General features: G+C 32.6%; 17 protein-coding genes across 22 annotated transcripts; 13 read left to right on the forward strand and 4 right to left on the reverse strand.

The window, feature by feature from the left end:
• The first annotated feature begins 738 nt into the window (after positions 1-738).
• Positions 739-11,062, forward strand: LOC134711472 (uncharacterized). Its single transcript, XM_063572074.1, has 6 exons — positions 739-767; positions 2,045-2,387; positions 4,981-5,166; positions 6,670-6,704; positions 7,980-8,322; positions 10,697-11,062. The coding sequence occupies exons 2-6, from the start codon at positions 2,060-2,062 to the stop codon at positions 10,879-10,881; spliced, it is 1,077 nt and encodes a 358-aa protein (XP_063428144.1). The 5' UTR covers positions 739-767; positions 2,045-2,059; the 3' UTR covers positions 10,882-11,062.
• Positions 11,063-17,639: 6,577 nt separating this feature from the next.
• LOC134710771 (uncharacterized) lies at positions 17,640-44,269 on the forward strand. Its single transcript, XM_063571168.1, has 23 exons — positions 17,640-18,290; positions 19,064-19,259; positions 20,105-20,131; positions 20,385-20,488; positions 21,668-21,741; positions 22,067-22,791; positions 24,811-24,981; positions 25,438-25,608; positions 26,344-26,508; positions 26,957-27,130; positions 27,833-28,003; positions 28,331-28,504; positions 30,206-30,376; positions 30,974-31,291; positions 31,681-32,031; positions 32,418-32,738; positions 33,199-33,558; positions 34,390-34,587; positions 35,312-35,377; positions 39,459-39,782; positions 41,177-41,536; positions 42,237-42,431; positions 44,259-44,269. The coding sequence occupies exons 1-23, from the start codon at positions 17,640-17,642 to the stop codon at positions 44,267-44,269; spliced, it is 5,478 nt and encodes a 1,825-aa protein (XP_063427238.1).
• A 2,643-nt stretch (positions 44,270-46,912) lies between these two features.
• LOC134710772 (uncharacterized) lies at positions 46,913-49,483 on the forward strand. The gene has a single exon (XM_063571169.1). It carries the CDS (start codon positions 46,913-46,915, stop codon positions 49,481-49,483), a length of 2,571 nt encoding a protein of 856 aa, XP_063427239.1.
• A 244-nt stretch (positions 49,484-49,727) lies between these two features.
• On the forward strand, positions 49,728-52,406 carry LOC134710773 (uncharacterized). Its single transcript, XM_063571171.1, has one exon. The coding sequence runs from the start codon at positions 49,728-49,730 to the stop codon at positions 52,404-52,406; it is 2,679 nt and encodes an 892-aa protein (XP_063427241.1).
• Positions 52,407-53,220: 814 nt separating this feature from the next.
• On the forward strand, positions 53,221-65,089 carry LOC134711473 (asparagine-rich protein-like). Its single transcript, XM_063572075.1, has 6 exons — positions 53,221-53,452; positions 54,931-56,022; positions 56,947-57,308; positions 60,180-60,270; positions 61,881-61,960; positions 64,723-65,089. Exons 1-6 carry the CDS (start codon positions 53,386-53,388, stop codon positions 64,756-64,758), a joined length of 1,728 nt encoding a protein of 575 aa, XP_063428145.1. The 5' UTR covers positions 53,221-53,385; the 3' UTR covers positions 64,759-65,089.
• Positions 65,090-67,018: 1,929 nt separating this feature from the next.
• LOC134711475 (pseudouridine-5'-phosphatase-like) lies at positions 67,019-73,895 on the reverse strand. Of its 2 annotated transcripts, none has more exons than XM_063572078.1 (5): positions 73,723-73,895; positions 69,474-69,599; positions 69,103-69,195; positions 68,207-68,439; positions 67,019-67,838 (listed from the first exon to the last, which is right to left on the reverse strand). In XM_063572078.1, exons 1-5 carry the CDS (start codon positions 73,772-73,774, stop codon positions 67,653-67,655), a joined length of 690 nt encoding a protein of 229 aa, XP_063428148.1. In that variant the 5' UTR covers positions 73,775-73,895; the 3' UTR covers positions 67,019-67,652. The 2 variants fall into 2 exon arrangements, with proteins under 2 accessions (XP_063428148.1, XP_063428149.1); XM_063572079.1 differs by lacking the exon at positions 73,723-73,895 and adding an exon at positions 70,152-70,258.
• Positions 73,896-77,176: 3,281 nt separating this feature from the next.
• LOC134711474 (uncharacterized) lies at positions 77,177-79,305 on the forward strand. The gene has a single exon (XM_063572076.1). It carries the CDS (start codon positions 77,250-77,252, stop codon positions 78,330-78,332), a length of 1,083 nt encoding a protein of 360 aa, XP_063428146.1. The 5' UTR covers positions 77,177-77,249; the 3' UTR covers positions 78,333-79,305.
• A 2,312-nt stretch (positions 79,306-81,617) lies between these two features.
• On the reverse strand, positions 81,618-135,576 carry LOC134711476 (uncharacterized oxidoreductase YrbE-like). 2 transcript variants are annotated; one of them, XM_063572081.1, is made up of 8 exons: positions 135,538-135,576; positions 91,111-91,364; positions 89,529-89,599; positions 86,429-86,537; positions 86,044-86,171; positions 85,109-85,347; positions 82,427-82,592; positions 81,618-81,894 (listed from the first exon to the last, which is right to left on the reverse strand). In XM_063572081.1, the coding sequence occupies exons 1-8, from the start codon at positions 135,559-135,561 to the stop codon at positions 81,791-81,793; spliced, it is 1,095 nt and encodes a 364-aa protein (XP_063428151.1). In that variant the 5' UTR covers positions 135,562-135,576; the 3' UTR covers positions 81,618-81,790. The 2 variants fall into 2 exon arrangements, with proteins under 2 accessions (XP_063428151.1, XP_063428150.1); XM_063572080.1 differs by lacking the exon at positions 135,538-135,576 and adding an exon at positions 93,838-94,049.
• Positions 112,707-116,206, forward strand: LOC134711477 (uncharacterized). The gene is made up of 3 exons (XM_063572082.1): positions 112,707-113,449; positions 114,579-114,812; positions 115,520-116,206. The coding sequence occupies exons 1-3, from the start codon at positions 113,141-113,143 to the stop codon at positions 116,054-116,056; spliced, it is 1,080 nt and encodes a 359-aa protein (XP_063428152.1). The 5' UTR covers positions 112,707-113,140; the 3' UTR covers positions 116,057-116,206.
• Positions 135,577-138,908: 3,332 nt separating the features above from the next.
• On the forward strand, positions 138,909-167,605 carry LOC134711478 (uncharacterized). 2 transcript variants are annotated; one of them, XM_063572083.1, is made up of 5 exons: positions 138,909-139,180; positions 155,372-155,553; positions 158,289-158,397; positions 161,549-161,681; positions 166,893-167,605. In XM_063572083.1, exons 1-5 carry the CDS (start codon positions 139,085-139,087, stop codon positions 166,967-166,969), a joined length of 597 nt encoding a protein of 198 aa, XP_063428153.1. In that variant the 5' UTR covers positions 138,909-139,084; the 3' UTR covers positions 166,970-167,605. The 2 variants fall into 2 exon arrangements, with proteins under 2 accessions (XP_063428153.1, XP_063428154.1); XM_063572084.1 differs by having other exon boundaries at positions 138,918-139,180; positions 161,549-161,756.
• An 18,779-nt stretch (positions 167,606-186,384) lies between these two features.
• Positions 186,385-211,930, reverse strand: LOC134711479 (zinc finger protein 271-like). 2 transcript variants are annotated; one of them, XM_063572086.1, is made up of 2 exons: positions 211,907-211,930; positions 186,385-189,994 (listed from the first exon to the last, which is right to left on the reverse strand). In XM_063572086.1, the coding sequence occupies exon 2, from the start codon at positions 189,905-189,907 to the stop codon at positions 187,217-187,219; it is 2,691 nt and encodes an 896-aa protein (XP_063428156.1). In that variant the 5' UTR covers positions 189,908-189,994; positions 211,907-211,930; the 3' UTR covers positions 186,385-187,216. The 2 variants fall into 2 exon arrangements, with proteins under 2 accessions (XP_063428156.1, XP_063428155.1); XM_063572085.1 differs by lacking the exon at positions 211,907-211,930 and adding an exon at positions 209,278-209,396.
• Positions 193,447-194,757, forward strand: LOC134710774 (uncharacterized). The gene has a single exon (XM_063571172.1). It carries the CDS (start codon positions 193,447-193,449, stop codon positions 194,755-194,757), a length of 1,311 nt encoding a protein of 436 aa, XP_063427242.1.
• Positions 194,765-195,553, forward strand: LOC134710775 (uncharacterized). The gene has a single exon (XM_063571173.1). The coding sequence runs from the start codon at positions 194,765-194,767 to the stop codon at positions 195,551-195,553; it is 789 nt and encodes a 262-aa protein (XP_063427243.1).
• A 7,724-nt stretch (positions 211,931-219,654) lies between the features above and the next one.
• On the reverse strand, positions 219,655-243,747 carry LOC134711481 (UV radiation resistance-associated gene protein-like). The gene is made up of 16 exons (XM_063572087.1): positions 243,407-243,747; positions 240,074-240,194; positions 238,765-238,799; positions 235,462-235,525; positions 235,122-235,219; positions 233,614-233,706; positions 233,211-233,290; positions 232,512-232,617; positions 231,140-231,266; positions 230,145-230,229; positions 229,671-229,761; positions 228,767-228,827; positions 228,143-228,308; positions 224,539-224,617; positions 222,712-222,803; positions 219,655-220,650 (listed from the first exon to the last, which is right to left on the reverse strand). The coding sequence occupies exons 1-16, from the start codon at positions 243,458-243,460 to the stop codon at positions 219,669-219,671; spliced, it is 2,334 nt and encodes a 777-aa protein (XP_063428157.1). The 5' UTR covers positions 243,461-243,747; the 3' UTR covers positions 219,655-219,668.
• Positions 243,748-243,763: 16 nt separating this feature from the next.
• LOC134711482 (ragulator complex protein LAMTOR4-like) lies at positions 243,764-247,945 on the forward strand. The gene is made up of 4 exons (XM_063572088.1): positions 243,764-243,897; positions 246,330-246,425; positions 246,855-246,972; positions 247,738-247,945. Exons 2-4 carry the CDS (start codon positions 246,345-246,347, stop codon positions 247,833-247,835), a joined length of 297 nt encoding a protein of 98 aa, XP_063428158.1. The 5' UTR covers positions 243,764-243,897; positions 246,330-246,344; the 3' UTR covers positions 247,836-247,945.
• Positions 247,946-268,262: 20,317 nt separating this feature from the next.
• LOC134710776 (cysteinyl leukotriene receptor 1-like) lies at positions 268,263-269,408 on the forward strand. The gene has a single exon (XM_063571174.1). It carries the CDS (start codon positions 268,263-268,265, stop codon positions 269,406-269,408), a length of 1,146 nt encoding a protein of 381 aa, XP_063427244.1.
• Positions 269,409-273,119: 3,711 nt separating this feature from the next.
• Positions 273,120-278,863, forward strand: LOC134711483 (thyrotropin-releasing hormone receptor-like). Of its 2 annotated transcripts, none has more exons than XM_063572091.1 (2): positions 273,120-273,491; positions 277,557-278,863. In XM_063572091.1, the coding sequence occupies exon 2, from the start codon at positions 277,581-277,583 to the stop codon at positions 278,628-278,630; it is 1,050 nt and encodes a 349-aa protein (XP_063428161.1). In that variant the 5' UTR covers positions 273,120-273,491; positions 277,557-277,580; the 3' UTR covers positions 278,631-278,863. The 2 variants fall into 2 exon arrangements, with proteins under 2 accessions (XP_063428161.1, XP_063428159.1); XM_063572089.1 differs by lacking the exon at positions 273,120-273,491 and adding an exon at positions 274,955-275,118.
• The last annotated feature ends 9,495 nt before the right edge of the window (positions 278,864-288,358 follow it).

Here is a 288,358-nt window from a genome sequence, read left to right on the forward strand (position 1 = left end):
CTATATGCAGAGACGAAATGATGTTGATGAGATAGACTATACATTGCATGCCATTGTTTGTCCTTGAACATTTGACAAACATATTGCCATATAAGATACCGATTAAAAAGGTCCCTAAAAATTAAATATAAATGAGAACGCGAACGACCTGATTTATTTAAAGCCAAATAATATTATACAAATATGGCATATTTTAACCAATGAAATATAGCCCCTGACTTGGAACCGGTCCAAACAATGTTATGCTGTTAAACTTGTTAGCAAGTGCTTATCCTTTGAAAGTTATTAAACAGCACAACATATGTACAAAGTTTATAAAAATCAGTTTAAAATGGCTTGAACAATTTAATCGGCTCTTAAAATACGAAAAACAACAAAAGACACAAATACCAACACAATATTCAGCAGTTACTGAAAGCTAGTTTTGTGTTTTGTAAATTGATATTTTAATCTTTAGCTTGTTAATAAAAAGTCTTGTTGACATCATCCTTTTTTCTAATTTTAATTGGTTATATATGGAGATGGAAAGAAATAGTGAATTTACTCCAATTCATAGATTTTATTTTACGCCCTTCAGAACCAATAAGACGCAAAATTATCAAGTAACGGGTGAATGCCACAGAATAGGACATTTATGTATTTGAATAAATGATGTTTAATTTATAGATCCTTCACCAAATTATGACAAAAATATTAATGTATTATTATAAAAAAAAATATTTCTTTTCAAAGGTAGCTCCTGCACAAATACGACTGCTGTTCAGCAGGTAATATAATAAAATTTAAAAGATATAGAACTCATTTGAAAGAAAGATGACCATATATCAAAAGAAAAATACTTTTTCAACTTGTATCAATAGCAAATAGTTTTAAGTCAAACCAAACAAATGCATCTAAGCAGATTTTTACGAAACATAGGTTTGATATACTGAAGCAAATTGACCTGTTTCGAAACAATTAATATGTAAATTCTATATTAAGTTTACTACATTAACATAAAAACATCTTTCAATTTCTTAACAAATATTTATGTCTTTTATCTAAGATAATCAATAAGCATCTCATTCTGTAAATTTTAAAAGAAATGCAGAGAGTAGTTTCCATACATGCTACAGTTGTTAACATTCAGAAACAAGCTCACAATAAGCAATTTTAATTCCCTATATTTAGGAGTATGGACGATTTCCCTTGGCTTGATTTTATTACACTCACAATATCAAACTCATTGTCAATTCTTACTTGAAAATGAGTATAAGAACGTGTTTACTAAGGCAACAGTTATCAAATCTCAGAAGTCGATTAAAAGAATCATGTGAAACACTAAAGGAACGGCATGATCTCAAAAAGGAGAAAACCTGGGTGCGCATACAAGGTAGGCGTCCCCAGCTATATATACTACATCATCCGCAATTCGAATCTACACTAAGTCAAAATGTCAGAAACGGTAAAATTATAGAACAGACGACTAGACTGGTGTATATATAAAAACAACAGTTTATAGCTTAGGTTGAACAATGTTGACCTCCAATGTTATTTTTAAACAATATTAAGATAAATAATACTTGTATCTATGATGAGATTATTTGAAACCTGTTCATACATAAAATTTTGAAAAAAAAAACTCTAATTATTACACGATTTATCCTTTTCCTGATCTGTTGATTATTTTCATTTATTTAATTTGTGGATCATTTGATCTCAGTCATGAAAAAGGCGATTCTGCCTGATGACGTCACAATGATGAGATCATTCGAAAAGAATGAGTTCGTCTCAAATCCATTAGAGAAACAGATTCCACCACAAAATCTGGTGCAATACGATAATTATCAATTCTCAACACTTAAATTTTAAATATGTAAAATGTTTGGCCAACCTCGCGTTTTAAATGTGAAAATTTAACTATCTCCAGTAGATATATGTCGCATCACACTTGGTACAGTGGTATAACCTATATGTAACAGTAATGGAGAAAGACTATTTTGAAAACTGTTAAGTTCAAAGTAATATTGTAATGTTCTTGAAATTATTTTCATTCCTTTTACAGAAGAAAGAAGTCAATATGACAATACATTCTGATCAGGTTTTTGGTCTCCCTTCCACAAGAGCTTCAAATCTACATATTTGCTCTGGTTTTATTGGCAATCTAACGGGTGACTTACAAGTTCAAATACAGTTTGCAGGGAATAATACTTACCAAACAATCATTCCTAGCTATACAACCAGAGTAGATACAACAGAAAACTGCGAATTAAAAAGAGTTCTCAAGTTTTGGATTGGATTCACTGTCGCTATGAAAAATGCAACCATTAGATGTAGAGGAACAAATGGTCTTCATCCGAATGATTCACCTATCTTTTCTAAAAATGAAACTCTTTACCTGGTTTCCAGTAAGTAGAAGTTCATAGATTTTAGAATAGTATTTACATCTGATATGGAGAAGGCTATCATCAGATGTTCAGTAATTAATAAACACTTCCCAGATTCTCCAGCCTTTTATTCAAAAAATGAAACAGTTAAACTAATACCAGGTAAATATCACTTGTGTATGTAAATATGGACTTCAGTTGAACCCAATAAATCTTTATCCTTATTCTTACTAATAACTATTTTTATTTTACCGTTTATCAAAATAATATTGCGTTTTATATAAAGAAACGTATTGTTAAAGAGGCGGTAGCTGTCAAATTCGTGTTAACCGTTTTGACTCAAATTCCCAACTTTTGGTTTATAGCATACTTAAACGTATATACAAATTATGCAAAATCTAAAATAAACAATTAACAATGCAGTGGATCGATAAAATGTATTAGCATTTAGTGTGTATTCTAGTCCAGATGCAATATAATAAACTATTAAGGTGACCTCGAAGGACTACCGACAGTCATATAACACGATATAAACATAATCGTAGAGTAGAAATAAATAGAATTGCAGCTTGTTCATCTTGACTTTTCTGCGTTTGTTTGGTTTCATATCACAATATAAACTTTTAATTGTCCTAAATGTTATCAAAAGTCAAATTTTGACATTGAACAGTGGCATGTTATTCTTAGGCAGCTTGTGATTATCTACATTAAATATTTTGGAAGTGTTATTATTGATATCTATGTTTTGGGAATTTTCTTAGATGGCATGGTGTTTAAAATCGATTTCAGTAATCGTCCGTTATCTTGGATTGGTACTTGGTGTCGTTGTAACATAGTACCTCTTAGCCTCTTTAATGTTTTTGTCATTGATTTGAGTGCTCAATGCTCTTCATTTAAGTACTTGTTTGGCTTTAAAACTATTTTGATCTGAACTCACTGATGAGTATAGAGTATAGACGAAACTCGCGTCTGGCGTATTAAATTATAATCCTTGTACCTTTGATAACTATTCCATAACTCTTCTTTTTAAAAACAGAATTATCAAAAGTGCATTCACACAGGAGGACATTCTGATTAAAATAAGACAATTACATATGTTACTGATAGTTATCAAAGGTACCAGTATTATAATTTAGTACGCCAGACGCGTGTTTCGTCTACATAAGCCTCATCAGTGACGCTCATATCAAAATAGTTATAAACCAAACAAATACAAATTTGAAGACACTGTTTGTTAAACTAAGTTACTTGAAATATACATGCAAATACATAATATCTAATTGGCTTCATTTATCGAGATAATTGTATTAGCTTCTAAAACGGAAATTTATTAACAGGTAGATCTTTTTTTCTGCATATTGATATTAAGTGTAAATTCACATTGCAATAAGACGTGTCACGGTACTTGTTTATCCCAAATTTATGTATTTGGTGTTGATGTTATGTTTGCTATTCTCGTGGGATTTTGTCTGATGCTTGGTCCGTTTCTATGTGTGTTACATTTCAGTGTTGTGTCGTTGTTCTCCTCTTATATTTAATGCGTTTCCCTCGGTTTTAGTTTGTTACCCCGATTTTGTTTTTTGTCCATGGATTTATGAGTTTTGAACAGCGGTATACTACTGTTGCCTTTATTTAAGGCTTTTTCAAGTCATTAATTTTCGGAAATTGAAACTTAGCATTATACAATCTTCATAAATATGCTTAATTCAATTTTGTTTTCATATCGATTTACTTTTCTGTAACTATTTACCATGTGAACATAAATTATAACTTTATTCATTTTCATTTTACATGGCAAATAAAAAGAAGTACTAATTACGAATAAAAAAAATGGGGCAACAAGCTGTGATGGCCTATCCTCTATATACTTTGTAAAACTGTGGTGTTTTATATCTTGATTGAATTTTCGGCTTTCCTTTAAAACCATTTCCGAGTAAAAACTGTATATATCTCATTATCGCTATTTTACGAAATTTTTCTTTTACCTTACTGCGTGATCATTTCTTTTCTCAGCGGACTTTGGTGATATTGAAAAAAAAAATATCGCTAGAAACTAAGAAGGGCACGTGGCGTTGTGAATGAGATGTCATAGAAATTGACAACGTCGTCATAGGTAAAATTATCATTGGTCATCTCAAATCGATTGCTTTTCTAACTTTTGCCGTACCGACTCAAGCGAGAGAATCAATCTCGTTGTGATGATCAACGATAATCTATAATTATACATGTTGAAAAGAAGATTAAGTTTATGATATATGCATGCATTGGTTCAAGAATTATCCATATTTTTCACTATGCAGACACTCATTCCATACGGCTTTAAATATCAATAGATTAACGCCATCAGTATTTGGTATGCTATTTGTTTAATCTTATTATGAAGCGATACAAACTACTGCGAATGCATATAAATAAAAGAAACCGAACAATACCGAATACGTTTTTGCATGTGTTATTAAATGTCCGACTCTTACACAGTTTGAATTGTCGTTCTTTGAATAGATTATATTTACGTCCAATTATTCATCACGCAATGTAAGTGAAGAATTCACTATTTGATCAACTCATATGAAAAAGCTGTTTATGTATATTTACACCAGTAAACTCATTTCAGGTGATTCGTGTAAAGATAACACTGTATCCCAAAGCTACCGTGTACATCCTACAAACTGTCAGTATTATATTGAATGCCGGAATTACATAGAACCCTATGGTCGTGCATGTCAGTACGGCTATTGTTTTGGAATATACACAGTAGAAACATGCACTCCTTGCAATAGTGTTATATGTCTAGAAACAAGTAAGAAAGTGATCGCATAAAGAAAAAATATTTAAAATGTGGTGATAAATAAAAACACAATGCATTGTTTAGAAAATTTCAACTGAGTTTTAATTATCATTTGATAGCGCAGATATATGTTGGAAGTTCTTTTCAATGTTACATCAATTATTTCCGAAATGCAAAAACAAAAATTCAACGAAGAACAAATTACATTCAAATATCCAGAAGTTAAAAGACAATAGACACAGCAATATTTTTAAAGATTCAGACTAAAAATGTTGAAGGTTTTCAAATTTCAATTAAAGATAGATGTAAAAACAACTATCTAAATTCAATGTGTACAATTTCAATTTCAACTTTTTCTTTTTTAATATGCTTTATACTTATTTCGTTTTGAGCATCACTGAAAAAAAATTGTAGAAGTCGCATTAAGGTGGTACCTAACACTACAGGGAGATAACTCTGTAAAGTCAACTAAACGCTTTAATTACGTTGTGTTGTACAAGAAATATTAAGCTTCTCAATGATCAAAATTGGTGTTTGTCAAATTGCTATATAACCAGTGTAATTTTTCTGACAAAACGGTTGGTTCAAAAAAATTAAATTTGTATATTTTTGTTGAAGTGTCAAAGTTAATACTTTGACAAAATTTAATGAAATTTAAACGAGCCAAATTAATTTTAGTGAAAGTGTTGTGTACCACCGTAACTGCAGTATCAAAAATACCTTTCATTGTATTAGCTATATCAAACAGTAGAAGTCGTATAATAATCAATGAGATACTTATCCTATATGCAGAGACGAAATGATGTTGATGAGATAGACTATACATTGTATGCCATTGTTTGTCCTTGAACATTTGACAAACATTTTGCCATATAAGATACCGATTAGAAAGGTCCCTAAAAATTAAATATAAATGAGAAAGCGAACGACCTGATTTATTTAAAGCCAAATAATATTATACAAATATGGCATATTTTAACCAATGAAATATAGCCCCTGACTTGGAACCGGTCCAAACAATGTTATGCTGTTAAACTTGTTAGCAAGTATTTATCCTTTGAAAGTTATTAAACAGCACAACATATGTACAAAGTTTATAAAAATCAGTTTAAAATGGCTTGAACAATTTAATCGGCTCTTAAAATACGAAAAACAACAAAAGACACAAAATACCTACACAATATTCAGCAGTTATTGAAAGCTAGTTTTGTGTTTTGTAAATTGATATTTTAATCTTTAGCTTGTTAATAAAAAGTCTTGTTGACATCATCCTTTTTTCTAATTTTAATTGGTTATATATGGAGATGGAAAGAAATAGTGAATTTACTCCAATTCATAGATTTTATTTTACGCCCTTCAGAACCAATAAGACGCAAAATTATCAAGTAACGGGTGAATGCCACAGAATAGGACATTAATGTATTTGAATAAATGATGTTTAATTTATAGATCCTCCACCAAATTATGACAAAAATATTAATGTATTACTATAAAAAAAAAAAAATCTTTTCAAAGGTAGCTCCTGCACAAATACGACTGCTGTTCAGCAGGTAATGTAATAAAATTTAAAAGATATAGAACTCATTTGAAAGAAAGATGACCATATATCAAAAGAAAACACTTTTTCAACTTGTATCAATAGCAAATAGTTTTAAGTCAAACCAAACAAATGCATCTAAGCAGATTTTTACGAAACATAGGTTTGATATACTGAAGCAAATTGACCTGTTTCGAAACAATTAATATGTAAATTCTATATTAAGTTTACTACATTAACATAAAAACATCTTTCAATTTCTTAACAAATATTTATGTCTTTTATCTTAGATAATCAATAAGCATCTCATTCTGTAAATTTAAAAAGAAATGCAGAGAGTAGTTTCCATACATGCTACAGTTGTTAACATTCAGAAACAAGCTCACAATAAGCAATTTTAATTCACTATATTTAGGAGTATGGACGATTTCCCTTGGCTTGATTTTATTACACTCACAATATCAAACTCATTGTCAATTCTTACTTGAAAATGAGTATAAGAACGTGTTTACTAAGGCAACAGTTATCAAATCTCAGAAGTCGATTAAAAGAATCATGTGAAACACTAAAGGAACGGCATAAACTCACAAAGGAGAAAACCTGGGTGCGCATACAAGGTAGGCGTCCCCAGCTATATATACTACATCATCCGCAATTCGAATCTACACTAAGTCAAAATGTCAGAAACGGTAAAATTATAGAACAGACGACTAGACTGGTGTATATATAAAAACAACAGTTTATAGCTTAGGTTGAACAATGTTGACCTCCAATGTTATTTTTAAACAATATTAAGATAAATAGTACTTGTATCTATGATGAGATTATTTGAAACCTGTTCATACATCAAATTTTGAAAAAAAAACTCTAATTATTACACGATTTATCCTTTTCCTGATCTGTTGATTATTTTCATTTATTTAATATGTGGATCATTTGATCTCAGTCATGAAAAAGGCGATCCTGCCTGATGACGTCACAATGATGAGATCATTCGAAAAGGATGAGTTCGTCTCAAATCCATTAGAGAAACAGATTCCACCACAAAATCTGGTGCAATACGATAATTATCAATTCTCAACACTTAAATTTTAAATATGTAAAATGTTTGGCCAACCTCGCGTTTTAAATGTGAAAATTTAACTATCTCCAGTAGATAAATGTCGCATCACACTTGGTACAGTGGTATAACCTATATGTAACAGTAATGGAGAAAGACTATTTTGAAAACTGTTAAGTTCAAAGTAATATTGTAATGTTCTTGAAATTATTTTCATTCCTTTTACAGCAGAAAGAAGTCAATATGACAATACATTCTGATCAGGTTTATGGTCTCCCTTCCACAAGAGCTTCAAATCTACATATTTGCTCTGGTTTTATTGGCAATCTAACGGGTGACTTACAAGTTCAAATACAGTTTGCAGGGAATAATACTTACCAAACAATCATTCCTAGCTATACAACCACAGTAAATACAACAGAAAACTGCGAATTAAAAAGAGTTCTCAAGTTTTGGATTGGATTCACTGTCGCTATGTCCAATGCAACCATTAGATGTAGAGGAACAAATGGTCTTCATCCGAATGATTCACCTATCTTTTCTAAAAATGAAACTCTTTACCTGGTTTCCAGTAAGTAGACGTTCATAGATAATTAAAAACCAATTGTTCAGAGAACTATTGATGGTCTTTCCACCAGTAAGGAATTTTTTATATGAAAATATTAAAATTTGGTTTCAAATGTTGTAGTGTCAAATTACAACTTGTTGAACGCTGATTCCCAAAATGTATGGTTTCTGTGGAAAAAAATATAGATAAGGGAGATAATTGTTTACTTGCGGTTCAAATGATGTTATTTCCGGTATAGTTTGATAGTTTAATTGACACTGATTCCAAAAATATATGGTTCTACATACTTTTACATTAATTTAGAACAAAAAGTTGCTACTTCCGGTAAACAAAAGGTCACTTCCGGTTGGCTTTTACAAGTTCACATTGCTTGCAACCTATTGCAAAAAGTCCCATGTCTTTATCATGTATACATATGAGGTAAAAGCAAAGGTCAAAATCTAGAACGTGAATTTTGTCTTTGACCTTGAGCTCAATTTCAAGGTCAACAACCAAGGACCTAAAATCAAAAGATCCCAGTCCTCTACTTTATATTGTTCAGGAGTTATATTACCATACAACAAATATAAGATATAAAAGGGGGGAAAAGTCAAAAAAAATGTTTACGAACCCTTTTAACTAAAATTTACGTGTTACGCCTTATCGCAACTAATAATTGTCTGCAAATATTTTGTTGATATCTTATATGATTTCTGAAAATAAGAGATCACAAGCCAAAATCATATTTTTGAACATGACCTTGACCTTTGACCTTGACCTCATTTTAATTTTTTTGGACCAAGGACCTCAAATCAAAAGACCCTAGTCCTCTATCACTTATGGTTTTCCAGTTACAAATCAATTTCATTTATTTCAATATAAAAGGGGAAATAACTCTCATATGGAGTCTTCGTAAAGCTTCGGTGAAAATAAAACGTAACATCCTCAAGACATAACGAGCAATTTGGAAAAATAAATTTGTCGCTTTCTTTTACGGTTGCGGAGGAGATCTGATAACAAGAAAAACAGTGTTTGGGGAGATAACTCTTACAAAGAAAAGTGTTCATTTAAACAGGATGAGTTTCAAAAGCGTATAGACTGTATGATATCATATACAAAAAAAACTAAGCGACATCTTTTGAAACATTTTTACAACGCAAGAAAAAAATTAGGGGGAAGAAGAAAAAAAAATAATAATCAGAACAAATTCAATAGGTCTTTCCACAAGAAAGATGGAAAGACCTAATAATCAGAACAAATTCAATAGGTCTTTCCACAAGAAAGGTGGAAAGACCTAATAATTTGTATATTGCATCAAAATTAAAATAAAACAAGCAAAGACGGCCGTTTCGCTTAAACCGATAAGGCCTTTCCGAAACTTTTGAATGAATAAAAGTTAAAATAGCGTTGCTATTTTTACGGGGGGCATGGTGGTCGATGGATTTTTTTATCAACATCCTTGCCCTGACTAACGAAAACACCATGCCTAAGACAAAATGAAAATAAATAATCTGCCCCAATTACTGAAGAACATATTCCCATACCATCCCGTCTCATTGATATGCTCCCAACAAAGGAGAACAGAAACTACAGAATTATATTCTTTCAATATACCCGAGAGAACACTTTTGTCTGCGTAGCGGTTTGTTATATGCGGGTTTTAGAATTTAGAATAAATAATGATAATAATAAAATATCTCATTAATCGATAGAAAATCGTTTAACAAGAACATGTTTATCTTTTCTGCCATCAAAACTAATTATACTTAATTTGAATAAGCACACATACATTAAATGAAAGAAATACATATAAATAGTACTTATGATTCAGTTATCTTCATTCTGTAAAGTTAAACAATCATTGAACTATGTGAGTTTGATTATACTTTTCGGTTTTTTTTTTCATCATTAATAAAAGAGGGTCGAAAGAAACCAGAAAGATACAAACTCATAAATCTAAAATATACTGACAACGCCATGGCTAAAAATGAAAAAGACAAACAGACAAACAATAGTACACATGACACAACATAGAAAACTAAAAAATAAACAACACGAACCCTACCAAAAACTAGGGGTGATCTCGGGTGCTCCGGAAGGGTAAGCAGATCCTGCTCCACTTGTGGCACTCGTCGTGTTGCTTATGTGATAACAAATCCGGTAATTGGTCTTATTCGGTAGGTCACATTTATGAAAGGGAAGGGGATTGCATTTACGACGTAAGAAACATATCCGAAATCATTTGTGAAACGGTTATGTCATAACGGTCAACCAACTCGTGATAAATGTACATATGTATCTTGTACTAGTTATTCTTTCAAGTTGTAGAACTTTGTCTACTTACAGTTAATATATATTTTCCTCATGTTCTTATGATATTGTTAAACTTTCATTTCAGGTGACTTTTGTAACCAGAATTTTAACAGCACCAAAACCAACAAATATCATCATCCAACAACCTGTCAAAGATTTATTTCTTGTGTAGGTGCATTACCTCACGTCCATACATGCTCGAGTGGTCTTTGCTTTAGTTTAGAAAAGGATCGTTGTGAGTATTGCGAAGATGTAAAAACATGTCCGTAATACAACCGAAAACTGAATCTTATTTGATTATTCACGGATATGTTTACATAGACAAGCTTCAAAATATAATCGTGTTTCTTGTAGTTAATCCCACATTGTTTTCAAAAATTATATTGCACTAGAAGTTTGAATATATCTATTTGTGTTAACAATACATTCAATAAAAAGATGAACGATGGTGTTTTAAGTGTTAATATACGAGTTTAAATGTATATAATTGATGATAATATGTATTAATTAAATCATACTTATGCTTAAAAATTCCAAAAGGCTGATGTTCTGTCTTTATTTGTGAAAATGCCGGCTATTCATTTTAATTTAATTTTACTTTCAAAACTGAGGATTTTATTTACACATTTTTTTAAGCCAATGTGTACAAATAGTAGAAATTTTCCTTAAATAACATGTCTTTAACAATACCAAATATTAACATATGTTTTGGAGAACCTGCAATGATACGGTTCCACACATAAAAATTTAAAAACATCTGTTCATGCTTTTATAGTTAAAACTGCTAATTTTATCGAGTCAAAATTAAATCGACTTGATCAAATCAATGTATCACAAAATATCATTTGTTTTAATATTATGTCCCTGTCAATCATTTTCCTTTTTTTTTTAAAGAAAACTGGAAATGTCCAAATAGACTTAGAATAATTCAGCCATTGTATGCATGCCATATAAAAAGGGAGATATAGTATAATTTCGATACAAATGTCCAAAAAGATTATTTTTTTAAATCAATTTAATGGTTGTAACATAAAATGTAATATTAAGAAGATTATATTTTTTCTTTTTATTGTGTACGCTGTAAAAGCGTTGATCATGAACTTTATTCACACAAACTGGTAAACGTTTTTACACCCTCATATTAACACAAAACAGCATCCAACTCTTCAATTAAAAAAGCCCATTGCTCATTGACATATTTTATAATTACGAGCATATTTGTGACATTATCAGGAGACAATTTTGTTTCGCGAATTTGCACGACTTTTTCAATAAACTGAAAACGTTGCAGTACACCACGCAAGGAACGTACATCTTGTAAAAAAATGTAAACAACACATTGTAAATTTCATGCACACAAAGCTCTTTTCTGGTTTTTTCTTCATCAGGAATGCTGAAGCCGAATCTATAAAACAAAGAATGTATAATTACCTTAAAGTACAATGTTAGAAAGTTTTGTTATAAATCATGTCAGCACAATATTATTTACTACTGAGCTGATGATACCGTCTGGGACCGATATCCACTAGCAGAGGTATCGGTAAAAGTATTTGGAAAAAGTTAACGACAAATTTATTTAATTTTTATGCCAAATCAAAGTCCTTTCTCATACACTTATTTATACATATTTTAGTTGCTAAGTTAAATCAAAATGGATGCTGGATGTGTTCTAATTGATTATTTAGTCTTAAATTGAGGTTTTATTTTATTACTTGTTTATGACTTTTAACTAGCTGTGAGTAACTGCGAGTACTCTTAGATCTGTACTTAGTGTCTCTTTGTTTGTTGTGATTTACAAGTACCTGTCCACGTTCACTATATGTTTTGTACATAGATATAGGAAGATGTGGTGTGAGTGCCAATGAGACAACTCTCCATCCAAATAACAATTTTAAAAAAGTAAACCATTATAGGTCAGTGTACGGCCTTCAACACGGAACCTTGGCTCACACCGAACAACAACAAGCTATAAAGGGCCCCAAAATAACTAGTGTAAAACAATTCAAACAGGAAAACCAACGGTCTAATCTATATAAAAAAACGAGAAACACATATATATTACATAAACAAACTAATGTACATCAGATTCCTGATTTAGGACAGGAACATACATTTGCAGCGGGATTAAACGTTTTAATGGCCCCAAACCTTCTCCCTTTTTCTGAAACAATAGCATAACATCACAACATAGAAAAACACACGATAAAATATCAATTGGCAGACTTAACTCAATCAAAAAACGTAAATAAAACAAAATGATCGAATAAATTTGATCTGCGATATCTGAATCCAAATGCACAGTTAATAAAATATTAGAGACAAACATTCAAGGCCAAAAAGCAAATAAACAAGTCCACACAAAGCCATGGCAAGCACAGGCACTTGTTTCTATCCATTATCAACGTATATTTACGAGTGGGTCTTCCAATGGATAGAAACAAGTGCATGTGATGGCAAGACACCACTGAGAAATATTTAACCCTTCGAAAATATTGATCAATATTCACTTTAGAATAAAAAAACGGTTTTAAAAAAAATAACTTAAATCTTGAAGTTTATACAAATTTAGTAAGAATAAGTGAAAAATTGAAGAGATTCCAAATAAGCAAAGCTGGTATATAGACAAGATCCATATAAATATAAAATTACAAAAAAGCATTATAAACAGTATCAACAGGTCGAATTAACAAGAAAATACGATTTGAGAGTACTCGCAGTTACTGACAGCTAGTTAAAAGCCAAAACCAATTAATAATAAAAAATCATGCATCAGAGACTAAAATCAACTAAAACACATCCCAGGGATTTAGTATTTTAACGTCATTAACAGTCAGAGAAGACATGACTGTGCAATTCCAAAAATAAATGTATCGACAGGTAGTAGGATAGTGAGGAGCGACTTCTAAAGAGATAAAAATTAACGTGTCTGTGTCTCTATACATCTCGCCTCAAAATATAATAAAATTTAGTTATGTTTTAATTTGCTAATGACAAAATCGATATTAGTGCCAATGTAAACTATATTCAGAGATCTAATTACAATATTGGTACGATAACCCTTACTTATAAGTTTGTTTAAAGGTTCGATGAGTTTACAAGGATCACATAGTGATTTCCTCGCTTTAAGTACAATATTACCATAAAATTTAGGATGTGAAATACCATTTTTAATACGTTTTCTACAGGTATAGCCAAATTTACTAATCAAATCTTTGTATCTATGAAAGAATTTAGTAAAAGTTTTAAGTAATTTATGGTATCGAAATCCCTTGACACAGCAATTTCCCGATGATGCATTGATTACGTTCGTTAAAATCTATCACATCAGAACACACACGGGCAAACCGAACGAGTTGGGATATATAAACACCGTATGATGGAGCCAAAGGCACATCGCCGTCTAAAAAAGGAAAATTAACAATAGGAAAGGAAAAATCGTCTCTTTTGTCGTAAACTTTAGTGTGAAGTTTCCCGTTTGAAATTGAAATGTCTAAATCTAGAAAAGGACAACTGCTTGGGTAAATTTCTGAAGTATATTTATAGAACTCTGGATTATTCAACGAAAAAATATCTTCAAGATAACGGTAGATATTTTTGAATGTATCAACCAAATATAACAATGATGGGTCTTCACTGAGTTTGGTCACAAACTGAGATTCATAGCAATATGGAAATAAGTCTGCACAGTTGGTGCCCATATGCATACCTTCTACTATACTATGTATGCATCAGAAGATTAAATACGTTTTTAACTGATTTTTATATTTTTTCTGATGTACTTTTACACCAGTGTCCCAAGAAAGGGGTTGAAGCCTGAAAACTATTTCAACCCCGCCTACATATGTATGGGGTTGGCGTTTGTTGCTGTGTTACATATTTTGTTTTCGTTCATTCTTTTCGTTATATTGATAAGGCCTTTGTTTTTCTCGTTTGAATCGTTTTACATTAGTTATTTCGGAGCTTTTTATAACTGACGTTGAGGTATGGGCTTTGCTCGTAATTGAAGGCCGTATGGTGATCTATAGTTTTTGTATGTCATGTTGATCTCTTGTGGAGAGTTTTTTATTTGCAACATAGCCCATCTTCCTTTTATAAAGATATACAGTTTTCTGTAACAATGTAGACAATCCAATTAACACAGAATTGGGACATACCACCATCTAAAAGTTCCAAATTGCCAGCATTCTCTCGTAGGACAAAATTACCCGCCGTTGTTTTTTCTCGTTTGAATCATTTTACATTAGTTATTTCGGAGCCTTGTATAAATGACTTTGAGGTATGGGCTTTGCTCGTTATTGAAGGCCGTATGGTGATCTATAGTTGTACATTTTTGTGTCATGTTGATCTCTTGTGGAGAGTTGTTTTATTTGCAAACATAGCAAATCTTCCTTTTATAAAGATATACAGTTTTATGTAACAATGTAGACAATCCAATTAAAACAGAATTGGGACATACCACCATCTAAAAGTTCCAAATTGCCATCCTTCTCTCGTAGGACAAACTTACCCGCCGTTGTTTTTCTCGTTTGAATCGTTTTACTTAGTTATTTCGGAGCCTTGTATAAATGACTTTGAGGTATGGGCTTTGCTCGTTATTGAAGGCCGTATGGTGATCTAAAGTTATACATTTGTGTGTCATGTTGATCTCTTGTGGAGAGTTGTTTTATTTGCAAACATAGCAAATCTTCCTTTTATAAAGATATGAAGTTTTATGTAACAACGAAGACAATCCAATTAAAACAGAATTGGGACATACCACCATCTTAAAGTTCCAAAGTGCCAGCATTCTCTCGTAGGACAAAATTACCCGCCTTTGTTTTATCCAATTATACTACGAGGTACGCATAATTGTAGCAACTTTACTGTACACCGCGTATGCGCTGTACAAATAATGCAGTGTGTGCAATAAACAATTTGTAAACATAATACTGTAGTTTTATTCCAAGGGTTTTCCATATTATTTCTTTTATGATAATATCCTGTTATTTATTCTTGCATGGATTTTTCTGGTATCACTTCGCGTACATGAAGCGTAATACGAAAGAAAGATGATTCGAAAACTGCATTAGTTTGATTGGCTTATCCAACATCACGAGACGATATCACGACATTTATATGTCTACTTGTCAGATCATTGGTGACTTTCAAAGGGTATGAAGATGTACATTTCGTCAATGGCTACGGGTATAAGTGATTTCTTCTAAAGTTACAAAATAATCACAATTTTGTCAAATGTTATTACATTCTGAATCGTACAAAAAGTTTAGAAATCACTGATGTTAAAGTATGACCCCGGCACATATAACGTCATACTGGTATGTGCAAATGACTAGATCAGTTTAAGCTTGACTATATCAAATTATAGCCATAGATTAATTATTATAAGTATCGTCAGTTTTTACTAATAACAAATTCAGGGAGGATTGAAAATTAAAAATGAATAAGGGAAGACATAAAAAACAAATGCAAATATTCAAAGCTTGTCCAATATGACAGTAGCGGTGCAATATCGTATATTTAAAGGTTTTAACTAAACCGACACCGATCGATTGTACAGTGTGACCGCTTTTGCTATATAATTGCTTTATATAAATACATGGTCTTGCTTTTTATGGAATAAAACAACTACTGTCTTTTGTTTCGGTATATATGAGTTTTAATAGATTTCTAAAATAAAAACTGCTTTTCACTAAGATCGTTAATAGAGACATATTTACCTCGGTGAATATTTTTTTTCAAAAGTCAATAATCATATCAGATTTTTACATGACATTTTTCATATCGCATGTTTTATCAGCCCTAGGTTCAATATCAGCCCAAGAGCCGCATGGCTCGAGGGCTGATATTGACCGAGGGTTGATAATACATGCGATATGAAAAATGACATGTTATGATCTTTTTATCAAAGCTTCAACGATGGAGAAAAATCACAGATTCATATATTGACCCTTTTATGTGGTTCCCGAATAGAAGTTCAAAGAGTGAAAAGTTCACGGACGCCGGACTCCAAATTTAGTACATTCGATATGAAACCTTATTATCATATGCCTCAAGAGAGAAGACAAACATTTAAATTTTAACGAAACGACAAAAAAAATAATTCAAATATATACATAATGAACACTGTTTGGAAAAATCAACTTTTTTGTAAAGTAACTTTCTAAATTATGTTTCAGAAACTTTTAAAAAATGCATTTATTTAATACATTGATTGTGTTTTTTTTGTTTTTGTTTTTTTAATTATTTTACAAAATATACTTTCCAGTATCTAAATAATTGTTTTGTATACACTACTTTGTAATGTTTTCAGTGAAAACGTAGCATTGAGGTGTATTTTCCGGAATTTGCCGAGTTTCACCGGAATGCCATTCGATAACGTTACGGAAAGGCATGTGATAACACTCGAAACATGTGATAAACTTTTCATATCAGCCCGCTAAGCACCAATTTGAAAAATATGGAATTTACGTTAATTTAATGCTGTTATCAAACAGTAAAAATCATATGTTATTTAGTCTAAGTACATGATAAAACCAAATATTAACTTCATCAAAAGATATGTGTATAATATTTTAATTAATGCACTTAAAACTGTTTTACTGTTATTATATCGGTATAATACATGTAATAACAGTATACGAGAACAAAGATTCACAAGATATTTTGTTTCAATTTGAATTTTATATTTAGAAATATGTAACCTATATTATAAATGTCGGTCAAACTACTGTCAAAGATTGCACTAAGAAAAAACCATATCAATTTACAACAATAAATAGAAAAAGTGTTTTAAATTTCATGCCCGGTCAGATATTTATTGTTTTAAATAATTTGTAAAAATCGTGTCAACATAGTGTTTCGCCATTGTTTTTAGTCGTTCAATTATAAACCATTTCTATTCAAAAACCGTATAGTATTTCTTCTTCTATTTGGTTTATGATATTTATAAATAATTATGCTTTAAAAATGAAGGCTAAAATAAAAAGAAAAAAAGAAATGAAAGTTTTTAATTTTTGAAAACAAGGATAATGTCAAAAGTTAAAGAATTTGGGAGAGAAACAGAATTTCATGACCTTACAATAATTGGAGAAAAAAACGCAGACGATCTTCCAAATGGCGAATTATGGAACGAAGGATCGAATGGGCACCAAAGTGAAATATCAATCAACATTATCGATGAGACCGGAAATAATCTTCATCACGAAGAAATACAATTATGCATATCTGGTGCGGAGAGAAATGGTAAAAGCCTTAGAATAGATCAAACGAAATTTAAAAACGAACGAGATGATTATGAAATTGTGGCACCAAGCAGCGTAAATAGAAAAGCTGAGGGAAAAGACTTTTATAGGCAAAGTAATGAAAATTTAAAGTCGCATGAAACAAATTGTAACTATACCATAGACAGTGGAACAACATTGGCAACAGAGAGCGAGGATATAGAGGTAGAAGAAACTGAATTTCGAAAGGAAGTCATTACACATAAGAAAAGGGTTGTTAATTCACGTGCTGGCAATCATGACGAAATCCATTTCATAGAATCTATTCCAATAAAAGAAAACGAATTAGAGGTTTCAACTAGTCGGCATAAAAATGGTTTTGTTGGTGAATCAGATTTAAATAAAACTGATATTAGTAACACTGACAATGAAACCATGTGGTACAAATTCATGCAGAAAGTAAGTAGATAATTTTCCTTGATTGCGGTTTAAAAAAAAAGAGAAAAAAAAGAGATGTGTTAGTAGTACCAATGAAATCAAATTCAGTGGATGTAGGCAAAAATAGGGCCATACGCCTCCAAAAATGATAAAAACTCGAATCGCATAATCGGCTAAAAATGGTCCCGATGTGAAAAATGTGAGACAATTCAAACGACAAAACTAACGACTTTATTTTAAACAAAACAACATACTTATATCAAAATATGACAGACATAAACCAACGACAAGTTCTAAATGCACAAGTCCATAGTTATGGGAACTCCTTTGTAAATTATTTTTCGTATCTTTTTAAATTGCTCTAACCCCGTAGCTTTGTTGAACTGAATTCAATATAACTTTTGATTTGAGTTCTAGCTTGTATATCTTATTTTGTTTGAGATATGTTACCTCGGGATTTACTAAGGAGAAATAATAAGGGGAAAGCTACTTTATCATGTTGTGAACAAAATGGTTTCAGTATTAAACAAATATTTAGTTTCCAAAATTATTACATGTATGTTAGCTTGTTCGAATAAGAAATCATTCTTTTGAACTTGGTTATCACTAATAAGAAGAAAGCAGGTCTGAACAAATATTTTGATGTGCATGTTAAGCGAGACAAAGTTGTGTTTATCAACTAGAACATGCCATATTGACAATTACGTTAATATGAATTTTAATGAACTTGTATCCAATTAAGAATTTACTTGAATCGGAAGCTGCATTTGGGTTTTTTTTCTGTTTTCCTTCAGTTTAAGTCTGATAGCCCAGAAACAAAGTATACGATAGATGAGAATGTTGCATCACAACCTGACAAAACGAAAACACCGATCACATGGAAGAAGAAATTAGTATACGGATTGCTGTTTGTGGGTGTTGCCATTTTGGCTGTCATTTTAATCGTCATTGCTGTGTCAACTTCCAGTAACAATGATGACACTGAACCAGGTTGGTATGTCATTTAAACAAACGTAATTGAGGTTTGAAAATTAGTATACTTTTCAAGCTACTGTGGTTTCAATTGTTGTCGTGTGTCGTTGATAACCATGATTACAGAAAACTTGTATTTCTAGGATTCAGAATTTCGTGATTTTGTCAAAGTCTGCATACAACCTGATACGAAATTTATTATTCGTGGTTTACCTGTACCCACGAAAACCATGAAAACTTGTATATAAAAATAAATAATGAATCCACAATATGTTTAGATAAATTGAACAACTTAAGACATTTCAGGAAGTGCATGCGTTACATAGATCTGTAGAGACGTAGGAGCCGAGTCAAATATTGAAAAATGTATTTCCGTAAGACATATCGCTTGCTTTCATATTTTTAAAGTGAAGCCTTCTTTTTTTTTGTATTTAAGTTTCGTTTTAAATTACTGAAACACATGAATTAGGAGTATTTTGTCTTTAACCTTAAGCTTCCGACCTTTATCCACTGAAATATTATCTTACCAGAGACCACTTCTGGATTATGCCGAGAGTGGCCGAAAGGGCTCTTACACGTGCACATTGTGATGCACTTTATCCAAATAAGGCGTCATATCAAACGGCAGCCACCGATTAGACGTGGATACGTATTCATACTTTACAGACAAATGGAACAACCTTGCAAGAATGTGTTTCTCTCAGAAATAGAATAAACAGAAAATATCGAAAGAATCGTAATGGTTTGATATCCCTATAGTTTGTTTGTTTGTTTGTTTGTTGTTTTTTGTTCATGATTGTTTTCCACTAATCTACAAAACATATATTATAAAATATTACTACAATTTGTATTTTTCTTTTCAGACTTGAAAACACAAACGACTGCATACGGTGAGTTAATTGGTTTTTTACCGAGGGTTGCAACTGCCGAGTATTCGTTCAAGTACTTTTCCATAATAATCTCTTTAAATGAATAAAATAAAATAATTATGTATTTTGAACAGAAAGTGCGACAAAAAGACCTTTAATATGAAATAATTACAAAATGAAATAATTTTTAATATTTTACGATCTTTAATTTTAATGTTATTTATAATTCAATATTATTTTTCTTTCGCTTCATATACCTTCTTATTTTCTACAGTTCATGCTTTACTTGACTTGACGGTTAACGATACGTATACAACGGATATGGGAAACAGTTTATCCTACAAATATAAACGTTTTGCCTCGGACTTTTGTGCTGAGGTATGTATATAAATATATGCCTTAAAATTAATAATATGAAACAGAAGTATTTTAACAAAACTGTATTGTAAATCAAATATCAATTGTTCATGCGAGCGTCATTGATGAACCTTTTGTGACGAAACGCGCAACTGGCGTATCAAATTTTTAGCCTGGTACTATCTAAATCACACATAACCAACAACACTGTAAAAAAACATTTAACCAAAATCCCTTGATTATTATTTTTTTTTATTTCTTACCACCGGAAATCGACAGTCACTGTCCCGATTCTAGTCGGAGAGGCAAGTCTACACAGTTTTACAAAATTGGATCTTTTTGATTATCGACAATGTCATCCAACCACCAATTATAAAAAGCACATATACAAATATAATAGTATATTCGGACATATAATTTCGTCTGTTTACTATCATGATGATCTTGATGTTTAAATTTTTCATTGCATATTAATAAACTAACTCATTTATAACACCGTTTGATTTACACTTGAGCATGTATAGTTCAAAATCATTTGCAATGCTATACAAAGTTCAAGAACCTTAATTTAATCAACATTAATTCTCAAATAAGGGAAAGCACTTATAGTATGTGACCAGCCGAAACAATTTTTTGTCTTTGACATTTACTTTCGACCTTTAGTTTTTATGATTTTCAGTTATGATCTCAAGCAGTGATATTTGCTTATAAAAATCCATTTTTAATGGCTTTAACATTGACCATAGAACAAATGTCGATCTAACTGTGCCTTTGATCTCTGATCTTGCACACCGATATGCATTATCATCTCGTTATATGCCATTAAACGCGCGCGCATATCCAAGAAGTGTTACAATATCAAATATTGTACTAAGACTTAATTTTGCATAGGAAAGCCGCTTTTATTTAAGCATCTATGAACTTAATTTTTTTGTGAGCAAGTAAAATATTCACTGGTCAAGACACCCAAACAGAGCGTTGATTTTAGCATCTGAAATCTAAAATGATTATAGGACATACGCGTCATAGATTATACGTCGCGTGGAAAATTATGCTAATTATGCTAGCGTTCGAATTATCAACACGTGATTGCAAAAGGTTTTCGAGTAGAATTATATATATATCTTGCACAAATAAAAGGACATATTGTACCAAGTATGGTTAGATACAAGAGATTTTTTTAGTACGATGTACTTTCAGATTGATAAGGTGTTAAATAATGACACTGGTGGCTTTGGTGATAATTATATTGGATGCATGGTATTAGCTCTAAAGTAAGTATATTTTTATTTTTTATATCTGATTAAATGTTATATATTACAATTGCTATTGCTTTGATTTAGAGAAATATCTATTTTTGTGATTAGGACGTGACTCAACAAAATAAAAAAAAAATGGTTGTTCCTTCAAATCGTACATTGAAACATCATCCAGGAGTTTCTGCTCAAACTTATCACAAACATGGATGAGTATTTAAAAAGAGCATTTTTCTAAAAGGTTTCTGCAATCAAAATTTAACATGAAATTGACCTTAAAATATATAACTTTATTGCAAAAAGTGAAGTTGTTTGTTTGAAAATGAGACTCTGTTTATTTCAGTTCAGGAAGCATCAAAGTATCATTTACTGTATATTGTGTAGACATATCAGAATCAGACATGTTAAATCAATCTGTAAAATATATTAAGGATAATATACTTAGAAGTGGAAATCTGATGCTAGGAGGTTTTCAGGTTTTATTGCACAGCTTTGAAACCATTCAAGTGTCAACTATACATTTACATGAACCACCAGAACTTCAGGAATTATTTACATCAACTACAAACTCAAAGGTTACAACAACACCTCACACAACAGCTAAAAAATTGTCTACCTTAACGTCAAAGCCTTTTACATCGCAAAATGTTACCACCAGTACTTTACCAGATACAAGTACCACATCTCTTACTGTAACAGCGCCCTTTGCTAGCACATCTTCCAAAGTGTCTTCTACTTCTGAATTGATATCATCCACCGAGGACACTTTGTTGGTAACAACGAAAACATTAACAACCACGAAATATATTACAAGTTCAGTAACGCCATCGCAATCATCCAATGTCCAGTCAAGTTCGACGCTTATAGAAACGACAGAAGACGTTCAACAAACAGTTTCTAGTATAAAATCTCCGACAATAGGCGCAACTGTTGTTTCAAACAGTGCAACAACACATGAAAACGATATGACCACTGTTGAGGAAATAACGACCCAATCAGTAGTATCATTTGCTGCATCAAGTGGCAAAATTCCGGCTTTCGTTCAAACCACAGAACAATCCAACCAAGGTATTAGTAATTAACATAAAATCACTATATCTTATACTGGGGGATTTTAAAATTGATATGTCTGCTTATAAGAATTGTTTTCCTAGATTTCTATGAGTTTGGACAATTAAATCAAAATTATGAAAGCTCATGTTTAAAAACCTTGGGAGATAATTGACCAAAAAAGGATCTAACAAGAGTTGCAAAACCCATTTCACATCTGAAGATTTGCAATCTTTTTTTTTCTAAATCATCCATAAATTTATTACTAAAATTTTAAGACGCACTTTCATCAGATCTATTAAGGGATCACGAATTATACGATAGAAGATTGGTAGATTATTTATTTTGTCTTTCTCAAAGACATTCTGAACTTTAGGACAATTCTTATTAATATAAGTTAACCCGAAACGTCACAAGTCACTGCTACATCTTAAATTATCCGAAATTTTATATCATTAAGTCATTGCTACAATTAAATTCACCTGAAATTGTATCCGAATGTGAAAGATTGGAATGAAAAGACTGGGCTTTGTTTACTGAAATGGATGTGAACCGTAATTATGTTTCAATAAAGGAGAGCATGCCTACTTGTTATCTGTTTTTGAATAATATTTATAATTTTTAGTATTTTAACGCTATTTAATTTACAACATATTATTATTTACGAATCTGCTGTCATCAATTGAAATTTTATAAGAATCATATTCAAAACAGTGCGGTCCTGGCCATTGATTGACGACCTAAATTATCCCATTGACTGGGACAGATTAGGTGAACGTTTGTCGGTAACGACCATTGCTCACTTCTTATTATAGGTTAGACAATACTTGGTCATGTTTTATGAAGATTTTAGCCCAAGGCGAAGCCGAGGGCTTAAATCTTCATAAAACATGACCAAGTATTGTCTGACCAATTTAGAACATATTCACACGTTCGAGTGACCTTACAAAACTGTCCTTTCCCATTGTAATATATTCAAACCTAAATAACATAGGTAATGATCATTTCAATGAATGAAATGAAAAGGCACTGACATAGTTTGTGAAGAATAAATTGTTTTTCTTCTGCTTCAGGTAAAATTTAATACTATATATATCTTTAAATATTTTTTAATTTCAAAAAGCAACACAATATAATAGAAATCCCCTTTTTGAAATTTGATTTTTTTTTTATAAATATAAAACTCTCTGTATGAATATTTGAATTCAGACCATTCAACATTAAATGCTCACTTTTATTGATAAATTTAAACGTATTGTGGTACTCCGCTTTATATTATATGTCAGCAGTTTGGCATTGGGTGTTTTGGAAAGAAAAAGAAAATAAGTCCCTCAAATGTAAGATTACCGTATATAAATTAAATAAATATAATTTTATGTATCCTTACCAATTTGTTTTGTGTATTCTATATATTTATTATTAGAAAATGCATGAAATTTTTCAAACTTTAAAATGTTTTTATTTTAATCTTTGCTCTTTCACCTTTAATCAGTAGGCTATTTTCCCAAGGAAAATGCCTTGGGGGATTGTACACTTTATTAGTGAAGCTATAAGATTTCACTTTCATAATTAACTGACAATGAAAAGTCATTCATGTATAGCATTTCATAGTGCATGGAAAACCATGTATTATGAAAATTAGAGGTCAAAAATCTGACTTTTCATTGGACGAGAAGGGGTGAGTATGTTCTAACTTATTATAGAATTTAAACTGTGGGGTCACCAAAGGTTCTTAACGCCTTTAATAATAAAATAATTCGAAAAATTATTCAGGAATAACCTTTATGTTTTGATTTATATAATTGATATAAATCAACACATCGTATTATTCCGGATTAGTTTTTCGAATTGCTTTATTTAGGTGTTGAGAACCTTTGGTCACCCCACAGATTCAGTGTCTTTAACAAGTACATAGTGAGCAGTGATTGTTACCGACAAACGTTCACCTAATCTGTCCCAGTCAATGGGATAATTTAGGTCGTCAATCAATGGCCAGGACCACACTGTTTTGAATATGATTCTATTTGATTAATATAGCAAATGGTAACTGGGGGAGCTGGTCTTTCTGGGCTGGGTGTGCAGAAACATGTGGTACATCTCTTCGACAGAGAACTAGAGTGTGTAATGATCCAAAGCAAATAAACGGTGGAACTCCGTGCCACGGAAATAGTACTGAGCATAAACCATGTGTCCTTGAAAACTGTCCAGGTACTGTTTAAAAAAACCTATTTCACTCGCAATTGAGAATTGTTGAAGAGTGTAAAAATTCTCACACAAACCTCACAAAACAACTTTATTTGTCAAAAGTTGATGATACCTAATTTAACATCTAGCTTGGATATTTCTACTACAAATATAGCTATTATTTATGTTAAAGAGTTATGTTGCCTTTATTTATTGCACTTTGTCAAATCATAGAACATAGACAAACATTTTTAAAACATGTTTTTTTTTACTTTTGTCGTCATAGCCTCTAAGTCTATAGTTACAAGTATATGTACGCATCATCCTTAAATTGTCTAGTTGTTTCCTTTTGTTCTTATCCAAGAAAGGCATCTCGAATATGTTATCGTTTAATGTTGTGTGATTTAAATATATAATTTGCAAGTTTTCATTTTCGATTCTCGTTTAAATGTACTTCTGTATCCACATTTTACATTAAAGTTGATGGTATGTGGACACAGTGGTCTCCCTGGAGTGCATGCAATGTAACATGCGATGGAGGACTAAGACATACACAAAGAACATGTACAAATCCTGCACCAAAATTTGGAGGAGAGGAATGTGCTGGAGAATATACTATGTTTGATTCATGCAGTGAAATGGCATGTCCAAGTAAGGCGTTATTTAACACTTCAATGGGTAAACGATTCATATATAAGAGTTTGTGCATAGCATGATTTTAAAATATAATTAGTTTGCTTGTTTGAAACGTTGTCCATGTATTCATCTTGACCTTTATTAAGTAAAAATTGCAATATATAAACACATTCTATATATAAAGATTGAACATTCCCATAGTTTAAGGGACGACATCAAAAGTTCAGTGAAGGATAGAAAACTTAATTCACATAGTTTTTTCACTGACCCCCCCCCCCCCCCCCCTCCTTCTTAACATAATTTGGGAAAAATTGATTGACCAAGAGGGATATATGTAAAATCGAATTTGGATTAAAAAAAACTAGCAGCAATGTTGACCCCCACCCCCACCCCCAAACTATTTGATTTAAGTTTTTTTTTTATCCTACATCGATCTTTTGATGTCGTCCCTAATTGTTAATTATAAATGAAAATATGGCATCGAATTAGTATGCACATTATATCTTGTTTTAAAGAAAGAAAGTGTTTAACTGTGAAAGGTGTTAGTATGAGAAAGATATATTAACCTCACACCATATCTTTTCATCTTAAATCCAGTAAGCAAAATAAAGTGTCTTCTCGAAATTAAATATGCATGGTAACACTAAGTTTAAAAGCATACACGATGTAATAACATACAATAATATTTATTCGTGGTTATTTCAATAAATGCAAAATAAGTTATTAAAACTGGTGACATATATTTCAAAGTCGATGGATCGTGGTCAGAATGGAGTTTGTGGTCCACCTGTGATGTCACTTGTGGCAATGGAAGTGTGTCTAGATCAAGATCTTGTTCACGTCTCCAACTTGAGGGAGAAGACTGCGACGGAAACACAACTGATATTGGTATATGTGAAAACCCACCATGTCCTAGTAAGTATCAAATTTGACTTACAGTTTTGTCTTTAAAAACATTGGTAGATAACAACATTTAGTTTGTATATAAATTTGTTTAACGCAGCAACCGAATTCGAAGTTATCCTGGGAAAACAATATATGTATTAATAACTCAAATCCTCGTTCATCTTAGAAAATTAACTGTATATGGTCTCCCTCATGCGTATGCAGTTGAATACTAATCCTTACTTCTTAGAATTCTTTGGGGCGAGGTTCATTTCTTTTATTAAATATGCTTACTTATATTTCTAAAATTGAGAATGGAAATGGAGAATGTATGCTTAAGTTGAAAGATGTTACTAATTATTCTATGGTAAACTTAATATGTCGAAGATGTCTCGATTACGGCTGTTAATAATTATATTTTTTTAAATCATTTTCAAAGTTGACATGAATTTTTAGTGGGTAATGCATTTGTTTACAGTCGATGGTAATTGGTCTACTTGGTTGACATGGGGAGAGTGCAGTTTATCTTGTGGAGATGGTGGTAGTCGACAACGAAATAGAACGTGTAGTGATCCAGTTCCTATGTTTGGTGGTATTGAATGCAACGGTGACGGGACAACTACTGGTCCATGTCAAGACAATCCATGCCCTAGTAAATATATTTATACATCACTTTTATTCATTTTTTTTTTAACATTTTCTGTTCATCGTTATATTGTTACATAGCATTTTAATGTTCCAGTTCCAATTCCAGTTTATGCAGAACAAACTATAACAATCAAAATTTGGTTGCACATAAACCATTTAAACACTTAAAAGGTTCTTTTTTCAGTTGTTTTTTTGTAAATATTTTTTTATTTTTATTTTGTCTGTTTTCGTTACACTTCAGTGTTTCAAGCATGTCGTTATGTGTTAATAATTTCTGTATTTCTCTGTTCCTAATGTTCTTCCATTTATTGGTATTGTAGTCATGTCATGTAATACTGTCATTTACATGGGGTATTTTAATACTGCAATAAAAGTGGGAGTATTGGCTAGCCACAAAACAGGTTCAATCCATCATTTTTGTTATAATGTCCTGCATCAAGTCAGAAAAATGGCTATTGTTATATCATAGTTCGTTTTTGTGTGATTTGCATTTAAATGTTTCTGTTGTGTCGTTGTTCTACATTTATATTTGATGTGTTTTAATTTTTAACCCGGACTTTTTTTCTCAATCGATTTATGAATTTCGAAACGGCGGTCTACTACTGTTGCCTTTATTTGACTCTAATGTTTCTTTCGAATTCAAAAGCATAGCATTTCTGTTTAATTCCCTGTTTATAGTATATTTTGTATATATGATTATTTCTAGTAAACGGAGCCTGGGGCGATTGGAATCCATGGGAGAAATGTAGTAAGACATGTGGAAGTGGAACAAAAAGCAGATCCCGAGAATGTAGCGATCCTCTTCCTCAACACGGAGGCAACTTCTGCGACGGCTTTCCGAAAGTTTACACAGGATGTGAAGAGGAGAAATGTCATGGTATTTATACTACAAGCTGGAGTCGTCTTATCTAGTTTACAGTTCATTTTGGTAACAAAGATGTGTTTCAAAACTTCTTACTTAAAGTGCAATGAAAATAAAAACAAGTATAACCCTGCATGTAGATGTTTGTTTCCCTAAGAAATGTTAAGACTTTCTAATCATCATGTTGGTCATATAATAAGATATAGGCATTGTAATAGTTTTGCTAATTCAAGTATTGAACTACTTCATTTTCTACAGTATTCACGCATAACAACTGAATTGTTTTGTATAATTGAACATTAGTTAATGAAAGCATTTAGCAACTAGTGTGTTTATTACTAGTTATAGGATATTGGTCTCCATGGGGAACTTGGGATGCATGCAGCGTAACGTGTGGCGAAGGAGTCAGTTTTAAACGGAGGATCTGCTTTGGCCAAAGTGTTAATGATGATGAGCAGGTTATATGTATAGGAGATGGAACCGAAAATAAAACTTGCCAGAATGATCCTTGCCCAGGTAAAATATCTTTCACGAACAAGTACAATACAATAAGTACAGCATGAATAAAGATACTTAGTACTAGTATATTATTCCAATGATATAAGAATATGTAAATGTTGTATTATTGAAAACGAGACAACTGATATAAAAAAAAATGAATTACTACACATGCACATCTCCCAATATAATCTTGGGTCATAAGCAAAGACACACAGCTCAAACATTATAGATATAAAACACTTATTTCTTGATAGTATACAACTGGTCCAGGAGACGTTAATGGTAAGTTTTGAAATATTTAAAAGAATCAATCCTCTACAAAACTGTATAATGGTAGTATCAACAAAAATAAAGTTAGAAACTGTCAAAACCTGAAACTATTTAGATAACGAACGCAAGGCGTGCATGAACCTTAATCAAGTTTACAATTTGAATTAAAGATATTTATTACGTACATTGGTTGCAATGAATTACATTGATTTCCCGGTTGAAAAAAATCATGTGAAATAAACGAAGTTATTTCACTATCTGACATCTTACAACAATAGGCGTCGGCTAAAAGAATAAATATTATTTGCAGGGATATTATTCCGTACACACACCAAATTCATATAGAATATGGATTTAGATAGCAATCTTTTTTACATGGTGAAGACACTAACGAAATATTATAATATTGTCCATAAATATTCCAGATTGACTGATTACTTGGTGTGTGCTTAACGTTCAGTGACAAATATTTCATATACGTTTAGGACGAGAACAAAATGACCAAAAATACATGCGATTAGAAGGTCCTGTATTAAGGGTCAACCGGATGAAAAGTTGAAAATTCGAGCTGCCAACCGAAAATGAGGGTCCATTGTGGATATGGACCAAATAAATTTCTAAATAGTATGCCACATAGGTACCACTCAAACAGTATTTTTTCAATAGTGTATTGAAAGCGAACCCCTTTCTCTAAATGAGACGTATGACTAAACGTCTCCATTCTGAATGCCTGTTGTTGCGTATTTGTACATCCCGGACAACAAAACGCACGGATGAAGCAAAACGACAGGGTCCTTACTTTATTTTAGCTCAGTTTATGTAGGGATCTTGTTGTTCACTTTATTTTTCTGGATGGTGTTTTTTCAACTGATATCTATTTTTATGTCTTTCTCGTCTTTGTTTCTCATGAGTTTTTTTTATTTTTCTCCGACTTGTAATTCTAAATGGTTCCATTGGTTACTCTTGTCTTGTTCTTCCTTTTTTTTTGAGTTATAAACTTCCACACAACAAAGTGATAGTTGAAAACAATAGAAACCACTTTTAAAAAGATGTTATGACTAGATTATTTTTGTAGGCAGTTGTAAATTACATCTGTACTATGACGCACCTACATGACATTTTTTAATGTGACAACTTCTTGAAATTGATGTATTATTATTAACCATTTGTTTCAATACGAACATTAGAAATGATTTTAAAACCAATCTTAGCGTTTAACATTCAGAATGAACTAAGAAATTGAATCACTTTCAGATTTGACAAAATGTTAGTACCATTTTCGTCTTTCATTTTCAAAAAATATAACATTTGTTCTTCGTCTTCGACTTATGTTTAAGTTTTTTTTACTAAGTTTTACCGTACAAAATGCTGGATTGATAAAAGCAAACGTATCATCAAGATAATAGTAGAATGTAAGTTATACACAATTAAACACATATTTTTTAGTTGATGGTGGTTGGTCAAACTGGAATGAATGGGATAAGTGCAGTCTGCCATGCGGAGGAGGAATCCGAACAAGGAATCGTAGCTGTAATGATCCAGTCCCACAGCACAGGGGAAAGCTTTGTGACGGTAACGAAACAGAACATCTGCAATGCAATAACCAAAACTGTCCAGGTAAATGTGTTTGACTCTTAATAACACACGTGTAATGGTATAGAAGAATGAACATAAAAGGATAACATTCTTAATCATATGTTAAAGTATAGTAAACGTCACGTACGTAATTTTCAGAATTATTTTAATTTTAAGTTACCGAGCAGAATTCACGCTGCAAGTAGGTCGACAATTGTGATATTTTTGGGGATAACACAGTGAAATTACTCTTAATGTCGAATCCTAATCGTTATAATGCCTTGAAAGAAAAGGTCCCCTAAAATGAAAATAAACAATCTGAGCTATATAAATAAAGTTCCTCACAACATGCGAAATTCGGGTTGCAAGTATAAAGTGATCATCACCGACTTAACAACGCATGATCGCCATTATGAATTTTTTTACCATTACATACGAAGTCTACTCAAAAGATGCAAGAAGACATATGTCAAAACATATTCCTTTGTCATACAACTTGGTTACTCCATTCAGAATTAAAAATCACAAAGGTGTTCCCTACATCCTTTGTATAAAAAATTAAATGTTAATTATAATGTCATTTTCAATAAGAAAATCTGTGATTGACACATTCAACAAATAAGAAAACATGATTTACAGGTGGCAGTTGTACAGATGCAACAGCATATTTTTATGACGAAAACATTAGTATATCATGTATAATTACTGGAATGTTGAATCCCATGTCAATTATTATTGCGAGAAACGGACAAAACATAGCAGCAATCAACGAAAACAGAGAAGTCCAATATATATCACCATCAACTAATTTTAGCATAGTTATTAAACAGGCTGAGAATATAACTTTATCGTTGTTGTTTGAAAATGTCACATGCGAAGATGATGGTCTATATGGAGTGCATGTCAACAGTACAGCCTTTAAAGCGGTCAATATCACTGGATCTCTTATGATTATAGGTAAGGAGGTAATTGTTGTAAAGTGTGTCACACAACACGTACGAAGTACTGTAAGTGGTAAAGATTGAATTTCATTTGTCAACTTCTTTTGGATGAAATCTTTAACTGGCAACTGATATTTGAATTTGTGGATTATCTTTTATTTTGGAAAAAACTGAATACTATAGCTTAAACTTATAATACTTGCAAACATCACGTTGTTTCTGTCAGTCAGTTTTTGGATGTTTACGCCCTACATAGCAGTTTAATGATTCAAAATGTACGAGTGCTGCTAATTAAATGATATATTTGATTTTTACCATTAAAGAGCGTTAAAACCTATGTCTAGATAGTTCGGTAATACGATTCATCAGTTGAAATAAAATTTGACTTCGTTTTTCTTTTTCCAGATAGACCAACCGTTCCTGTATTCTTTGTAAATCCTGACCAGTTTGCCGGACTACCATATAGACAATCTGACTATGAACATCAATGTTCTGGAAACATTGGACTACCAGCTGGAGATCTGATTATAGAAATGAAATTGAATAACTCAGATTTTTCCTTAGTGCCGCCTGAAGTTCTGGTTATTGTACAAAATTCTAGTTATACACAAGGTTGTAGTAATTTTCAGATATTGAGATTTACTATGAATTTTACATCAGCTATGAATAAAGCTGTTATAAGATGTCGTGTGCAAAACGACTTTATTTTTGGAGGAGCAATAATTGGATCAGAAGTGGATTTATCAACTTTCTCAAGTAAGAAAATTTAATGTATGAACTCTTTATCGTTTCTAAAAAGGCTGAACAATTAGTGGAAACAGACTATGTGTGTCAGTTTTATGATTAAAATAGCATTAGCCATAATTTAAAAATGAAAATACTAAAGATTTCTACAGATAAAAAGCAAACAAACAAGAAAATAGTGTCAATGGTATTAGCTCTTCAGTTACGGGTGCCTATATACCATTTAAAAATCAAAAAGGTATCTTTTTTGTTTGAATTTCGTTTGTTTTCTATGTTATACACGTCATGGGTATTAAAGTAAAAACTAAACTCTTATTTCTGAGAAAAAAATTTGTTAAATTAGCAATTAAAAGTGTGTGTATTATATTGACGATATTTGGTGTTAATTGTTATTTCAGAAGATACATGTTATGATGTTAATGTCCATATACATAACGCTGCAACGATGATGTGCACTTTAAACAGAACAAAAAAATATGAAGAGATCATGATTGTAAAAATCAAAGATGGTGTCAGCGTAAATATATCTAGGATTAGTAAAAATGGAGATATAACATACTTCCAAGATCATTTGAACATACAAATACGTGTTATTACGAGTTTCGTCGTTTCTATTGATTTTTTAAACACTACTTGTGCCGATGAAGGAGACTATGTGTTACAAATAAGTAATGGAACAAGAGTTACAGCCATGGTGACAGGATTATTACAGCCAATCAGTGAGTCAGTTATTGTTTTGTTCCATGATCACATTAAATTCATTTAGAGATTTTCTAAAAAAAAGGCTTGTTCTTTTTATTTCATGGGATAAATGTACATGTAAAACAAACATATACTTCTAAAAAAGTATTTCAGGTGATGAATCTGAGTACTATTGATATGCTTTGGACAGTTGTCTATATATAAATTACAGTAAGCTCTATCCAACCAAACTCTACTTCATAAATTTAACGTTTAAAAGTATTTTGACAGAGACCAAGATATCATCAACAACCTGCCATTAACACCTAATTTCCAAAAATGTCATCACCACTACGAAATGAAAATGTATAAAATCTTAAGAGATTAACAAAGAAAATGTGAAATAAATCGTTGACATATTTGTTCGCAGTTTTCTTTAATTCTAGTAAGTCTTTCTAGATATGTATGTCATATAATATTAGAATTTATTTTTAACAGGTGATCCAGGGAAGCCTTCTTTATTCTTGAATCCTGCTGTTGTTGTAGAATCTGGCTCTGATAATGAAGCTCATAATTGCTATGGCAATGTTGGATACCCTACGGGGGAACTTCGTATCGATATTTTAATAGATATTCCCGGAAAAGATGAAAAGCAGTTTTTCCAAATACCGGATGAAGTCGTCACTAGATTGAGTGACATTAGAACTAATCAGAATTGCCATGGATTCCAAAATATTACATTCCTACTAAATGTAGATAGTCAGCAAAATAATCAAACCTTAAGATGCAGAGTAGAAAACAAATATCAATCGGATGTGATTTCTTATACAGATGGACATGTCGTAAGAGTTATCCCAAGTAAGTGTACAAGACTTAAAAAATAAGTAAAGGAACGTGAAGATATCAATGGCTACATTCTAATAAATTTAAAAGCGGACCTTGAAGGATAAAAATAAATATATATATATATTAGTTAGAGTTGCGTTGTTATGAGTGATTTAAAAAGTAAATTTTTGTAAATCTAAGAGTCGAGGAGAAATGCAAGCTTCCGCGAACTTTTACATTTTATGAGTTGAATAAGACAAAGATTATCCTTTTTTCAAAGTTCTCATGTTTTTACGAATGACCAGTAGCGACAAACAGTTGAGAAATTTCTCGTTTCATACTTGACACTTTTCATATCCAAGTTGACCTTGCATGTAGACTTGATTAAAATATTCCATATGTTGACAATTTTGAATCAAAATACCAATACACTTGAATGTCTTAAGACGACGAAACAAGTACAATTAATAACAGGCAGAAAACAATATAAAAACCACGCCACTATAGACGGCAATACAAAAAGAACAAAAAAATTAGCCTGGAAGGATAATAACATTAACGGTACCATTTTTTCTGCACCAGATGCGCATTTCGACAATACATGTCTCTTCAGTGATAACTGTACCCTGTATATCATTTGACATCCATATAATTGGCTCTGAATTGCTGATCTCCGCGAGCAGCTGATACTAAGAAAGTGGTAAATAATTCAGAATAAAGAAAAAACTCAGAACATATATATTTATTAAAAGTTGCATGTGAGTAAAAACTCTTAATTTAATACGAGAAACTTGTCAATTCTATACTTGTATTTGGGAACATGGCATATCATTTACCTGTATCTTTAGAGTATAACTTTTGCAGAAGACATATGCAAGTGCAATACTATTCAGTCCGGTATACGTCGGGGACATCCTGGGCGATGTGATTACTATGTTGAATGTGTTAATATGACAGTTCCAGTAGGAAAACAATGCCAAGCAAACCAATGTAGAAACAGTTCGACCGGAATCTGTTCCGATGACTGCTCTGAGAACGTATGCAACGAAACAGTTCCTGCAGGTAACACACAAATTTCTTTAAAATAAAACTTATTGAAGAGATACGAACAAAGAATAAACTAAAATCTAATGTTGCCCATATTGATTTCATTGTATGACATATTAACCTATAGTTAATGGAACACCAACATCTTTTATAATGTATGTGTGTCATAAGTATTCAATTAAGGAAGAAAGCGTATTTGTATTGAAATCCATGTAAATGATAGATACAATGTTTTTGAAAATCAATGTGCTCTATAAAGGATTAAACTATAACAAGGGTCGATTCCAAGATAGGTTGAATGTGGGTTTTTTTATTTAACGTGTTATTATATAAGATAAGGGGATGTGGTTTTATTGTCAATGACAGGACTATCCTAAAATACTATATGACTTGGATTTAGGAGAAGTACCACCATTATTTTCCCTGATATAATTTGTTGAATTGGCACTTTTCAACAAAAAGTGTACATAATCAGTGTGACTTGGATGGTTTTATTCTGCCCACATTGAAAATTTCACATAAAATTTCATTGCATATATACAATAATAACCATCACCGGAAGTAAATCAATCAAATTGTCACACTTTTTTTCTTTTAACATATACTATTGTAATCATGATGTCTAATGACGTTTCCAAACTACATGTATTGTATAGAAACACCAAATAACAAACGATTAATGCTTTTAAACTCCAGAAGTATCATTGAACTAGTATAAAGAAATAATGATGTGTTTTAGATTTTTGTGGTGCTGTTTCCATTCCATCTATAAATATGACAAGTACTGTTGTTCCTAGTATTTCACGTAAGTGTTCAATGTATCTCTGTACGTATTAGTTTACATGTGTTACTTTACTTGTACTGTGGATTCATTAATATTCGTTGGATACCAATTTTCATGGATTTCGTGGGTACAGGGGAACAACGAATTTAAATGTTCAACGAAGTACAAATTTTCTAAAGGAATGTATGTGAACTTTGAAAGAACCATGAATTTAAATATCCACGAATATGCAAGTTTTCCTCTATCCACGGAAATTGGTACCCACGAAAATAAATGAATCCACAATATTTACTTTTTCATTCCATTTGTATGTGAAATTTTACAGTTATGTCAAAAGCTACACTGAAAGGAAATATATAATACATTCTGTAAATGCATGCTTGTAATATATTTCTTCAAGGACCTATTTAGCTTATTGGAGATGTTTAATCAGATTCCGATTGTGCTATTATGTATGAAAGGAGGTATACTGGATTGTACATCATGCTGTATAGCCAGTCAAGGTAGTTACATGTAAAAACTTCCATCCTCCATATAATTGTGCTCGATACTAAACCCAACAACCCCACAAAATAACCATGAAATATATACATATGCAGTATACCCATCTCTTATTTATCCTGAGTTTAATTTACATCGTATTGACATGCATGAAAAATTTGCCATATAAGGTTAAACAACCAACAATCAATCAAATTTTGTTTTGCTGTTTTTATGCTTTTAATTGATTTAAATTTTACGCTTTCCAAAATATTGATAACGAGAATACATCATACTTGATTGATTGGTCAGTTTTCCCTTTTGTCGCTTGCATCAACAAAAAAGGGTATATAAAGAGAGCGAAAAATTATTATGGGTAAAACTTTTCGGAATTTTGGTCTTCAATGCTCTTCAACTTCGTTCTTTATTTTGCCTTTTTAACTTTTAAATTTTTATAGATCCGAGCGTCACTGATGAGTCTTTTATAGACGAAACGCGCGTATTGCGTATATACTAAATTTAGTCCTGGTATCTATGATGAATTTATTTAATATAAGGTCAACACAAAACAATTTGTTTTTCTCAACAATCGTCATTTTTAGCATTAAATAAGTTTTTGATTATCTGCTTTCCTTCTACTTATTAACATTATGTTGTATGCAAACTGTTTTTACGAAACGCTTGTTATTTCTAAAGTATAGCGATTACTGTCTTTGAAAAAGACTCGTATAATACAAAACAAAACATACTGAACTTTTGTGTCCTTATAGATTTAGTTATGGGTTACATCATTTGCTTTCAAATACAGAAAGGTATATACATAATAAATATTGACAATCGTAACACTATATATTTAAATTATTGTTAAAGAAAGATTGCAACGATACTAACTATTATAAATATCAACACGTTATAGTGTCAGCCTGAAAACATGACTTTTATTATGATTATTTTTAATTACATTTGTATTTAACATTGTTTTTGACACTTGCCCTATTAAATGTTACATTTATGAAGTGATACAGTTTTGTGTATGATTGAATAAATCGTTAGTCTTAACATTTCCTTTAACTCGTATATTTCTTTCAATTCTATCTGTAAAATAGAGGAGAAAAAAAGATTAATTCAGAATCGTAAACGGAGGACAAACTACACCCTTGCAAAAAATAATTAAAAAAAACCACAGACAACAGTCTGCATATCAAAACATTGAAAACTAAAGACTGTGGAACATAAAACCCCACCACAACACGATTTGTCTTAGTAACTACGGATGGATTAGTAGAACCGAATCCACATGTGACGTCCGTCGTGTTACTGGTATGAAATACATTGATGAGTTATGTCAAGGGATAAAGACAAGAGACGTGTCAATATTTTCACTAGGCTTGATTTGAACTAATGAAGAATAAATTCCTTCGAGAGTTTTTATGTACCCTAGAATGTACGTGATTTTATTGTTGCCCAGAGCTAAACGGCGCGTTGTCCTTATATCAAAAGGAATAAAATATTAAAGGAATTAAATAACTATTTTATATTTATTTTTTACCAAATTATGAGGAAAGATATATTTCTAATATCGTAGCTTTTTTACCTAGATTGATTAAATTCTTAAATTTGACAGAAATATACCAAACTACATAACAACCTATGATTCAGTTAGATCAATATACTGCAAAGATAGTTGTAGAGTTTGATGAAAATCTAAGATGTTTTGAAAAAAGATATGAGAAAAATTGAAGTGTACTATCTCTATTTTGTCAAAACTTCAAATCCTAGCTTTTTTTAATTAGATTAAAATATTTTTTAAATGTAACAGCGATACACCAAACTTCATAACAATCTGGGATTCAGTAAGATTAATACATCACCAAGGCAGCTATATAGTTTGAAAAAAAATAAGTTGATTGTGAAAAACTTTTATTAAACATAAATTAAAGTATACTATCTCTATTTTGTTCGAACTGCAAATTCTAGCTTTTTAGACCTAGATTAATTGAAATTTTAAATTTGACAGCAATATAACAAAACAAAATGACCGGGGATTCAGTAAGCTTAATATATATCTAAGATAGCTGTATAGTTTGATGAAAATCCAAGTTGTTTTGAAAAAGTTATTAAAAAAATAAAGTGTACTATCTCTTTTTTTTCTGAATTTCAAATCCTAGCTTTTTATTACCCAGATTACTTTAATTCTTAAATTTTACAGCAATACAACAAATAACTAATTGACATGGGATTCAGGAAGCTTAATGTATATCTAAGATAGCTGCATAGTGTAATGAAAACCCATGTTGATTTAAAAAAAGTTATTAAAAAAAAGTGTACTATCTCTATTTTGTCCAATTGCAAATCCTAGCTTTGTTTACCAAGATTTCTTTTTAAGTTGATTTGAAAAAGTTATAAAAACAACTTAAAGATGCCTATCTGAATTTATATAATATAATTTTTATTATTACCGATTGTAAAATTGTAAAATTAAATTCTTTCATTTCACACAAATAAATCAAACTGCCAAATAAGCTTGAATTTTGTAAGATCAATATTTAACTTAGTTAGATAGGCTGATTTACACCAGTCAAAACTGAATTTGAAGGTCAAGACTAGTCGAGACAGGTCGAGACTAGTCAAGACAGGTCGAGACATGTCGAGCCTTGGTCAAGACCATTTCAGACTACACAAAGATCATCAAGTACTGAATAATAAAGGTAACAGTAGTATACCGCTGTTCAAAACTGAATCAGACTAATTAAGTAAAGTCGAGAACTATTCGAGTACACTGAAGTGCAGTTAAGTACAGTCGAGACAATGTCGAGACGGGTCGAGTAAAATGTGTGCTCAATTTTTCTGGTCGAGCACAAAAACTGGTCAATGCAGACTCTGTGCAGTTTGTAGTGTTATAATGCTTGATATTTTCCCGTCGCAAGAAATCGTGTTGGAATGTCCGTCTACAAGGTCAGCGTAAATATTTTAAATATTAAGTTAAAAACAATGGAGAATAGTATTTTTTTCGTGAGATTTGCTGGCATTACCCATAGTTTGTGGCACTCAAACTTAATTCTCAAAAGATCATGGACATAGAAACATAAGATAAAGCAAAATAACTTCTCCTGCCGTATCATTTTCTTCTTTTCCGATGGTAATAAACTAATAGCATAGAGGCATCCTTTTCCTTTTAGTTTTGTCAAAATTAAGTTTCGAAGATCACCTCACCTATAGCATAAAACCCGCAATCAGATATTGTATGCTGCTTTTTCCGATAAGCATTGCTATATACAACTAAAACTAATGACTATCATCATCATCATCATCATCATCATCATCATCATCATCATCATCATCATCATCATCATCATCATCATCATCATCATCATCATCATCATCATCATCATCATCATCACCTCCTCCTCCTCCTCCTCCTCCTCCTCCTCCTCGCGTATGCGTATCATACGATTTGGAGGTTTTGAAAAACCTTTTTCTTAGTATAGCCTAAGATCCTAAGATATAAAATAAACTTTAAAATGTTGGTGGAATATAATAGTAATCGGACTAAAACTAGCATACCAAATTTTGAAGCAATGTGACATTTAAATGCTTCATACATTTTCAACTTATTTTACAGCTATAGTGTGCACGAATACGTCGATTTTCTTGAATACTGGTCCCGCAACAATACTGTGCTTTTTGAATGAAATAAGTTTCAATTCAATAACTATAAATAAGGGTTCTCGGACTGAGGGAACAAAAACGATAGGATTCATCAGCAGTGATGGTTCTGTCAACATGCTGCCAGTAGAGGAACTATTCAACATGACAATAAACTTTGACGGAAGCAAACTAACTATTACCCTGATATTAGCGACTTGTGATTCAGAGGGACTTTACTCAGTTGTCGTTAATACCAATGAACAAATATATACTGCACATGGAAACGTAACAATATTACGTAAGATATTTAGTTTAATAATATGAATATGTTATTGCAGTTTGTAAACTGTCAGTGGGGAGGGTAAAGAAAGAAAGAAAGAAAGTACGAAAACCAATGTTCTAATTTATGATAAAACAGAACACAATAACAAAACGACAGACAGAAATCAATTGCAGTTTCCTGACTTGAGAGATGAACATACAGAATGTATCGGGATTGACCATGTCCGTAAGCACTTGAACCACCCTTTATTCTGGAATAAAGGTATACTAGTACACACACACAAAAAACAGTTAAATTCACTCGGAAAGGTCTTTTAAAAGCAACGGCAAAATATCATTTCTCTTGAACAATAACGAAAAATACATAAAAATCTCAAAACTTGAGAATTGAAATGGGGAATGTTTCAAAGAGACAACAACCCGACCAAAGAGCAGACAATAGTTGTAAGCCACCAATGCCACGATTCGAAGGTTGAGAACAGCATTTTAACATTATCATGAAATATTGACATTATTACAAAGGCATGTGAAATAATAATACATCACATGTAAATATAAATTTAGTTATTAGTATCTGTATTTGTCCATTCGTTTTTGATACGTTTTGTTATTTGATTTTGCCATGTGATTATGGAGTTTCCGAATTGATTTTCCTCTAGGTTCAGTATTTCTGTTATTTTACTTTTTAGATGTAAATATATTACTAGTATGGTGATGTTTGACAGACGCGGATAAATAGATCCTTATTGTGTGTTATCATAATTAAAAAGATTGCACACACTACATTGCAAATTCGGGAAATTATGACCCGTTTTTATCGATAATTTTGTCGTGTTAAGACAACTTGAAACTTTTTTGTTAAAACAATTTGTACTTTTTGAAAACTTGACTTTTTGTTTATCTTAATAATCGACACAGAGTGTCTTACATAAGAGTAGGTAACATGTCGAAAATTATATATTTCGCAGTAAAATGTATGTAATCTGAAAATAATCTGTTTTGCTCAGCTAATTTTTGTTTTCAGGATATTACCATTTTTTCAAGATTAGGATCTTAATAACTTTTGGAAACATTTTCACAATGGTACATATTTTGTGTAACCAACTCGTCTCCTCGAGAGATATCGATATAGATCATTGAATCAGTACAGCGAAATTACAAATGCTTTGAAATTTACATACTATCATAACATAAAGTTTCTCTTATTGTTTTTAATTTGATTCAAGACTACTAGTCATGGTTTAGGAATCATTCTGTTCTTTTCATTTTTTCATAATATGAGGTCAATCTTATTCAATTTATGGGTTTTGAATAAATTAGTTATGATTAGTACTAATTAATTTATACACTATCATAATTATGTCCAGGAGGTATTATCTGCTCTGAATAATTCGTCTTGGTTTTAAACAGGCAAACCATCAATTCCAAATTTAGAAATGAACAAAGATCAGGTGATAAATCTTGGATATTACAGACCCGGATTTGAACACGTATGCAGTGGTGACGTTGGGGAACCTCCCGGGAATCTAATTTTAGAAATACAACACACTGACTCGACTTTTTTCGAACCGTTACAAGATCAATTCATTAAAATCATATTTACAAATATTGAACGAGAACATTGCTATAACAATACAATGACAGTCGTCTTTGGCATGCTGTTTTATTCTGAAATGATCAATGGTAAAATACGATGTCGAGTGGACAATTCCGTTTCTTTGGGAACCAATGAAATTTTTGCAGATACAGAAGATTTACAACTTATTCCAGGTTTGATTCTGGCTAATCTTGTTTTAAGCCCCCATGCACTGAAAGGGTATAAAACATATCACATTAAGTATACACAAAAACAAAACAAAATTCTAAATATGTTAAGAAAACACACAATTACCAAGAGAGTAAAAGCCAAATAGTTGGCAAAACATTGAAAAAAACCAACTAACTCTTTTACGTTATGAACCCTGCTAAAATTTATGTGAACTAAATCGCTCATTTTGCAAGCTGTCTCTCATGGATAAACAAGTTATTGATTTTATAATTCGTTTGATATTCAGTGAAACTGGCTAAAGTTATGCTACATCTTTAATACATGTTTATGTACGTGTTTTGGGGTTTTTTCTTCAGTTAAACGAACCAATAAATCAATAACAGTTCAAATGGAAATAATGATACATAAATAAACTTTACGATTTTTTTTATCAAAGATGTTGGTTCTAGGTAGTAATCTAAAAACAAATTTAGGGTAAAACAAATGATCACCAAACCAGACTTATAGAAGTATCACATGTTTTTACAGGTTCACATGACGATTAGTTCATTATTAACTGTTGATAATTACTTTTTATATTTTGGTTTGAAATCAAGGACTTCTAGTCCAACATTAATGACCTATTTAGCAATAGTCATTTATAAGCAAAACAATCATCACAATTTTTCTTTAATTTTTATTTTCTGAATGTTATTTTTACAGAAGAAATTTGCAATTGCAATACTGATGATGGTGCAAAAAGGGGACACCCAACAGTTTGTGACGTTTTTGTGCAGTGTACTAATTTCACAGTACCTCAAGGGTTACCATGTCCTTCTCTAAACTGTAGAAATAGTATAACGGGTGAATGTGGAACGGACTGCTCTGTGAAAACATGCAGTGAGCCAGTCCCAAAAGGTAATACTATCCTTAATAGACACAATCTTTTAAAATAATAGTTACGAAAGCGACAGGGCTGACTTCCACTAACTGTATCTCTATCATTTGAAATGAGTCTCAATTTTACCTAAAAACATAGTTTAACACCAAAATGTGAGTAATTTAAGATTCTTTTAGTATAAGGGATTATTTCTAAACAGATAACCAACTTACTGACGCCTGTCGATATACCAAAATAGCAATTCTCGCAGACTTTGACTTATCCCCCAGAAGAATATAGGGACATATTTAAGCCAAACGAACATTTCTGTATAAATAAAAAGCTTATTTAAAACATTATGATTTGAATAAAATGGATATATGACAAAGTCTCTTCAATATTCAGTCTTCAATATTTAGATATTGACTCTGTGATAAAATGAAGATAAAGGGTTTTGTTCTTACATCCTTATGTCTCTGGTATTAAGAATCAATTTATTCACTTCTTTTCTAGTTCTCTGGTGATTAAGAGTTGGACATGTTCAAAAACACATGTTTTGTTTTAATTGAAGATTAGATATTGACCTACATGTACATATGTTGTTTTTAAGTTTTGTGTGTCACTTGAATATTGTCTCATCTACGTACGTTTATCCAGTACTTTCTTATGTCATGCTTACAATTCATAATTTATACGTCCGGTATTAAAAACAGGCGGCGTTTCAACAATGTGTAATACAACTATGAAAAGACTATTCATTATTATTCACCAACAGCAACCTTTCAAAAGTTCAAACAAAAAACTCAAACGTTATGTAAAGCAAAAAAACGCAAGACAATGAAAACCAAAAGGTATCATTAAAATATTCGATTTTTTCTTTTAGATTTTTGTCAATAGGAACGACAAAAACAGTTCCTGTTGGATTAAGACAAAATATCAGAGGTATTTGTATATGCAAGTTAAGACTTTGTATTTGATGTAATCTTATTTGATATGAACAATTGAACAAATATAAACAAATGTACATAAACCAAGTCGCATGAAAAAAATAACCCCTTTTAAAAAATGCATGGTAAAACGATTAGAAAAAGATTTGCACAACTGCAAACGATGGCGAAATAATGTAATTGTCGATAATCACTACTAAAATACGTATTGTGGGTATGGTGATCATTTGATGAGACTGTCATCAACGCGAGAGGGTAAGCGGTATAAAACCGGGTTTAATCCACCATTTTCTACATTTGAAAATGCATGTACCAAGTTAGGAATATGACAGTGCTTGTCCATTGGTTTTTGATGTGTTTTGTTATTAGATTGTGCCATGTGATTATGTGACTTTCCGAATTGATTTTCCTCTAAATTCAGTATTTTGGTGATTTTACTTTTTACAACACCGCTACTGGTTAATTAGTAACCGATGATTCGCAATACTAAGTAGATAGTTAGTCTATGTTTGTATGATTCAAATGATACATTCAATTTGAATTTTCAAGTTCAAAATACAATTTATTGTTTCAAAGCTTAAATTCCGAATCCTTCAAGAAGATTTAACCGTTAACGGCTTAATTGTTCATTTATGGTCATACAAAATACATCATGGTCACTCACGTTCAAATAAAGTCTATATATATATATATATATATCTTTTAAAGAATTTAAATTATTATCTTTATTATCTTTTAAAGAATGATATAGGACAGGCTTAAACTTTTTATAGTCATAAATGCATTCTCAATTCACTTGTATCACTAATTTGATGCATGTTTATATTCAAAACAGGAGGGGGGGGCAATGAAAAGCTTGTTTGAATTTGAATGATACATCGTTATATACATTTTGTTTATAACTTTCTTACTTTGCAGGTTCTGTGTGAAATCCAGTACGTGGATATACTTTCCTACAACCATTCAGATTATCCTGTTTATGTCTCATCAATATTTTTATTGGAACATTTAGAGAATATATTTGTGTAGTCATTGACATAAATGAACATGTAACAATGTGTTGTTTAAAGATTCACATTAAACTCATCATGTTTATCTAGACGAAGTTCAAGCTTGATCGGAATATTGCATTAATTGTTCATATATCAATATGTTGTCTAGTTTACAAACAGAACATCATGATCATTTGAATGTAATAAACAATAAAGAATTATTCCATTTATACTACATATTTCAATTTCTTGATAGTAAAATGTGAATAAAAATTATCAATTAGCCTTGCTTCTTGAACCTTTGAACTTGTAAATTCAATGTCATATACAGACACACAAAAATTGAACTCCTCAACAATGCTTAAATGGTTTTACAAGAACTAGTGTAATCTTACAATTTAAGGTGGAAAATGATTTTAAAAGTGAAGAGCTTGTCTTTGATTTCCATTTTACTGAAACGAAACCATCCCTTTCAATTCAAGACTTTACAGAGGTGCAATGAGTATCGTATGACTATGAGATTTAGATTCAAGAGATTGTCTATCAAAGGCGTTATACAAAGATATGTAATGGCACGTGTCTGTCAAGTTATAATTTGTAATTCCGTTTAACCCTCATTGACTTTCTTGTCATACGTCTGACAATAATCATGAATATTTTACATATTTTAGTTAGAAGGCATATGATTAACACACATATTCGTTTCCACTTGCATGAATAACCATCGCGATTGTTTGCCTTAAAACAAAAAAGTCCAAATAAAGATTACTGTGGACAATATTAATCAAATTGCCTTCTATTAAAATATTTGATTATTGACGTTTTTTTTTTATATATAAAACTACATCCTCAAAGAGTTTATGTTTTTTCATCATGCAAAAAATCAAGGAGGTTACTAACATAATAGGAATTTATACAAGCAAAAAACAACAAAAGTACTGTATTAGGGAAGCCTTACTAAGTTGAGAAATTAATCCATGTGTCGTTTTTTTAACAATAAAAAAATATTAAAACTAAGAAAAGTACTTGGATTAATTGGTTAATGTTTTGAAATGTGATAGGTATGTACATGACAGCCAACCTAGGTGCACAACAATTAAATAGGTTGTTAAAAAAAAAAATCTGATCAAAATCTTCAGACATTTATTGCCATTAAGTTATTGGTTTCTCGTACTCTTATTCGCCGGTAGCATTTCTGTATGCACTGACTAAAACTACAAGACCTAACGATGGAATAAAGCAACAGCAAAGCACAAGTAGGAGGGGAAACCTTAATTAAAAGAATGTAAACACACGAGTACTGGAAGGTTAATCGTGTTAAAAGAATAGTTAGATGATAAAACACACGAAATCGGTTATCCACTGTTATGTATTGCAGAGTTTGATTAAAGAATGGAAACTCAAAGGAAATATAAAAGAAGATACCTCACTTTATCGACTCACTTTTTTTGCAAGTCTTCCATGAATGAGTCTGCGTTGATTGGTTATCACATCTTGATACGGTAAACCTCGACAACAAACCCATAAAATAAAAAAATGAGATAAAGTTTCCGGTCAACAATCACCGAATGAAATTATTGTTTTCGATACTACATTATGGGTTCGTTTTTAAAAAAAATCGTACAGAGAGGATTTATGTGTAGTTCAGGTACCATTGTTTCCCTTATAATAGAAACAAGGCTTTCAATTTGGTACGCAAGACACGCGTTTTGTCTACATAAGACTCGGTAAAGACGCTCAGTTCAAAATAGTTTAAGAGCTAAACAAGTATTTCGAATAATGTTTACTTTTGCGAACAATAAATTTATAAGTCTTTGTTAATTTTTCACTTTTCAAAGCATTATGAATAATTCATCTTTGTTTCAAATAAAAAAAAAATACATGACATGAGTAAATTTTCATCCTGTCAGTATTACAGACAAAAATTAACATACTAGTTCTTTCATAAAAGACAATAACCATCACTGGAAGTTTTCCAATCAAATATTCATCCCCTACCTAATCTGTTTATAAGCTTTAATAGTAACCCTCAGGTCTACAAAATGTTTAATGGAAACAATAAATAAAAAAGATTGGTGCTTTGATTCACTCACGATAATGTTATTGACTAAAATAAGAAACGTATTACTGCAATGAGATGTCAGATGCAAGAGAAAAAAATTTCGACGCTTTTATGTATGCATCTATGATTTGGTGGTATTACACCTATATGTATACATTGGCTGAATATTTAAAAATACACAACACGCTTTTTTATGAGTTTAGACCTAACATTTAGGGGTTTTTGTCTAGAACAATCAGGGGTTATCCCTTTTCAGTCAATGGAATTTGCCTTTTTAATTTTTTTGTAATATATCAGTAGTCCTCCAATCATAGTGTTGTTTTTGCCTCTTTGACTTGTGATTGCTGTCGAGAATGCCGCGTTTTACTGTTATGTATCTATGGTTGACGTCAGGGAGACGTCGCCTGAGCAGTTCTGATATAATGAAGTAAACGTCAAACTGTATGGTTGTTATTGTTTTCTGTATACGATATTAGAAGTTAGCCTCGACATTTATGGTGCCGTGACCAAAAAAGAAAATGGACACAAAGCTGAAAGACGTTCATTCCGGGCATAAAGGAGCAATTACAAGACTTTGGAAGAACTTTGGTGAGATACGAGACCTTTCCGAAATAGAAATTGAGGACGTCACAGCTATTTTAGATTCCGTGTTACAGAAAAGGGATATTCTTAAAGATCTGAATGATAAAATTGTGGAAGCAAGCTCGGATGAAGACGTGGTGGATAAAATTCAACAAACAGATGAGTACATGTTTGATTTAGATTCAAAAATTCGTCAAATTAGAAAACTCATTAATCCCTCCCAATCGAAAAGTCAAAATTTACCCGTCAATACTACAGTTTTTCAAGCTAGTCACGTTACTCCCTCTGATACACCCATGCATACCTTGATTTCGCCTACAGCAAATAGTGTACCCGCAAGCGACTCCTCTCAATTGAACCCGCACGCCAATTGTTTCACGTCAACATCTCATGTACAATCGAATGCAGCCTCGTTTTATACAAGTAACCCCGCTATATCAGAGATTATTCCTGCTACGAACGCGTCTATGCATATTCCAAGTTTACATTCGTCTTCTAGCACAAATAATCAGTACCACAAATTACCAAAGTTGAACTTGCCTACGTTTAAAGGGAATATTTTAGATTGGCAATCCTTTTGGGATTCTTATGAGACATCTATACACACAAATCCAACGCTCAGCGACGCACAGAAGTTTAACTACTTTAAGTCACTACTACAGGGAGAAGCGTTTCAGACCATATCAGGTTTTTCGATGAAAAACACTAACTACGGCAAAGCTATTTCGTTGTTACAAGAGAGGTATGGACAGATACATACTATAATACAAACATACATGCAAGCTCTACTTGAGATTTCGCCGCCGATTTATACTTTAGTAAGCCTCCGCAATTATTATGACAAAACTGAAACTTACGTACGAGGTCTAGAGTCACTCGGACAGACTACAGACACTTATAGTTCACTACTGGTACCCATTATTCTGAACAAGTTGCCCGCAGAAATACGCCAAAACCTAGCAAGACAACACGGACCGTCAAGTTGGAATTTGAAAGATTTAAGGAAGAGTATACTGAACGAAATTCAAATCATGGAGGCAGGACAAAATGCAGGTACTTATCTTGATTCTATAGACCACCAGTTTGCAAACTCATCTATAAGCACGTTTCACACAGGAAATAATTCACCACAAGGAAACACAACACACAACGCGAAGAAAAGCCAGCCCCGGAATATTAAGGAGAGACCATGTGTTTTTTGTAAAGACATACATCCACCAACATACTGTACCAAGGTTAGTGATCATAAAGCCCGCATAGCTATAGTCAAACGAGACAATTTGTGCTTAAATTGTTTAGGAAATCATCATGCTAATGAGTGTAAATCTAAAAGAACGTGTAGACACTGTGACAAGAGACATCATTCCAGCTTATGTAATGTAAGTAACCATGGTAACAGGGAAACTGCAAACAACCCAGATATACAGAATAATCAAAGTCAGAATCAATCTACATCTGTAAGTCTCATCAATACTACGGAAAACAAGGAAGATACGCACATTTTACATTCATCGACAAAGATGCGCACAACTGTGCTATTGAAGACGGATGTAGCTCCTGTATGGTCAGGTAGTATATGTACGGATACGAATATTTTATTTGATGAAGGTGCACAAAGATCTTTTTTAACAGATGATCTAGCGAAAACATTGAATTTGAAAACTGAAGGAGTTGAAGTTGTACACTTATCGGCATTTGGAAAGGAAAACACCAGCACGAGAGAACTACGTAAATCCACCGTGCACATTGAAACAGGAAATAGACGTAAATTTCCAATTAAAGTTCTAATTGTACCTACAATAGCAGTCCCACTTCAGAATCACATGCGCAACGTTAACCGAGATATGAACTATCTAAAAGGATTGAGACTTGCTCATCCAGTTACCAAAGAAGATTCTTTTGAAATTTCTTTACTTATTGGTGCCGACTATTATTGGGATTTTATTGAAGACGAGATTATACGAGGAGATGGACCGACCGCGGTAAGATCAAAGCTTGGGTATTTGCTATCAGGACCCTTACAGTCAGGTATAGCACGTTCGTCTACGACAGCTGGCATCTTTAACTTACTAGTTTCGCACAAATCAGAAGAATTTAATTTGGAAGCGTTCTGGAAACTTGAATCGATAGGCATAGATTCATCCGAAAATCAAGAGAAAGAGACAAATTATTTGAAAGACTATCAGGAGTCATCAATTGAATTTCTAGGAGATAGGTATTCGGCGAAATTGCCATGGAAACAAGATTACGAAGAATTACCGTCAAATTATGATGTTGCAAAAAGGAGAACGGCGAATGTTATCAGAAGAATAGGCAAAGATGCGACCATGTTAAAGAAATACGGAGATATTATAAAGGAACAGGAACGTCGCGGATTTATTGTGAGGGTTGATGAATTAGAACCAACAATTAACAAGGTACATTATATACCACACCATGCCGTTGTTAAGAAAGATTCCAGTACAACACCAATACGTATGCTTATCCAAGATCTTGGTAAGATTTAGACTTCATCGTTATGCTATCACTACCGATATTGAGAAGGCTTTTTTACATGTACATGATGTAGGACTCAACAAAGACGACCGAGATGTAACACGATTTCTATGGTTAAGTAACCCTTCAGACGTAACCAGTCCGTTAATGACGTATAGATTTAAAGTGGTACTATTTGGAGCAACTTGCTCACCATTTATCTTGAGCACTACTCTGTTAAAACATTTACAGCAAACCAACAGTAATACCGCAAGAATGCTTGAACGTGATTTATATGTGGATAACATTTTGACTAGCATTGACAGAGAGAGTGTCACTTTAAACTTCTTTGAGCAAGCAAGGGAAATGATGAGTAAGGCAGGATTTAATTTGAGGTCTTGGAATTCGAACAGCATAAAGGTACGACAACAAGCAGTATCTCAGAAAGTTTTAGACACGGACACAGACACGAAAGTATTGGGAATGAGATGGAATAGTCACACAGATTATATTTTCTATCCACACAAATGCAAGGAAGAAAGTACGACAAAACTTGTAACTAAACGAGAAATATTGAGATATTCGTCAGGAATTTACGATCTGCTAGGATTACTGAGTCCAGTGACAATAACGGCTAAAATTTTGTTGCAAGAAATATGGAAACTTGGATTACAATGGGACAGTATAATAGAGGGAGACCTATGTAACCAATGGATCGGTATACGCGAGAATATTGAGACCGCTACACAAACAGTATTTCCTCGATATTATTTCGCTGAGACTACAGGATCAACACAACACAGTCTTCACATATTTGTTGACGCAAGTACAAAGGCATATGGTGCGGTAGGATATATATGCAATGGACAAGAGACAGCACTTGTAATGGCAAAGTCACGAGTAGCTCCGTTAAAGGAACTGACACTCCCACAACTTGAGTTAATTGCAGCCGTAATCGGAGCACGCTTAGCTAAACACCTTCAATCAACGTTGGAGTGCGAAAACATCACATTTTGGTCGGATAGTCAGATTGTTTTACACTGGCTTAAGTCAACAAAGACATTAAAACGTTTCATACAAAATCGTGCGAATGAAATAAACGAATTGACAAAATCATGGGAATGGAAGTATTGCCCTACAAGCGATAACCCAGCTGATCTAGTAACACGAGGGATAACAGCCGAACAATACACAAACAGCACATTATGGATTAAAGGTCCGCATTGGTTAACAGACAGTTCAACATACCCAAAATCAACATTAATCGACACGTCTTTATCAGTTTTGTTAACAGAAAATGAAAGTACATGTAATAGCCAACCAAAGGACGATTCGATTTGTAAATTTGGAATTAACTTTATTATTGATATTGAACGTTATTCGTCGTACCAGAAACTGTTACGTATCACGTCATATGTACTACGATTTATAGAAAACTGTAGAATTGAAAGGAGTTTAAGGACACTAGAACATTTAAAACCAAGTGAATTATCCAAATCTGTTGAGTTATGGGTTCGAAATTGTCAGGAAACGGCTTTTGCTACGGAATATAACGCATTGAAGTTTAACAGTAAATCACGGGACAGTTTACCGAGAATCAGACAATTAAGATTATTTCTTGACGACAAGAACATCCTCAGATGTGGAGGAAGAATCCAGAATGCACCCTTATCGGAGTCCACCAAATTTCCGTTTATCTTACCTAACGATCATACAATTTTTAAACTTATTGTATTAGATGCCCATGAAAGAATTTGTCATTCTGGAGTAAATGCCACAATCGTACATTTGAGACAAAGTTTTTGGATATCCGCAATCCGACAGTTTGTTCGTAAAACACCTAGGAAATGTGTTACTTGTAGAAAGGTTGTTGGACAACCATATGCAGCACCGGATCCACTGCCATTGCCTAAAATTCGACTACAAGAAGCTGGTCCTTTTACAGCTACAGGGATAGATTTCACAGGCGCATTACAAGTTAAAGATAACGAAAATGTCATAAAGAAAGTCTACATATGTTTATTCACTTGTGCCTCTACTAGAGCGATACACCTTGAAGTCGTTACAAATTTGTCAGAAGAAACATTTTTACAAGCTTTTCGGCGCTTTTCAAGCAGAAAATCTTTACCAAAAGTAGTTATGTCAGACAATGGTTCTACTTTTGTATCCGCGTCAGAAGACATCAAACAACTTTGTAATTCAAAAAAGTTAAAAGAGACATTATCAGCCCAAGGAATCGACTGGTTTTTCATCCCTAAACGTGCTCTATGGTTTGGTGGATGGTGGGGGCGTCTTATTGGAATGACGAAAACGAATTTGAAAAAAGTACTAGGAAAATCACTTGTAAATTTAGAGACTCTTCAGACAATCGTTACAGAGATAGAATCCGTCTTAAATGATCGACCCTTAACATATGTGTCTTCAGACCCGGAGGATCTTCAACCACTTACACCAGCTCATCTTCTTTATGGACGTAGGATAAATACATTACCGTACATGGATACTCGTGAAATTGACATGTTTAATGAGACATTTATGAACAAAACAAAGTTTATCAAACGTGTTCAAAGACAATCATTACTCTTACAACAATTCTGGAACAGATGGAAAACAGAGTATTTGACGTCATTGCGTGAATTCCACAAGAAAACGGGAAACAATTCCACTATAATCAGAATAGGCGATGTAGTTCAGATTCATGATGAAAACAGAAGAATAATGTGGAAAACCGGGCTAGTGGAAAACCTAACCAAAGGAAATGATGGACTAGTTCGTTCCGCTATTATTCGAACCAAAACGGGAACCACATCACGTCTGATCGTCAAGTTGTATCCCCTTGAACTTTGTACAGACATCGAAACATCAAAGGACGAAGAAGCTCGACAGAAGAAAGAACCAAGTGCGACCACAAGCCGGATGTTGCCAAACCGAGAAGCAGCCAGAAGAGCCAGGTAAAATATTAAAAAATGGACTAAATAATGCGTAAACTATTAACTGTTCAGATTTATTATGGACTTTTACGAATATTCTTGATTTAATTGTCTAAGTGAACAAGTGCGCGGAAAATATAGACACTGTTAATTATCGAAATAGACTAATTTGGGATTTAATTGAAAGATAACTAGTCTGGAAGCAAGTGACTGTGCTTAAGTTTTAAGTTTAAGTTTTGAATTTGAGAGACAGTAAATTTAATTCATTTTTTTTTCTTGATTGTAATTTAATTTTGATATTTACTTTTCGCCGCCCGGAGAATGTCGAGAATACCGCGGGAGTCAAGACATCGCGTTTTACTGTTATGTATCTATGGTTGACGTCAGGGAGACGTCGCCTGAGCAGTTCTGATATAATGAAGTAAACGTCAAACTGTATGGTTGTTATTGTTTTCTGTATACGATATTAGAAGTTAGCCTCGACAATTGCCTCCTTGGTCATATTTATTTAAAATCAAACTTCTGATTAAATTTGTATAAGATAGTACAATAGAACACATTGGATTGAAATATATTTCATTAAGTTGTATTCCTTATCAATTAACGTACGTATTACGAAACCTTTTATCATATTAAAAATTGTCATTTTATCGGAAATTGTTTTCACATAAATAATTTAGTACGTTGTTCGGTAATTTTAACAGTATTTATTAACCAATATATGTAAATTCTAAATAAATTTTGACATGCAAACGTAAAGAAATTAAAATCCTAATTAGCATCAATGATTAATTATTTTTTCAGCATGGGTGTAGATAGTAAAATTAAATGACGTTGTGGGTCATGAAATTAATTTGACTAGTCCGAACATCACGAAGTGTAATTAAAAATTTAGTTTAATTCAGTATTTGCCTTTGCTAATTTGAATTTCAAGAAGAATGCATGTCCGTGAATACTTCGAAAAATAGTTTTAGTAGCATACCTACTTTTAACATAATACAGAAATGGAGTTTTTGTCGATATCAACGTATTTAGTTTTCTTATTTATAGCTATCTGCAATGCTCAAAGAGGTAAGTTACATATTTATTTATTTAATTATTATTATTCGTGTTAAAATCTTATAATATTTTTCCATGAATAAGGAGTTAGGTTTTTGTTTTATTGAAAATTATTAGCAAATCGCTTCGTGGTCAGCACTTTGGTGTTGACATGAATGTCAATTATATGGTCATTTTTATAAATTTCTTGTTATAAAACTTTGAATTTTTCGAAAAACTAAGGACGTTCTTATCCCAGGAATAGATTACCTTAGCCGTATTTGGCACAACGTTTTGGAATTATTGGTCTTCAATTCTCTTCAACTTTGTACTGGTTTGGATTTATAAATATTTTGATCTGAGCGTCTTATGTAGATGAAGCGCCCGTCTGGCGAACTAAATTATAATTTTGGTACCTTTGATAACTACTGACTTCGAATATTCATAAATAAAGGCAACAGTAGTATACAGCTGTTCAAAACTCATAACTTCATGAACAAAAAACAAAATCGGGGTAACAAACTAAAACCGAGGGAAACGCATTAAATATAAGAGGAGCGCAACGACATAATACTAAAATGTAACACACACAGAAACGGACCGAGCATCAGACAAAATCCCACGAGAATAACAAATATAACATGAAAACCAAATACATGAATTTGGGATAGACAAGTACCGTGACACGTCTTATCGCAATGTAAATTTGAACTCAAAAATAAAAGAGAAAACAAACGACGCAACGTTAAAATGCAACACACACACAGAAACGAACTATAATATAACAATGGCCATATTCCTGACTTGGTAACATGGTTTTGTGGCATGCCAAACCTCGCACTTTTATAGCCATGTGAAATATAACACCAAAATGACAACACAACACCCCAGGACTACAATATAAATAAATTGGAGAACACAATTGACAAAAAATCACACGAACAACAGCCAACTAAAGGCAACAAGTTAAAGTAAAATTTCAATACGTCAGAAGTGCATTTTGTCCACACAACATCTACTAGTGACGCCCAGATACAAAGGTTTGAAAGCCGAAACAAGTACAAAGTTGAACAGCATCGAGGACCAAAAGATCACAAAAGTTGTGCCAAAAACGGCAAGGGTTTTCTGTTGGTTACCAGAACATCCCTATTATTTAGAATAATTTATTCTTGTGCAAACAGTAAATTTTATAAAATTACTATACAAAAGATGTACATGATAAAACTAGAGTAATAACTATTTATAGGAAACAACTGAAATACATTACATAACCAGACATTTGCATCAAATAAAACATTTTCATATGAATAATTTTAATCACAACTTTTTTCAACGTCTTATATCCAAAGATTTTTAAAGTACCCTTTACCTTGAATTCTTTAAACAGCGTTATGACAATGAGTTGTTGCAATCAATTATTCAACAGTAATCACGGCAAGAGAAAAGCTAAAATTGCTTATACATTACTCATATATGTGTTTCAATTCTATCATTAATGCTTGTCGTTTCAGATGCACTTCCAGATCTTAATTCATTAGATTTATTCAAAGACCATCCTATGGATATTGGATCATTAATACCTGAAAGCTTATTAAGAGATTCATCCTTACCTTCATCATTAATGGGACGTGACATTCCAACACTGTCGCCACTAACAGGACGTGACATTCAAACACTGTCGCCACTTACGGGACGTGACATTCAAACACTGTCGCCACTAATGGGAAATGACATTCAAACACCGTCGCCACTACTAGGACGTGACATTCAAACAAGTAATGTAGCCACAACAGAAACAGTGAAATCTGTTCCGCTTTCTGCAACAAAGCCAGCTACTAAAGCTTTTTTCAGTATGAGAAATGCTGAGATTGGACAGCCCACACAAGTTCAAGCCAACACAACTAAAATAACCGTGTCTCCATTTCCGGCAACAGTGGCTCCCTTTCCAGAAACAGTGCCGCCATTTAAAGCGACAGAAATCGTTAAAACTATACTAACATCTGTAGCTACGCCACCAGTCAAGTCTTCAATCATTTCAGAGACAATGGTGTATAAGACAAAATTAAAACCCAGCTCATCCGATTTTAATGGGAGAGTTGTTCATGAATTCCTACCTCAAAATATATGGCGTGACATGAAAACACAATCTAATTCGTTATCAAATGACTTTAAAGATGGTTTTAATGTAGCAGGTTCTTCAATTTTAGTATCTGATGTTTTCAAACAGCCTTGGAACCGACCAAATTTAAACGGAGGCTCTTTCATTCTACAAAAAAGAATAAATAAATTAAAACAAAAGAAGAAAATTAGAAAACAGATTATCAAAAACAAGCAGCCATCGATAGAGCAATTAACAAATATTTTAAAGCGGGAAAACACGCTTCTGAATATAGCACTTGGATTAATCAGTAAAGACAAGTCTTATTTAAAAGATTCATTATTTAGTAAAAACAAATGTCCGTATAAACCACATTCTCTCAATAAAAAGTTCTTTATGGAGAAGGTAAAGGATAATGGATGGATTAAACGGAGGTGTGCCCTTGGAACAGCATATGACCAAGATACATGTGAATGCTCAATCAATATTGGATATCAACCTGAAGGTAAGTGTCGAAATCATTCCAAAATAAAAGGGTTAACAAAGTCACCATATTATACGCTTGCTTAGGAATAAAAGATTATAAAATTGAGAATGGAAAATGGGAATGTGCCAGAGACAACAACCCGACCATAGAGCAGACAATAGCTGAAGGCCATCAATATATCTTCAATGCAAAGATCAAAACCAACACCCGGAGAAGCCTATCAGTTCGCCCCTAAACAAATATCTATACTACAGTCATAATGGACGTAGACTAAACTCCGAATTAAAGACACGAAACTAAAATTAGAAATCATACAAACTAACAAAGGTCAGAGGCTCCTGAATAGGAACAGGCGTAAGAATGCGGCAGGGTGAAACATGTTTTTAGAGATCTCAACCCTCGCCCTATACCTCTAGCCAATGTAGATGAAAACAAATGCACAACAATACGCATAGTTAAACTCAGTTTAAGAGAAACGAAGTTCGACGACTTTTATAGCTGACAATGCGGCATGGGCATCTCACCTTGTTGTAGGCTGTATAGTGGTCTAAGGCTGTCAATTTCTGTGTCATTTGGTCTCTTGTAGAGAGTTGTCTCTTTTGGCAATCATACTCTTTCTGCATTTATAGATGAGATTTATTCTATTTACAAATATGCATTCATATACTTCTGAACTAGAAGACTGACACTTGCGCGACCATAGAACTTACATGCTGGCAACTATATGTCACCGAATTCTATTTGAGCTCAGTTGAAAACAAAAATAATCTTGAAGGCAAATGGTTCATAACTATTTAAGTATTGTAACATATATATCGTATCTTCGATTATTCAACTATGGAATACCCTTGAAGCTAAGACACAACTTAGAGACATTGTCAACTCATTTGTTATTAATCTTGATGTGAGATCTTTCAATCATTATAGATTTTCTTTTTTAAGGCTGTAAACCTGAAGTATTTATGGATTTTAACAAAGGAGCTGTCGTGGATTTATCCTCAAATGAAATACCATTTGGAGTAGAAGGTGTTGTATCGCTAAGCGACTTGGCCTATTTCAATGGTGCTAGCAGAATCATTATATGGAGATATACAAACTTTGACTTCCAGCATGCAATGACTTTGAAATTCAGGTTCAAGTCGGAAGCAAAGTCAAGAAGTAAACCTCATCCTCTCATCACAAACTGTGGAACAGGACAAGAAGAACCTTCTTTTGGTGTCATCTTAAACAGCTTTGCAGATGTCTTGACATTCTTTGTGAAAACTACAGAATCTGAAATAAAATTCCTGACTTTCAAAATAAATGTAAGTCGTAGGTACTTATAATATGATAAAATAGTACTACAGTGAAGTCTGTATTAGATGTCGGTCATTTACAAACGTTTCAGCCGTATCGTATACGTTGACGTATCCGCATCTGCAGATATATCAAAAAATATTATGTGATCCCGAGCTTATTAATAAGACTATACTTCATTTAAGAAAAAAACTAATTAGAGTCTTTTCGAAACAATCAAACTTACACTTTCAATCTTTGTGATAGAGGGGTGTTTCGTAAAAATGAAATAAGGGGTTTTATCAACTACTTTTACATGCCCTTAAAAAGGAGCCAATGAAGGGCAGGTACACGAATATCGTACACAATCCTTTAATACTCTAGTTAAAAAATATTTCAAGATCTTATATGAATAAACACCCAAAAAAATCAAATGTATTACTTATATACATGTAAGGAACTTTGAATATTGTTCATTTGAGATTTTATCATTAAAGGTAATAGAAAGTACTGAGTATCACTCTATTTGTCAATTAACAATTTGGTTCTACGTGAGCACAAATTCATACACAAAAAAACAAACGATTTTACCGTATTCACTCCTATCAAGCCTGTAAACTGTTCCAACTATCCGGAATATCTTTAAAAGTAGGGTTACATATTCCACAAAAACTCGATATTTCCTTATAGTTTAGTAAATTTCTGCATTAGAAATTAATCAGTCGCCCATTTGCATATTATTGAAAATACATAAAATTAAAGCTCGGGATCATATACTGTGATTTGGTATATCTGCAGATGCGGATACGTCAACGTATATCATACGGTTGATACGTCTTTAAATGGCCGACCTCTATTAAGAGACCACTCAAGGTAGAGCAAAAACGTGTCTTTTGATACAGGTTCAATCTATATGAAATACTTTACTTTTTGAAATTTTGGATCCTCAATGCTCTTAATTCTACTTTGTACTTGTTTGGCTTTATAATTATTTTGATATGAGCGTCACTGATGAGTCTAATGTAGACGAAACGCGCGTCTGACGTACTAAATTATAATCCTGGTACTTTTGATAACTAATTACAGAGAGATATAATATTAATGGTCTTATTACACAGGTTTTTAGCTTTATACAGGTGGTTTCTTAAGCATTTTTGACTGTAAATGCATAAACAGTTTAATTCAAAATACAAATGTGTGTCTTCTTGAAAAATATAGGATTCGATTAAAGTTTTACTAAGCTTATTATGCAATAACGAATCAAAGGCGATCGAGATATTTGTTATAATATGGCTCCTAGTATGAACATTTTTTAAAAGTATGAATAATTGTGTCAGTTGTAACGAAAATGTTTAGTACTGTTTTGCATTCAAAGATTGTCCAACAATAATGAAAAATGCCATACATTATTTATATTTAAACAATACGGCATTCATACAACATTCACTTTTGACAAATGCAATGTAAAGTATATTTTAACCTGATAATTGGTATAAAAGTATGTAAATAGGTGTAAGTAAGACGGTCATTATAGAGACAAGGGATTACATTGTCGACAAAAGTGCCTATAAATGGATTAATAAACCCTGATAAGGGATTTGGTATTAATTTTGCTACTTTTCGTAATGTAAAGTATGGTATCTGATGTGTCAAATAATTAAAACAGTCCTAGGGTATTTTTCATTAAAACAGATTATGAAAATTGATTCTTTTACTAAAATGTTCATGACTGAGAGTATACTTCTCGTAAGATTTTTTCTGTGAGATGAGTTACTAACTTTTAACACGATAAGATCGTAATGTTGTATAACAATAACAGGTTTTTGTGTTTTAGCATTATTAATCAAATTTGCTTGACAAATGTTCTGTTTATTATGCTTTGTTTGTGGTTTGTTTGTCTTCCCTCAAAATCTAATTTTAAAATAGTTAACCACGCTTTAATGGAAATTGCTTTCACCCACACCCAGTGACATTCAGTGACAATTATTTTCCCTTTGTCCCTTTACTTAATATTTAAAAATATTCTATGCTTGCCAGTGATTTGAGTACGAAATTGATTTTGAGGAAATGTGTTATTTCCTATGCAAAATAGGATCAAACAAATGATCAAATAATTAAGACAGCAAAAAAGACATATTGTTTATTACAAATTCATGTGTTTGTAAAAGATATACTTATGAATTCAAAAACATGTAAGTTATAAGTACTTACAATTTATTACTTCGTTACCTTTTCCGTCTTTATTAGACTCGCATTGCATACGTGATTAATTAACCTTGTCTGGAGTTTATAAGTCTTGTTTTAGATTATTTTTATTATATTTAATTTTAGAAACCGGATTAAGACGTATAGATTGCTGCAAATTAAATTACCGTCCTTACCTAACTTGGTTGTACAATTTTTCTTTAGAATTGAGAAACGTGTGTGGTCATGATGTTAATTTCATCAAATCACCCGGATCATGCTTTCACATATTTTTTTATCTATTTTATTTTTTTAGTAAATGATAGGTCTAGTATTTATTTAATGCATAACTATGTGCAAAGTGGTCGTTTCAGGACAAATATTTTATTTAAATGTTTATGTTCTTGACTTCAAAGTGATAAAACAAAAGTCACTTTTGCATTTTAATTTTAAGGGACGGACAAAAATCATATGCTTTACAATTGAGAGGGCCAAATTATTGCTCTCGTCAACCTTTTTCACTTATATGGTGGGTTATCTTGTTCCAAGTCAGGAATATTACAGTTCTTGTCCATTCGTTTTTATGTGTTTTGTCATTTGATTTTGCCATGCGATTATGAACTTTCCGATTGGATTTTCTGAGTTCAGTATTTTTGTTATTTTAATTTTTAAATTTTTTAAAGTGTCTGAAGTAAAACTATTTGTATATTTTACAGCCAATGGAATGGAATGATGTTATATATTCGTACGACGGAGAATATTTGACAGGCAAAGTAAATGGTTTAGAAAAAAGAGAATCTGTTAATGGTAATTGTATATATTTTTTTAATCTTCTAAATTATTTCAATAAAGCAGAATCTATAAAGCAATATTTCCCCCCATAAAAAAACATATAAACTTTCGATCTTCGATGATAAACAAGTAAATAAGTATGAATAGCAAAGCAGAATACACAATCTAAGCAAAAATGCAGTTTAAACAATACGTCAAAAAAATATCAGAAAATATTCAAATTTCTCGTATCAAGCTAATGTTTGTAATTTGAGTGACCAGAAGTCATAACTTTACTATAACTTTCTCATTGAGATTCCCCATACAGCAAAGGAGTAAACCGTGAGAAACTAATCCTTATCTTTGATAAACTAGAATTTTCCATGAAATGAATTGTCTAAAACATTTTTTCGAAACAATTTGTTCACAAAACAAAAACATGTTGAGGAAAGAAAATGATTTCAAAACAGATTACGACAGCACAATATGTGATGGGGAATAAAAACATTAAATGCATAACAAGAACATCAAAGAGATATGAAATACCCATACTATTTAAACATGGCGTCGAATTTCATTAAAATAAAAGATTTGAATGTCTGAACTTACAAATAAAAACTTGTCTAGCATCGAACAATAATATACTTGACAAATACCTAAACACACTCTTAGGCTTATCAAAATATCATTGATTTATCTATGTAAATGTTATTATTCATTTTGCATGTTCAAAGGTAATACAAGGTGGATTTACTTGATGATATATTGAAATTATTGTCCATAATTATACTCTACTCAATATTGTAAAAGTGTCCATATAATATGGTCGTATTGTTGAATAATTCCAGTACTCCACGAGATACATTTTTCCATTCCTTACATTGATTCTTTAAGCAATCAAACTTGGAATTCAAAGTTTCTGTGAAACTCCCTATTCAAAAACTATGTGAATCAGATGGAAATCTATAATTCAAATAGTCTGCTGTCGGGGTTCATTCATTCAAATTCCTCTCATGCAAAGGTGTATACAGCATGGGATGTCTCAATTACTTACACAAGAATTCTAACTTCTTAGCTGAAATACAAATGAAAGAAAAGTTCAACTCTATCAAAGAGGGACGAAAGATACCAAAGGGACAGTCAAACTCATAAATCTAAAACAAACTAACAACGCCATGGCTAAAAATGAAAAAGACAAACAGACAAACAACAGTACACATGACACAACATAGAAAACTAAACAATAAACAGCACGAACCCCAAAAATGTCCAATGTTGTTATGTTCTGACAAACTTCAAATCAATGGCTGTAGCCGCTTCATTACTTCGTTCATTTTTATCACTGGATTGTTGGGTTTGTTTTTACCTGACCTTCATGTAAAGGCTGCAACTCTAGAATCATGATCTTTTGGTTATATTTGTTTACACTATTCTTTCCGTTTTCATTTCTTCTTTTTATTCTAACAGCGATGTTCGTGCTGCTAAGTCTGAAGTTTTTTGTTTTATGTTAATTTCATTTTCCTTTTTAAGGTTGCCGTTTATTGCCGTTCATTTCCATAGAAGAGCTTACATATTTGCTTTATAAATGTTTAAAATGTTAATAACGCATATGTATTGTTGCTAATGATAATTCCCTTATTAAACAGGAAATGTTGAGATACGATCAGCAGAAATGATGTTTGGACACTGCGAAAGATATGGATATTTCAAAGGTTTCTTGGATGACGTAAGTAACTGAAAAATAAAATCACCTCTCAAGTTGTTAGTTGATTTCGACTTTAAACTTATTCGAGCGGCCACTAATGAATCTGGTCTAGCCGAAACCCGCGTCTAACGTAATTAAGTTATAATAGAACACAAGTGAAAATTTCAAGTAAAAATGTTGTTATTTTCTATAAGACTACTGTACACCATGCATGAAAGGACCAGCTAAGCCTGATATATTAAATGGGCTTTATTCAGAAACTAGGTACATATTATTAGTTGTTTTCTTGCAAATATATAACTGATTGTCCATTTCTTGGAAAGGATAACTTAATTGCTGATTTTGCGAACTGGACGTACTCTCTCTCTAAGATATAAGCGATTAAACTGACAAGAAACCTAATGTATGTACAATGAAGCGTAAAGTAAAATTGAGAATGGAAATGGGGAATGTGTCAAAGAGACAACAACCCAACCAAATAAAAAAACCAACAGTAGAAGGTCACCAACAGGTCTTCAATGAAGCGAGAAATTCCCGCACCCGGAGGCGTCCTTCAGTTGGCCCCTACACAAATATATACTAGTTCAGTGATAATGAACGCCATACTAATTTCCAAATTGTACATAAGAAACTAAAATTAGAATAATACAAGACTAACAAAGGTCAGAGGCTCCTGACTTGGGACAGGCGCAAAAATGCGGCGGGGTTAAACATGTTTGTGAGATCTCAACCCTCCCCTATACCTCTAAGGTTATCGATCATAAGAAAGTGGTTCATGCTATCCATCGAATAATACTACAAAAACAGAATTGTTATAAAGTGAATGATAAATGCAACACTTCCAATCTTATAATGCTCTGATGGTAATTGTTTGTAAGGAAGAAAATCTGTGGAAACATTTCAAATGCCTAGAATAACAAGGTTGAGCACAGATAAAACAATGCCAGTAATTCAAACGACATATACTCAAATCCTAGAATAAAATCAAAGTAAAATACAAAACTGCGGGAATCGCATGAACTACAAAAGGAGCCAGACCAAATGTATCAACGTGGCAAAATTCTCCTGATATGTTTGCGTCCCCCAATGTGAATGCAGAAAAAGCTAAAATTTCAGAATTAGGAATAGGACGCAATCGATCTAATAGAAGTTCAGACAACTTAGCTAGCAGCTTCAGACCTAAGACTGTTTAAACATGCTATGAAGTTGACATACTGACATATCGTATCGGTCACCTCATGCGTGACAGTAACTGTAAAGTTAATGTGGTGTCAAAATCATAAAAATAGAAGTACGTCAATGATGTACATAAAACAGCAGAGCCAAGATAATAATTCAAAAGGAAAATCGTGTAAATTTTTAAAAAAAAAAAGGCAAAAGATACCAACAGGATTTGTAGTTCATACTAGTTAGTCAAAGAGAAACTGTCAAAGTCGTGGCAAAATGTCTTCTTTTATCATTTAAATCCTGTCCATTTGTATTATTTACCTTAATGAGTCATATTTAACTTGGGTGGTCACATTTTCTCGAACACGGAGTGAGCGATAAATAAAGTAGAAGGGATCAACAATATCATACTTTAACTGGATCTTAATAACTATGTGTTTCATAATAACAAGTAAAACCCAATCTTAGTATATTTAAGGAAGTGGTTAACATATTTAATTTAATCAAGTCCAACTGAAAAATGCCATATTGAAAGTGAAAATTAAGGCACTCAAATAAGAAATAAACATGCACAGAGGTATGGAGAATATCAACTTCCAAGTGTGTCTTACTTATTTGCTAAATAATGGAACGTACTTGTGGGGCGACATTTTTATCTGTCAAAGAACTTCACTTACAAAATGTAACGTATTGGCGGGAGCAACATTTGTATGCCCCATTGATGGGCATTATGTTTTCTGGTCTGTGTGTCCCTTCGTTCGTTCGTGCGTCCGTCCTTACGTCCGTTTGTCCGTCTATCCCGCTTCAGGTTGACGTTTTTGGTCGAGGTAGTTTTTGATGAAGTTGAAGTCCAATCAACTTGAAACTTGTTCAATATGATATGACCTTTCTAATTTCAATGCTAAATTGGAAATTTTATCCAATTTTCACGGTCCACTGAACATGGAATATGATAGTGCGGATGGGGCATCCGTGTACTTGAAACACATTGTTGTTTTTTATCAAGTAAAAAGGTTTGCATTATATACTTATATTCTGCAATTCAAATATTACTTTTGGTTTATAAAACTTGAAAGAACGACACTTTAAATGTCCAGGTCTGAAAACATCAAATTTATCATTTACCCAGAATGATACCTTATAATTTAAACATTCATTAACTTTAAAGATAATTATCATTTGTAAACCTTAATCTATATTTCATGTATAATATTTTACCTGATTAGTATGTCTTTTGTGACATCTGACGACATGAAATAATGTTGTTTACTAACAAAGAAAGTATTGTCTCCGCCCAGGCATAATAATTACCATGAATAATGAAACATTTGCCAAGTATATACAAAATGTGACTAAAAATATGTGTCTGTCCAGGCAGTTACATTAAATCAAAAACAAATATTCTACTTTTTACATAAAACAAACAAAACATACAAATATCTATATGTGCGGTAGATTTACATTATGAAAGTAATTGGCTTACTTCTGAAAAAAGTTTAAAAATATGAGCATGTTTTTTTTCTCCTTTTTATTTTTGTTTCCTTTATTTAATATTTTAATTTTTAAAATCAATTCGTCTCATATTTATCATGTTGTAATTTTTAATATTTTTACAGGTGAAAATATACAATTGTGTACCTAAAGAAATATGAGCATTTGCATTTTACTACGGGATAGAAAAACTGGACTAAGTTCGGTGATGAACTTCTTGTAACAACGACGTTGAATAAAAACGGAAATTAGCGACAATCTTATATTGCCAAATTCCAGATTGCATTGCAAATACTTTTGAGTAATTGTAAACTAACTTATTTATATCGTTCATCTGCTAATTTTGCAAATTACCTTATTTTTACTTATGTGTTAGTTCAATGTAAATGTTTATTAACGTAATACTGTAAACAAAAGCAATTTAGTTTGTATTGTCTACAAATATAACATAGGTTTACTTAGAGATTGATCTACCTAAAGTGAAAAGCATGTTACTAGTACTAGAAGACTAGATAATGTCACTTTTAAATTAATGATTAACGTACATTGTATAAGGAAGTACGTGCAAATGTACATGCTGTGTGTTAAATGATTGTATTTTAAATGTATAATATTATTTGTTTATCTTCTTTATTTGAATAAGGCACAGCTCTTGTTTTATTATGTACTTTAAATATCGCTATTTAGATCAAAGCAGTTACTTTCACTACTGTTTTGATGGAAATCAATCATAAATCATGTATACAAGTTTAAGTTTCTATTGATATAAGTAGATAGTAGAACACTTGATAAAAATGTTTTTTAAATGACATTTCAAGATAGTACAAGTATGAAGAATAAAACTAAATCATAATACCTTGTTGATTGGTCTTTCAATATTGTTTAATCAATATGATTTAGAAAAATATGTATAGCATAAATGTCTAATGATATTTTGTTTTGTGTCTATTTGAATACAAGTTTGCTTATTCAGATGTAGAATATGTGTACAATCTTTGGGTTCTCTTTTACTGGTGATATTTGATATCACAGTTTATCATAGCTAACACCCCAAGACAATACAACAGAAAAAATGCCTGTTAATATAAAGATAAGGGAATCCACAAATGATATTTTTCTTAAACAAATCGTTTCATTATACAAAACAAACGGCTATCATAACAAAAACTATAAATCAGTACAGACCCTAGACACAAAGATAAAATACACTTGCCAATACTGTGGATTCTTTATTATTCGTTGGAAACCAATTTTCGTGGATTTCGTAGGTACATATTAACAACGAAATTAAATGTTCAACGAATCACAAATTTAATATAGGATTGTATGCAGACTTAAGCAAAATAAAGAAATTGAATGTCCATGAACATGCAAGTTTTCCAGAACCACGAAAACTGGTACCCACGAAAAATAAACAAATCAAAAGTATTACAGTTTGGCTTTATAAATATTTTGATAGCGTCACTGATGAGTCTTATGTAGACGAAACACGCGTCTGGCATACTAAATTAAAACCCTGGTACCTTTGATAACTACAATGTATTAATACTTTCTAAAACACACACAGTCCAAAACTTAATATCACTTACCACTCAGTACAATGATAACTAGACGATGACACCTTTCAAACAGAATTTTACAGCTGTGTTAGAATGTTATAATGTTACTTTTATAAAGCTCTTATTGACCTATGCTTAAAGTATAATGAACTAGACTATATTGTATCTAATCGTTGGTTGTATATGTCGAGTTTCGTGAACAGTTGTTTAGTATAAATTAAAAAGCTTTTGTTTTGTTTGGTTATAATCATGTCTGGGCTGTGTTTTTTAGCGTACTGCCCCTCATAAAGGAACATCTTATTTGCAGTAAACAAAGCTATTAGTTGCTTCCTTAGACAGACCTTAGCCTCATTAATATTTGTTATAATTTGCGGTTCTAAGCTTAACTAACTATATCAAAAGGCCCAAACTTTTATTGATAATAGTTCTGCAAAATGTTAGCTTAGCTTTACGATTTGTAAATATACAGATGCACGACTTTTGATTTTTTTATTTGAGAAAAAAAGTTGTTTTGAATTTTTCTTGGAGTTCTGATATTGTTGTTATTTTACTTTTTTTATGAATTTGAAGCATCCAAAACCATTTTTCTAGATTTACAATCACCAGGAACACTCATAGCACTCGGTTTGTATTTGTAACCTTGATTTGCTTTTATAATCAATTTTTCTTCGATTTAAACATTTATAAACTACTGCTTATAGTATTGCCCTAGTTTATCATCTTATAAATGCATTTTTTTACCTCAAATGTAAACAATCTACACATGAAGAAGAAGTTTTGGACAGGATTTAACTTCAAATAATACAATGCCACCTACCTTTGTTAAAACCCTACTAGTACAGATTAATGTTCAAAACGAAGATTTAATTACTATTCCTTTATTATAAAATACTTATCACAGTTTATTTCACATTTTGCATTTCAAACAACAAATTTCAAGATATTGCTACATGGATATAATGGTTTTAAAAAAACTATATTGCAAAAGGCTGTTCAAAACTTGGCTGTATAGAATGGGTGTCAAGGGTACATGATACAGTTACAGTGGAGGTCATGATATTGCTAACATAAGGTATATTTTTTTCACAACATCAAACTGTGACATATCCAGGAAATATGTACTGGTATTTTACAACTGATTTTTATCATTGAGACTAGTTTAACTTAAATACGAGTTCATGTACCCTTCTTTCTTACAATTTTTTCAATTTTTGATAACATATTAAAATTATTTGTGCCAATATTTATGAAAAAGTCATTTCGTCTGGTCTAAAACTGGAGTAATATCTTGCTGAAGCTGCCATTACACCTGTTTCTTAGTTGCGTACAAATACAGCTAATATTTAAAGACACTAAACAGTTATCGTCTATGTAAATGCTAAGTAATGACAATGGCTCACATAGATTTAAACAGCCTAATTAAAAATAAATTAAATCAAATTAAATTACATTCTCCTATATAAATTGCACAAAATTACCCTATAAAAGTCCTACAATCATAAAAAATCAAAAGGTGGTAGGCCATAATGTTCTGGCACAAAATGTTCTAGGGAGTCTAACACTAAGGAACATTTATCTTTATGTGTATTTCTGTCTTGTTCGTCGTGTGGTACCCATACACACCTCATTCCTGCTGCATGAGCTGCATCTACACCATTGGGTGCATCTTCAAATACCAACACCTTCAAATATAAATATATTGATATTAAATATTAGACTACCTGGCATAAATGAAAAGGCTACATATAATTAAGAGAATTTAAGAAAAAAAAAAGAAAAAAAAACATATTTTTTATTTTTTTAAATAACAACAAATAGGTGATTACAGATTTTTGAAACATCATTTTTATTTCCTCAGGTGGACATAATAATAGTTTTTTTTTTCTCTATAATATAGATATTTTTAAAACCTATATATGTTTACAATGCAAAGTTTCAAAGACAGGTCAATAAAAAAAACTTTAAATCAAATCTGTAAATATTGAATGAAGGCATCTATGCGCACCCTAGGCCAGAAAAATTTAACTGAAGTACGACCATATCCACATACCTTTTCAGGGATAGGATTTTCTTTGAATCTTTTAGCACATATAATGAATATATCTGGAGCTGGTTTACCATGCTTAACCTCTGGATCATCTGTGCTTACTACAGAATGTAAGAACAAACTAAAGAAATCTTTGTGATTTCTGGTCTTAAGATCCATCAAATGTTGACTGGATCCTGTTGCTATGGCAATGGGAATGTTGTGTTTGTGAAAATGTCTCACCAATTTTTCTGCACCTATTTATAAAAAAATAAAGGATTACCTTTAAGATAAATTGCTAACAATTCTGGTGTTCTAAAATTGTAATGGAAATGCTTTTTATGTTCCTAAACATGCAAAAAAATATCTTTTAAAAATATATTTGTGTTCAGGAGGAGGTGTGATACATGTTTTTTAAGCCTTAATTTTGGACCTTAAAATTGAAAAAAAAAATCCAGACTTTTAAATTAAGTTACATTCATTTATTGATGAATATGCTAATACAATATACAATGAGGACTAGAAAGTTCACTTTTGATGACACTATCACATCATAAACATTTTGAAAATCAGATTTTATCAAAATGAATAATTTCATTCTGACATACAGAAATTTAGTTTTCTGACAAAATAAAAATGAACAGATACTTTATCCGCAAAAAGATCTTTTACACACATTGAAATTTGTAAAATCTACATTTTGTAACAAAATACTTTTGAATAAAGCCTCTTCACTCATTTGATAGTCATGAAAAGATCTCAAAATGTAGCTAGTTCCACCAAATAAGAAATTATTCTATTCTGTAGTTTCTGAGGAAAAAGCGCACATTTTACAAGCCAATCCTATTAAGCTTCTGACCAAATACAAAATAATTCTGTACTAAAATATTTATTATTTATATCTTTATTATTATATATACCAGGCATGAAATCAACTTTTGGAAATAATACTTCCTGCTCCTTGTGTGCCAGAGCTAGATATTCTTCAACTGTTAAAGGTAATTCTAATTCATCTGAAATATAATACAAAACACCAAATATTACCATAATTTACAAATTTTGCCTAGTTCACATAAACCTTTATAAATGCATTTGTATGATCCAATCTGTTCCAATTATTTTCTTTAATCATCCGAAAATTGTACGGTTAAAATTCTTAATTGACAAACCTATCTTCCAAAAAGATAACATTAATACTTTATGAGCTTATCCTCTTGAACATGAAAAAAACCCTTATTATTACTAACTAAATTGACTTAAAACTAAAACATAAAGTATAACATATACGTACCAATTATTATCTTTGATGCCTCAGTTTCTTTCTTCCCCATCTGCCTACTTTTGATTGCCCAGGTAAAATTCTTGCCATATTTAGATACAATGTCTTGTGTTATCTGTGTATAAAGTCTTTCTGTATCTGAAATGAAAAGGAAAAAAAAATCACATTTTTATATTTGTCAATTTATCTTTAATATGATCATGAGATACATTCAATAAGAGAACCTATAAAAAAAACTAAAGTCATCAAACAAAAATGATAATTATAGTTTATATATGGTACTTGAATAGTTAATTTTTACTTTCATGACTTTAAAACATGCATACATTTTGTAGGTGGACTTTTTCAAAAAGAAATCCTTTATGTTCTCAATATCTTCTGAAAATACAGTGTACTCTCATTTCAAATACAACTTTCCCTAAGCTGTGCATATATTATTGATGCCAATTTGATGGCAGTTCACAAACTTTCTAAGCAAGTACAAAATTTGGACAAGTGATATTCTCATTCTGATAAGTAAAATATCATGGTCAAATAATTATATTAAAATGATAATGTCCAAACTTGTACATGTATGATACATGTAAGTCATGTTATTTCAGACAGCAATTTTTCTTGATGGATAAATTGAAAAAAAATATATCTACTTTTACAGATATACAAAATGTACCTGATATAAATCAAACATACCTAGTAGAAGCCCATCAACATCAAAAATGATGTGGGTAAAGGAAGCAGACATCTTGTATTAAGTGAACTAAAAACAGGTCTCCTACTTATGACTACTTGAATATCAAATATGAAGTGGAATTAATAAGATTCACTTTTTGTCTCTTTCTGATGAAATGCCTTGCTTTGATTTCATCATGTTCAATGAAATTCTATGTTCTGATTTCATAATGTTCATCTTTTAAATGCATTCTATAAATAGTTAATTTGTATTCAAGTAGCATCCTGGTACACACAAAAATTTGAAATACCACCTTTTTTCAAAAATAAATATAGCATGACAATGATCATGATGATGACATCTTTCACACAATCTTTTAGAACATGTACATGTAATATAAAATTTGCAAATAGCATCACATTTCTTGCTGAAAAATTGTAGCTTTCTTATGTCCTTGTAATTTTTTTTTTATTTTCAAGACCACACAAAATAGTACTGATAACCTTGGAAACCCCATAAATGGTTAAAACCAGAATAACTATTACATTTCAATGATTTGTAGATATTACGTACACTGATCATGAATGAGTATGTAAAGTAATGGTATACTGACATGAGAGTTCTAAAAACAGAGTATTAAAACTATACTTTTGTAAGTCAACTTTAATAATGAAAGCCATGTTAATTATGTGGATCAGAAGGGGGAAAAAACATGACCAATAAAAAATGTAGTAAATCATGTATACACCAAAACACATAATTAACAGCTCCTGATGGTAGTCTATAGCCTGACTGGTTTCAGTCCTTCACATACCTTCCTCAGAGGCAGAATGGTGAATTAATAGTGCATCAATCCTTTTTATATAGATTACAAAATTATCTGAAAAAGTCGAACCTATATGGTTAGCAAGGCCGTAACTAGGCTTTTTATTTTAGTGAGGCAAAATAATTGATCCGAGCGAAGCGAGGCGGAAAAAAATTTTTGAGGGTATTAAATGAATGGTGCAAAATCCTGCATTCTAGGCATTTTTAGAGAGTTTGATAATGTTTGGAATTTGGACATTTTATATATAAATTTTTCATATTTTAAAACTTTTACTAACACCAAAATTTTAACAACTTTATTTAAATTTAGATAATCATCCAAATATATCACAGATTTGAGACTGCTGCCAGAACATAGAACAAACATCGATTCAGTAGAGTTTGCCAAATTTTTCTATGGCCCGTTCAGTCAAATCGTTTTATAATCATAATTTGGTCTGCTGATATCCTTATCGCGATGAACATGGAGCATGGCAAGACCGCACAATCTCTTGCCACTCATGTATGCTCTTTACCAAGTTTTCAGTCGTTTCAGGGCAGTCTGTGTTTCTAAAGGTAGCTCATTATCATTAACACAATGATCAATGTCTTCTTCCAATTCCTTCTCCATCAGCAATTCGGTAGCAGAATCGGGTAGCAGCATCGGTAGTAACAGTTTTGTTTGCAAAAGGGAATTAAGCTTTCCTGTAAGCATCATCATACAGTCGCAGAACTTTACAAAATATTAAACTCGCTTTTATGCTGACAAAGAGTAGACAAACTAGGAATAGAATGAGATAAGATACATGTATATACATGTATGTATAATGATTTTTGTATATGATATGGGTACAGGGGAATTGGAATGGAGTTTTTGACGTTGACATGTAGGTCCCTAATTTCAAACTATTTCTGAAAATAGTTGGTGATATTTTAGTTCCAAAATCTATAAATTTAGGGGTTAGGGTTTTGGGTGTCCGATTCCGAAACCCAAAATATAAAGAAACTAAATTCCCTAGTACCGAATAAGTAAAGACAAAATCCTGTGTTAAAGGTTCTACCATTCCTCAGTAGTATCAAATTGGAATATATATAGGATATTCTTTCAATTTTTAAGGTTAAAGAAACATTGCTAAAAACTAATCCATGCATGTTTCATATTATTTATATTTTATTTATCTGTAAAGAGAAAGATTAAAGTTCATGAAATAAAAACACAGACCGGACTGTCCCCTTGCGATACCCAGTACTTGATTTGTCAAAAGTTGGTGAAAAGGAGAAATGAAAACGCAGACAGGACTGCCCCCTTCCGAAGACCAGTACTTGATTTGTCAGTCCACTTATCGTTTTTTGATTGTTCTAATGAAGTTGTATGCAATACTCGGACTCTGTTCACAAAACACTATAGTTTACTAGAATTATTCCTTCTTTACCTTCAGTGATGCTTTTCTAGCTTTTTTCTGCAAGAGCCTGGTTTTAACTAGAGATCCATGATGATTATCGTTAAAAGACACTTGTCTCAGAATATTTTTTTTTATATACCTTAATATAATGGGATATACATGTAGGTATTTTTTTCTGAGACAAGTGCCTGTGTTATCGTAACTAGGTTAATGTAATCGAGAAACATCACCCGTAGAGATGCTGAGTTATATCCAGGAAGAATAGTTTAAAAGGAATGATGACAAGTTATAGAAATTAAGGTTGAGACAGAGCAACAAATGACTATTATACATATTTATATATATGTATAAATAAAAATAATCAGTGTAGAAATTTTAGTGAGGCAATTGCCTCAAGGGTAGTAACGGCCTTTTTTAAGAAAAATCTATGGAGTAGATTTAGAGATTTGGCGATTTTAAGACAAATTTTAGGAAGGATTTTCGCCGATTTTATGTGCTTTCTATACAAATGTTCACCCATTTTGTAAGAATTCAATCAGTAATATTTCAAATAATAATTGAGATAAATTATTTTTTCGATTTTCAGTTGAAGTTCATCGAGACGGAGTTGTATGCAAAATTTTACTGAAATCTGTGACATAGCCCATTTACTGTAACTTGACCTTAACTTGCATTCAAGACACAAAATATGTTATTTCTATAGTTAAATTTATTTTAACTTTGGTAAAAGGGATTTTTCATAAATTGAGGCCTAGCAGTCATGGCAGTATTACATCATCTTCTCCCCAGCAATATCAAGCAGTTTTGTGGTTATTGTTGAACCATCAAAACATATCACAAGGACCATAACTGGCATAAGAGGTATTGTTCCAAAGCTTCAAACTAAACATAATAAGAGGCAGATTTAGAGGGGGCCAGCACACCCCCCCCCCCCCCCCTCCCCTTTTTGGGAAAAAAATTGGTTGCTTATATAGGGAATCACTGAAGCGTGACTGGAGCGGGCCTCCTCTTATGTCAGTCAGTGGTCCCCCACTTATGACAATTCCTGCATCCGCCACTGATAATACTACATGTACAAAATGAAAAAGTAAGGAGGACAAGAGAACACTGAAAATATGCAGGTGACAAAAGTGATGCCTTATTTTGAAATTTGACAGCTGTTTCATTTTGGATAACAGGCAAATCATTAAAGTGCTATGGCGAGTATGGGATTCTCTTTTTCAAGGGGATCAAAAGTCACTACATCCTGATTTGACAGTTGTAGCCCAATCATGTCAATAGCTTCAATTCAAAAGCTAGAGAAAATAATTATCATTGTCATATTATTATAGATTAGATATATTTTCAGATAAAACTGTTGCTGTTCACAATTTAAAATTCATACCTAGTAAAAGACCATCAACATCGAAAATAATGTGACTTATGGGGGCTGACATCTTGGATTTTGTAAATAGAAAGTGAATCTACGGATTCGGACTTCAACCTAATTCCGGAAAAACTAGCGACAGTCGGTTAAAAAGTCATTAATATTACTTTAAATAGCCCAAAATAAAACCTTTTAATGCCAGCTTATAACAGGTTAACCTAATATTAGTTTAAAGAGTACCGTAATTGTTACATAAATTGATTTATTGATCGATTACTATTCAGGTATAAAATAGGTAAAACAATGTCATTAAGAATATGGATTTAAATTCCTTTGAAAGTCATGTCTAAGCATATCTTTTCAAATTTAAATCGTCTGCGCAGTCAGCGGAAGCACTTTCAACACCATAACAGTGGTTTTGTAGATATTAAACTGAAGTGGCAACTCACGAAATTTGAATTTGATCAGTTGTGTTATCTTCATTCAAATTTAAAGAATTTCGATATGGTTGTCAAAATAACACAACATGATATAACATTACAATAACGGGACTTTAAATACATGTAAGTATGCTTAAATATCAATGCTATGTCGTGTACTAAAGTTAGGTGCATTTTAGTTTCGTTTTATTCAAATTGGTTTCTGACAAGTCAATCTACATCATTAAATCCTTTCTAACGTTTTTCGGTTTTTTTCTGAGTTTACTATCTTTTAACGTTGATTATATATTGGTGTTCTAACTAGATTAGGATTATCAGACGGGGTTGTCATGGAACACAAGATAAACTATTGAGATGCACATCTAATGTTAGGCTAAGTTACATTCAAATGAACCCCAATCATTTACATTTGCGCTCTTCCAATATATTGCATATATAAAGTATAAAAAGGATCTATACATGTCAGGAATCTGATAATATTCCAGTAGTTGTCGTTTGTATATATATGTAATTTATACGTGTTTCTCGTTTCTCGTTTTTTATATAGATTAGACCGTTGGTTTTCCCGTTTGAATAGTATTACACTAGTAATCTTGGGGCCCTTTATAGCTTGTTGTTCGGTGTGAGCCGAGGCTCCATGTTGAAGGCCGTATATTGACCTATAATGGTTTACTTTTTTTTAAATTGTTATTTGAATGGAGAACTGTCTCATTGGCAGTCACACCACATCTTCCTATATCTATGTAACTATAGAAGGGTCTGGATGGGACCACGATGAACAGAATAATAGGCAATAAATGCGAAATAAAGGGCAAAATATGTACAAAATAGAGAAAATAGGGTGTAAATAACATGATGATAGAGAAAAAAGGGATGCTAAACTGTAAGGACTAGAGAATAAAGTCCCAGACCCTCGTATTTTAAAGCCGCGGGCAAGATGGTTACAACATTGGATTTAAGGAATGATGTGTTTGATTTTGAGTCGAATAGTACAAAATATGTCTCACATCACTTATGTGTTCATATTCAGTATATGTGTATAATCATTTTTAACACCAGATGTATGTCTTTTTGTACGTGAGTTCGTGCTGCCAAATACCAAATTTATACAGGAGCTTGTCACGGTACAGTTGCTACATGTAGATCTTTATATTAGTCGATTATGTTGGTCGCAGTCAAAATTGTTTCAGTAAATAATTGTATTGGGTATATTTTCTAATTATGTCAGAGCTGAAGCGATTTATTGTGTACCATTATGGACTTTAAGTCTATAAGCAATGATCCGATCCAATTTCCGTAAAACTATAAGCATGATAACAATTTCCTCGAGTACAATATGTGCTTATGAAAACCTTCATCGTGTACAATAAACGCTTGTCCGTTTAGAAAATCAGAAATAGAAAACGGTTACAGGTACACGCATGCATATATTCCCCAAAGATACACACATCAAACTTGCCAAAAGTCAACGGTCTCATTTTGGTTACAGGGGAACTTGCATCACAGCAACGACATTGCTATGCTCATTTTATGGGTCACACTCTTTGATTAAGTACAAACAGAATAAATGAAGTCTTGACAATGATTGTGATATTTATCCATGGGTGCACTCCAGCAAACCATAATTTACAATTAAACTTGTAGACAAGAAATATATAATTTTCGTCCAACGTTCAGTACTGAAGTGCTATTTCGTTCTTGCCTCTACACATTCTCTGACGGCAACTGATTTAAAACAACAAATGATAATGTTTCTTAGTTTAGTGTGACGTCCATTTTTACTGAACGAGTACACCTTTGTGTTTAGGAGCCATTTCAATCCCGCTTCTGATTCGGCATTTTCTCACTGTTTTTAAGACCCATTGTCAGCCTTGGACAGTTTTCTGCACTTTGGTCGGGTTGTTGCCTCTTTGACGCATTCCCCATTTATATTCTTTTAAAATTTAACATATAAAACAAAGCTGAATGTGCGCAATCGATAGTTCCATAATGGGAGGCACATGCTCAAGCTATACATTGTATATAGAATGGACATGCGGAATTTGTTAAAGAGACAACAACCCGACATACGAGCGGAAAACATGTAGACTCTGACTCCTTTCTCGACTAAACACAAACTGTTTCCTTTTTACCAACACTATACAAATTAGTCTATAATATGCATGTAAAACATGAAGCTGGTACCATGCATCCATAATTCATCTTAGTATCGGTAGACTAATAAACTTACTGTTATCACAAGAACTAGGCACTAGCAATTTTACTGTACCTGATCGTAATTCGACAAAATCATTGCAGTCTTTTCAGTGATGAGCTAGGCCAAAACGTTTGAAAAAGAACCGATATGATCAAACCGCTTGAAAAGGTACCGAGGTATTGCCAAATCTGGAATGGAAATAGTAAGAGCTAGGTATGCGATTTACAAACGTGTATTCCCTAATTTTAAGGGATTTTCTAGGCTTAACAATAGTTAATTTGAATAGAACACTACTATGTAGTTTTATGCAGTAACGAACTACTGAGCTTATAGGCTGACGAAAAGCTCTCGAGATGTGTCTACTTTTGGTAGTTATTACACACATAACAGTTAATTGTATATAACTCATTTATTGCACCAGATAAGCTTTTCGACAAAATATATCCATCTCTTCTGCGATGCTGGAATCCAAATCATTTTAAAAAACAAAATTTGAAAAATTTGAAAAGAATTGTTGAATAGCTGATAATCGAAAAAGATCAACAAGTCTTTTGATTCAAAATTCGTGTTTTGCTGAGAGAAACGACTATACAGATAAATCAAGTCAGTTACTGAAGATGCCTTACTGGTTGATTGATTGATTGTTGGTTGCTTAACGTCCAGTGGCAAATATTTCAATGCCTTACTGGTTCAAAATACATATACACTGTTGTCCAATAGCAAGGATCATGTTATTCCAGACTTAATAGAACACAATCATTATACTTATTTACAATAACAATTATTGTGTTTAATATGGAACTATACAATTAACCATTCGATCATAATCTGTTACTAAACAAATTTTACTTTTTTTTCATTTCCAGTTATCCAACGAAATGTGGTAATGGCTAACAAGAACACAGAGTATGAATAATATTTTTGGATTTAAATCTCCTCGCAAACCTTCTTCATTTGATGACGGAATAGACACGTTAAGGGCAAATACAGGAAGGACCAGCTACGACGCTGCGGTCGATCGGACGAGACTTAACGAGATCAACAATGACCTTTTTGCGTCAAGAACAGAAATGAATAACCCTTTTGGATTTAGATCTCCTCGCAAATCTACATTTGATTCCAGCATAGACTCGTTAAGGGCAAATGCTGGAAGGACAAGTTACGATGCTACAGCTACAAGGTTAAAGGATGATGAGGATTATTATACATCCAAAAAGAAAATAGACGATGATAGAGGTTCCTTGAGGACGTTTTATCCTATAACAGAGGTGTGGAAAAATGAAAAAGCCGAGCAATTCAAAATTAAAGTTATTAAGAGCTTTAAGTTTGGACATATGAAAAACTTTTACGATAGAACCGCACCAAAGGAGACCATTTCAGTTCAAGGGGATGGCAATTGCTTTTTCCGTGCCATAAGCATGTGTATAATTGGATCAGAGCACGAACATATACGCGTTCGAGAACTCATTACTAAACATGTTGGAGAAAATCCGGAATTATATCGAACATTTTTGCTAAGTCGAGGAGGCATGAATCAGTACTTAACAAGTATGAGAAGACCTCGCGAATGGGCAACGGATGTAGAAATTTTAGCTGCAGCTACTTTATTAAAGACTGTCATTGAAGTTTATTTTCCATGCCGAATCAAAGGAAATGTCGAATTCAGATGGCAAACATTCAAACCTCTGACGCACCAAGAAATAACTTATCCAGTAATTTATCTGTCGAATAAAAATGATCATTTCGATCCAGTTTTAGATGTTGAAGCAGAAGTTGAGATAATAAGTAGAAGGGATACCCAACAGGAATCGCCCAGAAGATCACGTGACAATTACCATGATCCTTCAGTATATAGTACTCCGGTGTCGAAAAGCTATAACCACGATTCTACTTTTAATCGAATACATGGCAGGCCTGGTTCAAACTATTCAAACTCAAATAGTCATTATAACCCAAATCCGTCAAGAACACATCCAAATGTTCAATTCTAGACTGTTTGAATGAAATCCATATTCTCAAGAGTGACTTCAGTAATTTAATAACTTTTTGCTTGGGATTTTTCGTAAAGTATTCATTTGATTTTGAAATTATCCCATAAGCATTAAAGGGTTTGAAATTATCCCATAATCATTAAAGGGTTGTTTTGGTTAGGGTTCTTTTTCTAAAAGAGTTCCGTATGCCTCAATTTGAATTCAAGCATAATTATTAATAGATGATTAATTTGGTCAAAGATTGACAGATTACACGTGAAAATATTATAACAAACATTGAAAACAGTAAGGATAAGGAAAATTGTAGGTAAATAAATATTTTTGTTCAGAAAGTAAAACAAAATAATTATAAGCAGTGGAATAAAAAAAAATCATTCTCTTTTGTTAGCTGTAGGGAGATATGGAGATTTTGTCACTCTTGAAAAGTCATAAAATATGAAATTTTCGAGAGAGAATCAAATATTTTCTAAAGATTTTAAACTGAAATCGTAGCGTTCATGTTTATGTACAGTAGACTTGAGATCTCAATAGCCGTATCAATCAATTAAAAAGTATCCAAGAAAAAATTGTAATCAAAATTTTAAGTTAAAAGTACTGATATACTAAACAACACAATTTTATGATGAAAAATCTATGCAATTAAATATACTAATGTATTCAGGCCTGCTGACATGCAAGCTTTCAGCTGTCCTTATATTAGCAAACCCATAAATCGATAAAGTATATTTATGGGACTATCAAAGCGATTGTTAAGTTTTTCAAACCTGGTGATTTAGTTCTCTTTAAACCGCTGTGCAGTGTAAATATGATATGCTTATATGCCACAAAGAAATATATGTATCGCCTTGCCTTCATGATGCTTTGTCTATTTGCTTTGGCAAAATAATGGTTTTATTTAATGTTGTCATTGTTTAATTATTGATTGCTTGTTATTGTTGTTAAAATGTTTGCAGAATAAAAAGTGATAAAAAGATGGTTTCGTTTGAATAAGTGTATAATTTAAAAGCCAAGCTTTCCGACCCCAACCCCTCCAATAATAAAAAAATAAAAGAGAATGATATAAAATGCATTGGTAGGTCCAAGAATAAAGTCTTCAACAATCAATATACAAATAAGAAATGAAAATAGTACTTGGTACATCTTAATCGAAGATAATGAGATTTTTTTCGAACTATAAAAGCGAACATACAAACAAAAAGAGAACTCGAGTTCAACTGATGATAATCATCAATAGCAAAGATAAGATATGAATAAAAATGTTCCTTTCGTGGAGTACAATAAATATAGGGAAATATTGTCTTACTTTTTCCATATGTCACACAGATTGTAAAATGTATATCATTTTTTTATTCTTTTTTATTGGCTGATCCAGGGGGGGGGGGGGGGGTACCGAAGGTTGAAACCTCCCTTTTCTTTGACCGATCAATGCATTTGAATGGGGACATACAGCTGGACCCCCGCCTTTTTTATCCTGGGTTGGAACCCCCCCCCCCCCCCTCTTTTCTTTTATTATGGCAGAATCCGCCACGATCCGCCCCTGTTTATCGTTATTTATTGCAAAATATCTTTTTTATTACCTTTGAAAAATTTCAAAATAGGATCCCATACATGTATACATTAGAAATCTATTCCAAGTCCAAACTACTATTGTCATACATTCGTTATACTGTCTGTAATGATGCATCGATAGTGTTTAAAGTCATGATGCAAACCCAGCAACTGAAAAGTTTATTCAAAATTTGATCACAGTACTTCAGCAATCTTTATTAGCAATGGTCGTTATATATCATAACTTTCCTAAATAAAAAGGATAGTCACAGGTATAAATTAGACGCTAGTAAAAGGCACAGGCGGATCCCAAAATAAAGTGGTTATTATATAATACAGATTATGTAATGTACGAGCTACTTACTAGTAATTGAAATATCACTTTATATTTTGAAGAATAAAAGGTTTTCGTTTAGTGCACTTCAGTAATTTTTACATTGATTTGATGGATGGATTTAGTAAGCATCCACATGACATCGATGAGAATACCGTATAGTTCTACTGCCGCGTCCGATTTGTGTTTTTGATAGATGCTTTCTGTTTTGTATCGATCTGATACCTTATAGATATAGTCTGTTCTTATCTAATACTGTTACACCATTGTTTTGGTTAGGGGAGGGTTATGGCGCCTGCAATCTAGTTAAAACAGCCCCATTATATATGTACAATAGTTGCACCTCAGGCGACCAAAAAACTTACTATTCCACTCAAAAAGTATAAAATGTTGTGCTTCAATAATAATAATGTCGTATAATGGTTTCTTCTAATCCAAACTTTCATATGTATTTGCTGGTCTCGGATATGCATAAATAACTACTATTTGACGCTGGACGTCAAACAACGTTTCATCAAGCATATGATTGCAGACTTTTGTATAGTGTAAGGTTTTGAAATTATATGATAAACAATATGAAATCGAAAACTGTAACGTTTAGCATATGCACTGTCCAATTAAGAAATCTCATTAAGTTATGTATGTTTTCAGTAACGTTACAAAATTAAGAATGGAAATGTGGAATGTGTCAATGACAAAAATCCGACCAAAAAGCAGGTAACAGTGCAATGTCATCAATGGGACATAACCCCAGAGAGAAAACCCCGATGTCGTAGGCGGGCTATAAGAGTACAAATTGAAGACACGATGAGACACTCTATTGTCTCCACATGCGGCACTATAGAAAAACTCTGTAAACAAAAAGTTGAAAATGAAAATGGGGAATGTGTCAACAAAAACAACCCGGCCAAAGACCGGTATGTTAATTTGGTTGATTGTATAGGACGACAGCGCCAAGATTAGTAAGATCAATTTTTATTTAAAAGAATAATCAGATATGCTTCTGAAACAAGTCGCCTGTGTCCTCTAAATCATGATTTTAGCGACAGAGATTCGCTTATACTTGTCAATTTGTTTCAAACATTATTGATTTCAAGTTAAAAAATTAAAGGTAAAGGCTGAACACAAACTTAATTGACGAAAGCTTATACTGATCATTTGATCTTTGGAACCTGAAAATAAAACATTTTTACTTACAGAACTTCTGTCCATTTTAGTAACTTGCATTACAAAAAAGAAAAAAAAGCTAACAATCAGCACAATACAGACACACAATTAAGAGAACACATAAAGTTTCCAAATTATTAACTTTTAAAATGCATAAAAGAACAACCACATGCATGTTTACAGAAATATTTAATTTGAAACAATTAAACTACAATATAAAAGATAATCTATACATTTAAATAAAAAAAAACGAATTACTGGTAGTTTTTGTATTAGACGCAATGCTTGCCTTGAACACGATGTAGAAGTCATGAATTGCCACCGAGATATTTTTCGTAGTTCGTTGTTTGCCCCATGCACCGTTTTATTTCCAATGCTCACTTGTAAATGTTTTAGGTATCAATTTGTTTTAAAAAATGACTGCACGTCCTTCCACAAACGATTGAACAGCTTTTTCTGAGATATTGGCTACCAACAAACATTCTTCCTTTGTTATAAGTGGCTTCGTCTTCCCTGAAAATTGACAATTTTATACATAATTAAATGAATAACACCGGTGACATGTACTCTAAACCATATAGTTTGAACAACGCATGATTAGAAGTAGAAGTGAGGTAATGAAACTTTCAGACAGAGTTGTGTGCATATGGCAACTTAAGTTAATATCTATTTTTCAAAATCCAGAAACTGTTTTTTAACAAAATATTATATAACATATAACTATCATCATTGTTTTATACATTTTCGACAAACCCCCAGTATATGTTTGAACTCGTTGTGTTAGCATAGAAAAACAAAAGGGTGATCGTTCCCATTTTATTCGGAAGGATGCCATTATACCATTGGTTTGTTGCTTACATTCAAACAAATAGATGTAGAAAATAATACTTTGTACTAGTACTTGACCACATCTTCGTGTGAGACAATATCAAACGCCATCACTCATCATACAATTTAGACTAAAGCATGTGACCTGTTATTAAGGGCCCTAAAAATTAAAGGGAAACATATTCAGAACAAAATTTACAAATAAAATAATACATACCATCCATACAGTCAACGAAATGAGTTAACAAACTTTCAAATGCACCTTCAAATCTCTGAGGAAATGAATGATGAAGTTGTCGGAGTAGAGCACCATGTGCAGCATCTGTTACTGATGTAGACCGTCTTGGAGATTCGCCAGATGCCATTCCTCCAGAACCAAATAACTGTAACAAAATTATCGTTTGTGCATATAGACATAATAGACATAAGACATATATATATATAGCTTTTTTAGAGTCGATATATGCAATTCAACTATAAACAGACAAAACAAAAGTTCAACAAACAAAACAACAATATCAAGTCATGCACACATACAATCAAACACAGAAAGTAATAGCTTATGTCATTGCGGTTTTATAACGGTGTCGAACCTGCATTCGTGAACGATTATCATCGTTTGCTGGCAAGTGTATTTGGGTTCTTTTGGTGTTTATTCAAGAAAGAAATGAGTCTGATGCATCAGCGGCAGATAAAAGTTCATTTAAATTTATCAAACTACATAAATTATGTGTATCACTCAATACTGCTTCAATCTCAATCAGTCAATACAATGTTTCTTCATCCTGTGTACATCCGTAGTTTGTTTTGGTTATGTGTGTGCTTTTGTTAACCTTTGGAGTATATGAGATACTGGAACAATGTTCCTTTAAGGACGTTTGGTACTCTTGTTTTTGACTTTTTGTCATATATTTGGAATCCTCTAGTTTATTCATGTTACATTGCAGTGCCAATAAAATAATATCCCGCTAACACTTACCTTTCTTTCTTTTCATATTTTATTACTTATTGTATGAAAAGCCTTTTTCTAAAATCTTATATAATCCTGGTTATTTTTTCAATAGTTTTTGAAAGGAAAAAAGTGTGAATGTTAAACAAATGAAACATCTAGAGAAACAGAACTCGTCCAATTTTCAATGGCTTACGAAAACAAGCACTTTTTTATCTGCTTTTTTAGTTTTGTTTGTTAGATACTATTAATTTATTTTATGACAGTCTTTTAAAAAAAATGTTAATTGTAAAATAGAGTAGCGAAGATTCTTAACATTACGTCTATTTATAGTACTCTAAGTATTTTATGGGAATACTGGCGTGATCATTTAAGACATTGGTAAATTAAGTTATATTGATTTCTCAATACTAATTTATCCCACTAAACACTTCAATACCTTGGTCTTTCAAATTCATAAATTATGTAATTCTTACTGTGTATTTGAAACATTCATTTAGAAGCAAAATTGTTTGAATGGAAATAGTCAATGTATAATTGATGGTCAGATAACAAAACTTTACCAAAAAAAGATGTTAATCTATAACATCTATTTCAAAACATCATGTCACGAAAACATATTAGATACAGTGTCATTCGATGTTTAATTCATAGAAAACTAATTTAAAAACGCAGTACGAATTTTAAATTCATACATGGATAGATAATCTTCTTAGGTTTACTATTACTTCATCTTATCAGGAAGCTTCGGGATTAAAAAAAAAACGAAAACGTGCTTGATATATACCGACTGGAACGGCAATAAAGTTTACGAACAGGATGTAGATATTCTTATGTTTTCATGGAAAATATGTCACATCTTCTTATTGAATATTGTTCCTGTATTATGACAAATCAAAGTCTTATGGCCAACTTCAGTAAGTCATGCAATTTCTGAAGATACAACTGCTGAAACTTGAAAGTTTGTGTTTTATGTTGTGTTGTTACGCAATTGTCCAAACACAATACATTTGTATTTAACCCTATCACATTCACGGAGACTATATGACTGTCCCAAATCAGGAGCCTGAAATTCAGTGGCTGTTGGGTTTGTTACTGTCTGTCATTCTGCTATGTTGGTTTTTCATTAATTGTTTTGTCATAAATCAGACTTAATTTTGTTGTTTTTTCTCTTGTTTGTTTCAAATTCTGTAATATCGAGGCCTTGCAATTTGACTGGAACTTGCTCATTGTTGAGTACGACCAAGCTAACACAGAATGTTGACTATAGACCATGTCATTTGGACTCCGGTGGTTAGTTTTCTCTTTGACATTCGAAATACACCTTATTGTTTTTAACTAAATATTTCAATAAATTTACATATGGTTAACACTAATATGAAGTAAATAGTAAGAAAGTCATGTTATCTATGATTGAATGTCATAACCATAAACATAATAGTATTAGTCTTGTATGATTTTTTTTATTTTATTTACTTGTGTATATAATATTTTGGAGTTTAGTATGACGTCCATTATCACTGAACTAGTATACATTTTTGTTAAGGGGCCAGCTGAAGCAAGCCTCTGGGTGCGGGATTTTCTCGCTGCATTGAAGACCCATTGGTGGTCTTCAGCTGCTGTCTGCTCTTTGGTCGGGTTGTTATCGACCAAAAATACTTAATAGTTATTACACGTTTCGTCTACATAAACCCCATCAGTGACGCTCAGATCAAAATAGTTATAAAGCTAAACAACTTAAAAGTTGAAGAGCATTGAGGACCTAAAATTTCAAAAAGTTGTGCCAAATACGTCTAAGGTAAATCTATTCCTGGGATAAGAAAATCCTTAGTTTTTTCGAAAAAGTTTTGTTACAGGAAATTTATAAAAACGACCACATAATTGATATTCATGTCAACACCGAAGTGTTGACTATTGGGCTGGTGATACCCTCAGGGACGAAAGTCTTACCTCTAATCGAATATCATAACCATAAACAGCATCACGTGATAAATCAATAGTACACATTATCCCATTCTTAAACTTGAGCGTAACGACTGCAGTATCTGGCTGTTTTGCTGACTTAAGCTTTGGGTCATGTATATGTCCTATCGTGTAGACCGATTCTGGTAACTCGCCATTGGTCATCCAGACCATCATGTCAATGTCATGTACAGCGAGATCTGATACAATATTACAACCTTCTGAATCTGAAGTAAAAAATACAATTTTTTTTTTAAATCTCACGCTTAAGAAAGCATAAGATGTTTATTTTATTTTGGCTAAAAAATCTTCAGTTAATGGATGGAAAAATAATTCATCGGATATGGATATCACTAAATGCTAGATTACAGCTTTTTATTTTTAAATTTGACCATAAATAGTCAACTGTACATCGGATATTAATCATGGAATGATTCGTTGCAGAAAATCTTATACATGCATGGTTTTACACTACATTTTTAGGCCCTTTATAGCTCATTGCTGTTCAGTGTGAGCCAAGGCTTCGTGTTTAAGGCCATACCTTAACCCATAATGGTTTACCTTTATAATTTTTTTACTTGGATGGAGAGTTGTCTCATTTGCACTCATACCACATCTTCCTATATCTACATACATTCAGGAATCTGATGTTCAGTAGTTGTCGTTTGTTGACGTGCATGGTTTATAAGTGTTTCTCTTTTCTCTTTTATTATATAGACAATAACGTTGTTTTTTCCGCTTGAATGGTTTTACACTGGTTATCTTTGGGCCCCTTTATAGCTTGCTGTTCAGTGTGAGCCAAGGCTCAGTGTTGAAGACCTATACTTTGACCTATAATGGTTTACTTTTACAAATTGTGACTTTGATGGTGTTTTGTCTCATTGGCACTCATATCACATCTTCTTATATCTATGTACATTTACCTGTATTAAGTAAGAATTCATAGGCTGGCTTTGGACTATCTCTGTTGGTTAATTTTATCATTTGGATATCTCCTATTCCATTATTTCTTGTTGCTGCATATATATCTTGAAACAATGGATCAAATCGTCTGTAAACAAAATAATTGTAAACTATGACAGCTAATGAATCGAAGACATTGATTGCAACAGAACATGAGAAAGTCAAATCTTACATTACACGTGTTTTAGTAATGGTGAAAGATGGGTAAATCGCATAAGACCTCAAAGATTTTTTCAAATTTGTGATTCAAAATTTATTTTTTAAGTTGAAATATTGTTTATTTGTTAATTATTTCTGTGTACATATATTATAATGATAAGATATAAAACATGATAGATATAATACCTCTGAAACCCTGTGACTAATATTTTGTTGTTTTTCTCTGCTGTTTCATAGCACAGTTTTATTTCATCATATGTGGATCCCGTTGGCTTTTCTGTAAGAACGTTCTTTCCTGTAAGTATAATACGATGACTATCTAATTCATGAACCTTTCACAAATATTTACATGTTTTAAGAGCGTCTAATAACTTATCATTTTGAAATTAAAAGTTTGTTTCATTAAACCATCTATGTTGAATATTACCAGTAAGGCATCCAACGACATACAGTGGATCCGAGGCCTCTAACTGGGATTCGAAACATAACGAACGTGGCGGAATTTGAAACAGTAATCCTTTGTTGATAACTTTTTGGTCATGCACCTAAATTCCTCATTCCAAATCTTTCAATATCGAATGTCAAATTTGTAGCTTTCTAATCCAACATCAAAGTAGAATGGTCTTAACATTGCAAAGCTTGTCTTTTGTTGCTGTGTATATTATTTGTTTTTCGTTTATTCTTTTTACATAAAACAGTTCATAGTTTTCCCGATTGAATTCTTTTACACTTGTCATACTAGTATCCGGATTTTTTATAGCTTACTATGCGGTGTGGGTTTAACTAATTGCTGAAGGCTGTATATGACCTGTAGGGAAAACGGTACTATTTTTCTGCCATGGGCGACATAATTTTCTAAATTTACCACTTTTTTTATAATAACAAGAGTGCACACACTGAAATGTCTCGCATTCTTTACTAATCATTGTCGATATTATGTTGATAGTCCTAAGTATATATAAAGCTTTATTACAACTGTCACATAAACGTTACATGAACCAAAATAACTAAACAAAGACCAATGAACCATGAAAATGAGGTCAAGGTCAGATGAACCATGCCAGGCTGACATGTACAGCTAACAATGCTTCCATAAAAAGAATAAAGTTGACCTAATACTTATAGTTAAAGAAAAATAGACCAAAACACAAAAACTTAACATGGAGCAATGAACCGTGAAAATGAGGTCAAGGTCAAATAAAACCTGTGGGACTAATATATAGATCATAAAACATTTCCATACACTTAATATAGTTGACCTATGGCGTATAGTATTAGATAAAAAGACCAAAACTGAAAAACTTAACTTTGACCACTGAACCATGAAAATGAGGTCAAGGTCAGATGACATCTGTCCGCTAGACATGTTCACCTTACAATCAATCCATACAACAAATATAGTAGACCTATTGCATAAAGTATGAGAAAAGCAGACCAAAACACAAAAACTTAACTATAACCACTGAACCATGAAAATGAGGTCAAGGTCAGATGACACCTGCCAGTTGGACATGTACTCCTTACAGTCCTTTCATACACCGAATATACTAGCCCTATTGCTTATAGAATCTGAGATATGGACTTACCACCAAAACTTAACCTTGCTCACTGAGCCATGAAATGAGGTCGAGGTCAAGTGAAAACTGTCTGACGGGCATGAAGACCTTGCAAGGTACGCACATACCAAATATAGTAATCCTATCACTAATAATAAGAGAGAATTCAACATTACAAAAAATCTTAACTTTTCTTTCAAGTGGTCACTGAACCATGAAAATGAGGTCAAGGACATTGGACATGTGACTGACGGAAACTTCGTAACATGAGGCATCTATATACAAAGTATGAAGCATCCAGGTCTTCTACCTTCTAAAACATAAAGCTTTTAAAAAGTGAGCTAACACCGCCGCCGCCGCCGTAGCCGCCGCCGTAGCCGCCGCCGCCGGATCACTATCCCTATGTCGAGCTTTCTGCAACAAAAGTTGCAGGCTCGACAAAAACCAGGATAAAACAGTAATGTGTGGTATTAGTACTTTATTATTATGTTTTAAACAATTAAAACCAAATAGTATCATGAACAACTTATAATATATATACACACTGCAGTTATTCATAGATACATAAAAAATCTATTGTACCCTTAATACATCCAATCACAGCGCTCCTAAGTACACAAAAGGCCAACCTAATGCTGGGAAATTGCAATAGTACCGTTTTCCCTGTATGGCATATTGTACGTTATTTGATCTGTAGTAGAGAGTCGTTTCACTGGCAATCACACTCCCCCTTATTTTTTATGTATCTTATTCTAGTCTATTATTGTGAAACATTATTACTTACAACTAGTTCATAAACTAACTAAGGAACACGGAAAAAGAACGATAATGCTGACTTCAATCTTTACCTAACAGATATGCATATGATGTTAACGAATGCAAATTAAATGCAAATAACTGAAACCGAATATGAGGTCGATATACGAAACGAAAATCTTCAGTTACATGTATAATATATGAATAAATATTAAATATTCGTTGTCAGCTTTCAATATAAATTTAAGTCTGTAAGATGTATCAGGGAAGTGTTCAAATAAATAAAACTTCAACTTATTTTTATTAATTGTATTTCACAAATTTACTCAATCGACGATGGTGTTAACTGTATTATAACACACGATTTTCTGAAACAACAGTTTCATTACAGGAATCCAGGAGAAATGTACGATACAGTAAACTGTGACCCAGTCATGCAATTCACTAGTTATGCTTAATGTTAAAAGCTAAAGCATATAAAAAAGAAGATGTGGCTTGTACATGATGTTTATGATTGCCAATGAGAAAACTCCCAATAAGAGACTAAACGACACTGACATTAACAACTATAGGTCACCGTACGACCTTCAACAATGAGCGCAGTTTGGGAAAATTAAAAGATCTTTCTAACTTAGGAAGGAGAAATCATATTACTTCGATGGATGCATAAATGTGCATAGCTACAACAAATTAAAAACAAAACATTTACTGAATGATTAAAGATAGTGCTTTAGGGAAAGATAAAATTGAGAATGGAAATGGGGAATATGGCTAAGAGACAACAACACGACCAAGGAGCAGACAAAAGTCGAAGGCCACCAATGGGTCTTCAACGCAGCAAAAATTCTGCACCTATGCAGAGGTGGTCCTCAGCTTAAAGAAATTTTAAAGTTAAAAGAACTCATATAAATATGAAAGATTCATTTAATTTTAAACATTCTATATATAAATAGGGTCTGTGCTTCAAAATCTACCTTTGTTTAAGCTCCTACAGATGTAATCAGCATGAGTTGATGTTGGGGTGAAAACAAAGACTGCATCAAGACTGAAAAGGAAAATAACCGTAAGTTATGTTATCAATATGATTTCCACTTCATGCTATTTCTTGCAATTGGAGACATTTTTATCATAGACAATAGCTGTTAAATTCAGCACCTTTTTTAATGAAACTACAATTATGGCTTTGTTTTTAAAATATGGTCAACTTTATTTGTTAGTTTTGCATTCGAATGACATCTAATCAGAACCGTATCATATAGTCTTTTTCATTCCAGAACAGTTTGAACAGATGCTCTTTTTTTAAACTGAAAATCAACAAAATGGCGATGTAGATTTTTTATATGAAATTACATCCAAACACGTACATGGTCGATCAATTTGCTGAAGTTTTAAAAAATAATTTGTTATACTAGTTATCATTCCGACCGTAATTTATGCGACGTCATACAAATGAGAGGTTAAGCTAGCTATAAAACCCGGTTCCATCCACGATTTTCTACATGAGAAAATTCCAGTACCAAGTCAGGAATATGACGGTTGTTATTCAATCGTTTGATGTGTTTGAGCTTTTAATTTTGCCATGTGATTAGATATTATCCGTTTTGAATTTTCCTCGGAGTTCAGTACTTTTGTGATTTTACTTTTTACTATTCTTTTCGAATGTTTGACAAATATCGATGGTACATGTCTAAGCATTTGGTTTGTGTATCATTGTCCAGTATAACCGAAGTTACATTTGTAGTCATCCTACATGTATATGTCTTTTCACATGCAATCTCGTACAATATCCGTTTTATTAATCCCTCGCTACTAAGTCAGAACTTACAGAATTACTTGATCACTTTACTTTATTCTTGATAAACATATTGTGTATCGTGTTTTTTTACAATGCAATGTTAGTTTTGTAATGTTTTAATTGTCAAATAGATGGCAAGTACGTTTTCGCAAATTTGGTAATAGGTACTGACTAAAAAACTTGAGCTTACTTCATCGAACATTGAATACACTATCTTTGTAGACAGGAAATGAGAGTATGATTTTTAAAAATTGTTATCGACTATGGTCAATTTAAGGTGGTACCTAACACTACAGGGAGATAACTCTGTAAAATCAGCTAAACGTTTAAATTACGTTGTGGTGTTAATGGAATATTAAGCTTCTCAATGATCAAAATTGGTGTTTGTCAAACTGCTATATAACCAGTGTAATTTCTCTGATAAAACGGATGGTTCAAAATTTTTGAAATTTTTATTTTTTTGTTAAAGGGTCAAAGTAAATACTTTGTCAAAAATTTAATGAAAATTAAACGAGCCAAATTGATTTTAGTGAAAGTGTTAGGTACCACCTTAAGGTCATTAATCTTAATTTTAAAATTTCGAAAGTCAAGCAGAAGTAAAGGATCATTGTCGAACCTATTTAAAAACAAAACAGAATAAACAGCTCTGCATAGAGTCAATGTAAATGGTTGTCAAAGAAAAAATACGCTGGTATTCACGGATAAAACTTGTCGCTCACATCCGTAGTGAGTCGTTCAAAATAAAATTCAAATCCACATACCTTTTATCTTCGAGTAAATTATCAACTTCTTTTGATGGATGGAATGGTACATCAAAAATTAAATGTTCGTCCTGCACATTGGTAAGAGCATCTTTACTGTCATCTACGATCCATTTCACTACTAATTTACGGTTCCTAAGAATGTTTTTAATATGTACTGAGCTAGCGATTCTGCCCGCACCAAGAATGCCTACATTATATCTCTTAGTTTCATTACCAGTTGAAGAATATCTAGCTGTTACACATGGTGTTCCCTGCAAAATGAGAAAATGTATGTGACTATTTCATCTATAAATGCTACTTCTTTAACATCAGCACTGGACGTTAAGCAACCAACAATCAATCAATTTAACATCAGTAAATATAAGATAAATGCAATAATGGTACATCAACCGACAGATCAATATAAATCTTTTGGTATTCGATTAACAAAAACCTGATGTGCATGGATATGAACGTCAGTTGGATAGCAACCCAAACAGCTTAAAAAAAACATAAAAAGACATCTAGGGGTGATAGTATTGAAAAAAAAGACAAGATATCTATAAAATATTGCATGCAATGCATCAGCGTAATTATAATCTAAATAGAAACGAGTATCATTATATGCCAACAAAACCAAATTTCCAAAACGACAAAACAACATTAGGATGTGAAATGATACAAACAATCCCAAAGTTTTTTTTGGAATACAAATTAAGTTATTATTGCACCTCAGTACGTTTAACCCTTGCAATCGCTCTCTGTACGTTCAGAACCCTTGCAACAACTTGATGGGCAGTTCGTAGACCTGTTGCAAGGCAAACTTAATGTCCCTATCAAATTTACCCTCATTTCAAGAGGCAGTCCCAATTTTCAGCCCTTCATCACTGTCGAACCCTAGTACATGACCTAACTATTGTATGTAACTATTATCAATTTGTTTTCATTCTCAATATTCATGGACTATTTGTCACTCATCATTAAACAACCACCAACCAATCCATCATAACGTTACCATTTGTTTCCTGATCTTGAAAAAGAATAATTGAATAATTTTAGTTTCTTGTGTACAATTTGGAAATTAGTATGGCGTTCATTATCACTGAACTAGACTGTATATATTTGTTTAGGGGCCAGCCGAAGGACGCCTCCGGGTGCGGGAATTTCTCGCTACATTGAAGACCTGTTGGTGACCTTCTGCTGTTGTTTTTTTATTTGGTCGGGTTGTTGTCTCTTTGACACATTCCCCATTTCCATTCTCAATTTTATAAACATATATAGCTGGGGTAATTAGTATTTTAACTCGTTCTCTTTTAATTTTGGATCTAAAAGTAAAATATAACAAAAATACCGAACTCCTTCGAAAATTCAAAACGGAAAATCCTCAATCAAATGGCAAACTTGTAAGCTCGAACACATCAAAGGAATGGAAAACAACCGTCATATTCCTAAAAGTCGACTGGAAGAAGAACATATGCACGTTTCTTACTGATCATATACCGTTATTTTAAAGTCTTTCAAAGTTCATGACTTTGGACAGGCACATACATATGGCGGGGATAAAATAACCCTCCCCAATTTAGTATTTCTGTCAATTAACTAACAAAAGCTACACAGCCGAGCAATGAAAATCGACGAAGCGAAAGCACAACTCTTAAATAACTCTTTTTCACTCCATGAAGGATTCAGATTGGTCCAGGATCCAAAATATTTTGTAAATGAAATTAAAAAACAAAAAACGAACAAAGATGACATCGGCTACATAGCCATGTTTATTATATAAAACAAATTTATACGGTTACATGGTTTATCAGTTATAAAAAGACAATCCGTGTTCCCATAAGCATAATTTTATCACCCATCAATCTCAAGCACATAATAGATGCATATGCTTGTAATGTTTGTCAAATGACCATGCATCCGATGCATGTTCATAAATTCGCATTGGGTTACCCATCTGGGTTGACCTGAATGGGTTGAATATACAGGACCCATTCGTTGGTCGACCATGTTATATATAAGTACGTCTGAACCAGTGACAACTCTACAACAGATTTATCCATCGGATCACCAGCAATGATGATGATACATGGCTGTGTAAATTATGTATATACAACTCGTCTAAACATCAACCCAACAATGTTAGATTTGTAAATTTATATATTACAAAATTATATGCCTATTCATTTAGGGAAAGTCTTATAAATTGATATAAATAGTAATCTTCAGCCTCAGTAATATGTCCCTTCACTTTTTTTTTAATATTTTGTGGTAAAAGTCGATTTTATAACGGCTGCCATATATGGTATATATCAATACGTATATTTGGGAATATGTTAAAGGGGGCATGACATTTTCATTGAAACAAATATTTGACATTTTAAACTATTTAAATGATTGTCATACGTATATTTATCACATTATCATATATAAAATCTGTACAGCATTGACGATATCATGTGATAGTCGTTATTGAATTTAGATCAACTAGTGAAAGAAATGAAAATAGAATTGAAAGTCTAAGAATAGAAAACTTTCTTTTCAGTCGGAGTTACATGAACATTATAAACATAAAGCTGTTTGCACACAATAAATTGTATTGCGGTTATTCAATTGCATTTCATTTTTTTTCTCGACAAAACCTCGACAGGTAAAGTGTTCGAGTTACGTGACACGTGCTCCATAGTGACCTAGTAACCCACTAGAAAAGATCTCGTGGTTTACTGAACATGCTAATTGTCTTACCTTTCTCAGGTGTGATATGAATATATTTCCGCAATTGTTATGATGGAAAAATCTCTGTACAATATTTATCCTCATCTTATTTTTTAAATGAGTGTGTAATTGACAGTTTGCAATACCATCATTTAGCAATTCTGCGTGGGTGAACCGTATCGCTTCAAATATTTACTTTTACGATCACTTAAGCGTAACCCGTTGTTTGTACTGGTAAAGATAGCTTAATATAGTAAACGCGACCTCTTTGGCTGTCCGCATAACGTTATCTTAAAATGCTGACATGTATAAATAAGAAGACTTTATATTGATTATGTCATCATTTAATCTTTTCTTAAACGTTTGTTGATTAATTCAGGCTTGTCCTAAATAATTCCTTTTTTTAAATCATAAAGGAAAACCGGGTCCTATTATATTGACTGCATATAGCCCCCCCCCCCCCCCCCCCCCCCCTTTATATCTAAATTTGAAACGAAGGTTAGCTATACTATATGTGTAATGTCTGTCGTCGGTTATCTCCTATGAAATTAGCTAGTCAATGTTGAGGATCTGGGTTCGAACATACACAATAGAAGATAAAAAATGGAGTGAAGGGAGAGGGGGTCTTGGTACACTCATGGGTGTAGAATATATACTACTCTGTAGTTTGGGTAAAAGTTATTATCTCAGTTGATGTATAAAAATAATTAAGAAATGTAAGGGTTCCGGATGAGGGGGGAAATAATAAAAATGTTCCTCTCGATACTGCATGTATCCTGTGATTGTAAGAAGCTTCTGTCCAAGTTTGTTAAAAATCCAGGATAGTTTATGAAAGTTATTAAAATTTTAAAAACTTTAACCACAGAATGAATGTTTCCTGGCAGAAAAACTACGTCCATTTTAAAGTAAAATACGAAATAAAAGGAATTTATTTTTACAAAATCTACTTCTTGATACTATTTTGTCACTGCTTATGATCATAAACAATATTCTGTCTAAGACTTGTTGATCGCCTAACGTTCAGTGGCAAATATTTCATACATGCTGAGGACGAGAACAAATTTACAAAAAAATACTAAGGTAGGTCCCGGAGTAGGGGTCTGGCAGGATGGAGGGCGGGAATTTAAACTGCCACTAAATGTAATGAAATTATCAGCCCAGAATTAATCTCTGTGAAATTTCCCGGTGTAATCGCCTATAGAACACTGCATTTTCTTAACCTAATTTCTCATATCATAAACACTATCTGTATCTGACATTCCTGTTGTCATTATATGGTTGTACAATTTCTCATATAAATCTTTCTTTTAGCTGTACATTTATTAGCTGGTGCTTTAATTTTCGAAAATGTTGGTTAAATTATAACATTAAATCATCCTGGGTCTTGCATGATTCAAATATTCTGTAACACGGTGAATTTGCTTTATTTATTTTTTATCACATGAAAAAAAAGGAAAATGTACCGCATTACAGTAGCATATATCATTGTGAAAATATATATATACAGATTCCTTTTTAAATAAAATACATATGATACATTTGATATAGATATGATAAACAGTAGTACTTTAAAAGTGCCTTAATTATGTTGTAAAGACCTGCAAATGTCACATGCACGTGGTCCCATGGCTTTGGATGTACTATGGAATTAATAATATTTGTATTATCCGTTTAAAAGAGTATTTTTATGTAGGCAAATTGAAAAAAAGATATAGCCTACACATGTTAAACATGTTACACGTACTAAATTAAGGCTTTACAGGAGTGTGAGAGGATGTTTCAACTGGTCTGCGTTTAAAGAAACGAATCTGTAATCTGACCCCCTGTTGTCTGACCATTCTACTATAGCGGGACGTTCTATAGGAACCATTGTTACTTGTTTACAATAAAGCTATGTGAGGGCGTTCTACATGATCCCCTGTTGTATGAACCCTGTATATTTACTACAGAACGTTCTATAGGATTCCTTATATTGTTTGTTTATCATGTATACACTAAAGGACGTTCTACAGGATCCCCTGGGCAGTCTACAGGATCCATTGTTGTCTGAATATTATATATATATATATATATCTAGTATAGTATAGAACGTTCTATAGGAACAAGTTTCTGGTCAGGATTCTTCTGAAAAAGCTCATACCAAATTTATGAAATACATTCTTGGTGTAAACAGAAAGTCAAGTAATATAGCTGTAATGTCAGAGATTGGTAGATTTCCTTTGTATTTTACTATAATTTTATCAATGTAAATATTGTCATATATAAAATAAAAAAAAGAAGATGTGGTATGATTGCCAATGAGACAACTATCCACAGAGACCAAAATGAAACAAATATTAACAACTATAGGTCACCATACGGCCTTCAACAACGAGCAAAGCCCATAGCGCATAGTCAGCTATAAAAGGGCCCGATAAGACAATGTCTTTGTTCTAATTGCTCACTCAGTAAAGGTGAAGATGAGCTTCATTTTTTAATAGAATGCCCTCTTTATGATATTCAAAGGGACGATTTTTCCAAGACATTTCTAACAATTGTTATAATTTTATAAATTTAAGATCTTCTAAATTTTTATGGCTCTTGACCCAAAAACATGTTACTCTTATGGAAAAACTGGGCTGTTCTATTGGTGACTGTTTTGAATTAAGGAGATCAAGTATGAACTCTGACACTAAGTCAAGTAAACAATTTGAGAATAAATACATATATAATGTAATTTTATTAGTTTTTGGCTTGATTCTGACCAATGCTCATTTTCCAAATATATATGTGTACGCCTCTATTATTGTTGTTGTTACCAATTATGTAAATCAATTGCATCTGATTTTATGCCCTTTATGGGCACTGTAATTTTGGAGAAAAAATATATATAGGATCTCATATTGTTTGTTTATCATGTATTATACTAAAGGGCGTGTTCTCCAGATCCCCTGTTGTCTGAATATTATATATTAACTATATAACGTTCTATAGGATACCCTATTGTTTGTTTTTGATGTATCTACTAGGCTAAGAGAACGTTCTAAAGAATCCCCTGTTGTTTGTTTATGTTTATACTAGAGGACTCTCTACAGGATCCCTTGGTCGGTCTTTGGGATCCCCTGTTTTCTCAACATTATATATAAACTATAGAACGTTCTAAAGGATACCCTATTGTTTGTTTCTAGTGTATCTACTAGGCTAAGAGAACGTTTTACAGGCTCCCCTGTTTGTTTTTCAAGTGTATACTATAGGGCGTTCTACAAGATCCCATAGGCGGTCTACAGGATCCCATAGGCGGTCTACAGGATCCCTTGTTTTCTCAACATTATATATATACTATAAGACGTATATGATTATCTGTTGTTTGTTTTTCAAGTATATACTATAGGGCGTTCTACAGAATACCTGAGCGATCTACAGGATACCCTGTTTATAAAAATTATGCATTTAAGATAGTACTTTCAATAGGTTCCCCTGTTGTTTGCCTATCATGTATATTCTATAAGGCTTTCTATAGAATCCCTTGGTTGGTCTACAGGATCTTCTCTTTTTCAACATTATATATCTACTATAAGACGTTCTATAGGGTCCCCTGTTGTTTGTTTAATATGTTTATACTATAGGGCGTTCTACAGTATCCCCTGGGTGGTCTACAGGATCCTCTTTTGTTAAAATATTATGCATCTGAGATAGGAAATTCTATAGGTTCCCCTGTTATTTGTTTTTCATGTAGATACTAAAGGGCTTTTAAGATCCCTTGGGCGGTCTGCAGGATCCCCTGTTTTCTCAACATTACTTATTTACTATAAGACGTTCTACAGGTTCCCCTGTTGTTTGTTGTTCATCTTTATACTATAGGGCGTTCTACAGTATCCCCCGGGCGGTCTGCAGAATCCCCTGTTTTCTCAACATTAATTATCAACTATAAGACGTTCTATAGGATCCCCTTTTTTTGTTAATCAAGTATATACTAAAGGGCGTTCTACAGGATCCCTTGGGCGGTTTGCATGATCCCCTGTTGTTTATTGTTCGTGTTGATACTATAGGGCGTTCTACAGTATCCCCTGGGCGGTCTGCAGGATCCCCTGTTTTCTCAACATTATTTATTTACTGTAAGACGATCTACAGGATTCTCTGTTGTTTATTTTTCAAGTGTATACTATATATAGGGCGTTCTACAGGATCCCCTGTTTTCTCAACATTAATTATCTACTATAAGACGTTCAATAGGATCCCCTTTTTTTTTTAATCGAGTATATACGAAAGGGCGTTCTACAGGATCCATTGGGCGATCTGCAGGATCCCCTGTTGTTTATTGTTAGTGTTTATACTATAGGACGTTCTACAGTATCCCCTGGGCGGTCTGCAGGATCCCCTGTTTTCTTAACATTATTTATTTACTGTAAAATGATCTACAGGATTCCCTGTTGTTTGTTTTTCAAGCGTATACTATAGGGCGTTCTACAGGATCCCCTAGGCGGTCTGCAGGATCCCCTGTTTTCTCAACATTATATATCTACTATAGGACGTTCTATGGGGTCCTCTGTTGTTTGTTGTTCATCTTTATACTACAGGGCGTTCTACAGTATCCCCCGGGCGGTCTACAGGATCCCCTGTTTTCTCAACATTAATTATCTACTATAAAACGTTCTATAGGATCCCCTTTTTTGTTAATCAAGTATATACTAAAGGGCGTTCTACAGGATCCCTTGGGCGGTCTACAGGATCCCCTGTTTTCTTAACATTATATATCTACTATAGGACGTTCTATAGGGTCCCCTGTTGTGTTTGTTGTTTATGTTTATACTATAGGGCGTTCTACAGTATCCCCTGGGTGGTCTACAGGATCCTCTTTTGTTAAAATAGTATGCATCTGAGATAGGAAATTCCATAGGTTCCCCTGTTATTTGTTTTTCAGGTAGATACTAAAGGGCGTTCTACATGATCCCTTGGACGGTCTACAGGGTCCCCTGTTGTTAATGAAAATTATGCATTTAAGATAGGACATTCTAAAGGTTCCCCTGTTGTTTAATTATCATATATATAATATAAGTCTTTCTATAGGATCACTTGGTTGGTCCTTTGGTCTATAAGACGTTCTATATGATCTCCTGTTGTTTGTTGTTCATGTATATATTATAGGGCGTTCTACAGTATCCCCTGGACGTTCTACATGATTCCCTGGTTTTTTTTCAAGTGTATACTATTGGGCGTTTCTACAGGATTCCGTAGGCGGTCTACAGGATCCCCTGTTTTCTCAACATTATACATCTACTATGGGACGTTCTATATAGGTTAGACTGTTGTTTGTTGTTCATGTTCTTACTATAGGGCGTTCTACAGTATCCTCTGGGCGGTCTGCGGGATACCCTCTTTTCTCAGCATTATTTATCTACTATACGACGTTCTATAGGATCCCCTGTTGTTTGTTATTCATTCACTTGGCGGTCTACACAATCCCCTGTTGTCTGAACATTATACATTTACTAAAGGACGTCCTATAAGAGCCCCTATCGATTGTTTTTCATGTTTATACTACAGGTCGTTCTACAGGATCCTCTTTTGTTTAAAATTATCCATCTGAGATAGGAAATTCTGTAGGTCCCTCTGTAGTTTGTTTTTCATGTATATACTATAAGGCTTTTATGATCCCTTGAGCGGTCTGCAGGATCTCCTTTTTTCTCAACGTTAAATATCTAAATAGGATCCCCTGCTGGTGTTGTTCGTGTTTATTTTATAGGGCGTTCTACAGTATCCTATTTTGTCTGAACATTATATATCTACTATAAAACGTTTTATAGAATCCCATATATTGTTTGTTTATTATGTATATATTAAAGGGCGTTCTACAGGATCCCCTGTTGTCTGAACATTATATATCTACTATAGAACGTTCTATATGATCCCCTATTGTTTGTTTATCGTGTATATACTAAGGGGCGTTCTACAGGATCCCCTGGGCGGTCTACAGAATCCCCTTTTGTCTGAACATATATTTACTAAAGGACGCTATACAGGGTCCCCTGTTGTTTGAATATCATACATCTACTATGGGACGTTCTATATAGGTTAGACTGTTGTTTGTTTTTCATGTATATATTACAGGGCGTTCTACATGATCCCCTGAACATCCAAGGGTCGGTCTTCGGGATAGGTTAATAGTTGTGTATCTGCTGTATAGGGCGTTCCATGTAGAATCCCCGAAGGACATTCTTTGGGATAACCGGGTCGGTCTATAGGAGCCTTGTTGTTTGTGCACCATGTATCTATTAGAGGGCGTTCTATAAGATCCCTTGTGGTTTAATATTTATGTATCTGCTATAGGGCGTTCTATTGGATCCTTGGGGCGGTCTGTAAGATCCCCTGTTGGTTGTTCATCATGTATCTATAACAGGTTATTCTATAGGATCCCCAGGTCGGTGAATATGATTCCTGTTGTTTGTTAAACATGTTTCTTCCAGAGGGTGTTTTATAAAATGCCAGGGTCGGTCTATATATGAGCCCTGTGGTTTAATAATTGTGTATCTGTATATGGCGTTCTATAGGATCCCCGGGGCGGTCTATAGGATCCCATTGTTTGGTTATCATGTATTCACTAGATTTATCTACTAGAGACCGTTTTAATTGATCCCCTGTTGTGTCTATAGGATAACCTGTTATGTTATAATCGTGTATCTGCTATATGATCCCTTGTTGTTTGTTCAACATGTTTCTTCTAGAGGGTGTTCCATAAACCCCAGGGTCGGTCTATAGGAGCCCTGTAGTTTTTTCATCATGTATCTATTAGAGGGCGTTATATATATGCTCCCATGGGCGTCGATATGACCCCCTGTGGTTTAATAGTTGTATATATGTATTGGGCGTTCTATAGGATGCCCTGTTGGTTGTTAATCATGAATATATAACAGGTTGTTTTATAGGATCCCCTGGGCGGTCTATAGGACCCCGTATTGTTAAATAATCTCGCATCTGCTATAGGGAATTCTTTGGGATCCCCGGGTCGGTCCATAGGATCCTCTGTTGTTTGTTCAACATGTTTCTTCTAGAGGGTGTTCCATAAAATCCCAGGGTCGGTCTATAGGAGCCCTGTAGTTTTTTCATCATTGATCTATTAGAGGGCGTTATATATATAATCCCATAGGCGTTCCATAGGATCCATTGGGGTTTAATAATTGTGTATCTGCTATAGGGCGTTATATTGGATCCCCGGGGCGGTCTATAGGATCCCCTGTTGGTTGTGCATCATGTATCTATAATAGGTTGTTGTTTACGATCCCCTGGGCGGTCTTTAGGATCCTGTTTTGTTTAATAATCGCGCATATTCTATAGTGCGTTCTATAGGATCCCCGGGTCTGTCTATAGAATCCCATATTGCATTGTTTAATTACCTTGCATCTGCTATAGAGCGTTCTATGGTATCCCTTTCAAAGGGCGAGGGTGCATATTGTTATTGGTTGGTTTTTTTCTGTTTTTTTTTCTTTTTCACCATAATTTTATTGTCCCGACAAGTTCTCGGAAAAGGATAGACACATTCATATTTATGGAATTATGGCATAATGTAAACCATTATATAAAGTTGTGCTTTTTAATAATGGGATGGTCCAAGATGGTCTCGCTTACTATAAACACTGGGCAACAGTTTTTTTTAAATGTTTTTGGTATATAATTATAGTATTCCTGAGCATAGAACCATGATATTCAATATACAAAGTAGGTGTCAACAATTTGTATGATCCTCAGAACTACATGTACCTAGCAGTAGGTAATTGTGTTTTTTAGTATACATTTTATTTCAAAATTGCTGACGGTAACCTAGCAATGACAAGGTCACAGTGTGGGAACGGAACTGTACGGTTTTCTAATAAATTGGTCATTTGGGAAACTGTCAAGCGGGGCTCCGACATTTGCAAAATAACAAGTTTCTTGATGGAAACTTTAATGAACTCTTATGCAACTATAAAACGTTTCTGTTTCAAGTTTTGATATCTAAAACATTCTTTATGTAAATATGAACCAATAAAATGATAAGAAACATATATGCACCCAAACGTGTTCCTTAGAATGGTGGAGCTCCGTGTAAAACGATAAAAATTGTCACACAACAGCGATCAAAACTGTCAAATGTACATCGAAAAATCAATGTTTGCTACCTGCATTTTCACATGTACCTTTTCTGATTTATAGATTTATAGATATTTTTATTGACTGTACAATCGCTTGCACGTTTACTGTAATATCACTCGGAGCCTTCCTGTACAATCACTTTGAGCTTTCCTGTAGAATTGCTTGGCCAAATATATTATTGCATTGGTTGTTTCTTGCTGTCCTATTATAGTTATGCGTTTGCTTTTCTACATTGGCTGGAGGTATAGGGGAGGGTTGAGATCTCATAAACATGTTTAACCCCGCCGCATTTTTGCGCATGTCCCAAGTTAGGAGCCTCTGGTCTTTGTTAGTCTTGTATTATTTTAATTTTAGTTTTTTGTGTACAATTTGGAAATTAGTATGGCATTCATTATCACTGAACTAGTATATAATGTGTAGGGGCCAGCTGAAGGACGCCTCCGAGTACGGGTATTTCTCATTACATTGAAGACTTGTTGGTGACCTTCTGCTGTTGTTTTTTCTATGGTCGGGTTGTTGTCTTTTTGATACATTCCCCATTAATTCCATTCTCAATTTTATCTATGGTATTTGAAGTGAAAATAAGCACAAAACCAGTCATTTTGACAATTAAGATTCTATCAAGGAACCCTTTAAAGGTGACTATATCAGAGGCAAAAACAAAATGTGTACAATAGATATAAAAAAAGGTGTTGTATGATTGCAGAGAGACAAATTTCCAAAAAAGTCCAAAAAGACACAGAAACTACCAACTATATGTCACCGTGCGGTCGTCAACAATGAACAAAGCCCATACCGCATAGTCAGCTATAAAATGCCCCGAAATAACAATGCAAATCGAGAAAACAAACGGCTTATTTATGTACAAAAAATGAACGAAAAACAAATACGTAACACCTAAGCAAACAACCACTGAATACGTATACAAGACAAAAGAAAAGGACAGTACAAAATATGTTAAGAATCTAATCTTAAATAAAAATGAAAATAATCCTCGTACAAAAATAAATATTTATATATACCGACAGGTGACTAGATTCTAAAAGAGTAATTAGCATATTTTGAATTTTACTTAATATATTATTTACCAGCAATTTAAAAAAAGATAATAAATACATATTTGAACAATACAACAAAGATTGTTTTACTAAAGGATCGGGATATTGTAACTTGATAGAGGAATTCGAATGTGGAATGGTGGTAGCTAACCACTGATCCAAGAAAAGACACGTATATGTAAATAAACATGATATTAAAATGAAAAGATGTGGTATAATTTCAAATGAGATGTCTGTTTATTACAAGCTATAGCTACTGGTAGAAAAAGCTCCACTTAATCAAATTTTATCTAGGATGGGAGAGGACTTGATATCTGAAAGACAGAGAAAACACAAAATCCTTCAACATGATTTTTTTTTTATATCAATGTCATGATTCGGGAACCTTTCAATATTCTGCAACTATATAGCATCCGACAAAGGAACGAAACAGTTTTTGTTTTTTTAGTGAGAATAACATTTTATCAAACCTCATTTATATTTTCAATATAAAAATAAGGAGATGTGATATAATTGTTAAATTTCAAAAAAAATAAATAGATGTAAGCAGTTATAGTCGGCTATAAAAGGTCCCGACATGAAAAATAAGAATCAATACCTTTCGAATTTAACTGACGGTCTAATTCATAATAAAACAATTTACGAGAAACATATATGACAGACATGAACCATGTAACGACAACCACTGAACTACGGGCTCTTGACTTGGAACAGGTACATAAAGAAATTGGCAGGACGTCCACAAAATTTAAAAAAAAATCGAAAAAAATGGGGTTTCAACCACCGAAATTCCCTCTCCCCGCATACCGGATACCGTCTAATGCAGGCTGCATCCATTCAAATAAAAGCTTCAAACATCAGTAACACTTTTGAGTGTGTAATTTAGTTTTAACAAAAATGATTACAATTCCAAATAATTAACTGTAGTGTAAGTTATTAAATCGTATCAGAAAAAGGAGAGAAAAATCATGTCCGACATAATAAAAATAACCAGGGATCCTATAGACCGCCCCGGGATCCTATATAACACCGTATAGCAGCTACACGATTATTAAACAAGAAGTGATCCTATAGACCCAACAGGGGATCATATAGAACGTTCTCTAGTAGATACATGATTAACAAACAACGGGATCCTATAGACAGTCCCGGGGATCCTATAGAATGCCCTCTAATAGATACATGAAAAACAAAGAACAGGGGAACCTATATAATTTCATATCTCAGATGCATATTTTTTTTAACAAAAGGGGATTCTGTAGACCGCCCAGGGGATCCTGTAGAACGCCCGATAGTATAAACATAAAAACAATCAACAGGGCATCCTGTAGACTGCCCAGGGGATCCAATAGAACGCCTTTTAATATATAAATAATAAACAAACAATATAGGGGATCCTATAGAACGTCATATAGTAAATTTATAATGTAAGGACAACAGGGAATCCTGTAGACCGCCCAGGGGATCCTGAAGAACGCCCTATATTATGAAAAACAATCAACAAGGGGTCTTATAGAACGTCCTTTAGTAGATATATAATGTACAGACAACAAGGGATCCTGAAGACCACCTAGGGGATCCTGTATAACGCCCTTTAGTATATACTTGATTAACAAACAAAAGGGGATCCTATAGAACGTCTTATAGTAGATATATTATTTTGAGAAAACAAGGGATCATGTAGAACGCCCAGGGGATCCTGTAGATCGCCCTATAGTATATACTTGAAAAACAAACAACAGGGGGCCCTATAGAATGTCTTATAGTAGATATATTATGTTGAGCAAACAGGGGATCCTATAGACCGTCCAGGGGATCCTGTAGAACGCCCTTTAGTATATAAATGAAAAACAAACAACAGGGGATATTTTGGAACGTCTTATAGTAGATATATATATTTTTAAACAAACGGGAATCCTATAGACCGCCCACTGGATCCTGTAGAACGCCATTTAATATATACTTGATTAACAAAAAAATAGGGGATCCTATAGAACATCTTATAGCAGATATATTATGTTCAGACAACAGGGGAATCTGTAGAATGCCCTATAGAATATAATTGAAAAACAAACAACAGGGGGGCCTATAGAACGTCTTATAGTAGATCTATTATGATGAGAAAACAGGGGATCCTGTAGACCGCCCAGGGGATCTTGTAGAACGCCCTATAGTGTATACTTGAAAAACAAACATCAGGGGATCCTGTAGAATGTCTTGTAGTAGATACATAATGTTGAGAAAGCAGAGGATCACACAGACCGACAAAGGGATCCCGAAGAAAGTCCTCTAGTTGATACATCAAAAATAAACAATAGGGTATCCTATAGAACGTTCTATAGTTTATATATAATGTTCAAACAAAAGGGAATCCTGTCGACTACCTAGGGGATCCTATTGAACGCCCTATAGAATATACATGATAAACAAACTACACGGGATCCTATAGAACGTCTTATAGTAGATAAATAATGATGAGAAAACAGGTGATTTTTAAGAACGCCCTATTGTATAAACATGAAAAACAATCAACAGGGGGTCTTATGAACGTCCTATAGTAGATATATAATGTAAAGATAACAGGGTGTTTTTTTAGACCGTCCAAGGGATCCTGTTGATCGCCCTTTAGTATATACATGATTAACAAGCAATAGCGGATTCTATAGAACGTCTTATAGTAGATATATCATGTTGAGCAAACAGGGGATCCTGAAGATCGTCCAGGGGATCATTTAGAACGCCCTTTAGTAGATATATATATTTTTAAATAAACGGGGATCCTATATACCGCCCAGGGGATCCTTTAGAACGCCCTATAGTATAAACATAAAAAACAATCAACAGGGCATCCTGTAGACCGCCCAGGGGATCCGATGGAACGCCCTTTAGTATATAAATAATAAACAAACGTCCTACAGTAGATATATAATGTAAAGACAATAAGGGATCCTGTAGACCGCACAGGGGATCATGTAGAACGCCCTATAGTATAAACATGAAAAATAATCAACAGGGGGTCTTAAAGAACGTCCTTTAGTAGATATATAATGTTCAGACAACAAGGGACCCTGAAGACCGCCCAGAGGATCCTGTAGAACGCCCTTTAGTATATACTTGATTAACAAAATATAGGGGATTTTTTAGAACGTCTTATAGTAGATATATTATGTTGAACAAACAGGGGATCCTGTAGAACGTTCTATAGTTTTTATAAAATTTTCAGACAAAAGGGGATCCTGTAGACTACCTAGGGGATCCCATCGAACACCCTCTAGAATATACATGATAAACGACCACAAGGGATCCTATAGAACGTCTTAAAGTAGATAAATAATGATGAGAAAACAGGTGATCCTTTAGAACGCCCTATTGTATAAACATGAAAAACAAACAACAAGGGGTCTTATGAACGTCTATAGTAGATATATAATGTAAAGACAGCAGGGTATTCTGTAGACCGCCCAAGGGATCCTGTAGATCGCCCTTTGATATTTACATGATTAACAAACAATAGGGGATTCTAAAGAACGTCTTATAGTAGATATATCATGTTGAGCAAACAGGGGATCATGTAGACCGCCCAGGGGATCCTGTAGAACGCCCTATAGTATATACTTGAAAAACAAACATCAGGGGATCCTGTAGAATGTCTTGTAGTAGATATATTATGTTGAGCAAACAGGGGATCCTATAGACCGTCCAGGGGATCCTGTAGAACGCCCTTTAGTATATAAATGAAAAACAAACAACAGGGGATACTTTGGAACGTCTTATAGTAGATATATATATTTTTAAACAAACGGGAGTCCTATAGACCGCCCACTGGATCCTGTAGAACGCCATTTAATATATACTTGATTAACAAAAAAATAGGGGATCCTATAGAACATCTAATAGTAGATATATTATGTTCAGACAACAGGGGAATCTGTAGAATGCCCTATAGAATATAATTGAAAAACAAACAACAGGGGGGCCTTTAGAACGTCTTATAGTAGATCTATTATGATGAGAAAACAGGGGATCCCATAGAGCGACCAGGGGATCCTGTAGAACGCCCTGTAGTATATACTTGAAAAACATACAAAAGGGGATCCTGTAGAATGTCTTGTAGTAGATACATAATGTTGAGAAAGCAGAGGATCACACAGACCGACAAAGGGATCCCGAAGAAAGTCCTCTAGTAGATACATCAAAAATAAACAATAGGGTATACTATAGAACGTTCTATAGTTTATATATAATGTTCAAACAAAAGGGAATCCTGTCGACTACCTAGGGGATCCTATTGAACGCCCTATAGAATATACATGATAAACAAACTACACGGGATCCTATAGAACGTCTTATAGTAGATAAATAATGATGAGAAAACAGGTGATTTTTAAGAACGCCCTATTGTATAAACATGAAAAACAATCAACAGGGGGTCTTATGAACGTCCTATAGTAGATATATAAGGTAAAGATAACAGGGTGTTTTTTAGACCGCCCAAGGGATCCTGTTGATCGCCCTTTAGTATATACATGATTAACAAGCAATAGCGGATTCTATAGAACGTCTTATAGTAGATATATCATGTTGAGCAAACAGGGGATCCTGAAGATCGTCCAGGGGATCATTTAGAACGCCCTTTAGTAGATATATATATTTTTAAATAAACGGGGATCATATAGACCGCCCAGGGGATCCTTTAGAACGCCCTATAGTATAAACATAAAAAACAATCAACAGGGCATCCTGTAGACCGCCCAGGGGATCCGATGGAACGCCCTTTAGTATATAAATAATAAACAAACGTCCTACAGTAGATATATAATGTAAAGACAAAAAGGGATCCTGTAGACCGCACAGGGGATCATGTAGAACGCCCTATAGTATAAACATGAAAAACAAACAACAGGGGGCCCTTTGAACGTCTGATAATAGATATATTATGTTGAGAAAACAGGGGATCCCGTAGACCGACCAGGGGATCCTGTAGAACGCCCTATAGTATATACTTGAAAAACAAACAACAGGGGGCCCTTTGAACGTCTGATAATAGATATATTATGTTTAGAAAACAGGGGATCCTGTAGAACGCCCTGTAGTATATACTTGAAAAACATACAAAAGGGGATCCTGTAGAACGTCTTGTAGTAGATACATAATGTTGGGAAAGCAGAGGATCACACAGACCGACCAAGGGATCCCGTAGAAAGTCGTCAGTAGATACATCAAAAACAAACAAACATCAAAAACAAACAATAGGGTATCCTAAAGAACGTTCTATAGTTTATATATAATGTTCAGACAACAGGGGATCCTGTAGAACGTCCTTTAGTATATACTGTGAAAGTACTTTTATTCGTGGGGTACCAATTTTCGTGGTTTTCGTGGATGACTTTATCCACGAATTTAAGTGTCCAACGAAATAAAACAACCAATAAGCAAATCAAGACATGGGGAGATCCCCGTCGATAGGTTGGAATACTGATATAATCTAGAGAATATATTGAATAACGCCAAATCTAAGAATTCTTTAATAGCAGTCATAGAACTACAACCGCATGCATAATTATACCCATTTAATCTTTAATACCTAAACTGTACAACTTTTGATCTTTTAATTATCTCACAAATATTTTTGATCGATAAAAGTTAGATTTCCAGTATTGATATGCTAGTATGATAAAGTGTTCATTTTATATCCTCGTAGTTCTCGTACATATGGGAAATTATAATTTCATGCTGGGTTTGATTTTGATAAGAATTATTTGACAATTCAAGATACGTTAATAGTATTTGTTTATGTTACTGTTTTCTTTAGGTGACATGTTTATGGCCTAATTAACGGTTCAATGGTCTTTAATCTGTTGATCACTTTATCATGAGTTAATTAGTGTCATCACTACGATTTACACGGACCAATATTTACTTTGCAATTTCCTCAATCCAGACTAAGTGTAACCTGTCTTTAATTTAATTTTTTTTTATTTCTAGAAAACTAAAATCCACGAATTTAGAAACCCACGAATATGTAAGTTTTCCTCAAACCACGAAAATTAATACCCACGAATTAAAGTACTTTCACAGTACATGATTAACAAACAATAGGGGATTCTATAGAACGTCTTATAGTAGATATATTATGTTGAGAAAACAGGGGATCCCGTAGACCGACCAGGGGATCCTGTAGAACGCCCTTTAGCATATACTTGAAAAACAAACAACAGGGGGCCCCTTGAACGTCTGATAGTAGATATATTATGTTTAGAAAGCAGAGGATCACACAGACCGACAAAGGGATCCCGTAGAAAGTCCTCTAGTAGATACATCAAAAATTAACAATAGGGTATCCTATAGAACGTTCAATAGTTTATATATAATGTTCAAACAAAAGGGAATCCTGTAGACTACCTAGGGGATCCTATTGAACGCCCTTTAGAATATACATGATAAACAAACTACATGGGATCCTATAGAACGTCTTATAGTAGATAAATAATGATGAGAAAACAGGTGATTCTTTAGAACGCCCTATTGTATAAACATGAAAAACAATCTTATTAACGTCCTATAGTAGATATATAATGTAAAGATAACAGGGTATCCTGTAGACCGCCCAAGGGATCCTGCAGATCGCCCTTTAGTATACATGATTAACAAACAATAGGGGATTCTATAGAACGTCTTATAGTAGATATATCATGTTGAGCAAACAGGGGATCCTGTAGACCGTCCAGGGGATCATTTAGAACGCCCTTTAGTATATATATGAAAAACAAACAACAGGGGATACTTAAGAACGCCTTATAGTAGATATATATTTTTAAATAAACGGGGATCCTATAGACCGCTCAGGGGATCCTGTAGAACGCCCTATAGTATAAACATAAAAAAAATCAACAGGGCATCCTGAAGACCGCCCAGGGGATCCGATAGAACGCCCTTTAGTATATAAATAATATGCAAACAATATATGGGATCCTATAGAACGTCCTATAGTAGATATATAAAGTAAAGACAACAGGGGATCCTGTAGAACGACCTATAGTATAAACATGAAAAACGGTCAATAGGGGGTCTTATAGGGTATCCTATAGAACGTCTTATAGTAGATATATTATTTTCGGACAACAGGGGAATCTGTAGACCGCCCAGGGGATCCTGTAAAACGCCCTATAGTATATACTTGAAAAACAAACAACAGGGGCCCTATAGAACGTCTTATAGTAAATATATTATGTTGAGAAAACAGGGGATCCTGTAGAACGCCTTCCAGTACATACTTGAAAAACAAAAAACAAGGGGTCCTATAGAACGTCTTATAGTAGATATATTATGTTGAGAAAACAGGGGATCCCGTAGACCGACCAGGGGATCCTGTGGAACGCCCTATAGTATATACTTGAAAAACAAACAACAGGGGGCCCTTTGAACGTCTGATAATAGATATATTATGTTTAGAAAACAGGGGATCCCATAGAGCGACCAGGGGATCCTGTAGAACGCCCTGTAGTATATACTTGAAAAACATACAAAAGGGGATCCTGTAGAACGTCTTGTAGTAGATACATAATGTTGGGAAATCAGAGGATCACACAGACCGACCAAGGGATCCTGTAGAAAGTCGTCAGTAGATACATCAAAAACAAACAATAGGGTATCCTAAAGAACGTTCTATAGTTTATATATAATGTTCAGACAACAGGGGATCCTGTAGAACGTCCTTTAGTATATACATGATTAACAAACAATAGGGGATTCTATAGAACGTCTTATAGTAGATATATTATGTTGAGAAAACAGGGGATCCCGTAGACCGACCAGGGGATCCTGTAGAACGCCCTTTAGCATATACTTGAAAAACAAACAACAGGGGGCCCCTTGAACGTCTGATAGTAGATATATTATGTTTAGAAAACAGGGGATCCCGTAGACCGACCAGGGGATCCTGTAGAACGCCCTGTAGTATATACTTGAAAAACATACAAAAGGGGATCCTGTAGAACGTCTTGTAGTAGATACATAATGTTGGGAAAGCAGAGGATCACACAGACCGACCAAGATCCTGTAGAACTTTCTATAGTAGAAATATAAGGTTCAGACAATAGGGGATCATGTAGAACGCCCAGAAGAGCATGTAGAACGCCCTAATAGAACATGTAGCTTCATTATAAACAATTAACAGGGGAAACAAAGACCAGCACCCCCAACCCCACCACTACCACCACCCCCTCACACCTCGTAAAAGAAATGTCTAAGAACGTGTAAGCTACATGTTGGTTTTTTTTTTGCAATTTGCCTACATCAAAGTACTCTGTTAAGCGGATAATAACAAAATTATTAACTCCAATTATATTCAAAGCCATGGGATCACGTGCATGGGACATTTGCAAGTCTTTACAACACAATTAAGGCACCACTACTGTGTGTCATATATATGTGAAATATCATATATATCTTAAAAAGGAATATGTATTTGCTTAATGAGGGCACAATGATATATGCTACTGTAATGCGGAACATTTTCCTATTTAAGACACCATTTCACGTTGAACGTGAAATAGTTTCTGACATGAACGTTGCACGAAAAATCAAGACTTTTTGCATGGTAAACCTTTTGTGATTGAGTCACTGTCCTCGTGTATATATGAACTTTTTATTTTACTTAATATTCCCTATTTAGTGTGTACACATTTATGATACAAATAATTTACAGCTTTTAAAAAAGTATATAAAGATATTCTGAATTTTTAAAATGCAAATAAAGAAACAACATCATTGACCTTACCGCCTTATCATTTCTTATCACGGAAACAAAATTAAATCAATTTCGTTCTTGACCATGTTGACGATCCCTGTCTAGTGTTTGATTAAATTTTTTTAAATACTGAGCACGCAAATAAGCATTTGAATCACGAAGCACGTATATAAAAATTACATAAGCAGAACATGTTGAACACCTATATAGCTGTTTTGCACGACTGAACGTGAAATAAAAAGGTAAAAACACTTTGAACGTGAAATAAAAAAAACGCGATCACGTTCCACGAAAATAACCCTCTACCACTTTCCATGAAAGTTAATGATTTTGCATCGTCTTTTTTAAGATAGTTTTATATGTTAAGAAAATTCTATTTTTAGCATTAGTATTTTCCGAATCATTTAAAAATAGCCTATAAATAGAATATGCATAATTCATGAATCGTGACGTAGGGCGGTCTACGGGATCCCTTCTTCCGCTTACCTTTAGAGGCATATCAATAATTTCCGTTGCAGAAAAAAATTCACGATAGGATACAAAAAATTATCTGTTTAGAGAGCTCTCGTCAACTGGTAACAGAATTTTGGAGACAAACGGTCTGAAAAAGAATAACGAGTTGGACCACAGCAACATTCCTTTATCAAGCCTTATCTGATATCCCCCTTTTTTCTCTAGAAATTACTTCCTTTCTCGTATGGTTGATGGGCTTTAAATACTCAACATAATTGCTAATTTATACTTTTCCGCATTCGATGTAAACTTATGTAACAGTAGTACCAGACTACTTTAAAACCGCGTGATTAAAGGATTTTCGTAATAGTAAGATGTAACAAAAGTAAGTAAACATAATATACGGCCTTGGACTTCGACCTGAAGGTAAAATAGTCTTGATAAGAAAAAGTAGTTGACAATGTTTATCCTCTCAGAGTTAAAAATATACTGTTTATCTTTGTGATAAGTACATTGTGTCTTCGTATTTCCACCCAGCCAGGTCATATTACTCATATTCATTTGTTTGTAACATACTTTTAGTACATGATACGTACGGTGGATGAACTTCATGTGAAAGCCTCACAAATTAATTGCATCTATCATCACATGGTTACATGCTGTTGTTGTTTGTAAACAATAGTACGCAATTTGTGTGTTTATATTTTTTAACTGCTTGTATATCATCGTTCAAATTTACTCTCGCATGTTGACATACATATCCGCTTTAGGGATTATCTGTTCATCTAAAGGATTAAATTTTAATGAGATAAGTCAACTATATCTGTCAATGAATTAATTATGACAACAGTTCACGAGATCTAGAAAAAAACACTTATTGTTTTGTAAACATCAAATACCATTATATTTATTTGAACGTCAAAGTCTATAGACTTATCAGTTTAGAAGAGACCTTGAACATTTGACCATGTTCAGAACGTCGCTGTCACGATGGACATCAAATTATTTAGGATTCTTACCAAACAGACTTTTTCACTCTGGAATTAGAAATAGCTTGGCTTTGGAATCTACGAATTATAAAGTCAACGAAAGCCACGGACTTTACGGAGACAGTGATAGTATCGTGAACATTCGAAAAGCGACTCTGTCTGATTATAATACTGTAATAGCCATTCCGAATCAGACCAATACAACTGACCATCTGGTAGATAGATACTGTTCTTTCATTAGTCGCAAAACGAATACAGGATATGTGGCAAATCAGGATGGAAAAGACGTAAGTACTTGAAAATATGTATTTTGAAAAAAAATATGATTTTTCGGGGCCTTTTGTAGCTGACTATGCGGTATTGGCTTTGCTATTGTTGTCAGACGGCCGTACGATGACCTATAGCTGTCAATTTATCTGTCATTTGATCTCTTGTGAAGAGTTATCAAACTACATCTTTGTTTTCTATATATATGAATCCAGATGGAATCATCAACCTTCATCGTCTTAGTCAATTGAGATTGGAATCGAATATATCTGGCACGTACGGGTTGAACCCACAAGCTCAGTACTAGTCTTGACAGGCAAGTGATATGGTAGTTGGACTACTAAAACTAATAGGTCACCGTGGCCCCTTATGATTATTTCGATATACTTCATCTTTTAGGGATAATCTGAATGTAATTAGCGTAGCAATATTGCTGTGTCCGAAAAGTTTTCCAATGTGTATCAGTATTTTAAACGCTCAATACCGATATTTATATATAGTACAAAGTACAAAGTGTCATAGGGAGACCATGTCATAAGAGTGAAAAAACAAAACATTTCAGAAGATTAGAGAACTGGATATTCATGTTCTGAAGTTTCCGTCTGGCGAATGTCCATTGTCCTTGACAATACTGGCTAAAATTTACCAATAAATTTAAAAAAAAAATATCTTATAATCAAATCAAAATTGTAAAGTTCATGCATGTACATATTGTAAAAATAATAATAAATGTCATACCATAGCTTTATTTTTGCTTGATTTTAAATTGTATTTTTAAGGTGGACCATTCCTGACAACAACCAATCTTAACTATTATAGTGGTACAAATAGATTTTCAAATGTTACAGCAGTTTCCATTGAGTGTGTAGCATAAGGTTTGCTTGCTTGTTAGCTAAACCGTGAAGTCACTATTAGGTCAGGTGTACTATTCTCCTTTCTAAGTAGCATAGTCCAACAGACAGATCGATTGGTTTTCTGTTGGACTAGTCTATTCTAAAGGTAGGGTAGTTTACCTAACCTATAAATTACTTCACGGTTCAGCTAACAAGCAAGCTAACCAAAGATATTACCTTTGGTTACACACTCAATGGAATCCGCTGTAATGTATATTGACTTTGTCTATTAAAGACATGATACATTTACTTTCAGGTAGGGTTTTTGCTAACACACCTTATCGACGATGGTTCAACATTGGTGCTGGATAAACTGCGAGTCGAACAAGGACGCGATAACAAGAAAATAAAGAAAACTGTATACGAGCACATTAAACAGACACAAGACCCTATGATAAAAACTGCTTCAATCAACTTTGACCCTGAGATGACTGACACACATGTTTTAGAAGAATATTCAGTTAAAGATTGGAACTTAGTAACAGTAAAGGTAAGACTGATTGTTGGTGTTTAATGCTGTTGTTTATATCATGTCGGTAAGTCTTTATTGGTGAAGGAAGCCATCAAGACCCACCAACCTTCGACTGGAAACCTAGCAACCCTTTCCAATCCAAACTGGAGTCGAAAACACCTGCCACTTTGGCTAGGGACACAGGAGATGAACTAATACGACAATCGAGGCCCCTGTAAAGTAAGATCATTTCCCAAGAAAACATGTTGAAGCTAAAAGAATATTACATATGTATAAAATATATTAACCGTATTCTTATCTCTAACACGATTATATAATATTTTTAATTTTATAACTAACGGTACGTAGGTCATGGTCACAAAAACAAGCTAGCTATCAAGCATGATTATGGTGACTTTAACTAACTTGTAAATCATTCCCATTGATAACCTTGACATCTAGAACTTTTTTAACAAACAACAGTTGATATGCGTTTCTTTCCTCGGAAGATGTTTTCTTAAAATAGTTGCAAAGAACAGCAGACGTCAAGAGAAAATTAATTTAAAGTAGGGTTAATAATAATCATTTACGTTTTTTTATTTACCTGCTCCTGTTCAACTACATGCACCAAAATAACTTACTCTTAAAAATACAAATTGTTGGTACTTCATTTGATCAAATTTTAAACATAGAATAATCGTATAATTATGCAACTCAGTTTTATGTTTACTTTTACACTTTTTTAGACGAAAGAAACTTTCAACACAAAGATAACAGACCTACATGAAAAACTGAAAAAGCATAGCATCCAGTTGAAATCATCAAAACGCTTATTTGGTCGTGATGTGAAGAAAGTCGTCAGTTATCCCGAGTTGAATCAGCATCTTTTCAAAGATGAACGACTTCTCAAATCAGATATTCTTTATAAACCTGTAGTTTCAAACGTTGACTTGGTTATGGACAAAAGAACTCTTACTATAGGTTCAAATATGACAAGTTCACCCTCAGTGCTGCTTTCTTTCGGAACGTATTCGTACACAACAGCAGGATTGCATTACAATCTCAGTTTTCATGGAAATATGAACAAATGCGTTGATGAACATTTATTTATCCACATGATTTCTCTGTTGAACCGTGGAAATAAGAATGTAACATTTGAAATATATGTTGACGAATCAAAAGACATGTTAACAGTTCAGGAGATTTTGAAAATTTACAGTTTTCAGAAAAACAAGATGGACAACCGAAATAATGTTGAATGGTACGAGAAATGTTTGTGCTAAAACACTAGTGACAAACCGGGTTTTAATAATTGTGTTTTTTTTAAATGATGAATATATATATATACACATTATGTTCTTCCTTATTTCATACTGTGAATGTCTTAGATAAATTAAATGACATTTTTATTAAATACTTGATTTATAAATGTGTGATATAGACTTTCCTGTTGTGATCGTAATTTGCGGATCATTTACATCTCTATTGTCTTTTCATTTCCTTGTAATTTTTTTCAACAAAACAGAAGATTTGGTATGATTGTCACTCTGAACTAGCGTTTTAATGGATACAAGGTACGATGAAGATAATTTAAAATATTTCTTATATTATAGCTGAACGTTTAAGTACGTAGTCAGTTGTGGTCAATTCTTTTTTCTTTTAAATAAACTGTAGCACTGGTGTATTAGAAGCTTGCAAGTCAATAAACATGACTTAAGTCCACATTTAGTCCAGTCTACTTTTAACCTAACCTTTGTTTTAAATGTGCTTTGCATGTGCTCAGCATACCCTATGTTTGAAACGAATGTCACATGAGCAGTAAAAACTAGGGAAGGCATTAAAAGGAGCCGATTTCGTTGATTATTTCGACCCGTTAAGAAATCAGGTCCAATACAAGTAATCAAACACAACTAAATAATGGCCCTTCTACTATTACATGTGGTTATTCCTGCTTATGTGTATCTTTTGTTTGTCTGTCATTTTATATTTACGATATAAAGGGGTAAGAAAAAGTGAAAGTTTTCTTGGATTGTGTCGATAGTATATTGGTGTCATCCAGTCAGTAATACACATAAAATGTTGATACTTTATAATAATTAAAGATATTTGCATTGATTCCTCTGGAACTTAAGAAGTTCTGATAACGTTTAAGTATATATTAAATGTATATTCAGAGAGCATAAAAGCAGCTAGGAATAGGATCAATTGCAAATCTCCGTACGACATTTGACAAGTAACACATGCATATGAGAGGCCGATCATGTCAAAAACCCGATAACTTAACGCGTTAAAATTTAACGCGTTAAAATTTAACGCGATAAAATCACATTTAACGCGTTAAAATCACATTTAACGCGATAAATACAGTTTTAACGCGTTAAAACAAGATTTTAACGCGAAAAGAAATCAATATATTTAACGCGTTAAACTTTGCAATTATCAAGTTTGGGATTTATCCTGTAGATGAAAATAGACGTTTATCGCGATAAAATATCCGTCGCACTGGCCACATGTGTCATAATAAATCACATTAACGCGTTAAATTCAACACAATAACGTTGCTACGATACATTATTTTAACGCGTTAAAACATCAATTAACGCGTTAAAACATCATTTAACGCGTTAAAATGTCATTTAACGTGTTAAAATATCATTTAACGCGTTAAAACTTCATTTAACGCGTTAAAACATCGTTTAACGCGATAAAACATCGTTTCACACGATAAAGTATCGTTGGTTGGAGTTAAGGAATAATGTTGCTAACGGATACTATGATCTGTTCGCATTTTTTTGGAGTAGCGTGTTGTCCTGGCCTTGCGGTCATAAAACTTTCGAGTCTGTTTTTTGTACTCGTACTCAAAAATCAACAAATTAAAATGCTGGATTTCATGTTTCGAGCACGATTTTTGTGCTCCGAGCACTGAGCAAAGTTTTATGACTTTAAACCAGGACATTTCAGACGAGGAGGATAATGAAGATATTACATTTCGTCTTCCTCTCACGATTAAACCATTCTCCTTAACAAACCAGATTTCAAAATACTGAAAACCATACATGTTCTTATGTCCTATTTGTAACAGGTATCTTGAACAACATACTATCAAAAACAAGTGCCGCAAACAAATGAAAACAAACCACCACAAACACAAGAAGATGACACCAATGAAGACGATAACAATTTAGCACACTCAGTAATGAATTACAGCCTTCAATTATAGTCTTGGCTCACACTGAACAGCAAGGCACAAAGGGCCTTAAAAAGACTAGACAAAGTGTAAAATCATTCAAACAGGAAAGCCAACGGTCTAATCTATAAAAACAAATGAAAACACTTATGAAGCACATAAAAAAAACGACAACTACGGTACCAGGTACCTGACTTAGGACAGGTGCAAACAAATGTAGTGGGTTTAAATGTTTAAATAAGCACTAACACCTATCCAACTTGAAACAATAGTGTAATATCACAACGTAGAAAGACACACTTTAAAATATCAACTGAAATGGTTTTACTCAATCAAATGACATATCAAAAAAACTAATGAAGATACACTGAACGAATAAATGTGATCTATGACTCAATGTAAATACAAAATAAAACAATGGGGTTAGAGTCAAACAATATCAGAAAAAAAATCATAACGTTGAACAAAATTCAGGACTGATAACGGACGGACAGAGAGACAGTGTCTTTCAGCCTTTACAGGTAGGGCATTGATAATAGCGCCCATTTTAGGGGGGGGATAAATAATCTGTTCTCCGTACATGCCATATTACAAAACAACGCAGTATTTAGAGGTTATCATGTCGAAAGTGAATGATTGCGCGGCGAAAAATAACCCGACTTAGTAAGTAGTAAAAATAAAGAATAACATCCTCCTTCCTCAATGGATATCAAATGGTCATCCTCTTACTTTTGGCACAGATTCATTACATTATTGGGCATGCTTTACTAGATGCTCGATGCACGCTCTTAAGGGCCTCTTGTTTTAAATATGTTCACACACGATTGCTAGCTGATAAATTCATAATTGGATACCAGGATTGAAATTTTGTATTTGCGCTAAACGAACGTTTCGTTTACATAAGACTCATCAATGACGCTCGAATGAAAAAATAAATAAAAAAGCTTCGGTTATCTGACTGATAGCCGTGTAACAATATCCGATTGTAATGCTTAACTGAGGCATGGTCGATAGATATAGTAAAGATATGTCATGTATTCACCATCTGCAGAAAAAAAAAACTTCACCTGTAGAGACTTATGTAAGTATACGTCAAACTACCTATGGTAAACCTTAATGTTAGATACAGACATCACTTAATGCAAAAAGACGAAGTAAAGTATCTGAAAAACCTGACATATAAACAAAATTTATTCAAGACGAAGCGTAAAGACAGGTTGACAAATTTAAATCTAAATAGCCTTTTAATTAGCATGATCAGTCAATATATATATACATATGAAAAGTAAGCTTTAATTAAATCAAACGTTGCTTAAAACACGTAACAGTAGCTTTTAACGCTGTAAAATTGCAGTTTACGCGTTAAAGTAGTGTTTAACGCACTAAAGTTGGTTTTAACGTGTTAAAATAACATTTAAGGTGGTATGGGTGTCTAAAATAAAAATGATAGAATTTGTTCATACTTTGCCAAAATGTAGTATCTATTGATACATGTTAAAAAATATTATAAAAATGATAGGTCACCGTGCATTTTTTCAAGCTACGGGTCGTGACAAAATGACACATTTTGTATGGATTATACAGGAAAAAACACCATTTTGTGAATAGAAACTAAACGAAATGATAGAATTGTAAAATAAATTAGGAAAATAAAGCTTTCAAACAATCCTTTGATAATATCAAAAGAAAAGATAGGGTCATCGTGCGTTTTTTCCGGCTAAAATACAAAGTAGGAAAATTCCATGAACAATCCAATAGAAAATGCACGGTTTTAGAGTTACCTCCCCTTAAAATGACAATTTAAAAATATTTAAAAACAACCAAAAATAATCTACACTTGTACACATATTTATATTTATAAGTTATATTCTTATAAATTGGATCTTTTAAATGTAAAAACACATGAAATATCTGCATTCTTGCATCAAATTTTGCTAATTTGATAGAAAATATGGACCTTAGATTCTCTGTTTTTTACAATCCAAGATGGCGAAAGACACCCATACCACCTTAACGCGTTAAAGTTGCATTTAACGCGTTAACATTGCATTTAACGCGTTAAAGTTGCATTTAACGTGTTACAGTTACATTTAACGCGTTTAAGTTGCATTTAACGCGTTAAAATAACATTTAACGCGTTAAAGTTGCATTTAACGCGTTAAAGTTGCATTTAACGCGTTAAAGTTGCATTAAACGCGTTAAAGTTGCATTTTACGCGTTAAAAGTGCATTTAACGCTTTAAAGCTGCTTTTAACGCGTTAAAGTTGCATTTAACGCGTTAAAGTTGCATTTTACGCGTTACAGTTGCATTTTACGCGTTAAAAGTGCATTTAACGTGTTAAAGCTGCTTTTAACGCGTTAAAGTTGCATTAAACGCGTTAAAGTTGCATTTAACGCGTTAAAGTTGCATTTTACGCGTTAAAGTTGCTTTTAAAGTTGCTTTTAACGCGTTAAAGTTTCATTTAACGCGTTAATGAAGCTTCAACGTAATGTGCTGCTAATCTCAACATTATCGCGTTAATTGACGAAGATTTGACACATCCGGCCATTTCATTTATTAGGTTTCGAGTAAAATCTGACGTCTTAAAACTTAGTTAAGGCGAAAGTAGAAAGTTTTTCTGTCACTTTTTGTAGTGAATTGCTTAACGCGTTAAATTATCAATTAACGCGTTAAAATTTATTTTAACGCGTTTAAACTACATTTATCGCGTTAAATGTGATTTTATCGCGTTAAATGTTAACGCGTTACTTTATCGGGTTTTTGACATGAACGGCCTTTCATACATGCATACCGCGTAAAGATAGTAGATACCAATCAGGGGCGGATTTAGGCGGGGGCGTGGCGGGCGTGCGCCCCCCCTAAAATTTGCAAAGCATGGGTTGACTTCAACATATTTAAGTATCAGAAGAGACCATCTTTTTTAACATTCAAAGTATTTAAAACAGTCAGTTTAACAGAATCAACATGATTACTAATCAACTGTAATCAACTGACCTACGCTTTATTAAAGTTCTATAAATTATTTCCAAGGAAGGTGTCACACGCGTAGCTGCATTCGATGACAAATTAATATAATAGGTTTTATCAGTTAAAGTGAATACAAATGTTACATTGTATTTCCGGTTTTTATAATCAAGTTCTTTGATAATCGAGGGGGGATAGGAGGGGTCCTGATCCCGAAATCCCGAACTTAAAAAAACGAAATCCCGAGGTCCCGAATTTAAATACTGTAAATCCCGACGTCCGGAAATCCGAAAAAAAGGATTCCCGGATCCCGAAAGGGTCAATCCCAAAATCCCGAGCTAAAAAACACCCGATCCCGGAGTCCTGATAAAGGTCCTATCCCCCATCATAATCGTAGTTCCAAAACATCTCTTTATACTCACTTTCACAATTTCATTTGACAAGACCAAGAAAACAGTCGGCAGGTGAGATTCTTTCATAATATCCGTAATGAAAGATAGAAATACTGTTTCTAGCGAAATGTTAGTTTATTAATTTGTATCTCTTTGTCTATATTTGTTTCTTTACTTGCAAACCTAAATATTTAGCCGAATTCTGTACCGTATTACATACTTGGCGTCCCAAGAAAATAAAGATACCTGCGTAAATGCATCTCATTCTGATTTTAGTTGTTATGTGGCGAACACAGTAAAGTCTGGCACAACCTCCGAAATTCAAAAGAGTAAAAAAAAACCAGATATTATGAAAGGACAATTTAAAATTTAAAAATCGCTGGTAGGAATAAGAAATTTTCGTTTGCAAAATATATTGGTCAGGTCAATTGGGAACTGTCTCGTTTCACTTTGCGTCCGTCTATCTGTAAATTGTTGTCAGGTGTGGATTAAGGCGGTTTCAGCTTGAAACTTTAATTTCTTGATCATTTTACTGCACAATAGTTCGAGATATCTACATTTCACCCCTTTGGAAGAATATTTTAATAATTTTACCTAAAAAAACCTCCAAAAAAATTTGCGCCCCCCCTAACTGAAAATCCTGGATCCGCCCCTGCCAATGATACGAAGCTACAAAAGGCCCCGGAAAAGCTAAATGTAAAACAAGTAAAACGTAAAACCAACAGCATGCTCTATTCTACTATATCTACTATCTTTTACAGCAATAAACGAGAAATAACAAATTGTCAGCAGCAACGACGACCACAGAATTTACCGCTTTCTGGCTTGGGGGTCAGTTTCATATAAAGAATGTGGCAAGGTGAAACATTGTTTGTTGCTCCCATATCCTTGGACAGTTGTTTGACAACACATACTGTGAAAATCAGATGTGAGGGATTGACTCACCAGATTGATATAAAGCACAAATAAAAAAAAAGTGAATAAAAAGTCGACCGATAAGAGGAATAAGTCGAACACTCTTGAAATTTCATTTTTTAACTGCTTGATTTTATTCAGGTTAAAGGGAGATAATACCATTTGAACTATAATATGTACAATCGACTTTTCTAAATCAAACCTGCAAAGCATAAACTATGTATGAGATCTGTCGCTTCCCTTTTGTTAAATATTAGTGTTTTTGGCATTACACAAGATAATTGGGGTATTTATTTCATATTATATTTATGTACCTTAAAGGCACAAACATATTTCATGCACGAGTGAACACAAAGCCAACAAATCTTAGCCTATAAATGCAACATCTATAACTTTCATATTTTTTGGTATGGATGAACCTACAAGTGGAGCATGGATCCCCAAAACATTACTCAAATAGCAGTGCCAAGTGCCTAACGTTAGAATTTTGATAATGCATTTAAAGAAATGTGTATCTTCTTCGTACATGAAGTTATTTGATCTATGCACGAGATTTGCCTTGGAATACTTGACTCGAATAATTTGTAAAAGTCTGTTTCTACAGTGGCTTTAGTAATTGCTAAAGTCCTAGTCAATGAATAGTGGTCAATTATTCATGTGGACTTATCTCCAGATTTATATTAAGCTACCAGCTGATTGACTCTTTTATCAAAATAGATTTGTTTATTTCTATATAAATCCCTTTTACTAAACGCAAATTGTCGTGTTTTGTTTGTTACAAAATTGTCTTCTAAGCAAAACAAAAAAAGAAGTAGTTAAGATACCGTACAAGCATATGGCGATTTTTTGTGATGTACATTTAGCGACAGTAGCGGTTTTATGAAACAGCAAATAAAAAAATATCTTTATGAATAGAAAAAAAAATATGAATACATTTGTCCTTACAAACGTATAAAAAGGACGGATTTAATACATTCTCAAAGAGAACGAGACAAGGCACATTTACTTTTCTACATTGGCTAGATGTATAGGGGATGGTTGAGATCTCATAAATATGTTTAACCCCGCCGCATTTTTGCGCCTGTCCCAAGTCAGGAGCCTCTGCCTTTGTTAGTCTTGTATCATTTTAATTTTAGTTTCTTGTGTAGAAATTAGTATGGCGTTCATTATCACTGAACTAGGACCATCTGAAGGACGCCTCCGGGTGCGGGAATTTCTCGCTGCATTGAAGACCTGTTGGTGACCTTCTGATGTTGTATATTCTATGATCGAGTTGTTGTCTCTTTGACACATTCCCAAATTCCATTCTCAATTTTACTAAATAATAAAAAGGTTTAAAAACAATTACGCTTGATCCTCTAGTACTAGTGGTTGTATTTGGAATTCCGAAGCTGCTCACACTCTATTTCTCAAATTGAGACTATGCAGATATTACAGGTACATGTATAGATTCGTTTTAAGATAATTTATATGATACAGATATTTTCAATAATTCTGCACAATCAATGACATGCATCAACCGTATGTCTCTTTTTCTAATGACCATTCAAATATCTAAAAACATTTTTCAAATAACATTTTGATAACAAAAGCAGACGCATGTTAGACGTTTTTTTTTCGATATTTAAAAACTGTTCTACTGTACCTTTTTAAATTAAGTCGTTTTCGCTTTTTATCAGTTTTTTGCCAAAAAATAATTGATTTAAATGACATATTTTTTGGTATATTCAATATCTTAATAAATTTTCGATTTGTTACACTAGTATGTAGTTTGGCATGGAATTTGAAAATAAACATATTTGTGAATTATCTAAGACCGCATTGTTACATACGGACTTTTGATATTGTGTTGCTATCTCAATGACAGTTATCCTTAATTTCATACCTATTTTTAATAAGCAAACAATTTAAAAGCATATAATGATTCATCAGCACGTCCTGTTTATATAATAGAGGTATTTTCCGCTCCTATTTTCTCCAAGCGCGCTTACGGCTCAATTTTAAGAAAGACGCTCAGTACAAAACATTTGATGCTCATAAAATCATTACGAAAGGTAACACATGAAACTAAGCAGAATGACAACGATAATATAAGTTAAAGAAAAACCGTTAGCAGTTACTGAATTGCCAGCTCCAGACCCCAATTAATATTATGTCTTTATCATATGAAAATCAAGCACAATCTTTCACGTTAAGGATTAAGTACCATACTGGCATACAATCATAAAATATACGAGAAGAACATAACCCGTAGAATACTTACAACTGGTTTTAGAATAAATGTGTTTATTTTCAATGCAAAGACCCTAGATTCATTATGAATACCTATAAAAAATTATCATTATACGATTGCACGCGCTTATTTGTGTATTAATATTTATGTTTACATCAGAACATATGACTATAAGCATTCTTCGGAGTTCATCTCAATGGTTAAAAAATTGCTTCTCGTATTAAATACACACACAATTATGATATATTACAACTGTGGCTTCTCTAATTTAAATATAAGTGTTAACTAGTTTGTTATAAATCAACAAATTAGAATTTGAGCCAAATCGCTGAACGTGGATATGGAAGTTATTAGTAGATATACTTCTATAGTTTTTTCTGCAGATTTCTAACGGATAAAGTTAAGCCTTCTCTTGGAATTTTCTTCTCTGTGAATTTATATTCAGTTTATGCAAATGGGTAGTTAAAAGCTCAAATTAAATATCCATTTTTAACACAAAATATGTAGACACAACAAAAACACAATCATATACTGGACTTCATAAATGCATTACGTAAAAGCTGCGTCTTGTTCTTAATTTAGGTGATCATTATTTGATAATCTGAAAGTAGGATGATTTTGGAAATGTTTAAATCCAGTATTCCTTATATAATCTTGCCCAAGGCAGGATGAAAATGATTATTATATCCAACAATATGCAGAACAAAGCAGCTGGAAATGGTTGTGTACTAGAGTGAACGAACATTCTCGCGAAATAATTAAGCCATTCTAGCCACTAGTGAGGTGGCATCAGTTTGTCTAAACATAAGAAAGAAACAATTAATTTAACGGTTTATAGCGGTAGTAAACAATGTAGAATCTGTACAAGCATAAATAAACTAGTATCTGTAAAAAAAAAAATACATGTACTGCAGTTTGAAATGCGACCCAAATGTTTGCGTAAATATTTGGAATATGACCAGAGATATATTCACAATGACACAAAAGGTAATCGCTTTGTGTGCAGTTTTATCTTTCAAATGAATGTTGTGGTAAACTTATGTCATTGACTTTTTAATACACGTTTTACTAAAAATAATTATAAGGTTGGGTTGTTTTCTTGTTTTATTTCATTAAGCAGAAGCTTAAAAAGAGCATTTTGTTTTTTGAACCGTATGAAATTAAAGTTTGTTCATCTTTGACCTTTTCCCTGGTACGTCTACATGGGGAAATGAACCATGTGATCGTATTTATAATCCAATGCAAATTAGAACACAAAGAAGGCTTCCAAACAGTATTACAAACTATAACATTGTACTATCGTGTTTGATACGTATACCTTGCAATACTTTACTTGACATAATTTTAGAAAATGCGGTTCGGCAAAAACTGAGTCATATATCGTCTAATATGCAAATAATTCATTAACTCTGAAACATTAAATCTAGCAAATTTTATTAATTCAAAACTTTCTTTAGCAGAACAAATATAATTTGCATGATGTTTTGTCCTTCAAAAATATGTTCTTTCAATTCACAGAAGTTTCTTAAACTATACATTTTGCAATTTAAAATAATGAAACCAATCCTCTTTTGTGGCCTTGTTAAGTAATGCAATTTTCCTCTCGAAATGAAATTAAATAACATACAATTTTTATGCACTTTCGAGTTCATTTGTTCATCAACTGTTTTTTTTTTTAATTTTGCACTAATTCTAGCTTTACAAAATCGTCATTAAATTTCCCTTTCTTATTTAGTCCATTGAAAAAAGGGCATAATTAGAATTCTGAAGTTTAAATCAAAAACATTGTAGCGAACATGTTGAAAAATTATTCTTCCATCATAAGCATTGACTTGATATTATTTAATTAAAAACCAATGTCGGTGAAGATAGCCTGTCATTTAGGTACGCTTATCTCAATTTAGCAGCACTGAAATTCATAACGAAACTTTATCTCTGCCCGAATTATTGTAGATTTCGCCATAGCGGTTTAATCGAAGGAAATTAATCATTGGTTTACAACGAGTTTATTGCGTCAATTTTTGTCTTTCCGCAATTTAATGTCTTAACTATTAACAGAATCTCGAAATCTGATATTCTCAACATCAAAAGTGTTCTTTATAATGTGTTAAAGATAACATTTCCTTGTATCATTTACTGATTAATCGCGTCTGTATAAGGCACTTAAAAATGTTCACGGATATAAGTCCCAATCTTTCAACCAACCACAGTAAATTCATGGACAGAAAGCGGTTGATGTCTTGAAATGTCTTGGTAATGATATGTTTGCAATCATTTATTTACTTTTTCCGACGTAGTCGGAATAGTTTCGGTTTGTGCCCTTTGAACTTAAGGACGCTAAACTATGGCAAGAGAATACGCATGCTCGAAAATCCTTTCTGTGATTGGAGAAAATGCTGTCATGGTGGGTGATTTGGTTGTGTTTGAAAAAACGTCTCGTTAATTATATCGTGAAGGAAAGCAAGTGAAAAACTATAAATATTTGAATTAGATCTTACAAAGATTTATATCTTTATTAAAATAATTGTTTCTCCAATAGCTTTTTGCATCCATGACAGCTGTTTTTTCGGGACAATTATTATAATTATTTTTAATGTAAACTTTGTTGTACGAACGTACATGACTTTTAGAACGCACCTACGTTTGTGAGATTTCCGCGGGGTTTTGGTGAATGTAAACAGAAAGATACGAGGACTGAGAATACTGAACACAAACAGTTACATTCAGATGGAGATTTAATTAAGGAGGTCCTGCATCATTAAGTCATTGTTCTTCTGAAGGTTATCGAAATGATAGTTTTAAACATATACTCAAATTTAAATACGTCGGATTTCTTTTTTAAAGATAGTTCTTGTTTAAAAGAACTACGGAAATTATTTTATAACATGAAGGGTGGTAAAACGGCACCGGATGAATTTATCTGCTTAAAACGTATCGAATTAATCATAAGGGGTGTTGCAATGTTTTATATCCATGAAAAATCCAAAATTACATAAATCGTTTTCAATATGTTTCGTGAATGTCGTTAAAAATCGAACTTAACGAAGGGGATATAATAAAAGTGATTTGGGAAATTGTGATTGCTAAATGCCTTAATTGTATTGTATCTTAGAAGTCTGGAGTAATTTTAATCTATCTCTTTTTTTTCTTTTTTTTTAAACATTTTAAATATAAAGAGTCTGATAACCAGAAGGTTCAATAATTGATCCATCTAAAGCCCTAATTCAAATCCCATGTTGTGTTTGCAAATTTAGAATTATTGGTATTTCAAATTATCTTTATTGACAAACATTCGCTCTCGGTCTTATCTTGAGAATTCCTCCATCATCATGTCCCCAAGGAATTTAGTAAAATTCAAATGTAATGTTTTAGAAAAGGATTTTTTTAAAGGAAGCTTGTGAATGCAATGTATTTCTTCAGCAATCAGGTTCACGTATCTCTCCATTTGGTATTAAATACAAAAAGAATTAACACTCTTAAATTCCCGCCTTCTTTATGACAAAATTTTAATGGAAAGACTGTAATTGCGACAAGGTTTGGATGCACTTTACGTTATTGGTAATCCATAGCAATAAGGTTAAGGTCAGCTGAACCTTGTCAGACTGAAAAGAACATTTGAAAATCCATCCATACACCTCACATATTCAACATATTGCTAATTGTATCTGAAAACAAACATGATCTCCAAAATTCAACTTAGATCAACTAACCATACAAATTAGGTCTAGGTCAGTCCATTCTTCCAGAGAAGATTAATGCACATTAAAATCATTCAATACAACAAATATGAATGAATCTTTGCTGATAGTATATCTTATAAACATTATCACAAAAATTGAACGTTGGCCGATAATTATATAAACTACTTAAATGAAGTCAAGGCGAGATGAAACTTGCCACTTGAATATGTGCACCCAACCATAATTGTTCCCCAAATAATTTCCCAATAGATGAAGAGAATCAAGAAAATTAAACATGAACCAATGAACCATAAAAAAATAAGTCATTGTCAGAACCCAGTTAACAAAACCTTATATATGTGCAATCATTCTAGAAACCTAATATAGTTTACCTAATGCTAGTAGTATCAAAGAACAAACATAATCACGAAATTGAATTTGCCACAACGAAATGTAAAACTTACAAATTATAGATTATACTAGTATACAAAATGCAGTTTACCTGTTGCGTATAGTATCTGAAAACAAACTCAATCATGGAAACTTAACGTTGACATTAAACATGACAATAATGACAAAGTTAGATGAAGACCAGTCATTTTAATGGATCGTTCGTTTGTCATCGTAGAACGCAGCTATGTTTTAATCCGGCCCATGACACGGAAACTGCGTTGATTCAGCTGTGGCATTGGTCACAGGCATTATCAATCCATCGTTGCATTGCAACTAGCAGAACACCCCGCAGACACAATATTTGTCTGCTATGAAAAGAGGGGAAATAATGCACTGGTGACAAGAACGGACTCCAATCTGAATTCAATGTTAACGAAAACTGCAGTTGAGCTAGAATGCAGACCAAGAGAAAAAGCAAGCCGGGCAAGTCATTTTGTTTTGTCTATAATAAAACATAGACAATGATATTGTTAAAAAAATGTTAAATTTGTTTTGTTTTTATGAATAATATGATGTTTGGCTTGTTAAACATCAAAGAAACACACACCCAACACACAACAACAAAATGCTGATTGTCATAATACATTCAGTGGTGTAACTAAGCTGGTCAATGGTGTTATTTTATTAAAACGGTCTCACCATTGACAGTAACGCTATTGATTTTCAGGTGTATTTTAAGATTTAGTTACTAAAAAAGGGCTCCATTCCCCTATTTTATATGGTGTCTTGGTGTATGTTTCTACAATCCATATATTTCATGATTCAAAGTTCAGGATTTTTTCTCAAAAAAAGTAATTTTCATAAGGGTCCACCATGGACACTATTTTCAATTACGATATACCCATAACTTAATTTTAATATTGGTTTACTAAATTTACAACATAAATAGTTTTTTTTTGCATAAGTTAAGTTAACATGCTTACATTTAACAATGCTAAGGCAGAAACTATTGTAAATGTTGAAATCTTGAGAAAGATAACTCTTACCCTACCAATTCGTCATTTGGTTACACCATTGACTTGACAAATGAGACTTTTCATATTGGTGGATTTTTTTTATTATAAAACCAACATACACCTCCAAAATCCTTTAAAAAAATGTTTGTATGCATGCAAATGCAATAAAAACTGATAAATCCTAATAACAAATGATATGAATAATAGTCCTATTTCAGGTCTGAAGGGGTTTATAGTAAATCGTAACAGTTGATTCTGGCTATATCCAACGGTTTGAGAAAAAAACGAGGATGTTTTTATAACATTTCATACTGTAAACTGTGTAAAGTGTATCAGACAACATTTATGTTATAGATATTTCATATCTTTTTGACAGTTTAGTGGTGTTTCGTAAATTATACCATAGTTTGTGTTGAAACCCCCGGGATTTAACATATACAAGTGTTATTTAGATATATTTTCATGTCTTTTGACTTAAAAAGACCAAATAACATAGTTTGGCATGTTGATTTGATAATGACCATCTATAGATCACCGTACGGACATCGACTAAAAGGGGTTCATTAATGCCAAATGTAAAACAACTCAAACAAGAAAACTAACGGCTTGATTTATGTTTAAAACAATGGAAGACAAACAAATATGATGTACAGCAACAAATGACAACCATTACACTGAATTACATGCTCCTGACAGGCACATACCGAATGTGACGGGGCTGAACTATTTTAAAGGCTCCTTCATTCCCTAACCTGGGTACCCACTATATTAAACTGAATATATTGTTCACATCTCATCTCCAAACAATTTATAATGGTTTTCTGATCAAAAACTAGTATCTCTAATGAAATTTTGTAAAAATATATTCCTGTTTTACAGTATATGGTTATAGTTATTGACCAAGCAAGTCGGTATATGGGATTTAATCTGCACAGCACGAGATGACACAATAACCCGAACGACGTAGGAGTTCGGGTTATTGGGTCATCTCGTGCTGTGCAGATTAAATTCCATATACCGATTTGATTGGCCAATAACTGTTTTAACACATGACGCAATCAATTTACGTGAACGTTTTAGAAATGTTGACGTCATTCCGCAATCCACGGATCCTAGGAAAATTTCTTGTAGGGTAAAGCAAGGCGAAAATACGACTTTGGTAAGTTTAAAATTTATATTTTTTTTCATATTTAGACTCATTCTAAAATTGGGATTTAATGGTATATTTTTTTTTATTGTTTCCACAGGCGCTTGGGTATACGATAAAAAAAAAATGTTTTGTTGATTAAAATATTTCCGTTAAATTTATTCCCCATTTTCATTTAATTGGTGACGATTAAGACTTTCACAAACTGTGTACTTTCGGTGTATGAATAATAAAAAAAAAACATAACTGCAAGGGTTATTGTACGGAAGCGTATTAGGGACATAGAAAAAATAAAATTGGCAGTGAACTTTTTTTTCAAAGTTGAAATTTTGACATTTCAAATCTCGAAATTTCGACTTTAGCTCGAAATTTTAACTTTTCTTATCTTGAAATTTTGACATTCTAAAATCTTGAAATTTCGACTTTTTTGAAACTCGAAATTTTGACTTTATCTAAACTCGAAATTTCGACTTTTTCTAAACTTAAAATTTCGATCTATTTTAAATTCAAAATTTCGACTTCTTTTAAACTCAAAATTTCGACCTTTTTTCAAACTGGAAATTTCGACTTTTTCTAAGTTCGAAATTTCTACTTCTTTTAAACTCAAAATTTCTACTTCTTTTAAACTCAAAATTTCTACTTCTTTTAAACTCAAAATTTCACAGTCATTTATATCAGCAAGGCGGACGGCCATATACATCATAAACTTCATAAGCATATTTTAATAAACTAAACCATTTTTAAAAAGAGGTTAAAATTTTTATTTTAGATTGAAAATCTTGTTCTTGCTGAAGAATAAATAAAAAATGTTTCACGTTCAAATACATATTTCAAGTCAGGACTTCTGATATGTGTATCAAGACAACCCCGCTATTCCGACACACCTATATTACGACATACTTTTATTTTACAGTCTAATATATAAAGACAAGAGTTAATAGTTGTGTTATAAGAATGCAAACTTCCAAAACTAGAAAACTGAGCAGCACATTGGTCGTCCTGAATATGCAGGGCTTTTTTGGCACCTTGATTTACCATTTTTTAAACAAGGCAAAGTCAGTGACTTGCTATTTGGGATACCAAACAGGCCTTTGAAACTGTGATGCTAAATGTCCTTAGATCTGACCATCTTATGACAGTGTCGTGGAAACTAAAACATGGAGTAGGGGGGGGGGGGGGGATTATGTCAACCTGCATGCTCTTTACGAATGATTTCTTCACAATATTAAATGCTAATCCATATCTTAATATAAGAACAAAACCAATTTCTGAATATAAATTGCCAAAATGTGTGGATGACGCTGTAATAATTTGTGTCCATGTCTACTCCTTCTAAAATTGTAATAACTGTGTTTGAATACTAACATCAAAGTTTTAAAAGTACTCAGAAAGAGTCAAAATTTCGAGTTTAAAATAAGTCGAAATTTCGAGTTTTAAATGAGTCGAAATTTCGAGTTTAAAGCGGAAATTTCAAAAAAGTCAAAAATTTCAAGATTTTAGAAAGTCAAAATTTCAAGTTTGAGTCAAAATTTCGGGATTTGAAAAGTCAAAATTTCAAGTTAAAGTCAAAATTTCGAGATTTGAGAAGTCAAAATTTCGACTTTGAAAAAAGAAGTTCACTGACAATTTTATTTTTTCTATGTCCTTAATACGCTTCCGTATTATTGAGTTTAAATCAGAATAATTGCTTTTGAATTTCTCATTGATATGCTTAGAGAGAAAAAGAAACGAGGAAGATATTATATTACCTAAATTTAAAATGTATAATAAACAGAAAATACGTTTCTCTTTCAAAACCTTTTACTCCCCGCAACCCCGTCCCCCCCCCCCCCCAAATCTCTTTTTATCTTCTGTATTGCTTTTTAAGACACGTCAGTCTAAATGAAGTCTGATTGATCTCCAGCTAATCCCCCTGTTTTAAAACAAACTGAAATATGGTCCTCATTAAATTCGATCCAAAAATAGTTCCTTTATATTCGGATATTCAAAAAGTCGTTATAAATTCCATTGAGTCTGAAACTAATCTAAATCAGATTGATTTATTTATATTCGGATATTCTTAGATACTATTCTTTTTGGGCAGAAATTAACAAAAATTGTTTTAACTTTCTTTTTTACTTTAAAACACTGATATAGATTTACGTTGTACACAAAATATAATAAAATAGTTTATGTCCCAGCTTTAAGATAAAAAAAAATTGAAGGAATGAGAAACATTTCTTTTTCCTATTTTGAAACTACGATGTTTGCACGAAGTTTATCTTTGTCGTAATTTCAAGGCAGATGGCAGACTCGGGGGTGGGGGCGAACAGGTCGTTAACCCTTGGATTTGACAAAGTATCGTGTTTTAGCTTCAAAACGTCAATATTGTCTTTAGTCTCGCTACACTCGGGAATTTTTTTTAATTTGGTAGAATAACGCCCCTTTCAAAATCCAAGAACCGCCCCTTAAGGTAAAAATAGATTTGAACTGTGCAGTTATCTGAGGTAGTTAATGCACACCTTAGCTGTGCATTATCCAGATTATACCACAGTAAGAACAAAGAGATTTTACTCTTGCCATGTGTTAACTTAACATACTTATGTATAGACTTTGTTTTTCTTCCAGTTAACATGATAGTACCTCATGGAATGTTGCGTGATTTAATCACAGATGAAACGTCGCACGATACTGGTGTCACCTAACGTTACAAACTCAAAGACGTGAGACAAAATAAAAACGTTGGAATGCATGTTGTTCAGATGGCTTTTTACAATAAATTTTAACGGATTGATTTTTTTCCTAAGAAGGATTTTTTTTCTTAGATAAAATATGTTAAGCTTTAGTTTTATTAACAAAAATAAAAAATAAAAAAAGTAACTTGAATTGAAACCATTTAATTATATACATTTTAATTATAAGGGCAATCGCTTTCTTTTTATGGAATATCTATGCACTGCAAATGCATTCATTTTTGCACTCCAGAATGTCAAGGCAAAAGGACTACGGCATATCTAGCATGGCAGTTCTGCACAAATATATGCAAGGGAATTATATATAGCGGGAACAATTATTACAGCTGTTTTTTTCTATTAATTTGTATTATAGCGGATCCGACTATTATAGTCCGGAAAACACTTCAGATCCGCGAGGAAATCTCTCTCCCCACTCCTTCTTTGTGAATCGGTACAGCTTCAAAATAAAACATTAATTTTAAAGTTTCCTTATTAAGCAACAAAATAAAATAGCCGTATTCCAAATCGTCTGTGAAAACCGCAAGCATGACAACTAGACGGAACGTTAGAAGCATGTTTTTATTAAATAACGTCAAAATCGTATGTGGGGACATTGTATCGGACATTTTAGTTTTATTTGATATCTCGTATATTAGATTTAATTTATGGGAATTTAATATCAAAATAGAGATATTTTTTTGTACTTTTATCTATTATAAAGTTTTTTTATGTAGCAAATGGCACTGTATGAAATAAACATCATGAAAAAACAGAAAACGTTACCCTACGTTTAATATTGTTCGAAGGGGACAAAATGTCGGACATTGCGAATCAACTCGAGTAAAACGAATTTGTTTTAAAAATTCCTGTTTATTGCATGAGGCGAAAGTGTGATCTTTGTACAAAATATTAGTATAATAATTATTTACTTTCGACATGGGGATTGCTCTGGAATTCTCTTTTTTGGGACAATTTAAAAAAAATTACGGCAACCTTTCGTGCATGGGACACATAACTTGTATCATCTTGATCCCTTTTTATTATATTTCCGTCTTTTCGAGAAATAAAAATCGACATTACGTCACCGCCCACTGATAAATTGCTTGTTCTAGACAAACTTTTATATCGTTTGGTAAAAAAAATCACATGTTTTTTACGGTATTCAGAATTTCACAAAACTAAAAGTGTAACGCGGGACAAGAAAATCATGTTGCAAAATAAAGGTTTTATTGAGTTTTGATTAATAAAAATGGTCTGTTACATATACAAAATTGCAATTATCTGAAAGAAGAGTTTAAAAGCTTTAAAATGATATACAACACTTTATAATATCATTGTTTTTGTTTAAAAATTAACAAGATGAATGTGTCTTGTCCGTTATTTCACCAAAGTAACACCAGTAGCGTGCGACGTTTCAGATGCATTTTTCTCACTAAAAAAAAAAACCTGTTTCGAGTCTTTTATGTATGGAAATTAAAATGCTATGTTAAAAAAGCATAGCGTAGGGTTCTAAGAAAGACCACAACGTAGACAGAAAATAATACAAAAGTCAGCAGCTATAAAGGACGTATATGATAATCAATTGAGCAAGCAACACCTAACAACGGTGACAACAACGAGGAAGACGATGGTAATAATGATGACAATTGGGATCATGACGATTTTCGAGAGTGAAAAATCTATATCAATATTAACCTTCAAGAACATTTTATTTTATTCAATTGACATCAATATTAAAATATACCATAATAAACCATATCCCTTTTAGTTCATTAGGTACAGTAAGTGACGAGAATGCTTCAATGGCAACTTGAAACTTAGACATATAACGTTTTTAACGCTACATTCAACTTGACGACACTTCATTCAAGAAGAGTCTTCAATTAAGAAAAATAATTAACATATCATATCACGACTTCGAAGCCAATATTGAATTAAATAAAGAAATGAACTCTGGTATATTGTCGCAATAATCCAAACAATATTGACAAGCTTCCGAAATAAAAAATTATTTATCAACAATTTTGTTATAGATTGTTAGATATATAGTGGGTTAAATTGATTGTATGTTGCTTTCTCGATTATTTCAACACAGCTCAAGTTAGCATCAATGAGTAATTACCTTATAAATGATCACAAGAATCATTAATTAGTGTAAACCGGTACTGCTTCCCTCCATTAATACGTAGAATAAAGGAGCAGTTAAACACTTTTTTATCTCCATTATCGGAGAACACGTTCATGCGCTTGTTTACTTCGGAAATAATTGACAGCTCGTCCAAATGAAATGATACTCTGTCACAAGCAATTGCTAAGAATAAAGCGTTAATAATGTTATTGGACTTCTGAATCTAGACGGTCATTTTTCGATTGTCATTATAAAACATTTTTTATGAAGAACCTAGCGTGATTTGGTCGTATTTAACTCTAGAAAACGGATTGAACCATATATCTATGATACTTTTAAAACCTTCTGTAAAGAGAAAATCTTTCTACGACGTTTTCAATTTCCAACATCAGCAATTATACTTAGAATTAGTTAAAATATAACAGTATGATGTCACTTGTAAGAAATTGATTTACTCGCTTGAAAACCTCCTCAAACAATTAACGCCGTAGAATCTGCTTAAAAATACAGACACGCACATAGAGATTGATTGTTGCTTTCTAAGAAACAGAGAGACAGACAAAACCAACCATCGAATAATTGACTGTTTCTTTAAAAGGATATAACGTTTATCTAGGATTTTCAAAAGTGAAGAATTTTTAGAAATACGATACATATTAAGAAATACCGGGTAAGAAGAAAAAACCCATATTTGGTCGAAATGGGGTTACGAATTGTAGATGCTATGCGACCTTAGCAAGGTTAAATTAAATGAATATATATATTCTTTTTAATCTATTTGGAAAAAAACTGCAACTAACGTTTATATCGATATATGTTTATTCGACGAAAGCAATTCGGCAGCACAAATTAAAAGTGTAAAAGAGGGACGAAAGATACCAGAGGGACAGTCAAACTCATAAATCGAAAATAAACTGATAACGCCATGGCTAAAAACGAAAAGGACAAACAGACAAACAATAGTACACATGACACAACATAGAAAACTAAAGAATAAGCAACACGAACCCCACCAAAAACTAGGGGTGAGCCCAGGTGCTCCAGAAGGGTAAGCAGATCCTGCTCCATATGTGGCACCCGCTGTGTTGTAATTTTCATTTGAAAGTACATTAATTTCAAAATTAGTCGTGGTGCTCTTGCCATTGTAAGGAAGCTAGATACGGGAACCATGACAAACATGTCATAAGGAATACAATTCAAAATAAAATATTTTTCAATTGTATGAAATATCATTAAAATGCATATATAAAATGTTTCTCACCAACGAAAAACTAGGATCATAGATATTTGGTCTTCCGTAACAAGTAAAAAAAAACAAAAAAAACAAGGCAAAATACTGAACTCTAACTTAAGGACAATTTAAAACGGAAGGACTTTTATCAAATGACAAAATCAAAAGCTCAAACACATCGAACGAACAATATCGTAGTCCTGACTTGGTACAGGCTTTTCCTTGTGTATAAAATGGTGAGTAAGACCTGGTTTTATAGCTAGCTACACCTCTAAATTTTACGACATTCGCATAAAATTCCATTTAATGTATATTGACATCAATGTATGAACAAAACAAACAGACAAAATATGTAAAAATGTAAAAATAAATAAATAGAGATTCAGCAGTCAACATTGTGTTAAAATCTCAATCACTATAAAAAAAAGTCGACAAAGAAAACAAAATGGCATATAGACAATCATATCAACATAAACGAAAGGCAAACATGTGACCCGATAGCACTGTATAAAAATAAGGAGAATCTATTAAACTATCCACCAGAGTTAAAATCAAAGGATATAAGACAAACCACACAAACTCATACAATATATATAGTCGGCTATAAAAGGCGTGACGTGAAAAATATGAAATGATCCTTTGAGATTACTAAAGGCATAATTTTAAACAAAATAATTTACAAAGAATAAATATGACTGGCATAAACTATTATAGACAATAACTGATCTAAAGGCTCCTGAATTTGGAAAAGATGCATCAAGAACGTGACGGTCTTGCTTATGTTTGTGAGCGTTCAACACACACCCTAACTTTGGACAGTGGTGTTGGAATAAGAAATAAGAAAAATAAGAATAGACTGTAAAAAACAACTGCAATTGGCTAAACTTCAACAAAATGATAAGAGGCACCAAAACAACGTACATAAAAACCATAGACACAAAGCACAATAAGAGTATTCGCATTTACTGATATATAGTACTAAACCGATTACAAGTTATAAATAAATCATGTTCTGCTTTACTTAGGTATCAATTGTTACACATTCAACGAATTTAGTGTCAAAACATCATAAACAGTCTGAGAAACGCATACCTTGCTAAGACCAAAATATAAGTATCGACAGGATGGATGATCATGAGTTACTTATGGATAGATCTTAAGACCAATAATTTTAGTATATTTATAGTCAGTCCTTATGTACCTATTTACAGCTGAAGCACCTACACCTGGATGTCCATATTCCTCGCTTTATTTTATTATCGCTGTCTTTATCATTTTGGTGCGTATGTGTCCATTTCACGGTTTGTAGTATCATTCGTGCTTAATTTCAGTAAATTATTAATTTTACATGTGAAAATGTCAATTTGATAAAACAAAAACTGTAAATCAGTGTGATATTTATTGTACAATGATATTTGTTTCACCATCTTATTGACCACAAGGGTCATATTTATTACAGTTTAGTATTACAACATATGAATAATTTATTTCTATTCATTATGTTCTTATATTTCATTGAATCATGTAAATATTATGTAGACCGTGCTGTCTAAGTTATTTGATTTTATTTCACCGATGATGTCTTTGGCTGCAAAGACTGACTTTTCATGCAATAACAGCTGCAAATGCTTTTCAATGTATAATCGTCCAAGAAACAGTAACCATTTTTAGTACACAAGTCAATTAAAAATGTAATGTTTTCTTGTATCATGGACAACAAAACTTAAGCACACGTCACTTTCCATAAAAGTAACACCCTTTTTGACTTGGTGTACCAGTGTGAACAGTAAGGTCTGGATACAAAAAAAAATGAAAATATCTATTTAGGAGTTGTCTACTTGTAATAAGAAATTTTGTGGACATTTTTTTCCATTTTCGTTTTATGTACTATAGAGAAGAAACGCTTTTAATTTAATACCAATATCTTTGTTTATCGCATGCAACAAACGCTGATTTTAGAATCAAAATAAAGTGCTTCTAACCTAAACGCTTAAAACTTCACTAGCTCTGACATGTAAATGATTACGTTTAAAAATAACCATTCACTATACCCTTTAATTCCTTAATGATCCCAGTTAAGTAGCTTCGATAAACGATGCTTTCTTTTGTTCGTGTCATAACTATCTCCGTGCTATTTTAGTGGTCTATCATTATTTCCCGCCAGTCAGATTACGCCGAACCGATCGATAAGTAAGTTACATCCTACCCAACCTGTATATTACCATCCACGTTGTTCATTTTGTTAATTATAACAGTAACAGAACTAGGCGAATAAAAGTTTGAGAATATCTATAGATAGTTTGCGATATTATGGAATTTGTAAGACTCTGTATAGCTGTTGGATGTTTTGTGACGTATGCAGTTGGACAAGATGATTCAGAAGAAATTAGGAATGATTTCGTTTCGGTAACTATTACTTTTTTCTTTCTATTTTGAACTAATTTTTTTTTTCTTCATCGAATTGTTATGATTTATGTTATTTCTATATTTTTAGTGTATGCTAATATTGTAGTGTGTTTGTGTTCTCAGCTACGCTTTCAAAACTTTTTAAATGCAAATGTCAAGTTGAACTTATTTTTGAACCGAAAGTCAACATTCTGACAAGGTTATTACACTATTTTTGTTTGTTATTGAAACACGACTGCAGCTGCGTCTAAAATTTAAAAAAAAACAAAACCTGAACGACTGATTTTAAATATTTTCATTCTGAAATATTGTTTTATTTTAATTTCAAACTTAAGTTAGTATTATAGTTGCTGAAGTCAAAATAGCTAGTGGTTCTTAGAAATTAAAAGTTACTTAAAATTGCCGTAGCATTTATTGTAATGTTTCTCTGTATTTACTTCAAAAAAGTCGTATGAGATTTAAAAAAAGAAGAAGATGCGGTATGATTGCCAATGAGACAACTCTCCACAAGTGACAAAATGACGCAGGAATTGACAATTATAGGTCACCGTATTTAGTCTTAAAGTTTACTCTGATCTCTAGGAATAGAATATTCATCAATCAACAAACACGTTTGTTTTGGTTTTATTTTTTTTAAAACGAGGAAATCATTTTGTTACATTACTAACCAGTTTATAATAATTTCTTGATAGAAATTGCCCCAGAATCAATTAGTAATATTATTTTTGTATTCATTAGTCTTTTATATACTAAGTCTGTTTAAAATAAAATAACCTTTAAGCATTCTAATAAACAGAGCATATCAGTGCAGCTGCTTTGTAAAATTAAGCAAATTAGTTTACTTATTGCTTCAAATATGCTTTGTGTAAAGGTTACACGTGGATTGTTTGGTCTATTTACCATATAATCGGTGCTTTTTATTTTTAAAGCCATAGATGATGGAAAAAAATTTAGTAATACATATGACATGTCATTATGCAATCTACATTTTTACTTTTTCATATGCATTTAATTTGAATATTGACTACATGTACATATTATTACTTGCTGACTTGTTTCTTTATTATTATGAGGCTGAATTCATGCAGGAACTTCTTAGGAAGAAAGATAAGAAGTTAGCAATATCCTTTAACTCTACTTTCCGCTATATAGATGACGTTCTTTCACTAAACAATTCAAAATTTGGTGACTATGTGGATCGCATCTATCCCATCGAATTGGAGATAAGGGATACTACAGATACAGTTAAGTCGGCTTCATATCTTGACTTACATCTAGAAATTGACAATGAGGGTCGGTTGAAGACAAAACTTTACGACAAAAGAGATGATTTCAGCTTTCCAATTGTGAACTTTCCATTTCTAAGTAGCAACATTCCAGCAGCACCTGCATACGGGGTATATATCTCCCAATTGATACGATATTCCCGTGCTTGCATTTCCTATCATGATTTTCTTGATAGAGGGTTACTGCTCACAAGGAAGCTATTAAACCAAGAGTTCCAAATGGTGAAGTTGAAATCATCCCTTCGTAAATTTTACGGACGCCATCACGAGTTGGTTGACCGTTATGGAATAACCGTTTCACAAATGATATCGGATATGTTCCTTACGTCGTAACTACAATCCCCTTCCCTTTCATGAATTTGACCTACCGAATTAGACTATTTACCGGATTTGTAATCACATAAGCAACACGACGGGTTCCGCATGTGGAGCAGGATCTGCTTACCCTTCCGGAGCACCTGAGATCACCCCTAGTTTTTGGTGGGGTTCGTGTTGTTTATTCTTTAGTTTTCTATGTTGTGTCATGTGTACTATTGTTTTTCTGTTTGTCTTTTTCATTTTTAGCCATAGCGTTGTCAGTTTGTTTTAGATTTACGAGTTTGACTGTCCCTTTGGTGTCTTTCGTCCCTCTTTTATTATGAAATTGTCATATTCGTCAGACCAAGTATTATGAGTTTTCTTTGATAAGATGTAGTTGTTTTTGAAAGTTATGCCTTTTCTGTTATTTTCTTTTTCTTTTTCTGTTTGTTATTTTTTAAACCATTATTAAAATACTAAGGCAATTAACGCTTGCCCAATTTGGTGGGTATTCTGATTTTCGTGACAGGGTTGCGCTTTAAAATTTTCGTGCTTCTTTATTTACCCCCACATCACTTAAACATGAGCCCTATAATTTTGTCCTATATATATATACTTTTAATCGAAATGTTCAGAGTTATAACTGGACTGCGTAAAATATCGTAACGGCTACGTAGTGCTACGTGGATATTTGACTAGCTACGCGTTCAATAGTCACAAATCTACGTAGCACTACGTAGCCGCTATGATATTGAACGCAACCCTGTTCTTTAAAAAAAATCTTCAGGTGGAATTTCGCTTCAGAAATCGCCGCTTGAAATGAAGTCATGTACGCGTATACTTCAATTTCACCCTAGTTCAAACTATCACGTGTCCAAGGACAAGTCCGAATTCAGAACTATTATCGCCAGTAGTTATTTGTTTATGTCTCATGTTTTATTTTTCCCTATCTTTTATTTAAAAATAGCCTTTATAGCATATACACACCAAATGTGCTGGAAGTTTACTGATTGACATTTTATGGGCATATCCAGGAATTTTAAAAGGGGGCGCAATTCCACATAACAGATTATATGTATGCTATAAAATCATTGAAATCGTGAAAAAAACTTGATATGATAATGTTTAGGCAATCATAGGAGGAGTCCTACGCCCTCTACACCCTCTTAATAGGCAACTGCATTTGATCTGGGACACATGATTAATTTATTAGTTTTGATTGTCTTTCCCACTGATTTTTACAGGGTTTTTGTATGTTGTGCTGTTACACCAATGTCAAAGATTAAAAATGGTTGGAAAATCTCAAACATGTTTGACCCCTTCATTTTCTGTATTTTCTATTCAAAGAGAGGTGTATGTAATAAAAACTGACGCAGGTTGCTCTATCATTAAGCAAGCCGTTCGTTTTCTTGTTTAAAAATCTTGTCAAATGAGGGTAATTTATAGCTTACTTTAGGTATGGATGTTGCTTAATAATGCAGGCCGTATGGTGACATATAGTTGCTTACATGCGCTCTTTTCTGTCCTTTGTAGATAGTCGCCTCACATCTAATTTTGTGGCCCATGACATTGTACTTTTTCTCAAAAGTTTTTTTTTTTACTTTTTTTCGCAAATATACCACTCTCAAAAAAACGTTTACCCTAACATTTCAACGTTTTGGTTGATTTTCAATGAAAAAAATGTTACAACCACAACAAATGATACTCATTATTTGTCTTATTTTTAAGATAACTGTATTAGCTTAAAGTGTGTTTTGGGACGAAGAAATAATGCATCACAGAACAACTCTTCATTAATTTTACTTAAGTGCATTTTGTGTAAATGATTTTTCTTTCATATATTTTGAATAAATTAATTTTCTAATAAACTATACTGTGAAATATATGAATTCAGTATTATCATTAAAGATGTATACATGAAATACATGGGTGCTTGTATTTAAAAGAGAAGTAACTCGATAAAATTGTTTGTTTGTTTCGATGTAGACATGTCACCGCCAGTCGATTACTACTTTTTATTACAATTTCAATTACGCATACAGCTGTATACATTTGTATATTTTAACTGAATGTCTAATGTAAATTTCGATTCCTTTAGTCCTTTATTACAAACAAAAACCTTTCAGCGAATCGTAAATTTTATATTATAGATGCATGTCCATTAGTTCCGTCCGGAAGACAATATTTAAGACCATATAAAGCATCCATTAAGAAACATGCTTTTCATAGCTGACTGCACGGTATGGGTAAATTGGGTATTGTTCATTGTTGAAGATCGTAAGGTGACCAATGGTTGGTTTAATCTATTACGTCATTTGGGCTTTGATGGATTGTTGTCTCATTGACACTCATATCTCATCTCCTTATTCTATATTAAATGGATGAACTGAAAACAATATTAATTTCCATTCTTTTAATATGGATGTCCTGAAAAGCAGTAAATTATTGAACTTTAATGGTAAATGGTTTCCTAGGGTTAAAATTATGAACAATTTTACATTATAATGTCATTGGTCGGTAATTACTTTTCGTTTAATTATTATTTTATGGTTAATAAATGACACAATGGTTTCGATTTACGTACCTCATACAGACAATCTCCGTTTTTAATTATGGGTTTTATTGTCAGATAAATAATTCTAAGTTAATGTACGCAAATCTCGTAATATCCTTGGCCTCAATAAACATGTTCAACATATACAAGTAAAAGTACTAAGTACGCGTCAACGTAAAAAAAGTAAGATAATGGAAAAAATAGACATAATAGAATAAAAATGGCGCAATATTACATGTATGCAGCGAACAATTTTTATCGAATTACGTCTAAAATAAAGACAAGGTCATACTAATCTCGTCTTTACCAGCGCTTCCATAATTCATGGACATCATTGATCATTTGAAATAATGTGCTCGTATAAATCACAAAAACTAGCTTTTGTTGTTTATTTTGCTCGATGCATTTGAGATTTTGTCTCTTGTATACTAGTTTTAGGTGTACAAAAATGTATATCATTTGGACAGAATTTGATTTTAAATGTTTGCTTATAAATCATATTATCATTTTGTGTATGTAAAACTGTCCTTCTGAATTATATTGCAAAACATTCACTCATTCAACTAGTGGTAACGACCGTTTTGAACTTGCTCTGATGAGATTTTTGTTAATGCTCCGTGTTTAAGGTCTCGCTATGATTTTAAGATTCAGAACAGAAATACAAGCGCTGTTCCTTTGGGTGTTTTTTTGCTGGTTTTGTGTCATGGATGGGTTCCCAATATCCTTTTTTAATAATTATATAGGACCATTTAAAGTTTAGCATTTCTTTGGTGCCTTAGTATCCTGTGTCGATGCACTTTATGCTCGTTTTATCATGGCTATTTTGTAAACGAAATATCTGTTATAACTTCTTTGAAAGTCCTTGTTAAATTTATTCATGATACCTTTTTTCTCGAGTCGAAAGGATTTAAGAGCTTTGCATATTGTATAGGTATATATCTACTGTTGTAGACAGCACACTGACCTTTAAAGGTCTTGGGGTTTTTTTGTGTGCCACTGCGTTACTTTTGAATGTGGTAAATTTGTATGTCGGTCAGATTGACATACATACACAAAATAACATAAAAGACATCAATATCAAAAAGACATTTTGAGCTCAAGATTGTCGTTTGTGGTTCACAAGTGTTTTGTATGTTGTTTTTCCTGTTTGAATTGTTTAACGCTAGTCATGTTGGGGTCATTCATAGCTTGCTATTCGGTGTGAGCCAAAGCTACATATCAACAATAGATAAGTGCCACGATAACAGTAAGTCATGCTCTAAGGCGTCTGGAGTCAAAGAGAGTTGAAAATAAATTAAACAGATAATTTATATTTATTTATTTATAATCTATGTAAACTTATTTATTTATAATCTGTGTAAACTTATTTATTTAAAATCTATTTATATTTATGTATTTATTAATACTTGATCGTTTACTTTAATTGTTTTACGCGTTGGTTTGATGTTTCGATCTTATCTATATCAACTAATCTTTTACATCTGATTAATTGTGAAATGTATAAAAACCACTACGGTGGAGAAAGAAAGAAAAGCACATGATTTTATGGTTTTGTTATAAATTGTTATGATTATTATATATAAGTGTCAGTTTATTGAAAGTTCAAAGTGAATAGAATTGGTAAATAGAGATGGAAATTCCAAATATGCTCAACTCGACAAAAACTAACAAAAAAATGAACAAAATTAGCAGCAAGAGAATACTAGTAATATGTCTCATCAAACCACTTAAAGAAAATTTGTATGCTCTTAACAACCAAAATTTTATTATCTAACTGTTTTGTAAATGTATTTTTATTCCCCAATGTATTGTTATTGCATGATATTTTACAGTTGCTTGATTGATTTGCAAAGATGGTAATGGATTATAAAACAATAACATAGCAATAATAAACCTAAAAGTTTAAGAGGGAATGTTTTTCATGTACAGATTTATAAACTGCATGAACTAAATACCCACATACTAATAATCAATTAAACAGACAACATTATGACAAAACAAAAAAATACGAACAGACAAACCAACGGTTCTTTAAACACTATTAAAAGAACTAAAGAATGGATAACTGGAACGTTACAAAAGCCACGGGAACTCGGCTGTTCCGGCAGATTTGGCTATTTCCGGCGTCACTTTAGGTGAGTATGCAACATGCACAAATTATAGGACAATAAAAGACAAGTTCAACTTACAGCAAGATAGAGAACAGCGCGTACAATTTTATCACACCGACATCCATACAACACACAACACTGAACAATAAAAAAAACTTGTATCTGCTGCATGTGGCACCAGTGGCCTTTAAAAAAATATTTTCTTCAGTTGTGAGTAAACCTGGCCTGTATAAGAGTGTAACTGACTTTAATCTTCTTTTTTCTTTTCTTTAGTCAATTTATAGTATGAATAATAAGAGATCAGGGGTTGAAGTCATAAAATTTTACTCAGTGCTTGCTTGGAGCACAAAAATCATGCTCCTCGAAACACCAAATCCTGTATTTTGATTGGTTGATTCTCAAGTCTGAGTAAAAAATCTTACTCGAAAGTTTAATGACCGTAAGGCCTGGTGTATAGGTCAATGAGACATAATCTCAACAGCGCAAAAACTAGACCACTTAGGTCAAACACTACTTAGTAATCAGTACCATACAATCTTATCGTGGTTACTGTAAGTAATTTGATATTGCTGATACTATAACCTAGCATAACTACTACTTTGGCTGGATAGATTTTTACTGTTTCAACATATTTAATTTGTTTGAACATGGTCTTTTCTTTTTTAACATTAGATAAAAACGTTTTAAAAGAGGGACGAAAGATACCAAAGGGACAGTCAAACTCATAAATCGAAAAACAAACTGACAACGCCATGGCTAAAAATGAAAAAGACAAACAGAACAACAATAGTACATATGACACAACATAAAAAAACTAAAGAATAAACAACACGAACCCCACCAAAAACTACAGGTGATATCAGGTGCTCCGGAAGGGTAAGCAGATCCTGCTCCACATGTGGCACCCGTCGTGTTGCTTATGTGATTACAAATCCGGTAAATAGTATAATTCGGTAGGTCATATTCATGAAAGTAAAGGGGATTGTAGTTGCGACGTAAGGAACATATCCGATATCATTTGTGAAACGGTTATACCATAACGGTCAACCAACTCGTGATGGCGTCCGTAAAATTTATGAAGGGATGATTTCAACTTCACCATTTGGAACTTGTAAGCAGCAACCCTCAATCAAGAAAATCATGATAGGAAATGCAAGCACGGGAATATCGTATCAATTGTGAGATATATACCCCGTATGCAGGTGCTGGTGGAATGTTGCTACTTAGAAATGGAAAGTTCACAATTGGAAAGCTGAAATCATCTCTTTTGTCGTAAAGTTTTGTTTTCAACCGACCCTCATTGTCAATTTCTAGATGTAAGTCAATATATGAAGCCGACTTAACTGTATCTGTAGTATCCTTTATCTCTAGTTCGATGGGATAGATGCGTTCTACATAGTCACCAAATTTTGAATTGTTTAGTGAAAGAACATCATCTATATAGCGGAAAGTAGAGTTAAAGGATATTGGTCACTTCTTATCTTTCTTCCTAAGAAGTGGCTACATGAAATCAGCCTCATAATGATAAAGAAACAAGTCGGCAAGTAGAGGTGCACAATTTGTTCCCATTGGAATACCGACAGTCTGTTGAAAAACACGTCCTCCAAACGTAACAGATATGTTGTCAATCAAGAAATCAAGCATCTTGATAATATCAGTTTCAGAGAATTTAAAATACGTAGAACTGAAGTATATGAAAAATATAGTATATACAACAACAAAAGAGTTCATCTATAAACGTCGTTATGGCAATATGCACTTTGCTCCAACATGATTCTTCTTTCCAGTTATTAATGAACTCACACAATAGTATTGAAATAAAAATATAAATATAAACATGCAGATGTTTTAAAGATTTCTTGTGATTGATTATTTAAAAGCATATATCTAAATCCAATCCTTAAGGAACGATCCGTCTTCAATTTCAGACGAGTTTGCATAAAAATAGTCTTTAATAAATTCAGTCATGTACACCTACATGATGTATGATCGAAACACTAATAAAAGATATGTCTAGAAATAAACTTTGTCCTCAACGCTTCAAAAGAATTATACGACAATAAGTGAAAGGAAAATTGTCTTTGTTTATTGTTCCTTACAATGAATGCCATCGTTATTGTTACTATTCTTGAAAATTGGCAATTGTTACAATTATAATTAAAAATTGCAATCCATCACTTTCCTTTATGCAAAAGGCAATGGCGAAAAATATATAAAAGATTAATTTTAAAGTATTGGCTTCATCTTAAAAGTGAAAGGTTTGCACTTAATTCAAAGTTACGCCGATCAGTCGTATCAATTTTTTTTAATTATTTAATCTGGGTACGTGTGTACGAAATGACAGGACCTGTGATTTTAGCATAAACGACATCGATTATTCTGAAGGAATAATGAATTCACTTTTATTTGTATCAAGAAACAACAAATCAAAGCAATGTGTTTTCCAGGTATGAATATAAGGTGAAATTGTCCTTAATGATTGTGGTTTATGTAAGTTCTAGAGCGCACAATAAATATACAATATATGTACGTTCTTGGAAAATATAAAAAAAATTGTATGAACTTTAGAAACAGGACGAAAAGCGAGGCTCTGTCGAGATTTTCTCCTTTTTCGTAGCGAGTACAAATAAATTTATATTTTTCGACAATGTACATATATTGTGTTTATCCTGCAATTACTCCTAACACTTGAAAATTTAGTTATTAAAGCCTAAATCATTGTCTTAATTTTCTTAAAGAAATCGACATAGTTGAAACGCGGATCGCGACGAGGACACCAAAATGAACTGATTTGGAATCAGAAATATTCATGTTATCGCTTGCTCAACATGGAAGTTGGATAACATGAGACTTTATTTGTACATGTACAAATACAGCAACATTTTATTTGTATACCTGCTATTTGTACACAAGTTGGCTAATTGTAGGATAAAAAGACGATATCGGCATTATTGCATGACGATAGTTACGTTTTATTTTAGTTGTAAAATGCACAATAAAGCATGATATCATCATAATTGTTACATAATTGAATTGTGGATGTAAAATGTACGACAAAAGCATGCTATGAGAATATCTATACTGCAACTACCTGTGTTTTTATTTCCTAAATATAGTAACATAGCTATATTTCGTACCATGTTAATTTCATCAAGGAACACTTTTTCCACAATAAGGGGTTCATTAAAAGGATGAAAATAAGTTTGACATTTGTGTTACGATTTGAAAAAACTATCAATGTATGAATTTACGTTGCAGTATAAAAACAATATTAGGTCAATGTCATAAAAAAAATTAACTTGTTTGTACTCGGCACACATTTGGGGAAGGGCTCGGTAACACCTCGCCCGTACGTCCCCAGTTTCTGAGCCTTATACAAAAAAGTTTATATTTTCCTGACATCATGATTGACGTTATAATTGTATATTTACGCGAAAAAACATTTCTTTGAATTGTGGTTGTAGAATGCACAACAAAAGCATGCTATCGGTATATTCACTCGAATTTATTGTTACATTGTGTTTTCTTTCTTAAATTACAAAAAAAGCATGCCTATTGGCATAATCACTCGAATTTATTGATAAATTTTATTTTGGTTATAAATGGGTGTGATAAAAGCATTTATCATATGTTTAGTAGTAAATACAGTAGTTTTGTATATGTGATAAATAGGCTGCTGTTTAATCCATATCGCACAACTTTGATGCGCACCCTTTATCGCATACCCTTTATCACACCCCTACCCTTTATCGCATACCCTTTATCGCACCCCTACCCTTTATCACACCCCTACTTTTTTTTTTCATAAAGTCCGTTTTAATTTTTTTTAGCTCCAGAAAAATTTTCCTCAAAATTTTATTCAATGACGTCATAGTTTGGTATGTGACGTCACGAACGTCGTTTTCACATTGTATGTGACGTCACGAACGTCAAGTGTTCATAGTTTTTGGCACACTAAACATTCTAAATGCAACTTTAAAAAACTTACAAAAATAAACAAAATATTTTTAAAACAACAGCACGCAAATTGTAAGGTAACCAAGGTGCTTCGGATTAGTAAATGAGCAGTTCTTTTAAGGGCTTTTGAAACAAGACACACGTAGAACTGAAGGTAACCCAGTGCTATGGATCAGAAAACAGTTCATATAATACTCTTCTGTTAAAACATATTATAAAGCGTATAATACATGGCAAAATCCGTATCACATGCCGTATCACCCTCGACCAATATCATCCCTCGGGCCTAAAGACCCTTGGGCTGATATTGATGTCTCGGGATGATACGACATATGATACGGATTTTGCCATGTATTATTCTCTATGCAGTCGGCATAATCATGCGAAATAAAGATATGTTCATAACAATAACTGTACTCAGAAACTAATTGCAAAATTAAAAAAAAATAATATTATCGATAAATTTAGCTGATTTAAAAAAAAAAAAGGAAAATAAGCTCTATGAGACTTAGAGTCCCTAATTTGTTACGTTGCACATTGGTTATAAAATGCACAATACATGCATGCTAAAATAAAATCCATTATTTTGTCCCTGCTATAGCAAAGCTCTCAATCTTTTAAACTTTCTGCTTTTACAGTTCCAATACAAGAAATGAAAATTCCTAAAGCAAGATATCGTTAAAAATAATTAGATATCCTGTATTAACTATAAGGTCAATTGCGTCCTAAATGATTGAAATCTACAATATTGTGTTAACTATAATATCTCGAGTGGAGTGTAACCCAAGTTAACGCCTTCATCGTTCTATTAAGTAAATTTAAACGTTTCCATATATATACTAGGAAGAAATGCAATAATTGACAAAAGCAGCATTTATTGCCAATGACTTCTATAATAAGCAATTTATACATCAGTTTATATTTGCATTGTGTTGGATTTTGTAATGATGACTCTACTCGTTGGTTTTTTTTAATTTTCCACCAATATTGGAAAAATCGTAATTAGAGGGAATTATTAGGAGTCAATTGTCCATTTCAATAATGCTATACATTTTGTTAACCATAAATTAATTACCATTTACCCTGATTATTTGTATTTATAAAACAGATTCGGGACAATTGGCGATAAAACAAATAATGATTTATAAAGAACAAACTCAGTAAGTTCTATAATAGATATATAACTGATGGTTCCATTCATACTACTAAAGAGTAAAGATGCCATAGAGATTCAACGTAACAACTTATGATAGATACTTTAACAATGCACAAACGAGACAACATTTTATCATGTTTTTCTATATGAGAAGGTCAAATTGCTGAGAGACCTCATTAAAAATTATTAAAATCTACACTTTTGAACTAACTACTAGTATAATTATAATATCTCGGTTTCAATTAAATACACCCAATCGGAAATAATAAGTATGCATGTATTAGATAACCTTGTTTATATTAGACAAAACTTCTAGGAATTTTGATCTAATGCTAATCAACTTCGTACTTTATTTTGGCCTTTTTAACTTTTTTATTCAATCGTCATGGATGAGTCTTTTGTAGAAGAAATGCGCGTCTGACGCAAATAACAAAGAAGTATTATCCTATCCTAGAATTTACACACTTTCATAAGTCTTATCCATTTTCTCTTTTTTAGACAAACAAATGATTTAAAAAACGTTAATTGTTTTGTTTACCTCTTTTCACTTGAAACTCGCATTGACATCGTCATTAAGGATGAACTCAAAATTTACATCAAGTTCGCGTGATCAAACACAGGCACTTGTTTCTATCCATTGGAAGAACCACTATCAACGTATATTTTACGAGAAGGTACCCAACTACTTTTTTTACCTTTCCGCTTAAAACCCTTATTTCTCTGTCAATTCAGTCTCAAATTTTTTGTAACATACACCATTCGATTCATGAAAAGTTTATCTTTCAGATGATATGCATTGTATTTGCCCTTAGAGTACCCCTTACCCCCAGTACACAAGATTTGTCAATAAATTTTCATGTGATCGTTTTTAGTCCTCCTACAAAATACAACTATTTCCGTTTTAGATAATTTGCATAAAACAGTAAAGGATAAGTCTAAAGAGTCACAAATGATTAATGTAAAGTCTAGAGAGTGAATGACCCTATGAACTATGAACCGACCAATCACAAGCGGTTTTAAATCTTTCTGCTTTAAACCGGTTGTTGTTGTATTTTGTAGGAGGACTAAAATGAGAATATGAAAATTTATTGACAAATCTTGTGTACTGGGGATAAGGGGTACTCTTAGGGTAAATACAATGCATATCATCTGAAAGATAAACTTTTCATGAATCGAATGGTGTATGTTACAAAACAATTAAGACTGGATTGACAGAGAAATAAGGGTTTTAAGCGGAGAGGTGAAAAAAGTAGTTGGGTACCTTCTCGTAAATATACGTTGATAGTGGTTCTTCCAATGGATAGAAACAAGTGCCTGTGTGATCAAAGCTTAACTGTAGACATTTTATGTTTTGATAATCACATATAACTTTGATATTCAGAGATAAATTTTCAGTTTTGCATTACATACCTTTAAACTGTTAAGCGGGGCGAGCTCTATGCTGGTATTTCAACGCATAAGCAGACGAGAAAAAACTTGGGTTTTTTACCTACAAGACTTTATAACTTGTTTATTATAAACATGTCTCAAATGATCTACTTGTAATACATAATTCTCAAATTGAATTAGGAATTTCCGAAATGCTTTCCATTACACATGTTATATCAATGTTTTAATATTTTATGTTCCGAGCATTTCTTATATTGGATTTAATTTCGAAGATAAGACATTTGAGACGAAAACCGTTAAAAATTGAACTAAAATGCCAAAATTGTGAGGATTTCAATAATATTAGCATGACTTGATGATGCTGGTACCCGATATATGTGCATTGTATTATCAAAGACAGCCCATATTTATGAAGCAGAAGCATTCTACTTTCCAGTATATAGCTAAAAGATTACATTTTCTCAATTCTGTAAAACTGCTATATTTTGAGGCAAAAAAGGGGTCTTACTGAACCTACTCCTTTGTATGAGTAGTTGGTTGGTGATATAGTCTGTTGTACTGTTCAAAGCTATTAGTGACACTTGCTATCTTTTATATGTTTTTACTCTAAAACGATATCGATTACTTTTACTAATAATGTTGGGTTTATTAAGCGAGTTCTTGTGAAGAGATTTCATTTGTTTATTTAGAATAATATAGTTTACAAAGAATTATTGTCTACATATCTGCAGGCATTGTTATAAATACCTATCATCTGATATTGCGTTGGATCTGTATAACATCTTTAATCTATGATTATAAGAATGATAAAACCATCAATTATCTATGATGATGATATTTCATAGTATAAGCTTCTAGTACTGTCCTTCAATTTACAAGTTGTTTTACCAATTCTAACGTTTTGTCCTGAAACCATTTAATAGACAGTTATCAGCGTAAATAGTCATCAATACCAGATTTACAATGGTTATATTATTGACTGAAGGGTTTTATTGACTCCTGATAGTTGTTTACCTCAAATTACGATGTGTACCAATATTGGCGGAAAACGCGGAAATTAAAAACAACGATAATAGTCAGCAATACGAGATCCACAAGAATGCGTATATGAACGGATGTATCAATAGACTACTTATAGAAGTCATTGCCAATAAATGCTGCGTTTTGGTCAGTTATAGCATTTCTTCCTATCATATATTTGGAAAACTATTATGACTTTTGAATACCGGTATAATACTGTTGCCTTTATTAATGTGTATAAAAAAGGTAGGTCCTTGGACGGCGTTAGTCGAATTTGCTGACACCAATATGTTACGGTTAAACAATGAAATAGATTTCAATCACTTAGGACGGTGTCTTTCAAAAAATTTGACCTTTTTTTCAGGAACAACATGATAGATACCGAATATCCAATTATTTTAATGACAACTTAGCGTAAATATTTATAATCGGAAACTGGTAAGGAAAACTATCAGCAAAACAGGATCTAAAGATACTGATATGACTTAAACCACCAATCGATTTTCTTGTAGTTTTAATTGCCCATTATTAACAACATTTGTCCAGCATTTCTTTATGTTATCTTACAAACTATTAAAGATAGACAGAAACTGTAAACATAACAAAGCGATAATAAATGCCCGTTTGCCAATGAAATATTATGACCAATACCGTACAATAAATAATTGTTTAAGATAAAGCTAATTAAGGATGATTTTGATGAACTTTTTGTGTTAGACTGAAACAATAAAGTGAACTTGGTACATCAATCTAAATGATAAACATATATATTACGATCTTGGTACTGGAGAAATTGTAATTCATTGAGCTTGATTTTGATTTAAAGCACTCGAAAACCGGTATATTTCAAAAGAGATAATTGATCTCCGAAAAAAAAATTGATGGCCAGAAAAAAAAACCATCCAAATTGGATAGTTTTCCGGTTAAGCAGTTCAAGCTTCTTGGAGCATCTTTTTTACAGGCGAATGCGTCTGCCTAGTAAATTAACGGCAAATTTAAAAGACAGAAAAATGTGGTAAAGTGTGTTCATTTAAATTATTTTTAATTAAGCTTTAAGATATTTATTTTTTTTGTACAAAATAAGATTATCTTTTAGAATTTCAATCGTGCTTTTCAATATGCTTGACAAGTATAATCAACATCGTCGATTAACTGTATTTAAAATGTCTATTAATTCCAGCATCAAACTCATTAAGACATTCTTCATATCTGTCCCTTTAACTACTTCATTACGTTTAGAAATATCTAAGATCTGAGGCATATGATTTGGTGAATTACTTACGGAATGACTGACCATCTTTATCAGACGGTCTTTCTATTCATCGAAAATCTAAATCCAACAGTAAAAGCCAAGTCTATTACAGACTTATTGTTGATGAGGAAAAATTAAACTGGATAAGATAATTCCATTTTTGAATATTCATCTATTTTCTTGAGTGATAATCTGTTTGGCTGTGTGGTTCTGTAGTTTTTGTACATTTTGAAGTATAACTCTTGGTTAAAACAAGACATATTTTATTTAAGCATAAATATGTTTTGGATATTTACTGTAATGTACGATACCATTTCTTTTTTTATGAATCGCGACAAAACGATGCTTTACACGTGTCTATTAAAATTTCTAGATATCGTATGCAGCAATTGTTTATTAGAAAATCTAGATTTTTGATGCACAATCAGTACGATATACGCAAAATACATGCTATATAAATGTTTCGTGCAGTGAAATTGTTTTGAACTTTAATTATCAGTTATAATACAAAATTACAATAAAAAATGACAAAAATTCTAAGAATTGAATGTTATTTGTTCTTCCCATTCAATATGTTCGCAATTACTTCATAACGTTTAGAATTAATTGAGATCTGAGGCATCAGACAGTATAATATTCATTCACCGTAATCTAAAGCTAAAGTTAAAATTCCGTAGTCAAAGCATAATATTTCATATATATTGTTGCTAAGGAAAACGCAACCCGGACAAGATAAATATCCACTTTTGAATATTCATCCTTTTCTTGCGTGATAAAGTCTGTTTGGTTGCGTAATTCCAAAGATTTTAACATTTTGAAATATCTGGGTTCAAAATATTTATGAAAAAGACGTTTTTCATATTTAAGCATTAATTATACTATTATTGAATATTGACTGCATTGTAGGATAAATGTCTTTTTTAAATCCCCAAAACATATTTTACTTGTGTTATAATAAAATCTAGATTTCGTGTGTATCATTTAAATCACACCCACATGCTTAATGCATGCTGTATTTGATTGTTTCGTTTAAATAGATTAACTAAATGCTTGGACAAAATGTAGCAAGGACATGTATTCATCTTCAGATATTACTGAAAAAACAAATAGGGAGAAATGTGTGTTCTTTCCATCACTAAAGTTTAAACATTTTGGTTTGTTTCTTTCAGAGACCAAAGTTACTGTTTTGTCCTAGAAATGCGACATGTGGTGATATATTTTTCCAAAGAAGATTGCTCAAAGACGGCACAAGACGACCAGAAAACCGCCATATAACAAACTGTATATGTCCTGGTACTGAGGGCTGTAATTTTGATGATGATCACACGATCTTCCAAAGTACAACACACAGGTAAAACAGGATTTCTAAGATTATAAATAGCAAAACGAATTCTATTTCAAAACAGACTAAATAAATAAAACTAAACACGTTTAAAAAAAAATACTTTGTTCACATTCAGGCACATCATAGCTGTCTTTGTTCTTCTAAAGGATAAATAATCCTCAAAGGATTCTCAGGGGAATTACAGGCATGCGTAGAAGAGGAACTGCCGGTTCTATTACAATCAATTACCTGCCATTTAATTAATACAAATGAAGGATAGAGATAAACATCTTAACATGTAAGTCAATAATGTTTATTAATTATTATTAACTAATTAGTTCTGTTATTAGTAACATAACACTCAGTAATAAGCTTATTCTTTAAATGAAATAATGCATTTAATTAATTACTCCCATAATACATAATAATGACGTCATAGGATATCACCATGAGTATCCTTTCCCATAGGTTCAACATGTTCAAAAAGTCGCGATAACAGATAATTCCCTAACAACTAAAACTTTGTCATGATGTAGACAGGTTTTTTTTATCATTTTAGTTTGTGTTTCGTTGTATTTTTCTTTTATTACTTACAGATACATGGAAACTTATTATAGTTAAAATTATCATTTATTTTTATTATATAAGTCTTCATCTCGAAATTTTGTAATGAATTATCTTAAGATTTAGTAACAATCTATTGAAGATCTTAAATGTAACTATGTTTTATATATGTTGTGTCGTTGTTCTCCTCTCATATTTAATGCGTTTCCCTCAGTTTTAGTTTGTTACCTCGACTTTGTTTTTTGTCCATGGATTTATGAGTTTTGAACAGCGGTATACTACTGTTGCCTTTATTTATCCACCAACCCTATACGAGTCCTTGGAATCATACACATATATAAGTGATAGCATTAGAGTTGTATTAAGTCAAACATAAGAGAATCCAGGTGCGTGATCATGATAAGCATTTTCTGCTCTGCATTATTCACACGTAATATGATGTCATAAGTGAACGGAGGGACCAGCTGAAAAACAATGGGGCATCGCATGTCATAAATCGGGGGGAAATGTACTAAAACACTGACGAGTTACACTGATAGTCTTACATAATAGAATCATAGACGATAAACGGTTTTATACAAAAGTGTAAGTCGGTTTATTGTATGACATCGTTAAGTTTTATCACAAAAGATTATTTTGTATTGTAGAAATCCTTTGTCATAAATGTTTTTCATAGTCGAACGAGCTTTATTGACAATTTCAGCCTATTTGAATAATATCTTAATTAAAGTGAATCCTATGTATTAGTTCAACAAATCCCGTTGCAAGAATGGAGATATTTTATGGTAGAAATAATTCCAACATTACATGTCGTCAGACAGCATAAAATCTTATCAGTTTCCCAGTCGGTGCCATGAATAACCGTGATGACGTCTGTCAGAAGCAAATGACAAAGCGCAAATATGGAGATAGTCTTTTACGTTTCATTTAGAAAATATATTAAAAATGACAAGTCAAAAATTTGAATGACGGTCTATATATAATGGTTATAATCTCTTCAAGGCTGAAAAACATTATGTGTCTTTCATAAACATATTGTGATGCATTCGATGGTGAGTAATGACCGTATATTTTAAGGAATATTGTTTAACGCCTTATTAGTATTTGTTGACAGATATCGACTAAAATATATTCAAGATGTTAATTCTATTAAACACTTGCAACGTGGTGTGGGGATCGTTAAATCTAGCGAGTTATTTAATACCTTCTTTTTCTTAGTACTTATGTGTTGCTTGTGTTGGCCTTCCTTCTGTTTTTATTCAAGTGCCACACATTTAGGTCTTATTAAGTCGAATCTTACGTCTTGAGTACTTAAGTCTTTGGGAAAAAAATATTTATTCAAAATCATTTCACCTTCGTTATTGTACCAGAGTTACGTTTTTTAACTACCTTATTTACACTTATCTATTATTTTTACGATTTTGTCGATTTTGTATGTATGGGTGCACTTATCCATATTACAGGTAATTCTTACCCTTAAAAGCACCCTCCTTTATTCGCTTGTTAATTTGACAATATTGTGGATTATCATTGTCTTTTTTCTTCTTTCAAGCTATGGTGTTTATCTTAATTAGTGAAAATTATACAATGCAAAGAGATACCAAGATGCAAAACATAACTTTGCATTTTGGTATCTCTTTGCATTGTATAATTTTAACTATTCTTGTAAAGTGAAATAAACTATAACGTTACCAAGTCAGGAATATGGCATCAAACAGTTCGTTTATATATATGTTGGCGTTTGTTTCTGTTGAGAATTTGATGAGACTGTTATTAAAGTGAGAGGGTTAGCGCTATAGAACCAGGTTTAATCCACCATTTTCTACATTTGAAAATGCCTGTACCAAGTCAGGAATATGACAGTTCTTGTCCATTCGTTTTTGATGCGTTTTGTTTTTTGATTTTGCCATGTGATTATGGACTTTCCAAATTGATTTTCCTCTGAGTTCAGTATTTTTGTGATTTTACTTTTTTTTGCACTTCAGTGTTCCTGTTTTTTCTCTGTTTTCCTCTTTTTGTTGATGTGTAGCCCTTGGTTTAAGCGAGTAACCCAAATGTTTGTTTATCTCAATCGATTTATGTCTTTTGATCATAGATATACTACTGTTGCCTTTATTCGGCAAAGCATGCTGAATTGAAATATTTTGCGTAATCGTTTAACATTTAAAACAACTATTAATTTTGGTATTTGTTTTCAGAGAAGCTCTTTGTGCACCAGTTAGCTCATACAAAACCTGCAGACCAGGACAAACAGCCCGACAATTACGTATGAACTCTGATAATTTAGATGGGCAGTCATATTTTGAGGTATATTCTATTTATTTTATGTTAGAAAATGTGTTTTACTGGTATTTGAAAATATTCGTCTCATATATAATAAGCTGACAAGAATTGCATACGTAACGAAGAGTTTTAATAATCTTTTAGCTCACAAAAATATAGTATAACCCTAATTACACTAGTCCTGATAGCCTAATAACGTATTTATATTTACATAGAAGTATTACCATTTATCAGGTTCTAGCAATTACACCAGAAAAAGATTGGATATAATAGCTATGCATATTGTCCTACGAAAGTAGTGATAATGTATCAGTGTGATGACAGAAATTGGGCCAATGAAGATTAATTCTAAATCTAGAACTATGAAACATAGTCATTTAAAAGTGTAACTGCACTTGGAAATTTTTAATTATAACAGTAATATTTCGGTTTATAAAATAAAATTGCTCATTTTAGAATCCGATAAAAGATAAACGAATTATTTATTATTTCTATATATGTGGATTGAGTGCAGTTGTCTCGTTTACGAGTAACTACGTCTAATACGTAACGTCAATAACTTATGGCATAATTGTTAATTATCTATGTTTTCTTACTTGACCTACAGTCAATTAATGCAGTATTTATCTCATGTACAAATGGGTAATTGGCAGGAATGAAACTGCTATCACAATATTTGTTTACAATTAATAGAGGGTTTGATAACCGTTATTTGCGTTGTAACGTTGATTGCAAAGAGAATTATGACCCAAAAGTTCAACGAATAACGTTAAAAACAGTTTAATTTTTTTATATACACTATTTTTTTCGAGCACCAAATAACAGAATGCGTTGTCCCCATATTCTGTTAATTTCGGTTTCTTGCATCATTGATAAAGAAAAGTATATCATTGATCTTGTAAGCGACGAGTATTTAAAAATCATTTCTTGAGAGTTACCCACCGATCGAACATTTTGTTTTTTATTCTTTTTTGAATAAGTGTATATTTTTTATTTATTTATTGTTTTGTACAATCTGAACACACCAGGAAGGAAAGATCAGATGTGATCTTACCATGACTTCAAAAACATGAGACCTTACTGACTTGCAAATCAAAATCCATGTGCGTCAATACTTATATATACTTTAAAACACGGATGTATGATTTTTGTTTTATCGCACTTTTTGAAAATCTTACAATATCGACGATGCTTGGTCAATATCTTCACGTATTTAAAAGAATGAAATTTTTACAGTAGCGATCTTCCTTTATCATTGATGGAACAAAATGTAAACAATATATTGATAAGCATACTAGTGCATTTTTATAATGAATCTTTAAAAATGTATTTTGATGTAAAGGACATCACATTTGTTATAACCGTCATCAAATTTGTCAATTTCGTCCTCAATTTTCGTCTCTATAGTGTAAGAAACGTATAAAATACAAGACGGATTTCTGATTCTTGAATTAGGCTCGAAAATAATATTTGATTGGTTAAAGATGATACATGAAAATTTAATTAAAAGATTGAAAATTTCTAGAATCCGGAAAGGAATCAATACAATCGAAGAAAGCTGACCTATGAAAAGTAAAGTGCAGAAAGCTGTAATCTATAATTATACAGTCCATTGATCAGTCGTTAACGTCAATCCGAAAACATGTGAAGATGAAACGATATAAAAGAGGATTTCTAAACATACCAATCTGAAAAAAACGATAGACATTTTTTTTCAATTATAAGATTGTATTTTTCTTTTAAATGGGAAGAGTTATCTGTTCAACATCAGGTTATAATTGAACTGATGTTGTTTCTGATGATAGGTTATACTTTTAACATTCGTTGACCATTTAAGGTTAATTATGGTGAGCTTGTCTTCAATAGCTGCGAATACTCGATGATTTTGGACCATTAGTTTTGTTTGGCCTTGATATCTATCTAATTATTTTTTTTATATTCTGATATCTGTGTTGCATTTTATTTCGTGCACCTTACAACAACTGATCTAGATTATGACAAAACAAAATAGTTCAGTTTTAAAAACAATTTGTAGAACCTCGCAACGTGTATATGTGCCTGTTTCAAGTTTGAAACATGTTAGTGGGTACCTTTATCTTTCTGGCTTTTTGTTATATGAAGAATCTTGGTTTGTTTTATAAAGTGTACTCATATATATCTAATTGTATTCGATAGATTGTTAAAACATAACATAAGATCAAGCTCTCGTAACTTTCAATTACCTTTGTCAATACGTCTTAATTTGCCGTAAACCCATAGATTCTCAAGTGTATAGACGTAGGCACCGTTATTTCAACAACTTACAGTGTAAGGTTTGATTTGCCTCACACTTTCAATATGTTTAACTTCTTTCACAGCGGTTCTTTACTGTAAAGACACATCCGTCAATGTTGTACATGAAGATTTGTCAAGTTACACTGACAAATAGTGTAATCTACCAAAAGGATTCGCTGATAGCATATTGTAATCTTCTAAGTAAACTCTATTTAAAGTAAGGGAAGGAATTGTACCTGCTGTTATATAGTTTTTCATCGCTTAAGAACATCGGATCGAATGCGATTATTAATAGTCAATGCACCACCTGCATATCAACGACAACTAATAGACCATTAAGCCCCAAATTCAATATTGTCGTAAATGTTTGTACTGATGTAAATGATAAATGGATTTATTTTGCGAGCATTATAAACGGAATTGCTAAACCATCACAGTTTTAATTGTATACCTTTCGTACACAAGTCTCAGTTTCTATCAAGTCTTCTTAATTCTGCAAAAAAGGTATAGTTTGTTGATCAGACTATAATGAAAATTGTTTTTAAACTGAAAATTAAAAATTAAAAAGTGCATTTTAGTTAAAACATTTGTTTTGTAAACCTAAATGTTGTTATTCCCCAACAGGTTTTTTTGTAATTATTTTATTTTTGATGATGAAACATGTGAAATTACATACTACAGTATTCGATACACATTTGAAAAATAAAGTAATACTTGATAAATCAATTAAGTCATATGGATATAATACGATATAGATATAAATATAACAAAAAGATATTCCCCGATAGTTGACCTCTCCAAATGACCGTATCATTATCAAAACGTAGCTCAAAATTCATATATTTTATATAAATAAGTATATATAAATAAGTAATGTTATTTTGATCCATATTATATTTAGATTCTGTGTACATGTCCGAGACATTTCAACCCAGTAGAAGGAAGAGGAAGAATAGGAAAATCAACATACGAAACATATCCAACCAGATTCGATTCTTCAGACTATGCCCAAGTTCGACCGTACAGATGTTCAGGTATGAGAGAAGAGTTCCTTGAGGAGCTTGAAGGACTCGACACCTACTAACAACCTACTAATATACATGAATCAGGTAATTTAGTGCCATGACTATGAATAGTTTTTTTTACCTTTACCATTAATTAATGAGCACCATTTTATCATTGTTATCTTATGTAAGTTTTTCTTGCTGGAAATCATTTGCCAAGACGTTTTTATAACTTCTGGTAGATTTTAGTTTAAAATGAAAAATGACAACTGGTTAAGCCACAAATGAATGTTTTGAGGTCGAGAACCTCAGATATCTTTCTATTGTTACATACTGTATTTTTATCTTTTGGTTTTAGTTTTGGTGTCGTTGATTTCCTGTCTTATTGGTATTAACCTCATATTCTCTTTCGTTATTTTTAACTGCAAAAAAAGCATTTAATATTGATTAGAATCCAGTAAACGAATAAAAAAAGGATATTAACCGTTTCTTCAAAAATATATATTAAGTCATGATAGGTGTTTATTCATTAATAATAGTCCAGTCAAACTAATACTAATGTTTGAACATCAAACTAATTTCAACAGAAAACGTTTTGGCTCTAATCTATAGCATTAAGCCCCAAAAATACACAGAAAAAAGACTGGACTATATAAGTATATTACAGTAAAACAAGTCTTTTCATTGCTGTATTTTAGCGGTTAAAGTCCCTGAAATTTAGACTCATTGTTTTGAGCTAGTTGATTGTTAGAAGTATAAACAAGGTATATGGGATCAGTTGTTTTAATTAGTAAATTAAGTTTAACTTACCGAGTGTGTCCTATTACCAGTTGTACATGTATACTGTACACCTTATTTTCGCGACCTTCGCGAGTAGAAAACAAACGCAAATATAAATCGTCTCGAAAATGTAAAACTTAGATTATTCCTTATTCAAGTAAATTTGAAATCGTGAAATTAGGTCGAAACGAAAAGGCATAGAAAGGGTCAATCGCAAAAGTATCCACAAAACTAAGTTGGTTTACAGTATCACAATACGTTTTCCATGTCGACATATCCGGTCTAGCTGCGGTTACATCAGTGTTTGTACCTTGTATACTTTTAATGTAATTATGTGATTTGAACATCGATATACTATGTTAAACTCTAATTTGGATCATCGTTTCTGAAGTTTTGGCTATCAATGCACCTCTTATTTGAATTTTATTTGGCCTACAAACGATTTCGAACGAGCCCCGCTTGTTAGTATTTTATTGAGGAAACGCGCATCTGCCCTTTCATACGCCTGAAATATTCCATCTAAAACAAGGAATAGATAGGCATCAGATATAGAAGAGTCTTACCTTTTGATAAACTTCAATAACACATTAATCTGATTACAATTATTATTATTAGTTAAACTATGTAACAGGTTTATCATTCCAAAGATAATTAAAAGAAATGATTAAGTACAAAAAGAAGTGCAGTTTTCAAATCAGAGATATTTCACAGCCATATAAAATTATAATATCTTGCAAAGATAATTTCAATACGAAGTTGCTAAGAGTGCCAGAAAAAGAAACGTCATTAGTCCAAGAAAGACAGACAAAACTTTCGTAAGAAAAACAACAACAAGAAACAAGCAGCAGTCTCTAAGGAAACACAAGACAGAAACATAAAAAAATGACCACCATGAGCAACTTCTAAAACTGGTTGAAATAAACCCTCAATACTTTTTGCAAAAACTTCGACAACTACATGCAACATATTGATCCGTACGAGTACGAAGTTCTGCACCAATGATACAACCGGCATGCTGCACACGACTAATAAACATCCATTGATAAGTTTGATTAGATGCAATTGTGAGCTTGTGCAGTTTGGCGGGGCTCCGGATACGGACCCGCAATCAAAGTATGCATAATAAAATGGAGAATGGAAATTGGGAATGTGTCAAAGAGACAACAACCCGACCATAGAAAAAACAACAGCAGAAGGGCACCAACAGGTCTTCAATGTAGCGAGAAATTCCAGCACCCGGAGGCGTATGTCTTTTATCTTATTAACATATAAGGTTTTACTATATGATGAATGACTCGTCGGAATGATAAAAGGAAGCATTTAAATATTTTAAATTGACAAATATGAATTTTAACGTTTTGGTATATATATTAAAAAAAAAGTTTTAAAACATTAAAATACAGTCTTTATATATTTGTTTTGTAGTTAAATTGCACAATTTTCGTTATGTAACGAAATATCTTTGGTTAAGCATGTTATGTCAGACTTAAGCTACTAGTATGCAAAAATGATAACAAAATTTATTTCACAATTTGAAAATTGGATGCACTTTTTTGCACTATAATAGTATAATTATGTTAAACTTTATGTTATGAAGGTCGGATAAGTGATAACATCAGTAATTGGGCAAAAATATGCACCTAATCTGTAGGTTTTACAGTTTCAAATTATCACAAATTACCATTATAATGAATTTAAATAATTAGATTATCTTTAAATTACCTGATAAGTTTTGTGCTGTGGTTGACATTGAGAAAAGAATACAGACGTTCGTGTAAAAAATTTACTCATATAAAAAGATGTTAATACTTTACAATTTCAAAACTAATGCCTGTCCTTCTAGTCCGTCATCGTTTACTTTTTTATATTGATTAATTTTCATTTTAGATTTATCTTCTGCTAGGACATAAAAGGTTTAAAAAATCCTATTTATAATTTATTGCCCGAGACATTTTTCCTGATATCTTAGGTATGATAAGTTCGACCAGCTTCAGTGGTGATGGATCAATCCATGAAAATTATTATAGGTCAAACAAAGGACAGATTCAATATTGTATAAACCTTGGTTTTTAGAAAGAAAAATGGAAGGCGTTTGATAAACACCGCAGGAACCATTATTTTATTTTCCAATACAAAATTTTATGAACTAAAAATGTAAAGACAGCATGTTTAATGTTTATTATGGAAATATCCAAGCAGTTGCTGGAGGCCAGATTCTTTTTAAATTTGTCTTCATTGAGGACCAAAACTTGGAGATAAATAATATGCGAAAACTCTTTATCTTGATGTTTTCTTATATAAACTAAGGACACTTTCGCCAGAGAGATTTTGTTACCTCAGTAGTTTCGGATAGAGCTTTTTTGTAGGGGAGGGAATAGTTTGTTAGATTGAACATACGTGATTTTTATTAAACTTATTACATCATATACTTGCTTATAATAGTGCATAACAGTATTAAAACATTTCCTATGGTATTTCTACGATAAAAACAATAATGGTGGGATCTCTTCAATTGTGTATCTGCCTGTATTTTATTCAATATCATTAAGGAAATGCTAGATATTTAGACATAAAAGTCGTTGACCTCCGCCTTGCTTAAGGTATTCTCCATACAAAATTGTAATTATTTTACTTGCTATTATCTATGAATAACAAAACTCATCAGCGTTACCAGTTACTGCATATTATGTCTACAAAGCTCGCGTGAAACCTAAATTCCGGAATGTTTTTGCCATATTCAGCTAAGAGTATCCATTTTGGGGTTAGAAAGTCCTTTAATAGTACTTTATAATGAAACATTCAATATTTTGTTAATAATTGATTTATAAATATGACTATATCAATGCTAGTTCATGTCAACACAGAAGATATAAATAATCATCCGACACTACTTTATAATATACATTCAATCAACTTTTGTATTTCCTTAATAGAAAATTTGAAGAAAAGGTCGATGTTGTCAAACGGATACTGTCATACTGACCGCATTTCTATTAGTTGTGGTGTTCCTAGTATGGTTGATTACTCTCCCACTCCACATCAACCACGAAATTAATAATTATTGCACATTTAAAGTATTGTATGTCACTAGGACATCTTTATAGGGAATTTCTAGAATTACTATATAACTTAATAAGTTAAAAACTAAAATGGACGACGACATTACCCTGATGTAGAAATTATACTATAATTAATTTGTTATAACTCTCATGTGAATTTCTTCTCTGAGTTACATACGAAAATATGATAAAGGAATTAAAATATAGATGATATACTGCCAAACATTAAAACTACTATAATGTTATCAGACGGAATTCGAAAATAAGCGAAACATCGAATTTATCTTATAACTTTCGACATTTGGAAATAAACGAACTTAAGGGGGTAGACCTTGGTTCAGGGAGATAACTCTTTAAATCAGTTATGCGTTTGTAAAAGTCAAGTATCATCAATGTATTTTTAAGCATTTACCTGAAACAGATTGGAAATAATCTATGTAACGTAGAAGCTTAGAATATATTTATGAAAATGGTTGACACAAACGTACTGATGATTTTAAGAGTTATTTCCCTTAATCTAGGTCTACCTCCTTAAAGCAAGTTATATTTGGAAATAAACTCATCATATATACCAGGATTAAAATTGTGTATGTTCCGTTATGTTGAACGCTTTGTAGGATCATCGATACGATGATTTATCATTTAAAACAAAACGCGAGACGATATTTCTTCAATATATTTTAAATTGCCCAAAAAATATATAATATCGTCAAATAGATTTATTTGGTTATATGAAAGAGGGACGAAAGATACCAAAGAGACAGTCAAACTCGTAAATCTAAAACAAACTGACAACGCCATGGCTAAAAATGAAAAAGACAAACAGAAAAACAATAGTACACATGACACAACATAGAAAACTAAAGAATAAACAACACGAACCCCACCAAAACCTAGGGGTGATCTCAGGTGCTCCGGAAGGGTAAGCAGATCCTGCTCCACATGCGGCACCCGTCGTGTTGCTTATGTGATTACAAATCCGGTAAATAGTCTTATTCGGTAGGTCAAATTCATGAAAGGGAAGGGGATTGAAAGGCATTTTCCATAGGTAAATGGTCTATAACGATAACCATTATATCAACAGTATAGAAGGGACAGATTTTGTCTGACATAAACCTTACATCTTTAGTTTATATATTCAAGTGGTGTCACCCTAATTACTTAAGACGTGGTTAATTGATATTGGAAATTTGGAGGAAATAAATATACGAAATGAAATGTCTATACCGGGCAACAATAAAGTATCGAAATTATTGTAAAATTAGGTTATTTTTTAATAACTACGGACCAAAATTAAAATGCTTCTGTTGCTCAAAGAAAGAAAATCAACATTCGGACGCCCCCGTCATTTCTTCAAACCTAAATCATTGTTGTTTTTAAATTATGTTTTTCCTTTTTTCAGGACGAAGACCAGGCAGAAGAAACAGACAAAACAACAATCGAAATAGAAATAGACAAAATAGACGTTCGCGATCATAGATTTAATTGCATTCATATATATCATATGTTTCTAATTAGTTTATCAACTTTTTATATTGTTTAAAGCATATCAAATTGATCTAACAATCACAATTATTTCAGTCCATTTAATAGCACAATAATGAGCATTTTTTCTTACTTCCTATAAAGGATATCGTTCCATTTGTAAGTCAAATTATTATCGCATTTCATACCCTTCATTGAAGTGAAACATGTAACTTTTTTGTCTTGTTTTAGTATAAACCTTTTTCTGTAAAAAAAAATATATTTAAGTACCAAACATATGTTTCCTAAAACCTGCATCGCCAACTAATGAAACAACGCATTAGATTGTTTTGCGTGCGCACACTTTTACCTTTCTTAAATTATAGGTTTTTATGGACAATTTTATTCTATTTTTCCTTTTTTTTTTTTAGATATAGTCAACAATTAAAATACATATGTCAGTCATAGTTAAAGTGTGCAGAAACAGTTTATTTGCTTATTCACATTTTTTGCTTTCATTACCATATTTTCACCTTGTAAGATACATAAATGCTGTTGAGATTGTAAAATGTTTCTTTGTTACTAACTGTCAATCGTCACTAATACCGACTCAGAATCTTCTTCTGGAAAATAAAATTCCTACTCATGGTTCGACCTTATATTGTTTATTATTATTCAATCAGTCTATTTGATTGGTATTCAACCCATGATCATATCAATTGAGATAATTGTGTTTCCTATTCGTGACACATTTATTTCATTGCATCCATGCACTTTTCTATCTCTCTGCTTTCATATGCAGACTTTTTTGTATGATGTAACATATTTTGATAACAAAACTTTTTTGCCGTGATTGAAAACGAATACTGCAAAAATTTCTGGTTTTATATAGAAAATCCTTCATGTTTCAACATTTGTTAGCTACATGTTCCACAAAACAAGCATGCTTTAGAAAGAATATTTAGTTTTAAACCTTTCTAAGTTTTGTTCACTTATTCCATTTTATGTTCAATTATTATGACAGAAGGTTAACAAAACACGTGCAGTTTTAGTTTCTAGTATCGTATGTTTCCATATATTCATCTTTTTTTTATTTGATATGATAGAACGAAACATTAAATATATTGTGAATTTGAGTACAGTAGAAGGTATCTTGGTAGGTACCAGGCTTATAATTTAATAAGCCAGACCCGCGATTACACAGTGACGCTCAGATCAAAATAGTTAAAAAGCCAAACAAGTTCAAAGTTGAAGAGCTTGAGGAACAAAAATTCCCAAAAGTTGTTTAATAGGAACAAACATACATACATAGATATTAATGAACTAAAAAATACACAGTACAAAATTTGGAGAAAAAATACAGTTTGATGAAATTTTATAAATATGCCTGCTTGAAAAGATATGTCAGTCGAATTGTCCTAACATGTTTCCAAAAAGGTAGGATGTAGATAGTTCGGAAATTAAGTATGTAATTGAATGACGTCGAATTTATTTGGTCAATTTAAAAACAAATCATAATTTAGCTAAATGCATTGTTTGATCCTTCGAAATAATAAGGTTTTCTTCCCTAGAAATTCATTAACTGTATTCGGCAAAACTTATTTGAATTTTTGGTCCTCAGTGCTCATCTTCATACTTTTTTTTGGCCTTTTTATTATTTTTTGTATGAAGCGTTACTGGTGAGTCTTTTGCTGACAATATGCGCAGGGCGAACAAACTGTTAATCTTTGAAAGAGGGGCGAAAGATACTAGAAGAAAAGTCATACTCATGAATCGAAAATATCTTACAACACTTGTTACGGCCAGAAATCGCCTTTAAATTGTAGCCAACAAAAGACACAAATCAATAGTAAAATTTAACAATATTTATTATACAAAAGTTTACAAGAAGTATTTTACAAATATAACTGTTAACTTAACTGTCAAAATATGAGTCCACTCTTTTATCTGTATCCGGAAATCTTTCGGAATCCAATCTGAATATTATGTTCACTACTAAGGTCACAATCTAGTATGATGTTGTATGTAGAATAAAAGTGTCAATCCAAATGCTGTGAATACTAATGTCTATCAATGTCTATGTCCAAGTTTAATTATGAGAGTTTAACTTTAGTGTCTGTATATATATAGTTGTGACGGATTATTCTAGAACACGCTAGAACGGAACATTGTGGAAAATCCTGGAAAGTTACAACGGAAGTTTCTGGAATAACGTAGAAGTTTAAATTACGCATCTTTTATAAGGATTATTCTAGAAAGTTCTAATCATTCTGTGATTGTTCCAGTGATTCCTAAACTGCACAGTTATAAGATTATTTGGTAAACAACTATCAGGCCATACAACACAAATTAGGCCAACATAAATAAACATAATAATTACAATATCATAACACCTCCCCCCTTAAAAGAAGTTTTAGTGTAACAAAAACTTATCATGAATAATATGAACAAAAATACATAATATATACAAAGTGATTTAATAAGCTCTAGATAAAGCATCAGCTATTACATTATCTTTACCCTTAATATGTTTTACAATTACATCATATTCCTGTAACAATAAACTCCACCTAGTCAACCTTTGATTCTTGTTTCTCATTTTATGCATGAAGGTGAGAGGATTATGATCAGTATAAACAAGAATAGGATATACAGTGGGATTCAAATATACATCAAAATGTTGAAGTGCTGACAACATTGCAAAACACTCTTTTTCAATAGTTGAATAATTTTTCTGATGTTTATCTAATTTCTTAGAAAAATATGATATAGGTTTTTCAACATTATCATCTGTCTCTTGATATAAAACAGCTCCTATTCCTACATCGCTTGTATCAACGGCAAGTTTAAATTGTTTTTCAAAGTCTGGAGTAATCAGAACTGGACTATTAATTAAAAGTGATTTGCTATTTTCAAAAGCGTTTTGACAATTTTCACTCCAGATAAATTTAGAGTCTTTTCGTAAAAGATGAGTCAATGGTTGAACAACAGTAGCAAAATTTGAACAAAATTTCCTGTAAAATCCAATCATGCCTAAATATCTCATAAGTTGTTTTCTATTTGTAGGAGGAGGAAATTTGGAAATAGCTTCCACTTTAGCCATTATAGGTTTTACTTGACCTTGGCCAACTGTATGCCCTAAATAATCAACAGTGGCCTGACAAAATTCACTTTTACCAAGATTAACAGTCAAATTTGATTTTGACAATCTATCAAAAGTATCATACAAATGTGTTAAATGCTGTTCCCAGCTATCACTACATACAATAAGATCATCAATATAAGCATAACAACAGTCTAAATCTTTTATAACATTATTGATCATTCTTTGAAATGTAGCTGGAGCACTTTTCATGCCAAACGGCATTACAGTATATTGAAATAAGCCATCTGGTGTAACAAAAGCTGATATTTCACGAGCTCTCTGTGTCAATGGAACTTGCCAATAACCTTTCAATAAATCAAATTTGCTCACAAATTTTGCTTGACCAATATTGTCAATACAATCGTCTATCCTTGGAATCGGATAGGAATCAGATTTTGAGACTGAATTTACTTTTCTGAAATCAGTCACGAAACGAAAGGTTTTATCTGGTTTTGGCACAAGGAGACAAGGAGAGCTCCATTCACTGTTACTCGGCTCAATAATATCATTGTCAAGCATATATTTAATTTCTTTTCTCATAACTTCAAGTTTGAGTGGATTGAGCCGGTAAGGATGTTGCTTAATTGGAGAAGCATCTCCTACATCAACATCATGACAAACAGCAGTCGTTTTGTTAGGCACATCTGGAAAAAGATTTTTGAAAGAAAATACCAAAGTTTTTATTTCTTCTCCACGATCAAAAGACAGATGTGCAAGTTTTGAATCTAAATTTGACAAAATTTCTGAATTTTTCAATCTAACTGTCTCTTCCATAGTTTTACAACTAAAAGTTGGTTCAATTACATCTGGTTTGTCATGATTGTTCTCAAATTTAACCATGCCTAAAGTGGCAACTGGTTTACTATCACATAGTACATTAGTACGCTCAAAATATGGTTTTAACATATTAATATGACACACTCTATTTTGTTTGCGCCGACCTGGAGTTTTTACAATATAATTCAAATCATTAATTTTACTCTCTATTGTATAAGGACCACAATATTTAGCCTGTAAAGGATGTCCAGGGACTGGCAGAAATACAAGTACCTTATCACCAGGCTCAAAAACTCTGTCCCTGGCATCTTTATCAAACCATATTTTCATCTTGTTCTGTACATTTTTTAAGTTTTTCTGAGCAATTTGACAAGCAGTATACAATTTTTCTTTAAATCTTGATACATAGTCTAAAAGATTCAAGTCAGTATTTTCAGTAAGCCATTTTTCCTTAATCAATTTTAACGGTCCCCTTACAGTATGACCAAATACCAACTCAAAGGGACTAAATCCAAGGGATTCTTGAACAGCCTCTCGGACTGCAAAAAGTAGAAAGTGAACTCCATCATCCCAGTCTCTGTCAAATTGAAGACAAAAAGTTCTAATCATGTTCTTCAATGTTTGATGAAAACGTTCTAAGGCACCTTGAGATTCTGGATGATAAGCACTTGATCTGTACTGAGCAATCCCTAACTGGTATACGACTTGTTGAAATAAACCTGACATGAAATTTGATCCCTGGTCGGACTGTATAGACTTAGGAAGTCCTACTAATGTGAAAAATTTGATCAAAGCTTTGACGATAGTAGTTGTCTTGATATTTCTGAGCGGAATAGCTTCAGGAAAGCGAGTAGATGTACACATGATTGTCAATAAATATGCATTTCCAGTCTTGGTCTTTGGTAAAGGTCCAACGCAGTCAATTAGAACTCTGCTGAAAGGTTCGTCGAAGGCTGGAATAGGCAGAAGTGGTGCTGGTGGTATTTTCTGGTTAGGTTTACCAACAACCTGGCATATATGACATGATTTGCAGTATTCTGCAACATCATTTCTAAGTTTAGGCCAGTAGAAATGCTGCAAGATCTTAAGGCTAGTCTTCCTGATACCTAAGTGTCCAGCCAAGGGGGTGTCATGGGCAAGACCAATAATTTCTTGCCTATAAACTTTAGGCACCACCACTTGGTACACCACTCTCCATTCCTCCTCTGGGGTAGCATCGGGAGGCCTCCACTTCCTCATTAAAATGCCGTCCTGATGGTAGTAGCATTCGGCCACTTTGTCTGCTTCGTCCTGTGGTTGAGCTCTCAGGCTGAGCTGGAGAACCTCAGGGTCTTTATGTTGTTCTTCAGATAAATTCTTTCGGTCTAATGAATGGCTGTTAACGTCTGGCCATGGCATAATAACACTTTTGTTAACACTAGGTGGTTTTGTAATGGCCTTTTCTGAGCTACCAGGACCTTCAACGTCAGCTATAAAAGTGTCAGAAAGGTCCATGTAATCAAACTTGTCTTCTTGCAAATTCTCATTTTGTTGTTTTCTAGCCATCGCCCTAGTAACAACACAAGCTGGATACAATTCAGCATCATCTTCAGGTGATTTAACATCCACCACCGGTTCACTGGTAACAATTGGTTCAGCAACCACTTTGTTCCTAGCTAGATCATTTCCTAGCAATAATGTAACACCCTCAACAGGGAGATTAGGACGAACACCTACAACAACTGGTCCAGTTATCAAATCTGACTTCAGATAAATACGATGGAGAGGAACATCTATACAACCTAACTCTACACCTTGTAACAAAACGGAGGCACCAACAGAAGTCTTCTCGGACAAAGGCAACACACCTTCTAACAATAACGACTGAGAAGCTCCAGTGTCCCGTAAAATCTTAATAGGCTGAAGAGTGGTATCATCAACAATAGCAACAAACCCATCAGACATAAAGGGTTTATATTCCTCCATATAATCACAAAAACTGGACTTAAAAGCCTGACTCGCAGGACATTCCAATGTACTGATAATATAAGGTGTCGTACAAGCACTGGTCTTCGGCTTATTATCTCGTTCATTCTTCTTCTGGAGTCTAAAACAATCAGCCATCAGGTGACCAATCTTCTTACAATAAGCACAAGTCAGTGACTTCTTCTCAAAAGTATCAAATTTTGGACTAGACATATTATAACTGGACTGACTCTTATTCTGTGGAACAGGCTTACCATCAGTATGATCAGTGCTTTGATTTTTGTAATTTCCACTGGAAGTATTAACATTTTGACCCTTGAAACTTCTTTTATGTGAAAGAGTATAATTATCTGAAATAACAGCTGCATCATGTATTGACTCAACAGTTTTGTCGTCTAAATGTGTTTTTAAGTCTAAATGAACACATTGTTTGAACTCTTCTAATAACATCAATTGTCTTAGGTTATCAAAATTGTTATCTGTTTTCTTTGAAGTAAGCCATTTATCAAATAGATCTTCTTTTTCCCGAGCAAATTCCACATAGGTTTGCGAATCAAACTTTTTATAAGATCTAAATTTCTGTCTATATGCTTCTGGTACTAGCTCATAGGCTTTCAAAACTTCCTGTTTCACCGTGTCATAATCAGAACTTTTTTCTGATGGAAGTGCAGAGTATATTTCAGCGGCCTTGCCCTCAAAAACACTTTGCAACATCGTAGTCCAATATGGCTTTGGCCATTTCAAATTATTAGCAATTTTCTCAAACTGTGGAAAATATTTATCAACTGTTTTTTCACAAAATTTCGGAACCAAACGTATGTTTTTTGCTGCATCAAAATAATCTGATTTTGATTGGACTTTAGTGTTGCTTTCTTCTTTGACCATTTCAATTTTCAGTTTTTCCATCTCTAGCCTTTCTCTCATTTCAAGTTCTGCCTGTTTTAATTTAAGTTCATCTTGTTTTAATTTGAATTCATCTTCTTTTTCTTTTTCTTGTTTATCCATTTCCAATCTTTCCTTCATTTCCAGTTCTTTTAATCTAAGTTCATGTTCTAATTCAAGCTGTTTTAATTTGAAGGCGTCAACATTTTCAACCTTAAGATCAAGAGCCTCTTCACCTAAAATTTCTTCGTCAACTAATTTGTCTATAACCAAATTTTTTATAATTTGTTTTCTCATAGATACTTTAAAAGCTAATTTCAGTTGTTTAGCAAGCAACACTAATTCCTCTTTCTTTAAATTATCAAAACTCTCCAGGTCTGGCGTTTTCAAAAATTTACCAGCATCAAATGCCATTTTGTAGAATTTTTGTTGGCTAGTTATAATAAAAATATTAAACAAATTTTGAATAAAATATGTTCAGTATCCCGGACGAGCCCCCAATTTCTGTTACGGCCAGAAATCGCCTTTAAATTGTAGCCAACAAAAGACACAAATCAATAGTAAAATTTAACAATATTTATTATACAAAAGTTTACAAGAAGTATTTTACAAATATAACTGTTAACTTAACTGTCAAAATATGAGTCCACTCTTTTATCTGTATCCGGAAATCTTTCGGAATCCAATCTGAATATTATGTTCACTACTAAGGTCACAATCTAGTATGATGTTGTATGTAGAATAAAAGTGTCAATCCAAATGCTGTGAATACTAATGTCTATCAATGTCTATGTCCAAGTTTAATTATGAGAGTTTAACTTTAGTGTCTGTATATATATAGTTGTGACGGATTATTCTAGAACACGCTAGAACGGAACATTGTGGAAAATCCTGGAAAGTTACAACGGAAGTTTCTGGAATAACGTAGAAGTTTAAATTACGCATCTTTTATAAGGATTATTCTAGAAAGTTCTAATCATTCTGTGATTGTTCCAGTGATTCCTAAACTGCACAGTTATAAGATTATTTGGTAAACAACTATCAGGCCATACAACACAAATTAGGCCAACATAAATAAACATAATAATTACAATATCATAACACACTATGACTAAAAAAGATAAAGACAAGCAGATAAATAATAGTACACAAGACAGAACATATAGAATTAACGACTGAGCAACACCACGCCAACCAAAACCTGGGAGCAATCCATGGGGCTCCGAAAGGGAAAGCCTATCCTGGTCCACACGTGGCACCCGTCGTGTCGCCTATGTTATCTCTAACCCACTTCGATAAGTCAATTAGTGAAATGGGAAGGTGACTGCAGTAACGACAGACTAGGGAACATATCCGATATCATCTGTGATAATCTTATGGATGTCTACAAATATTTGATATTCAAAAAATATATTCGGATTTAAATAAAATTGTGTTAAAAAAACAATGATGGAGGAAATTGTTTAATCCACTTTTCCAATTTAATCTAAAGATTTTTATCTAAAAAGTAAAATGAATTTAATGTTTAGGAAACTTATCACAAGAGAGACATTGCATATCAAATAAATATGTTATTTAGTAATACTTATTGTATATCATCAAATGTGTGTTTGTTGTAATTTTTACCACTGAGGTGATTCAGTTATTTTGGCATGTTATTCCTTGTATTATCTCCCCCTGCCCAGTAAAACATTAAAACTTTCCTTTTTATTTTCATAGGCGGAAATTAATTCTGTTCTATATTTAAAAACAAAAACAGCAGCCCCCAAGCAATAATGACGAAATGGTGCCGTATGACCAGGCTTCCTTTTCATTTAGTACCCTCAAATTATGCATTTATTGTTAATCCTTCCTAATGTTGATTCTGAGTTATCCTTCTGATAGCAAATGCTAAATTTTACGACGACACGGTAAAATCGACAAATCTGTCTGTGATTTACAAGATAATTGCTAACCGTTTAAAAAGTAAATCCCAATGTTGATTATACAGACTGAAATATTACATGTATTATTTCAACTAATAAATTGACAATACACGTGTGTCTCAAATTCTGACGACACGACAATTATGCAATCCCCAGCTGAACCAAGATTCAAATAACAACATGTTATAGTTGCATTTATACTCGAAGCACTATTAAAGCTTACTATTTTGCTATTTAGTCAATATTTTAATTACATTTATTGTGAAAAAATACATCATTTTACCATTATCGATATAACTAAATTCTAGAACGGAAACATTACTTATAGACCATGTTTTATTCCTATCTTATTCTTGTATTTTTCTATTTCAAATGCTCATGATCAAGTAAACTTATCCTACTACTCATGAGTAGATGAACACCTTATACAAACATGACATAATTTGAATCTGAAATAATTTGAAAATCTGGTAAATTCTAAAGAAATGTATGATGAAAACTAACCCAACAAAGGCAGTTAGTCATGCGCGCATTTCTTAAATTAATTTTACTGTCACTATAATTCAGTATGAACTACCTAGTCCCTATTACTCCCCGGTTTAAGAGTTACTAGAGGTATTAAAGAACAGAGTTGAAGATCATTGAAGACAATTCAAAAAGGCTTTGCCAAATACGGCTTAGCTAAATCCTTAGGTAATAATCTTTAATTTGGATAAATAATTTTGCATTGTGTGTTTAACAATTGTATTGCATATAAATGAATCCTACATTCGGACACACAAAATTTATTTTGTTTTTATATTTGAACTAGTTGGTCACTATCTAATAATGTTGGTGTTTTTGTCTTTAATATATAGCATATTTATAATCATAAAATAGGTATATGTGATAATAAACGTATATTAAACTGGAATCTACCAACAACAAAGCTACTTGTTTTAATAAAAGTAATAAAGTATGAATGATACAATGTAACACGGCATATTTTTAAATCAAAGATACTAATCATTTTTTCCAGTACAACGTAATAAAAAAAAACGTATTGATGCTTTACAACTGTTTTTTTTTCAATAGCTATTTACATTTGTTTGTGTATGTTCAAGACTACAAGTAAGTAACAATTCATACAGTAGATAGGTCCTGAAATGGGGTATCGACCTAGATGAAGGTCGGGAAATATGTACTGCTACCGGAAACATTATTGTAAACTTTCAAGGGATATAAATTAAGCCTTGGGAAAAGACACCTAACTATTGCAACATGCATAGATTCAAATAATTGTAGCAGATAAAGCAAGAGATGACAGTGCATGATCACCATAAGGAATTTACATGTCAGCATATACCACTAAGAGAATAAGGAAACATTAGAAGGTACAAACATACATACACAGATCTCTAAATAAATGAACTGAAAAGTTCACAAAAGAAAATTTAGAAAAAAAACTTTATTAATATTCTTGCTTGGAATGAAATGCCAGTTGATTTGTCCTAACATCTTTACAAAAAAGTAGGAGGTAGATAGTTCGGAAATTAATATATTATTGAAAGACTTCGAATGAATTTGGTCAATTGAAAAAAATCTCATATTGAAGCTAAATGCATAGTTAACCCCGTCACAATTATAAGGATTTTCTATCCTAGAAATACATCAGGTGTATTTGGCAAAACATGTCGGAACTTTTGGTCCTCAATGCTCAACTTCATACTTTGTTTGTCTTTTTATTCTTTTCTTATTGAAGCGTCCCTGCTGACAAAATGTGCGCATGGCAAACTAACTGTATGTATTGCCTTTTTGCTCTGGTATTCTCAAATAATTTATGTATCATAATCTTTCTTAATAGTTCTTGGTTGCACCGTCTAAAAGGAAAATTAAAATTAAAAGAGGTAATATAAAATCGGCATATTTTTCTGTGATTTAAACGATTAATGCTTACCGTTTAAATTGTAAATCCAAATGCTGATAACACAGCCTTATATATTATTTCAAATATTACATGTGTGTCTCAAATTCTGACGACACGATAATTATGCAACCCCCATCTGAACAGAGATACAGAAAACAACATTTATAGTTGTATTATTCGCAGCTCATTATTTTGTTATTCAGTAAATATTTTATTTATATTTATTGTGTAGAATGGGAACATAACTTAGGCCGTACGGTGACCTATAATTGTTAATGTTTGTGTCATTTTGGTCTTTTGTGGATAGTTGTCTCATTGGCAATCATACCACATCTTCTTTTTTACATATGTTGATCCTATCTTATTCTTGTATTTTCATTTATTTCAAATTCTTATGATCAAGTAAATTAACCATATCCTACTTCTCATGGACAGATCACACCATAAAAACATAAAATTGTTTGAATCAGGAATAATTTTTAATCTGGTAAAATGATATGAAATGTATAATGAAAATAACCCAACATTATGTAGCATATTAATCTATTGCAATAAAAATTCATAATTTCAAATAAAATTTGTAGATTTAGCTAACTAAGTCCTTATATTTGTATAAAATAACATTCGTTTATAGTGGAACATTGTTTTATCAATGAATTAGCTGCAATCAAAATTTGCTTGCTAGTCCCTCTCTTTTATCACAAATAGATAACTCTGGCTCATGTCCCAGTCAATCTATCATGAAGGGAAGTAAATTTTATTCATAGTCTATTTCAAAAATGATAAAAAAATCTTTATATTGGTATGTAAAAATTTTAAACGTTTCAAATTTATGAAATTATATTCGTACATCAATTGTTTTGATACATCAATAACGAAAACTGAAATATATTGAATTGATTCATTTTGTAATTATTCAAAATTATATCAGAAACCTAAACATAATTATAAAAAAAAAATGAACCTGTTAAGGGGGACAACTTTTTCGAATTGGCACATAATACCACGGAATGTCACTCATCATACAAATGGCACTTCCATATAATTAATTAACTGCACAATCGCGCTCCACCTTCAATGATGATTCTGAATTTTAAATGTAACCAAAAGTTGTTAATCTATAGATAGTGAAGACTTATAAAGGCTAACCCACTGTAAAAAAAAATTTTGCACTTTTTTAACAATTCCTCAGGAAAAATTCTCTAGCCACTTGACTTTCATAGCTCAAAATTAACGTTTTTACAGAATATTTGAATAAAGTAGTTACAGATTATTCGCTTCTAAAAGTGTAAGACGCAATAACAATCGTATGCATGCACAATCTTACCGAAATACGGATTTAATTAAGTCCTAAACATTTCTTCGTATATTTTTATCGAAAACCGGTTTAAACAAATCACACGTACGTGTTAAGATCCGACTAAATACCTATTTTCCGATATGGTCAGGTAAAATTGCTACATAATGTTAGTTAGTCATGTGCGAATTTCTTAGATTAATTTTATTTTCACTATAATTCAGTATGGAATACCTAACCAAATTCCTCCCGGGTTTAAGCGTAACTTGGGGTATTTTTAGCTTTTCAAGACTCTTTCATCCCATTCAAATCCTTTCATTACTTCCCTTTTTCATTTAAATCATATTAACTACTAGTAGTTTCGTACCAATTTAGTTTGATATCAATACTCAATGGTATCTTATATGTTATCCAAAAAGTGCTCTCTGTTTCTGTTAAATTATCAATAAAGGAACAGGAAATTGAGTTTTAAAATTTAAAATGTTTTATACGAACGAGTTTAAAACACAATGCGAAGAAATGTTGTTATCAACATACATATGAAAAGAGATGAACAATAATGTGTAAATGTGGGGACGTTTCGTATAAAATTTAAAAAAAACAAAATAAACTGATATTCATTTACAATCAACGTCAGTAAAAACAAATGGTGGTAAAGATATTCGTTTTAACGTGATTGATGTTAAAAACTGATATAAAATACATAAATAAATCTCCAACATTCCTAATTAACTTCCTGTACTGCATTATCCGTTATCAGCCATGCGTAATAGTTATCAAAGGTACCAGGATTATAATTAAGTACGCCAGACGCGCGTTTTGTCTACATAAGACTCATCAGTGACGCTAATATCAAAATATTTAAAAGCCAAACAAGTACAAAGTTGTAGAGCATTGAAGATTCAAAATTCCCAAAATATTGTGCCAAATACGGCTAAGGTTATCAATCTATGCCTGGGATAAGAAAATCATTAGTTTTTCAAACAATTCAAGTTTTTGTAAACAGAAAAATTATACAAATGACCACTTTATTGATATGCATGTCAACACCAAAGTGCTGACTATAATTAGACACATGCTTAATAACAAAAAGATCTAACTACGTTTTCATGCATTATTGTCAATACTGCAATAGATATAATACATTTGTACAATATTGTTCTTTTATTGTCATCAAAAGTAATCAGTTACAAAAGGCTTATACTTAATTACTGTGGCCTGTACATGATGTGGTCATCAATTGAACATGATTAGCGTATAATCACAATACTGTGCACAATGCTTGCTTAATAACTTATATTCAGTTAAACAACTGCTTTGACAGAGAAATACCTATAACATTTTGTACAAGGGAACTTTTTTGCGAAAATAGTATCTAACAATTAACTTCTGGCACACATTTTAAAGGTTTTGATTTGCATAATACATACATGATTGAATGTATTCCTTTTGATCTTAACCTGCATGTTTCTAATGAAAGTGATTTCTCCAAAAAATTTAATCTGAAAGAAAATTATCCCAAATTTTGAACCTAAAAGAACATTAAAGCTTAACTGTTGATCCGATCCAAATTTTCGTATTTCAAAACACTTCTAATTTCATCTTTTTCATCCCAAACTATCATACTATCTGACCACATGTTTGCCAAAACTGTACTAAAAAGTGTTATACATTTTCCTTTCTCTAAAATATCAAATAAATCTTTCCTACAATTATCATCTTTAATCAATTTCTGTTGCAATACTTGATAACAGCGGTCAGTGCATGATTTGGTCATTATTGCTTATCTTGATTTTGTTCAACTGACAACTTTTTGGTGTTATTAAAGCAATAATACAAGTGATATAAATTGCTTTTATTAAAGTAAACAAATTATCCGGACGACCAGAGCACAAAATGTGATTTATATGTTATGTTCTTTGATTGTGTTATTGCAAGATGTGTTTACAATGACTACAGTTTGATTTTAGTCTTTGGGTAACATAAGCGTATTCTTAACAAAAAACAGGTGGTGGCTTATTCTAAAGAAACACATGAAAATTTACAAGACAAAAAAAAATCTGAGTATCAATTCAAATCTGCACCAATGCAGCCATTTTAATTAAAAATTTTCTGAAAAAAAAGTTATATCGTAAAACCTTTACATTACATTACTTCTAAATAATTACTCTTAGAGACATGTACAAGGTAAGCTTTATAGTATTCATAAATGCATTAATGTATACAATTTATAGAACAGCTCATGGCAAATTCCGACATTTTTTCTTTCAAAATGATTTTTTGCAGCTGTTTTAATAATATATAATATATAGATCAGTAAAAATGTTGGAAACTGCAATATATGTTTTTTGTCATTACTAAGTTTCTCGTCTCGTCTTCAACGCGCATTAATTGATAAACAAACTGGATCGAGTGTTTTTCTTTCTTCATATGTTCAGAAAATATGTTTTTAATTATTTATTTGGCGGTATTTCGATGATGCAATGAACAAATTTAGTTTATGACTTTTAAGACTCATCAATTCTGAAAACAACTGTTATTTAAAACTAGATTTTAATTTTCAAGATAAGTATAGGAGAAATTTATCCTACAAACATTGTTTTAGTTTTCAAACTTTGTGTTTAAAAAAACATTAAAAAGTGCAAAATTTGCATTAACTTAATGATGTTTTGATATAAGACGCAAAATAGCAGAGACACAAAAATAGAGCGCCTTCCGAATTTATACTGATATATTAATTTGATTTAAATGTTATTAAGAAATTATATTTCTCATTTGAAATATAAACTATGCAGATAAATTGCCCTAACGCTTATCTACGCCGTCATTGTACATTATTGTTTTATTATCATCACTGTAAGCAGAAGCTGTATATCAGCCTTGTTTCCAGTGTGCTGATTTTTGTGACATGTTCATCGATGTGCAGTAAAATTAAGGCAAAAGTAGTTAATTGATGTTATAATCTCATAAATTGATTATGAAGACTAATCTAGATAAAGAACAAAAAAAAAACCAAAAAAAAAACTGGGGAATTCAAATGAATTCCAAAAGGAGCGATTCTGCGCATAGTTACCTTACTCATATTTCGTACACATATGCTTTTTTCAACGTTATTTAGTTTTTAATGTTGATTAGTCTCATTTTTTTAATCAATGAATAGCTTTATTTCATCAAGTTTGCGTAGTTATTGCATACAAAAATACAAACTTTAAGGTTCAAAGAAAACGATTTAAAATACTGGTTTAAGGGGCAATGAGACAACAGCTATATATTTGATTACATACATTTTTTTCAAAATGCAGTGGTCAAATATCCGAATTACATATTGGATGAAAACCAAAAGTATTTTATGAAAATTAACTGCAATTAATCAGCCTAAAGTTGTAACAACTTTATCCAACTTTTATGTTTATACGAGTCATGATTCTATTCCTACATGGATGTCTTATCCCTTGTTGTCAGAAGTTGGAATGCCGGAATATTTGTTCGTCTTGTCATAAATCAAATAAAGGAAAAATTTTATATAAAATCAAGAAAGGCTCAAACTGATTCAAACCTGAAATCTAAAAAGAGGATTGGGTATGATTGGAAATGAGATGTCTCCACTAGAAACCAATTGACACATTAATTAACAGCTATAGGTACAGAACGGCCTTCGACAATGATCGCAGTCCGTGTCGCATATTCAGCTATGAAAGACCTCGAAATCCCAAATGTAAAACAAATCAAACGAGAAAACTAACGATGTAATTAATGTACAAAATACTGAACGAAAAAAACAAATATGTTACACAGCAAAAAACCGACAACCACTAAATAACAGATTCCTGATTTGGAACAGGCACATGCATACAAAATGTGGTGGAGTATATTCCAAAGCATATTTCATACTGTATCATCAAACACAATATGAAAGCTTTGTACTTTGTTCAGAGAATATATGTTTATAATTAAGTTAATTATTACAAGGAATCGGTGCCTCTTTTAAAGTATAAATATTTACATAATAGGTAAATTCGGTGCCTACAAATTCCTGTCTCGTGCTGGCTTTCCTATTATATTCAGAGAGAATAACAGTCGACAGCGATTATCGAGGTATCGGTGTCAAAAGTTTAATACTAGTAACAATTATGCATATGCTATGTTGTCAATTATATTTTATTCGAATCCTGTCATGCTTCACATATAGAATCGGCGCTTATCAGATTCATTGTTGAATTGATGCCCGGGGGGGGGGGGGGGGGGGGGGGGGGCATTTCAAACTTGTTTGGGTAGGGGTGAGCAGCTGAGACATCAAGTACCCCACCCTTTTCATATATTTTGTTTATCAAAAATATATACCTTGTCATATAATAATGAACAAAAAACAGACTTATAGATATATTTTGATATTTTTCATCTTCTGATAGATTAGAGTTCACCAAAATTTTGAAGTCCCGCTCATTTTACGTTTTTGTTTAGAAGCACAAATTGCTTTTCCAATAAATTCTTTTTGCCAGTGCTATTTGCCCCTTTTATAACTTTAATTTTGAATAAATTTCAATTTGAAAAGACAATAGATAATGTTTTATCAGATAATTGTAGTAACACTTCAGATAGTATCACTTTTACTGAGTTTACATTAATTAAAAACTATTTTGTCGTTCCCTCTGGAAGGACGCTGACACTATGCTATGGAATCTCTTCTAATGTTTCATGTATACAAACCTTTCAATGTTAATGAGGTGGAAATGTCAAAATGATTGGATTTATTGCTCCTATATCTAACCTCAGTGGAAATACCACATTGAATAAATAGAGTTTAATTGGTTTGACAAATAGCTGATGCATTTACGACTATAATAGTTTAACTGCATTAAAAATAAACAGGAACATTTGATTAGTTTCAGATACTTATAATATATATCCAGCAAGTGATAATATCAACCTATTGATATATTTAATCTGAATTTCTCACCCTTTTCATATATCATGAAGCATGAAATAGTGACCTATTCCAGCGGCTCATCCCTATCAGTTATTACATAGGAAGTGCCCCCCACCCCACCCCACCCCCCGAGAATTGATGTCTCTTTTCTGATTATTTAATTAGTTATCAAAGGTACCAGGATTATAATTCAGTACGCCAGACGGACTAGTCTACATAAGACTCATCAGTGACGCTCAAATCAAAATATTTACAAAGCCAAACAAGTAGAAACTTGAGGAGCATTAAGGATAAAATATTCCAAAAAATTATGCCAAATACGGCTAAGGTAATCTTTGCAAATTTTGTTGTCCTCTGTAAAGGATGAAGATAAGCGCGATATAAAATTAATCATACAGTTACTTTTATTGTCGGTACCACGTTATGTCAATCAATGTGTTGTCTCATCTTTTTATTGGGTCTATGTTGATCACTAATTTTTTTTAAAGAAATATATAACGAATCAATTTATCTTCATGTTGATTGACAAGCGAAACGCAAAATTCCGGGACATTCTGATCCGTTGAATGATATCAACACAAGCAATGTTTACTATCCAAATTTCTAAATGGATGAGCGTTTAATAGTCTTATATTCTTTAGTTTCTTTGATTACATCCATTGACAATTAGTAATGGGATCTTCACTTCACCTTCCGCTTTTTGTCATCTTTTAAAACTTGATGCTGTGGAATTTTTGTTGAAGTTTTTTAAGAACCTATATGTTTTTCGGACACAAATTTCATTTGCTTGGTAGTTATTGCATAACTGCATCAGATGGCCACAAAGGTTTAGTGTTTTTATAAAATTTTGGCATAAACACATTTAAAATTATGGAATATACCTCCCTCGTGCAAAGCTCAAATTCGACGTCAAGGTTTGAATCTTTCTTTCAGCGCTTTAATAAAAACTTATATATCTTTTTTAATTTTCTGATGATGTGGCCTGGCATATCTTTGACGAAACATAAATTGTCAAAGTACATATCTAGTGCAGTAAATTGTTAAAATTAGAATTGATTTTTTGTTTAAGTCTTCATCACATTTAGATTTCTGTTTCTCTATCTAGCTGCCCCAATATGTTTTTATTTTAATTATTTAGAAACTCTATTGTGGCATTCTTATCAACCCAATTTGCCATATACTTATTAACTTTCAGTCGTCAACTTTACCATGTTTACCATCAGAAATTAAACTAATGTTTTGAAACTTTCGCGTTTATTAAGATACGTTTGTAATGTACAATTTTTTATAAATATTCACTATACGTATTAATTAAGTAAATAACCTTTTCAAACTGAACCTACGAATGATACTTTTCGAGACACAATTCTCCTTTATCCCTTTTAATTTGTTTTGTCCAGGAGAGACCTATTTAATATAAAATGTTGATCCTGGTATCTATGATGAGTTTATTTAAGCCTTGGTCATATGTGCTTCTATTTGTATTGTGCATTTGGTTCTCATCGTTCCATCTCTCAAGTACCTGATGAAAGTTACCCAAGTGACCACCGTCTGCCTTTCTTCCCGTATGACAGAATCGAATGCATTATTAGTTTTCATTTCTCTGGTCTAAGCAAAGAATGTAAATTAAGGAATGCGCTTCAAAGGACCAAAGAAGAAAGTATGATAGAAACCATTATTTGTGTTATGACATTGCAAATACTCAATACAATCTTTAAAAAGTATGATAGTTTTATTGATATTTGAATTGAATCACTACACTTGCATTCAAAACTATAAGTTTCGATATCACTTTAGCGTATTGACCTGGCATTCTGAAATTTAAATTTTTGAAATATAATACTCATTTTACTAAAATTAAATATGAGCCAAGTCTTTTCCCAAAACATTATTGTCTCTCCATCATTATAAGAATAAGGAGATGTAATATAGTTGCCAAACAGTAAAACCTATACCGTATTTAAAGTCACTGATATGACGAAATGGATACAATTTATAAGAAAAAATGATTTTTTTTGTATCATAGTCAATGAAAAACAAATGATACAGCAACCTTCAACTACCGCGTAATTATGAGTTTCTGAGGCTTAGGGCAGGCATCTGATTTCGGAACATAACGTTTTTGCAAGGGCTTAATTAACCACTAACCTTTCAACCTTGGACAGTGATGTTACAGGACTTCAAAATGAACGCGCGGTAAAAATCAGTTGACCTAGTAAGAAGAGGGTGGCATAAAAAGGACAACAATCAACAAAAATGTGAGACACAAAGTGCCGGTAAAGCAAGACTGGTGAGTCTCTTCTACACGAAACATGGGTCTTTCCTGACGTCGAAAATTTTAATCCGGGTATCTATAAGTTTATTCATAGACAATGTCATATCTATCACAGTGTGAAACTCATCTTTTTATATTAATGTGGTGAATTTGGCAAGAAACTTAAAAAAAAGAAAACAAACTATTTTAATGAATCAATTAAAACAACTAATGAAACAAACTTAAAACAAAATTAAACAGATAACAAACCTAATACTCAAATCAAATAATCACAGATTATTTCATAAAAAACAATTTACTGTATATCGAAGCTTGGTTTTATTTGTTTTTTGTGGGGGGATTGTTTAGATACACGCTTAAATGTATTGCCTTCTTTACTGGAAATACTCATTTCTATGTTTATAATAAAATCTCTTATTTTAGGTAAAAAGATAAACTTAACATTATCAATTCTCCATGTTGTGTAGTCAATGTCAGACAGACACATTTACCTAACAATATAAATTATTATTGGGAGAAATTAGAGCCCAATGAAAGTTCGATAACTGTACTCAAATGGCGATTGACAAAATTGTTAGTAACATAATCTAAAGATTAACATGAACACATAGCATTTTCGGGAAACGGAAATCACTCGAAAACCAAACCAAAGGTAGAAAATATTTTTTTTGAAAATTGACAAACATATATACAAAGATCAAAAATTTGATTCCAATTGAAAACTGCGAGGAAAGCAGCTCGAGAGGTGTTGGCCTTTTTTTTTTATAAAATTATAAAATTAAATAACACGAATTTACATGATAGACACCTTTAGAACCATAAGGATGATAAATAGTTTTTATAAGCGTTTGTGGTTTGCAAAGCAGTGTCATTTTAAAAGTTTATATATTATCAACTAATCCTGGTTCCTTTTGCTTTTCATGTTCAATTTACAAAACAAGACGTTACATTTGAGTTGTCTCCCCTCAAACATTTTCGCATATAGTTCATATTTTGTACAACCAATATAGTGCATATGCTTTAACAGTTGACATTTTACAATAACCATGTAATACTGCATTAATATCACTGTTCATAAAACAATTTCAGGATCAGAATATATGTTCAAAAACAAACTTTCTTTTCTTTTTTTACGACAAATAAAACCATTGAGTCAGACCATTTTATGACAGATCTTTCTTAATATCATGTTTTCTCATATGATCATTAAAGCGTTGTTTTGAAAGGTAGTCACGTCCGATGCAATGAGGACAACTGTATGGTTTTTCACCTGTGTGTGTTTTAAGGTGTTGATTCAATTCGTTTCCTGTGAAGAACGTTTTGCTGCATACTTCGCACTCGAAAGGTGTATTTCCAGAATGCATTAAGATATGTCTTTTCACTGAACGTTCGTCCTTCAATTCTTTACCACATGTTTCGCAGCTTAACATCTCTTTACTGTGTGTTCTCATATGCGTTTTCAATTGGGCATTATCTCCAAACCTTTTCCCGCAGGTAATACAACATCTTGGCTTTTCACCATAGTGTGTTTTCACATGCCTTTGTAAATTGCTAAGATAGGCAAACTTTTTATTACATATTTCACATTCGTAAGGCAGTTCACCTGTATGTGTTCTCATGTGCTTTTTCAGTGCACTGTTCTCGCTAAAACTTTTACCACATTCTTCACATTTAAACGGTTTTTCGCCAGTATGTGTTCTCATGTGACTATCATAATGATTACTCCGTCTGAAGGTATTACCACAAATGTCACACTTGAAAGGCTTTATGTCTGTATGTATCATAATATGAGAACTCAAACTAGAGTTTGTGGTAAATCCTTTGCCACAAGTAGTACAAACGTAAGGTGTTTCACCTGTATGAACTCGAACATGGTTCAAAAGAATGCTTGGAAATCGAAAACTCTCGCCACATATATCGCACTTATGTGATTTTTCGCCGGTATGCATTTTCAGATGAGTTTTAAGATTACTACCCTGTTTAAATCCTTTCCCACAAATTTTACAAATGAAAGGTTTTTCATTAGTGTGTACTCTCATATGGGTTGTCAGGCTTCCACAACTTAATGTTTTATTACAAATACGACACGTAAATTGTTTTGGCTTCGATCTTTCTTTATGAACACGTGAATGTTTTTTGAGTTCATTTTTGTCTCCAAAACTCTCACTACATGTTACACAAATGTATGGTTTTTCTTCAGTATGTATTTTCATATGTGTTGCCAAATCACTCGACAATTTGAACATTTTCCTACATAAGGTGCAACAGTATGGCCTTTGGTTATGCCGTCTAATATGACTTCTCAAGTGTGCATTTTGTACGAAACTTTTACCACATATTTTGCAATTATACGGTTTTTCTCCAGTATGTATTTTCATATGAAGCGATAGGTTTCCGAAACCTCTAAAGCCTTTCCCACAAACCTCACATGTGTGAGGGAGTTCCCCGGTATGCTTCATGTTGTGAATTTCTAATCCATTCATAGATTTGAAGCTTTGACTACATATTGTACAGTTGTGCGTCTTTTCGACTTTGCCATCATGTTTTCTCTTATGTCTTCTCATGTCGCCATGATTTGAAAATCTTTTAGGACAAATATTGCAGCTATACGGTTTCTCTCCTGTATGAGATCTCATGTGAATATTCAAGCTTTGTGGAGAGCTAAAACTTTCAGAGCATATACTGCAAACGTATGGTTGTTCCCCATTGTGTATTCTCATGTGTCTAAGTAAATCTTTCTTACAAATGAAATCTTTACCACAAACATCACAGCTGCTCAGGTTATGACCAGTATGAAATCTCTTGTGGGTCTTTAAATAATCTAAAGTTTTGAACTTTTTACCGCATGTGTCACAAGGAAACGATTTCTTTCGTAAGTGCATTCTCAGGTGAGATTTGAACTTAATACTATCAGTAATTTCTAATCCACAGAAATCACACCTATTCACGTTCTGAAGTGATGAAATTACATTTGATTTGTCCAAATCATCCTTAACAAACTTTATATCTTTGGAGTCAGTACAACTTGTAGGTATCCTAGCTTCAGTGACCTCAACCTTTGTTAAGATGTCTTTCTTACAGTTTTTAATCAAAACCTCATTAGGTTTCTCATCAGAAGTATTTGTTTGAATTTTCATACAATATTTTAAATCAGGCTTTTTCGTGTCTCCTCCCTTGTAAACATCATCATTAACATTTCCGAAAATATTTGATTGTTTCACATCCTTTTTATCTACAATATCTTCTTTAACCTTTATTTTTGAAAAAGAAAAACTAGTTTTTGGCTTGTCTTCTTTATCAACAGAATCTCCTTCACGTTTTCCATAAAGGGCATTAATGAGTTCGGTTATACTTTTTTCTTGATGGATAACTTGTTTAGCTTTTACTGGTTGAGTTGGAAAGTTTTTGTTGTCATTTATATGGTCTCTTTTTAATACTGGTTTGAGTTCAGCTAGTGGTGAAATGTTTACCTTGTTCACATTTTCCTTGTTTGATTTATTTGTGTGAATTTTACCACAAGAAGGCTTCAAATGTCTGCTTAAATGTCCATCTTGAAAACTGTTAAATTTTCTAGTCGAGATCCTGTTATTCTTTAAACTATCAATTTTGATAGGTTCTTTACTGATCGTAGAAGAAGCCGTCATTATATTTTCCTTTTGAACCAAAATCTTATGAGATTCTAAAGGTAAAGTATGGACTGATGTTATACCTGTATTAAATTGGTCAAAATTGTCTTGATGCCCAATGACAAGTTGATATTTTTCAGATGAACCATAATAACTTTTGTTTAGTTCTTCATTTTCGGGATTAGCAATCTCCATAGCTTCTGCTGAATTGTGTGTACTTTCGGTCATTATGCTACCAGCACCAAAGTAACTTATAGATATTTCTCACTATCTATATCTTCCTTTGTTTCAAATAATTATTTGATATCGATGACTCTAAAAAATAAAAAGTTTATCATTTATCAACAAATTATCTTATCAAAGGTATAATACATCCAAATCACAAATTCTATTACGTCACATACGTTTTTTTCATGAAAAGGGACAAAAACATTTCTCTGGATTTGAATTGTAGGAAACTAACCCTGAATTCCATTGCAAAAAAAATTCCTGAGTCATGAAAATGTCTTAGGTGTTTCTAAGCGCCATTCTTTTTTCATTTAGTGTTTCTATAAAAGAATTTGAAAACTTGGAAGTTACAGAAAAAACATCTAGGTTAATCTTTAATTGGATAACTCCCAGTGTGGTTGTTTAGTTTCAATGCAATGAATTTTTATCTGAAAAGGTGTCTTAGTACTTGACAGGAAAAAACTTTATTCATGTCAAGTATGTCCTTATTTGAAACAAAGATGAATAACATTTTGCAAATTATTCTTTATTTTCTTTTTGGAAAGTGCCATTTAACAAAGACTATGATTAGAGGAGAATAATGGTGACATTACTACTGAATATTTAGAAAAACTCATTCAATTTCTTAAAATTTACTGGAAGACACTTTGTTACTACATCAGTTACTGCTGATCATCTTACTGCAAATCTAGATTTTATTTTTTAGATAATTATCATTTTTTTTTGGTCTGAACTAGAGGCTCTAATGAGCTAGAATATAATAATAAAATCACACAAATACTGTCTAGTGTCAGTAGTGAACTCCGAGGGAATTTCAAATTGTCCCTAATCGAAAGGCAGAAACACAAAACTCAGACGCATGAAACGAATGGATTACAAGTCATATTCCTGACTTGGTACAGGCATTTGATTATGTAGAAAATGCTTGATTATTCTTGGTTTTAAAGCTACCTAAACCTCTCACTTGTATAACAGTCGCATCTAATTCCATAATATAACTCTTGGAGTAAGAAAACATCCTAAACATTTATGTGCATAAAAAAAGATTAAGAAGTTATTAACAATGTATAAAATCTTCATTATCATTGATTACAAATCTTGACTTTCGGAGTATGATCAGGAGTCATATTGAAAATACCAGTAATTATTTGTATTTTGATCTTTAACAGGCTAAAACTTCGATAGGTGACTTTGTCACTCAGCATGGTTAATTGAGAGTAACAATCAATTACATCTACAAACCATATATTAAATTTCTCAACGATAAAGAACATTCCGGTCAAGTTCAGTTTAATTTGTTTCTGTTGTTTTCGAAATAAAAGTATTTAAAATGAAATACTAATATTTGGTTCTTATCATTTATGGACACTATTCTGAACTATTCAATCGGCAGATGTTTTTTTGGTTTTTTTTGCGTCTTTATTAGTAGTTGTAGATATTATATTGCTGGTCATATTCGATCTTGACTCTTTCATCTTGTATATCTGGGGATCAATATATTATTTGTAACGGTTATAAGTGTTGTCCTTATTACGATAATATAATAGCGCGAAATGTTCCATTACATATGATACACTAGAACAACATAAATGAGATAATCACATTTTATTGAGGAAAATGATAGATTTTCGGTCGATCATTATAGATGAACGGCGTAAATTTACCTTAACTATTATTATCGGTCCTAAATGCATTTAAAAAAATTATTGAGACCATCTATCATTTTCGATCATAAATGCATTAACGTCGATAATGATCGATAATCTATCATAAAGGAACGCGGGAACCACATTATTGGATAATAACAGTAAAACGTGCGATTCGTAAATGCATTTACGCCCTGTTTTCTATGCCATTAGATATGTACCCAATGGGTTATCGAGAAGGCTAAATTAACTTGTCCAATCATATCCATCGTTTCAAATGATATTGTTTATGAATTGAAATGTTTTTTTTTGTTACATTAAATTATACGAAATTTAAAATTAGATGCCAGTTTGCAACAACCAAGAATCCTGGTAATAGTATACTTATAACAATATTTATAAGTAAATAAGTTATAACTGGCACTAATTTCGTATATTTGGCAAGCCGTTGTGGAATTTATTCTCTATTTATAAATATCATTATTTATTTTATAAATCATTGATCTCATCTTTTTTCTTAAATATTAAATTAACATACCCTTAATTTTGCTGAATTTGCCCCTAAAATCAAATTTATAATTTGGCCTCTTTCGTAAAACTTTGAATTCAATTTGGTAGAACATGCATGTTGACGGCCAAGAAGTGTTATTTTCCCTAATTCCATGTTGTACTTTCCACGACACTGTCAAAGAATCGTCAGATCTAAGGAAATTTTGCGCCCCATGGTTTAGATTAAAGGCCCATTTGGTTTCCAAGAAGCAAATAACTGACTTAATTTGCGTTGTTAAAGAAATGACAAGTCGAGAAGCAAATATGCCATGCATATTCAGGACGACTCACTTACTGTTCAGTTTTTCTAGTTTTGGAATTTTGAAATATTGGTTCTTTTTAATGGAACATTGATTAACTTTACAAGTTGAATTCCCTGTTTACTCTTATCATTATTATCAGTACTTATTGAATGTTCTATAGTCATAACATGTACTTGTTGAATGGTCTATAGTCATAGCATGCATTTGTTGAAGGTCCTATAGTCATAGCATGTATTTTTTGAATGTCCTATAGTCATATCATGTTGTCGAGATTACCGCGGTATCACGACGTTCCTAAGTTTGTACATTACCATTGGCGACGTTGGCGACTTCAGTGACGTCGCCGTGGGTTCTTTGAGTTGTTATTAAAAGTTATGGCTGAACAGACATCTTTGTTATATTAGCGAAAATATACTACTTTTAACCTCCACATTTATGGTACCGTGACCAATGGATTTAAGCAAGCTCAAATCGATAAGATCCGGGAACAGAAGTGCTGTTACAAAACTTATTCGGAAGATAGATGCAGCGAAGCAAGATACAGATTTCGACCCAGAAGAATTGACAGCAACATTTGAAAATCTTCCTCAGAAGCAAAAGATACTGAACAATTTGAACGAGCAGATACTCAACCTAGCGGAAGCAGAAGATATTGAAAGTGAAATTCTAGATTCAGATGAGTATTGTATTACGTTAGAAACCAAAATCAGACACATAAGAAATTTTGTTCAAGATCCTCATACCACACCAAAGACACGTCAGAGTGAAACTTCATCCCAGATATTAAATGTTGACTCTCAACCGTTCGTCTCAGCAAACCTCACAGAAAACTCATGCACGCAGTCGTCACAAAATCCGTTCTCTCAAGCTAGTAACACAGTGAGTACTAATATAAATTCGTATGCATCCGCAAGCAGTCAGAATAAACCCTTCATTGACCGATGTCCAGAAATTTAATTACCTCAAAGCGCAGTTACAAAATGAAGCTTTACGCACCATAGCTGGTTTTGCGCTCACCAATGCAAACTATGCAGACGCCATTATTTTATTGAAGGAAAGATTCGGACAAACACACAAAATCATGCAAGCATACATTCAAGCATTATTAGAAATTCCATCACCACGAAATCATCTTGTCAGTTTGAGACAATTCTATGATCAAATGGAAACTTACGTCAGAGGGCTAGAATCTTTGGGCCAGTCACAAGACTCGTATGGAACATTACTTGTACCAATTAGTTTGAAAAAATTACCGGGAGAAATTAAAAAAAAACTTGCCCGTGAACATGGAACAGAAAACTGGTCATTACGAGACCTCCGGAAAAGTATTTGCAATGAAATAAACATAATTGATGCGGGACAAGACACTGAAACTTCTAACAATTTACCAAGTACATCATCTTTCTTTACCGGAACTAAATCAACAAAACCCCGCCAAAATCAAGCTCTAAATACAAGAAATATACGCCAGAATTTAGACACTAAACATTGTGTATTTTACCACGATGTACACGCACCAGCGCATTGCGCGAACATATCGGATCCAGCAGCACGCATGAACATTGTAAAGCGGGAGAAATTGTGTTTCAACTGCCTTAGAACACATCGTATACATGATTGTAAGTCAAAACACTTATGCCGAAATTGCAACAAAAGACATCACACAAGTCTGTGCACTGTACGCCAATTTAACAACAAGAACCACGAGAATGACAGAAGTAGACAAAGCGTGCAAAATACAAATTACAGCCAACAGCATATGGATTTTCATGGTAACACTCATGGACAAGCTAATCAGACATCTGTACATTTGGTGAATGACACGGATCAGAAGGAAGAGGACACATCAATTTTATACTCATCGTCAGTCGAGGTACGTACAAATGTTCTTTTAAAAACTGCAGTAGCACCCGTATGGTCAGACCACTCATGTAGAGACACCCATATACTTTTTGACGAGGGAGCACAGAGATCATTTGTGACCGAAGATTTAGCAAGAAAACTTAATTTACATTCAGAGGGAACTGAAATTCTACAGTTATCATCATTTGGATATAGAAACAAAACCGTAAGACATTTAGATAAATCGACAGTGTTCGTAGAAACAGTTGCAGGACAGAAAATACCGATACACGTTCTAATTGTACCAATGATTGCCGTACCTTTGCAGAACAATATTCGCCACATCAACAGAGGACTGAATTATTTACGGGGACTTAAGTTAGCACATCCGGTAACACAGGAAGAGTCTTTCGAAATATCGTTATTGATCGGAGCTGACTACTACTGGGACTTAGTCGAGGATGAAGTCATACGGGGGAATGGTCCAAACGCCGTGAGGTCAAAGTTAGTTTTTTTTACTTTCCGGTCCAGTAAGCGACAAGAGGGATAACTCATTGATGGCTACTAGCATTTTTAATATTCTTACTTCTCATAGATCGGAAGAGCATGATATAGAAACATTTTGGAGATTGGAATCGATTGCTATTAACTCGAAGGAAACAGACGAAGACGATACGGATTTTTTGGAAACATATCAAGACACTTCGACTGAACTCAGAGGTAATAAATACTTTGCAAAATTGCCATGGAAACAGGAACATGAAGAACTACCATCAAACTATACAGTCACAAAAAGAAGAACAGAGAACGTTATTAAGAAACTTAGTCAAGATCCTAAACTACTAAAGAAGTATGGAGATATAATCGCCGAACAGGAACGCAGGGGATTTGTTGAGACAGTAGATGAAAAAGAACAAAAAGGCGAGAAAGTTCATTACATTCCACATCACCCTATACACAAGGAATCTAGCACAACTCCTATACGAATAGTATACGACTGCAGTTGTCGTCAATCACCAAGTCATCCAAGTCTAAATGATTGTCTTATGGACACACCACCAAAATTAAATGATTTGACAAAACTCCTAGTACAGTTTAGAGCCAACCAGTTTGCTACATGTACTGAAATTGAGAAAGCTTTCTTACATGTTGGATTGAGCGAAGAAGATAGAGATGTTACCCGATTTTTATGGCTTAGTGACCCTACAAATCCAGGAAGTCAGCTGAAAACTTATAGGTTCAAAGCAGTGTTATTTGGAGCGACGTCTTCGCCCTTTATACTCAACGCCACAATACAGAAACATTTGAAAGAGATATTTAAGTTGATAACATATTGTCTAATATGAACAAAGAGGAAGATTTACTTACGTATTTTAAAGAAGCAAGAAGCTTGATGGCTGGAGCTGGATTCAACTTGAGATCATGGAGTTCAAACAGTGCTAAATTACTAGAATTAGCTAAAGAAGAAAACGTCCTAGATACGGATAAGTATACCAAAATACTTGGAATGTTGTGGAACAGTCGTAGCGACGAGATTTTTTACCCTAAGCGTGATATTCCTACACCAGAACTACTTCAACATGTAACTAAACGAGAAGTTTTGAAATATTCTTCAAAGATTTATGATCCACTCGGCTTACTTAGTTCGGTTACAATGCAACACTTCTGGACAAGATGGAAGTCCGAGTACTTAACTCCATTGCGCGAATTTCACAAAACTTTAGGAAAAAACGAACAATCTATTCAAATTGGAGACATAGTTCAAATACATAATGAATCGCCTAGAGTAAATTGGAAACTAGGTATAGTTAATGAACTTATCAGAGGCAATGATGGACATGTACGGGCAGCACGAATACAGACGAGCAATGGTGAGACATCCCGACCAATCGTTAAACTATTTCCGTTGAAGGTATCGGGGACACATTCGGATGCTACAAGCGATCACACTGACGAGCAACATGAAGACACAACGCAAAGAAGTACTAGACCGAAACGAAATGCGAGCATCAAGGCCCGGGAGAGGATACGAAAGTGGACAAACAATGTAGACGAAAATGATGAAGAAGATTAACAATTTTCAAAAGGACTTTCAAAGTTAATTCAAATTTTTCATTTATGTGAACAAGAACTTAGTCAATTCAATTAAGTTCATTCATGGAGATAGAGACTTTTTAAAATTTGATTTATTTACAAATATGGACAGTTAATGTGAAATTTAAGATAATTTGCACTTTTTGCGGCCCCCAGTATGTCGAGATTACCGCGGGATCACGACGTTCCTAAGTTTGTACATTACCATTGGCGACGTTGGCGACTTCAGTGACGTCGCCGTGGGCTCTTTGAGTTGTTATTAAAAGTTATGGCTGAACAGACGTCTTTGTTATATTAGCGAAAATATACTACTTTTAACCTCCACACATGTACTTGTTGAATGTCCTATAGTCATATCATGTACTTGTTGAATGCTCTATTGTCATAGCATGTATTTGTTGAATGTCCTATAGTCAAAGCAAGTACTTGTTGAATGTCCTAGTCATAACTTGTACCTGTTGAATGTCCTATTGTCAAAACAGGTACTTGTTTGTTGAATGTTCTATAGTCTAATCATGTACTTGTTGAATGTCCTCTAGTCTAATCATGTACTTGTTGAATGTCCTTTGGTCGTAGAATGTACTTCATGAATGTCCTATTGTCAAAACAGGTACTTGTTGAATGTCCTATAGTCCTAGCTTATATTTGTTGAATGTCCTATAGTCCTAGCTTATATTTGTTGAATGTCCTGTAGTCATAGCATAAGCTAATTTGATGTCCTATTGTCTAACCATATACTTGTTGAATGTCTTATAGTAATGCATGTACTTGTTGAATGCCCTATTGTCAAAACAGGTACTTGTTAAATGTCCTATAGTCATAACATGTATTTTTTGAATGTCCTATAGTCATAGCAAGTATCTGTTGAATGTCCTGTAGTCCAAGCATGTATTTGTTGAATGTCCTGTAGTTATATCATGTATTTGTTGAATGTCCTATAGTCATAGCATGTATTTGTTGAATGTCCTGTAGTTATAGCATGTACTTGTTGAATGTCCTATAGTCCTAGCATGTATTTGTTGAATGTCTTGAGTCATAGCATGTACTTGTTGAATATCCTATAGTCATAGTATGTATCTATTGAATGTTCTGTAGTCATAGCATGTATTTGTTGAATGTCGTATAGTCATAAAATGTATTTTTTCAATGTCCTGTAGTCATAGCATGTATTTGTTGAATGTCCTGTAGTCATAGCATGTACTTGTTGAATATCCTATAGTCATAGCATGTATTTGTTGAATGTCCTGTAGTCATAGCATTATTTATTGAATGTTTTATAGTCATAAAATGTATTTCTTTAATGTCCTGTAGTCAAAGCATGTATTTGTTGAATGTCCTGTAGTCAAAGCGTGTACTTGTTGATTGTTCTGTAGTCATATCATGTTCTTGTTGACTTTCCTATAGTCATAGCATGTGCTTATTGAATGTCCTATAGCGCTTCGGATGCACGTCTTGTTTTCAATTTTTTACATCACTGGGTCGATACCTCTGATGGTGGACTATCTGTCCCCGAGGGTTTCATCAACTAAGTAGTCAGTATTTCAAACTTTACTACAATTGTCCGTTTATAAATTTCGAAATTATTAAGAAACTAAGGTTTCAACTCCCTCAGGCAATGTTGGCTTTAGATGGATTTGGCTATTTATTTGAGGTATTTTTTACCTAAACCTCTTCAACGGTTTCGGAACTTATACATCTTTGGATTTCAAATGTTTGTCTTTGAGCTTTTCTAATGAAGGTAAATCCAGAAAAGCACTTTAGACGCAAGAAATTATCAAACGTGTTGTTTTCAAGGCTTCTAATCATGTACTTGTTAAATGTCCTATAGTCAAAACAGGTACTCATTGAATGTCCGATAGTCAAAGCATGTACTTGTTGACCTTCCTATAGTCAAAACAGGAATTTGTTGAATGTCTTATAGTCAAATCAGGTACTTGTTGAATGTCCTATAGTCATTGCATGTGCTTATTAAATGTCATATGGTGTAATCATGTACTTGTTGAATGTCCTACAGTATAATCATGTACTTGTTGAGTTTCCTACAGTCATGTCATGTATTTTTTAAATGTTCTATAGTCAAAACAGGTACTCTTTCAATGTCATAAAGTCATAGCATATACTTGTTGAATTTCCTAGTCAAACAGGTACTTGTTAAATGTCCTTTAGTCAAAACATGAACTTGTTGATTGTCCAATAGTCAAAACAAGTACTCATTGATTTTTTTATAATTGCATCAGGTACTTGTTAAATGACCTATAGTCTTAGCATGTACTTGATGAATGTTCTATAGTTGTATCCGGTACTTGTTGAATGTCATTTAGTCAAAACATGTACTCATGGATTGGCTTATATGTGCATAAGTTACTTGTTCAATGTCATTAGTCGTATTCAGTACTTGTTGGACGTTCTATAGTCAAAACAGAGAGTCTTTGAATATCTTATAATTGTATCAGGTACTTGTTAAATGACCTATAGTCATAGCATGTACTTGTTTAATGTTCTATAGTTGTATCCGGTACTTGTTGAATGTTATATAAAACGGCTTCTCTTTGAATATCTTATAGTCATTAGATAATTTTATTTTTATTTTATTACTACCACTGGGTCGATGCCTCTGCTGGTGGACTATTAGTCCCCGAGGGTATCACCAGCCCAGTAGCCAGTACTTCCGTACTGGCATGAAAATACGGATTTTTTGTGTTATTAAAATTTGCTGTTTCAGAATATTAGAAATTATTATAAATTAAGGAATGTATCTCCCTCATGCAAAGCTCTGATTCCTTTCACGAATTTGGCTATACCTTTTTGACCTTTTGGATTATAGCTCTTCATCTTTTATATATGCTTTGGATTTCAAATATTTTGGCCACGAGCATCACTGAAGAGACATGTATTGTCGAAATGCGCATCTGGTGCAACAAAATTGGTACCGTTGATTTTATTATAATTGTATCAGGTACTTGTTGCATGGCCTATATTCATAGCATGTACATGTTGAATGTCCTAAAGTTGAAACAGGTACTCTTTGAATGTCTTATAGTTGTATTAGGTACTTGTTGAATGTCCTATAATCAAACAGGTACTCATTGAATGTCTTATTTTTGTATCAAGAACTCGTTGAATGTCCTATAGTCAGAGCATGTACTTGTTGAATGTCCTATAGTCAAAGCATGTACTCTTTGAATGTCTTTTTCAGTTGTATAAGGTACATGTGTAATGTCATTAAGTCAAAACAGGTACTCATGGAATGTATAGGTGTATCAGGTACTGGTTGGATGTCATTTAGTTGTATCCGGTACTTATTGAGTGTTCTATATTCAAAACAGGTACACTTTGAATATCTTATAATTGTTTCAGGTACTTGTTGAATGACCAATATTCATAGCATGTACTTGTTGAATGTCATATAGTCATAGCCTGTACTTGTTGAATTTCCTATAGTCAAAACAGGTATTTGTTGAATGTCCTATAGAAGATACAGGTACTTGTTAAATGTCCTAAATTAGTCAAAACAGGTACTTGTTAAATGTCCTAAATTAGTCAAAACAGGTACTTGTTGATTGTCACATAGTCAAAAATACTCTTTTGATTTTTTATACTAGTATAAGGTAATTGTTTAATGTCCTATTGTCAAAACAGGTACTCGTTTAATGTCTAATAGTTGTATTCGGTACTCATTTAATGTCTTATAGTTGTATCCGGTACTTGTTGAATGATTTTAACAGGTCAAAGGTACTCATGGAATGTCTTATATGTGTACCAAGTACTTGTTTATTATCATTTAGCTGTATCCGGTACTTTTTAAATGTTATATAGTCAAAACAGGTACTCTTTGGATATATTATAATTGTATCAGGTACTTGTTGAATGTCCAATAGTCAAAACAGGTACTCATTGAATGTCCTATAGTCATAGCCTGTACTTGTTGAATATCCTATAGTCAAAACATGTATTTGTTGAATGTCCTATAGTAGATACAGGTACTTGTTAAATGTCCTTTAGTCAAAATATGTACTTGTTGATTGTCCCATAGTCAAAAATACTGTTTTGATTTTTTTATATTTGTATCAGGTAATTGTTAAATGCCCTATTGTCAAAACAGGTACTCATTTAGTGTCGAATAGTCGTATCCGGTACTTGTTGAATGTTTTTAGTCAAACAGGTCAAAGGTATTCATGGAATGTCTTTGTGTACCAAGTACTTGTTTAATATCATTTAGTTGTATCCGGTACTTGTTAAATGTTCTATAGTCAAAACAGGTACTCTTTCAATAGATATATTATAATTGTATCAGGTACTTGTTGAATGACCTATTGTCATAGCATGTACTTGTTGAAAGTCTAATAGTTAAAAACAGGAACGAACTCTTTGAATGTTCATAGTTGTATCAAGTACTCGTTGAATGTACTATAGTCAATACAGGTACTCATTGAAAATATTTAAGTTGTATCAGGTACTTGTTGAATGTCATATAGTCATAGAATGTACTTGTTGAATGCCCTATAGTCAAAACAGGTACTCTTTAAATGTCTTATAGTTGTATCAGGTACTTCTTAAATGTTCTATAGTCAAAACAGGTACTCATTGAATATCTTATAATTGTATCAGGAACTTGTTGAATGACATATAGTCATAGCATGTACTTGCTTATACTTGTTGAATGTCTCATGGTTGTATCAGATACTTATTGAATTTTTCATATCAAGTACTCGTTGAATGCCCTATAGTTGAAAGAGGTACTGTGTGAATGTCTTCTAGTTGTCATTTAGTCCTAGCATGTACTTGTTGAATGTCTTATCGTCAAAACAGGTACTCTTTGAATATATTATAATTGTATCAGGTACTTGTTGAATGTCATATAATCATAGCATGTACTTATCGAATGCCATAAAGTCAAATCAAGTAATGTTTGAATGTCTTCTATTTGTATCAGGTACTTGTTAAATGTCATATAGTCGTAGCATATACTTGTTGAATATCCTATTGGCCTAGCATGTACTTGTTGAATGTCTAATAGTCAAAACAGGTACTCTTTCAATTTGATATAATTGTATCAGGTACTTGTTGAATGACCTATAGTCATAGAATGTACTTGTTGAATGTCCAATAGTTAAAACAGGAACTATTTGAATGTCTCATAGTTGTATCAGGTACTTGTTGAATATCCTATAGTCAAAACAGGTATTCAATGAATGTCTTATGTTTGAATCAAGTACTCGTTGACTGCACTTTAGTCAAAACAGGTACTCATTGAAAATATTTTAGTTGTATCGGGTACTTGTTAAATGTCATATAGTCATAGAATGCCTATAATCAAAACAGGTGCTCTTTAAATGTCTTATAGTTGTATTAGGTACTTCTTAAATGTTCTATAGTCAAAACAGGTATGCATGGAATGTCTAATAGGTGTATCAGGTACTTGTTAAAAGTCATTTAGTTGTATCCGGTCTTTGTTGTATGTTCTCTAGTCAAAATATGTACTTTTTGAATATCTTATAATTGTATCAGGTACTTGTCGAATGTCCCATGTTTGTATCAGGTACTTGTTGAATGTCCTATACTATAGTCGAAACAGGTACTCATTGAATGTCTTATTTTTGTATCAAGTACTCTTTGCATGACCTATAGTCAAAACAGGTACTCATTGCAAATATTTTAGTTGTACCAGGTACTTGTTGAATGTCATATAGTCATAGCATGTACTTGTTGAATGCCATAATGTCAAAACAGGTTCTTTTAATGTCTTCCAGATGTATTCAGTACTTGTTAATCGTCATATAGGGGTAGCATGTACTTGTTGGATGTCTTATAGTCAAAACAGGTACTCGTTGGATGTCCTATGGTAAAAAAAAGGTACAAATTGAATGTCCTATAGTCATAGCATGTACTTGTTGAATGTCCTATAGTCGAAACAGCTACTCTGACAGTGAATGTCTTATTTTTGTATCAAGTACTCGTTGAATGACCTATAGTCAAAACAGGTACTCATTGAAAATCGTTTAGTTGCATCAGGTACTTTTGAATGTTATATAGTCATAACATCTTCTTAGTAAATGCTCTATAGTCAAAAATTTACTCTTTAAATGTCTTATAGTTGTACCAGGATCAGGTAATAGTCGTAGCATGTACTTGTTGAATGTATTTACTAGTCCTAGTATGTACTTTTGGAATGTCTGATAGTCAAAACAGGTACTCATTGAATGTCATATAGACATAGCAAGTTGTTGTTAAATGTTCTATATAGTCATTATTACAAATTAGTCGCCATTCAGGTATACTAATTCCATATTATATATGAAACAGTTAAAAAAAAACGCGAATTCCATATAACTTTGAACGCGTTTTGTTTACATTTATATATTATATTAAAAAGTGCTGAAAATACAAAAATATCATTATCTAACGGCAATATCTAATATAAGGAATAAATGAAAATAGCACATATTGTATGAGAGGTGATTTCTAGGCTATACCTTTGAAAAGAATTCTCAATTCTCTAACATATGTAGAACTATAAATACACGAAAACGTAAGGCGGTGAATAAAAACAAAAAGGACACAAATAGAACAGCCAAATTTATCTGACAGACAAATTTGCTTGCGAGAAGTTGAATCGGGGTTATTTTATAACAATTTCTATTTATCAACGGAAAAATTAGAATATATTGTTTAAACCATGTTGAAACCAAAACACTGACTACGGGCTTATGATGCACTCGTGAACCAATAGTCCAACAGCAGTGGTGTCGACCCAGTTAATCAAAATTACACTATTGTTAGTGTTTGCAAAATTATAGTTTCAATAAAAGGGGCACTCACTGTCAAATTCATATTCACCGATTTTAATTAAATTCTCATACTTGATTTGTAACAACGTAAATCATCTATCAAAACTATTAAACGTCTAAAATATACAATTAACAGAGCACTGGCATGAAAATACGTAGCTTCATTTCGTGTGTATTTTAATCTAAACGCCATCTAATTAGGTATCGAGTTGACCTCTAAAGTCATATAAGCGATGTAAACATAATAGATATAAAAAGATTAAGCAAACTCGTGCTGTTGGATTATTTAAGGTCTATTTAATTTCATATAATGGATGAAAAATAAGTGTTTATGAATGAAAATGATTGTTTATGGATCGAATCAGTCAATCAAATGATTTACATTTGTTTCACTTTCAATCCTTTAAAAAACTGTACGCATACAATTCACGTGTTCTCTATCTCAAGATTAGGGGTTAAATTGAAGGTCACATGAATACAGATTCAATGAGGTCGAACTATTCACTTGCAAGTATAGCTTTTTGTTCGGTATGAGCCAAGGCTCCGTGTTGAAGGCCGTACATTGACCTATAATGGTTTTCTTTTATAGATTGTTATTTGGATGGAGAGTTGTCTCACTGGCAATCACACCACATCTTCTTATATATATTTACCCCGCCGCAATGTTGCGCCTGTCCCAAGTCGGGAGCCACTGGCCTTTGTTAGTCTTGTTTGATTTTTAATTTGAGTTTTTTATGCATAATTCGGAGTTTAGTATGACGTTCATTATCACTGAACTAGTATACATATCTTTGAAGGGGCCAGCTGAAAGACGCCTGCGGGTGCGGGAGTGTCTCGCTACATTAAAGACCCATTGGTGACCTTCCTCTGTTGTCTGCTCTATGGTCGGGTTGTTGTCGATTTGACACATTCCCCATTTCCTTTCTAAATTTTATTTATTGGTCTTTTTTTTTGTAGATATAACTTTGCTAAACATTTTTGCTGTTTACAGTTTATTTTTATCTTCCATTATATTCAAGATGATAACCAAAAACTGCAAAATTTCCTTAAAGTAACTTTAGTGGCAGCAACCCAACAATGGGTTGTTCGGTTTGTCTATAAATTTCAAAGCTGATAGATCTTGACCTTTTTACCATTTTTACAATTCATAAATAATTCCTAAAGGAACATTCATTTAAAGTTAAGAAGTATAAGGCACGATAGTTTCAGAGAAGTTTTTTAAATGTTAGCAAACTTGACGAATAAATTCTGTAAAAATGCCCTTTAAAGGGCAATAACTCCTTAAGGGGTCAATTGAAAATTTCGATCATATAAACTTTTTCGTAGATCTTTCTTTGCTGAACATTACAGTTTACGTGATATCATTAATCTATAATAATAGTCAAAATAGTAACTTATCAAAGATACCAGGATATAATTTAGTACGCCAGACGCGTGTTTCTTCTACTTGGAATAAAAGTGTGAATTTTTTTATTGCTGCTTATAATTAATATTTTTACACTAGAGTTACTCCCTTGGAACACATATAACTTGATACTTGTGTAGTATTAATTTTAGTTAAGATTGTTTAAATGATTGATCTTTGTTGTATATATGCTATTAATGATTATGTTCATAATTGAGCTTTCTTTAATAAAATATTTCTCATATAGGACTCATCAGTGACGCTCATATCAAAATAGTTATAAAGCAAAACAAGTACAAAGTTGAAGAGCATTGAGAATCAAAATTCCTAAAAATTATTACAAAAAAATACAAAATTTAACACCATTTAGAGGCAGCAATCCAACAATCGGTTATTCGATTCATCTGAAAGTGTCAGGGTTGATAGATCTTGACCAATTGAACAAAATTACCCCACGTCAGATTTGCTCTAAAAAAAATAGTTTTGAAGATATAAGCTAAACACTGCATCTGACTCCTATGTTCTATTTTCAGCAATAGCCGCAATGTTTGTCGATGTATCGAAACCGTTCGATATCACAAACTAGTCAAAACATTTACTAAATTTTATCGTCGGTATAAAGACATCATTCGTAAATATAGCTCAACATGCAGACTTTTTATACGTTCAGGTATTTCACATCCAATTTTTTATGGAAATATTCTTTATAAAGCACAAAGGTGTCAGTATTCACCTCATAAACTTACAAAACCTTTGAATAGACTAATTAAGAAGGGATATAATTACGATACTGTTGTCAAGTCATTAAAGATTGCATATTTTGGCGTTAATATTGAGTCACTGATAAGGTCTTTGCGTCGGAACTAAACACATTTATTCTAAAAACAGTTGTTGGCATGACACGGGTTATGTTCTTCTCATATATGTTATGATGGTATGATACTAAACCCCTTACGGGAAGGATTGTGCCTGATGTTCATATGATGAAATCATAATCTTTCAGTCAGTTTAATTGAAGTCTGGAGCTGGCATGTCAGTTAACTGCTAGTAGTCTGTTGTTATTTATGTATTATTGTCATTTTGTTTATTTTCTTTGGTTACATCTTCTGACATCAGACTCGGACTTCTCTTGGACTGAATTTTAATGTGCGTATTGTTATGCTTTTACTTTTCTACACTGGTTAGAGGTATAGGGGGAGGGTTGAGATCTCACAAACATGTTTAACCCCGCCGCATTTTTGCGCCTGTCCCAAGTCAGGAGCCTCTGGCCTTTGTTAGTCTTGTATTATTTAAATTTTAGTTTCTTGTGTACAATTTGGAAATTAGTATGGCGTTCATTATCACTGAACTAGTATATATTTGTTTAGGGGCCAGCTGAAGGACGCCTCCGGGTGCGGGAATTTCTCGCTACATTGAAGACCTGTTGGTGACCTTCTGCTGTTGTGTGTTTTTTTATTTTGGTCGGGTTGTTGTCTCTTTGACACATTCCCCATTTCCATTCTCAATTTTATGATTGACAATGATACAAGATGAGGTTGTGGCACAGACATGTAAGACGGTTGCGTGCATTTATAAGTCATACAATATTAAGCCATGCTGACCGTGCGAGGGCTTCATTGCCATTCAATGTCGTTAAAACCCCATTAATAAGTAAAGCCAAGACGGTAGTTGGTAAAAAAAATTTTTTAGCAAACTCGAATCAGCAAACTAATAAAAAAATGACTTTGTGAAACTAGTAAGATACTAACAGTGGATAGAATTTCTGAACAGTTTACGTTTTACATTTTTACGACGGGCGGTCTGTATTCTGTCCGAAAAGCTAAAAGAGGGACGAAAGATACCAAAGGGACAGTCAAACTCATAAATCTAAAACAAACTGACAACGCCATGGCCAAAAATGAAAAAGACAAACAGAAAAACAATAGTACACACCACACAACATAGAAAACTAAAGAATAAACAACACGAACCCCACCAAAAATTAGGGGTGATCTCAGGTGCTCCGGAAGGGTTAGCAGATCCTGCTCCACATGTTGCACCCGTCGTATTGCTTATGTGATTACAAATCCGGTAAATAGTCTAATTCGGTAGGTCACATTCATGAAAGGGAAGGGGATTGTAGTTACGACGTAAGGAACATATCCGATATCATTTGTGAAACGGTTATTTCATAACGGTCAATCAACTCGTGATGGCGTCCGTAAAATTTATGAAGGGATGATTTCAACTTCACCATTTGGAACTCTTGGTGTAATAGCTTCCTTGTAAGCAGCAACCCTCTATCAAGAAAATCATGATAGGAAATGCAAGCACGGGAATATCGTAGCAATTGGGAGATATATACCCCGTATGCAGGTGGATAAACATATTTAACATTATAGAAAGTGGTTTTATACACAATTGTTTTATAAAACGAATTCCAAAGACTGAAAAAAACCTAGTATCAATGAAACTAAAAAAAGTGCTAAAGTCCCTGTGTAACACGATGTAGCAAGTTCTCTTTCCCTCATAAATACCATAGATTGCCGTTTAAAAAAAAGGAAAAAGACTATTCGGTATGTGGTTTTTTTCACACTGTTGAAGGCCGTACGTTTGCCTTTAATTGCTTACATCCACTTATATATTTGAAGTTAGATGGATAGTAAGTACCATGTATATATAATACCATATCTCCTTTATTTCATATAAAATATATCTTTGATCAATTTTGAGTAAAACAGAATAATTCAAAACATCCCATAGTTAGTCTTCACGCTTAACAACAAGTCCTACGGCATTGGCTTGTAAAATTGCTTTCTCGCTTTTTAATTCGTCTCTATAAACCAACAGAATCCAATTAAAATTTCAAAAAATTGAGCTTCTGGCTTGTGGACTCAAAAGTTAAATGTGAAGGCTACAGTTTATACTGTGCTTCGATTATGATAAACGTCTGTCCAAGATTAAAAGTTTTTCATAAAGGTTTGACATGCTGATTTATGTGTATGAGCTTTTAATTCAACTTCAGATCGGCTGCAATAAAATATTTTAAAATAACTGCAAAAAACAAATCGTTCATTTAACATTAATCAGACAGTTATTCTCTTTTTTTATTGTAGTTTAGCATCTCTCTTTTCTCTGTTCATTTGATATCAATATTCCTTTGTTTTATTCAGTTGAGGTCGAATTATTCTCTATCCTATCAAAACTCATTCCTGACTCTCAAATAACCCCTTCCGCTTTCGATTTGTTCGCTACGAGGATTACGAGATAAGGTTTTTTAAGAAAACAATCCTAATAAATATTCCTATACCTTTGCCTATTACGATATCATTTTGAAAGATAACCTCGTTTTTGGTCTATCTGCGGGTTGTTTCTTTGTATGATATTGGTTCAACCAGAACCATACTAAAAGTTCTTACGCCGAATCATCTGAAGTAAAACGACGAAATGAACAAAGATTTGTAGTAAACTCGAAATCTGCTGTGCAAAAATTTCAGATGAATTAAGTATTCCGATTCACGCCAGAAAATTGTTGATTTACAAGTGCTAACACATTTCGTACAGCAGAACTCAAGACACCAATTACCATGTTGAAAATTTCGAAAAACAAATGTAACGTCACAGTACCAAAATTTCATAAATTTAGCAACAAATAAAGCAGCGGAGATCGTGCAAGTTTTATTTGAGACTAATAAATGATAGATATTTTAAAAATTTGATATTATGCACGTCTTTCAGCATTTAACATTTCTTAATATATTCAAAAGGTCATTAAACGTTCATAGTATATATATCAAAAGATGGAATGTGTATTGGCTAGAAAAAGCGGAGACGTTCACAAAAGGTCAACTTTCTAGAGTTACCAAAAGAAATATGCAATTGCATCCATTCTTTAAAAATGATAGTATGGAATATTGTCAAATTGTTCTGAATTTGGAAAATAAAGCAAAACATCAGTTTATAAGTTATTCGACTTTTACGAATGTGGATTTAACTTTTAAGCATGGATGCAATTCGGGTAGTACTCATTTTAGAATAATGGCGTTTGAAGGTCAATTCAACCCCATTTTTCTATGATTCAATATGGATTAGTAATTAAATTGATGGAGGTATAAAGTAAATAAGGAAACTTTATTACACTTACAAATTAAATAAAGAATGGGGACTTTGTTTTTTTTTATAGTTTGAATAAAAGACCGTACATTGACCTATAATGGTTTACTTTTTTAACTTGTTATTTGGATGGAGAGTTGTCGCATTGGCACTCACACCTCATCTTCTTATATCTACATGTGAAATATATTGGGAATGTGGGCCGGCCATGGGACACAGATGATGCAGGATATCAACAGACTGTAAAACAGAGATCTTTGTTTATAAAATGCATAACATAAATTACTCACTTGTGTGTCAATAAATTAAGTGCTATCATTTATTTTTTTAAAGAAATCATAAACAATCTTTCTTCTCCAAAAAAAACCCGTACCGAGTCACTAAAGTCGAGCGCACCCTAGAAGGTGTACTTGAATTGGTCCAAACTTATTTGTTTTAACCAATATCTAAATTTAAAAAATTGTTTTAAGGAAATCAGTCTTAGCACTGCATGGAATATTTAGTCCTCTGTCTATCAATCACCGAATTGCTAAATATGAGAGTACAAGGGGAAAGGCTGTGGATTATCTAATAAAATTTCCGTGTTTTTAATAGCTTTGAATCGACACAAGGGAACATGATCCTTAGGTATTTATAATAGATATATGTTAAACAGTAAAGATAGTATTGCAAATGTTGAAATAAAACTTACCAGGGCAGATGGTCTATAAATCCGACTTCAACCAAGCACAGTAACAAGTTTAAAAGGTTGGCGGTTTCGTTTTGCACGGACTCCAGCTGTGAGAAACCAGTCGAGTATTCCTTGCTAAAAATATATATACTAGCTAATGAAAGAAGCGCAAACACTTTATTAGGAGTGTCTCTCTGCATTAAAATTTAACTTCATCGCTCATGCAAAATATTGAATGTGTGGGTATGGGTTCTAATAAATATTATTGATTGATTCTAACTTCCTTGAAAAAAAATTATCTCAGCAGTGATTAAAAAAAAATTGCTATTGAAAAAAATTGTTCGTTTTTATCCCGAATTAAAAACCATGCCCATCAAAAGTTAATTTGAAGATAGGTACCAACATTTCATACTTTCGTTTTATTCAAATGTTGAATTTTAGGATTTTATAATATTGTTTTATAACATGCACTAGTAGAGTTGACTAAACGTCTGAACCGAGAGTTCCATGTAATATTATCTTTGTTTGGGTTTTTTTTTTTCGTTTTGGAAACCTTTTTATCTTTTAAATGCTTTTTTTCGAAATTTGAATAATTTTATCATTTAATACTCGAGCAAATTTAAAGTTTATGGTATTTAAATAACGCATGGAATACACGAATACACAAAACAAACCTACTTTGACCTAACAAAATGATCCTACTAAAGAAACTAAACATCAAAACATCTTTACACAGACACTTGTCACTGAAAGTATTAGGCCAAAAAATATAATATGTGTGTTTCCTATTACATCTTTGAAAAAAATATGGTAGGTAGGTACGGATTATTTTTAGTTTACGATTTTTTGTTTTACATTGAGACTTTTGGAGGGACCGTTATAACTTTAACAATGCTTATTGGAAAATGACCAAAAAACTTTAGTGAAGGCTACGGGTAGGGTAATAGTAAACACACGTCTTTTTAATGTGGCCTTAGGTATTAATAAAATCCTTAAGTGCATAAGATGCAAAACATAGATGAAAAAAGTAAACTTTATTTATATAAGAATCTTAAACAAAATTTATGTTTTGAAGACTATTTAAGAACATCAAACTTTACTTATAGAAAATTAATAACAAAACTAAGAATAAGTGACCATAATTTAAATATAGAAAAAGGCAGACATGCAAATATTCCTAGAGAGCAGAGAATATGCCTTAAATGTAAAACATTAGAAAACGAAAAACATTTTATATTAGATTGTAAATTAAATATGGAACTAAGAAATAACTTTTTTAACAACTTGAATTTTAATTTTTCTGTTAAAGATTTATCTGATGAAGAAAAGTTGATTACTATACTCAATCCATCAACACCATCACAAGTAAATAAATTGGGGTCCTACATCAAAAGGTCATTAGAACTGAGGACAGGGGACACTGGAATAGTTACTGTAAATGGATGATTGTGTATATATATATGTGAAATATAGTTATATTGTTTATTATTTTATATGTCACAAACTTAATGTTTTAGTTCATATGGCAATGAATATTTGAATTTGAATTGAATTAAAGTGCAATATTTTAAAGCAAGTTTATTAAAAACACACGGCTTGCAGGCAGGGATGTTTCGGAAGAACCCCCTTCCCACTGAAAACATATATATACATACAATATCAAAGACTAAAGAACTCTAGATTGAAATTTTAAGTTTGGCTTTTAAAGTCATTGCGCCATGGCCCCAAATAACCCCCTCCGACAGTGAGGCATTTCATGAATACGGACCCGGATATAAAGGTCAAACATAGGTCACTCTATCTCCCGGCTCTATCTTCAAATCATATTTTACAAATGTGAAGGCTTAAATGCATCGGCAGTCACCTTTAGTTCTTGTTGATGTTTAGTACATGTAGTCATGTATATTGTATTATTGAACATAGAAGAATAATAAGTTAGATACTTTTAAAGTTTATCTGGAAAGTAATAGTGTACATCACATATGGTGCATCTGAATAATCTGTCAATGCAGTGTGAACACTGTCTGACCAAAAAAATGTCAGACAAAAAATCTTTCAGTCAGACAGAACTTTTAAAATTTATTGGTTGCATTTATAGTAGAAAAGTTCAGATTTCTCTTCTTTTGGTCCGCAGACAAACCCCAAAACAGTTTGGCACAGAAAATTTTCCGATTCGATTCAAAATTATATTTTTTCGACTGGACTGGTACATTTTTTTTACCACTACTGCTTTACCTTGCTCCTGTCCGGAAAATTTTCCGATCCGATTGAATTTTATATTTTTTCGACTGGAATGGTACAATTTTTTTACCATTACTTATTTACTTTGCTCCTTCTTTCGCGCCAAAATATTTGGCAGAGTTAAAGTTCTTGATTACTGTGATATGTAACCAAATTATAGCGCCACCTGGAGGATAGAACTTCTTTGTGTCGCGGATCACTACAATTCCGGCCAACAATTTAAGAAGAATTTCTCCGTAGTGCATACGAGGTTATTGTACTGCATAGCGAGAATGGCCGAGTAGTTACGATTGAGACTGCAATGACATCGCCCTTTCATCAAAAAACTATTTGGACTTGGAAGTTTAAAAAATGGTGTACATTTGATATCAAATATGGCGCAACATAAAAAAAATGAGTATTCATTTACCTTAAGCTTGTCGCACATGTCTTTGTATTTCATTTACAGCTTTACCGCGTAAAATTTCTCCGGATCCGTTTTACATATTATAAACGCGGACCTGAAAGAGAGCACCTACGGATCCCTGATCAACAAATGTAAAAATGAAATGGTTTGAACTGCAATTCAATTTTTGCACCCTTTTCTACCAAACAGAAAATTGACAGTAAGTTAGTATGTTTTGTCTATTTGTCTTACTTTAGTTTATTAACGTATTTTGAAAACGGTGGCATCAACGTGACAGAAAAGATGTACAAGAGTTGAATAAAAAAAAAGTTCCAAAGTTCAGTTTCTACCAAGCAACCTCTTAATAGGTGATAATTGGTCTGTAATTGTAGACGGGGGGGGGGGGGGGGTCTCGTAATTTGGCGAAGAAACCATTTTTTTAACATATGAATTGCTCATTGTTGAAGGTCGTACGGTAATCAATAACTGTTAATTTCATTAAGTCTCAAGGGGTTTAGCTAATATTGTAAAATTTTGAACTAATGAACAATTAACAATTCGATTCAACAATATATTGAGGACCCTTAAAAAGACCGTTTTTGTAATCATATTGATTTTAGTCTTTCTTTTCGCTCTGACAGGCATCTCCTTATATGTAGTTCATATTGGCTTTGTCTTAAGAATTGCAGCTTTAATGGCAAAATGGTTTTTTACCATACTAAAATCTGTGAAGTGGACACCACCGAAGCAGGAACAAAATTTATTAGTAATCTACGACGGAAATTCGTATTTCAAGAAATTTTACGGTCGCCATCATTAGCAGATTGCCCAATATGACAAAAGCACAGTCAGAAATCATATCTGATATTCTTCGTCAGTCATAATAACCATCCATCCGGCATTACCAAACTGAACAAAGAAATAACACGACGGCCGGGTTCCGTATAAGGTGCAGGAAATGCTTAACCTTCCGGAGCACCTGATTTCACTCCAGGTTTTAGTGGAGTTCGTGTTGTTTCTTATTTATTATTTATAACTGTTGATGTCAACGTCCTTTGGTTTTTTAAGTCTTTTTTTACTTCTTGGTTTTGATTGTTATTGTCTTATAAATACATTGCCGATGTTGATTTTCATATTAACAGGACATTGACAATGTCTACAAACTTGAGTCTGTTCACGCATTCAGCATGTTGTCAGAGTGATTTACCTCGTTGGGTATTGGCATACTCCTTACAACCGATGAACGTTCCAATGCATTTTATCTTCGGTCGTAGACCAAATGATCGGTAGACATTACTGCTGAGCCTTCTTGCAAATGAGTGACCGACTACTAAAATCCCCTTTTTTTCAACAAATCTGTAAAGTAGAATATCTTCTTTTATATTTATATGGTAAACGATTAAATCTTGAGTTTATGGGTCAGAATCGAAGCCAATTCACATGCAATGATCATACTATTTACCGAGTTAATCCATTTCAAATTATGATTTATAGTGTGCCGAGCTGCTGTTTATTTTGAAATGTTACACTACTATTAGGTTAGGGTGAAGGATGGTCTCTGTTAAAACTTTTAAACCCGCTGCATTTGTACGTACCTGTAGTTTTGTTGTTCAGTGTTTCAGAAGGGTGATCGTTTGTGGATGTGGTTCATCAGTGTAAAGGCAAGATTAAAATTTGTGTAAAAAAGGCAGGATGAAAATTTGTGTAAAAAAGGCAGGATGAACGAATAATAAAGGCAGGATGACAATTTGTGTAAAAAAGACAGGACAAGTTACTGATAAAGTCAGGACCGAATATAGTGATGATAAAAAGACAGGACAGTGATTACAACTAAAACAAAATGCATGACACCATTTTCATCCTATATGCACTTCATATATATATAAATTTCTTTTAAGTCTGACAATAAGTTAAAGCTTGATATCGATTTCAATTTGAATTTCTATATAATTTCCATTTCCAAAAGTATATTTCTTATAATATTTTATGTTAAGATTTTGAACTTGTTCAAGCATTGCTTAAATAAACTTTTGAAATACATTTCATAAAAACATGACAACAAAATAAGAGTGTGAGAGCGCTTACAAAAGTACATTACAGTGAGGACCGATAGAGTCATGTTATGTGTTTTGTTATTTAATTTTGCCAGATTTGATTAGGGATTTTCCGTTTTGAATTGTCCTCGGAGTTCAGTATTTTTGTGAGTTTACTTTTTATAAAGAATACTCTTTAGCTGTTGAAATAAAGAACTTACCGAATGTTCTATAATCAGTTGTATACGAAAAAAATGTGGACGGTTTCGGTTACTATTTATGTCCCCTTCTGAAGCCATTTTTGTACGAATTTTTCAAACATCAATTGTATCAAAACTACAGATATAATAAATAATAGAGACATGCCATTTTGAACCAATTCTAGGGGGAAACTTAATGATATAAAGCATTATTATTTACTGTTGCATTGCATTTAATTGAAAAAGAGTACTTTGTGGCAAAAAAATCAAGATTTTTGTAGAAAATCCACAGCCTTTAATACAGAGATTTTTGTTTTGAAATTTTAAACATTAATTACTCAATTGATTACGGTATCTATGATGTGCTAGTGTTTATTTTTTACAAAAAGTTCTAAGCAACCTGTAAATTCCAAAACACCTCGTACTGAGTCACTAAAGTCGAGCGCACCCTAAAAGGTGTACTTGATTTTGGTCATATTTATATTTGTTTAAACCAATAACTACATTTATAAACTTGTTTTAAGGAAATCAATGCTAGCACTGCATGCAATAATCCTATATCTATTAGTCATCAAATTGCCAAATATGAGAGTACAAGGATAAAGGCTGTTGATTTTCTGTAAAAATCTTGATTTATTTGCCACAAAGTCCTCTTTTTCTATCAAATGCAATGGAACAGTTAAACATAATGCTATGCATCAAGTTTCCCCTTGGAATATGTACAAAATGGTATATCTCTATTATTCATTATATCTGTAGTTTTGATACAATTGAAGTTTGAAAAGTTCGTACTAAAACGGCTACAGAAGGGTACATAAACCTTAAGCACGGACTTCAAGGTACGCGAAATTAGTCGAGTACTCCTTAGTTAGAGACTGAATGACGAAAGAAGCGCAACACTTTCGTGTGATTGTCACAGCATATTTTTTTTTAAATCGTCGCTTATGCAAAATATTATAGGAACTGTATGAATTATTTGTATTAACTATAGAATTCATACAGTTCAATGAATTGTTTGATTCCAAATTTCTGTTTTTTGATCGAGTTCGAAGGCATGTGAAAAAAACTTGCTCCTATCTAAAGCAGCATTGACATAAAGTCTGTGGTTAACAAAATAATTAGCTTTCTAGTTAAAGTTCACAGCAATAAATATAGCCCCTATAAAGTTGCATGGTCGTTTCCTGTACGTTATTTTTTTTCTCTTTTTTAATATCACATTGTTAAATTTTAGGATTCTAAGATAAGATACTGTTTTAGCATGTTATGAGAAAACGTTACTCACTTTATGTCTTATTCCTTTGTTTGTTTGTTTTGTTTTATCGATTTTGAGGCGTTTATTCCAGTTGCATGAAGCACTGTTTCCAAGTTGAAAATAGACATAAGACTCAAATATAAATTGTAGACATTTATGTGCACATGTATGTTTATATGTTTACTAGAACACACCCGCGAAATCGCGGGTTTATACAGCTTGTGGACTGTTGTAGGATGATTTTTTTGGTAAAGGATAGTAGTATGTATGAGAAATTTCATAAAAGGTATCAACAGCCTTCTCCCTTGTTCAAAAGTCCGATATTTGTTTCCTATCTGTTAAATTCAAATATTTTCGTGTGTCTGGCCTCAGACCACAATTATTCTCCTCCTTTGCTACAATGCTGCTTTTGATAAAAGTCAAATAAAATTAACAATTTGCACCGTTTCAAACATGAAATAAATCTAACTGCTTATATGTAGACCATTTTTAGTCTAATAAAATATGCTTCTAGGACAATCCGTCAGTGTTTTTTTTTCTTTTGAGAGCCTCATTAAGATGTCAATGGTAGGATATGCATCATGTATAAATGACTAAGGCTTATTTCAGGGGTGGTCGGAGGGGTCCTGATCCCGAAATCCCACGCTTAAAACCATGAAATCCAGAGATGCAGAATTGAAAGAAATGCATATCCCGAAATCCCGAAATCGAAAAATATATTCCCGGATCCAGTAAGGATTAATCCCCAAATCCCAAGCTTAAAAACACACGATCCCGACGCCCCGAAAAATGCTCGCCTACTTTTAATCTCTACCTTACTTTCATTTTTGCCAAATCACTATTTTCCCTTTCAACAACAAATTTGTATGCCCCTTTTATGGGCATTATGTTTTCAGGCTAGTTTGTCCGTCCGTCCGTTCGCTCGTCCGTCCGTCCGTCCGTCCATGTCTGTCCCGCTTCAGGTTAAAGTTTTTGGTCGAGGTAGTTTTAGATGAAGTTATTAATAAGCATGTTTTACTTATTTTAATATATATGCAAGTGGTATGACCCCTTAAGTAGTAAACATTTCAAAGAAAACAGTAGACAGAATCAGGGCCGACATTCTATACTAACATAAAAAGTCCCTGACAGAATACAGATAGTCTCTATATATTGAAGTAGTACAAAATGTATAATCGTAGTTTACATGTAGATAAACGCGAAAAATAATTATCTTCTCTAAGGAGGTATAATAGTTGTGGTTCTTGCGATCTAAACACCGTGATATGAAACGCGAAAAGTAATTGTTCTCTCTAAGGAGGTATAATAGTTGTGATTATTGCGATCTAAACACCATGATATGGAGAACGCTCTGAAAGGCTTATTTTTCTCTCTCCATTTTTGTTATCCATCATACGATTGGTTGTACTTGTGTCAAATATTTTACTTATTTTAATATATATATATATATATATATATACAACTGGTATGACCCCTTAAATAGAAAACATTTCAAAGAAAACAATAGACAGAATACAGAGAGTCTCTAATATTAAAGTATCATAATCGTAGTTTACATATAGATAAACGCGAAAAATAATTATTGTAAGGAGGTATAATAGTTGTGGTTCATGCGATCTAAGCCCCATATTATGGAGAATGCTCTGATTGGCTTATTTATTTCATAATTTAGTTATCTATATATCATACGATTGGTTGTATTTGTGCATCTTTCAAACTGGAAATCTAATCTATGACTAAAAGTTAGTCCGATGACGGATTCATATCCGGGCTCCTTTTTTGTCGTTTTTCTCCCAAAATAACTCTATCTGAATAATCATAAGAATGGATGACAAATGCGACTATGCATGTTACCTATAGGACACAGAGGCATGATGACTGATTTATTGTGGAAGGAAGAGAAGCAACACCAAAAATGAGGTCTTCTCGTTTAATAGTATGGGCTCCTTTTTTGTCGTTTTTCTCCCAAAATAACTCTATCTGAATAATCATAAGAATGGATGACAAATGCGACTATGCATGTTACCTATAGGACACAGAGGCATGATGACTGATTTATTGTGGAAGGAAGAGAAGCAACACCAAAAATGAGGTCTTCTCGTTTAATAGTATAGATGCTTTAAGCACCTAGCAAATTAGCATTCATTATTATTGGCTAAACAGTAAACATCCTAAAGAACCCTCAAGTAATCTTGAAGCACCAACTGTAAAAGGTGATATTTACCAAGGTTCAAACTTTATTGGCAAAACTATATGGTTAATCAAGAGTGCACACAGTGAAATATCTCGCCTTCTTTACAAACCATTGATTTTATGTTGATAGTCCTAAATATGAAGCTTTACTACAATTATCACATAAAGGAATAAGTTCGATATGTGCCATATTTGGCCCCAATTATAAAGTTCATGGTTACAAGACAATAAGTGTTTTAAGTTGCCTTAAAGACATGTGAGAAAGTTAAACAAAGCTGTTTTTGTCAAAAATTTAATTCTTACACGTTGATTTTTACATCCCAAAAAGGTCAAGATAAGGGATTTTGGTGAAATTTGACAAAATTAACTAGATTTCAGCCAACTAAAGGACAAGGAAACATAGAGCGCAGGCGTCGACAAGTTTAATATTCAAATAAGACATGTTAAATGACTTCACAAACATTATTTTAAAAGATCTTTGTTGTCGACGTATGCGCTCTATGTTTCCTGTCAAATATTTCGTTGGAAATTTACCCATTTTCATTGATTTTTTCGTGAAAAATCAATATGAGTACAACTTGTGACGTCATAATGAAACGCAGAAACGTAAAATTTTAAACAAAATGCCTTATATCCTTTCTAGTCAATGTATTAGCTATAATGTACCGTGATATTGGTCAATAAATCCGAATTTGGAATTTACGCTAAAATACGGGGCCATTTTATGACCTTATCGAACATACTCCTTTATCATGATCCAAGAAAATGAGGTCAAGGTCAGATGAACTAAACTGGGAATACATGTACACCTGACTATCATTCCAAACACTGATTTAGATATAGGTAACCTATTGCACATCTAAGAAATAAACATTGATCAATGAACCATGAATGTGAGGTCAAGGTCAGATGAACCCTGCCACCTTGACAGGTACACATTAAAATCATTTATTGCATTCAATATAGTTGACCTGTTGCAAATAGCATCTAAAAAAACAAACTTAACCACAAAAACTCTAGAGATTGACTAATGAACTATGAAAATGAGGTCATGTTTAGATGATAATTGCCAGACAACCTTATTCAGTGATCTATGAGATGAGGTCAAGGTCAGTTGAAAACTGTCTGGTAGGTATGATGAACTTACAACATAAGCACATTCCAAATATAATTATGGTATTACTCAAAATAAGAGAGAAATTAAGAATTCTTTTTAAGAAGTCGCTGAACCATGAAAATGAGGTCAAGGATAATGGAAATACATGTATTACAGACTGAAACTTCATAACATTATATGTTATTCAGGTCTCAGACAGGGTATATACTGTGACATTCCCGGCTTAGAGTTTATATCCCCTGAGCCGAAGGCGAAGGGGATATAAGACTTAAGCCGGGAATGTCACAGTATATACCCTGTCTGAGACCTGAATTACACATATATTACGGATTACCTCTGACTTAATGTTATTTTCCAGTGCAAGTATTTGTTGACAACACACATATGTTGAAAAACCCAACCTGATATGTTCGGCATACATGAAGGATTTTCTAATTTGCTGTGAACATAGTTTTATAGTGTATGTAATAATTTATAATAACACTTTTAGCATTAAATTTAAGTATTAAAAGTGTAAATTGCGTGATTTTGTATTAAAAATGTATTATTGACTAACGCACGTTATTATTTTCCCTCTGTGAGCCTCTGACAGACCCATAGCTTTTGACTACGTCACATAGTAACCAGTGTTATGATGACGTTTTTGAGGTTCCAATTGGGGATAAAAACGTATATACCCCGGCAGTTTCCCGAATATATACTGACATCTCTGTGTCGTTATCCAATCACAAACCTCGACACATTTGTAATCCGTAATATATCTATATATAAAGTATGATAGATCTAGGTCTATACCTTCTGAAACATTAAGCTTTTAAGAAGATTGTAAATCATAAATGCCAACGCCACCATGAGACAACTATCTATCTAGATTTAGATTATAATTCAATGCCAAAATGAATCTGATTTTTAGGGGGGAGAGTCAACCATAAATATGTTATATAAAATCCTTATCTTGAAAATATCAAAACAAAGCTTAAATTATTGGATATCACAAGTTATCCGGAATATTTTCTGATACACATGAAGATTCTGTATCTTCAGCTTTCTCAGTTGTTTGTCTGAATGACAATGTTTTAAAAGTTCTTTGAATTTCTGGAAATTCCTCATCCTCATTGGAAACCACAGAAACGAATTCATCACAGGTTTTGCTATCAATATCATTTGGTTCAGTATTATGCAAAACAGTCTTATTGCAATTTCCTCTTTGAACAGAAGAATCAGTCTGATTTGTATCTACATTTAATTTTTTGTCAATATACGAATCCTCCAAATTATGATAGGCCTCATATGATCCATCTTCTAAAGGTTCGGTAAATGTTTTTTGACTAGAATCTTTTGAGGCATTCTGGTTTTGAGACTCATCCACAGAATTTATACTACTTGCCCCTATACTTAAAAATTTCTTAAAATCTGAATGGTTTTGGTGATATTCAGTAGTTGAAAGTGTTGACATTTGACTTTCTAATATCAAATGTTTGCCACCAAAACCCTCTCCACTGGTATTGGTCAAATTGGAATCTGTCCTGGCTTTGACATCTAATGAATCAGTTCTATCATATTGGCCATGGTTGATTCCTAATTCACTAAAATCCACAAGTTCTGTAACTTTGAAACTACTATCTATAGCATCAATGTCATTGAAAAGGTCAGATTTATCCGACACAGGATTTGATATTTTGAAAAAGTTGTCGTCTGGTGAAGGATGAAAATGAATCTCTTCTGAATCGTGGTCCTCCAAAATTTGTCTGTTGGCATTAGAATTTGCAGAACTAAGATTTGAAAAGCTATCATTTTCTCTTTTCAACCTATCTGTTTTGGTTCCCGCCAAAACGTTTTCTATTGTGACCATATCAGTACTGTCTGGTGCACTTAATCTACCTCCAGAAGCTAGAGAGCTATGAGTGTCAATATCACTGTAGTTCTTATCTTTAATATCACTATTTGGTTTGTGGAGTCTGTTCTGGTTTTCTCTGAAAAATACAAGTAATATCTCATTATTTCTATTTTAAAATCCAAATATATGTATAATGTATTAAAATATTATCTTTATACATTAAATATGAATATAATGTAAGATGTGGTTATACGTAAATGAGACCACAAAATAACAACACGAATTACCATAAGGCATCTAGAGGCCAACAAAAAAGTCTTAATATTAGACATAAGCGTAAGGTAATGTCAACCTCTAAATTATCTCAAGTCTTAAAATATTGAGAATAAATATATACATGTAACACTTTTTGGAGGATAGCATTGTTTAAATCTATATATTCCTAAATTTTTGTGTAATTAATCCACTAAGCACTATGTTTATCAATACCAGATAGCTTACTTATGCATGTTTCAAATAAAGCTTAGTTAGCTATCAAATTAATAAAGCACATACTTCATGGAATAGCTTTCATTTTTAAGATTGATTTAATAATTCTCAATTGATTCAGATGTTTAAATTATAACTAGTATTTTCACAAAAAAACATGAACATGAACTACATGTATGTGGAAACACTTTCATTTTATACAACATTGAATCAATTAGTGCTTGATTTAAATTCAAAATAATTTTCTTTTTTCATGACTCTGATCCTTTACATTTAGTTTCCTTTTTTTGTTTTAATAACTATACACAAAACTGAAAGCTTTACAAAAACAATATTATTAGCCTATATATCAAACTTCTAAAGGAGGCTCACTTCACTATAGTTTGACATCTTTTCAACGGTGCTTTGCTTTTGCACCAATTGGCATTTCATCTGCGCCAAAATAATCATTCATTTGCGCCACAATCCCTATTTCATTTGCCCGAAATGCAATGCATCCCTTTTCAAGAGAACATTGCATATGTTTTGAAGATAGACAAAGTTAGACTAAGTCAACTTAATTTTACAAGGCAGCATATACAATAGATGACTAGATAACTATTAAGTGATGAAAATAGTTTAGCATAGTCCTTATGGACAAGAAAAGGCAATAAAATAGATTACTTTGTCTTTTTTTGGAGAAAATGAGAATTTCCGTAACATAATATCATATTCCTTATTGCAGACTTAGAAAGAAATGTAAGTTTTATGAAGGATTTTGGTCATTATCTTAATTATTACATGAATAGTTTTTAATAAAAAAAGAATTAGTAGAATGCTGTTACAAGTTCATTTATGTTAATCTAGCAGTGAATGTTGGCTATATCACTTACCTTTTAGTCTTCACTGTTAAAGACCATATTATTTGTTTATAATTTTTAAAAAAAAACTATTATTAACATTTTATATGCTTTCTTTACATATTGAAATTTCCTAGAATTAGTTTTTGACAGTTTATATTTTTCTAAATGAGAGAAGGTTTGCTTAATAAAGCACTAAGTATGTTTATTTAAATATATAGAGGAGCTGCACATTTGAAGTTCAACAGACATAGAGTGGGGTGCTCTTTTTCGCCACATCTTTTCATGTTTTCTACAGTTTATGTTCAGGTCTTTATGTTTTTGAAGTATACTGATATTTCTATATGAAGATAACTTCAAATGCAAAATATTCTTAAGCTTGAAAACGTGTTTGTTTGAATGTAATCATCTGAAAAATTAGATTAAAGGGTGTTTGAAATTTTTTGATTGTTTGTCAATGGGGGACACATATTCGCCGTTTTTACGCATCTATTTAAAACCAAATAACCGCAGCTTTAAACAACATTGATCAAATCGATTTCATTAAAGATGAATAGCAGACATTTCAAAAGGAACTGAAATTTAGGGCATTCAGTCAAAGAATTACTTAAAAACACTTCTTTGAATTCATGTTTTTGCTTCAGGAAATTGGCAGAAAACCGTTGTCCTTTTTTCGGTCCTTTTCAGTAGGTGCCGCAATTTTTCTGGCATACATACAAAATGTCTGATAAACATGCATTATTTAGTGAAATCTTTTGTAAAACAATATTGAATCTTTAGCTTATGAAGAGTATATGAAATAGATAAAACATGTTACATATAATATGGATTAAATGATAAATGCATCCCAATAAATGACCATTACTTACACTTTAGTTCCAAGTCTGAGTTCTAATAATGTTTTTATATTTTGTAAAGTGGTCCGTAAATCAGCTGTCCCCATTCCACAATAAAATCTTAGCTGAAAAACACAAAGAAACATCTATATAATTTTATCAAATTCAGAAAACATTGTATGGCAAGGACATATGATAATTATCAACGCTAAATTTTTTTTAGTTCATACTCAGTTTCTTGTTTGAATTGTGTCTCATTTTGTAATCCCGTGGCCTTTTATAGCTTATAATATGGTATGACGAATAATTGTTGAGGACTGTAGGAGGACCAAGAGTTGCTAACATCAAAGTCCTTTGATCTCTGCTTGATAGTGGTCTAATTGGCAATCCTACCAGATATCCTTATGTTTATATAGCTATTGTTACATCATGTCTACAGATGTTTTATATTATCATTTTTTTTTTTATTATTTCCCATTTTAATATGGGCATTGTATTTTTTTCAGCCTGTGCCTCTATCCACTCAGTTTTTCAGTTCTTGGTCAAATTAGTTTTGATGAAGTTGAAGTCCAATCAACTTGATACTTAATACACATGTTCCCTATGATATGATCTTTCAAATTCAAATTTAATGCCAAATTAGAGTTTTGATCCAAATTTCAGTCCACTGAACATAGAAAAGGATAGTGTGATTGGGGCATCTGTGCACTATGGACACATTCTATTTCACATCTCTTTGCATTACATCTTCTAATGTTGTGCTTTAACTCAGTTCTTGAAACTTGAAAAGTACTGACTGCTGACCTTTTCATAACTTTATAATGTTTTTGTGTATTTAGTCTACAGAAATGTTTAAATTATCTCATAACACAGTGGAAAACAAGAATGTGTCCTAAGTACACAGATGCCCCACTCGCATCCCACTCGCACTATCATTTTCCATGTTCAATGGATCGTGAAATTGGGTAAAAAATCTAATTTGGCATTAAAATTAGAAAGATCATACCATATGGAACAGGTGTACTAATTATAGTTTCAAGTTGTTAGGTCTTCAACTTCATCAAAAACTACCTTGACCAAAAACTTTAACCTGAAACTCCCACTTTCATTTTCTATGATCAGTGGACCGTGAAATTGGGGTCAAATGTCTTATTTGGCTTTAAAATTAGAAAGATCATATCATAAGCAACAAGTGTACTAAGTATCAAATTGATTGGAATTAAGCTTTATCAAAAACTACCTCCACCAAAAACTTTAACCTGGAGCGGGATGAATGAACGGACGAACGAACGAACGAAGTTACAGACCAGAAAACATAATGCCCCTCTACTATCGTAGGTGGGGCATGAAAATAAGGCCTTTAAAAAAAGGATACATTTTTGTTAAAAATAAATGATATGGATTTTTCAATAATTTAAAAGAAGTTTTCTTGTGAAGACTGTTCAAATAAAACATACATGATATTGAAAAGAAGCTGTGGTACTGTCTGTGGACATTTCTACACAGAATACAACAACATGGTTGAGGTAAACTTAAATTAGAGAAGGCACACATCAATTTTTCCATTAGTGTAAAAGTGACACCACCTAAAGTCAAACTTGATTAGTGTTTTGTGGTAATAAGCATTGTGTTTAAGTTTCATAACATTTGGTTGAGGCAAATGGAAACCAATTTCAAGAAATATGGACAAATGTACAAACAGACAAGAGAATACTTGATGCTCTCTCAGCTACAGCTGGGGCATAAAAATTGACAATTTACACCAACCCAGAGATGAGATTTCAAATTGCCTTCTCTGGGTCACATGTGAGTATTAATGGAACAGCCCTTATTAAAAATACTATTATTACTTGACATTACCTGACCAATATCTTTGTTCAGCAAATATACACCATAGTTAAAATAAAACTTTTCTTTGCCTTTTGAGTAAAGTGGGAATCTAAAAACCAATATAGAATTCATTTATTCTGACAATGGGTCTTTAAAATATTACAATTTCACAGAATATATGTAAATTTTTAATAATGTCTACATATAATAGCATAGAAAAACAATTTAAACATTTTCAGTTCCTGGAGTGTTTCTAGTGTTTCATGTAAAACAAGAGGTTGTCACAACAACAGCAAACCGGATTTATTAGCATTTATTTGTGTCCTGGCAATATCACAAGAACCATTACTGATGATTGGTGAAAGTCAAAATCGTCATTATTGAACTTGACCTCTATTTTGTCATCAGTACCAACATATTAAAATTTAAAAAGCTTTGGTTGAAAGGTTCATGAGAAAATGCACGGACACAACTGGAAACACCATTTTTCAATCTTTCAAGAACCATAACCCCTGAACGGTAAAAGTCAAAATCGCCATTGTTAAACTTGACCTCTATTTTGTCATCAGTACCAACATATTAGAATTTGAAAAGCTTTGGTTGAATGGTTCATGAGAAAATGCACGTACACGACTGGAAACACCATTTTTCAATCTTTCAAGAACCATTACCCCTGAACGGTAAAAGTCAAAATCGCCATTATTAAACTTGACCTCTATTTTGTCATCAGTACCAACATATTAGAATTTGAAAAGCTTTGGTTGAATGGTTCATGAGAAAATGCACATACACGACTGGAAACACCATTTTTCAATCTTTCAAGAACCATAACTCTTGAACGGTAAAAGTCAAAATCCTCATTATTGAACTTGACCTCCTTTTTGTCACCAGTTACAACATATTAAAATTTGGGAAGCTTTGGTAGAACAGTTCATGCGTAAATGCACGGACACGACTGGAAACGCCATTTTTCAATCTTTCAAGAACCATAACTCCTGAACGGTAAAAGTCAAAATCGTCATTATTGAACTTGACCTCCATTTTGTCACCAGTTACAACATATTAAAATTTGGGAAGCTTTGGTAGAACAGTTCATGTGTAAATGCACGGACACGACTGGAAACGTCATTTTTCAATCTTTCAAGAACCATAACTCTAAAAGTCAAAATCGCCATTATTGAACTTGACCTTCATTTAGTTGTCAGTTACAACATATTAAAATTTTAAAAGCTTTGGTGAAACGGTTCATGAGTTAATGCACGGACAACATTTCAGTTTAAATTATTTTTTTGTTTCTCAATCAAGATCTGTAAAAGTCAATTTTGTAAAACGACAACTACTGCTTAGCTAAAACTGTAAAAACAAAAATTAGCATATATTATCCATTCTTTATTTTTAATGTTATCTGTTTTTCCAAAAGCTTTCATTAACAGATTCTGTTTTGGGTTTGTTAATTCTTATACACGCAGAATCAAGATGGTCATAAATGAGAAGATTTTCTACGTAATTAACTATCTTGGAGGAAGTCTACATTTTGTAGATGCAGAATTTCAGGATTAAATAAATAGAATTTTGTCAAAATGAGTGAATATGGACCATAATTTGGTATTCGGCCTTTGGTTTCTTTTTGTATCCTTTTTTATAAGTTCTAAAATTTTAACTTTTATTTTGTGGATTGTGTTGGTGTTAGAATAGTATGAATGGAACAATTGAGTTTTTCGAGAAAAAATTAATACATTTTGATTCATCGTTTACGTGACATGAAACCAAACAGGAAACCAATCTTTATTTTCTTTATTTTGCACAATATAATTCAAAAGGCATAAATAAACACCATTACTAGTGTTACTTGCTTCATGTTAATATTTAAAATCTATTTTCAATGTTATATTAAAGTTTTTTTTAAACCTGACAGGAAACCATAAGAAACCGAAAGCATTTTTTTAGTTTTATTTTATTGCAAAATCTGCTTAAAATAATCTGAACAGTATACTTTTTCTTAAAATCCATCTTAAATGTAACAGTATTATAAAACTCCTAAATATGTGCTTGTTTTGAAAACAATTAGTACAATTTATTCAGAATTTTCCATATTTTCTCCATTGATACAGGATACCATAATCGTTGTATCTTGATGTTTAAGCAAAAAAAATGTATTTATATTTGGTTTTGATATTCCAGTTATATACAATTTATTCCAAATCATTGGCAATGTAACATTCTTTAAATCCAGTAAAGAAAAAAACTTTTAACTTGGAATTAAAATCTTTAAAATAGGCACAATGTGATACTTGTGACCTGTACACCATCTACATGGTTTCCACATTTTAACCTACTTTAGTGGGCTAAAATCAATAAAGCACTTCCTTTCAAGTCATGCATGGTAAAAGTTTATTTCTCCTTTGACAAGTTTATTGCGTTTCTGATAAGTGTTTGCAGAACATGAATAAAAAATATTAATTAAAAACTGTGACAGTATTCCAACTTTGTACATTCTAAGTGTAACGGTATATTAACATGTATTTGTTATTAAATTATATTTATTCACCTAAAATATCCAGTAATATTTACTGCTGAAGTTGAATCAATCCAACCAGCATTGGTACAATGATAAGAGACGTAATTTCGATTGATTTTTCCAAGGACTCTTCACGTCATTATTGGGAAACGAAGTGTGTTCTAACGTCTGTCAAATATGAAATCGATTTTGTCAAGTCATTGGGCATTTATTTTCACACAGGATCGTATGTAACATTATGCACATAGGTAAAATAACAGACAACTGGCGCAATCTCTTTGACAATTGTATTTTTCTCTTTTAAACAAGACGAAACAAGTCTACAGATTATGTTTGCTAACATCCCGTTGGAAACAAAAACAATGTTTAGACCTAGTATTTCATACATCCGGCCGTAATGGGGTTATCACATGTTAGTCACGTGTTTCACGTATGACCGGAAATGGTTAGAACTTAAGGACAAAAACAATTTTAATAAATAACTGGACTTCTGTTTCGTGTGAAATGTAACGCATAACGACAACGTAATTTTCTTACTTAATTATTACGAAGATCAAAACAAGAATGTAAATCATCTCGGATTTACCTGTTTGAACATCTCGCGAGAGTTCATATTTGCATATTGTTTTTAAGAATTCTATTACAACAAAGCAGATTACATCATCTAAAAATTGCGTTACGAAATCGGACACAAAAATCACGCCACTGTTCTTACATCTGCTACATAAATACTTATAGTTCTCTGCATTTTCTTCTCATTATTCTTATTGGTCGATGTTCTTTGTTATTTGAAAGCAAAAGATACGAATTTGCCGGTGACGATTATCTATAAATCAGTCAGCGTTATGCTCTTTGGAAGCAATAAGTAACGCGAGGATCGACACAAAAATACGGTTGTAGAATCTTTGAAATTCGTATATTTTAAAAAAATTTCTAGGGAAGAGTAGCATACACTTGTATGTTGGTAAAAATAATGGCATCTTTAGATGTAGTTGCAACTTTTCTTACAGTAATTCACATTTTATCACTTTTCTATAGTTATAGGAAACGGAGCCCAATAGCAAATTATGGTCCATATATATGAAAGGCTTATCTTATCTGTCTGCAAAAACTTACGTATTATCTTTATCTGTTAGCTTGTGGTGTATATGGTCCATGATTTGTGACCTTGAACTCCTATGTACTATAGGATATCTCAAAGGTACATCAAGAATGTGTGACATCATTGTAACCATGTGAGCCGTGTAACCAAGGGCAACAGCTACTTGCGTGTCATCACAACCTATAAATAACAAATATTATATTTTGTCATATTTGCTTTTTAATACAGTGGCTTGTTCCAAAATGAAAAAGTAAAAAAGATTGGACAAAGTAAAAGAACTTTGAAATCCAAAATTTGTCTCTATATTGCTAACCTGTTTTGAAAGTGCATTCCTTGTTACTGTGCATGTTTAAATGAAACAAATCCTTATTACTACTTTAAAATTTTGAAGTACTCATTCCATGAGCATAGTATGCAAGAGTAGTTCTTAACTATATCATTTTGTTAATTTCTTTGAATATTCATACATTTGTTGTTGAACACGGCATTCACAAAGATTTTCAAATGAGCTGATCAAATGAAATTCCTTTAAAACTAAATATGTACTCTTTAGCTGCTCATAATTCAATTGAATATTATTCTCCAGAACTTTCATAAAAACATTGACAAACTAACATAAATATTGTAAATATATATACCATGAAAATTCTCTGAATCTGGTAACTTGACATGACAAATTAGCAAGTCTTTCTTTTTGTTCTACAAAATATCATTCCAAATTAAGTTTGTTCATAAAATTTTATAAAAGCCATTAGTATTAGCCAATTCTTTTTTTTTCTGGTTATTTCCAAATTCACAATTTCTATAAATTCAGAAACTATTGCGCAGAAACTATTGTGAATAATGAGACTCCGTGAGGATCGCAATAATGAAAACTCCCATTTTGCTATCTGATACATATGACTTAATGCAGATGATCTTGAATTTGCAATAATTAATCTCACATTGTTGTCCATTCTCCAATAAACGTATGCAATAATTTCTGAATTCACAGTATTTCTTTTACTTTTTGGCTGATGTATTTAAAGCAATTCTTCACAACTTAGTTCCTTACAAATTGAATGAAAATTGTTGAATACAAATTGTTATTTTATGTACAAAAATAATTATTCTTCAAAGAAAGCATTTTATTTATTTGATGCAAAAACAAATAAAGCCCATAGAGAATGAAATGAACTTATAAAAGGGAAATCATAACTACTTTAGAGAATACAGGTAAACACATGTTCCTATATGCTTTTGCGTTTTATGAAGTGATGGTTGTTAGATTTTGTGTCGTGAATTCATGCACATTTTCTGTGTCATTTATCTATTGTGCAGAGTTGTCTCATCTTCTTTTGATATATAAGCCTTCTTTCCCTCACCAATTGAAAATATCCACATTTCTAAAGTATAACATGTTTTATAAGTCTGTTCTTTCCATAATTTGCTGACATATTTGATCAAAGTAACTCATAAGTATCGTGGCCAAAAACGTCCAAAGTCCATAGGGTAATGATTTTTGAAGTAATTCACAATAGCAATTTACATGTTTAAGCATACCTCTGTAATAGGATAAACATAGGTTTCTAACTCGCTAATTAACTGTTTTCTTCTTATCTTCCACTGGGCTTCTTCTTTGATAAAATTTTCTCTGAAATATTCATTCATTTCACAGAATTACAAGTACATAAATATCTACTAAAAGGGTTGAAATCTTGACAAGTGGCACATCTATCTCACTGCACTATGTTTGCTTCATTATATATCTTATAAATACATGTATATATCAAAAACAATTCCATTCACTTCCCCCTCCTCAATGTGTACTAAATTTAAGTTATCAATAAATAATCATAATGGAATGTCTGACCACAATTAAATGTAAGTGTTCCATGGAAAATCAGAAATTTAGATAACTGTTTGGCATTACAGTTCCGACATTCAACAAAAATGAAGTAAACAAAATAAAATTTAAGCCCCATCCCCACTGAATATTAAATTGATTGATATACTTTTTTGCCTTCATACACCAACCTTGTTTGATTATAACTTTTCTTGCTCTCACTCAAATCTTCCCTCTTTTTCTTTAACTGAAGGAATCTTTCATTAATTTCTTCTTCTGAAAAGAACAAATTAATATTCAAGAAAATGTCACTACCTTGGAAACTTCTTTAAATAATGATCATTTATTTAAGATATACAAGCTAACACAAATCCAGGCCTGAAATGTAGCAATTTGGTTCTTCTTATTATAATACATGTAAAATTCACCAAATTAACAAAGTCATTCTGAAAAGAAGGCATCATCCTAAGAGCTGACCTCTCAAACAATAGGCATATACATTCATGTTTGGTATATTTCATTTCTAAACAGCATAAACAGACTAGTTTAGTATCAAACTAATGTGTATCATATAGGAACCTCTGGGATTTGTAATATTCTCAAGACTTAAATTCGGAATTTTGATTTTTGTTTTTACATTTTTAATAAACATACTTTTGACAAAAATAGCTTTTAGAGTATACAAATCAAATCCATTTTATTGATTTCTGTTCATATCTTGATTTGTTCAGAGCAAAAAATTAATACATAATAATTTAACATAGACTTGTGCCTATTTTTAAGGAAGCTGGCTTGTCATGTTTTGTAGTTTTTGTCAGATTTTCAGAATTCTCTGGTTTTATCCATTTGAATGCCTTGAAAAAAGTTTCCCGGTGACCCCCATTTTTCTTTTTGTTAATCTTTTACATGTATAATGATAAGCCATCTGTAAAAGTCTTATAAAATTTTAATTATTTTTTAATAGTTTTTGAGAACTTAAACTTGGCAATGATAAAGCTATGAAAAGTCAAGAGAGACTATTTTCCCGCCAAAATTTCAATGGCTAATATCTCGAAAAAAAGCACGGTGACCTATATATTTTTTTTGCTTTTTGGATTCCTTTATTAATCCCCTTTCAATATAAACTAGTGTTTTGAAAAGTTAATTACTTTGAAACTGACAAGCGAACTCCCTTAATATTCTCTACCTTTTTTCTGACTGATATGTTTCTGTTTGTCCAGATCATCTTTAGCTAACTGTAGTCTTGACATCTGCCATGTTAACTCACTTCTCAGTTGTTCTCTTTTCATAATTAAAGCTTCTCTACTTGATAGCTGAAAATAAAATTATATTTACTTTAAGGGTACTATTCATTGGTTATAACTAATTTTGGACTAAGTAGAACCTTTATTCTATTTTTAAAGGAAAGTGGTGAAAAGTAATGAAGTTTATAAGTATATAAGTTACTTAAATCTTTTATGCAGAAAAATATTGTATTTATTATCACAAGTTATAATACCTCATCATTTCAAAGAAATTAATGCCTTGTTCACACGTACATTTAATTCGAATTGAATTCAAATCGAATGCGAATCGAATTTGCTAATAGTGTTCACACACTCTTCTGTTTTAATTCAAATTGATTCGAATTGGCTAATTCAAATTGATTCGAATTGGCTAATTCAAATTAACTAATTTGCATTAGAAATATGCTTTTGCTAATATGAATTAAAAGTTAATGTCGTATGGACAGTAAAGCGAATTTGACGCTCATTGTAATTCGAATTAGAATTGATGTTGGGACGTAAAACATTTCTAATGCGAATTCAACTAATTCGAATTAGTTAATGGGAATTGAATTCAATATGTGTGAACTCAGGATAGGTGTGAGTTGAAAACTAAAAGTATATACAAAACTAAATGAACCAACATTATACCTATCCATGTTTGTGCAACTTGAAACGTAGACCTTAATTGTGTCTTTTATCAAATATCAATGTGATTTTGTCATTTTGTGGATTTTTGATAATCTGTTATAAATTTATCCCTTTTTTCTGGAATGCATAGCTTGACATACCATAAAGATAAATATCTATTGATGAAGACCATATGCTGATCTATATTTGTTTTTTATGTTGTTAGGTTACTGTTTCATAACTGTATGACAAACATCCACTTTAAATAACCATTAGATTACTTATATCATACATATACATATAAAATCTAATTCTATTTTTCAAATATTTAAACATGTTTTTCAACATTTGAATGTTCTAAGAATACTGAAACTTAATATCTTCCCAATGAAAAATATCAAATTTATCTATTTTCACTTACTGTGGATTCATTTATTTTCGTGGATATCAATTTTCGTGGATTGAAAACAATTTACATTTTCGTGGATATCTGAATTTGTGGTTTGCCGATTTCTATGTACAAAGCCTATAGAAAATTTGCAATTTGTTGAACATATGAATTCGTGGTTCACCTGTACCCACAAAACCCACGAAAATTGGTATCCAACGAATAATAATGAATCCACAGTACTGTACTAAAAGCTGATGATACAAATTTCATACCTTTTGGGATTTTTCTTGAGATGACAACAACTTATCTTCAATTTTAGTATGAAACTTGTTTACAGTAGCCTGGGTCTGTTTTGTTGCTCTCAGCACTGTGTAAATTCTGTGAAACAAATATTTTATGAAAATTCAAAAAGAGACTACTTGAATCTGTGTATGATGGTTATATCTGTAGAAATGTAATTAGTCATATTACAAAATGTTCCTTTTATTCATTCTAATTCCAAAGATTATAAAACATTTTCATACATCCAAAATATGCTATGAAATTATCACCTATTGACTAAATTTACTGTCAAAAATTGTGTCTACCTGGTTGTGTAAGATGGGCATAATGCAGAACAGCCAATGTTGGTTAATTAAAGCCTCTGCGCTAAAAGTAGGTATATGGGGATTGTACTGATTGACTATATGGGTCGTCATAATAGATTAAAATCCAAAACATAAGAAACCAGAAATTATTATTTTCAGTTGAAAATTATAAAATATACCCCAATATAATGTCAGAAAAACAAATCTGGTTTGTTTCCTTGATTTAAAAACCTTTAAAAAAAACAAAAACAAAATCTTCAATAATTCTTGGTTTGATGCTCTAAAAATAACATTATAAATGATGCCAAGAATAACTACTTTTAAATACATGACTTTCTATAACATCATTATATCTGGAATATTCTGACCTGGAATTATACACACCTCAACACAGAAGATGCTCTGTAGGAGTTTCTGACTGCAGATGAATCTATATTCATCACATTTCCAGATAGCTCTGGTTTCTAAAATTGTAAAAAAAGGTAACGACAATGACCCTATTGATCAAAATTACAAAGATCTTTTAGTTCCTGTGTTTTTTTGTTGTTTTTTTTCATTTTTGTGATATATTAGATCTTAAGAAAAATTTAAGGGTCTAAAAAATAACAATGTTAATAAAAATTGATATCTAAAAATAATAGTTCAATGATTAAAACTGTGTGAGTTGATGACCTACTAAGACCACTTGGTGACTGAGGATTATAAGAGTTTTGTATCCTACAATACTAGCTGCATTTTGAATAAGAAAAAGATAAGAAATTGTTTAGTATTCATGTGCGTGACTTACCTTCGTCAAGTCTACATCAGGAGCAGCAAAGTATTTGTCAAACATTCCAAATATAAGTGAATTAGTAGCATACTTTACTGTGTCTTGCTGAAGCTGAAATAGCACCAAAAAAACTCTTTAGGAAAAGGATACTCAAAAGTGTATCCAGAATATAATGATTAATTCATATTTTGAATTTTCCCCTATTTTACTGATAAAAAGAATTTCTTTTTGCAGTTAACAAGTAGATACATTATGTGGTTAAAGTTTGTTACACTTTAATTATTTTGTCAAACCTTTATCGATTTTTATGAAATCTTGCAGAAGCGTTTTTGTGATAAATGTCTTAAGCAAAATATTGAAAGTACATTTTTTTAATTTGGCATACGGACTTGTCTTTTGGCAATTGATAGGTGGCCTCACGCCCTGTGGTTAATATTTTCTACATGACCAATTTGAAAACCTTCAGATATTGACATGAAACTTAGACAGAGGTTAATATTCCAGATCAAGAAAAAAAATCTGACGAAAATGTTTGATTATTTAAAATCCTGTAATGGACTTATAAACAGACAAAAATTTCACATGAAGCGGTAATCCAAAGCTCGAGAACCACGGTTAATCAGAACTCTTTACGAATTTTCATAATGCACCTACATTGTAAACATCTGTTCTGAGAACACAGTTACATGTATGTCGTAGTGTATTTCTTAAAGATAATAAATGAAAATAAAAAAAATCCAACCTGCCCATTTGTGCTTTCTTATTATTTTTTTTACAGTGTGTAGTACTATTTTTGGAAAAATTATATCCAAAATCATAATAACCTTCGTCGTCTCTCACTAAAAATAGGTTGAAATCTTTTGACAGCTTCCGAAATGTTAATCTTTAACCTTTTTTAGCTGGACCAAATCACTATTTTACTTTGAAATACATGAAACAATTTGTTTTACAGTGTAATTTCATCCCCCTTCTTGTTATTTAGTGGTTAAACATGAAGAAATAAATTTGAAAGTAGTATAAAAAGATTCTCAAGTAACCAGGTAACACATTGTTCACACTATGGTCTATTTTCAATAGACAATAACTGTGTTCCCGGACCAATAGTATATGTTCAACTTGCTATTGACTAATTTGTAATCACTGAAATGAGCCCCCCATCTCGAACCCACTACTGGTAGGTTTTATAATCTGGATCCGATTGAGGCCTTCAACCAACTCGCCGAGTTTAGGGCGTACACTTAAAAATAGTCTAGCTACGCCACTGACATCACTTTGAATAATTGATATTCACTGTTAATCCAAATTGCTAAATACACTTACAAATTCAATAAAACAAATCATAACATTACTCTGAGTCCATGTTTTTAGTTGTGTATTGTAAGTTGGCTATAAATGCCATTAACAAATAAATACAAGGTTTATCAGGTTTCAAAAAACATTCAGAATTTGATCATAAATGCACCCTTTGAATTTTTTTCAAACTAAAATGTTTTGTATGAACTCAAGTTATCCAGTGAAAAACATACCTTGTCAGCAAAGAAAAGCAGTCCCATCAGATTTACATCCCAATCAATCAAGAGGTCAAAGTTGTCCTTTATTCCAACCCATACCTTCACTACTAAGACTGGTTAATTGTTAAGGAATATATCATATTAGATAAATCAAGATAGAGAAAATACTCAGGGTCATAAATATTTACACTTTGATATTTTGTTTTTGAATCTGCATCTATCCTTAATTTTCAAACAAATTTTTGTATATATATATTTTTTTTTTTTGTGAAGTAAAAATTACAGAAAATAAATTCTACCTGGAATTATTGAAAGCTTAACATAAAAATCTAGCACAATCATACTAAAAAGATACATCTTGTTCTGGTACTGAGACTGTCTTCATATCTACTGATGTCAAAACTCTGCCAAGTTGGATTCTACAATTATTAATGTAAAATTTTCAAAACATACAATATCCTTTCCAAATACAAAACTTACAATATCCTTTCCAAATACAAAACTTACGAATGTAGGCTATATTTAATAAGAGTATCTGTTTTATTATTAATATTTATTTCTATCTTACTTGTTAGAATACTATAAACTACAGAAAAGGATCATTTAAGGGCAATAACTCTTCAATTATGTAAATTAGCAGGTTATGCTGACTTGTTCATACAGGTGTAATACCACCAAATCATGGTACGTCACATCTGGTTGTATACGAAAATAGGTCGAAAAAAATATTCCCTTGAATTTGACCGTTGTAGGTAATAAATCCTCTATTTTATTGCAGTAAAAGATTTCTGTGTCATAAACATACTAAGCTCAACCAAAGTGTAACAAACCATATTCCGCACAAGTTAGCAAAACAGAAAGATAGCTTACCTTGGCTAACACCAAATGTACGTAAATTAATACGTCGCCGTGACAGACTATACAAAAGAAAGAAAAAGTCGGCGGACCCTAAGATTACATCAAAATTCAAAGAAGCCAGGCAAAAAGTACAGAAAGAACTACGTCGTGCATATTGGAAGTACATCCAAAATATAGTAACACCTAAAGAAGAAACCCAACCACACAGCAATATGAAACGTTTCTGGACTTGTATCAAACATATGAAGACTGATAGCAGCGGCGTGGCACCACTACGTAGTGATGGAGTACTTCACTCGCATCCTTTGGACCAAGCAACAATCCTGAATAAGCAGTTTCAATCTGCATTCTCTTCCAAGGAAACATATAGTCCAGAACAATTCAAATCTCGTTGTAACATGCCAGGTCAATACCCTTCTGCTGAAGATCTAATCATTACAGAAAATGGAGTGCTGAAACTTCTTACAAAAATGAATCCACATAAAGCTTCAGGACCAGACAACCTAAAACCTAGAATACTTAAAGAACTTGCAATCGAGATAGCCCCAATTTTAACTATCATCTTTACAACATCACTTAATACCGGGGAAGTACCATGATGGTACTGACTGGAAGAACGCCAACGTAAGCCCAGTCTTTAAGAAAGGAGAGAGATACAAGGCAGAGAATTATCGACCAATATCTCTGACATGCATCTGCTGTAAACTCATGGAACACATAATAACTAGTCATATTATGAATCATGCAGATCTCCACAATATTCTATATCCATTACAACACGGATTTCGTAGCAAAAGATCATGCGAAACCCAGCTGATTGAATTTGTAACAGATGTTCTCATCATGGACTTTTCGAAAGCCTTTGATAAGGTAGGACACAATCTCCTAATGCATAAACTGGAACACTATGGTATCCGAGGAAATGTAAACAAGTGGATCGCTAGTTTCCTGTCTAATCGCACACAAGCAGTAGTTGTTGATGGAGAAAGTTCATCTCATATTGATGTAGAGTCAGGAGTTCCCCAAGGCTCAGTACTGGGGCCGTCATTATTCCTGTTCTACATTAACGATATGCCAGATGGATTTAAATCCACAGTCCGACTATTTGCAGACGACACAATAGCGTACCTAACGATATCATCAGACAAAGATTCACATGATTTACAACAAGATCTGGACAAACTTGGAATATGGGAATCAAAATGGAAAAAGTCATTCCACCCTGACAAATGCAATGTTCTCACCATCAGCAGGAAAAACAAGACAATTGCGACTTCATACAGTTCACATGGTCATATTCTTGAGTCAGTCAGCAGTGCAAAATATTTAGGCTGCACATTTACATCCGAACTCAGATGGAACGACCACGTAAATAATATATGCAATAAAGCAAACCGAACAATTGGTTTCCTAAAAAGAAATTTGAATATAGGATCAACTACAGTTAAGGAGAATGCCTATAAAACATTGGTACATCCAATTGTTGAATATGCCAGTCCAGTATGGGATTCATACCTTAAGACAGAGACAGATAGACTTGAGATGGTACAAAGAAGAGGAGCTCGCTACTTGTCTAACAAACATCATAACCACTCCAGCGTTAACTTGGTGCTAAAACATCTGAAATGGACATCTCTAGAACAAAGAAGAAAGGAAGCGAGACTCACAATGCTATACAAAATAGAAAACAACAAAGTGGCCATTTCAAAGGAAGGTCGTCTAACACCACCAAAAAGAATGACACGAAACATGCATAATAAATCCTTCCAAGTACCATCAGCATCCTGTGATTACCGAAAACACTCATTCTTTCCAAGAACCATCTGGAATTGGAACGCTCTTCCTCCTGGGGTCGTATCAGCACCGTCAGTCGAGGCCTTTAATGCCTCGATGACAAAGCTGAATTAAATTCCAAATTTTTGGGGGGAGGGGGGTGGTCGAATATGCGCACCAAACCATGGCAGTATAATCAGTCCGTTGATTGTGGCCATTACCTGGCAGAAGCAGAAGCAGAAGCATATGTCTTTGGTATTTCAAAGCACCATAATTTTTTTATTTTGGATTTCTATATAATATTTTGTAATCTTGAGGTTACATGGTGACTTAACCTTGTGCACAGATAGAATAAGGGGAGAAATTTGATGGGTTAACTTCTATTAATGATGGTTATTTTCTTATATGCAATGAAATGGTCTGTGAATTTTTTTCTATAGTACTGGACAGGATAAAACTTTACTCATGCCAAGTATTTCCTTATTTGAAACAAATATAAATTTTCCACTTTTTTTTGGAATAGTGCAAATTTAACAAAGACTAATAGGGGAAAATCAATGGTGGTACATGTATTACACCTCATACCCATAGCCAGTGTTGAAAACAAATTTATAATGACTTTTAAATTGTGACTGTTTAAGTCGAGTTTTTGAGGCCAATTAACCCCCCTTTGAAAATTCCTGGCTATGGGCCTGCACCTACATGTAGCATGAAAATCTTGCTGATCAACTTTGCTGTTTAAATGTTTGTCACTTTTCATTTCTTATAAGAACATACTAAATGAAATGAAATTGATTATTACTACATGTACATCAATTATACAAATTCTGCTTCAGACGTCGTTCATTTCTTTGCTGATATTGCAATTGCTTGGCTGTTGTAATACTTTTGGCAATACATGTAACATAATAATTTTTTTTAATACTTTATATGACTAATTACTAAGTGTACTTTTTCAAATCAACAGAATGCTTCTTGATTATAATAAAAAGCTAAACACTTACAAACATTTTTCCTTCTTACTTACCAGAGATCCCTGTATCTTTTCACTTGTATAAAATGCTAAAAAGATAATTTTATGATAAAATTACATGTACATGTACATGTAGTATGAAAAATAAATTGATTTCATTTATTTTAAATAAATGAATGTTTGTGCTTAAAGTGTTTAAGTTTGCATGTGCTACTGTTATATAAATACTATGTGCTACTATATATGTGCTGATATTAGACATTTGTTTTAATCTATCTTGCTTAGCTTTTATTCTGCATGTGCTATCTATGTATTAATATATATATGTGCTGTCTGTTTGCATGTTTGTGTTGTATGTGTGTCTGATGTTATTACATGTATGTTTTGTTTATTAATATCAGTCGGTTAAAGAGCTCTTAAGAGCTCATGTTCATTGTTATTATGTATATATATGCAACCCGACTTTAAATAAAGATTACTTTACTTTACTTTTACTTTACTTTAACTGAAATCAACTTTTGTCAGCCTTGTACTTTTAATGAGATGCATACTCACTGTATGGATACAATAAACAATGGGAATGTGTGCTGTGTTTTTTTATTTTGGTCGGGTTGTTGTCTCTTTGACACATTCCCCATTTCCATTCTCAATTTTACATCTTGCAAATAACTTTATGAATGGAAACAGAAAATGTGTCAAAAAGAAAATTACTCAAACAAAGAGAAGAAGTCTTCAGAATTTTTTTGCATAGAATTAAAAAAAAATCCTTTCAAACCAGTGCCTTATACTTGCTGTGGAGTTGGTTGAATTTTTGCTTCATGTTAAAGATGAAGGAGAGCAATAAAAGCCTGTTTCTTTCAGGCTTTGCTCTTTGTGTATTTTAGACTGAGTATAACTGTTTTTGGGTCATGGATGAATACCTCATATATATCTTTTGTTCATCCATTACATAATGAAAGTCAATCTTATACTAAAAATAAGGTTTTTTATTCATGATTTTACTTCTTCTTTTCAGTCACTGCATTGTTATTGCTTTATTTATACCCTACACATTGTTTTGTTTTACATCATCTCTTTTTTTCAGTTGGAATCTAAAATAAGTATCTAATAATCATGTTAATTCCAAAAGCTCTATGAAGGGCTGGATCTGGTTTACAGAATCTAGAATAATGGGCAATAACTACAGAAAAATGGTCCTAAAAAAAGAAGAGAAAAATATGACAAAAATACAGTGAATAGGGAAAAATGGCGGAAACATTCAAAGAATGCATGAATGAAGACTTCCCAATCTGAATCCTCCCCTACATGTATGTTACATTAACAATGAGTTATACTGAATCCAAGATAAGGTATTAAACTGTACCTGGAACATCTCTGTCTGTATGTAGAGTGAAGTAGGACTGTAGATTGGTCAAGTCTTTTCCTTTGTGTCCTGGCCAACATAAATTTCTTAAAGCTAGACATCTTAAATGTCTTAGTCTTCTCTGAAAATAAAAATATCTGAAATTAACAACATATAGCTTTCTATCATGTCTTTCCTGCCACTGACTATTTGTCCTTTGTTGACCAGCAAAGACCAGTTTTTATTGCAATGTCTTGTCCAAATTTTTAATAGACCAGTATTTCCCTTTATTTACTGAACTAAGGCCTGTTCACTACTAGTATTGACTGTTTTTTCCAACCTTGTTATATGAAGTCATAGAAAGCTTTATTTTACTTGTAATGTCATGGATAAATGTCAACTGTACCCTATTCATACTGAAACATTCATTGTTTATCTCAGAAACACCTCAAGCGTTAGTGACATGCTAGATCATTTGAAATGGAGAGACCTGGCACAGAGAAGAACTGATGCACGCCTGGTCATGTTCTATAAAATTTCATATCACCTCATTGCTATCACAAAAACAGACAGATTAATTCAACCGCTCAGACAGTCCAGGAACATGCACACACTCTCATACCAAATTCCATCCTGCCGAACACAAATAAGACAACAATCATTTTTCCCACACACAATTAAAATCTGGAACAGCCTTCCCCTGAGTATTGTGATGAGCGACTCTATAGAGTCGTTCAAAGTAGCCGTCTCAAACTACACCTACAGCCCATAAATTCATCATGTGTAAATAGTTTTATCTTAATATTTAAAAATAATAAATTAAAAATATGCACTATCACTATGTAAAATTATTTGTTTTTGTTTTTTTGTTTACTATCACAAATTTGTTATATTTCACTGTATATATACCTTCACAAAGCAATGTGCAGTACAAGTGACGTAAACTTCAACATGTTGAAGGCGGTCATTACATAGTAGAAGTAGAAGTAGAAGTAGAAATTCTGCAATTGATTTACTGATATAATTTTTCTTCATGTTAATTTTTTAAATAAAAAGTTACTTCAGTACTGAATAGATGTCATGGGATAGCTGTAGTCCAAATAATTATGAGACATCATGGACATTGAATTTTTGCTTTGACGCCTTCCTGTAATGTACATTGTACGGCATCACAGGAAAAAAAATATCATAGCCTTTCAAGACATCACACAATGTCAGAATTATTTCGACTAGATTTATATATAGCTGCAGAACCATGGATCTTAGATCCTTATGATATTTTTTTTACAATTTGCACCTACATGTATGGTCAATATATACTTTAAATAAATCAAAACCAGGAGGACTTCAGAGCTACGGTTCCGAAGCTAGATTTTTGGAATAAAACAGAATAAAGAATTGCTGAAAGAAATATTTTTAGGAGTTCAAGTATTTATGATCATGATGAAACTATTTCAAATTTTTACTTTGACACCTTCCTGTCAATTAAAGGTGCAAAGAAAACATATAATAGCCTTCAAGATGTCATAATAATTTATTTGGACTATACTTCATTTACTTTTAGCTAAATTATTATGTACACAACCAGATGCACATTTACATGAGCCATGACATATTATTCGTATGAAAAGTCGCATTAGAAATTGGAAACCATAATGTTTCTATCGTCTGGGTCGGTAATCTGTATCTGTATGTTATCTTCACCTCCTTTATAGGAGATCAGCGATTTCTCACTAAGGTATATATATCCATCCACCACAGTGTTAAAAATAGTCCATCACCAGTTATATTACATCATGTACAATTGGCTAAAACACATTTTCTATATACAGTCAATAAAAGTGTTTCTCTATTTAATAATATTTCGTTGTTATTTTAAAACTCATATTTGTGAAATTTATAAAAACTGTAATAAAAGCTAAAATTCAAAATTTATTTATGTATAGCCTATTTAAAATTATTCAGATCTAGTTCACTTGGATAATATTAAAATAATCTTCAATATTAAAATTTAAAATAGGGTATAGTTAAATCTTAGCTTTATCAAGTATACAAATAGATGAGTACTAAATTTATATATATGATATACATATATTTTTAATGGGTTATGCATACTTGAGATGTCCCTATTTTTTCCTGTTTTTTATATCTGACAGCGTCCTATATCTTGCTCTATGAATGTTAAAAACATATCTGAGTTCTGTGTGAAACCTCTTTGCAAAGTGCATTGACTTGGTAAACTTGTTGGCCGGATTCTTAATTTCAGAATAGATTCGATGATTTTACAGAAAACTGGGAGAACTGTTATTCCACGATAATTCTTTATTTCTAAAATTGATCCCTTGTTTTTAAATACTGGAGAAAGGAGTCCTTTTTTAAGAAGATCTGGAATTAAACCTTTTTTGAAAATATCAACTAGAATTTGATGTATAGAATCTATAAGATTATCTCCTGCGTATATAAAATTTTCAACAGTTAAGTCAAATGAATCAGAAGCTTTCCCTTTCTTCATTGAATTTAGAGCTTTGTATATTTCACATTTTGTTGGTTCTTTAATTTCGGAGTTCTTTGTTAATTCGGTTATAATGTCAATTTCATATTTAATTGAACTTTCGTTTTCAAAGTTAAAGTCTTCATCTCTTGAAGGAACTGCAAGGTTTGCAAAATGTTGTCTAAAGCCTTCCATAATATTGTCTTCTCCAGTTAAAATTTCATCATCTACATGCAGATCTTGAATATAACCATGTAATGATTTTCTCTGTTTGTTTATGAGCATGTGGAATATTTTGGTGTCTTAAGTTCTAGTGCTCATTATTTTTTCCTTAAGTTGTGAATTTATCATTGCTAATTCTGTTCTATATACCCTGCGAAAATTTTGCTTATTCTCCTTTTTTTTAGTTAAAGTATTATGATTGGATGGTGGTTTTCCAGCTTCATACCATTGTAAATTTGTGATTTTCATTTCTTTATATGCCGTGGATATCTCTTGGTTCCCAATTTGTAAATTTCCCATCTTTCTTTTTTTCTGCTTCGTTGGTTGACATTTACGTGCACAATTATCTAAGATGTTACTAATTGCGGTAATTGATGTTTCTAGTTCCTTGTTGTTATTCGGTGAATTTATTGTCTGTATATTCAAGTTTACAAGCTTCTGATCAACTAAGTTCTTATATTCTTCTTTGTCTATCTTGTCCCATTTGATTTTTGGTTTAGTTGTACTGATGTTCTGATTTTGTCTTTTTTGTAAATTTGTTTTACACGATACAACTATTGGGTAATGGTCAGAAACATTTGAGTGTAGGGTTTCATTATTAAGATAATTTGCAGCCAGAGCCTGTTTTTCAAATAAATTACCTGGTATGACGATAATTCAAAGTAGTTTCTTGCTACTTTTGAAGAGTTTTCCATGTTACAATATGATAGCTACATTATTGATAAGGATTCGCTTGTGTTTATGTTTTTACAGACGTATTTGTCATAGTCTAGGGGAGTTTTCGCTTTCGGAAATTCACTCCGTCCACCATTTTAAACATCTCGATTTTGATCATGTGACCCAATGTTCTTCGATTGATTTCGCTAAATTGAAGATTGCTTGCACAAATTTAGGGCTAAAAAATCATTCAAAATCATCCCTTGATGTCTTTTTTTACTGATAACGAAATCAAAACAATCAAATATACAAATAGTTGAAGAATTTTCGATTCCGAAGACGAGACTGCAGATCATGTGATCGAATAAATTATCTACCGGAAGTTTAATAAGCAGACAGCAAACAGGTGCCCTAAGTTGATAAAAGTTATATTGTTTGAGACAACAATGAACTATAACATCATCTTTTTATAAAAGTAAATATATTGTAATGAGAAACAGTCATATATCTTTTATTCAGCAATCAGTTGACTATTGTAAAACTTTAGTTTTGCAAATATATAAATGATCATAAATTGTAAATAGTAGTATTTGTCCTGTATTACAGTGTTATGTGTAAGGCAAAATAGTGTCCTGGGAAATTGTGTCCACATGGACACTATTTCATAGAATTTAGGTATTCAATAATGTCCATTGCCTTTGATTATTGTCCCCTAAATGGACAGATTTTTATAGCAATATCTATGAAATAGTGTCCACTTGACTTCAGAATCTTATGAAATAGAGGACATTATTTCATGGTGGACATTATTAAATCCTACTATTATTAACAAATAACATGAACCCCCATACATGCAGAAACAAGTGCCTGTGGCTATTACTGGATATTACACAGGTTCCCGTAATTTTTTTTTGTCATCGAACAAAATATCTGACGCCACAAATTATTGTCAACAGAAAAGTGATTGTTGTATGACGTCAAAAGTTCAAGCGACTGGGTCAGTCGGGAATAGCAATAAGGAGTATTGATTATTAAAATCAGTGCATTTATACAAATACAGTGGAGTCTCCAGTGTCTGCACGGCTGGTGATATTGCGCAAACTTGATTTCCTCATATCTGCAATGTATTCCAGATAGAATAGTTCTTGTTACTGTTTTAGTCTATGATCGTCCAAATAATTTTGATGTCTTGAAAGGCTATTATAATTTTTTCTTTGACAAAGAAAAAAATTATAATAGCCTTTCAAGACGTCATAGTCATTTGGACTACCAAAGGGACAGAAAATATTAAAATCAATACATGTAATAAGTTCATGAGTAAATTTATTACTGGAATCCAACAATTAACCATACATGTATTTAGCCAATTTACCATAAAAAAATTAAATCATCAAATAAAAGTTGTTTTTGTTTAAATCAAATTTATATCAGATCTGTCAAAACAAAATTTGCTCTGCAGCATTGACAATCTGGTTCAAACTTGACTATTTCGTCATATAAATCATTCCTTTATTAAAATGAATATGCAGGACATGTTCTGGTAGAAGACTCAAATCAGTGATATTTTGATGATTTATATTTTACATATAAATTTAAATAAAGTTGTTAAAAATTTGGTGTATAAAGTAAGTCTTAAAATATGAAAAATTTATATAAAAAGTGTCCAAATTCAAAACACTATCAAACTCTCTAAAAATGCCTAGAATGCAGGATTTTGCACCATACATTTCATACCCTCCAAAAAAAAAAATTTCAATTATTTTGCCTCACTAAAATAGGATGCCTAGTTACGGCCTTGACAGATTACACAGTAATGTGAAGTCATACATGTAAGTCATTGGTGCACAGATATTAATAATTCCCTTCACCAGTATTCATGGTATTGGCAGTAATTAATGCAGCTTTCAACATAAAAAGTCTCACTTAGAAAATCTAAAAGTAGAGTTTTTTATATGACAAAATAATTCTGAAGTCTTGGAAAGCTCTTGTCAGCAGTCGGTATCCAGGAAAAAATGTATATACAAAAATGGCCCACTAATGAATGTCTTCTTCAAACTATTAAAGTAAATGATAACTTATACACTTAATCCATTTTGTGATTCTGTGTTTGAAGCAAGGATGGCGAAATCAGAAAATCTCCATTACAGATTAGTGGTCGCTGATATTTCTATATCCCATTCATTGTTACATCAAATTGAACTGAGAATGGAAACAGTGCATGCAATAAATAGACATCAACCCGATCAAAAAGCTGAAACAGCTAAAGGCTTCTATAGATAGCTAGTTGTATTATACAGCAAAAAAATACAGTACCTGTAGAAAGCCATAGCTGGCCCCTAAACAATGATATATACTAGTTCAACACAATGGAAACCACACTAAGGCCAAAAGAACAATATATGTGTTTCCTATTACATGATCATCTTTCAAAAAAGTAGGGTAGGTAGGTAGGGACTTATTTTTATTTTACCGTTTTTTTTTCCACATAGAGTCTATCATGTCTATGGGAGGAATATTCTAACTTTTAATAACAGTGCATATTGAAAAAAATACAAAAAAACTTAAGGGTACATTGGCTTTTTTTTGGGTTAAAAAAAATAGGGTGGGTAGGGTAATAGGAAACACACATCTTTTTTTTTATTTGGCATAAATTTACAAAACATATAAATGAACCAAAAATTGTAATCCAATCTAATTAGTGATATTAGTAAGTAGGGATAACAAACTAATACTACTCATGCTTAATTTAGGACACAGTCTTAGCAATAACTGATATTTTTCTACAACTTGGTAAGAAGTAGCACACAAAACAGGGTCCTTGAATAGTATCTCTTTGTATAATGACCACTAGTTTGTTTACTGTTTAATGACAATTAATCATAATACATGTACATCATATTATTTCAGATCAGAAAATAGAAAATGACCACTGCACAAGGAATAGACAAGATTCATGACTCTCATGGTTACCTGGTGCTAACTGATGATGGAGCTGTTTTAAGTGTGAGTTTCCTTAGTGTATTGGTACATGCATATATGTTTGTTTTGCTTTTGTTTGAAAAAATTCTAACTACTAATTTAAGAAAAGAATAAAAAAGTAGATTGCATTTTCGTTAGGAAAACAATTTTAACAGAACAAGTTTTAATCTTCCCTCATTTTTGTCGCAGAAAGCTCAACATAGGGATAGTGATTTGTCTTCAGCGGCTAAAAGCTTTATATATTTAAGTAGGTGGAAGATCTGGATGCTTCATACTTTATCAAAGATTTAGATGTATTAAAGTGATGTGCACCTGCTATTATGAAATTGGGGAAATGGAAGAGATGGGGGATGGTGGTGAAAGTTGAATATGCTTGAAATATTTGCATGTGGATGTATACATATCAATCAATCATTTCAACATTTCAAAGGTATATTATATTATCAATTTTAGTCAGGAGGAGACTTACAAAATGCAGAATCTATAGCTGAAAAAGTTTTGAAGCTAGTTCATACAGCAAACAGAATTCAAGTTACTTCAGACAAGAGAGATACTTTTAAAAGAATTTCAGGTATGTACTGCTTAAAAGTTAGTTTAGATTTATCAAACACTCAGTAATGTATTTACTGTATTATGTAGGTTGTAAAGTGCCAGTGCTGTGAAATACTGCCAGCACTTGGTGTTTGTTATCCATCATCTGCAAGCTTTTCACTTTTTTTGGAATTGATTAAATTGTCCAATATAACACTTATGTTCAATTATTTTTTTATCTGATATGTCATTTCCGAGTTTTGGAATTTTGACTGTCAAATGAATTAAAAACATTTTTTCAAATGCTATGCACTAAGTCTTGTATGCATTGTTCAGATTTTAACAAACTCAACTCTGTCTGAAAGTTTAATTCCTTTTGATATTAAAAAGATTTTCTAATTAATTATTCTAGAGTTACAGGACTTTGACATCATTTAATACAATATTTGTACGTCTTAGGATGTTTGCTTCTGATTATATTATCCGATTTCAATCTTCACAATAATAGTGAAGCATATGTGTTAGATGTAGCTGTTTATTGTTATATGTTTTATGAAATGTTTTTCTATAGAAATATAATGAAAAATGGGGTAAAGGTCTACGAAACAGCAATCCAACAACACAAGAAAACCAATGAAGACATTCTAGATGTCAACTTATAAATTTAATAATTTTCATTTTACAGTGTTTACAAAATATGTCAAGCTGAAATTTAAAAGACTATCAAAATTATGCATTGACTAAAATGCTTTATTTATGTTTGCTTTAAAATTAATTTAGTAAAAAATGTATTTTTTTCTTACAGTTGTTTGGGAAAGTTATATGTATGTTATAACAGTATCAAATCAGAAGATATATGTTAGTAAAAGACAGTATTCACCACAGGAGCCTGCAGTGGCATGATTGATTATATACTTTATATTATCTCTATCTCATAACTTGTAATACCGGTATTATAATCATTTTCTCAATGTTAAGTATTTACATAAATAAAGACATGATGTTTTCCACTATAGGTTGATTATTTTGATACCTTATCTCTTTCATAAAAAAATCTGAACAGGATTAACAGGACCATTATGACTTGGAGTACAAATACTCACTATTTCTGACATTACGGTCATAAAACTTTCAAGCAAGATTTTTGTACTCGAGAATTACCCAATCAAAATACAGGATTTGGTGTTTCAAGCATGATTTGTGTGCTCCAAGCACTGAGCAAAGTTTTATGACTTCAACCCCAGGACTACCTGATTTTGTTTCAGATGTTGGGTTTAGTACCACTTTCTGTTTGGGATTGTGTTGCTTAACCAGGGGCATTTCCAGCCATTTCAAAAAAGGGGGGTTCCTAACCCAGGACAAAGGGGGGTTCCAATCACATGTCCCCATTCAAATGCATTGATCGTCCAAAAAATTGGGGGGTTCCAACCTTAAAACTAAACAATCAATTCCTGAATGGTCCATGGTCATCTATAAAAGTTGTAAATAAATGAATCAGAAATATACAGTCATCTTCCATCAACACCAACTGTTTACAAATAACAAATATGATATAATATGACCTGGCACATTCAGTGAATAATTTGCAGTTGCTGAAAGAATACCCAAAGTATCTTCCTAAACTGATGATTTGGGACCCTAAGGTCCTACACTCTTTATAGCAATTGCTGTATAGAAGATTTCTTATACCAATGTCATAAATATGAAAAGTAGGCAGTATGATGCTGACATTGATTTGCATAGCAAAAAATAAAATCACAGGAAAATTCAAAAAACAGAAAGTCTTTACCCAAACAGCAAAATCAAAAGCTTGAACACATCAAACTAATGTGCAGTTGAACTCAGAACTCCAGGAACATTTAAATGTTTACACTTCTTAGTCTGCCCATTGGCAGATCCAGCCATTTTTAAAAGGGCGTCCCAACCCAGAGTAAAGGGTGGGTCCAAGTATATGCTCCCATTCAAATGCATTGATCTTCCAAAAACAGGGGGTTCCAACCCCGGAACCCCCTGGATCCGCCAATGCTGCCTTAATTACTATACAAAGATGTATTTTTTTTTGTTTTTTATTTAGAAAGACATTCTTTTAAACATTGATTTGTTTAGCAGTTGAACACAATGAACTATGGAACATTTCCTTCTCAACCGTAGTTTGCTTACAAATTAATGTGAATTAACTGGGAACAGATATGTCAATATATATGTTCATGGTATTAATCTATGTGTCTACTCCCACTTTCTTTCTGTAATGTTTTAAATTGTGATAGTCCCAGGTTTAAAAGTAAAAAAATCAAAAGTAGTACCAATTTTATAATATAAATCATTCAGAAAGTGCTTGTGCAAATTATAATATGTGCAATTTTGACAAAAATTCACTGCACATCTATGCGTTTTCATGAAAGAAACCCCTGCCAACCAGGTTTTTTTTAAAGCATTTATGTATAGAATTACAACTTGTACCGAGACATTTGGTATAACTTAATAAGAGATTATCGATCTATTATACTACATTAAGTGATTTTGTAAATTTTGTTTGAAAGATAAATAATTAACTAATGAGTAATAATTTCTTTTTGAAGAAAAAATATAATCTTAATATGAATATCTTAAAGGTATTGAAGTAAGACCTATAATTAACTGATAAATCTGCAATAATCATCTGTAATTAGTCAATAATTTAGGTAAGTTCACGTATCAGTGATTGGCTTGAAACAGTTAGCAAAATTTTTAAACTCTTATTTAGAACAACCCAACATTATTTTAGTTTATTTCCCATAAAATGTCTGTTAACAATCTTGAATGTTAGAATTGTATTTCTATTAACATTTATTGAAATACAATTATGATCTTCAATATCATATTTGATTATGATAATTATTTTCATAATCAATTATTCAAACTAAGCAATGATAATAGTATAAGAGGAAAATAGTATACCTATGTGTCAACTTACAAAACACCTCAAAACAACCTTTAAGCCACAATAAAGTTCTAAGCTTCATGTCTATCTATTTGTCCTATGTCTTACATTTTTGTCAAGAAACTTCATTTGAAGTATTTTCGTTTTATTTCATTGTCTCATAAGATGAAAGTGAAACATGTAAAAGGGAACCGATTATTTGGTTAAGACTTAAACTGCAATTTAAATGAAATTGTTGGGCAAACTAAGTAACCCGCTATATCATTCGACTTGATTCACAGATGGCTCATTTTATCTACCGAAAAGGAAAAGTACTAATTCTTCTTCATTCAATTGTAAGCAATAGTGCTTTACTTATATAGATATAGGAAGATGTGGTGAGAGTGCCAATGTATTATGAGACAACTCTACATCCAAAAAGCAATTTATAAAAGTAAACCATTATAGGTCAATGTACGGGCTTCAACACGGAGTCTTGGCTAAAACCGAACAACAAGCTAAAAAGGACCCCAAAATTACTAGTGTAAAACCATTCAAACGGGAAAACCAACGGTCTAGTTTATGTTCTTTTTTTTTCCACACCATACCTTGATACAATCTAATTATCGATCTCTGAAGTCAGAGATCAATATTTTAAAACTACTTTTCCAATCTTTCCATTAGTGGTTTCCATCACTTTGATTTAGAGAAACTTTTTCTGGGTCCCTATTGTAACGTGTAACCGGACGATCAATGGATCCATATCTGAATAAATCAGGATTTCAAGTGTTCAACTCAATTTTTCACCACAACCAGTTGTCCTATTCAAAACAATTAACCCATCCTTAAATTGATTCACAACAAAAACTATATACACAGCACAATGCACATAAATCAAAATGCAAGGTGAAGTAACTCATTCACAATCCATAAACACACTGTATCATAACAGAATACATATACACAATGTCATTATGCAATCACTATGCAACATGTATCAGACCGATTTATTCACAATGTCACTAACAGATTATTATGCAACATGCATACATTTTTGTACGGCCCTTAATTACACCATGTCACCAACAGATTACTTTGCAACATGCATCAAGTACGTATCACACAAAACGTATGAACACAAAATCACATATATACAACTTCTATTTACAATGTCCACCAATATGTAGTATCATCTTGCTAGTCTACAACTAACCACAATAACACAATGACACTTTTACACATGCACAAATCCTTCAATGCACAAGGAATATATATATAAACACAGCTGAACTCACGCACTAACTATCTCCTTGAGTTCACACACAATGAATATTATCCAACTGGTAAGGTTTAACACAGTGCACTTTCACGAATACACTTCCACAATATTACAACTTGCAACACCAGCAAGTAAACACGTTGTATTCTCACTAATACAAATTTATGAAGTATACACACTTCCACATAGTACAACTTGCAACACCAGCAAGTATACACCTTGTATTCTCATTAATACAAATCACTTATATATATATATCAGATTCACTTTATACATTGTATCACAATCACTATTGCAACATCCACATATAAATCCGAACACTATTCATATATATCCTTTGGAATCACTTATTTCACTCTACTTACCAGTTGGAATATTTAATCCTGATGTTAACACTTCAACGGTCCACATATAACTGACAAAGTTTCAACAAATGGAAGTTTTTAACGACCTTGACTGGCTATACAGCCCTTGCACGGTCGGCCAAGACAAAGTTTCTCTGTCTTGAGCTGGCTTATATACTACCATATGGAACGGTCCATTATACGTGAAGGGGTGAAAATCAAGACTATACCAAAATTAGGGGTGTTTTAAGTAAAATATGGTGCTCCAACTATGAAGAAACTTATAAACATATAGAAATACAATTAACAGGGAAAGACAACTGCTGTTTCACATAAAAATAAATAAGCTAAGGCCGATTTTCGTTACACTATGATGGAAAATTCTGAATACGCCACTTGAATTAGTATGGCGAAAACTACATAAAATGGAAATGTTAGCTCTCATTTTGTTCTTTATACACATAGACATTTGTTTATTAACAAAAGTGTCTAAACAAATTAAATAAAAATATCCAGAGACCTATATATTTATAGCTTATGTGGTCTAGCGCGTCGGGCACAGTGCCGAGCGATTTGGTGCAACGATATCTCAGTAGCATATTAAGTTCGAAACCCGTACAGGTTTTTTTTTTATTCCAAACATATTGAATCTTATACGACGTGAAAATTTTTGCAGAGACAATCCTTCAACATCATTGAAATTGTTTTGTCAAATTGATTTCATGGATAAATATAATTATCCTTACATCGTATATTTTATGTTATCTATTAATCATGCTTTTCTTTGTCTAATATGTTCTGCTTTTTATTTGTATTGTAGTCCTGTAATATTTTGTTTTCATTTCAATGTTATATTTAACTGTGCCATTAAAGTGCGAGGTTTGGCATGCCTTAAAACCAGGTTCAACCCACCACTTTTATTCCCCTTTAAAAGTGTCCTGTACCAAGTCAGGAAGATGGTCATTGTTATAATATTGTTCGTTTCTGTGTGTGTGTGTTGCATTTTAACGTTGAGTCGTTTCTGTTTTCTCTTAATTTTGAGATAAGACGTGGCACGGTACTTGTCTATCCCATATTTATGTATTTGGTTTTGATGTTATATTTGTTATTCTCGTGGTGTATTGTCTGTTGCTTGGTCCGTTTCTGTGTGCTGTTGCGTTTGTGTCGTTGTTCTCCTCTTATATTTAATGCGTTTCCCTCGGTTTTGGTTTGTTGCCCCGATTTTGTTTTTTGTCCATGGATTTATGAGTTTTGAACAGCGGTATACTACTGTTGCCTTTATTTATGATTTGGATTATATTTATTTGTTGAGAAAGGTTTCTGCAGATATTTTCGGGTTTGTTTGAGACATGTTGTCAGATGGGATCCATTAGTACTTTCCATGTAGGAAACTATCAGACCAATCTATTTGATGTCTGAGGGTTTTAGCTGTTCCCCTAATGGATCGGTAGTTTCTTTCCGAGATCCTTTATCGTAGGATTTTCGGCTTTCCTCTACCAGGAATACAGCTGGGCATTTAGCGGTATCGGTTTGGATTCCAAGTATGTCTTTCCGGTTTCCTGTTTGTTGTCTAGGCATTTGTGCGGCATCCGGGGTGACCTTATCCTTTATTTTGTATATAATGTTTTTTTATATTATTCATTTTTTTTTATTTTTGAGGATGAGCGAGTCAGGTGAGTGGGTGTGTTCGTATGCTTTATTACATTGTACTTATTGATTTGGGGAAGGTTAACTTTCTGGTAGTAAGACCCGTCACGGCCAGGCTGGGAGACTGGATAGGCAAATGCTCACATTAAATCTGTACCGATACAGTGTGTTAAATGTCTTCCTTTTTACACCATAACCCATGGTGGTGCTCCTACTAAAGGAGGAAGATACAGAACATACATAAATACAGGGAAGAACAAAAAAATATTTCATCAAATTAACAGATTTTAAATTGTTGGGCTGCTATTTAGACGAATTATATAAACAGAATGTGTTAACAGCCTTGCATCACGATCACTTGTGATCCAATGGATTAATATGTTGTAGAGATGTAACTGGACGTTCAGCCGTACTTATAATATAATTATTTCTGTGACTGCATCCTTAATTGATTTGTAAGATGATTGAGCTGATCTGTAAAAATTCCATCATCATGCCTTGTATATCATGCAAGTGGTGTTACGAAGCTAAATTGAAACAGACGGAGAAAGGTTACATACGGCCACCGAAAGCTTAGCGCATCGGGCATAGTGCAAAGCGATTTGGTGCCACGCTATATATCTCAGTAGCATGAGTTCGAATTTCGACCAGGGAGTCCAGTGAAGAACAAAAAAATGGCATCAGCAAATTTACAGATCTAACATTGTTGAGCTGTTATTTAGACGAATTGTTTATATATCTCCTGTTTCGACTCTTTAAAATTCAAGAGTCTATCCTAAATTGAGGTACATTGCAGTGGCGGATTCAGAGGGGAGCGTAGAGGGCGTACGCCCCCCCTCCCCCTTTTGCTCGGACTTTGTTGGGTTTTTTTTCGGTAAAATGATTTATCAGAACTTTGCCATTTCCCGTGTATCTAATTTTTATACAATTCTTTACTTATAAAGATATTTTCGCTGGTATTTACTGATTGTCAAAGTGTGATTTGCTATGGTGGAGTTGACCAGTCAGTGCGTTGAAAAAAACGTTACTCGGTCATTAAGAAAATTATATTACAGTAACACATTGATTAGGCTGAGAATGTCATGACAATCATGAATCCTTCAAAATGACACACGTATTTACTTCTATTTCACCAAACAGATAGTCATAGTAAATTCTCTATAGACTATTACACTCTCATGAAAAAATGTTCCACCATATTATTTACCTACGCCTACGAAAACATGTTTAACCCCAGATGCCCCAGCATATTTTATAAATAACAAAGATAAATAATGATCAGTATTTATAAGCTCTAGAAGATTTCAAGTCTCAGGTACGAACAATTTGATTTGAGGTGGCAGTATGAGATATTTGAGAGAGAAAAAATGACTCTGATTCTTGCCTTAAATAAAATTCTGTTCCGGCCGTATCTTGATTGAAAACAATAGTCTTGTCCACTTTTTCGCTATTAGAAACTAAAATTTCCAACAAAATTTATTTAGCATTTAATGAACATGATGAATAAAAAGGGCGTATTTTTTTTATTTTTTGGCCGGGGTTTGCATGTCTGACTGGGATTTCTGTTTCGACGGACTTTTATATTGAATAAAAATTTTAAGACGTGACTGTAACCTGCCTGCTGGGTATGCAGCCTTTATGTCTCCATTTGACGACCGTCATTCATAAATTCGTTGTCATTTCAGACTCTTTCGTAGCCTTTGGTTGATTTGGATCCGCTCACTTCCCTTAGTTTTGTTGGGTGAAACATAACAACCAAACATTTTGATAAAAACTGCATGTTTGTCCTTTTAACTCGTGTCGGTCGTATTGTAAATTTCATCGAATAGCGTATATCTTGTTTACACCAAGAAATCTGTGAGGTTATGATAACTTAACTTGCAACAAACCGGCCGCGAATTTCCATAGATATAGGAAGATGTGGTGTGAGTGCCAATGAGACAACTCTCTATCCAAAGACAATTTAAAAAGTAAACCATTATAGGTTAATTTTTTACTGACAAGTCCCACATCAATTATATCAGTACATAGCTTTGGATCCATACCATTATATGATAGATAATTAAAAGGTAGAATACAGCATAAAAATGTCTAACCCTTACACTTTACAGCACTGAACTATAAAATATACATGGCCTACGTTTATATAGTACATATTACACTTATTTTATGTTTTTTAGCCCAAAAAAGGTCCCAAAATTTTTTCGCCTCGTTCCGCTCGCCGAACTTAAAAACCTTCGCCCCCCTTTTCAAAATTCTGTATCCGCCCCTGCATTGTATGGCCTTCCAAATACTAAGTACCCTAACACCACTTAAGAGAAATCAGTTGTCGAAATCCGGATATAGTGTTCAATTTTTCGCACCTCATTTTTGCGATATGATACCGCAAACTATACTACATCTTCTCCGTAAGTTTATTGTTTTCTGTTTGGTATTGTTGTGAACATTATTTTCGGCTAAACAAAACTATGAAACTATAATTAACGTTCATAACACTGCCCTCCGTCAAAATAATTTCGTCTCGAAATTACAAAAAAATATTAAAAGTGATATTTTCTCAAATTAAAATTAAGCGATTTTTACAAGCACCTGCCGTGGAGCTTATGAATACATGTATACAAGTAAATTGCAAATTTTATATATGCATATAAATATTTCCGGTCATGTCTCGATTGATTGGATATCAGGATATCACGACACGTATTATTGGTTATGTTAACAATTATATCAATGAAAATAAACACAATTTATATACAAATAAATGTCAAGTATGAAGAAAATTAAAAATGTTCACATTTTCTTTTTGGTACCACAACCACACTTCGTATCCTTTTGTTAGGTTCCTGGTAACTCCTCTTTCTATCCTTTCTTCTTTCCTCCTTCTCGCTCGTCTGGTTTTCTTTATTTTTCTGGTTTTGTACATGTAGTTCTGCTTTAGTTTGGTTAAGTTCAGATTTTAAATTCTTTTTGGTTTCTTCCATCTTATTTAAATAATTTTCAAATTGATTTCTTTCTTTGACTAAAGTGTCTGTTAGATTTAAGATCTCTTCTTTAAGAGTAAAAATAGTTTTATCTTCTTCTGTACATGTCATTTCAACAATCACCACTTCCTCTGAATATTCAGGTACAGGTTCAATAGGTATGTTACTGGGTTGAACAGAAGTATATTCTATTGGTATGAGTTGACCATTGGGACTTATGTCCAACTCAAATTTCTTATCGGACTCTATACAATAAGCTTTATCGGATAGAATTGTATGACAGGAATTAACAGCACTAATATGCTTTGGGAAAGAGCTTAAATGTTTCTCCCATTTAAATTTGTTGATGGCTCTAAATTTACATAAAACACAAAAATATGGTACATCATTCTCTGGTAAATGTCTTTTTAAAAAATGATCCACAGCATTTTTCCTTTTTCCTTTAAATTTACAAAGTGAACACTGTAGGAAAACCATTTTACTGAAAATACATAAAATTAACAAAATTTTTATAAATCTTAAGCTATATTTCTATTATCATATCAACTTATAGTACATGTACATGTACAAGCTGATTAGTATTTTATGAAACTCTTGTCAATCAGAAGTACAGGACTTAAGTCTGTCAAAATGAACTATTTCAATTTTATTCTTATAAGATATTTCATATACCACAGGACTTAAAACTTTTGTAACCTTATATGGACCAACCCAAGGTGACTTAAACTTTTTGTTAATGTTTTTATCAAATTTATAGACAAGGGACCCAACTTTATATTGACTGTGGAAAATCCTAGTATCGTGATCACGCTTCTGTCGTTCTGCATATGATTTCAAGTGATTGCGTGCAATACTGTAAACTTCCATCATCTTAGCTCGTAATCTGGTGATATACTGATCCTCGTTGTTGTAATCTTTTTCCTTTGGAAAAGGAAATAAAATGGAACTGGAAATGTTGATTTCCCTTCCCAGCATCATGAAATTAGGTGTGTGTCCAGTTGCTGGATGTGGACTACTTCTATAGGCTGATAAAAGAAGATTTATATACAAATCCCAATTATTAGCATTAGAATTTATGAAACTTTTTATCATTCCAGCTAATGTTCTATTAAATCTTTCTATCATTCCATTTGATGATGGATGATAGGCTGTGGTCCTAGTCTTTGAGATTTCTAGTAGTTTACATACTTCTGCAAATAACTGGCTCTCAAAATTCCTTCCCTGGTCAGTATGGATCTCCAGTGGTGCTCCAAATCTGGCTATAAATTCCTGAACCAATTTCTCTGCTATAATGTCAGCATTTTGATGAGGAATTGGGTAGACTTCCATCCATCTAGTAAAATAGTCGCCTATGACTAAAAGATATCTATTCCTGTTTTTGGTAATAGGCAAAGGTCCCATGATATCAATTGCTATGCGATCCATTGGATTACCTACTCTGTAATCCACCAGAGGTGCAGTTGGCTTTCTTGAAGAATTTTTCAATCTGTTACAAATCTGGCACATTTTAATGTGAGATGTTACATCTTTTCCAATTCCATACCAGGTGAAATTATGCCTCATCTTGTCTTTTGTCTTTGCAACTCCTAGATGTCCAGAAAATGGTGTATCATGACAATTTATCATGATTTCCTTTTGAAGAATGGCTGGAACTATTAGCTGTAAATTGTATTTGCCATCTTCGTCTAAAATCCATTTTTGGAATATTACGCCCTCTACAAGTACTACATTCTGCCAATTCAACCAGTAACGCCGTACAGCAGGGTTCAAACTTGCCGCCTTATCTCTATCTGGTATAGAACCACTGATCATCCATTGGTGAAGAATTTTTAGATTTTCGTCCTCTTTTTGAAATACAGACATCTCCTGATTAGTATACTTGGCTAACCACGTTCTGTTTGTACCTGGATTTTTGTAATGTTGTTGTCTGGTTGTGACCCTTATTTTACTCTCTGTGTCTTTACGATGATCTATCTTGCTGCTTAATTCTTTGATGTTGTCAATTTCCAACTTAAATTTCTGCCAGTCCTCCATTAGGCCTTTGCAACATTTGCAGTCTTCCTTATATTCATCTCTCTTCTGGTGTTCACATAGCTGATCATTGTAGTCTAACCTTGACAGTGCATCAGCGTTGCTATGTTTGATACCAGGGCGGACAGCAATATCAAAATCATACTGTGCTAAGGACTCAATCCACCTTGCTAATTGACCTTGAGGGTCCTTAAATGAATACAACCATTTTAGTGCAGCATGATCAGTTCTAATGGTAAACTTGTTGCCTAACAAATAATGTTTGAAATGGTGTATAAAAGTCACCATTGCCAAAAGCTCCCTTCTTGTCACACTATATCTCTGTTGGGTTTGGTCTAACTTTTTAGAGGCATAAGCTATGACTTTTTCTTTTCCATCTTGTATCTGCTGAAGGACACCACCTATACCAATGTTTGAAGCATCTGTGTCCAAAATGAATTTTCCATCTGGCTTTGGATATGCAAGTATAGGGGCTGTGCATAGTGCTGTCCGAAGTAGGTCAAAACTCTTTTGCACTGCATCTGTCCATTCAAAAATTGTATCTTTCCTAGTCAATTGACTCAATGGGGCTGCAATATTACTGAATCCTCTGATAAATTGTCTATAATAATTACAGAGTCCCAGAAATTGTTGTATTTCTTTGGTGTTGCTAGGTGTTTTCCAATTTTGAACTCTTTCTATTATCTGTGGGTTAGGTTTCACTCCATGCTTACCAACAATATGCCCTAAATACAAAATTTCATCCTTAATCAAATCACATTTGGATGGTTTTAACTTTAGTCCTGCTTTCTTCAATCTAGTCAGAACTTCTCCTAGGTGTTGAAAATGTTCATCTATATCAGAACTAAAGATAATGATGTCATCTAGATAAATCAATAAGGTTTGCCATTGTAATCCACGGAAAATGAGTTCCATGCACCGTTGGAATGTAGCTGGCGCATTACATAATCCAAATGGCATCTTGGTATACTCGAACAACCCATATTTGGTGATGAATGCTGTTTTTGGAATATCATTTTCTTCAACCTGCAGCTGCCAGTAACCACTCTGTAAATCGAAACAGGAGGATACAGAAGCTGAGTGAAGACAATCGATGCACATATCTATTCTCGGAATCGGGTAGGCGCATTTAATTGTTAGATCGTTCAAAAATCTGTAATCAAGACACCACCTAACAGTTTGATCTTTCTTCCGTACCAGGACGACATTTGATGCCCAAGGTGATGTGGAAGGTCTGATGACACCGTTATCCAACTGGTCTTTTAAATTTTTCATCTCTTCACCTTCAAATCTAATGGGAGTACGTCGTAATGGCTGTCTTATTGGTGCTGCTCCAGCAGTATCAATTTTATGCTTTACAAGGGCACATGTACCTAATTCTGTTCTATTCGAAGCAAATGCGTCCTTATTTGTCAGCAATAGATCTCTTAATTTCTGACGATTAACTTCATCTGTAAGATTCTTTGAGCTCCTTTCATACAGATCCTGCAAAAAGTCTGGCATCATTTGAATATCGACCTTATTCATCTGGTTACCATCATTTTCTGCACCACTGATCTTCCGTATCTCTGAGCTTTCAGTCCATGACTCTGGAATTTTAACTACTTCCTTATTTCCTTGATCTGTCAAAAAATCTTGAAGAGTTACACTGTGTTTACTATGTATACTGCAATTATTGGTTGGTGTACCACATCTATTAATCTTCTTTTCTTCAAGGTCAATGACTTCTGATATATCTTGAACAGGATGAAGCTCCCCTAGCAGATAATTTTTTCTCAATTTGACAGGGTGTTCATCAAGGTTGATTAATCTAACAGGTACTTTACAACTGTGAGCATCGACTAATGTCCTTGCTACCATAATTTTTCTACTATCTTCAACAACTGGTTCAAGTATAGAATACCGGCTGGACAATCCTTCTGTGTCATAACCCTCTCCAGCAATAATTATCTCCGAATTGGCTGGTACGGTAATTGCTTCTTTTGTCCTTACTCTGGCTATACCATCTACTTGTCTTGTGGTTTGGCATTCTATCCATTCACCATTTAATTGGAGTCCCCTCTTGCAGTTGATAGTTATGTCCTTTTCATCAATCAGGTCACATCCTAACAATACATTATCTCCAATTGGGGCTACATACATGGGCCATGTGAAAATCTCATTTCCTAGTTTCATCTCTATCTGTGCTATTCCCCTTGTTGTCATATGCTTCCCAGCCTCTGCAACCACTAAATTCCTTGTTGCCTTCTTCAGTTCTGGTCGCATGTCTTTTGGAATTTTAGAATACAGTTCCTCACTCAAAACTGTCACCTCCGCTCCAGTGTCAATAACTGCCTTGGTTTCAACCTTGTTAATGACCAAAGGAACAGTAATGGTAGCTGCCCTCACCCGATCAATGACGATATTTTTCCCTATTGCCTGACTCGGTTCAGCACTACCAATTACATCACTAGGTGTACTCTTCTGTAATTCATCAAATCCCTCAAACAACAAATTCAAGCTCAGATCATGAGTCAATGCATCAAATTCATCTCCACATGGTCCATTCCTGGTAGTTATATCCTTAACTTCAATAATTTTATCAACGGCTGATACTTGGTCGACAGTCTCAGCCCTTATTAGTTTAAAGAATCATCTTGTGTCTCATTGCTGTTGGAAAAATCTCTGTTTTCTGTATTGCTTTTACTTTTCTTCGGTTTTTTACAGTCTTTGATGTAATGCCCTTCTTCATTGCAATTAAAACATCTTGTGGTTCTTGTTTTTGTTCTATTGTCTTTGTTATACGGCTGGTTTTTCCCTATAACCTTGGTTAATATTTGGTTTGTTAAATTTTGTCATTTCCTTCTGAATTATCTCCCCTAATGACTGAGTGATCCCTCTTTCAAATTGTGTAAGCCTCTCCTCAGTTACATATCTTTTCCCACCAACTTTCCTTATTTCTATATCATCTTCACCTTCATCAAAATTAACAGTTTCCTGCATACTCAGCTGACGGATGTTTCTATCTTTATTTCCTCTTTTATATGTTTCATACAGAGTCACCTGGTGGATAGCTTCGGTCATACTGGTAATTCTCTTTGTCAGTAACTCTATAGCAATGCTCTGGTCAGGTAATCCCCTTAACATGTACTCTATACTCAATGTACTGTGAGTGGCTACGTCAATAGTTGGAAATGACCGTCTAACTAGCATTTCTACTCTGGAAGCATATTCATGGATGTTTTCTTTGCCCTGTTTCCTTAATGTATGCAATTCTTGTCTATACGTCTCTGGATAACCATGGTCACCAAATCTATCAGACATAGCTGCACATAGCCCAAAGAAAGATCTTTTGGTCTCTGGTGAGAGGTAGGACGCATAAACCATTGCCTCATCTTTAAGTGCTGTTACTAATTCAATGGCTTTAGTATCAGTATCCCATCTGTTTATCTCTGCAATGAGCTCGAACTGCATAAAGTAGGCATTCCATGGATCTCTGCCGTTGTAAAATGGCACTCTGTTTCTTCTCCCATTGTCTATCTTGGAGTTTTCAATATTATGGTACTGTTGCTGTGGTCTGCCATATTGTTGCTGTGGTCTGCCATACTGTTGTCTAGGTAACCAGTTTGATACTGGGGAATTGTTTGGATACTGCTGGTAGTCTGGACGTTGCTGGATTTCAGGCATGATTGTACTGGTACCAGAATAGTTTGGACGATGCTGGATCTCAGGTGTTGTCATATCAGCATATGCATATGATGTTTGTTGCTGGGTCTCTGACAATGTTGTATCCATGTATGTATGTGTGGAACGTTGCTGGGTCTCTGGCAATGTAATATTGTTGCAGGAATTTATTGAACGTTGCTGGGTCTCTGCATAACTATCTTGACTACTGACAACAGGGTCAGATTTAATCTGAGTGAAATGTTGAGTATTCATGTTCTTCATCTGAAGCTTTTCATTTCTTAATGACTCTAACTCTTGTCTCATCTTTACCATTTCTTCACTCTCATATGATTTCTGAAGTTTTTCATTTCTTAATGCCTCTAACTCTTGTCTCATCTTTACCATTTCATCACTCTCATATGATTTCTGAAGGTTTTCATTTTTTAATGCCTCTAATTCTTGTCTCATCTTTATTATTTCATCACTCTCCCATGATTTTTCTCTTGTTATAGTCGCTATAGCACTATCACTCTTACTTTGAGTTGGGAAAAGAAATGGGTTTGTGCTTACTTCCCTTTGAATATTATTCACAGTACTACTAAATGGCCTGGGGCTTGTATTTATTTCCCCCTGGTTTAAACTAATAGCCTGGTTTGATGCTAAATAATTATGAGACGTGACATCCCCAAATGAGCAGGTATCAATATTTGTAGATGCAACAGACCAAGTGGGAATAATTGAACTAGCTAATGTGGTAATTCCCCTACTAAGTGAATTGGACCCCTGTGGTATACGAGATCTGTCTCTTAAATTATACATTTTACTTTTAATTGCTAACTGAAATCAAGAGTTTCAATTTTACTAATCAACTTGGATTAAACTTTATCCTTGTTAATCTTGTAGTTTTTCAGAATTATTCAACTTAGATTACTTTTTATCCTTGTTGAAGTAGAAAAACAATTTCCTATGTCTTACTTTTAAAACACCTTTTAAATTATGAATATATCCTTATTTTGTGAAATAGACTATATAAATAACAAATTTGAAATAGACTATAAATTTTTCAACTTTGACCTTTTCCAAATATTCTTATATTTACAACTTAGATTTATATTTATCCTTGTTGTAAAAGAAAACTTTTGAAATAGACTATTAAATATTAACTTTGAAATAGACTATAAATATAATTACTGGACGGTCTGGACCTATTTGAATTATTATGGTCTTAATATTTAACTTGGATTCAGATTTATCCTTGTTAAAATAGACTTCTAAATTTAAACTCAACTTGGATTAGAATTTATCCTGGTTGAATATGGTATTTACTTTTACTATATTTAAACTTTCAACTTAGATTAAAATTTATCTTTGTTGAATTGTACCCCTGAACTATTTAATTTCAACTTGGATTTATATTTATCCTTGTTGATATATATTAAATTTTAAATTATGACCTTTTCAACTTGGATTAGAATTTATCCTTGTTGATATAGATTCTGACTATCTATTATATTATATCCTTTTCAACTTGGATTAGTATTTATCCTTGTTGATATAGATTTTGACTAACTATTATTTTTTTTTTTTTTTCTTTTTCAACTTGGATTAGAATTTATCCTTGTTGATATAGATTTTAACTAACTATAATATTATTACTTTTCAACTTGGATTAGTATTTATCCTTGTTGATATATATTCTGACTTACTATTATATTTTATCTTTTTCAACTTGGATTAGAATTTATCCTTGTTGATATAGATTTTAACTAACTATAAAATTCTTACTTTTCAACTTGGATTAGTATTTATCCTTGTTGAATTTAAAATAACTTAAATATATACTATAATTTAATTATATTCACCAACTGTACTATCTATTTCTCAGCCTTCGTTGAAGTGTCTTTTTTTTATGTTTATGTTTTTTTTTATGTGTAACCAAATATCATAAAATATGGACAGAAACAATGTATGTACTTAACAATTGCGTGCCTAATAAAATATTCACGTAGATTCTTAAAATTTTCTTAAGAAAGAAAACTAAATTCGCTGCCACCAGTGTAATGAAAAGAGGAATGTCCGAGCGGTGGATTCTTTTCATAAACAAATATCGAAAATAGAATTATAATGTTCAGCTACAAATATTTGAGATAACGGAGAAAGTTGTAGAAAATGATGATTTAATTAACACATATAAAATTATGATCACAAATCGGTATAAAATGTCACAGTTCCTGAATACTTAATAGTAATCTGAATAAAGTCCGTAAATATATGCTATGCTATGGAACAGTTCTTCTGACGGAAAAGTTAAGAGTATGTCCAAGGATTGCTCATTTGAATATATACGAATAATAACAAGCCAGACCGATGTATTAAATCACTGGAGCTCTATATTCTATAAACCACTTCAATACAGCATACTATAAAATCCTTTCTTTTCGTGTCCTTACTTCACCACACCCCGTGTCTAACGTCTCCAAAACAAAAGTACTCATCAACGTCATCAGCTTGCAAAATCCGGGAAACTGTACAACGTTGTTTAGAAATAATGTTCACAACAAAACTATGAAACTATAATTAACGTTCATAACACTGGTGGCAGCGAACTTACCTACGTTTTGTGACAAGTAAATTGTGTTTTTAAATAAGATAAGAATAACGTTGGATTGAAGTATTTGAATACTGTATAGAAAGTTACCGTGTGCAGTATGAAGTGTGGATTTTACTGAAGCAAAAGACAACCGATTTTTTCAAAAAGAGGAGGAAATTGATATAAAAACAATGACAGATTCATATTCTCTTCAATTTGATGGAACAGGTTCATTTGAGGGATTTTGGATGCAGTTTTCAATTTATGCAGAACGTAATTGCTGGGACAATTATGACAAGGTTTGTTATTTTTTAATTGCATTGAGGAACCAAGCGTTAGAATACTCAGCACACTTGCCTATTGATATTCGTACTAATATTGAGAAACTGTATTCTTCTATAAAATGGCGATTTGGGGATAATGAAACACCCGGGATGTGCCGACTTAGACTGAGAAATGTGTCAAAATCGGAAGATGAATCTATTCAGGAATATGTTTGTAGAGTTGAGATTATGGTAAGGAAATCGTTTCCTGGAATAGACAATAATTTGTTGGTAAAGCTCACTACAGAATATGCTTTATCGGGATATACTGATTCCAGCGTAGCGTTGAATGTAATGATTAAGCAACCTGTCAACATTGGCGAGATTATAGAGGAAATGTATTGGCAGGAACTTTGTAAAGAGACTTTTCGTAAAGATACAGGGAATTCAAAACAACATGAAAATTTAAAAAGTGACTTTTGTAAAAGAACGTGTGAAACCACGGATTTGCATTGTGTTTCGTCCATTAAGAAAGTGAGGACTTCTGTGAAGAAAATAAAGTGTTCAAAATGCAAAGAGAGAGGACATGTTAGACGGACATGCCCTAAAATAAAATTAATAGACCTGGTGACTGTTGGAAATCGTTTGAGGAAATGTATAAACAAACCAGAGATGAGAGACAAAGAACTGACATCTGGCAATATATTTAGTAAGGAACTGTGTTGTGCTAATGTAAAACGTTTGAAAGCATGTACTAAGAAATTCAAAATTCTTGATTCTAAACAGTCAGCCAATAGAATTAGGAGACATGGAGTTTGTTGTTTGTAGTATTACGATTATTATACATACGTGGTCTGATGAACTGTTATTTATTTCGAGGACGAAATTGTTTTAAAAAGGAGGGCAGTGTTGTGAACATTATTTCTAAACAACGTTGTACAGTTTCCCGGATTTTGCAAGCTGATGACGTTGATGAGTACTTTTGTTTTGGAGACGTTAGACACGGGGTGTGGTGAAGTAAGGACACGAAAAGAAAGGATTTTATAGTATGCTGTATTGAAGTGGTTTATAGAATATAGAGCTCCAGTGATTTAATACATCGGTCTGGCTTGTTATTATTCGTATATATTCAAATGAGCAATCCTTGGACATACTCTTAACTTTTCCGTCAGAAGAACTGTTCCATAGCATAGCATATATTTACGGACTTTATTCAGATTACTATTAAGTATTCAGGAACTGTGACATTTTATACCGATTTGTGATCATAATTTTATATGTGTTAATTAAATCATCATTTTCTACAACTTTCTCCGTTATCTCAAATATTTGTAGCTGAACATTATAATTCTATTTTCGATATTTGTTTATGAAAAGAATCCACCGCTCGGACATTCCTCTTTTCATAACAGGTATGATGATTGAGTGAGATCCATCTCGTGATCAATTTATTTGGCATTATGTAAGTGCAGTCCGCATGGTTTAAGAACATCAGTTAATCGACTATCTAGTCAAATGCGTTTTGTTAAAATATCGTTTCACTTTTTTGGTCTTTTGAAAAATTTTGTTTGGCTGTAACTTATAGAACGCTCCATCAATATTTTTTTTTACATTCACACGTATAAATGCGGTATGTAATCATAGGTATTTACGTTGTTTTCAATTGAGACTTGTTTATACTTTTTCGCTTGGGCTTAAATGATATTTTCATTCGGGTTTATATGATCCGTTCATCCTATTTCGACTCTTCTATCCCAAATTTAGGTAAATTATATGGCCTTCCAAATACCGTTTCGATCCATAACATTGCTGAAGAGACATTAGCTGTTAAATCCGGACATGGTGTACAATTTTTTGCACCTTTATATGATTGCGATGTACTATCTATCTTTCCAGCAAGTTTATTGTTCTCTGTTTGGTATTAAAATTAATAATTAAGAACCATTACATCTCGTTATCAATATATTAGACAATTGTCAATGGCAGTCAGCAGGTTTAAAAACATCAGTTGTTCGACCTGTTACATAATGTTGGCATGGCATTCAGTAAACGTTCTGTTCTAAAGCCTAAGGGTCTCCCATGCCAGCCATTATACATGTTAAAGATTTGAAAGATCTGGTCTTGTATGCAGAGGAGGATTTATTCGATAAAATGCCAATAAGAATCAGTAATTGACTATGAAATTCATGGTTCTTTCAATATACACGAAATGAAGAATGTGTAAAAACAACTCTAAAGATTCAGTATTCTTGCAAATTTTCTTGTATCATAAATTTACCTTGTTGATTCGGAGGGGTTGACGGAGTTCATCTGTCAGATAAGTTTGTTTATAGCTTTTATGATAACAGGTCTAATTGTAAAAAAGAAGATGTGGTATGAAAGCCAATGAGACAACTCTCCACAAGAAACGTAACTCATGTGACTTCATATCTTGATTAACCTCTAGAAATCAACTATAAAAGTATTTTCCCAATTTTTATCAATCAATTTCTGTTAACATATATTGAAACAGAGCTTTCACATTATTTATCTCTCCAAGTTAATATTGCTTTCTATGACTTGCATTGCTTACCAATTTCATCATTTCCTTGATAGACGGTTGCTGCTTCCAGGAAGCTATTGAACTAAAGTAATCCCCATGAAAGGATACGAACCCCCCATCATTTGGTTGACATACAAATGACAACGGGTATGTTCACTCGTGTTTGATTTCTGTCTGTAATCCTTCGACTTGATGCCTTTTGGTTGCATTGTTAGTACTCCCATCCCTCTTTCTTGTGACCGACATTTGCATCGTGAACTTCAACTTTTATCCCGTTTATTATCATCATCATAAAAAATACACTTATATGTCGTCCAGTTCTGAAAGGTTACAAAGCTGTAAACTAAAGCTGTTAACCTTAATAAATTATTCAATAACTTAAATACTACCACAAGTTGATTTTTTTAAATATTCAGTAACTTTTATTGCAACGGAATTTTATTCTATCATAATTGTTTTAATATCAGGATTGAAATTATTGTTTTGGAATGGAACATGCAGTGTGCATTTACTTTTTGAGAAATTACATGTTTCTTTCTAATCAGGCGTGTTTAACAATTTCGTCATTGAAGTTGTTTGAAAGCTTTAGAGGATAAAACGTCATTGAAACGGAAAAACATTTATTGTAATTTGTAATATTTCAAGGTAAGTTAACTATTCGAAAGTGTTTTAGATACAACATGATATGTATTGAAAAACTGCCACTACGTCACACAAAGATAAATGGATGGACCCATTGCTTTTAATTACTTGAGTCTCTAATTGCGGAAACGGTTGTTTGATGATTTTTTTCAACATAAGACGGATTATTTTTCTACTGTAAAAATTTATGTGAACTATTTGCTTTACCATTATGATAAATCATTTCTTGCGTCGGCTTATCTCGAAAATAAAGTGGAAAGCAAAACAAAATCCGCATCATTGCTTGGAAAATAATACATTGACGTTTCTTACCAATACTAACCGATTAAAAAACTTAGAAATTCGTCAATAATTCTATGGATGAAATTAGCATCCTATTCATTAATATTTAGTTCACTTGTGTCAAAGATGGTTTGAAGAATCCGTGATCTAACAGTTTAAGTCTTTCCATTATTAAAAATGACAGTATGATTGCAAATGGAAGTATTTCGAACCAAACTAACGTGTTTATTGAGGATGAAATAACAAGAATTATATTTGTTTACGTGTCACCATGTGTAATATTTATTGGAACCGTTGCTAATATTTTAAGCATTCTTGTTTTGTCTAAGAAAACGATGCGTCGATCAACAACAATGTTCTATTTACTTATTTTGTCCTCCGCCGACCTTCTTGTGTTGTACACAGGATTGTTAAGATACTGGATTATTATGGCTTTCGACATAGACATACGATTACACAGTGATTTTATTTGTAAACTACATGCTTTTCTTGTATATTTTTCTCTCGACTTCGCCTCCTGGATTTTGGTTGCCGTGACCATGGACCGCTGTATTTCTGTGATGCGACCACTGAAAGCTAGACTATGCTGCACTACCAACGTATCAAAAGTTATTGTGGTAATATTATTCGTGACAATGGTTTTTATAAACAGTCATCTGTTTTTTACAGTTGAGATTATATCAAGAAATAGATCAAAACCAACATGCCAAGAAGCAGACGCCACTTTTGTATTTGTCAGTAAAATTTGGCCATGGATAGACTTTGCAGTATTCTGCTTTGTTCCATTTGGTATAATGATAGTAGCTAACTCATTAATTATTCACAGAGTTTCAGCGTCTGTAAAAACGTTGAAAAATATGACAGTTGACAATGATCTTGGCAGAAGTTTCGGCAGTGTATACACACGACGGACCTCATTTAGATCGAGTCATATTTCAGGCGAGGATTCAGATCAAATATCAACTATCACAGAAACGTGTGAAAACCAAAATGGCTTCTCAAATGATACTGTAAATAAAACAGTCAACAACAACTCAACAAGATTACAAACAAGCACAAACGTGACCGTGATGCTATTGTCCGTTAATTTTGTGTTTTTCTTTTGTACAACACCAATAGCTATTTATTTCATCGGGCAGCATTACTGGGAAACACGAGATGTACATCCTCATAGGATTGCTGTACAAAACCTAGCATACGGCATCGTGAATATTCTCCAATATCTCAATAACAGTGTCCATTTTTTCTTGTACTGCATCACAGGGAAAAGATTTAGAAATGAATTCTTTAAACTATTTGCAAGAAAACGTCGATCTGCCGTTTTTCAATGACATGCAAAATTAACATTCCAGTTTATTTGGTTGCAACTCCTTTCACTTTATTTGATTTTTGAATTAAGTTATTATTTGTGCAAAATGTCATGGAAAATGTCAATTTTCAAAAGTATCAGTTGTGTCAAAATACTAATTTTATTTGCACATTATGGTACCACTACAAAAAGAATAATTTAAGGAACAAAATGGGACCGTTATTGCTAAAATGACGAACGGAATTCCGAAAAGTGAGTACAATTGCCCGAATAGAACATAGGAATTTAATAAACACTAAACTGAATTTTTTTATTCATAGCAGTCATCTATAGTATATATTTGTATTTTTAGAGAATATTGTGAAGCTGCAAACCATTAAAGATATTGAATTGCGTGTTACTAATGCAAGCATAGCTTAGAAAAAAGGAAACATTTGCCGAATATATAAGTCATACAGGTCTCAGCCGCAGAGATTATAGTTGTGTTTACCATAAACAAATAACTAGAAGTGTAAACTGTTGGTTTCTATTAAGCCATGATAAAGGTGGCTGTCAGTCTTTCAGTTTTTGTGTGTGTTCTTTTTATCAAAAAGAATAGTCGTAATCATATTCTCTATACGCAAATGGAACTACAATTATGTATGTTGGAAACTAGTGGCACAAAAGGACACATTTTTGTACAGACGAATTTTCTCGTTTACTGGTATTTCACAGAAAGACTATTACGATTATATACGCAGTTTTATCGGATATATCAAGACATAAGCAATTGTTTCAATTATTATGTAGGTATATATGTCAAAAATAAATAATCAAAGCAAAATAGTTGTCTTCACAAAACATTTCATGCTTTCCAACCAAAAAATGGTAAGCGTCGTTTATCCATCAACCATTTGAATGTATGGCGATCACAGCGTTGTGCGCATTAGTTATATTGATGGGTTTCTGTCCCTGAATTAAAGTAGTGTAATTTCAAGGAAACAATTCATTGAATAAAAAAATCCATCATTATAAACCTTTTTTTGTACAAATATATATAACATGCCATTTTCTCGTTTTTATCCTTTAGAAGAACATTATCATATTTTTTTTCATTAAATGTCAATATAACAGATTTAAGATACACATCCATGAAAGTTATATAGTTACTTTTAGTTCAATGTGTCCTCGAAAAGAACCTCACGGCTGTAACATGTCAAAGATTCCAATTCAGAAGCTGGTAAAAGTTAATGTCACCAGGATCCAGTTCCTTCTATCAAAATTAATTTTCTACAGACTGTTCTTGTTTTGCTCTGAAAATTCTGATTGCAGATTTATATGCTCGTTGCCTTCTTTTGTACAGAAGCAAAAAGGAAACATGTTAGGCCAACTAACTAGAACTGTGATGAGCTGGTTGAAGCCTAAATTCTATTCTTTTAAACAACATGTTTGGCAATACAGTTTATCGACATATTGTAGGCATTCATATGGACACTAATTGTGCCCTATTAATAGAAACGTGTTCCTGTATTAATTTGAAACATACGTCATAGCCAAACTCATTATCCGTCCGAATAACATCTAATTGATAAATTTTAAAACACTTATCGATACCTTGCGGATATTTTGCGCCAAATAATTAAGGATTCTAATATAGCTGTTGAAATTTTCCCACAGGCACGTAAATCAAATAAATATAGTACAGACAGGATGCAATAATCAAACTTTTCTATGTGGATCTTTCGGATTAAGTCAATTGCATTTTTTACAGGATTTTTTTTCTCATATTATGCAGTAACAGTATTGTTAAAGGTTAGGGGGTGTAGCACTCACAAACAAATTTAACCCCGCCAAATTCGTTATGCGTCTATTGGAAGTCTGTCAGGAACTTGTAGTTTAGTGGTTGTTTGTTCAAGTCTGTTATACATTTTCTTCGTCATTGTTTTGTTATAAACTAAGCAGTTATTTTTCTCAGTTGAATTGGTTTGTATTGTTCCCTGTCGGGACCTTTCATAGCTGACTAGCAACGTCTCTTCTGTGTTGCTCGAGGCCAGCTTACTTCAAAATCCAAAGCTATTAAAAAAGGAAAAGTTATATAGAAAACCAAAAAGGACATGTAAGGTTGAAAGTGGAAAATAATAAAAAAAAAAAAAAAAGTTTCATAAAATTTCATACGATCTATTTCGGTTTTCCACAGTAATTGGTGTCTTTCAGTGATCGTGAAAAACTGTCTATCTTATTTACAAAGTTAAAGTTGACTGGACATTGTTACTCATTGTTGAAGGCCGTACGGTGACCTATAGTTTATAAATGTTTGTGTCATTTTGGTCTTTTGTGGATAGTTGTCTCATTGGCAATCATACCACATCTTCTTTTTTATACACAGAACCTGGCAAAACCAGGGTGACATGGATGATTCTTTATACATATCTTATGCTGCATAGGGAATTACAATTATAATGAACAGTTCTAAAAAAAATTCAGAAGCTATAGATTCCTCCATAGTCCGTCGGTGTCTTTTTCTGAGAGTAGCTCCTCTTTGATTAATGACATTAGAGATTAAAATAACATGAAATAACGAGTTTACGACATCTGAAAAGGATCTGGAGAGTGGTTACTAGTTCAGACGTACTTATAAATCATTAGTCTATATATGCAAAGGAATACGGTAACGATACACTTACAAGTAAGGTAATCGGCCTTGATTAGTTTGACCGTTATAATGATGAATAAACAGGATTAAACCAAGTTAATTCTATACTGAGCCAAAAAAGTTTAGCAACACTTTTTTTTCAATTTTTCTTTTGTTGTTTCTACATATATTTTTTTTTAAATATTATTGATATAATCCATAGTTTTACCTGTAATTTTTAACAGCCTTACTTATTTTCTGGATGATTGATTTCGCGCCATTTTAGCTTTCCACGTGTAGTTGATGTTTTACCTTCTGTACCTGAACTTATAAAACAAAATCAAAATTTTTTTTTCACTAACGTTCAGAAACACGCCATTGGTAAGAAAAACACAAAAAAGTTTGAAAAAATTGCACGGGCCGTTAACCTGGCCTCGCCGAAAATGACCATCAGAAGGCTATTGGAATGGTTGATGCCAGAATGAGTGTTTCTGATGTTGTGGCTTGATTAAATGTGCATAAATCAATAGTTTAGACACTAACAAACAAATAATGACAAATTGCAACTGCACGGGATAGGTCAATATGTCGTAGACCAAGAAAAACTATCGTAAAGAGAGGAGCCCTACTTTCGCTTTACATCAACACGTGACAAGTTTTTTCCGGCCACAAGAGTAGTGCATAGATTAAGGGCATCTGCTGGTGTGCCTGCCAATCATTTATTGATGCACTTAGGCCATTGCTGAGAAATTGATTTTGAATAACACTTTACTCATTTTCGCATTTTGACCCTCCCATGCTCCATACAAGGAAAATTCTTATGGATGTGAGTGATAAAGATTCATGTTGCTTCTGACATGTCATAATTTCATTTTTTTATTATTAAAATCATATGTTGTTACAATTTTGTAATAAAATAAAATTTCATATTTTTGTTGCTAAACTTTTTTGGCTCAGTATACATAAATTAAATGGTCATTAAATATTATGTTATATCACACATAATTATGTATATAATATGTTTCGTAACATAAATTACGAACGTGCGAAAATCGCCCAAAATCATGCAACGTAACTCGCCGTAATAGTAAAAGAGGGAGCCGTTATTTGTTCAAGAAATAGTATTAGACTATCTTCTCACTTTTTCGAAAGTCTTTTACACACAAGATTTGTTTATACCTGTCTATATCACCTTGGTGTACATATGGCAATATAAAATTAATGATTCAACCAACAGTTTTCCATAAAGTTGGACAATGAAAATGAAATAGTAAGGCCAAAGCACAAGAATGTCGTGTTTGCAGTTTTTATCGCACTAGAAAAAAAACAACAGGAAATCAACCATCCAAATCAAAATGAAGCAGGATACAACCTACGAAATGAATTCCACTAGCAGGAGATAAACACCATGAATATAGTCATCACGCAAGATACTAAAGTTGGTTTTTACATCAATTTGAAGTCTCTCGTCCATTTTCGGAATTCCGTAGATCTGTAAGATAGTTTGTTTTAAACATATTTTATTGTCTAAAAATCTATTTGATGAGCTAATTTCTTATAAAACTGTACATGCACTAATTCTGTATTATTTGATAACCAATCACATTCACGTTGCATGATAGTGGATTCTGTATGAATGAACTGTAGTGTATTGCAAGATCAATGCAAATTGTGATGTCAGTGTGCCTTCACGTGACACAATTATTTTATACAAACCTGCTCCTCGTGTAACAGTGTAACATGTTTCTGAATTATATGATTTAAAGTGCAATAAATGTTTTGATAATTATTTTATGATATTTAAGTGTCTGTTTTTAGCTTTGCATATCAGCTGATCAGTAGTCGAAGTAAATTAGACATAGTGTCATTTTTCCTGTTCTGAGTTACGATTTTTTTTAATTTAGAATTGGAAGGTAAGTCTTAATAAGTCATTATTTAAGAGTGGGATCGGAGTTGTCCTGATCACGAAATCCTGACATAAAAAAAACATGAAATCATGAAGTCCTGAATTTAAAAAATATCCGGCAAATCCCGACATTCAGATTGAGAAATTAAAAAAAGACACACCCCGGATCCCGAAAGGCTCAATAGAACATGAGTTTTTAGGTCAGGTTTTTGAACGCATGAAATATCTAGTCCAACAATGTCAGTGATAGAAAGATACACAGATAAGCAACTGTCTACTTTATTGTCTAAATATACAATAGGATCGGATACAAGTTATAACAACTTAAGATAATCTTCTCCATATAAGTACAATATACAAAATTTCAAGATGACAGCAATTATATATTTTAGTACAATATGAAAATGTATACAATATATATAGATATATTATGTTTAAACAGTATAACAGTTGGATACGAGTACATTTTATGATACAGCAATATTAATCAAAGAATCTTTTTGTGTGGCGTATATAACTATGTACATTTCTGAAAAGGATTGTGTTATGTTCAACAGTAATTTCGTCTGTTTTGTAAGATATGGGACCAACTATTGACCGCCAGCGGTTCGACATTGTAATATTTAAACACAAACTAGCGAACAGGTTCTACTCAACATAAAAGTGATAATTTCTTTATCTTTTTTGCGCGCCTTCTTGTCCCAAAGTCAAAGTCGTGTATCTTTCATACGCCCTTGCTTGTGTAAATGCAAAGTTTTCTGTACACGTAAAGTTTTATACCTATCTTTAAAATGGCTATTTATACTAACAATTTTAGTCCAAATCTTTATATACGTCTAATAATCGCACAGGTTTTTTTCTCCATTTTTAAAATTGTCTGTATAATAGTTTAAAGAGCGCCAGGCCAGAAAACATGGCAGATTTTGTTATTATGTGTCACGTTTGTATGTTAACTGAGGGTTTTTTGTCGTCTTTATAAAAATTGTTTGTCACAAGTTCACAGTTTCTATTGTTATTTGATTATGAGCTTTACTAATCAACAATCAGGTACAATAATGACACAATTTTAGGTAATCTCTGTTCACAATAGTAAATTTAAAAAAGCGCTTCAGGGTACAAAAAATAATTACTATTTACGTATTTGGTTATGTAAGTCTTAAAAAAAAATTGTAAACAACCAGGTTTTTTTTTTCGAGAAGACGCTTAGAGAAGACAGTAAGTAGATAATTCTAAATTTCATTTTAACCAGGACTACTCCGGTCTTTGGTCGGGTAGTTGTCTCTTTGACATATTCCCCATTTCCATTCTCAAATTTACTAAGAGTTACATGATGTTCTTGCTTAATTAGTGCTTGAAAACTATGATACTATGTTATGTGCAGACAAAACTGATTGTCGCATACGTAAAATGATTTAAGTTTTAAATAACAATGCATAAACTATGTTTTAAAAACAGCGTCACGGGGCGATAGTATTTTTATTTCATATGAAGATGTCATTTGTCAACGGTTACATTTTTAGACTACAACCAGAGCAAAGATTGGAAAGACTTCCGTAAAAACCCTCCGATGACGAAATTAGCATAGCACATTCTGTATGTATGTACCTGTCCCAAGTCGGGGACCTGTAATTCAGTGGCTGTCGTTTGTTGATGTGTTTCATATTTGTTTTTCGTTCATTGTTTTAGACATAAATTAGGCCGTTAGTTTTACGTTTGAATTGTTTTACTTTTGTCATTTCGATACCTTTTATAGCTGACTATTTTATATGGTATGGAATTTGCTCATTTTTAAAGGCCGTACGGGGTCATATGGTTGGTAATTTCTGTGCTATTTGGTCTCTTATGGAGATTTGTCTCATTGGCAATCATACCACATCTTCTTTTTTATATAGACATAAACGAAAAAGAGAATTGGCTTTAAAGGAAATCTCAGAAGGAAATATTGCCCCGATTCAGATTATTTTGGGCACAATTGTTCTGTCCATTAAACTATTAAATTGACAAATTTTCTGTAAAATACAGTTAAGAAATATACTGAAAACGAAGATAAGGACCGGTTCTACGACTTCTTTCGCAAAAAATTACTAGGAAAAATATTTGTTGTCAGTATATCTTACGATCAATTTTTATGGATTTTTTTTTTGTCAAGAAAAATTCACAAAAAGAGAAAATGAATTTTTTTAAGAGTTACTTATGATATAAAAATATGGTTTCAAACGGAATAATTAGTCTCTTTTATGTCGTATTGTTTTAAATGTATCTCGGTGCGTCCTAGATAGGAATTAGCCAGATGCGGATTTAGAGGGTACATTGTGGTCAGGGAAAAACTTGGTTGATTTTATAGGGAGTCACTAAAGCATGACTGAAACAGGACCATCTCTTTTGCAATCAGAAGGCCCTCATGCCGCACTTGGAAATTTCTTGATCCGCCATCATCTTTGTTTCACAATATATCTCGAGTACGTTGTATAGGAAATTATCTAGTATCCCGATCCAAACTAATACTACGTTTGTCAAACAGTGGGCAAATAAAATCTGTTTAAATTATTGTAAGTCTAAAATATTCCTTAACAATTCAACTAGATATTTTTATCGTAAGATTAATTTTACACTTCGGCTGTTTTTGTAAAAAGAGCTACAGGATTACAGACTAATGTGCGAATTCCAATATTTGTTTCATAATATGTCTCGGGTACGCCGTATTATAAAGGAATTGCAATATTTGTTTCATAACATGTCTCGAGTACGTCGTTTAAAGGAATTACCATCTTTGTTTCAAATCAAATAAAAAAAAGTTTTATTTATTGTCGATACATTGCAGACAAAGCAACACAAGCTCTAGTGAGCTTTAAAAATCTACTTTAAAATGCATTACACACAAACAAAATGACATGCAAACAAATACATATATTGAGACAAACATACATAATACATCAAGCAGTCCAGCAGATACAATAACTTGGACTTTTCTTATGTGCATTTTTAAACGTTTCAATTCCAATGATTCTTAGTCTGCGATTTTTCTTTAATGTGGTAGTTTAAAAGGCAACAGTAACTTTTCATATAACTGCTTATACTATCCTCATATATGCAGCGGAGACGGTTTTTCTAAAACTTTCAATTATTTGTGGGTTTTTTTTCTTTACAGAAATACTAAATTAGGTCTACCAGACACTAATTAGAACCTTAAAGAATGAAAGTCTCATTGGCACTCACACCACATCTTCCTATATCTATAGATTGCTGTTTGACGTTCTAACCTGTTTAAATATTTGTCAATACGTTTCAGAATATATTAAGTTGTCTTGATGCTTTTTTACGAAGGAGCAAGTCCATGCAGTAAGGGCCGGTTTTGACCTAAACAAATATATATCTGTCTGTTGGACTAGGCCACTTCACAAGGAGGGTAGTATACCGGACCTTACAATGGCTTCACGGTTCAGCTAACAAGCAAGCTAACCAAAGTTCTTACCTTTGGCAACTCATTTAATGAAAGCGACTGTAAAATTCAGCTTGTGAAATTTGCATTAAACTCTATTATACTACTAGACCAAACCAAACCCTTACTCTTTTGATGTATATTGTGTTTTTCGGCAGATATACGTCAATAAAAAAAGAGACTTAAGATAATTAACAAAGCATCTATTTTTCAGATAGTGTTTAGATCGGGATTTAAGATGGAAATAGACAACAGTGAAGGATTTCGGGCTTTGAAAGTTTCGAATGAAACAGACTACGGTATGGCGACGCTTATAGATACATATTATGCGGATTTACTTTGGATATATTTTTCACCGTGTGTAATACTTTTAGGAATGATTTCATCAACTTTGTCCATAAGAGTATTATTAAGAAGAACTATGAGACGTTCTACAACCATGTTTTACCTAACAGTATTATCATTTGGAGATATTCTTGTGGTCAACACAGGACTTTTACGCCGATGGATACGATATGCTTTTGAAATTGACATTCGAACATTTGGTCCCCTCAGTTGTAAAATCCACGTTTTTATGACCTATTTTTCACTCCAGTTTACGGCATGGATTTTGGTTGCCGTGACCATCGACAGGTGTATTTCAGTAAAACTTCCATTAAGAGCAGTCTATTATTGTACAATGCGCCGAAGTCGTTTTGTTGTTGTTTTTATCACCTTTCTTTTGATCATGGTTAATGGACATTTACTATTCACTACCGATTTTCAAGACGGAATATGTCAATTTAACTCATTTTCCACGATCGCTTGGCCTTTTATGGACTTAGCGTTATATTGTTTTTTCCCGTTTAGTATAATGCTGATATGCAATGTTATTATTATTCGGACAATCATCAAATCATTCGAGCGGTTTGTAACTATCAAAGAAAAAACATCGCCTAAGAATTTGTCAAATGAAGCAAATGCCAGACGGCAACGCAATCGAAATTCGAATATGACGGCCATGTTACTTGCAGTGAATATATCCTTCCTCGTTTGTACACTTCCAGTTTCAGTGTATTACATCTGTGAGGAGTTTTTCATGGACGCAGACCCATCACTTATGAATCTTCTTGAAACAATTTCAAGCTTATTGATGTATATGAACAATGCTATTAGTTTCTTTCTATACTGTCTTAGTGGGACAAAATTTAGAAGAGAATTATTGAAAATGTTTAAACGAACAACAAAAGAAAAGACAAGAGCGAGAAATTATTCAATAGAAAGCATCTCTTCTATTGTGGATTCGTAATATCAAATCATTTTATCAATCATAATTGACAGTTTTATTTTTATGTGTATTTATATTTGCAGATATGTATACTTTTATTTACAGATTTACGTCAAATTATAAAAGTAATGGATATGGGAAAAATATCATAACAAATATATGTGCCTTAGTTTTATAAGGAATCAAATATATAATAAATGGCCAAGTATCAGCTGATATTGCAGCACTGATAACTGAGTTATGTCAAATTAAAATCTGTTTTATTTATTATGCTATGTGCTTATAAACAAAAGGTACCATCTAACTAAAAAGAGAAGTACATGAAGAAAAAACATAACAAATGCATGTACTTCTGTTTCTTAACTAAAGAAATTAATCATATAATAAATATGCCTTAGTACCAGTTTATATTGCAGCAAACACTGTGCGTCTCTTTAACATCGATAAATTCAAATTCAAAATCTTTTGCTTATCAGATAAACATACTGAATTGAAAACTTTTTAGTCCGGAAAGTTAACTTCTTCCAACGACAAGTTCAAATAATAAAGTCTGAACAAGTGCTTTGATAATGCAAAAGTCCTTATGAACCACGCTCAATTCCAGTCCAATTCTAGCATGTTTGTTACTACTAAATTAACTGTCCTAAAAATCCAGTTGTTTAAAATCAAATTGTAAATTTTTCGATTTTTTAATTCTTTCAAAATCAAGACGTCACTATTTGAAATGTATAAAAAATTAGGTGAATACAAAAAAAATAAAATGTGGTATGATTGCCGATGAGACAATTCTCCACAAGAGGCCCAAATGACATATAAATTAGCATGTAAGCCGGATCCAAACCCTCCTATTAACTTTTGACAGTGGTGTAACAGTACAACATAACGAACGAACTATAAAAATCAGTTGAACAAGACTCACTCATCAGATGGATAAGTCTTTGCCTATGCTATGTTTTGTTTAACCATAGCAGCACCCCCCCCAAAAAAAAAATCAAACTCAAACTTTATACTAAACACTATATGGATTAGTTTGTTTCAAACTTGAGAAGAAAATCTTTGAAAAAATAACGACGGATACAAAAACAAATAAAACATATGAACTTAAGTGCATATACCACCTCAAAGTGATGTGTTTGAGCTTCTTATTTGGCCATTTAATTAGGGACTTTCCGTTTTAAATTTTTCTCGGAGTTCAGTATTTGTGGTATTTTACTTTTCGAATGTTCTAGCTCACCTGTCCCAATGGGTAAGTTTGAGCTTTTGCCACCACTTAGCGTCCGTCGTCCGTCGTCGTCCATTAACTTTTTATAATGATCATCTCCTTAGAAACTGCTACTCCAAATTCAACCAAACTTGGCCACAAACATCATAAGTGTATTTAGTTTTTTGCCCTTATATGACGATGTTATCATGTTTGTCTTAGACACGACGATAGTCACAGAAGGCGAGACATGGGTGTTGCTTTTCCGGCTGCATCGTCGTGTAGTCGTCAGTAATGGTAAGTTTTCTGATCAAGACAGTTTGACAGGAACTATACTTCTGATAGATCAATGATAATTTATATTTAAAAGTTGCATTACTATCAAAACAGATCAGTTTGAAGACAAGTTCTTTTATATTGGAACCGACATCTAGATACATTTTCCTTGCTTCGGAATCGTATAACTTCAACGTAAGCTACACAATTTTCCGCCACTGTTTCCAGAAACTATGGAAAGATCATATATATAAAAAAATCAATTCAGATGGACAACATTTACATTATTTTATCAATTTGAAAATTCGTTCTCTTCTGCAAAATAGACATCATAAGAAAAATTAGTTGCGAAAGATATCAATGAGACATTCAATCAGTGGAAAATAGACTGACAACGTAATGGATGAAAAAGAAAAAGAGACAAACATTCAAATAACAGAACACAAAACTCCACATAGAAAACTAAAGACTAAGCAACACGAATCCAACAAAAAAATCGGGGGTTATTTCAGTAGCTCCGTAGGGGTAAGCAGATTCTGCTCCACATGTGCACCTGCCTAGTGATCAATGTAATTCGGTAAGACATAGTGTATAAGAATGTTGCAGTGTTATTTGTAAAAGTTGCGAAATTGATATCTCAAAGATTTTAGTTGTAAATAGTGAAGATCCAAGATTTAACGTTAACTTAGTTAAGGTGTTGATAAAAATGAAATGTAGGGTATACGTCGAGACCCCCCCCCCCCCCAAATCCCCCAACAATAAAAACAAAATATAAAAAATACACCGATATCTCAACTTATGGAACGCCATTCAAATGTGAGGATAAGTGAGAATCGGTGAATAACGCAATAATTGACTTTCAACACAAGTCAAATAGAGTGCAACATCTTTTATATTGTAAATCTGTTTTTTATCAACATAATTTTCATTTCTGAACGTTGTCTAGAATATTGCAGTCGGTTTTACTTGTGCTAATCTTTTGTTTTACGAATGTGTTTTTCTATTGCCCGAGTTAATGTCTTACAAAATGTTATCTAACAATTCGTGTCACTTTACATGTTGAGCTCCATATTTCAAAGGATAATAATGAGTTATCTCGCTTTATTTGTTACGGTTGCTATATCTATAATACTAAAATTACGAGGTCCAATTTATCAGCCGGTGTCCTATAGCCATTCTTCCCCCATGCCAAATTTTCCGGTAGGAAAGACTGGATTGATCCAATATTTCCCCCCGGAAAAATTGGCATGATCCCACTTTTCCCCCTCAGCATTATGGGGGGAAAACCAGGATCAGGCCAATTTTTCCCACGTAGTAGCGCGAGAAGCTAAATTTTCCGCCTTGTAATATAACGTCGGCGACGTCACGGTAAGAATTTTTTATGAAACAAAAGAATAGTAACTTTTCTTATATCAGTTTATAGTTACCAAAGCTTCATCGTATGATAATACATTTGAAAGGTATTAATATAGATATATATATATGTTATATTTATACACACATTCTGATGTGATGATCACTTCCATTCTCCTTCGTGAACCCCTGGTATCATTGACTAAATGAATACAATTACTTTCACCGCTTCTGGTCAATTAGTAGATTTTCCCCAGGACAGACGTCTATGATATCTCCAAAGTATTATGGTGAAATGACTTCAAATGATATATCATGCAAAGTATAAAGTAGCAATTAAAAGAACTTAAAAAAAAAGCACGGATAGAGGGGAATACTCGTCGCACTTTAAGCTTTCATTCAGGAGAAGAAGTCCGATACGGATGAAACTTCATTAAACTTAGAGGAGATCTGAACACCTGCTTTTGCCAGAACGGAAGACGTGGAAGTACAGGGACTAACCACATTATAGTTTGAGCTATACAAGATCTACAAAAAAAAAACACCTACCCTGATATAGGTTCAAACACTTTCCAGCACTTATGATACAAATTCGACGTGGTATTAAGTAATTAAAGCCCACACGGCATTTCACAACGATAAACCCTCATATAGTCGCCTTTAAAATGCCCCTACCATAAAAATGTGGGGAAAAAAATCAAACAAAACTAACGCACTTATTTATAACAAAATAATTTACGAAAAACATATGACCGACATGAAACGTCAACAACCACTGTACTACATGTTCCATGCTTTGGAATGGCACACAAAGAACGTGGCGGCATTAAACTCAAGACAACCCTCCTCCAACACAATACGGAACAGCACACCGCAAGAAATTCTGTAAAATATCATCTGCAATTGACTTCACTAAATTGTTAGTACGGTGCACAATAATCACTTACATAAAAACAAATAGACACAAAGCACCGAAATGAAAGTAAAATGTATGCGCTGTTTACACTAAAAGTTATTTCAAAGCCAGTCAAAAAGTTCTCTAGTCGGAATAGTGGACAAAGACAGAATGGTAAACATGTAAACAAGACTGGTGAATATGTAGACAGACTTGCGGACATAAAGACAGACAGTTAAATATGTAAAAAGACTAGGGTACACATAGAAAGACAGACTAGGGGACACATAGGCAGACTGATAAACCTGTAGACAGATTTGTGTAAATTTGAATGAACAACACATTTGTATACAAATAAATATAACACTGTTCGATTTACATTCGAGACATGCATATAAATATATTGAAATCTATATCATGGGGGAAAGATTGGAATGGGGGAAAAGTTACTATATGTATACGTATTGTCAACTTTCCGTAGGGGAAGAATGACAATGATCCAAAATTTCCGCGGGGGAAACATTGGCTCATGCCAGTCTTTCCCCCGGGGGAAAAACTGGCATGAGGGAAGAATGGCTATATAACACGTTAAAACGTTGAATCAAAGAATTCAACTTTATTTATAACTAATAAAGTACAATGGTGTAGATTAAAAATTACACCACTTCAGACCCTTTTGTTAATAATTAACAAGTTCCGGGTCGAATCCGATACCGATAACAATTTAGTATATTCACCTGTTACTTTAATCTTATATGTACGTTCCGCATCTGACAGGCGCACCTCCAAATGGTGTATTTGATTTTGCTTTAAACACGGGTCATAATAACAGGGTCGACACAACTAAATTCAATCATTGTCAAATTGTTCCCTATTGTAGTTTTTTAATTAGTAAGACTTTCTAAGATAACAATACGAATACTAAAAAATTGGACTTAAATTGAAATAAGGCGTATAGGTACAGTTTTCAATTTGTTAGCGGGCATGACGTAAAACCGCGAATCAAAGAATTGAACTTTATTGGACAATGCTGTTGATTAAAAATACTCAATTCAAGGACCTGAATATTACCAATAATTGAAGAGTTCTAGGTCGACGGGTTCAAACAGAAAGATTTGAAAGCAGAGAAACTGTATCTTAAAATCGGCACGACTTTTATCAGATGATAATACCAATACTAAAATAAGGCTTACGCATAGTTATATACTTTCATTCAGTCACGGACCCGCGATATCACGGGTGTGTTCTAGTGCAATTAAATATAATGGTGCAGTTTCCTAGTCCGTTCAATATTTTTAATGTTGTTTATGAAACAGCTGGCGCAATACGGTTGTTTGCGGAAGTTGACTTCCTATGTTATCATATGCCTGGTCACTTTCTCGCCTGCTAATATTTCCGTTCATATCTTTCATTTCGGCTTTTGCACCCAAAATGATTTTTGTGATATTAAAGCATACAATGTACGTCTAAAACCGTGTTGAAAGAAGTGCAATAAGGTTACTATGTTTAACTCTTATATGCATATAGTTGATAAATAAAAGTACATTCTCTACCCAAAGAGTAATATGTTTTCACGTACACAGGGGCGGTTTCAGCCATTATTGAAAGGGTGTATCCTAACGTAACCAAGGATAAGAAATGGGAGGGGTTTCCAACCATTATTCCCTTTCCAAATGGATTGATATTCCATACTAAAAAAAACCAGACCCCCTTTGTATCCACCACTGGGTGCAGATAATCACTAAAGGGAAGGAACATTACCTATCAATGCAAGAGACACTCACTAGAGTTTTGTTTTCACAAGACCACATTAATTACCCAACACACCAAAGAGAACCGCTGTTGGATATTTGGACAGCAATGACCAAAAACACTCCAAGTCAATGTCCAGACATACGACAAGGCGGATGATATCTACATAGTCTAAAATATATGAAATCGGAGACATTATTTTCTTTTTCTGTTTATGATATGTTTTCTTTACTTATTTTGCTATTTGTTATTTTTATTTTCCATTTTTTGTTTTCATTATCGATGTGTCTACCATTTTAAAAATGAAAATGTATGCAGAAAAATGTTAAATACTCAAAACATCATTGTAGTTAGAATGTTGAAAACCAAAGTATTCGATTTTCATCACGAATTCATTATTGATAACTATATATATTTTACGAAGAAAGGTATCTCAACACTGAGGCTGAACATTGACGAAACCGGAACATCCCTTGCTATTTGCAAGACACAATTAACGCAACGGTCAGCTATATACGTTTTGGTGTTTTTAAAAAGCGGTTAATTTTAGCTTTACCATTAGTAAGACTAAAATATATCAACATTGCCCTAGATTCACTTATTAATTGATGTATCGTGGATTTCGGGAGTTTTGTGTATCCGTTTAGTTTGCACACATTATTTCGTTCATATTTTTCTTACAATTCATATTTTGTATTTATCAGATTTGCAGAGTGAGGGTTTTGTAGATGTAATTGTATGCAAAAAGGTAAACATCGTTTGTAAAATAGCACATTACCATAAATACAGTTCTATGGTAAACTCTTCTTCGTTATAGCCAAGGAGACTGCATTAATCACAACCCTTGGCTAGCGAAAATGTGATTGACCGAGGTATATAAATATGTTGTATCGACTTTTCTCATCAGGAGAAAATGAAAAGTGTTGGCTTTAATACTGTGTTAGATGTATCAATAAGCAGACACATATTTTTTAAGGACACCAATAGTTACTTGGGGAAAAAAGTATATAGTGGCTGGTGGTCTTCTTCCGACAGTAAACCCATTGCAAAATAGGGCGTAGTTAGGCTGTTTGTGATGTATAAATGCGTATCGATGCACGTGCGATCATAATGTGAGCGTTAAATCCGATCCCTTGTGTGGAGAGGATGTCACGCTCCATGCACGTTAGAAGCCCTTTAAACAACTTGTAGATGGGTTAGTAGAGACCAACGTTTTGCTCTCGAGTATCACCAGGACCTTAGATGAAGATTTTGTTTGAATTTATCTTGCGGGTGGATGAAATACATTTGTTCAACTGAATGAAACAAAATACATATATCATACCCGTCTCCTTATAAATGTTTCATACAAGAATCCCTCACTTTGTATTACTGTCATGCAATAGCAAATTAATGTAGTATGCCGCGTACATCTTAACAAAAGGTGGAAATCATAAGACCTGCATAATTTAACGGAGCATCGGGAAACTCTCCTTGTGATTCAGCATCTTTCATACAAGGGAAACAATTTGCACTAATTCCGCTATATAATACAGTACAGTTGAACAAGTTACAAATAAGCAACGAATTTATTGATACCGGCCGTGTATTAAATGATTGAAAAGATGGACATTAAATAAGTATAGTTCATTGATTTCATTTGTATCAATAATTCCTCTTATTGTCGAAAAGAGGTTATTACAGGAAATCCGACACAAAAAGCTGTCATGTATGCACCAAAAAATCGTTCCTTTCACGAAAGTGTTGAACGTATATGATCTATTTTTATATGATAGCACTTCGTCAGTGCAGTTTTAGAGCTACACCCTCTATACCAGAATAGTAGCTACGTTACAAGTTACCCCTCAGCCCCATCCACTTATTTGTCTCTGTTTTATGCAAACACTATAATGATGGTAGACTGCATATGAATTGACGTTGATGAATTGACATATAGGAAATTCTTAAAGCGACTTTGCACGAACCAAAATTCAATTTGCATGAATAACGATGGTGATTACTTGAACAATCACCGGAGTTTCTTTACTTAAGATTAGCATATGAAATACAGATAGTGCTAGATTCACATGACCTTTTTTAGTCGTCTATGAAGGGGGCAATGTGTGTTTTCTTTGTCCGTCTGTCTGATCAGATTATAAGTTTTCCTCGCATACCTTATTCTCTTGACATTGGTATTCATGTATATCATGCAAAGTTACAAATCAAATAAGGAGGTATGGGTATTTTTTTCAGAATTTATTTAAACCAGGGTCAGATCTAAAGGTACTTCAATCTTCACTAACAAGTGACCAAATAGAACATGATGCAGTTACCTCCGAACTTCAGTTAAGATAATTTTGCGATCCATTATACACGAGTATATTACTATAAACAATTGAGCTGATCTACGCCGCTAGATTAAAACTGACGAGGAAAGGTAACACACGGCAACTGAAAGCTTTATTTTTGTAAAGCCCAGGTGGTCTTGTGGTCTAGCGGGACGGCTGCAGTGCAGGCGATTTGGTGTCACGATATTACAGTAGCATGGGTTCGAATCCCGTCGAGGGAAGAATAAAAAAATTGCGAAAGCAAATTTACAAATCTAACATTGTTGGGTTGATTTTTAGACGAGTTGTATATATAACGCCTATAGATAAAACGCCTAAAAGGTGTACACTACAACACCAATAATACAAAAAGGAACTATAAATGTAATTATTTATAAATATTTCGGATAACAGATATCCTTCGTCAGTCAGATTCTGATGTTAAAAAAATCATCTTTAAATCTTCTTAGATTAAACTTTTACTAAATCTTGAAATTTATACAATAAAAAAAGGCAAACCGAACATCAGTTAAAACGCTTGCACCATTCTAAATTTTTTTTATAGTATATCGGAAGTGAAGATGTATCTTAATTTCTTTCTAATAAACTAACCCGAATAATGTCAGTCGTTATATTCCGCTGATCTCCGTCTAATCTCCGATTGCTACATTACATTTCATATAAACGTGAATTCATTTTAGTTATATGATGTTCTCTGGTGCAGCCTTTTAAGAAACCGTGAATTGTTTTCTCAAAATTTAAATGCCTTCAACAGCAATGTTTGATGTTTTGATTTTTTATAATCACAATAAAATTGTTGAAAATCACTGAAAAACAATTTTTGACAAAATTGTAATATGTTTCAACGACATTTTTTATGAATGTTGGCCCTGCAAGTGAAAACATTTTTTATTGGATAATTGTCTCTATACCTCTTTGCATTTTCTCTAGACCTTTACTTTGTGAAGCTATAAATTTCTTGATATTGTAAAATTCCTGATTTTCAAATAAAACTGTTTTTTCTGTGTAGTGAGCTCTTTCTTGATCAGCCACAATAAATCTAATTTGAAAGGGGGGCTTCTTTGTAATCTTTGTATCTTGAAATTTTTAAATTGAAATCGAACATTTGATATGCATACAATAACACTACATTGAATGTTTGAAACAATAAAATAACTCCCAGTGTAAGGCCTGAAAATCAATTTGAAAAATGGTTTATTATTTCATCGGTGTTAATTTCCGAAAAAAATATATTTTATTTGAAATAAACATCGATTTTCATTCCATTAAACGGACACTGTATAGCTTGTTTTCAATTAATTACTTATTTGAAATATTAATTCATTAATATCTGTCAGCTCTAATGTCATTACCTCTTTCTTCTTTTTTTATCAATTATTCTGGATAATGTCAATTATAGTTTTTGTATTTCAAATCATGTATATTTCATAGAAATCAAGCTGCTTTTTATTGCATAACTCTGTTTCTATAATAACGACACTATTTTCAATTGATTATCTGCCATGTGCACACGTTTTGCATGTCTATAGGACAGGTTGGTACTGAGCACGTAATCATAATTATCGTGTTGTGAATGGGAATACAAAAACAGGGCCGTAGCGTAATGGAGGCAAATGAGGCAAATGCCTCACTCTTGAAACGACAACCAAACTTTTGAAGTTGGTGTTTTTTTTATTATGTATTTTACATTATCAATATGCGAGTTTCGAGTTTCAAATTATCTACCGGCACACTACATACAGTGTGTCCAATCTGCAGCAACGATTGCAGCTTTTACCATAGCAGTGAAGGTAAAAAATAAGTGTTCCGAATACATTCAAAAAAAAATAAAAATTAAACAAATCTTAAGGTTTATGTACCCTTCTGTAGCCATTTTTGTACGAACTTTTCAAACTTCAATTGTATCAAAACTACAGATTGTTTTCATCATATCTGTAGTTTTGAT

Source organism: Mytilus trossulus, chromosome 3 (genome assembly GCF_036588685.1).
Source record: "Mytilus trossulus isolate FHL-02 chromosome 3, PNRI_Mtr1.1.1.hap1, whole genome shotgun sequence".
NCBI lineage: Eukaryota > Metazoa > Mollusca > Bivalvia > Mytilida > Mytilidae > Mytilus > Mytilus trossulus.

Excerpts from the sequence above, each read along its gene's own strand:
- LOC134711472 (XM_063572074.1), top strand. The coding sequence starts at position 2,060 with ATGACAATACATTCTGATCAGGTTTTTGGTCTCCCTTCCACAAGAGCT. Across the intron at positions 2,388-4,980 it reads AACTCTTTACCTGGTTTCCA|GTGATTCGTGTAAAGATAAC; the intron begins GTAAGTAGAAGT and ends AACTCATTTCAG. Across the intron at positions 5,167-6,669 it reads TGTTATATGTCTAGAAACAA|GTAGCTCCTGCACAAATACG; the intron begins GTAAGAAAGTGA and ends ATCTTTTCAAAG.
- LOC134710774 (XM_063571172.1), top strand. The coding sequence starts at position 193,447 with ATGCAAGCATACATTCAAGCATTATTAGAAATTCCATCACCACGAAAT.
- LOC134711478 (XM_063572083.1), top strand. The coding sequence starts at position 139,085 with ATGGAATTTGTAAGACTCTGTATAGCTGTTGGATGTTTTGTGACGTAT. Across the intron at positions 139,181-155,371 it reads TTAGGAATGATTTCGTTTCG|AGACCAAAGTTACTGTTTTG; the intron begins GTAACTATTACT and ends TGTTTCTTTCAG. Across the intron at positions 155,554-158,288 it reads TTCCAAAGTACAACACACAG|AGAAGCTCTTTGTGCACCAG; the intron begins GTAAAACAGGAT and ends ATTTGTTTTCAG.
- LOC134711476 (XM_063572080.1), bottom strand. The coding sequence starts at position 93,912 with ATGAGGATAAATATTGTACAGAGATTTTTCCATCATAACAATTGCGGA. Across the intron at positions 86,538-89,528 it reads CTGTAGGAGCTTAAACAAAG|GAAAGAACGTTCTTACAGAA; the intron begins GTAGATTTTGAA and ends TTATACTTACAG. Across the intron at positions 82,593-85,108 it reads GTTATGATATTCGATTAGAG|TTATTTGGTTCTGGAGGAAT; the intron begins GTAAGACTTTCG and ends ATTTTGTTACAG.
- LOC134711479 (XM_063572086.1), bottom strand. The coding sequence starts at position 189,907 with ATGACCGAAAGTACACACAATTCAGCAGAAGCTATGGAGATTGCTAAT.
- LOC134711483 (XM_063572091.1), top strand. The coding sequence starts at position 277,581 with ATGGAAATAGACAACAGTGAAGGATTTCGGGCTTTGAAAGTTTCGAAT.
- LOC134710772 (XM_063571169.1), top strand. The coding sequence starts at position 46,913 with ATGGACACAAAGCTGAAAGACGTTCATTCCGGGCATAAAGGAGCAATT.
- LOC134711475 (XM_063572078.1), bottom strand. The coding sequence starts at position 73,774 with ATGTCAGCCCCCATAAGTCACATTATTTTCGATGTTGATGGTCTTTTA. Across the intron at positions 69,600-73,722 it reads TGTTGATGGTCTTTTACTAG|ATACAGAAAGACTTTATACA; the intron begins GTATGAATTTTA and ends TTTTCATTTCAG. Across the intron at positions 68,440-69,102 it reads AAAAGTTGATTTCATGCCTG|GTGCAGAAAAATTGGTGAGA; the intron begins GTATATATAATA and ends TTTTATAAATAG.
- LOC134710775 (XM_063571173.1), top strand. The coding sequence starts at position 194,765 with ATGGCTACTAGCATTTTTAATATTCTTACTTCTCATAGATCGGAAGAG.
- LOC134710773 (XM_063571171.1), top strand. The coding sequence starts at position 49,728 with ATGCTTGAACGTGATTTATATGTGGATAACATTTTGACTAGCATTGAC.
- LOC134710776 (XM_063571174.1), top strand. The coding sequence starts at position 268,263 with ATGATTGCAAATGGAAGTATTTCGAACCAAACTAACGTGTTTATTGAG.
- LOC134711474 (XM_063572076.1), top strand. The coding sequence starts at position 77,250 with ATGAATAATATTTTTGGATTTAAATCTCCTCGCAAACCTTCTTCATTT.
- LOC134710771 (XM_063571168.1), top strand. The coding sequence starts at position 17,640 with ATGTCAAAAGTTAAAGAATTTGGGAGAGAAACAGAATTTCATGACCTT. Across the intron at positions 22,792-24,810 it reads CACAGAACAATCCAACCAAG|CAAATGGTAACTGGGGGAGC; the intron begins GTATTAGTAATT and ends TGATTAATATAG. Across the intron at positions 31,292-31,680 it reads TGGATCTCTTATGATTATAG|ATAGACCAACCGTTCCTGTA; the intron begins GTAAGGAGGTAA and ends TTCTTTTTCCAG.
- LOC134711481 (XM_063572087.1), bottom strand. The coding sequence starts at position 243,460 with ATGGAAAACTCTTCAAAAGTAGCAAGAAACTACTTTGAATTATCGTCA. Across the intron at positions 233,291-233,613 it reads CTGATGTAGACTTGACGAAG|AAACCAGAGCTATCTGGAAA; the intron begins GTAAGTCACGCA and ends TTACAATTTTAG. Across the intron at positions 231,267-232,511 it reads CTCAAGAAAAATCCCAAAAG|CTATCAAGTAGAGAAGCTTT; the intron begins GTATGAAATTTG and ends TTTTATTTTCAG.
- LOC134711482 (XM_063572088.1), top strand. The coding sequence starts at position 246,345 with ATGACCACTGCACAAGGAATAGACAAGATTCATGACTCTCATGGTTAC. Across the intron at positions 246,426-246,854 it reads ATGATGGAGCTGTTTTAAGT|TCAGGAGGAGACTTACAAAA; the intron begins GTGAGTTTCCTT and ends TATCAATTTTAG. Across the intron at positions 246,973-247,737 it reads TACTTTTAAAAGAATTTCAG|TTGTTTGGGAAAGTTATATG; the intron begins GTATGTACTGCT and ends TTTTTCTTACAG.
- LOC134711477 (XM_063572082.1), top strand. The coding sequence starts at position 113,141 with ATGTTCAGAACGTCGCTGTCACGATGGACATCAAATTATTTAGGATTC. Across the intron at positions 113,450-114,578 it reads CAAATCAGGATGGAAAAGAC|GTAGGGTTTTTGCTAACACA; the intron begins GTAAGTACTTGA and ends ATTTACTTTCAG. Across the intron at positions 114,813-115,519 it reads GGAACTTAGTAACAGTAAAG|ACGAAAGAAACTTTCAACAC; the intron begins GTAAGACTGATT and ends ACACTTTTTTAG.
- LOC134711473 (XM_063572075.1), top strand. The coding sequence starts at position 53,386 with ATGGAGTTTTTGTCGATATCAACGTATTTAGTTTTCTTATTTATAGCT. Across the intron at positions 53,453-54,930 it reads TATCTGCAATGCTCAAAGAG|ATGCACTTCCAGATCTTAAT; the intron begins GTAAGTTACATA and ends TTGTCGTTTCAG. Across the intron at positions 57,309-60,179 it reads TCCTGACTTTCAAAATAAAT|CCAATGGAATGGAATGATGT; the intron begins GTAAGTCGTAGG and ends TATATTTTACAG.